Source organism: Ursus americanus, chromosome 34, assembly GCF_024610735.1.
Source record: "Ursus americanus isolate L20-20 chromosome 34, mUrsAme1.1.p, whole genome shotgun sequence".
Classification (NCBI taxonomy): domain Eukaryota; kingdom Metazoa; phylum Chordata; class Mammalia; order Carnivora; family Ursidae; genus Ursus; species Ursus americanus.
Window position 1 is genome coordinate 15,349,514 of NC_142160.1, and position 262,499 is coordinate 15,612,012.

General features: G+C 39.5%; 1 protein-coding gene across 1 annotated transcript; it reads left to right on the top strand.

The window, feature by feature from the left end:
• The first annotated feature begins 54,576 nt into the window (after positions 1-54,576).
• RORB (RAR related orphan receptor B) lies at positions 54,577-243,544 on the top strand. The gene is made up of 10 exons (XM_087858946.1): positions 54,577-55,183; positions 184,539-184,624; positions 189,763-189,904; positions 198,399-198,800; positions 214,593-214,714; positions 216,217-216,349; positions 219,874-219,981; positions 221,483-221,593; positions 224,845-224,957; positions 236,044-243,544. The coding sequence occupies exons 1-10, from the start codon at positions 55,177-55,179 to the stop codon at positions 236,197-236,199; spliced, it is 1,380 nt and encodes a 459-aa protein (XP_087715072.1). The 5' UTR covers positions 54,577-55,176; the 3' UTR covers positions 236,200-243,544.
• Positions 243,545-262,499: the final 18,955 nt, after the last annotated feature.

The window sequence follows — 262,499 nt, forward strand, 5'->3', positions numbered from 1 at the left end:
CCTCCAGTGAAGTTAAACTGAAGGCCCATCTGCTGATGAAAAGCATAACCAGATTTTAGGTTAATTAGCTCCCAAGTGCCCTGTATGTATTTATACCATCAGAAGATCAAAAGGTACACATTTGAGTATGTCTGGAACCAGAGCTCCCTTCTACTGAAATCAAGTGTATGTATTTTCTCGAGCCCCTTCCCTGCCAAGGAGAGTCCATAGTCAAATGGCAAAGGTGTGCTTTTACAAATGCATCCTATGGAAATTTATGTACTGAAAGTTATTGCTAAAGAAGGTATTAAATATGTTTTCTTATCTTCAGATTTCTAGTGATGATATAAATATGTTTATTTCTTCTAAAAATCATTATACTGAAATACCCTGGAACGTAAGTTCATTGAACGAAGGCAATGCACCTTATATAGGGAAAGCAAATTTCAGACCAAAGGAGTATAATACGCAATTAAAAAAAATTCTTTTTGATTTATAATTAAACCCAATTTCTATTGTGTATCAAGGTCCCTTCCAAAAAAGCTGGCAGCAAATCTTCATCCCATTCTTTTCCCCAGGCTTGTATCAGGGTTCTTTCTGGGAGATTTGTTCAGTGCCAGGACATTGGAAGGATGGGACAGATTGTGTCCCTGAGTCATCTGACCACACATTTCCACTAACATAATCACCATCCCAGTCCAGGAGCTCTTAACTTTGCCACACTGAGGGGCGCAGGAATTTTTCTGCAAGGATGTGACATCTCCTAAGTCCCCTTACTACTTCCCCCAAAGATCTCTTCCATCTGCTGCTGACTGATGCTTGGAAATGCCTCTGTGGAAGGTTCACCGACATGGCTTCAAAGAGTGAACTCTGTTACAATGCAAGTACACCTAACAGAAGAAAAGCTGTAAAGAGGCAGCTATTTTCTTGGGGTGTGAATTAGTGCCAGAGGCTTTGTGGGTTTTTTTTGAGTATGTTCAGACAAGGAAGGAATACAATATCAAGTTCCTAACCAAAAAAGTGGAAGCTGCCTCAAAGTGCTGAGTCCCCCACTTACCATACTTGGCATCCTCCTGCTTTTTCATGCACAATTTATGATTTTCATAAGCCTAATAAACTGGTGGATAGGGATTATTTCCATTTCCTATTGTCTTTATGGATGTTTTCTAATGGAAAGGTCTTAATTTAGAAGTTCCTACATTTAATTCATATAGCTAGTTTGATATATCAATCCTTAAGAAAACCCAGGCATTCAAATAATAGTGATCTCCATTAATACTAACTCAATAGAATGTTGTTTCTAGACTTTCCCAATGTTTAGGAAAAAATTTTTTTCACACACACACACACACACACACACACACACATTCTATCCCGCTTCCTTTCTCTGTTTCTCTCTCTCTCTTTCTCAAGCCAAAAACTAGGAGACTAAGAAGTAACTATGTGGAGATAAATGTGAACATATTCACTTTCATAAAGGAACAGAAGCAAAGAAATAAATAAGTTATGTATTTCAATTTGCTCTTACTAATGGATGATTTTTGACTAAAAATGGAGAGCAAGTGTCTGGAGTACTAGGTGCAATTGGAATACAGTGGAAATCCATTTTGCATAAGTCATGAGAAAAAAAAAGGAGAACAATGTACAAAAATAATTCATAAGTTTTAATATAGTATTTGCATCTTCTTGTCTTTTACAATTCAGACCAGTTCTACGTATTTTTAATATACCCCGAAGAGACTAACTAGGTCACATGATTTCCTCTGCTATAGGTTAGCCACCTTCAAAGCAGCACTTGGCAGGAGTACATCAGCCAGAAGAGCGGGCAGCGTCAGAGTGAGCAGCAAGAGAGATCTGTGCTTCATCCAAGAACTTTAGGTACCACTTTCAGTTTCCATTTGCTTTCTCTTCTTGCCTCAGTTTTGCAGCCAAAACATTCTTTATACCTTCTAAGCTGCTTGCCCATGAGCTGTAAATTAAAGTGAAGTCAATAATTATTTATAAATTCCCACGTGAATCTTGTCTCTAATTTCTCTATTTTTCTTAGGATTGGGGGGAAAAAATGGATGACGATTTTACAGTTATGTAAGAAAGTAACCTTGAAAGTAGCCACTCTCTAATTTAGGCTGTATTGTGGTGTCGGGCAAAGCCTACTCTTGGTTGACCTAAAACCATGGGCAACATTCCCTAGTTGGGGAAAGGTTGGTTGAGAACCAGGTTCAGATTCTTCTGGGGGGCACCCAGAATTATAGCATTCCAGTTACATGAGGGTGTGCTTTCTTCATTGGGTTAGAGCTATAGCTTGAAAGGGTCGTTACCTCGCTGGTCAATTAAAATTCAAATATTTTAGGAGCACAAAGGTAATAGCAAAGGTCATCATTTTTTCAACTTGATGGTATTGGTCAAAGCAGAGCTTTCTCTACATCACTGTTGATGAAATGAGGGGGCACTATCGCTTAAGAATCTGTTGAAGAAAGCCGTGTTCGGATGGAATGCTGGAATGGAGAGCCATAAAATAGCAGTACACAGGCACCAATGTCAGGAATTGGGAGGCAGAGGAGAAAATGTTAGATAATAAGCACGACTGAGGGGACTGTGGTCTGTGGTATCACACATGAAAGTCTGCATCCGTCCCACATCTTCATTAGAGCATTTGTTCTTTCTGAGTACGCCCTGTGCCATCGATGGTCTTCACTGGGACTTCTTCTGTGAGCTGGATCCCCAATCCAGTGCTAGTCTGCCCCAGGGCACCATCTAGCCACACCAAGCATAGGGAATTAACCTCTCCTAGTTTCCTTCCCAGGGTATGCAGCTAAGTACTTGCCCCTTCAAACTGAGCATACCACTGTAGTAAAATCAGTCTGTATAAATTCAGACTGACACAGAGAGGTGGGATTTGAAGACTGGAAGGGAGTTTAGGGAAGATCTTTCCCCTCAATCTAAGTGCTACTCAAAGCTTTGCTAGTAATGACGTTCTTCCTAGGAAAGAAACTTTGTAGTTTTCACTCCTTTTTTCTAGGTCGCCTTCCACATCACTTGTTAAGTCTCAAGCCTCTTTGAATCTGACTTCCCAATATCTCTCACTTTTGTCATCGCTTCGCCATTCCCCCTGAATCGACTCTGGCTTAATTAACTAACTCATTTCTAGATACATGCCAGATGCATGAAAGAGCAAGGTCTTTGGAATTAGGTAATTGGGGTCAAATCCCAACTGTTCCACTTGTTAGGTGTGTGATGTTGGGCAAGTCTGTTCATCAACCAAAGTTAAATTTCTTCATTTATAAAATGGAACTAATATTTCCGTATAGTGATGTTAAATTAGATAGCATATAAAAACTGTTTGGGATATAGTCATGCTAAATATATGTTAAATATCTTCTTGAGTTTATCTTAAAATACAGCATTAATTTTACTGCTTCCTTCCTTAAATATATACCATTATCCCCAAATACCTCAAAATAGCCTTCAAACTTCCTACCCTGCCATCCTAGGTCCTCCGCAAAATGTTCCCCACTTCCCTTTCCAGTTAGGGTAAATTCCCTGTATTGTCCTACACCATCTTTTAGCTAGAGCTAAGGTAGGGTTCTTACTATCTCCTGTGTTCAACAGCCTCAACTGAGAAAGCCCAATTTTTTTTTAATCCCCAGAAGAAAACTTTATTTCCCCCACCACTGCTTCTAGACTAAAACTCCTCCAATCATTTTAGACTGAAGAATAGACTTTCTTTAGTAATTAAATTTCTAGTCCAGTGTCATAATCTTATAATGATATTTACTTTACTAATCTATTTGAAAATTTCTCCCCACTTACCTCCAGTTCAAGCCTGACTAAAAATAAAATATAAAAATTAAACAGTACAGAAGGGGGAAGCCCAGTCATTCCGTCTGAACTTTAAGAAGGACTGAGCGGCTAATCCCCAGTCACTCCTCAGCATCAGAGAGCAGTAGTGCATTCAGGTGTAGTTCTAGAAAAAGATGTAAGATATACTTCCTATACTGTCAAATATGATACAATTGTACGAGTTCCAGAAGAGAAAACCCACACTGAAACCTAATGGATCCCATCAAGGATTTCCAGTTCAAGGGGTGCCCACTGTTTCCCAGAGGTTGCAGCCTTTATTCTCCATTGGAAGTTGAGGGTGAGATCTCCGGGGCTACCAAATGATGTGAAGATGTGGCCTGAGCCCTCCAGTACTCCAACAGCCCAAGTAAGAATTAGGGGACATGTAGCATTAAAAATTAGAAAGTGGCAGATACCTCGGGACACGTGGGTGATTCAGCAGGTTAAGTGTCAGCCTTCCAGCCCCACTTTGGGCTCCCTGCTCAGCAAAGAGTCTGTTTCTCCCCTTCCTCTTGCCCCTCCCCCCACTCATGGGCTCTCTCTCTCTCTCTCTTAAATAAATAAACAAATAAATAAAATCTTCAAAAAAAAAGTGGAAGATACCTCATGGAACATAGTTTAAAATTCTAGATCACTCGACAGTAGAAGCAGAAAGTCAAGCACCTCCAAATCTTATTTGTAATATGTCTGTAATATTTCAGCAGCACTAGTTCAAAAGTTTTCAATTCTTGCCCAAATACTAATGGTACCTCTACATTCACAAACTCTGAATATCTTCCCTGAAGAAGATCTATGAACTTTCTACTTTAAGAGACCTTCAAGAGAATAATAAAAAGCAATCTTGTGACAGGCCTAAGCAGCTCTCCAGACATTGCCCCCAAATACTGTTCCTCAAATGCTGTAAAAAAATACCATTCTTCTACCTAGAGCTTCCGTGATACCAAACTCTGAATGATAAGAAATGATTTGCCTTGTTCCCGGCAGCTGGGTCAATTCTAGATAATCGACTATTATATTTCATGCCTCATGTTCTTGTGTTCTACAGCTAGTCTCTAATATCCCCCAAAGAAGCTCTGAGGAATACAACTTTTTTAATGAAAAAAAAAGGCAATTATTATTTACTCCATTCATTGACATAAACAATCTAAATCAAAAAGGAGAAACTATTATATAGCATAGCACAGTCTCATTTATTTCTCCCTCACAAGGGATACGTTAGCTTAGACTTCATTTCTTTCAAGGAGTAAACACTCAGGCTTCTGTGTTTGGTTTATTGTCTCTGATTTAGAAAACATAACTTTGGATTATAAGTATCTGTTTATCTAACACCTATCTAACTATCATCTGAATCTCTGAGATTTTCTACCTTTATTGACTCCCATCCTAAATTGTAATGTTTGGGGACTGTTCCAGTTATCTATTGTTATATAATAAACCACTCCAACATTTAGCAATTTAAAATAACAACCATGTTATTGTCTCACAATGTCATGTGTCAAGAATTTGAACAGGGCTCATCTGGGCCATTTTCTTGCTCTATGTGCCATCAGCTGAAGTCTTGTTGGTAGGAGGTGGTGGATAAGCTAGTCTGGATAATTCACACTGGCTTCTGATTTGTCTGATGTCTTGGGGGGATGGCTTGAAGGCTTGGCTTAGCGGATACCGTCCTCTGTTATGCCTACAAATGGCCTCTCAGAGTAGCAGGAATTCTTCGAGGGTATCTCAAGGCTCCCAAAGTAATTGTTCAAATAGGCACAAGGAAAAATTGTATGGCTTCTCGTGACCTGACCTCAGAAGTCCCAGAGCTAAGTGCCATTTCGTTGTATGTTCAAGCAAGTCACTATGGCCAGCCCAGGCTCAAGGGGAAGGAAATCAGACCCTATCTCTCAAAGGATAGAAAAGCAAAGAACTTATGGTCATTTTTAGTCTACTTTAGGGACTTTCCTTTATTTATTGAACCCCCCTTATATTGATTTTTTGAACACATATTTATTGAACCCCCTAAATGTGTTCCAGACACTGCTAAGCAACGGGGATAGAGCAGTGAACAACTAAAAAGAAAAGACCTGCTCCCCTGTTGCTCCAGTTTACATTCTTTGTACCCCAGCACCAAGCACAATGCATGGAATATTATAGACACCCGGTATATTTTTGAGGAACTTAACAGGGGGTTTGGAGAGTTGGAGGGATGGATAGTTCTTCCGTTCAGAAGTGCTGAGAGCGAGGTGACTGAGAGGAAAGAAGGAGCACTACTTCTCCAGTTTGACTCTTTCCAGGTAGCTGGCGTAACTTCTAGTATCTTTAATGAGCATGACTGACATTGCCAACTCGACCAGGTCCAAGCTGAGAGTTTGCCAGTCCCAATCTATCATCCATTTTGGTATAATGTATACCCTAGGAAACATTTTTGTGATTTAAATTGAAGAAACAATATTTAGCTTCCAATTCTACTTCCTTATTTTTCCAAGATTTCAGTGCCTTTGTTTCATTGATTAAATCTGGAATGTTTATGGAACTTCCTGTCTTCGGTACAAAAACCCACCAGAGTATTAAATCATAATGATAGCATTGTAGCATACCTCTGAGAATAATTCGTGCTCGTATAGCCTGTTTAGAGTATTCTTGATCCTTTATTTGTTTTGTTTCTGTGAGGCTTGTCTTCGAAGGAGTTGGGGAAATTACTACATTATGGGGAATAACCTATCAGTTTAGGTTCCTTCCATATTTTCTGATGGCATTATATATTTCAGTGTTTATGTATTCCCAAAAAGAAAATCAATCGCTATGACAACATGGACTCAAGACACATTTCACAAAGCATGATGGAATGTTTACTATAATGTAAAGATAGTAAACTTAAGAAGTTTTTTCATAAAAGTCACATCTTCTTTATAAAAAATTATTTTAAGCAAAACTCTTTCAAAGAAATTTACAAAGAGCAATCTTATTATTATTACAGTACAGTTTCTTCATATAGGCATTTTTTGGTGTACAGTGAGCTGTCACCACAAAAGGGAATACACAGTGTGGGGGAAATCCAGTTCTCCCATCTATACAATATAAGATAACCTTACAAACAATAATGCATGTTGACAAGGTCCAGTATACATTCTGTTTCTTCTAAAGTTGCTAGTAGGTGTTGTCTGGTATGGTAGACATTAACATGTCTTTTTTATTTTCTTTTTCTTCACAAAACATATGAATCCAACAAAATGAATCCTTCTAAGAACAAATTTTGGACATTTAAATAATATGCCAAGTAGTGATGCACCTTTCTGAGAAGAAATAATATTTCATTTTCTAAAAATTCTTCTTGGAGAATACAAAGAGAAAAATCTAGTGCTGAAAGCAAGCTCTGCAAAAATTCATGTTCAAAGAGTTTTGATTTGTAAAAGGGTAAGAACAAGATTACTTCAGAGCCATTCATACTTGTAGTAAATGAAACTGCATATATATATATATATATATATTCTATTTAACGGTTCTATTTCACTTCTTTTTATCATCTTTATGGAAATATTTTTACAGATAATAGAGAACTTCAAAGAAGAAAAAGTGATCATTTTCAGAAGTTATGATTAACTAGAACTAAGTGTAATGAAACAAAATAATATTAAAATAATATTATCATTTATAACCTCTGTTTCTTTGTGGCTAAAAGAAAATGGAAGTAATATGAAGTTTTGTTGACTTCATTTCCATTTTGTTTTTATAGGTATGCAGACCTAGAAGCCTCATGTAAATATTGTGAAAGTTAATAGGTTAATTCTCCCTAGACATTTGGCATGAGTATCATAAACTATAATAGATAAAATGGAAATGAATTTGGACATTTGTTTACGAAGAATTAAAATAAATGCTCATCTTTACATACACACGGAGATTAAGACCTTGTCATCCATAGATTTTTGAAAGAATCAGTAAAGGATGTTCATCAGCAGAATGAAAAATGAACACAAGGGAGTTAAATAAAACACAATGTATAACCACAGAACCTATAAAAAATGTACTGGTAAATTTAATCAGACATTTGCTGTGAGGAACAAATATGTTTATACCTAAAATATTGTTCTTAGGAAAGATGTGGAGAAAGGTCTAAAGAATAAAAAGTGAGGTGTTGTTCAGTGGGTAGTTGAAACATGAAACATTTCTTATATTAGTCAGAAGGATGCAGATACTGAATAATTTTGGACCTTGTTAGAAAATTTAAAAGCTAATTGTGTATATTAAAAAATCAGAGTAAACATTAAAAATCTAAATTAAATATCATATTTCCAAAGTAGAAGAATGAAAAGAAAAAAATTTTCAAGCCAATTTAACTGTGATAAAAGAAAATAATTATTATAAACATAACATATATCATTATATGTTATTTTATTATATTATTTTAATAGTAATATTTCATTTATTATTGTTATATAATTAATATACTTTATAAGAATGTTATAAAAATTAATTAAATGGTAGAAATCAATTCAAATATGCATCAGTTTTCTCAACATATTTAAATAGAATAAACTCACTAATTAAAAATGGGATAAAAACTATGAAATTCATTTTTTTAATCTGGTTAAGTTTTCTTGTAGAATCTTGTGTAAAATAACAATGCTAAAGTTAATAAAGAGATAGGATAAGTTATAGAAGATATAAAGATCAACCAAAAAGAGATTTATGTAACGGTAAGAATTTCAGACAAAATAGAATTTAAGAAAAAAAGCAATAAGGATAAAGAGTGGTAGTACCTAATTTAAATAGAATAACCTACAAAAGACAAAAGACAATGAATTTGTGTATACCTAACAAACTGGTTTGAAATATAATTTCATAATGTTAAGGAAAAATAGATAAAATGCAATAATATCATACTCTACCAAAAATTGATAAAGCAAAAAATAAATAAATAAGGTTATACTTATAACCTTATATAGGTTATAACAACCCAATTAATAGATTTCATCTAATATATGTATATGAGACACTGTAGCCTACAAATTAAAAAGATATTTATTATTTTCAAAGACATGTAAATGATTACTAAACAGAAGGATAAAGAAGGTCTTAGCAATGTCCAAGGAATCACTATCATATAGATTACATTCTCTTAATTTCAATTTCAAAACAATTGAAATGGTGGTGTTGCCAGGTAGAATACAGGACACTCAGTGCAATCTGAATTTCAGATAAGCAACAAATAATTTTTAGTATAGGCATATTCCATACAGTATTTGAAATACACTCATTAAATAATTTTTTGTTGTTTATCTGAAATGCAGATTTTACTGGGCATCCCATATTTTTATTTTCCAAATCTGGTAATCCTTGAAATATTTATTAAAAAATACAGAAAATCAAAGCAAAGCAAAAAGGAGAGTAATTTTGTAAACTAAGAAATTACTCCAAATTAGTACATAAGGTCAAGAGAAAACTACAAAGAAAAGCATTAAGTATCTGGAGGAAAAGGAAATAGGAAAGAAGAGAAGGGAAGATTCACCCTACTAGACATCCAAACCATTGTAAGGCTATGTGGTTTGTTTTGTTTTGTTTTTTTGTTTTCAACATGGAGATACTGTTTTAGAAACAGACACATAGGAAAGTAGAGCAGAATTGACAAAGAGTTGTACTCTTTTGTGAAGTTTGACATTTGATAGAGGTGGTATCATTCCAAGTCAGAAGGCAACTGGTGAGTTAGCAAAACTTACTGTAACAGTTTACTTTCCTAATGGAAAGAAAGTCAGATTATTTCCCAATGCTACATGAATTTTCTTTTCAGAAATATCAAAGATGAGGGCGCCTTTGGCTCAGGTCATGATCCAGGGTCCTGGGATCAAGCCCCACATAGGGCTCCCTGCTCAGCAGGGAGTCTGCCTCTCTCTCTCCCTCTACCCCTCCCCATAGTTGTGCTCTCTATCTCTCTCTCTTTCTCAAATAAATAAATAAAATCTTAAAAAAAAAAAAAAAGAAATATCAAAAAAAATAAAATAAAAACTTTGGAAGAATGTATAGAACATCTATTTGAACTCAGGTTAGAAAAGAATTGTCTTATACAAAGCACAAAAAGTATTAAACATAGAAAAATTTGATAATGCTTCCTACATCTGTAGGAAAAAAAGTCTACAAAAAAAAGAAAGACCAACCACAGAGAAAATATACTTTTACTACATATGAGCAACAAGGGGTGATTAGTAGCTGGAGCTATAAAGAACTCCTACAAATAAGAGAAAATCAAATAATTCAATGAAAAAGTGGGCATATCAAAAAACAATTTATAGGGAAGGAACCAGTAACTATAAAAATCTGTGCTCAACCTCACTAATGATTAAGAAAATGCAAGATAACACCTTATCAGATAGGAAAAAAAATAGCAAAAATTTGTAAATAGCATGTCTTGTCTGGTTTCAGATCCTAACTCTACCACTTATTAGTGATATGTAGCAAATCATTTAACCTCTCTATGTTAATTTTCTTATCAGTAAAATGGAAATATTACCTGTGTCAAAAAATTGTTATGATAATTTCTTCTAAGACTTTTTTTTTTTAATTTTTAAGTGCACCCAATGTGAGGCTTGAATTCACAACCATATGAGATCAAGAGCCACATGCTCCACTGACCAAGTCAGCCAGGAGCCCTGAGAATTGTTATGATAATTAAATGAGTTAATACTCTCAAGATTCTTAGAACAGAGCCTGCCTGTTTTAAGCATTATATAACTTTTTGTCAAATAAAAGAAATATTGGCAAGGATGTGAGGAAACGAGAATTCTTTTTGTTTTGTTTTGTGTATTTTTTAAGTTTTTATTTTAATTCCAGTTTGTTAACATACAGTGCTTTATTCCTTTCAGGTGTACAATATAGTAGTAATTCAATACTTCCACACATCACCTATTTAATCCATCCCCCCACCCCTCTCACCTCTGGTAACCTTCAGATTGTTCTCTATAATTAAGAATCTGTTTCTTGCTTTGTCTCTCTCTCTTATTTTTTTCCCTTTGCTTATTCATTTTGTCTCTTAAATTCCACATATGAGTGAAATCATATGGCATTTGTCTTTGACTGACTTATTTCACTTAACATGATATTCTCTAGCTCCATCCATGTCATTGCAAATGGCAAGATTTCAAATTTTTATGGTTAAGTAATATTCCATTATATATCTATACACCACATCTTCTTTATCCATTCGACAATCGTTGGACAGTTGGGCTGCTTCCATATCTTGGCTATTGTAAATAATGCTGCAGTAAACACAGGGGTGCATATACCCCTTTGAATTAGTGTTCTGGTATTCTTTATGTAAATATCCAGCAGTATGATTACTGGACCATAAGGTAGTTCTATTTTTAACTTTTTAAAAATATATATATTTTTATTTGAGAGAGGGAGTGAGAGACCACACAAGTTGAGGGAGGGGCAAAGGAGAGGGAGAAGCAGACTTCTTGCTGAGCAGGGAGCCTGACATGGGGCTCGGTCCCAGGACCCTGGGATCATAACCTGAGCCAAAGGCAGATGCTTAACCAACTGAGCCACCCAGGTGCCCCTCTATTTTTAACTTTTTGAAAAAACTTCATACTGTGTTCCAGAATGGCTGCATCAGTTTGCATTTCCACCAACAGTGCACAAGTGTTCCTTTTTCTCTACATCCTCACCACCACCTGTTGTTTCTTGTGTTGTTGATCTCAGCCATCTGACAGGTGTCAGGTGATATCTTACCTTCGTTTTGATTTGTATTTCCCTGATGATAGGTGATGATGACCATCATCTCGTGTGCCTCTTGGCCATCTTGATGTCTTCTTTGGAGAAATGTTTGTTCATGTCTTCTGCCCATTTTTAACTGGATTATTTGTTTTTGGAGTGTTGGGTTGTACAAGTTCTTTATATATTTTGGACACTAGCCCTTTATCAGATATGTCATTTGAAAATATTTTCTCCCATTCCATAGGTTGCCTTTTAGTTTTGTTGATTGGGAAAGCAGGAATTCTTGATTCCTGCAAGCAGAAGTATATATTGGAACCCCTACTCTGGAGAGCAACTTGGCAATGTCTAGTGAAGGTTGAAATGTGTATAATTCAAACTTTTAACAAGCAGAATGCAATCATAAAATAACTATGTTTTTTCCTATGACAAGTTCCATAACTCAGCCACACATTCCTGGAGCATCTAAAGTCCTCTGGTTACTTTAAGACACAGTTGCATTTCGGTATTTAATACTTGAAGACCACATACTTTCTACAAAGTTAAAAGTTGTTTCTGTCTGTCCCCCAGCTCCAGCCTATTGAAGGGGAGGGACCTGCAGTAGAAAAGGAAGAACATGAGCCTTAGCTTTTTTTTTTTTTCCTCTTCATTATGTTGTTTCTGTGCTTCCTCCCCCAACATTCAAATGACAGGTTTTGTTGTTGTTGTTTTTGTTGTTTCTGGGAAATAGTTTTGTGGTGTTGGGGTTGGGAGGAAGAGAGTGCATCAGTTTGGGTCCTATGGGAAACAGACCCCCAAGTGTAAAAGATTTATTGGTGATAACACCTGTGAAAGATAAAGAAAAGAAGAAGGGGTAGGCAGAGAAAGAGTTCGGACTTTGATCAGAATTACAAAAGGAGACAGGGCAGAAAAGAAGATTGCAAAGGAAGAGACTCAGACTGTGGTGTAAATCTGAAAACATCTTGGCACGCCCAGTGGAATGTTCTGGCAAAAACACTGGCCATTGATGAGTTCCTCATTGAGCAGAAACGGTCAGACCAAAGCAACACTGTGGCTTAGATGCTGTGGGGAAATCCTGACGATGGAGCAGCTCAAGGCTGTCATCTAACTGCACTTCTCACAGCAAGTTCTCTCTGGAAAAGAGATTTGAACAGAGCTCCATGGGGCTCCACAGAAGGAGTCAGGATTGGTCTTGCTTGGCTAGTACTATCATGAGTTGCCATCAGCGCTGTCTATTCTGGACAGGCAAGGAGAGCTAATTCTTTCTTTCCTGGGTGCTTTTGTGAGTTCGTCAGAGTCTTTCACGGTGGTATCACTCATCAGCAAATCTGTTGTCTTGGGACTTCAGCCTACACAGAGACAGCAAAAGCTCCATTTTCTCATCCTCCTACATCTGTTTCTTACACCTGGCAATTCAGCTTCTAGAGAAAATGTATGCCTAAGAGTGTTCATTCAAGCATTGCTTGTAATACTGAAAAAAAAAAAGGAAATAATCTATATATCTGTGAATGTAAGAGTGAATAAATAAATGTATATGATAGAACGGTATGTAGCAGTGGTTCTCAAACTTTACCATCAGAACCACCCAGAGGGCTTATCAGAACCCAAATGGCTGGGCCCTGCCCCCTGGAGTTTCTGATTCAGTGGGACTGCAATGGGACCTGAGAATCTGCATTGCAACAAGTTCCCAGGGAGGCTGCTGGTTTCGAGTCCACATTCTGAGAACCACTGTTACATCACAATTGAAGTGACAAAGTTAGATCTGCCTGTAGCATCATGAATAAATGTTAAAATGACTTAGCAATTGCAGAATGATGCACATGGTCTAATACCAACTATATAAAGTTTAAAAACAAAATAGTACAAAATAGTACTATGCGCATACAAACATGCAGTAAAATATAAAACATGGTCAAGAAGGACACATGCCAACTTCATGGTAGTGGTTATCTGAAGGAGAAAAAGGTATTGGATTGGAGACAAGTTGAAAAATTCTAAAGCTGAAAGGGGAAAGGTTAACATTTTGCTATTAGTGGGTAAAAAGGGTTTGTTATATCACTTCTCCGTGGTTTTTTTCCACATTTGAAATGCATCACTAAAAATAATCAAAAATACATAAGTTGCTTTTTGAAAGAAAACAAATTTTATCACAACTTATTATTTACTCATTCATGTTCAAAAGGATTTTAACTTATACATAACAAAACTTTATATTTGATCTATGAACAGCAAAGATTATTATATTTTGTACAATAAATAATTATAGATGATATGATATCCTGTCCATATCGAAGATGAATAAAACAGCACTAATTGACAGTTTCTTTAATATTGAAATATTTATAACCATATATAAGTAATTGAAAGTAATGATGATATGGCCATTATCATTAATATTAATAATTATGACTAGTTATTCTTTTGAAGCTGTTTCATGGAGATCGTGGAGGGAGGTAGCAAGTGTCATAAGTAGAACACCTAATTTCAGATTACGTTATTAATACAGAGATAAGCTTAAAGAGTCTTTTAAAATAAAATTGCGGGTGCCTTAAATTATTCATCTTAATGGCCAAGTGACTGAATGAAAACTCTGACAGCAGATAAGTCAAACTTGAAATCATACGTTTTGTTCAGTGATTAGAGGAAGACCTTTATGCTGTACGTACCAGGTGTGCAGATAGCAAATAGGATTTCTTTTTTTACAACTTTGTTAGAGGGGCGCCTGAGTGGCTCAGTCAGTTAAGCGGCTGCCTTTAGCTCAGGTCATGATTCCAGGGGCTCTCTCTGCTCAGCGGGGAGCCTGCTTCTCCCTCTCCCTCTGCCGCTCCCCCTGCTTGTGCATGTGCTCTCTCTCTCTCTCCCTCCCTCTCCATCAATAAATAAATAAAATCTTTAAAATAAACAAATAAATAAATAAATCTGTGTTAAATTTTCACCATAATGTTTTGGATGGTGAGAGGGAAGGGAATCAAACCTCAGAAGAAATGGGTAAATTTGCCAGTTTTACTAATGATACTGAAGATTTTAATATTTCTTTGAAAGAAATTAGACATGCAAACTCTTTCTGACCATGTAGGCTGTTTCTTAGGAAACGAATCTAGATCAATACAATAATGGCTGACACTCGCTGTAACACGAAATGCATATTCCACTATTCGTAGTCCTTTTAAAATATGAATAAGAACTTATTAATTTCCTCAGTTATAGCTATATCTCTTGCATTATGCAAGTCTAGTTTGAGAATATGATTTAGTGAACTATTCTAAGCTGGTGGAATCAATGGTTTACCACAATGGGCTTAGTCATTTCTATTAAACAATTTTTGTTTACTGGCATCCTTGAGTCCTGGTCAATTAGAGAGTTTTCAGTGTTAGGGATCTACTTTTCCCACGCAAATGGAAAAAAAAAATCTTACTACACATGGCATTTTAATTAAAAGCTATTAAGTACCAATTCATCTAGCTGAAGCAATAATTTTCAGGGAAAAAAAATCTTTATTAAGGGATGAGTTCTTAGCTTGAAATGAAGCCAAGTTCAGCTACTCATAATAAAAATCACTGTTAACCTCATTAAAGACCATTTACCTCTGTATTATATTCTAAATCAATGCTGCAAGTTTATTTTATTTTGTTTTAAACGTCTGTCATACTGCTGGCAACATTCAGCAACCAAATTTTTTCAGTGTTTTTCCCTATTAATCATCATCCCCTCTTTTTATTTTTTTTTTTCCATCCAGAGACTAGTGGGATGTTTCTATTGCTTTTCCTGTCATCCCAACATTCTAACTCAGCAGAAAGCAGAGCAGGTCCACAATGGAGTATTTAACTCAAACTGGGAGCGGAGGGGGGAGGGGAGTTTGGGTTGAAAGTAAAAAAAACATGAGGATTCTTCAACTGCTTGCATATTTAACATCTCCATTAATTAAAATCATCCTATTTCTATGAATTCATTTCCTCAGTGCAAGTGGCGCAGATATTACCAGACAGAGACTGGTGTAAATCCCATGCAAATGATTTTTATTGAACATGTACTGTGCACATTTTAGGGACTGTATTCTACCTAAATAATGCAGGAGCATGTGATGCCTGCCAAATCCCACACAATGTTGAAACCCCAGTTAGTGTTTTATCTTTAAAGAGAGAGTTCTGCGTCCTTTTGGCAGCTGATGAGTTCAGATAGAAAACATGCCAGCAGTGTGGACGGATGCATTATCACACGCACACCCCTGCCTCATCATATGCCATAACATTGGCAAGCAGAGCCCAGAGCTCTTTAAGAACAAGAAGAAGCTCATAAATAATGGTTGAATCACACAAGGGATAATTAAATGAGACAACTGAATGCCAATAGACTCCCCAGCGGAAAATACTCTTCAGTGAGGATCATTCCTGCTTCTCCTTTCATTCGTTCTTTTTTATTATTATTATTATTTTTAAATCTTTCTCAGTTTTAGTTCTGACTAACAGTTCATTACCATAGAGACTTTTCAAATGGGAGGGTTTTAAAAATTTGTCAAACTCTGCAGAACATTTTGAGACATTTTCATATTTGAGAACGTTTCTTCAAGGTATATAAACATTGAGATATATTCTTATTTTAAAATATCTTAGCTTTGATCTCACCATTCTAATGACATATACCTGTTTGACAAACCAGCCACAGGCAACACTCCTGAAACGCAAAAGGAGAAAATTTCATAATGTGCAAAATCTCACCAAGTGGCTCACGCATCCCACAATGTGAGTGGAATTCATTCATTCTTTTCATTTAGGATAAATACACATCAATGTTACAGCTGCCTCCTCATTCTTAAAAAATGAGATTCACAATGAATTTCAATGTTTCTCCACCAACCTCCTCCAAATTCTTTTTCAGAAAAGCTTAATGTTTCTGGCTTGACAGCTTTGTGCTCAAGGTTGACAGGATATTTTTAGTATCCCAAGTATTTTAAAGGCTCAAAAAAAAAATCTAGCTCTGGTTTGCTTGTTTATGAAATACATTTAGCAGACAATTACAGTTGGTTTAATATGCATTCATTGCTGTCTGAGGGGAAAAAATGCCTTCAGCTTTTTTGGCAAAATGAAGAGAAATATGTATTCTCTCACACTAAGGCCACTCAGAATGGGACATGCTCGCTGATCACTGAGGATTGTGCATTTTGCAACAATAAAGGGAAGGGCTATAAAGGAGGTGAAACTAGCTTAGCTTTACTTCTTGATCAATACAAGGATCCTGGGGTTTCCATCCTGACCCATTTTAATTCAGTAGCAACGAGGCATTTCTGCACAACAGTGCAAAGTTGGACCTCGCTTTCAGGCAGGGCTCTGAAAAGTTATGTGAAAATCTACTTTATGACTCCAGTCAAACTTATTTCGTACCTGTAATGTGTGCGGCCCTGTAGTTAGTTCTGGAGCTAAAAGAGTAAATAAAATGATGTTGGTCACTACCCTCTTGGTGATTACTCTCCAGCAAGGAGAACAAACATAAGGAAATAATTAAAAGATCAATGATATCCCTGACATGACACAATGTCACTTAGGCATTATTCTAGCCTGGAATACAGAACGTATATCTAATTATGGTGAAACATCAGACAAACCTGAAATGGCATCAGTTCTGTTTAAAAGAAAAAAACAGGACTCTATTCTTTAAAAAAATATATGTACCGATTTATTGATAGACGAAAGAAAAGCTAAGGAAGTTTTCTGAACTAAGGAAGACTAAAGAGTTAAGTAGATGCGCCTAAACTACATCCTGTCCTAGTGGGTGAATTAACAAAAATGGTATATAGGTGGTAATTAGGTAAAAGTGATATATCAATGTTAAGTTTACTGAGGCTCATAATTCTATCTACTGTGGTTATGAAAGAGAATATCCTCATTCTTAGAAAATATATTCTGAAGTGTCTAAGGATAAAAAGCTATGACATATGCAACTTACACTCAAATGGTTCAGAAAAATATTATGTGTGAGTGCGTTTGGGGGGGAATGCAAATGATAAAGCTAGTGGACAATTGGTGAAATAGGGGTAAAGAATGTTCCACTTACTATTCTTCCAACTTCTTTAAATTTAAAATTCCATACTTATACTACAAGAGTTTGTTTTTAAAGGTGTTGCAAAGGAGTTGTATAGGATGCTACAGGACCCAGCAGGGGAATATAGTCTTGTCTCTAAGCGGGTTTGCCTCAGAAAGTAGCATTTAAGGTTCCTGAAAAGCACTTAAGATGATTCCTGAAAGAGAAAGAAGAGCTCGGAGTGAAATATAGTGTGAGGTGTCAAGCAGTCATTCTAGACACAGACATTTATGAATGCCTTGAGGTAAAGTATTTGAAACCAGTGAAATCCAACCCAGTACAGTTAGAGCACAGAGGTGGCTGGAAAATATCTGAGAGGAAAATGGAAGGGGTGAAGTGAAAGGGACCTGGTTAAATAGGGTTCCATAAACCAAGTCATAATAACTGGTAAGTTTAGAAATGGCATGATTAGTAGTGTCATGTAATTCAGGGCTAAGGAGAGAAACTAAACGATTCTTCTAGCATAAGGAAGAATAGGAAAAGTAAAGATCTTCAAAGAGTAAAGGTTTGTTTTCGTGATCCAACATGAGAACCCAGATGGTGAGGGCCCACGAACAATCCCTTTCTTTCTTGGAATCCAAAGGACTCAACTCTATTCCCACCCCATCTTTCAAGGAAATCTAAAGTAAGAAGAGTCCCCATGCCCAGAGATGGTTGGAAGGGTCATGGGAGGAGGGGATGCTAACCAGTAGTTGGTTGAAGCCAACTAACAAAGGAGAGAGGGAAAGAAGCAGGAAGAAGCTATAGGAAAGATGTTCACGGCAAACCTCCACAGGTTGTCCTCAGAGAATAAAGGTTTAAGGTCACAAGCCTAGGCATCTGTCTTAAGGAAAAGTCAGAGAGAATAATGAATCCCTCTCTTAAATTTCTGTGACTCTGTTTAAGCTCGACTGCATCACTTGAAGTTCAGTTGAAGGGCTGGCTAAAACCTTCCCTAGTGTTTCTGTTTCTTTCACCACCAAGCAGTGAGAACTTTATGTGTCACCTTTTTTCTTCCTTGATAGCAGACTACATGTATTTATTTCACAATGATATTTTGACCATAGTGAGGAACATGATTGTGGTGGGGACTTGGGGGATAAAGAGAAAGAACGGGTTTAGAGGGCTGCTGAATTATCCAGATGACAGTTATCCATGGATACCAAAGTTACACCCATGGAGGTAGTGGCATTCCATTGTGAGTATTTGGTTAAGTCTTACACATTTAAAACCTTTGGAGAAAAGTTTGTTGTCACCTTTTCAATTTGCTTAAAATAAGATATGCTTATTGATTAACGATCTAACCTTTTGGAAATTATCCTGCTACAAGTTTACCTAGGTACAATGTTATATAGGTAATCTAGATCCCAAGAGCATTCTGCTAACTAGGATTTCACTTCTAACTAAAGCAAAAATGAATAATCTGAACCATCCAAGCAATGATGCTATCAACCACAGAGCCTCCTAGAACCTATGTAGTACACATGTTGCTTTTCCTTAGAGATACAGAAAGGACCTCAAGATAAAGAAGTTGACATGAAACATCTAGGAACTGAGATGACCCTGACATCTTTTATATTTGCTATGTATTCCACCAAGTACTGGCCCTAGATGAAGCTCATTAAACTCAAAACGTAGTAAGATTGACAGTGAAGGTGTCATGTTTATTTATTTGTTGGCAATAAAAATAAATTCTTTTTAAAATGGTAAGTTTTGCTTTATAAAAACCAAAGAAACTATACCTCTTTTAGAAGTCAAAATAATGCTTAAGTCATAAGTAAATGGAAGTTCTCTATGTTCTTAGAAGTTGACTCTAGGAATTTTATTAGCTTTTATACAGTTCTTCTCATTAAAAGTATGCAATATTAGCATAATTTGGAGAAAATTAGTTTCGTGTATGATTCCTTAGGATTCATACACTTGTTTTTATTTTATTTTAAGGTTTTTATTTATTTTTCTGAGAGAGAGAGAGAGAGAGTGTGAGCAAGCATGAGCAGGGGGAGGGGCAGAGAGGGCATTCTTGAGCAGACTGTCTCCTGAGTGGGGTGCCCCAGGCTGGGCTGGATCCCAGGACCCTGAGACCATGACCTGAGCCAAAGCCAAGAGTCCAGTGCCTAACCGACTGAGCCACTCAGGCACCCTACATACACTTACTTTTAATTAGCATGGGGAGCTAAAACAAACACACAAATAATCAGTGAATCTTTACATTATGTCTGAAATTCATCGAGTTGCTTTTCTTTAAAGTACTACCACAGATGCATTAAGTAAGAAAAATTCAGGTCAGAACCTGTATCTAGAGGTCAAGGATTTTCTCTAAAATAATCGAAATGGCCTACAAATTGTTCACTTCATACTCACACCTTGCCACTGAGATAGAGGTAAGTATAACTTTGATTTTAAGGACAGGAGACACAATGTGATAGAGAAATTGGGAACAGGAGAGCAGAGACCTCACTGAACAAAGGGCAAAACCCAATTCTACAAATAGAAATCTTCTGCAATTTCTATTTACTACGCTTTGATAACACTCATCACTCTTCTGGCTAGAACTTCTGCCCTGTCTCCAAGGAAGACCACACCCATTACATGAAGGCTCACCAGCTCCCCATCCCCCACCCCCAACAGTCACCAGAGTAGTTTGTCCTTTCCTTGGGAAACTTGAGCTATTCCATCTGACTTCTCCTGAGAGTTTGCCTCCACCTTGCATGACCTAGACAATCTGAAGCTGGTCAGCAATTCTAGGCTAGGCAGGAAGGGGCTAGACTGTCGGGCCTATACTCCCTGTACCTGTGGCAATCTGCATTTTCCGGGGGGGAATATTTATATATATATATATATATATATATATATATATATATATATATATATATATATATATATATATATATGTATATATATATATACACACACACACACATTTTAAATTGGTTTGAGCAATTAAGAAGATGTACTGGTTCACTTAACTCAATATTTTTTGCGGAAGTTTGGCTTCTGTTAGTGTAGATTTGAGAGCCGCTTCTCCGTATCTCTCTTGTATCTCTCTGCTCTTCTCCATTCTGTGACATTGGTTCCACCCTCAGATTCCATAGGCTATTTCCACAGCTCAGGAGTCTCACCATCACTGCACATCAAGACGGCTGTATTAGTCTGCTAGGGCTGCCCTCACAAAGTACCACAGACTCAGTGGCTTAAACAGCAGAAACAGGAGAAATCCTCACAGTTCTGGAAGGTGGAAGTCTGAGATCAAAGTGTCAGCTGGGGGTTGCTTTCTTCTGAGGGCTCTCTCCTTTGCTTGTGGATGGCCATCTTTTTCCTTTATCTTCACATGGCCTTTTCTCTTGTATGTCTGTGTCGTAATCTTCTCCTTTTTAAGGATACCAGCCCCATTGGATTAGGGGCTGCCCACATGACCTCATTTTACCTTAATCACCTCTTTAAAGGCCCTATCTCCAAATACAGTCGCAGTCTGAGTTACCACTAGGGGTTAAGATTTCAATGTATGAATTGAAGGGGGGAAGGGAGGGACATAATTCTGTCCATAACAAGGGTACTTGCTGGGTAGTCAGCTGGATAATTTAGGCACACAGTATGAAGTTCCTGGGAGGGAGTCATGGCTACCTCTGGTACTTCCTGCCAAAGAGGTAGCTTCACATTTGCAGAAGTCTCAGCACAAATGTAGTCACTGATCTCCTTGTGCCTTGGGATGACAGGCATTCTTGAAGCACTCATCAGGGTCAGAGAGGTGAGATTAGACTGTCATCTAGGCACACCCCGAGAGCTGAGGAGGAGCTCCAAATCTCATGGAGGGGAAGTGGAGAGTGGAAATTTGAATTTGAATTTGAATTTGAGAAGGGAGATTTGGGATATGGGTAGGAAGGAGCAAGGATATTAGATAACTCTAAACAAAACACATGCACATTAACTCAGTAGAAAAAGTGGCAAAATACATCAGGCAATAGAAACAGAAAGTCACTGTATTGTATCCACCAAGAAAACAATTGCCTCAGTCACGAAAACTAATGGGTGGGGGACCTGAGTGGCTCAGTCGATTAAATATCTGCCTTCGGCTCAGGTCGTGATCCCCGGGGTCCTGGGATCAAGCCCTGTGTTGGGCTCCCTGCTCAGCGGGGAGTCTGCTTCTCCTTCTCCCGTTGCCCCGTCTCCCCACTCGTGCTCTCTCTTTCTCTTACTCTGAAATAAATAAATAAAATCTTAAAAAAAAGAAAAGAAAAGTAATTGGTGTAGAAATGTTAGGAACAAGCTATTCACTGGGTCAAAGTATCCCTTTATAGATTACGTATCAATTACAGTGGAAAAGTCTGGCAGATACCACCTTAACCAATATAATCAAAGATAGCAATCTGAACTACAGAAATCATAGTATCATCTACATAATATTTCAGTCAAAAAATGTTTAACTTGGATTTAATCATGAGGAAAGAATCCAAACAAGGGTATTTTTCAACACAAATAGCTGGATGTTTTCGAAAATGCCAATATCATGAAAGACGCAAAAAGGCTGGGAAACCACACTAGATTAAGGAGACTAAAGAGACACGACAAATGAAATATTAACACATGATTCTTGGTTAGGTCTTGAATCAAATAAAACAACAAGAAGTTATAAAAGATACCATTGAGACAATTTGGGGAAATTTGCATATGAACTCTGTGGAAGATAATAGAATTGTCAGCACTAAATTTACACAGTGTAATAACTATATTTTGTTTATGGAGGAGAATGTCCTTGTTCCTAGACAATACATGCTGAAATATATCAGTGTGTTTTTAAATGCTAAAAATCCCATGTGTCCTCGTAGTGGCTTACTCTTAGGAAGTGAGATAGATGCTATTCCATCAGAAATAATAAAGGCTTTGATGTTTATTTTCTTGAAAGTTTCAGTCTTTTATGATGTCAAATAACTATTGATATTCCTTTGGTTCCTTGAATTTTTCTTCTTCTTTAGAATGAAAACTGTATAAAGTATGAAAGGTCTGTCACTGTTAAAAAGTGCACTCCTTTCACACCATAGAGAAAATGAAAATTGGAAGAATCTGTTTGTAGCCTCCTCAACAAAAAATCTTATTTCTGTATGCAAAAGGCAGTTTTGGCAATGAAGACACATGGGCATACCATCGAAATGTATTTTTTAAATGCTGAATACCTAGCTTTTTCCCCTCCCCCTTCATCTCCTTTTTTAAACTTTTCATTCTTTCCCTTTCCCCCCAAAATTAAAAATTCTGGGTTTTTTTTTAATCACTTGCTTCTTTAAGCAATAATTGCTGAGCATCATCCTTGTGATTTATAAGAAATGTTTTCTATTTCCATGAGAAAATAAGCAAGAGGAAAAGGGCTTAAATAGATGGAGAGGTTTCGACCATGTTTAAAGAACTAGTTGTCAGGGCACCTGGGTGGCTTAGTCAGGTAAGCATCTGCCTTTGGCTCAGGTCATGATCCCAGGGTCCAGGGATCGAGCCCCGCATCAGGCTCTCTGCTCAATGGGCAGCCCGATGCTCCCTCTCCACCACCTGTGCTCTTTCTTGCATTCTTTCTCTCTCTCTCTCATAAATAAATAAATAAATAAATAAATAAATAAATAAATAAATAAAATCTTAAAAAAAAAAGAAATAGCTGTCAGATTCACTGCAAAATCAGATTCACTGCAAAATTTGAGAAGTCTCTCTTTCTTCTTGAAGATAAATGTTATGACCACCTTGTATAGATAGTCTGGGCATGTATTATGAAGTATGGATCATAGAATTATAACCAAGTAGTTTTGTGCTTTGCTTTGAAAACCTATAACTATATGACAGTTAATAAGTATTTAGATATGACATGTTTCTTAAAGATATAGGGGCGTTTCATTTTTAAGAAATTTAATAAAAATAGGAACTCAAAACTAGAGCTGAACTTCATAAAACACAATGTCCACCCATGCTCACTTCTGATTTTATATTATGTGCCAAATACATAGCCTAATTTACTAATAATACTTACCTTCTAATAGGAAATAACAGAGATGTTTGTTACAAGTCCATATTTATATGATGACCCCATATCCAGAGAAGTACATAATTGCATTAAAGAGCTCAAAATTTTTCCAAGCATTTCCAGTTCTTTTGCCACGATCCAGCTAATTTTCATCCACTGTTTCTTTTACTGATCTACATTTGACTTTTTTCTTCTTCATATAATGAAGAATTCACAGAAATTTATCCAGATAATCACCATTACATCTCATCACTATTAAAAAATTTAAAAAGGGCAGGTCATGTATTTATTAATTCACTCAGTTACTTTTTTTATTGAAGCATGGTCGACATAAAATGTTACATTAGTTACAGGTATATAACATAGTGATTCAATAAATCTATTATGCTATGCTCACCGTAAGTGTGGCTACAACTGTCTCCCTACAAAACTATTATAATACCATTGACTCTATTCCCTATGCTGTACCTTTCATCCCATGACTCATTCATTTCATCACTGGAAGACTTTACGCCCAAACCCCTTCAACTTACTTTGCCCATCCTCCCACCCCCTTTTCCTTTGACAACCATCAGTTCGTTCTCTATATTTATGGGTCTGTTTCTAATTTATGTTTGTTTGTCCATTTGTTTTCTTTTTTAGGTTCCACATATAAGTGAAATCATACGGTATTTGTTTTCCTCTGCCTGACTTATTTCACTTAGCTTAATACCTTCTAGGTCCATCCATGTTGTAACAAATGGTAAGATCCCATTATTTTATGGCTGAGTAATATATATATAACATATATATATTATATATATACACACACATCCTCTTTATTCATTCAATATATATATCTACCACATCCTCTTTATTCATCCATCTATCGATGGACACTTCAGTTGTTTCCATATGTTAGCTATTGTAAATAATGCTGCAATAAACTTCGGGTTCCACATATCTTTTCAAATGAGTCTCTTTGTTTTCTTTGAGTAAATACTCAGTAGTGGAATTACTGGATCATATGGTATTTCTATTTTTAATTTTTTGAGGAAACTCCATACTGTTTTCCACAGTAGCCATACCAATTTACATTCCCACCAACAGTGCACAAATTCACTCAATTCTTTTTTTTGTTGTGGTTTTTTTTAAGTTTTTATTTAAATTCCAGTTAGTTAACATATAGTGTAACAGGAGCAATGTCAACCTCCTCACTGACCTATGTTGCTCCTTTAGGACAACATTTAATATTCACACTTTCAAGGATGGGATTTGGTAGCCAATCCACAAGAAATAGTGTCACTTCCTCCCGTTGGTGTGATAGGGCTCAGATGTCTTGTCATCTGAGCAAGGAATTCTTGATGCCAGCTGCTGGTTGGTAAACCTTTGTGGCTTAAATCAAAAGCAACCTTTTGTTATCTCTCACACTTCTGCAACGTGAGCTGCGCTAAGTTAGACGTTTCTTCTGTCCTACATGGTATCAGCTAGGGGTATAGTCATTATGCTCAGTAGGGCCATGCTGAAGATGGCCCATGTACATGAGTGGCAAGAAGTGCTGGTGACAGACTGGAAGATCATATGCAGCTTTTGACTGAAGTGCCTCTGTTCTCCTCCACTTAGCCTCTCCATGCAGCTTGGCTCACAGCAGAAATTAACAAATCTCTTAAATCCATCCTGGGATGTTACACAACATCATGATGTTCCGTTCTGTCAGTCAAAGCAAGTTACAGGGATAGACCAGATTAAAGGAAATTACAGGAACAAAAAGCATAGTATTTACTGTGTGTATTATAAATATATATATAAAATATATTTATGTTTATACTAAATATATATGTACTGTGTATTATACTACACATACATATATGCATATGCATATATATACACACACAATACACAACAATAGCATATAGAAGTCAGGAGGGAGACAAATTTAGAGAGCTACAAATATAGATATGTAATAGAAAATACTAGGCTTTTTGTTTCTGTAATTACTCTATGAATATATATCTATCTGTATCTATCTATCTATATATATCTGTATCTATCTATATATATATATATATCTCACACGTATGGGATATATATACATGCACAACATAATATATACATATTATACACAATGATGGCATATATAAAGTGACGAGGGAGATAAATGTAGTTGAAATGCCTTATGGTCCTTTCATTGTGCCCTAGCTCAAGAAGAAAGACTGAAATCAATGACTTTCCATCTCAAGAAGTTTTTAAAGATCAGTAACTATATCCAAAGTAAATAGAAGGAAAGGAAAAATAAAGAGCAGACAGTAAAGAAGAAGAAAGAAAACATAAGATAGAGATGATCAACAAAATAAAAGTTGGGTCATTGAAAAGAATATAAAATAAATTTCTAAAGAGACATATTGAGAAAAAAGAGAGGAGGCACAAATAACCACAATGTAAAATGAATAAGGTCAAAGTTATAGCTCGTAAAGACATTACAGAGATGATAGGATGACTGTAATAGCTCTACACCAATATATTTGAAATGTTAAATGGTAAAGTCAGGGGCGCCCGGGTGGCTCAGTTGGTTAAGAGTGAAGACTCTTGGTTATGATCTGAGGGTTGTGAGATAGAGCCCTGCGTTGGGCTCTGCGCTCAGTGAGGAGTCTGCTTCCCCTCCTCCCCTCTCACTCTTCCTTTGTCCCCAAACCCCTTCAAGGCAAGTGCTGGCTCTTTCAGAAAAGAAAATTTAAATACTAAAGTCAAATTTCTAGAAAAACACAACATATCAAAACCGATCCCCCCAAAGTAGAAAATCTGAATACTCCTATGTCTATTAAAGTTCTATTTATTTTATTTAATCCCCATCCCACATTGATGAAGTGGTTACAATACTCACCATTTTGTGGGTGAAGAAACTGAAGTTTAAAGAGCTTAAGCCACTTATCCAAAATCACACAGTGAGTTACAAAGCTGGGCCTCGTCCCCTAGCTTCTGTGACTGCAGATATCCTGTATTCTTACCACATTTCCGTACTATTCTAGAAAATCTGACTTCACAGCATTTTGAAGTGTGTTGAGCAGGGCATCCACCAGTATTGAAACAGGAAACCTGAAATTAAATAGGTTATCTTCATGGCTTTGAAAATTAGATCAACGATTTGAGTTTTAATTTTCTTATGTACAGAAATTTTTATGATATATACGTCGTAAGGCTGTAGGATTGAATGAAAAAATGGATAAATGTCTAGCATATAATTTTCCATAATATGTGATTTCTTTTCATAACCTAATTAAAAGAAATACTAACAAAAACATTAGCATACTGAATTAACATCTACATCTCACATGATTTAATGTGTTAATACTAAATATGGTTGTAGAGTTTGTATGTGTGTGTGTATATGTCATAATTCAGAGAAAACAAGTAAAATTTATTCCAGGAATGCAAAAATATAAGACTGGTTTAATATTAGAAAACTAATCAGTATATTTCACTACATTAACAGCAAAAAGGGGAAAAACATATTTTCACCATATTAACAAAATAAACAGAAAAGTATGCTCAAAGATTTTATAAATATTAATATCACTTCATAGAAAAAACCCTTAGAAAACTAGTAAAGGAAGGAGACTTGCTTAATCTGATAGAGTATTAAAAAATAAAAAGAAAGAAAGAAGCACAGCAAACATTTGATGGTGAAATGGTGAAAGCTTCCTCTCTCAGACTAGGCATAACATAAAGATGACCACTATCATCACTCTATTTAACATTGTACTGAAGGTCCTAGACAACAAAACAAGGCAAATACATACATATATATATATATATATATATATATATATATATATATATATACACATACACATATATATACATAAATGGTAAAGAGATTGGAAATGAAGATTTGTAGTATTTGCAAATGGTTTCAGGGTTTATGTAGAATATTGTAAGGAATGTACAGAAAGAATTATTAGAATTACTGCAAGAGGGGTATCTGGGTGGCTCAGTGTCTGCCTTTGGCTCAGGTCATGTTCCCAGGGTCCTGGGATAGAGCCCCGGTCACGGTCACATTGGGCTCCCTGTTCAGCGAGGAGTCTACTTCTCCCTCTCTCTCTGCCCCTCCCCCTGCTCACGCTGTCTCTCCCTCTCTCATGTGCTCTCTCTCTCTCTCAAATAAATAAATAAAATCTTAAAAAAAAAAAAAAAGAATTACTGCAAGAGTTTTGCAAGGCTCCAGCATGCAAGGCCAATATTAAAAATCAGTTGTATTCCTACCTATCAACCAAAACATTAGAAAATTAAATTTTATGATTATACTGTTTACGAAAGCATAAGAAATATTCATTATCTGAGAATAAATCTAGCAAACATGTTAATACCTCTAACAAAACTATAAAACGTTATTTAAAAAGGTTAAAGAAGAACAGAACAAATGGAAAAATATGTCATGTTCATGGATTGCAAAACAGTATTATAAAGATATCAGTTCTCACCGAATTGATCTATAAGTTCAATTCAATCACAATCAAAATCCCAGCAGGGATTGTGTGTGTGTGTGTGTGTGTGTGTGTGTGTGTGTGTGTGTAGAAATTGACAAATGAATCCTAAAATTTGTATGTGAATGCAAAAAGCCAAGAATAGATAAGTCAAATTAAAAAAGAAAAAGGAGGTAAGCATTGCTTCACCAGACATGAAGACGTATTTTTAAAGCAACATTAATTAAGACTGTGGGATTTGTGCAAGGATAGCTAAATCAACATCATAATAGAAAACAGAATTCAGAAACAGGCCCACACCTACAGGGACACTTGAATTATGATAAAGTTGGCACTGGAGAACAGTAGAGAAGGATAATATTTTTGACAATGGTCCTGGGTCAGTAAGATCTACATATGAGGGTGGAAAAAAGAAACTTGATCCCTACTTCACACCATACATAAAAATAAATGCCAGATGAATTATAGAATTAAAAGTAAAAAGTAGGCAATAAAGCACATAAAATATATTAAGATAGCTTAATGATCTTGGGGTAAGCAATGATTCTTCTAAAATGACACAAAAATTACTATATCTAAAATAATGTTGAAAAATTGGAACATATTAAGATTATGAACTGCTTAGCACACGTCACAAAATAGTGAATAGGCAGGCCAGATGGTGGGAAAAGATATATACAGCACATATAATCAAGAAAATGCTTGTATCCAAAAAATATAAAGAACTACAAGTCCTTCAGTAAAAGACAAACAACCAGATAGAAAAAATAAGCAAAAGACTTGAAGAGGCACTCCATGAAAGAAGATATAAACATGTCCTATAAACATTTGCAAGAGTGCTTAACTTTTGTAGTCATTACAGAAATACAATATAAAGTCACAAAAAGATGATAGTACCTACCCAGCGGAATATCTAAAGATAAGAAGACTGACAATGCCAAGTGTTGTTGAAAAAGAGAAGCACTGGGGACTATTATAAAAGGCTGGTAGAGGGTAAATTGGCAAAACCACTTGGAAAATTGTTTGGTGTTATATGCTAAGGTTAGATGTAAGCATATCTCATGACCCAGCAATTCCACTCCTAAATATATGCCCATAAAAACGCATGTATATTCCAACAACATACATGTACAGGAGTTTCATAGCTGCATAATTTGTAATAGTTCCAGATGGGAAGCAAACCTAATGCCCATCAACAAGAGAAATGCCATATAAATTTCAGAATAGTCATTTTAATGGAATGCTATACAGGAAAGGAAATGAACAAGTTAACACACCAAAACATGGCAAGTATTGTGCGAAACAAACGATAGGGGTAGTGTGAAGATTAAATGAGATTATTCTGATGAAGTACCTGTTATTTACACTCTTAAGTGTCTCAACTTTCCAACTGCACTTCACTGTACAAGTGTATCTTGGTTACATTTCTTTACATCTTTAGTAAATTGTCCCTCTTTGGTGCTGTCTTGTGTCATTACTTTGCACCTATCTGATGCCCCTTCTGATCTGCAGGCCTTAAGAAAGGTGATCTCAGAAAGGGACCAGGAACCCTATGAACCCTGACTATGCAGCAGTTCTGAGGTCGGATCTATGGGCCAGGATCAATCAAAGGGCAGTTTCTTGGGAACTACAGACTTATCAGTAAAATAATGATTCATCCCGTTGAACAGCCAAAAGGTATAGAGTATAGAGCAGGGGTGCCAGAGGGAAGCTTGAGTGTGGCACATTCCGTGCCCACATGACATGCTTCCTATCCCAGGGTCCCAAAAAAGGAAGCACAGGAAAACTCGTGGAAACATACAGACAGCTGGAAAAGGAGAGACGCACACACAAAAGGTTCATATGTGAGTTTCAACGGCTTCCTTTAAATGTGATTCAGACAGCACATGAGACTCTAAGCGTTCTTTAATCCACATCTGGGGAAGTAAGATTTGTGCACAAGTGACTCAACACTGCTCAGCTTAAAAAAATTAAATAATAATCGAGAGTTTCGAAGTTCAGGCTAATATGCCTTAGAGTCAGTTGCATGTTCCAAACTCGGCATTTTGTCAGTTGAGCGTTTTGCAAGCTGGTGATGTGGCTAGGTTAACTACTCTTTCTAAGGTCAAGTTTTGTCATCTCTAGAATTAGTATAATAATATCTACCAAACAGGTATTATAAAAATTAAAAGAGATAATACATGTAAAGGACATATCACAGTGTTTGATAAAAATAATAATTACTGAATAATGGCAGTTATTATCCAAAAGGCAAATGTACTCATACACACCTACACACACATACGTAGCCCAAAGTCACAGGAGGGAAGTTAGTACTTGGTCATAAGAGAAATATAAGCAGAGGTTTAGATTTATCATCTAACCAGGGCTGGGGGCTGCTCATCAAAAACGAGATTGTTGTATGGAAGAGCATGGATGTCCTGTGTGCCACATGCTCCATGGCAGTGCATGATGTCCGAGATCACAGTGCTTTCCAGATGGGCTGTGTCAATCCACAATGCCACCAGCAAAGCCTAAGTGGACAAGTTTCACAAAAACCACACTTATATAAGGTATTATCTTTTGGGGGGGTGGGGTTGGGCTAATTTTTGGTCTTTTAGGAGATGTTTGATTAATTTTCATGATTTTTAGGAGATTTTAACAATAAGCATTACAGAGCTGTTTGTCTGAACCAGTTTCATCACTGGCATAAATTGATGAGACTCATTAAACAGAGGGAGTGAGACAACATAAGAAAGATATTTTTGTTCTCCAAAGTAGTATATAGTTAATCCAAAAGCTCATGCAGTTCCCGAGCTCTTTCACAAAGCACTTGCAATTATCCACAAAATGTGCTTCCCAAGAGATTTTGAAAACTCAAAATTGGGGGTTATTGTCACACTTCCCAGGGTTTTCAGGCTTTCACTGGTTTTTAAATTAATGGAAAAAGTGTGACAAAACAAACAGAATTTTTCCTTATGAGAACCTGTTTGAAAGCCTATTGTGCTTTCTGACAGTAAACACCAGGTAGGAAATTCAAGAGTTTTTTGAAGTCAGCACACACCATATCTTCTTTACTCTTAAGGAGTAATTTGTTAAGAAGTTTCTTTATTTGTAGTAATGAAATATGTCTAATCATCTCAAAAGCAGAGTAATCATTGCAAGTGACAATTATCTGACAAAAAGGATGAGGCCTTGAGAGAGAAAAAAGCTGAGTTTAAATAGCTGGTCATAGACTATTTTGTGAAGTAACAATATATATTGAAATATACGTGTGTGTGCATACATGTGCCCATATGTGAACACACATATGTATGTGTGCTGTTGCTACTGTCTGCCATCATCACTGACCACAATATCTGTGATTATGGTTTCGATATCACAGACATGTATAATCATACTGTGGCAGTATTTGTCATTCCTTCCATTGTGTGGAAGGGCTATAACAAGGACCCCCTATGTAGCTAATAACTTCCGAGTATCTTAAGAAACCTGTCACAACACTGAATTGTTCTTTTCTGTTTAAAATGAGAGGAGAAAGAAGAGTCCACGAAGCATATCATCATGCCCTCTACAATTTACTGAAACAGTTCAATCCAGTTGTCACCTGAATAATGTATGACCCTGTCTACCACTCTTGAAATAAGTCCATTTTGTGTATGGTTATTTCTATTCTGTGGTAACTTACCTATCATTCTTGAGAAAGTAACACTGAGGAGAAGTTTGGTTTTTAAGTAGGTCCCATCCCTTGTACTTCAAGTATGGTGTTGAAGATGTAGTTTACTACATCAAACAGAATCCTCCTTAAGAATTGAGCTTCTTATCAGTAACTTACTTATTTTCATCTCATGAAATTGGTTATACTGTAAATAAGTGATCTTTTTGCCTTGGCTAACGACCAAATGTGTGGTCCACCTCTGACAAACTATACTGAACCATACTTCATAGTTACTGTGAACCAACCTTACATATGACTTCACCTTATTTTCCTTTCTTTACTCTATTTCCTTTAAAAAAAATCATATTGAAAAAAATTTAAGCTTTCTTAAATCCTTGACAATGCAGAGTAGGAATAAATGTAGTAGAACCAGTGAAGACATTATTAATATATTTCATTTGTGCATCCATATTGATCGAACATCCACCCTTCCCAAAGAACTTTAAGAAATGCCAAGATGAATTAAATGCAACTTATGCCGCCGTTTTGTAAGAGACACATTTATAGCAATGTAGAATAAAAATATTAATGTGTAATAATAATAGTTATGTTCCGAGAATAAACGAGATAATGTACTTAGCATAGAATCTAGCATAAATGTTTGGTATATTTTAGCTAAATTCAATAGAAATTATATTAGAACTAGAATTTTATGGTAAGAATAATATGGGTATTTTGACATGGAAAGAAAAAATATCCAGTACTCCAAGAAATACAGAAAAAAAGGAACAAGGGCAGGAAATCATTGTACATGTACAGGGAAGGTATGTGTAGAAGAGTTTGACTAGGTCTTTTGACACCCAAAGAAATTCAATTGGAAATAGGTTTGGAATGGTCTGTCTTGATGAAGAGGCTTACATGACTGATAATATGTTTGGGTTTCATTCAAGAACAGGGGAAACATTTTGAGGTTTTAAATGAGGACATACATATTATAATCAAAGTAACTGGAGGACAAATTAACTAAAAAAAATGGAAGTAAGTAAAAGCAGTGACAAATGAGATGGCTAGTACCATGGTCCAGGTGAGATGTAGTGATTTCTAAAATAGGGCAATTGCAGAAGGAATATAAGGGAAGGAAGAGCTGCAAGTAGTCATAGACTCTAGATGTCTCAGAACTTGGCAACCTTTGGTTGGGGTATACAAAAAAAAGGAAGAGGTCAGGTCTGTGGCTTTGAAGGTGGTTGATAATCAGCATTCAATGTCATTTAAAGACAGCAAGTTGGGACACTTGGGCGGCACAGTCGGTTGAGTGTTAGACTCTTGATTTCAGCTCAGGTCATGATCTCAGGGTCATGAGATTGAACTCCACATTGGACTCCAAGCTGAGTGTGGAGCCTCCTTGAGATTCTCTCTCTCTGTCTCCATCTGCCCCTCCCCCTGTGTGCTCTCTCTCTCACACTCAAAAAAAAAAAAAAAGAGAGAGAGAGAGAGAGTGAGAGAGCAAGTTAAGGAAAAAGGAAAGAGATGGTGACTTAATTCAGATTGGATGAATGGAGTTTGAGATACTAGTGGATATGAGAACTGAGGTGCCAACCACATCAGAAATGGAAGCACTCAGAGAAGGGATAAAAGTGGAGATAAAGAATAGGATTTCACTTCTGTGTGGAATCTGAAAAACAAAACAAATGAACAAACAAAAAACAGACTATTAAATACAGAGAACAAACTGGTGGTTGCTAGAGCAGAGATGGGTGGGAGGAGGAGTGAAATAGATACAGAGTATTAAGAGATACAAACTTCCGGTTACAAAACAAGTAAGTCACAGAGATGTCAATAATATTGTGATAATGTATGGTGACAAATGGTGACTACATTTATCATGGTGAACAACGAGTAATGTCTAGAATTGTTGAATCAGTATGTTGTATACCTGCAACTAACATAAAAACAGAGGGAGGAAGGGAAGGATGAAGGAAGGAAGGAAGGGAAGGAACGAACGAACGAACGAAGAATGCATGAACTAGAAGTCATTTGCATTGTCACATCATTAGATTAGATGAGATTTATCATGGAGAAAATAATGAGAGAACAGAAGAGAGGTAAGGATTGACCCTTGAAGAACATTTATATTTGTGGCTGAGGGGCAGTAAAGCACCAAAAAGGAATAGTTAATGAAGTGGGAAGAAAACCAAAAGAATTTGGTACCATCTAAAAGATGAGAGAGCCCCATTCAAATGATGAGGTTTTCCTTTCTCTTTGACTATTTTTATTTTAATTAGAACTTGTTGTAATTGGGGTAAACTTTTTTTTTAATGAAATAATGCCTTTGGACTGTTTCTCGAATATATTATAATTATTATGTTCTGAGATAGTTTTGTCTTTTCAGCATAGGAAGTTCAACAGAAAATGTCTGACTCTATACGGTATGCTGAGTTTCAGTAGTCATAAATAGTACTGCAATGATGAACTAAAAGTTTTCAAGAGAAACTGAATTAAATCCTGACCTATGTAGTGTAGATTTCAAAAAAACAATACAACACTTCCAGATAATACATTACTCTCCCTTCACTAATCCATTCTCTATATCATTTATGACAAATAAGTATCTTTTACTTGCTATCTGACTATTTTTACTTCTGTCTGTACATTTTGGCTTCAGACTTTCTTCACCTTTGAAAATCTATATCAGTTGGCATTAGGGGAATCATTTTTTATTAACATCTTCCTTCTAACAGCTTATTTTTTTTTACATTTAATTTCCAGCATGCAGTTAAAAGAAAATTGAAAGGAGCATTGGTAGTAAATGATTGGTTATTACAGTGACCTAAAAGCTTCAGAATACACGAGCCAATGGAAAGCAATAAATTCATATAAATATTAAAACTCTGATTTCACTATCTATCTACCTCCCCCAGCCAAGTCCCCCACAGTCATTTTTGTTACTCTTTGTGGTACACTTGGCTCACGGAGTTCTCTCAAGCCCCCTCTCCCCACACACTCTCTTGCATTATCTCTAACTCCACTTTAAGATCACACCTTTCTCTTGCCACTCTGTTGATGCCCTCCGTTAAGTCGGAGCCTCTTGTCCAATGAACCTCAAGTTGTCAAGACAAGGGTATATTCCTTTCAATCATCGATGCATCAAAACAAAATTATGTTCCACAGAAATGAGGAGAATGCCTATAGGGCTCATACATGGTCCATAATGCTGGGTTTGAGAATAGACACCTCTCTCTCTTGAGGTGCTTATTCCAAAATGTTTCTCTTCCTTCTAATGCAAATTAAGTCATCCAAATGTATGTTTGTGATAACACCCTGTTCAGCTATTTATTGGACTTATTAGTCTCTGAATTCTAATTTAGACTGAGCTTGCCCTCTTTATATAGATGGAGATACAAATATATTTAGATACAGATGATACATACATATATTATAGATATAGATACTATAGGGGTGCCTGGGTGGCTCAGTCGTTAAGCATCTGCCTTCGGCTCAGGGCATGATCCCAGCATTCTGGGATCAAGCCCCACGTCAGGCTCCTCCACTGGGAACCTGCTTCCTCCTCTCCCATTCCCCCTGCTTGTGTTCCCTCTCTCTCTGGCTGTCTCTCTCTCTGTCAAATAAATAAATAAAATCTTTAAAAAAAAAAGATACTATAGATACAGATTCAATGAAACTAGAAGTAAGTGAAACAAAATGCCCATAGTTACTTTGAAACCAATTTCCTTTACCTTAACAGAGGTCCTATTAGGAGTGAATAGAATGAAATTATCGATTTCACTTCCGTATCGTATCAGTAATCTTTTTCTGCTTAAAAAACATCCCAGAACATAATGGCTTGAAACAATAATTTATTTAGCTCACAATTCTGCAAGTTGGCAAGTTGGGCTGAGCTTAGCTGGGTGGTTCTGCTGGTCTCAGCCAAAATGGCTCATCTCTACTCCAGCAGGCCAGCCAGCCCAGACTGGCTCCCATAGTGATCACAGGGGTCTAAGGAAGAAAGCTGAAGCTTGCCAGACCTCAAATGGCCTGAGCTCAAAACCGGTACATTGTCACTTTGCCAAATGTTTTAGCCAAAGCGAGTGACAAGGCCAGTCCAGATTCAAAGGATGGGGAAATAGACTCCACATTCTGATGGGAGGAAATGAAAAGTTGCATTGTAAAGGTTTGGGGTGTGGAATTAGTGAGGATTCTGGCCATGTTTTCAATCTACTACAAAGATTATAAGAGATTCTGAAAGTTGACAAATGAAAACTCTATTAAGTCAAGCGACAGAACAGATAAACTCACATGACAGTGCTCTCCCCAGGATGTCTTTGCTACCTAATGAGAGGCGAGGATTCCTGGAAGACATTTAAGGATTGAATGCAGTGACTGACAAAAAGAAGGCATTAAAAACTGTTTGTCGAATGAATAAATGATTTGGAAGAATGAACTTTCATTGCACCTAAGCAATGATAAATGAACAGCATATTCTAAAAAAAAAAAAAAATTGTTATACCCTCCAGATGCCTAGCGTTTTTTTGAACAAAGAGAAATAAATTATTTGAGGTTACAAGAGCTTGGGAATATATATAATTTTTCAAAAGGCAAATAATAGAATAGGTAATGCATCTTGTATTTGCTAGAGAGGAATGGACTTAGAGTAGCCTCAGAGCCTCGAGTATATTCCTATCAAAAGATAAATGGTAGGTAATTCTCAGAAAATGGTGGTCAGAATGCAATCACATTGCTTCCTTTCTCAGCAAACTTATAGCTAAAATGACTCAAGCAGTAATAGGCATGTAGGGAAATAGTAAGGAGGTGGGAGAAACGTGGCCTACTTCTAAAGCCTGAAGGAGACTCTACAAACTTCTGAGGATGCAGTTTCAGCATTACCCAGAAAAGACATGTAGGCGGTTCTTGCATTCCACCAGACAATACGAGCCAGACTGAGAGGAGGTCAGCCTCTCTAGCAAAGCATGGGGCAGAAAGCTTCAATCCTGAAACTCTTTCAAGGTCACAACAGATTGGTAAGAGGATCCACTCAGTTCATGAAAAAAGTATCCCTGTCATCTTGTTCCTTGGTCCTAGAAAAAGGCTACTGAAAAAATGCCCACCAGCTGATGCGAAAATGAACTACTTCATTTGTCTCCACTGCCTGCCGGTATAGCACTTCCCAAGATGCTCAGCCCCGACGGGCACAGGTTGACAAAGAGAAACAAAACACAGATTATTTAATGAGCTTTGGTTATTTCAAGAAGGGAAGGCAAGCTAGCAACCAGAACAGAAGCTCCTATTAAGGAAGATTGAGTGGAATCTAAAGAAACTACCTTAATGGAAGGAAAGGAAAGGAAAGGAAAGGAAAGGAAAGGAAAGGAAAGGAAAGGAAAGGGAAGGGAAGGGAAGGGAAGGGAAGGGAAGGGAAGGGAAGGGAAGGGAAGGGAAGGGAAGGGAAGGGAAGGGAAGGAAAGGAAAGGAAGAGGAAAGTCAATAAAACAAACAAAATTTTGGAAATAAAATAGACATGATTTCCATTTTTAAACCCTCTGTGAAGGAATCAAATAATAGAACAAACCACCAATTAAATGACACCAAACGCCAGATGAAGGAGCTGTTGTACATGTAAACACACATATGCCCACACATGCATTCCATTATATATTTGATTATGTATATTTAATTATGTATTTGATTATTTATATATATACAGTGAAAATCATGAATGAAACTGAAAGTTAATGGAAGATAAATCTAGATATAATACACATAATAGAAGTTCCAGAAAGAGGAGGGAAAAAAAAGCAAGAATCACAGAGCTATTGGAAGAAGCTAAGCTAAATACTTAAGACTCATATATCAAAAATCATATTAAACCTAGCCCTCTTGATGAAAGCTTTAACTCCAAGGATAAAGGAAAATATTACATGATTCTTTTAGAGAGAGAGTTGGTTATTTAGAAAGTAAAGAAAATCAGGCAGGCTTCACATTTCTCATTTACTACAGAAAAATAAGATAAGACAATGGAATGACATTTTAAACATTTTATAAATCATATAAACAAGAAAAAAGAGACAGTTTCAGATACCCAGGGACTCTGAAAGCATATAATCTAGAAGTACCTCCTGAGGAAAATACTGACAAATCTAGTAAAAAAAAAAAAAAAAAAAAGAAATCAGATCAAATATCAATATGCATCCAAATTGGAATAATTGATGTTGCATACATTCTACTCTCTTGGGTAATTTTCGTGTCACCCAGGAGCTCCCAGTGGGGTACCTGAACTAAACTTAAGCCAGTTGTGTCTCACATTCTTCTTATTACAGTGATTGGTTCAAAGATGGGAACTTGTCCAAGTCAAAATTATTGAAATACAATGAGACTCTCACATTGTCCCTCTGGACTTGACTCTTAACAGTAACAGCATCTGGAGTAATGCAGCCAGTTTATAGTCAGAAAGGCAAGATATGAATAAAATGATAACATTTTACTGAAGGACAGAAAAGAAGACTTAAATTTTGGAGCAACATACCATGTTCCCATGTTCACAGGAAAACTCAATATCATAAAGATATCAATTCCCCCTAAAGTAATTTATAAATGTAGCACAAATGTTAAACCAAATTTGTATGGAACTTAAGATTTCTTATTGAACTCAGCAAGATGTCTCTTATGAAACTTAACAAGATAATTCTGAAACTCATCTGTACAAAAAACACATGCAAGAATGCCAATTAAAAAAAAAAAAAAGAACAACGAGAGGCTTATGCCCTTCCAGAGAGCAAATATATCTTAAAGTTACAGTAATTAAAATAGAGGGAATTGACAGAAAAATTTCAATGAAACAGAAGAAAATAAAAAAACAGGCCCATTTATGTAATATGAATTATAGTAAATATTGTCTATCAATTCACTAGAGAAAGGACTGGATTTGTTTTGTTGATTTTTGTTTCAGGTTTTGGGTTGGGGGGTACAGGGCTAGTATATATGAAGAAGGATTTATACTATTTGGGAACTGTTTGAAGTATTTTTCATGTAATAACTGAAGTCATCCATCCCACAATCTTACAAGGTAGGTAAAAATGTTATCCACATTTTGTGAGGCCCAGAGAGTCGAGTAATACAGAACTACAACCAAACAGCAAAGCTGGAAAATGGTCCCAAGCCTTCTGATTGCATTACACCAAGAAGTTAAAGATAAGTTAGATTCCTACCTATAGCATAGCAAAAAAGAGAGTTCAGATCCTTCAATAAACCTAAGGCCAAACTATAAAATATTTAAGTAAAATAGGGCAGAATATTCTTATAATCATGGGGGTGGTGTTGAGGAAAAACTTCATTAAAAAAACATGAAACCCAAAGGGCACCTCAGTCAGTTAAGTGTCTGACCTTTGATTTCAGCTCAGGTCATGATCTCGGGGTCATGAGATTGAGCCCTGTGTTGGGCTCTGCACTCAGTAGGAGTCTGCTTGGGATTCTCTCTCTCCTCTACCTCTGCCCCTTCTCTCTCTCTCTCTCCCTCTCTCTCTCTCTCTCTCTCTCAATCTCTCTAAAATAAATAAAATCTTTAAAAGAAAACAAACACAAAACCCAGAAGCTGAAAGGAAAATATTTTTTAAGTCATTACATAAAAATAAAATCTCTTAGAAGAAAAAAAAGACACCATAAATAGTTTGGAAGATAAGCTGCAGACAGAAATATTTGCAACGTACACGTTTACAACAAAGGATTACTATCCATACCATATAAAATAGTCCCTACAAATCAGCAAGAGAATAATAAAGATAATACATAGAACAATTCCTAAGGGCCCATCAACATAAGGAAAAATCGTCAACCTCAGTGGTGATCAGGGAAATGCAAATTAAAACAACATGGATACAAAGTGCTGAAGGGGAGAATGACTCTGGGTTGGTGAGGGTAAGGGAAAATGAATGCTTTGTATACCATTGTGATGATCGAAATTGAAAAAGGACATTTTGGGGGTTGGCCATAACCCCCAAAATGTTAAATGTTAAACCTTAAACCCGGCAGTTATATTTGCTATGGGGAAGAAAAGGCAATTTGTAGAATATTTTACGTGTGTGTGTGTGTGTATAGTATGTATATATTTATATAAGTGTATGTGCCTGTGTACATATGTATATGTATATATACACAGAGAGACACATTTATGTATACATAAATGCAAAAGAAAACTAAACTTATGAGTATGAACATAAAATGAAATATTTTCTAATAAATGCAGTAATATTTTAGCAGTGGCCCTTGCTAGGGAAGAATGAGGACTGTAGAAGAAGGGAAAAGGGATTGTCATATTTACACCACACACTTTGTATTATTTGAATTTTTCATAATGCATATGTGTTTATGTATCACTTGTGTTATTTAATGTTTTAAAGAATAAATCTTGGTTATTTAAGAAAATGTCAAAATGAGGTTCTCCTATTTGCAAATATAACTGTATTTCACAGTTTTGCCATTTGCTCTGTCAGTTTTTTTTTTTCCCCTGAAACTATTTAAATAATGCAGGCAGAGAGTGCGTTTAACTTTTTGGCCATATTTACAGTGGTCCACTTGGGTAGTATACTGTGGAGTAAGGTCAGATGTAGCCCAAGTTGTGAATAGTCAAAGGTTTTCTTCACATCTTTTCAAGCCCTCTATATAATTCTGGTATCTCTAGTGCTGTCCCTTCAGTTGCCAAGGCCTAGCTGTGGGTGCCAAGCCAGCTCCTAGCAACACCAAGGCCCGTGGATAGTGCCAGAGACCACTTTTTTCTCTCTCTCGGGGAAGACCATTAGCTGGCATGCACCTTCTGCCCTCTGCCTTCCCCCTTGTTCTTGATGTAATGCAGGAGGTGGAGAAAATATCTTGAGATCTTCAGGGAAAAGTAAAAGGACAAAAGCCATGTCCTACAAATGTCGAGGAACATCTAGATAGATAGAAGCCACCAGCGACCCTGATGGAATCGCGAACCCATCACACCGACCCACGTACCCATGGCTTCTTATAACGTAAAACAAAAACAAAAACAGAAACAAAACTCCCTGTTTAATCCACCCAAATGACACTGGTCTTTTTTTGTGATTCACAAACTCCACCCTTACCAATATAGAGCTCCAGGTGGAAATTCAGGGAAACGTCCTTCAGTAAGTGACGGGGTAAGTAAAGTGTGGTACATCCAGATAGTGAAATAGTATTCACTGCTTAAAAAAAAAAAGTAATGAAGCCATGAAAAGACATGGAGGAAACTTAAATGCTCAGTGAAAGAAACCAATCTGAAAAGGCTACACACTGTATGATTTCAACTCTAGACATTCTGGAGAAGACAGAACTATGGAGACAGTAAAAAGATCACTGATTGCCAGGGATTTACAGTGGGGAGAGGTAGGTGACCCACAGGGGATTTTTAGGGCAGTGAAAACGACTCTTTCAGAACCCACAGAGTATACAAAAAGTGAACCCTAATGCAAAGGATGGACTTCAGTTAATAATAATGTATTAATATTGGTTCATTAATTGTAAAAAAAAAAAAAAAACCTACCATACTAATGCAAGATGTTATTAAAAGGAGAAGCTGTTCTGGAAGTGGAGTGTGGGGGCATATGGGAGTTCTTCTTTCTGCTCAATTTTTCTGTAAATCTAAAACTGCTATAAAAATTAAGGTATTAAATATAATATTTTAAATGTGGTTTACAAAATCATCTTATCAGTAAATTCTAGTTTTGTACTGAGTTTGCTTAACTTTCTGGTTCTGGAGTATTTCCTTTCATTTGTAAAATTCTTCCTAATTTTCCACATAAATTTTAAAGCAAAACGTTCAGGCTTATGTATGTTTTAGAATATTTTATAGAAGCATTGCTAGTTAAGTAAATACTGGACTTTTAACCATTTCTATTGTCTTCATAACAGAATTTATTCAAGGTTTGTTCTCTCTTGAAATGTATTGGTGACTGAAATGTCAGATTTTACTCAAATCTCTATTCTTTGAATTTTTAAGTGAATGAAAAAACTACCTGTAAACATAGTAATGACTTCACAATATCTGCCTTTAAAAAATAGTTCCTTTTTTCCTTCCTTGAGTTTTATCTCAGTCGTTTGTATCTATATCATCCACATTTTCCTAATAAATCCAGTGTTTGCCCACCCGTCACAGTCCACAGGATCAAAACCTGCTTGCCTTTTCCTTAGACTTTCTAACGTTCCCATAGAGCTAATGTAGGGAGCTCTTACTGCCCTGAATAAGTAGCCTCACGAGGTAAAAAGACTGACGTGTAACCAAGTTGTTAAGGACCTAGTCTTTCAATATTTAAACGGAATAAACATAGAATAAGGCAGAAAACAAACAAACAAAATAATTGACTCTACAGACAGGTAACCTATGAGAAATATAAGACATACTGTAATAAATTACTCTTGATTGAAGGCAACCGTGAGAAATTAATAGCTTATCGGTATTTTCCTGACAGATCCTCACTGATAAAGGCTCTACTTCAATTAAAAAATTAAATTAAATAATAACTATTAAGACAGGCAAATATGGTTGGTTTTGTATACTTAATTTTGAGCTCAGTGGGCTTGAAGGTAAAATATTGATTTGGCTCCCTAAGCTTGCTGGCCCCTTTTATTACCATCACTTCTGTGTGGTCAGGTTTTCGGGCTCCTTTCAGCCAGTAGATTTAAGGTGGTTGTGAAACCACGCGTGACTCCAGCGCTGTGCCCTCTGCTGGACACCATTTTTCCTTCTCCAAATCTGTTAGGACAGGAAATGAACGCAAGGCAGCCCTCAGAGTGGGGCAGAAAACAGACATGCCTGTTTGTTGCCTTAACCCCCTCCGCTTACCTATTTCGTTTATATTCAGCCCCTATCTCCAGAAGCAAAGAGAGCAAATACAAGACCTAAGCAAGACGCCACAATTGTTTATCAACTTAACTTGAGTTGAAATACGTGACGTATACTAACTAGCCTTCTCTGGGGACACATTCGCACATGTGTTAAAACATGACATGACCAAATTATTTTCAAAGCCATATTTTTCTGCTTTGAGTACATAACTCTTTGAGACCTGTAACCAGCAAAAGTTAATTTTTTTAGAAACACTGTTTGTTCCCATTTCTCCTATACTTTGTAACAAATCTGTCCAATGGGGGAAAAATGATCAACTTGAATGTATTGTACCTCTTGCCAATTCACTGGCATTTGGAAGGAATTTTTTTCTCCCCCCTTTTTTTTAAGAGAATAGTTGTCTTATAGCACTAATTTTATTAAGCTTAAGTAATTTCCAAATGAACAGTATTAACTTTACCAATTTTTTTTAAACTCATAAAACAACTTAGTTCATGGCTATGTGTTTACTTTGCAGTAAAGAAAAAGTCCTTTCTGAAACTTTTATCTGGAGACTGAATTTTGCCCCCTATTATTGTTTACATATATATTTGCGTGTTGTAGATAAGCAGGAAAACCTATCCCTTTTTTTCCCATGTAGATTGTAGTGCTTAAAGATGGGGACTGATAGCTTAGGGGTTCCATGGTAAGAATAACCTTGGGACTGAATTGCCAAAAATACAAACAAATAAACAAACCCTCAGGCACTACTCAGGAAACCAGTCAACTCTTCAAACTAATCGACTGCCCTTAGCACAAACCAGTAAATGGATGGAAACACTGCTTTCGCCCTCTTTTTTTTTTTCATTATTCCTTCTTCCTTTTCTGCTCTCCATTTTATGCCCCAGCCCAGTGTTTCCTCATTCATCACAGAATGACTAATCTGAAACATGTCCCACTAAATATACAATAAACATTAGTTATCACTCTATTATAAAGACATCATATGCCTTTCCCATTCCTCTCAAGGCTTTTGAAATCCCTGAATGCTCATCCTTCTCTCATATTGTACTGCCGCCTCCAAGCTCATGGTCATGTTTTTCTCTCTCCCTTTTCTAAGTCCTGGCTGTTGAGTTGAACAGAATTTATGTTCAAAGAAAACATAAAATTCTTTCTCCAGATTTTCATACCAGCTGACTGAGATTGTAAGTGTCCCACTAGAGAGGTCTGATATACTTACTTGCTTAGAGTTTTTAAAAAGCATGCTGATTTCATCCCTTTCCTCCCAGTGTCCTCCAGAGAGGAGGATGGAGTCTTCGAAATTGGTTTGGATTGATAAAGTACTTTGCCCTTATTTAAAGAGCTCATCTTGCATCAACCTCTCTTTTCATTCACTAAACAGATTCCGCAGCCCTCCTCATCTGAGAGAATTGGGCTTCCCTTGTCTGCTTTGATCCAGAAAATCATGCTTTCATTAACACAAACATCTCCTGATCTCTGCCAATGCATTTTTGATTTTCAAATTACGTATGTGCATCATTTATCAAAATGCCGTCAGGCCCCAGGTCTGCCAAGCATTCAGACTGGGCAATCCCATGGCATGTATGTGAATTCATTCTAAGGGAGGTTGCATGGTGATTATAATCTTGGTCCCTAAAGTAGCTGCAGTTGGCTGTATTCTTTACTTTAAGGAAAGAAATGTGGTAGAAAGTACCGAGGATGAAATCTCAGAACATCTTAAGCAAAATGCAGATTCCCATCTATTTTCCATTTTCCCAGTAGAAAAGATGAAAACATTCTGTATTGAGAAATGATCTGACTTTGGTGAATGAGTTGAGAAGAGAGTAGTGTTTTTAGTGATTTGTGAACGTGCAGCAATATGCTAGTAACAATTTTGATATTTGACAACTGAAAACACACAGGAAGTTCTTTAATCTTAATGGAAAATCCCTGGGTCATTTGGTCCATAATGCATACCTTTCAACATTTTTTTTTCCAAATTCAAATTCTCGAAATTGTCTTTACCTCTGTTTTCTTGTCCATTTCAATCTTCACCGAAAGAAAGAAAGATAAATACCACCATAAAAAGTAGCATTTTGACCACCATTTAGACCATTAGGCTCTATAATTACAAACTGTGTCCAGAATTTCAATAAAAAATTCTGGTAAATAAATAAAAACTAAGAGATGGCCATGATATTGAAATTGTCAGCATGGATTTTAAAATAATAATGTATTCATACGTTCAACAAAATAAATGAAGTAGGTGAAGGGATTAAGAGCACACTTAACCACAATGAGCACTGAGTAATGCATAGAACTCTTGAATCACTGTGTTGTACACCTGAAACTAATATAACACTGTATGTTAACTATGCAGAAATTAAAATTTAAAAAAATAGATGACAAGATAGAACATTTTGCCAGATAACAGGAACCTATAAAAAAAAAGAACCAAATAGAAATTCTAGGACTGCAAAATATAGTAATTGAAACAAAGAGCAAATAGATAGGTTTAACAACAAACTAGAAAATACAGCTGAGGAAAGCATTAGTGCACCAGAAGTTAGATAAATATAAAATACTTTGATGGAAGCCTGGAGAGCAAAAAGGATAGAAACTACATAGTAAGAGGGACATATGGGGCAAAGTGAAAACATTCATGTACATACAGACATATAAACTGTACATAAAACATACATGTAATACCATCTTCCTCCAGAAAGAGAAGACAGAGGGAATGGGGCAAGGGCAATATTTAAGAGTAAATGTCAAGAACTTTCCAATTGATGAGAGATACCAAGCCATCGATTCAAATGGTATTTCAAACTGCAGAGAGGGCAACTGAAAAGAAAACCACATCTATACACATCACAGTAAAACAACTGAAGAGAAAAATCCCAAAAGGACCAAAAAGGAAGATACATTATTTTCAAAGGAACAGCCACAACATTTGAGAACTGACTCTTGAACAGAAAAGATGTAACACAGAAGACAATGGAACGACATGAGGAGGGTGTGAAAAAAAGAAGAAAAAAATCTGGCAACCAGTAAAAACATTTTTCAGACATGAAGCAACATAGACATTTCTGGATAACCAAAGACTAAGCGTATTCAGCCGCAGCCGCCGACATGAAAGGGAATGCTAAAAGTAGTTCTTCAAGCAGAAGGAAAATGATCCCAAAGAGAAACACAAAAATGCAGGAAAAAATTATATGACTAAATTTGGGGCAAATCTGAAGGGATGCCAATGATATGAAATCATAATAACAATATTAGTAATATTTTACAGGGTTTAAAATGTAGGTAGTACCTAAATACATGACAGTAATAATACTAATGGCATTCAGAGGGTTGGGGAAGGCTCACAGAGTTCAGTGTTCTAAGGTCTTAGCACTGACTGGAATGTGATAAGAGTACTAATTTATATTTGCTCTAATAATCCAAGGACACACGTTGAATCTCTAGGAGAATTACCAAAAGAATAATAAAGGATGTGTAACCAGCATGCCAATAGAAGAAAAAAAAAATTGGAATAATGCAAAATCGATTAATTCAAAGTAAGAAAGGAGGCAAAAAAGCAGAGTCATAGAGCAATTGGGAAAAATCAAATTGAAAACAACTAATAATGTGGGAAATTATAAATTAGTTTATGTTCTGTGCATGTGCTCATTATATAGAAGTAGCTGGGAAGCGTGATGGGCAGCAATGTCGGATTGACCTGAATTGAAAAATGTGCTGTTGCTAACTCATTAAACAGATTTTCCACAAGCAAGGAATAAAATTATAAATAGTTGATGATTCTTGCATGATTATGATGTGCTAAGCATTATGTTAGTATATCTCATTTTATCCTTTTGAGTTTATTAGTCCCATTTTACATATTTTTAAAGTGCATTTTAGGCAGGTTAACTACCAGCTCACATTGAAAATAGAGGATCTGGAACAGAAAACATTTTTTGTTTGTTTCTTGTTCTTGTTTTGTTTCATTTTACTCCAGATCTGATATACTTAGTCATCCTGAAACATATCAATTGTCTTAAAAAGAAAAATTAATATCCCATGCATTTTTTTAATGTGCCCATAAGGAAACATGGAGACATCTTAGCAAAGTGTGGATCAAGTTTTCAAAAAGAAAACAAAAATTATTACTTACTAATTTCAACAATTAGTCCAAATTGTTGATTACTGAACAAACTTATAGTAAGTATGTGCTAAGTATCAGGCATCATTCTAGGCCTTGATGATATAATATAAAACAACAGAGATGTGGTCCTTGCCTCATGGGGCAAATAATAATATTAATTATAAGTTAATTTACTTCCTCCATTAGATAATAGCAAAAGTAGACCAAAAAATAAATAAGCATAAATTATGATCTGTGCTATAAAGACCACAAAGAGATTCTCTGAAAAAGAATTATAAATGAGTGCTCTTTCAGGCGGTATGATGAGGGACGATTTTCTCTGAAAACATAACCTTTAAGCCAGCAGAGCTTTATAATTAGGGTAACTATATCATGTATTGCTCAGACTGGAACACTTTTGAGAATGAAAGGGGGCACTTCTAACAATTATTCTGGGTGTCAGTGCAAACCAGAATAGGTTTTTGCCCTCCTTCTAAGCCACGGTAACAGTATGGCTTATTCCTAAATGTAATGGAAAGACACTAAAATGTTTTAGCAAGGGGTTATTTATTGTATGACTTACGTTTTTTAAAGTTCTCTCTAGCTGCCAATTGGAAAATATACAGGTTAAGGGGCAAAAGTAGAGGCAGAGAGAGAAATTCTGAGAACATGGTACCCATATGGGTAGGCGAGGGACAGTAGCTTGAATTGAGAGGCAGGAATATAGAGAAAAGTAGCCAATTCAAGATAAATTTTCCAGTGTATCAGCAGCTAAGATGAAGTTATATGAAATCTTCCACTTGCATTCTAATTCATATTGTAATAAACGCAAGAAATTATCTTAAAGTGTGTCCGGTGATCTGGAAAGGTGCTTTTCAGGAGCACTAACAGAGATACAACAGAGAAATTGCTCACCTGGAGCAAAAACCATCAGGAAAAAAAAAATCTCCATTAAGCAGCTCCCCTTTCTTCTCTCTCAACCCCAGTTTTGAGTTTTTTGTCTAATTCTTACAATTTGTAGGTTTGTATGCATTTTTATAAAGGTTAGTAGTTTTTTGTGCAGCAATATTTTCTCCAGTCTATTGTGTGTGTCACTTTGTTTGGGGGCCTTTTACCATTCAAATATTCATTTTTTAGTTTTTATATAGGAAAATACATCTAACTTCTTTATAGGAGCTGAGTTTACTAATTTGGAAAAGTTTGCCCCTATCCAAAACTTTATATAAATATACACAAAAATGTAATTTTATGATTTAAGGCTTTTACTTCTATATTTTATTTAAATCTCTAATCCATCTGAAGTGTACTCTTGTATGTGATATGAAATAGAAATCTGGCATTACCCATAATATTAAAATACATCATATTTTCTAATCTGAACCTAAATTCTATTTTGATTTTTATATAAAGTTCTCATAGTCTTAAATCAATTTCTGTATGTTCTGATACTTATCTACTTTTGTGACAGTATATCTTATTTTTTATTGGAATGACTTTAGAGTACATTTTGGTAAGGGAAGTCCCCTGCACTAATCTCCTTTATTTTCTACTTTGGTCTCCTTGAAGAAAAACTTTTTTTTTATCATACACACACATGCAGGAATATCTACTTCTTGTAAATAAATCAAACAGAATACATGGCATGAAACATTATAATCCTCATTCTCCTTCTAGTTCCTCCAGTTACTCCCTATTAAAATGTTAGTGTATTTTCTAGTTTTTTGGCTAAGCATTTTTATACATTTAAATTCATTCTGGACTAACCTTATTTTTAAAAGTAATTTCATTAGCTATTCGCAGGCATTTATTCTTCTAAAGAACCCTTAAAATATTTCAGTCTGGTTCCGTAAAGTACAGCAGAGCTCATTTCTTCCTATTTAGTGTCTGAAACACACTGGCAGCCCAATACTTAGCTCCTTTGATGTTCTTTGAATCCGCCTGTTTTGGGAGAGCTTGTATGATTGCAACAAAAAGAGATCCACCCAATCTAGATTGCTTATATAAACGGAGATTTGTTATATTTAAGTCTTCAAGGATTGTGATAAAGAAAAAATGGAGGGGAATTTACCAAAATATAATAACAGGACAAGTACTAAACTGAGACAAAAGTTTCACTAATGATACAACTCTCAGATTGAACTAACTCATTAAACAAGCAGTTTAGAGCGCCAGGTACTGGATAGCAAACTGAAAATGACAGAGGCACTGTCCGTCCTTAAGATGCTCACTGCACTTATGATGAGCACCGGCTGATGTATGGAAGTGTTACACTGTATGTTAACAACTGGAATTTAAATAACAACTTTAAAAAAACAAGATACTCTCTGTATAATGGGGGAAATGGGGCGCAGAAATAATGTGACTTGCATGGGGTCGCATAGGTAAATTAATTGCCAACTGAGACCTAGACTTCAATATTTTCCCTTTACATGTGCTTCCAAACCCCGATAACTCGACAAAGTTGCCGTCTTTATCTATTCTTTTTCTTGATTTTAGTCTCAGAAGAAAAGGTGCCCTTACCAAAGCTCACCCATGACCACTGATCTCATTTCTTCAGACTCTCTTTTTATATCTATAATTACCCATTTTGTTCAATCCCAAATTTATATAGAAGGGAAGAAATGTGGTGTGTGTGTGTGTGTGTGTGTGTGTAAAAAGAGAGGGAGGGAGAGAGAGAGAGAGAGAAAACTTGATCTACCACCTTTTCAAAATAATGGTCCACCCCTCCCACCCACCAAATGACTTGAAAGGATAATCCAGACACTACCCTGCATCCATCCATGTCTTAATAGCTCTTCACTCCTCAGTCCTGAAGGTTTCCTGAGAATCACTAATAACTTCCTAATCGACCAACCTGATGGCCCTTGAGTTCTCTGCCTATCTGACGTTGTTGGTCATTCCTTCTTTCTTGAAACTCTTCTCTACTTTGACTTCTCTGATCCAATATCTACGTAGTCCACCATTGCCCATCCACCCTCTTCTTCACTGGTTTATCCCTCCATCCTACCCATTAAAAAGGGATATCTGGTTTCTTCTCATATTATCTTGCTTCTCCTTAATATTTCTGAGTGTCTTGAACATCTTTATTTTCACCTCCTAACAGTTTCCAAATCTCCAGTTCTACATACCCAACCGTCTGTTAGACATTGTCACCAGTACACACCAAAACTGAAAATTAATCTCAACATTTTCCCCTATTTATTCAAGAACCTGCTCTTCCTTCCTTACTTATTTCTATTAATGGTATATTTATTCTATCCTCTTCCTACTCATGAAGATTTGTTTGACTTCTCCCTCACTTTAACCAACACACTGCCCACCAGCACCACCATGTAATCATGAACTAGACTTTGTAGCTTTTGGCTGTCAAAATATATCCAACCTTTCCTCTTTGTTTTGTTGTTTTGTTTTGTTTTTTTTTTCATTTTCTCTGGTGCCATTTTAATTCAGGCCCACATTATCTATGACCTGAAATATTTATTACAAAACCATTTCTTAGACTCCATGATGGACCTGAATCAGGCATTAGATAATTATTAAATAAATTTTTCACAGTATCCTTTTATCCTCGAAGTCAAAATTCAGTGTTGTTTTTTTTAGTGGCATTTAGCAAATAACTAGCTTCAGTCCTAGAGTGTGTGGACATGCCATACTGTGCCGTGGACAAGAGTTCAAATGCCCATTTATTCATCTGCAAGAGTATTTTGAGCATCTACTGTTTGCCAGGTGGGATGCCTGATTCTGGGGATTCAGCACTGAAAAAAATAAAATCAGGAAAGTTCTTGTACTTATGGAACTTACGTTTTAGAGGCTGTATCTGGGTTTGAATCATGGATCCAGCATTTTTAGATTTGTGATCTTAGGCAAGTTCCTTGACCTTTCTAAGCCTGTGTTTCTTTATCTTTAAAAAAAATAAAAAAAGAAAGAGAGAAAAAGGCAGGGGTTAGGGGAGTGAGCTATAATACACACCATGTAGGCTTTTTTAGGAAATAGAAATCAGATAAGCTGATAGGTCACATGGTTCATCCAATAAATGTTAGCTTTTCTTTTTTTTTTTCCTAATCTATTTATTTTGTCATTTTCCTAAGGCTTACCTTACCTCTTATCCCACATATTGGGGTTCATTTTGTTTCGGCCCACACACACTCTTTCCAATTTATTACATAAAGCACCAGCTATGCATTTTTAGCATATTTTCTCATTTTTCATTCTGAAAAGTTGTTGAAATTGCACCCATACTTAAAAATGAAGCAGAACTTAAAAGTACTAAAAGATTATGAAGACTCTCCATCTGACAATATAACTGAGAATAGTAATAAATATGAAAATAATTAGGTTTTGGTTTCTTTTATAATTATGTAACCAAACCCAAACATCATTTTTTTCTTCCTCAAATTAGGAGAGTTTTTTTTAAAAAAAGAAAAGAAAATCTCTTCTCTGTCCCTCTTTCCTACCCCCCGCCCCCAGCCCTGACCCCACCCCCCATGCATTAAAAACTAAGAAAGAAGAGATCTTATTCGGGTCTTTGCTATATTTCTGGCTCACATCCAGTGGACAAAAAAGTGGAAAGCATCCATTCAACCAATAATTATCAAGTACCTATAAAGTACCAAGAGCTCTTCCAAACTCTAGGGAAGTCCTGGCCCGTGCTCTCCTGGAGCTTCCATTCTCAGTTAGGAAGCCGTGCTCCTCTGCAGCTGCTGGGGCTGTAGTAATTGCCTCCATGTGAATACACTTACACTTGCAGAAGATATTGGAGCTAATCTAGACAATTCTCAGCCTACTGGAGAAATCCGTATAGTAGAGCATCTTTACCAAAGCTTTTCATTCAATCTCTCTTGGATGCCTCCAGCAACAGGAAGCTCAGTACTTCACCATTTCCATTTTTAATAGTTTTAAATATTTAAAGTTCTTTTTTTTTCTCATTTTCTCAATATTTAAGGTAGGTTATATATCTCTCTCAACTTTCACAGCCACATAGCCCCCCTAAACACCCAGTCATCTAGTCATTCCAAATGTAATATTATTATCAATATTGCCAATGTGCCTGCAAGATTCATAGTTCTTTAAAACAGTCTCTATAGACTGGCCAGCTCAGCATACAGTGAACCATTACTTCCTATTTGGGTTCAAGCACTTTAGGATTGAAATAATCCTAAATGCTGTGTTAACCCTACCTGGTTGGCTCATAATAAACCCTTGCCTTTGTCAGGATATTTCTTGTCATTATTACTCTGTGGCCTTCTAGCTAAATCTGAGGGGTGGTGATATGTCCAAAAATCAGGTTAGCAGGAACATATGTGACATTATATCAGTTCTTGAGGTTAAGTACAGTGCTATGTGACCCACTGATTTTCATCTAAAATTATCAATAGAACATTGTTCAGACCTAGGGACAAAAGCAGAGTTTCAAGATTACAGGAAACCAAATCGTTCTGTAATCATTCGAGTAAAGTGACCAACCCTGCACTTCATGTGAACAAGGACATTTTATCAATATATTATTATTATGCCAATCAAAATATGGATAGTTGATGGCAGAGAGGTTACGAAAACATCAGATCATTCATTAAGTATTTTATGACTTCTTGGAAAATGCTGATTTCTTTAACTTAAGTCCTGAATATTTATTTTACACAAATGGGTTCCATTCAGTTGACATAATTTGCAACTTATTAGGAAAGCTCAAGAACTCAGTTTTTTATTTTTAGGAAGATCCAGAATGTCCCAGATTGCCACAATATAACCAATGATCAACATTTATTCCACTCTAAAAAAGAAATACTTGTATACCACTATATATAATATAATGTTTTTTTAAGCGATATAATTTAAGTGTTTATTTCTAATAATTTTTTTCAGAAGTTTTCGGAAGGGATTAAAAACTATGTGATACAGTTCTAGGCAAAAGTATGTATTGTTGAACCGACAAAGCAAAGAACATATGAAAATGTGTAGGAGGGGGGAAAGGCATTTATTATATATGTGTTGACTATCTTTTTTAAGAATTATAGATATTGCAGCAGTAAAAGAAATGAATTCAATAAATGTTCAGAAATTTAAGACTAGAAGAAGGAGTTAAAATTCTTGAATTTTGAAATTTCTCTTTAATCAGAAATAGAAATCTAAAATAATCACAACAATAATAATTATAGTGTTTACAAAGGTTTTAAAGAACTTTCAACATTCCTGTGTCTCTGCTTGAAGCACATAAAATTAAAATGATGTAGTCAAAATTTGTTTCTTGACTATTTTATATTCAGTAATTTTTAATGAAGCAACTAAATTAGGCATAACTTAGTGCAGCTTTAATGTAGTTATGATGAATATATTTTACTTGATTAAAAATGATAAAACCAGGGAGCCTTAAATATTATCTTAAAAGATTAACTACTGTGTCAATTACAAATCTAGGGGAAAGGTATTTATAAAGGAATAACTATTCTGAACTGTAACTTCCTTTTGTTCATTTCATTTAATTAAAGACTCAATCAACTTTCACTCTTAATACTAAAATTTTCCTAAATTACTCATTGGCTTGCAAATGGAAGGGCATATAGCAGGGCTAAGTCAATTTAGCAGTAGAGAAAATTCAGCAAGTAATCCATTTTTTATTCAAACAGGGGGGAACAAACTACTTGGCAGTGTAGAGTGCAGTAATTAAATAATCGCCAATTCTGCATTGCACTTTGTGTTACATGACATAATATGAATAAATACTAGTAAAAAATCAAATTATTTGCGCAGGTGAATGATGATGAGGCCTGCTCTGCCAACAGGTACACTAATGACTAGGAGCCTCAATGTCTTAAGACTTGAGTAGAAGAAACAAATTTTCCCCCTTTTAGAGGGCCAATTAACCTACAGTGGTGGGGGTCCAGGGAGTAGATGTGATCACTATATGTTTACTGTGTCCACTGAGAGGGGAAAACTTGCAAAGGAACAGTTTTGATATATGCTTTGAATTTTTATCAAAATACAAAGAAATGGTCATAGATGACAGTTTTCGCCTAAGGAATACGATGTAGTTACGTTTAATTGCCAGTCTCCAATAAATAGATAAATGTCTTCTCATAGCAAGTGGGCTTAAAATTCCTCCCTCCTAGAGCCCCGCACCTTTATCAAATAAACAGCACCACACAATCATACCTCTGGCTTCATCCATTTCCCTGGCATCACTGAAGTAGCCACAGTCAGCTGGGGCTGTTATCCTTGAATAGGGTAGCCCAATGCCAGGAGATTTCCAAATGCTAATAAAAATTGCCTTGACAAAAGAAAGTAGTAAAAAAAATTTTAATAATTTTTAAAAACTGAAGAGATCTTAGTGTGTCGTGTTTTCTGTTTTTAAGATTCAGGGCGGGAAGCATCTGAAAGACGATTTTAAAGCAAGCGGATGGCACTTGCATGGGACTGCATTTTGGTTGTGCTCAAAGTGATGGAAGTTGATTTGCATCCTTCTGCCACTAAAACTGAAGCGTCCTGTTCATGGAAACCCTCACAGGAGATTCGAAGTTTACCGAAAGAGGACTCAGCGGAGCGCTGCCAGAAATTCAAAACTAACTATGGGGCAGGCAGTCGCTGCGAGAGAGGGACGGAACGTGGGACCCGGGGAGCCCCACGTCTCTCGCCTCTAAAAGGACTGGTCAGTGCCTTCTCCCTCCTCCTAGAGTCGGAAGTGAATGTCACCTGCCGATCTGCCCCACTCTCTGGGTCGTTCCGTCTTCTTTGCCCTGTGCGGACAGTCTCTGGTGACCAGCTTCAGCTCCAGCTGGCTTCGGGCTCCAGTGTCCCTAACCCCCGCCTCTCTCCGGGAATCGCGTCCCCTCCCCCGTGGTCCCGGCCCCTCCAAGCGCTGCCGGGCGCTGATAGGCCGCGGCGCTGACAGGAGGCGGGGCCTGGAAGTCCCGGCCAAACCCGCCCTCGCGTATAAGCCCCTTCTCGGCTCTCTCTCTCCATCTCTCTCCTCTCTTTCTCTCTCGCTCCCTTCCTCCCTGTAACTGAACAGTGAAAATTCACTGGATCCGCTAACAGGCACAGATGTCATGTGAAAACGCACATGCTCTGCCATCCACACCGCCTTTCTTCCTTTTCTGTTTCCTTTTTTTTCCCCCCTTGCTCCTTCTCCTTCTTCTTTGTAACTAACAAAACCACCACCAACTCCTCCTCCTGCTGCTGCTGCCCTTCCTCCTCCTCCTCAGTCCAAGTGATCACAAAAGAAATCTTCTGAGCCGGAGGCGGTGGCATTTTTAAAAAGCAAGCACATTAGAGAGAAAGAAAAAAGAAAAACAAAAGCAAAACAAAAACCCAGGCACCAGCCAGACAGCACATTTTTTTCACCCTTCCTGAAAACAAACAACCAAACAACCATCAAAACAGTCATCACCACCATCATCAAAACTGTTAACATAGCGGCGGCGGCGGCAAACGTCACCCTCCGGCCACGGCGTCCGCCTAAAGGGATGGTTTTCTCGGCGGAGCAGCTCTTTGCCGACCACCTTCTTCACTCGTGCTGAGCAGGATTTTTGGGCTCTCCGGGGTTCGGGCTGGGAGCAGCTTCATGACTACGCGGAGCGGGAGAGCGGCCACACCATGCGAGGTAAGCGAGCCCGCGGACACCGAGGCTCCCCGGGTCCGGCCAACTCCAGCCAGATGGGGAGATGGGGGAGGGGAGCGCACCCCGCAGAAGGGGAAGAAGGTTCTCGGGGCGCGGGTCTGGAGTTCGCGTTCGCAGGTGGGCTACAAATGGCCTGGGCGTAGAAAGTTGTGGGAAGGTGTTGCTGCCTCTCGGGAGTTCTGGAGGGACGCAGGAGGGCGCTTTTTGGAGAGAGGAGCGACGCTAGTTCCTTCCTCCCAGTCCATGAGTTGCACTGAACCATTTTTGCTTGTCACTGTCGGGTGCGGAAGCGGACGCCGGATGGAGGGAGAGCCTGGGAGGGCTGCCTCCCGACAGAAGCGGCTGGAGGCACCCCGCGCGCAGTGGTGGCCTGCCGGGGTTGAGTGCGCTGGGCGCACGGGCAGGCGGCGGGGCGCGAGCGCGCGGGCACACACACTCCAGGTTACTAGGCCCACCAGCGTCCCGGCCCGCTAATACGTCCCTTCGTGGGAGTAGTAGGCAGAGGGGCGGTGTCGAGGGACTGGACTCGGATTCTGGGATCGTGGGTCCCCTGCGCCGGCGCTACGCCCTGGCCAGGTCCGCGTGCTGGAGCCCGCGCGGTCCAGGGACGAGCGCCGCCCGCCCCGAAAAAGTTGCGCGGAGAAAGTTCCAGAGGCTAGGAGAGCCCGCACTACCCATGACAGAGAAGGCTCTTTTGTCAAAGGGCCGCTGCGGGAGGCGTGCTGGGTGAGCCCTTGAGCCAAGACCCCCAGCGGCGACAGCGGTGGCAGGTCCCTGGGGCAAGCTGGCAGCTGTGGGGCGGCGCGCCGGGGACTGGGGAGAGATACCTCCCCTGGTTACCCTATGGGCTGCCCCAGTGGATGGCCTGACCGGCTTTAGGGAGTCACTGTCCGTCTCTACCCCTGCAGTGCTGGGACCTTCAGGTTTCCTGCGCGGGGTGTTCGGACCCGCTCGCTCTCTCCCCCACTTTCTGCTTGGTCACAACTTCACTCTTTTCTTGGAGAGCGGGCCGGGTGCCAGCGTGCCATGGGGATATCTGCAAGTCTCTGGGCACCTGCCTCACCCCCTTTTTCTTCCTGGCCACTCTACGGTTCTTTGTGGGGCTCTTCTCTACCCTTCGCACGCCCTCCTGGTCCTGGAAACAGAAAGTTGTAGATGGCCAACCCCGGGCCTCCCTACATCCTGGACCCGGGCGACAGGTGGACTAGGAAGGTAGAACTTGGGAAGGTGGGGCTGCAAACTCTCACCGCCTTCCACGGGCCGTGTACACCTCCCACTCACTCCCCTAACACTTACCTCTCCAGAAGGGCCCCGAGGGGGCAGCGGGCATGCTCTCCTGCTCCGCACACAGTGAACCTCCGGAGCGTGGACGCTAGGGCAGTGACTGGGTTAGCTGGGGCTCTGGGATGTGGCAGGAAAGGGAGGGAGGAGGAGGAACAGAGAGGTTGTCCAGGGAAGTGGGTGGGAGGGAGATAGCTGAAGATCAAGGACAGGGACATCCTGGTGGGATGATTGATTGACCCGTGCCCTGGGAGTGGGAGCTCCCGTGCATGCGAACTCGTTGCAGTTGAATGTCCCAGTTGGGGGTTTGGTCACATGCTCCAGTGTCCACATTCTTTCAGAAAACTGTACTTGGGTAATTGGCGAGCATAGAACCTGTAAGTGATGCAAAGATGCCCCCGTCTTTGTTTTTCTTTTTCTGCCCCATCTCACGACCACCCGCTCTCCTTTCAGTTTCCCCTGCTCTGGTTTGGGGCTGCCAGTTCGCCCTTCCCTTACTTCTCCCCTTCCAACATTCCTTGGTTGGCTGGGTTATGTTCTGAAGGTTCCAAACCACGGGTCACCTCCGCTGCGAGCCGGCACTAGGACGGGCGGCGTAAAAGCTGCTCACTCTCCCCTTAAATTGAAGAAAACCGAGCAGTGTGGGGCAGGAGCGGGTTGAAGCTTGATCGCGCTGCTCCTGAAGGAGCCTTATGCCGAGGCAGTCCGGGTTCGCCACCGCGCTCGCTTCGGGGACTCTAGAAGCCTGAGGGGTTGAAAGCCAGGCGCTCGCCTAGTGCTCACCTTTAGAAACCAGTCGAAAACCCACACCCGCTTTCCAGAAGGCGTCACTCTAGCTAGGCTGCACAGAAGAGTTTATAAGTCCTAACTAAAAGCACCTCTCCGGGGACCTGGGGGCTCTCACTGCAGAAAAAGCAAGCTTACAAGGTGGCAGAGTCCTTTTCTCTACCTCCCAGGCTTTCCTTTCCTGACCCCTTACTGTCTCTCCTCTAGGGTCCCTACGCATTTCCTACAGGCTATGCCCACCGGCGTCATCAGGGGTTGTTCCTTAACGATAGGTGGACAAAAGGTCCGGGCTACTCAGAGTCTTGTGGGAGTCAGGGGTTGAACTTGAGTGTGAACTTGAGAAGTGAGAGCGGAAACGAATCAGCTTTCTCTTGTGCCTGGGCTACTAATCCGCCTACATCGGGGGGAGGGGACGGTTTTTGAACTCTGCTTTACAGTGTATCCACTCCATTTCCCCCACACACACCCACCAACACACACACTCGCACGCACACACTCCCCATCCCCAGGTGGTCCCTGTCAGTGCCTTGGCCTCGGCTTCACGGTTTGCAGTTGGCGACTATCCTGAGTCAGGGCGCTTTGTGCGACATAACTTGGTCCGGGATTAAGTGGACGCCCTCAGGACCGATCCAGCTAACCCACCCTCCACCTCCTCCAGCCCTCGGCAGGTCTACAATAGTTAAGAGACTTTATCCCGAGGGAAGCTCTGGGGTGAGAAAGGGGTTAAGAGGCTCTGATCTTTGAGGTCATTGTCGTGCCCACTGCTGAACGGATTGGTCCGGAGCTCGGTGGCTTACTCTGGGTTGGTCTGGGGCGAAGGAGGTTGTCTTTGGTGGTGCACAAAGCGTTTCACCCTTTGTCTGCTAGAGGGTACCACACGAGTTCTAGTGATGCTACTTCGCAGATTGCATTTTTGAAAAGAATAACTTCTGAATACGGAAGGGAAGACTTTTAATTGGGTCCGTCCATAGGTGAGAAATGAGTGAGCCCAGGTGCGGGTTTCAAGACTCTTTCCTGAGAGGCCTGTCAGCTGTTTATTACACAGGCGCACGGAAATGGTCGGATTTTTCAGCCCTGCCTCCGCAGAAAACCCTGCTTCCCAAAACAGGGGCACAGATGTCGTCGCAATCAATAGGTGATTGTGGCTCCTACGGATTAGAAATCTGGTTTTATGCTTGCTGTAAACAAGGATGGGGCTTGGCTTTTCTGAAGCCCAGTTTTCATCTATTATTTTCAGGTAGTTAATTTTTATTAACTGCTAACTTTAGAAAAGCAGCAGCTTGCTCTCAAGGGTATGGTAGCCCTTTGGAAGTCTGGAGGTCTGAATGTCCTGCTGGCCAGGCCTTTACATTTCCTAAACGAATTCTCTATCTTAATTTCTTCCACAAATCCCAATTAAATATTTCTAACCAGAATTCCTATCTTAATTTCTTCCACAAACCCCAATTAAATATTTCTAACCAAGATCCCACCTTCCACAATTAAAAAAAAAAAACAAAAAACATTGCTTGAAGGACATCTCTGTCAATAGTCCATTAATAATTGTTCATTAAGTAATACAGTAAGCTGTCTTACTGGATTCCAAGAAAAGTGAACATTTAAACAGTTTAAAGAAAAATTCGAAAGCTCTGTTTCAAGTATTGTTGGAAAAAAATATTAAGCCAGAAAAATAAAATATTTTCTTGGGTGGTTACATCCTGGGACTCTCTCCTCCCCCACATCACCATCATCCTGAGTGAATTTACAGCAAGTATTATGACACAGAAGTGTTTGACATCTTCAGCCTTTGGGATATGCATTAGTAGCACCAAGGCCTTTTACTTTTCTAGATGTTCAGATAATCAGGAACTGGGAAACCAGGATGGAAATATAAAGGGAGAAATTCTGAACAGCAGGCCTCATAAACGTGAGAGATACAAGATTAAAACTCCTTTGTTAGAATTCATTTAAAACTTAGAAGTCCTGAATTTTGCTTTTGCTATACTGTTTAGGAAACCCTTGAAAGATCGTTTCTTGTATCATTATTAAAGTGGTTTATGTGAATCTTTGCTTTAATGTAAATAACATGTTTATTTGATACTCTTCATCAAATATGAATGCTAACATTTACTTATTTTGGTAATGATTTGTTAAATACTAAACTATTAGCAGCCTTAAAAGTGATTATTCTGGTGTGAATGTAATTCAAATACACTTTATTTCAAATTTTAATGTTACAGAATCATGAAACCTAATTTTACCTCAACAAGGACTTTACAGCACCAAGAAAATATGAAGTTTTAGGGTTGGTCTTCATGAAAATGACATTGGAACTGTGTCATAATACCTATTTTTTCCCTAAAAGTAGCATATATAGAATTGGCACCAGGATTTTAACGTGATTCAAGTTTTTCTAGGTAAAAAAGACAAATAAAACTTTTTTTTTTCAGCTGTTAGATCACATTTTACAAACTTATATCCACCTTTTAGAAATGTAATGTGGCCATTGTAGTTTTTATACTTTTTAGTACAGTAGTCCTAAAAAATAGAAGTGTGAATCACAACACATTAACTAGGTTTTTTTCACTGCAATGAATAATATACCTCTAATTTGAAGGACATATTATAGCATTCAATTAATACAGACTTTAAAATTATTCTAGTAAATTATGAAGTTAAAAAAATTCTGCATAGGTCTGCAGGTGTTCTGCAAATTTGTAAATAAAGTGAGGTTCTAAATTGTGAACAATAACGTCATTGTTACTGTACATTGGTGAAATCTAAGCCTCACAGATAATTATATGAGGAAATAGAATTAATTCCAAAGTTAAAACAATCAAATTCTGGCCAGATTGTAACAAATCAAAGGTGATGAGCATGTATGTTATTAATGTAGCAGTTATTACTGATTGAGGTGACTTAGAAGACACATATTTTTTTCTTATCATTCTATTATTGAGAAAAGAATTTCTTAAGACTAAATCATTTCTGTATTTATTATATAAAGGCATTGAAAGTTTTAAATTACATTGCTGTTAATTTAATGTAATTGACATTAGTGAAACATTTTATTGCAGTGTTAAAATATACAGAAAAGTAAATATAAGGAGTGGACATTGTGCTCAATAATTAATATTTACTCTCAGTGTAGTTTTACTCTTCCATCCATTCTTATCTAAGGGATAGAAATTAAGTAGACAAATGAAATAAGTCTTTTGTAATGTAATGAATAATGACCTTTGATAAAATGAACGCTCTACACATAAAGTATTATTCCTGTAATTTTGTAATCATCTTCCAATTACAGCTTCTTGCAAATATTTATCTTACTTTGAATAGACTCTCTGACTTCACAGAATCCCTAGCAGATAATAGCAGTCTTTGGAGGCGTCTGTTGATACACACTGATACACAATATGTATATGTATGTGCCTATAACCACCCACTCAGACAAGAAGAATGAATATTTGAGAGAGAAAATCATTCTTATCTTTGCTTTCACAATCCAGACTTCCAAATTCAAACATATTTAGAGAAACAGACGCAACTTTCCAGAGCATTCAAAAGGAAGAAATGAATACATGTGGTACTTGAGTCGCATAAAAAGAAACTGTTAATAGCATCTATTTATAAATAATCTACACAAAACTCCATTATACTACCTAATGATAATTAGAGAGAAAAGGAATCAAAGAATTCAGGACTGCCAAATAAATAAAATATTCCCTCTCAAATTAAGCTACAAATTCATAGATTAACAAGGCTTATGCCATGAATTGAAGGATGCCTCCTTTGTAGCACAAGACAAAGGGAGCATAGAGGAATAAATATTGATTGAACTAATCATCTGATGAATAGAAATGAGATTTACCAGTGCACCAATATAATAGGCTATGTTAACTAGTTCTTTCATAGCGCATATGCTGCCCTTTCAACCCCTGACCCCATCCATTCAATTCTTAATGAGGGAAACCACAGGTGTTATAACGGCATTTATAGTGAATCAAGCTAAATATAATAACCATGTGGTTAACTAATGGCATTGAGGGGGTGGATTCTTATGAAAAGAAATAGTGTGATCATAGTGTCACAGAATTATTATGCATTGCAAGCCACTTAGAATTCTGGCTTGCTCTGTTCACCTTTAAAATATATCTCTGAGGCCATCAGTATCTCAAGTCCTAGGTTTGTTTTCCCCTTAATAAGTGCAATTCTAGTCATGCTTATCTGAGGAGTCAAAATGATATTCAATAAATACATTTTACCTGCATTGCTTAATACTTTTCATAGTAAGCATTGAAAACATTTAAAAATAACACTTAGAAGGTATACTATTTTATACTTAACATGACATTCATTTTTCTTGGTTAGTGTTTATTTCTTAAATATTGGAAACAGACTAAAACTTTGTAATAATTATTATATGAAAAGTTTTGTTTTAAAATTAAATTGGGATGTCCTTGGCTTAGGTAGGTTCTTACAAAGGCCAAAATGAACATGTCACCTTTTTCCAAAACATGAGGCTAAAAACTTGTCCAGAAACATGCCCTTATTAAAGAGCAAAGGTAATTGTTTTGACTTAAGCATGTTCACCTCTGCATCATGAATATTTTATTAACCGGCTGGATATGCTGACCTTTGCTAAAAAGAGTATTTGTTGATGTCACTTTTGTGTATGATTAGTTATCATATCATGTGGTCCTGGGTTATATTTCCCTAATTCAGAGGAATTATAGATGTCAGCAAAGAAAGGGAAAATTAGTCTGATTATTTACTGAATTATGTTTTTTGTTACTAGTTATCACTTTGTACTCATGTGAGCCTGATATCCTGGTACCATAGGGTATTTAAGAGATTTGGGTTGCTTAAAGAAAACCGTTACGTAGATTTTATCTCACAGTAAAGCTTTTTTCCCAGTGAATACTACAAGTCAGTTTAAATTATATTTTTAACAATTTTCTTATGACTATTCAGTAAAGCACCCTTCTTTAAAGACTGTTACATTCATTACCTGAATTTCATTAGAATTATGTTGTGATCATGTGCCAACAGCAGATATACAATATTTTAATATTTAGTCAGAAGTACAAAAGGTATTCTCTGAATTTGGACTCAAAATTATCCATAAAAAGGAAAGAGCAAAAGCTTTTTTAAAAGGCCTTGGCATTTATAGTCCTTACTTGGCATGGAATAAGTAAGTATTACTGGCCACAAAAAAAATTATCAAAGATTTTATTTTAATCTTCTAACTTTTTTAACTATCACTTTCAAATACAAATTTCTTTCCTTATTTGGAACCAACTAAGTTTGATTCTCCCCCATTCTAAAAACTTTGTCAAACTCATGGATCAACTCATTTCTCGGTGTGCAAAGTAAGATGTACTCTTAAGTATGAGAATAAGATTTTTAGTTTCAGTTTTCAATTTTAATTTTAAAAAGGATAGGCTCTAAGATTTCATGTTTTACAGACATATATGTTTATGTACACACAAATAGAAATGTCTGTGACTGGCATTTATTTATTCAGGATTTATTGAGCATCTACTCAAAGCAGTGCACAGAACTGAGCCTTAAGAATGCCCAAGTTGGTAAACAAGTGGTGAGTCAAAGCTGTGGTCAAAGCAAGAGCAGAACAGAATGCAGTGGGGACATAATCAGAATAGCCTTCCCAGGGGAAGGGATATTTGTGATGGGTCCCTAAAGATGAGCAGAAGTCCAAATTTGGCTAATTTGCTCATCATAAATGAAATTTATTAAATCACCATTTGGTGTATTCCCCAGTTGTCTTTGGTACTATGTGAAATTTAGTTTATCAAAGTAGAACTCCTGAAAAGAGCATAGCCCATGTAGAACAAGTAGTAGTGTTGTTTTCGTATAAAATAGTAAAATGATTTTCAAGTGATAATTTGAAGAAACCTCTAAGGTAATTCTAAACTACAAAAAGAAAATTTTAAATTACAAAAAGAAAAGAAATTACAGAAAGAAAATTTTAAATTACAAAAAGAAACCTCTAGGGCACCTGGGTGGCCCAGGACATGATCTGGGGTCTGGGATCAAGCCCGGAGCCCCGCATTGGGCTCCCTGCTCAGCGGGGAGTCTGCCTCTCCTTCTGCTCCTTTCCTCCCACCCCTGCTTGTGCTCTCTTTCAAAAAAATAAAATCTTCAAAAAAAAAGAAAAGAAAAGAAACCTCTAAGGTAATTTTAAATTACAAAAAGAAAATGTCTCCTTACACTGAAGGAGACAAATATTTTTGCAAGAGTATAGCTTGTAAAAAAAAAAAAAAAAAAAGCACCAGAGGAAAGAAAAAAATTAAAAAACAGGGGAAAACACCTTACAGGATCCTGATACATTTGTTTTTATAAGAGAAATTCTTATTTTTGTAAAATAAGAAAATGGCTGATACACACTGTCATTTTTTTTTTAACATTTAAGGTTATACCAGAAAGTAGCTATATCTGCTCCAGAAAGTACCTTAGTTTGCTGGATATCACAGAGAATAAAATCTACTGAAGTAATAGGGTACGTCAGGAGTATCTGAGGGCCATAGTGATATTCCTCAAATTCTTCCATTCCAAGAACTTGGATATAAGATTGAACTCTGAAAATTAAATGACAAAATCAACACATAATGGTCTTGCTGACTTTTGAGCTTTTCTTTCTCAAGATGGAAAATTCCTGACCTCCTAGATGGTAAGAAAAACGTGAGCATATGAAACAACAATTGGCCGTGCCCCGCCCAGCACTATCTGTAGGTAAATCCCTGATGGGACTGAGACACGTACCCACAGCAGTTCATCATCAGGCTCTTCATTTTGAAGTGATAATTTGGCATTCTGGTCTTACACATTAGCTCTTGTGAGCTTACTTCACTTGAATTCTCGTACAAAGATCTAATCTACTCTGAAACACTGGTGAGATCACGTTTCTCAGCTTACAAAGCTGAAAACCAGACCCTGGGTTGGGGAGAATTCACAAAGTGAATTTCACTCTTTGAAACTTCCAAGCAGCCAAATTGCCACTTTGGGTCACAGCCCTCCGCATTCCCGTGAACCTCACCTTCAAATGCCTCCATGGTTAGCAAGGCAGAGTCATAAGTTCTCTGTCTTGAATATTTCTTAAAATACTGATTATTAATTGGAATTTATTAGACTAAGGAATGGCGCTCTTCTGTTGTCACACATCCTGGTAATAAAATGGCTGTTGTACTTGATCTGTTTATTTCTTGGGCCTCGAAGAATTCAAGAAGTGGCTTAATGACCCCATTTCTTGGAGCCTTTCTACAAAGGTGAGAGAGAAGTTGGAAGAGAGGGCACACAAAGACCCCTCTGATGTTTAGAAGCTTTGATTGAAGAGTTATTTAATAAGGCAGGTTTTTCTGGACACCCCCTCCCTCACCTCTTTACCGCACTGTCAAGGCACTGATATCCTGTAGGACAATGGACACAGATCCACTCATGTTACGCGTGGGCCAGTGTGCTTTTCTGGCTGGTGAATATAGACTGAATCTTTGCGGAGAACAGTGGTTTTGCTTGAAGTGACATATGTAACATGAGTCTCGATTTTCACTCTGGCTGTTATGGAAATATGCCTAGTACTTCGTAAACATTAAACCACTATTTTGATCTTTCCATTAAAAAGACTATTTAAAGACCGTCTTGTTAAATAGGATCAGAATGTGTTGTTGCCTGTAATTAATTCTGAGACTAGGAAACTCAGACAGTAGTACTATTTTTATTTGCCTAAATAGTGTAATGAAAATAATTGTAACTAGTTATTTATTGAGCTACATTTAAAATATGTTTAATTTCACCTGCCTAAGGCATGGGTCATAAAAGTACTTCATAGGCGTTTCATAACACTGCATTAGCATAAATTAGACCCCTATTCTAAATTTACCAAGTAAAAATTTCAGTTTATCCCTTGAGCTGCAATGAACATGCAAGTCATATTTTACCATCCAGCAGCTGTTGGCTTCCAGATCCCAGAATCAAACAATAACATATAAGTTGAAACAACTTAGACATGTTGAGTTGCTAATGAATAATTGGCTATCATTATTATTGTCAGGTCAAATAATAGAATTATTACACAGAACATTTCCTATTAACTTGTACATAAGTTGTGCCTGGCACATAGCAAAGGAATTAAACACTTTTTCTTAAAAAAAAAAAAAAAAAAGAAGAAGAAGAAGGAGAAGAAACCTTGTTCCAAATTTCCACAGTTATTGAATATGAGCAAATGCCACACAGTCTGCTTAAATAGAGGAACATTTGTTCAGGAAAAACACATCGTATCATTAAGGTGCAGTGCTTCTTGGCAGTAATCTGTCTTTTTACAAAATACTTTAGATAAATTCATTTTGAAATTTTTAGGATCCTAACCTATTTGTCAGTTTGCTCTAAAATTAAGTTTAGAACAGACAGTCTATTTTTTTTTTTCTTTTAAATGCTCACTACCTTTCAAAAGGCTTAATTCTAAGCACTTCCACCCTTGCACATATATTTTCATTCTTGAGATTAGGGGGAAAAAAAAAGTTTACCAACAGAACAAAGGAAAGGAGTCTTTCCAAAGACAGCTCAGAAATATCAATGATAAGCATGCTAATAAGGTAGCATTAACACCTTTCCAGTTGTGTTTTTGTTTTGTTTTGTTTACTAATATTACTGAAGGTCAGTGCTGGCTGCCATCCATGTCAGAGTTAGTTAGAACTTATCTGATTTGTTGTAGAAAGTGGTCTTTTGTCATGAAATAAATTGATTCTGAATTTCTTTCCACTGCGTTTTCATTAATGACTTTTGAAAGGTTACCTAACGTGGTTGACGTGAGTGTTGATTCAAGTCAAACAAAGACTTTCTTTTATCATAGTACAGTGACCAAAAAGTAAAAGAAAACACATGACAAAGTTGTAGCTGACCCCTAACAGTGGATTGTTGCTTAAATGTGAATCAACAAATCTTGATTACGGAGTACCTAACAATATAAAATAGGGGATGCCCTCTAAGAGAACAGCCTCAAGAAAAGTGGTTTTTCTAATAAAATGCCTTAAGAGTTTCTTAGATAATTTTTGTTTCATTTCAATTTCTCAGATCTCCAGTGTTGATTACATCCTTTTTTCCTAAAGGAGAAAAATAGATGACTTGTCCATAATTATTTGTTAAAGAAGTTGAGACTAGAATTTGACTTCAGTTGAGGGCTTCTGACTGTGAGTCCAGTTCTATTTTCGTTACTCTGTGTTTTCTTTCTTAGGCTGTACTATTATTATTATTATTATTATTTTTTTTTTTGCCACGGCTGCACCCATAGCAGACATCAGTTACACAGCCGACTAATCAATTACGGAATTATACTCGCTAGGTGCAGCCGTACCTCCCCTGCTGTTTGACCAGCATTGGTCTCCAAGACAAAGCTTTTTACCAAAACTCTCATGAGTGTTTTGGCCATATAAAGAATAGCTAATAGTAAAGCAAAATTGTTTTTTTACTCAATCACAAGATCCCCTTGGGCAAACAGTCCATCTCCACTGTTTTTACTCCTAAAATAAGGATGATGACATTTACCAATCTCAGGAAAAATTAAAATAAGTATTATGGACATTATCTACAGATTCTGAATAGAAACTATCCAGTAAAAATCATAACAAATTCAAAATATATAGAGTAAAATTTCCTCAAAGATTTTAAAACTTAATTTCATAAGCCCAAATATCTTCTTCTACGGAGATCTCAAATTTTGAGTAAAATTGTGTATTTATAGACTTTGCCTCCACTAAGATCCTAATCTTATCTGCATCTACTTCAAAGAAGGAAACATTTTACGGGAGGTAGTGATAAAGACTGTTGATTGTCAAGGATGAAATTCCTCTTCATTCAGTAACCAACATGCACTTACGCTACAGTTTATAATGTCAGTCTACTCATTTGTCCCTCAGCTTGTCAGTTTTCTGTCATGATGTTAATGTTTGTCAAGAGTAGGGTTACCTATCTTTGCCCATAAGTATTTCAAGCAAAGGAATGGGTTGAATAGCCAAGCATACCACCATTGACCCACCTGAGTTTAATTACTTTTGTGATTGACAGGGATTGAAAGTCTAGTCAACACATCATTTGTCTCAGAGACCTACCATCATCCTGTCCAATAATATGTCTTGTACAGGCATAAAATATCTTCTTAAGGAAAGAATCTTGACAACCTAAGAAGGAGCCATGTCAAAGTGTGCCCAGACCTATAAAGAAAAAAAAATTAACTTTGGCATTAATTCCAAATAAATACAGAGTTCTGCTCCACCTTAACAATACTGCCATATAGGGGTGCCTGGGTGGCACAGCGGTTAAGCGTCTGCCTTCGGCTCAGGGTGTGATCCCGGCGTTATGGGATCGAGCCCCACATCAGGCTCCTCCACTATGGGCCTGCTTCTTCCTCTCCCACTCCCCCTGCTTGTGTTCCCTCTCTCGCTGGCTGTCTGTCTCTCTCTGTCAAATAAATAAATAAAATATTAAAAAAAAAAAAAAACAATACTGCCATATAATGTGTTTTGCATTTTGGCTGAAACATATTTCTTCCATCAAGCTCCCCTTTATATGATTAATTTTTATGCTCTCAAGTGAAGTCCATTCATATGTTTTTAAAAGCACAATTATTGGTGCACTATCATTGATTTTTCAGGCCTCTTCAGTAAGCTGTGCCATAACACATAGCTCGAAACACCATTCCTACCCTGTTGCTTATTCTCCAGGACTCGAATTGATCTTATTATGTAATGGTCCTGACTCCCACACTAGACTAAATCTGACTACAGATACTATTAGCAAGAAAATGGACTACACCAGAATCCTTACTGCGTTGTGTTCATCTCATATTTAGTACCTAGTGTGTTTAATAATATCATGTTGGGAGAAAGCGTAAGCTTATCTCAGGTGATTCTCTGTTTTCCCTCATGTAAAATACCTGCTTTGCTTCCTCTGTCTTTGAGAAATAGGGATCTCTTTCCTCATGCTCATTAATTCTGTCAGTCTTTGTACTGTAGCTGCTCGTAAGGAACATTCTGAAAACATTGAATGAAGGAACTGTGTAAACCTGAGAGGAGCCGGTAGATGCTGTGTCTTCTCTTTACAAATGTAATAGCAGGTAAAATTCATAATGATTTCTGGCCCGTGCCAGATTTAGTGCCCTGTAGTTTTCAGTGAGCTTCTGCGGCCCCACCTAGATGACCCACACAGCATTCGCTCGAGACATGCAGGACGGGTACAGATTAGAACGTGCCTTGCGTAGCTGGGCCAGAGGAAACCCCCAGACATAAACAGGACGTGATGACCTGGACACCCTCCTATTCTACCGCAGGCATTTATATTGGTCTAGTCATTGAGCCTAAAGCCTTCAAAATGATCATACTCTTTGGCCTAGTAATTCACCTTCTTGGAATCTTTCCAAAGGAAGTAAAGTATCAACAAGACTATATACCTAAAGACTTGTGCCTAAAGACTTATTGTACTCTCATTATGATATTTTCAAGAATATAAAGAAAAATTGTAATGCTTTTTACGGTACACTTTCATAGTATATATTCTCTGTTATACTAGTATGTGTTTACCGTGTGTTCAACATACTAACTAGTATTAAGTGTTTATATATTCCTGGCAATATGTTTTAGGCTCTAGGAGTAAAATGGTGAGCAAGAATGACATTATTCGTGACCTCACTAAACCTAAAGATTCATAATTTTGAAAAAAAGTTGAAATGAAAAATGGTATATATGATGTGATCTAAGTTATATAAAATGTATAAAAAAGAAACTCAAAAACAGACAAAAATCTTAAAAGTCACCTCTAGATATTAAGATATCAGATAATTATTTTGTCATTGCCTTTTTCATGCATTCAAAATTTCCCACATATTCTTTGTAGATTAGTCCTAAGTGTCAAAGTGAATGCTCAATTTCTTTGGCACTGTAAATAAGGCTGTACTTTATCTATGACTCATTATGTTTTAGTTTCTCCATTTGCCTGAGTTCAGCTAGCAAGATAATAGGGATAAGGTGAAATCTTAATGACTCATTACAACTTATTTGATATTTGCGCAACTATTCACTCGTCCGTAACCAAATATTTATCAAGGACCTATTATGCATCAGGCACGATCCTAAGTGCTGAAGGTACAGGGGTGATAGGATTCACTGCCATGTTCTGAAGAGCTTTAGTCTTGAAAGTCATATGCTATAATTCATGAAAAGTACTGGAAATAGCAATAATGTAAATAATAATAATATGCAGTTAAAAAAAGCTTTCACCACCATTGGGAAATGAAGGGTTCTATCTAAGTTCTTATTAAGAGTGGGCTGGGGGGAATGCCTGGGTGGCTTAGTTGGTTAAGCAGCTGCCTTTGGCTCAGGTCATGATCTGAAGGTCCTGGGATAAAGCCCCACGTTGGGCTCTTTGCTCAGCAGAGAGTCTGCTTCTCCCTCTCCCTCTGCCTGCTGCTCCCCCTGCTTGTGCTCTCTCTCTCTCTCTCTGTCAAATAAATAAATAAATAAATCATTAAGAAATTAAAAAAAAAAAAAAGAGTTTGGTTGGGGCGCCTGAGTGGCTCAGTCAGTTAAGCCTCCCGCTCTTGACTTTGGCTCAGGTCATGAGCTCAGGGTTGTGAGACTGAGCCCCACGTTGGGCTCCATGCTGGGATGAGGAGCGTACTTAAGATTCTCTCTCTCCATCTCCCCTGTCCCTCCTCTCTCCCTCTAAAGAGTGGGTGAATATTGCCCTTTTTGTCTCTGGAGGCTCATACTAATTGAGACATGTATTATTTCAAATACTGGAGGAAAGATTAGAATACTCACAGAAACATTAATCAACTTGTCTTCATTTTACCTCCACTAAACTATTTCCTGATAATACAGTGGGGTTTTACAATTCCGGAAGATGTCAGAGAAGACCAACCCAGACATACTCAAGTTTCAAAATACAAGCAGCTAGACGATTAATTGATTCCTATTGGTGAGGTTGTGGGAAATGTGTAAATATTCATATTCTCTGAGGTAGATAAGAAAGCCCAATTTGCCCTTGAGCCTATTGGAAACTCATTGGTATCCAGTAGAGCGGGATTCCAGTATGATGTTCACTGCTAAGGTATCTTCATTCACGGGTACTTAAACTTCTAGGGCCCTGATTGAAAACGGACGGTGGTTTTGCCTCCCAGGAGATATTTGGCAATGTCTGGAGACGGCCACAACTGGGGAGATACTACTGGCATCCAGTCAATAAAGGTCAGGAATGTCAATAAACATTCTACAATTACAGGATAGCTCCCAAAACAAAGAATTACTCTGTCACAAACGTCCATAGTGCCGAGACTGAGAAACCCTGCCCTGGAAGTACATGAAGGCTTTCTAAAAAGCATGACTTTCCAGGTCCTCAGTTTTCATATGCATTCTCTGAGAAAGCTGGCTCCTCCTTCCCATTTCCCCTTACACAATAACTCCACTTCTACTCCACAAGAGACCAGGCTCTCGTTCATTTCAGATTGTATTATGTATTATCTGTGGTTCCCAAGATGGAAAAATTGCCATTGCCCTAAAACAGAGAGACAACTTGAAGTACTGATTTGGATGCTGAGAAAGTGAATGATTCTAATGAAGGGGAAAAACATCCTTTTACAAGTCAGGTAGTTTCCATTTCTTTACTTGCAACAAAATTGGAGGAAGATCTAACCAAATTATCAGTTATTTTAGATCATTAAAAATAGTTTTTGATGATAGAATGCTGTGTGATTTAAGGTATATGTTTCAGAAGGAGTTTAAAGAAGTGAGCTAAATTGCTATGGCAAAATTAGTTTCACTTCTATCTACATATTTATGCGAATGCATTTTTCAACACTCACATTTCTAAAAGCAAGAATGGGAAGAGAAGTGACGCTAAACCCTATTATATTCTGGTAGTAAGTCATAGACAAGCATAGGTACCAGAATTAAGTGGAAGAAAAAAAAAAGCCCCATCTGGCTTATTAGGAGATGAATTTCCTTTAAATATTTATTTGCATGTTTAATAAATATAAAATTTGTTATATCTTTGTGTAATTTGTATCTGTTGTGTCGTAGTGATAACAAGAGCAATGAATCAATCCAGAGGAAATGTTACCACTCAGAACCCATGTCCAAGACAGGGGCGTTTTGTGGGGGTAGGGGTGCTAAATTTAAATATATAAACATATTTTTCTTTCTGAGAAGTATAACCCGGTGATTTAAAAAGCCTTTCAAACATGAAAATGTTGGCATTAGAATAAAATTCTGGAGTGGGGAGGTGGAATGGAAGTACGAATTTAAGGAGAAAAATATATGTAATAAAATTCCTGTTAGAGAAGAGCTTACTTATGCATTTTCTTTTCAAATGTATGATATGGATACCAAAACATTTTGAGATTTCAATTTCATTAATATATTTAAGGAGAAAGTCATAATTTTTATTTAAAAATATAAAATCTAAAATGCCTCAGAAATTGCATCTTTTGCAGTCGTATGGCATGTACTATACAGTGTGTTTTTACAAAAGTTCTAGTGGAAGGGAATGCGCCAGGACCCATGATTCCTTTTCCATGATGGTCCACCATGTTTTTTCAGGTCCATGTTAACTTGATACCCTAATTGCTTAAGAACTACATTAGATTAAGTACCTAGGCAATAACTGTCTCAAACTCTAAGAAGAACCAAGAATGATACGCTGTTCTCTATTAACTTTTCATAGATAACAAGGCACAGTCATTTCTGAGAGGCTTGGGCAATAACCAGCTATTCATTTCACTCAGGCTTCTAAAGTACCAGTTCGGTGTAGAAGTTCTAGATGACCGGGACGCCTGGGTGGCTCAGTTGGTCGAGCGTCTGCCTTCTTGCTCAGTGAGGAGCCTGCTTCTCCCTCTGCCTGCCGCTCACCCTGCTTGTGCTTGCTCTCTCCCTCTTTCTCTCTCGCATTCTCTCTGAGAAAGAAAGAAAGAAAGAAAGAAAGAAAGAAAGAAAGAAAGAAAGAAAGAGAAGTGCTAGATGACCACGAACTTCAGAATCAGCATCCCTGAAATAGAAACAATATCCTTCTCAAAAAAAGGTACTTCAGTACATTCCACCAGACCAGGGGTCAGGAAACTTTTTCTATAAAGCCCCATTAGTTAATATTTTAGACTTTATGGCCCATGTGTTCTCTGCTGCAACTGCTCAACTCTGACATTTTAGCATGAAAGCAGCCGTAGTCCATATATAAATGAATGATAATGGCTGTGTTCCAATAAAACTTTATTTACAAAAACAGGTGTCAGGCTAAATTTGGGTGGGCAATAGTTTGCTGACCCCAATGCTGGACTGTCAAGTCCCCGAGAAAAGGACCCACGTCTTCTTGAACTGTGTATTCCCATCACCCAACACAAAACCTGGCATTCAACAAATGTTGAACAAATGAAAATATTCAAGCATTGGGAGAATTGTACTATATTAAAAATATGCTGAAATACAATGCACTATAGAAGAGAGTAAGAAGGGGCACCTGGGTGGCTTAGTCAGTTAAGCATCTGCCTTCAGTTCAAGTCATGATCTCGGGGTCCTAGGGTGGAGTCCCGCATTGGGGTCCCTGCTCAGTGGGGAGCCTGCTTTGCCCTCTCCTGCTCCCCCTGCTCATGCTCTCTCTGTCAAATAAATAAATAAAATCTTAAAAAAAAAAGAGAGAGAATACGAAAAGAATTGTAAACCTCATAGAGTTCAGATATTAGCCAAGGAGACCTATTTCTAAGAGGTTCCAGGCAGCTTGGCCACAATTAATAGAATGAGTCTGCAGTACGTTACTTATACAAATTCCCATATTGAGAGATTAATTAATATTCAAATATAACTTCTTACGTGTTTATCTTTTCTATATTTTGAGCCACTTGAGGTCACACAACTTGGAATCTCCAACTCCAAATTCTTTCCCTTCTTCATGCATAATAGGTAATTGAAACTTCAAGTTAATTATGCATGAGGAGAAGTAACTCAAAAATTGACCAATTAGCTAACTGATGAACAAATATTTGGCATATCTAGTATGTTCTAAGCATTATGTAGTTGTTGGAAAATATCCAATGAATAAAATTTATTTATTAAAAAAATAAGTATTTTATAGTATAGTATAGTATTTTATAGTATAGTAAAAAAATAAGTATTTTAAAATGTATCGTGTTCAGGTCTAATTCCTAACAAATGGTAACTCAGTTAATTCTCACAGCAAACTTATGATAAAACAGTGCCTATTATTAGGTCCATTTGATAGGTAAAAGAACGGAGATACAGAAAGGTTAAGTAACTCGTCCAAAGTCACACATCTAGTAAATGGCAAAACTGGGACTCAGGCCCAGGCAGGCTACTGCCTGAATTTGTGTTCTTAACCAATGCAAAATGCTGTCACCTTTTGTGAGAAGTGAACCCCCTGGGTCTCAAAAGGACAGATGTGAATTGTAACTAGAGCACAACACATTGCCAAAGGATTCTTTCACAGGTAAGGCTAGATGAGTTCTTTAACAGGTAAAGGTTAGTGAGAAAGTCAATGTTACAGTGATAAGGATGAATTTTATGGGTGGTCACTTGAACTAAAACCTTCAAAGTATGTAGAATTTTATTAGCAAGGAATCACAGAGAAACTTCTCAGGCAGAAGGACAGAACAGACAAAAGTTTGGGGGCAGAATTATAAGGCAGAAAGTGTATGTGTACACCACTTCACATAAATCAAAATGTAAGAGAAGAAACTAACATTTACTCAACCCTGACTATGTGTCAGCTACTACAGTAGGTCCTTGACCTCTTAGGGAGCTGGTTACAATCTCAGGCATTAAAGTGAGATAGTCAGGTTCCAGTCCAGCCTTCTGTATGTACTGTGTGGCCTTGGGCAAATTACTTAACTTCTCTGGGCCTCAATTTCTTGTGTAAAATGAAGATAAACAATACTTGCATCGCGAGTCATTGCAAGGGTTAAATTACATGCGCTAACATTCTAAAGTGCTCAGAATAGTGCCTTCCTATTCAGTCCCCATTAAGTGTCCTTAAATTTTTGTCGCTAAAAATGTGAAGTACTGTTATCTCTATATTGCAGATGAGAAAGTTGAGGCTCAAAGAGTTATATGTCTGTAACATATACATAATCTTCCCAGGGAGTTCTCACTGGGAAGTAGAAATTTGGTTAGACCGAGGTGAGAGCTGAGAGCCGCTGGAGTTCCAAATTAAGAGCTTTGTTGTCCCAAGATGAATTGAGGTTGGGGGCCTACTGTTTGAACTTTTAAAAAACGGAACTATATGACTGCTAACTACTTCGGCATTTAAAATTTGCCTCTTGACAATTTAGGGGTCACTAGATAAAAGGGAGGAGGTCTGGAGGTGTGGTGTGACTTATGCCAGTGTCACTAGGCTTAGCTAACATGTCAGTTACCCACCCCCCCAACACACAAAACTGCTCCTAGTAAGTGTCCTCACTGTCACCTAATGGGTCCTAACATACCTGGTGAACTTGATGTCAAAACACTGAGTATAACATTGCATCCAATTACAGAGAAGAAATTTAAGATTGTTATGATGGTTTGGTGCCTTTTCCCCCTTGTATTTATGTACATTTGTTTAGCACTATCAGTTGAAAAAGCTTATAGACACAACATTTACCAGACATAAATTGCAATGTTTCCCCATATACCATCTCGCTAAATATGATTATATCCATCATCATTTTTTTATCCCCCCATAGCTATGAAGGGTTTATCTGTTCTTTTGGAGGGCTGAGGGAACTTGCCCCTTTAAAGTAGGAGCTACTCAGTATTTTATTTTATCACACCTTCCACACAACCTATATAGATCCCACAAAGGATCTAAAATAGTTGAATTGTTCCTCTTCTTCCCGCTAAAAATTATGCTTTCCCTCAGGTAGAGCTCCTCAAAAATTTCATGGGAGTCTACTTCCAAATACACACTTGCAAAATGCATGTGCAATTTTAAAAAAATTCAAATTCTCCATCATTTCATCTTAAAACAAATGAATGCTTATATTCGTCATTTCATTTTTAAGATTCCCCATCAGGAGGGTGATCATTTCAGTGGTGTTTTCTGCTGCAATGGAAGGTACTGACATCGGGAGATCTAAATTGCGAGACTTATGTAACTTGCACTATACTCAGCCCAGCATCTTACGGTCTAATTAAATACAAACCGAGTCCGTTGGCAGAAAAGTACAGTGTTGTGGTGCAGATATTAGCACCTGCTTTCTCAGGCAGAGCCTATTTCTGAATGCAAGGTTTTATATAGATAAAAGCTGTAATGTTTGAAAGGCGTTTGATGACCTTTTTTGAATCCAGAAAATATATATATATATATATATTTTCTTACTGGACATTTCTAATTTAAAAAAAATACTGTTTATATTCCTAAAACCAGTGGACATTTTCAAAAGCCATTATTTAACTATTTAAGGTTCAATTTCCAAAAAAAGTAAAGAAATTAATTTTTTAAATGCCACTACATTTCACTCCTGATCGTGTGAAATAATGTTATATAAACATAAATGTGTTATAAGGTCCATGTTCCCCTGGCATGAATCTGTATTTCTTCATCACTGCAGTTGATTCCTACTGATCACTCACTATATTCTAGGCACTGTTGTGAGCACTTTGTATTAATTACTTCGGTTAATCTTCAGAATCGGTCCTTGAAATTAGTAGTATTTTTTTTTTAATCCTAGTTACACAGTTGAAAAGGAAGCACAGAGAGGTTAAGTAACTTGTCCAGGGTCACCCAGATCACACCTGGAGGAGCTGGGATTCGAATCTAGAGTTTTAATAGCTGTGCTCTCCCCTCTCACCATCACTCACGTCATGCCAGAGGATGCTGCAAGCTGATATCCTGTTAGTCTGTCTTGTCTGTCTCAGAGGCCCTAGCTAGCCAGGCCGAAGCTAGGTTCACGGTCTGAGGAAAAAACGCTCTGGTTCATCTTTCTCTTTGTGTCGCAACCAATGTTAAAATGTCCTTTCTCATCACCACTAATTGAACATCTGGGATGAGAAGATGATCATTCGAAATCTCTTGAAAGCATGTCTTTCTATTACAGACATTCATTAAAAAAAAAAAAATTGCCACCAATGACCATACACTGGGCCTGGCTCTGAGGCAGTCCCCACTGTCTTCTGGGGATTTCGTGGAAAGAGTTCTAGAATTTAAATCAAGAGGCATTTTGCTACCCTTAATTGACTGTGTATCCTAAGCAAGTCACCTCTTAGACTGACCTCCTCATCTCTAAATAAGATTGTCTCCAGGGTACCTCCAGCTTTCGGGTCCATGGATTCATGCCTTTAAGGATAATACTTTGTTACCAGTATTGGTTTTCTGTTGTTTTGGTTATGGAGGGATCAGAGGTTTTTTATAGATTAGGTAACCTGTCCAAACCAAACAGGTATAAGTGCACACATCGGGATTCTACCTTAGGACCATGTGATTCCAGAATCCTGACGTGGAATGTCCTTGGTGATTCTGAAATTGAATAGACCTGTCCCCGACACTATGCCTGGTCTCCAACTTTGCTAGAATTGCAGTGTATTTCTACATAGTCCCATGTCTTACAATACACCAGTAACACTATATTCATTAGAACTATATAGTAAGGGTCACCGATATCACAGGAAGAATCTGATTGCTCCTGAATTCTGTTATAAGGTATATACCACCGAGAAATGTAGCCTCAGGATCACTTACACCCCGGTAAATGAGTTTACCAAATCCTTTCCCAAGCATGCGTTTTCATAGGGTATACAAAGAGACCTCGAGGGCCTATAAACTTGAAAGCTCCTTCCATCCTCTCCAGACAGAGTTGAGATGGGGCAAGCACAGAAAGGTTGTGCTGATTTAAGATAAATAGCCTACCTACTGCACAATTTTGCTGAGGGCTAGTCGGAGTGCGTGTGCGCGTGCGCACTCGCAGCAAGAATTTAGAGAAGTCAGGGTGGGTAGCTTGTGTGGGAGATAAGGGAATTCAATGAAGGGAGATACTTTAGCCTTTCCTTCAAGTACATCTCCCTCCTGAGTACATTTACTTCCATCACAATGGACTAGAAGAGATCCTTGCTTAGTGGTGCAGAACCCTTGAGACCTAATTTAGCTTTTATAGGAAATTCAAAAAGAGAGAGACGGCACAAGAGCAAGAGAACAGAACAAGGATATGGGTTTGTACAGGGAATATTGATACTTCTGGACTGCCTCTGTAACTCTTTTAAAAGAAATTTTCTAAGTAAATGCTGACTGAGACTTTTTTGTTAGTGGAAGGCCTGGGCTCCTCCCGTCGGAACAATGCACTGCCCGAGTCATCTTGACAATTCCCGACGGTCTGTCGTCTCGGAAGTTCGGGTTCTTTGGTTTTTGTGCTGTGAAGGTCAGCAAACATTTTGGAAAAATAAATTTCCCCTTTTAATTTCTTAAATGTGTCCTCACACGGTTGCCCAGAAATAGGAAAGTTACATAAATGCAAATTAAAAACATGCCTGACAAGCTGTGCCTGTTGGTCCCGTTGATCATTTTTTATTCACATTTCACAGCAATTTCCAGGAACATCACCACATTCTTTGTTAACTACATATCAATTAAAATACCTCTGAGAGGCAGGTACAATAGCAGACTATTTATTATCCTTCTTCAACAGTGAAAGGCCCACTTTTACTAACTGCCACAGGTAGGTAACACATAAAGACTTAGAAAGAGGGAGGGGGAAAACTAGCCTTCCCTTAAGGATTTCACAGAAGATGAAGAAAGACATTTTTTCCAATGCTGTAGGAAAAAAAAAAAAAAAAAAGTCAGCGGCTTCACCAGGCAATCAGTGGGATGATAAGACCAGAACCCAGACATTCTTATTCCTTCTCATCTATTGTGGCCACAAAGTCTAATAAATTGTCGCTCACAAGCAATTTTGCCACACAAATATGAAGTTGTTAGTGCAAAGAGCCCAAATTACTTTTGTGGACGGCTGGAGGAGTGTAGTGGTGGAAGGGCAGACTGATTTAGAAAAGGGAAAAGAAACAAAACAAACAAACAAAAAACCAAAAAGGTTGAGTTTTGAAATTAAGAGTCGTTCTGCCCCGCTTCCTGCTGAGCCCTGCCCCCTATTTCCTCACCTAATAGGAACCGGAGACCAACTTCATTGGAGAGGTCCAAGAATTAAATGAGGCAATAAATATCAAATATAGCGGGAACTTAACTAGCAATATTAGGATTATCTGATAGATAGCAATCAAATATAATGTCCGCACTTTAAAGCGTTGGCCTTATGTCGCTGCGTTGCATTTAATATGCCGCTCATATTTCTGGAGCTGGCTTGCTTTTCTTAGTGCTGTGAACCTGCCTGTGGTTATGTTGATCTTGCATCTTGTCTGGGAACATTTAAAGCATTAGCTCTAACCTTAGAGTCTTTCACATCCTTTCGTTTATTTACTTTCTACAGCTCCACACCATTAGGCCTGATGGGTATGAATACAAAATAAATGGCCAAATTCTGTGATTTAGCAGATTAATTAATCAGGTCAAGATGTATTGGGGCAATGCTCTTCTTGTGACTGACTTATATTCACTTTATTGGTTAGCTGGATGCTAACTGGCATTCTCTACCAGCTAGAAAAATACATCAGCATAACAACTCCCCAGCTTCTGAATCCTGCCCTTAACTAAAACTTGATTGTACCATGGCATTAATCACCGAGCTTGAGCCGAAACTCTTGTTTTTATTCTGGGAAGATGATTTATTCAAAATAATGTTTCACTCAGGGGTCTAATCATAAGCCCAAGATGATTCAGATGGTGAAGTCCAGCTGTAACAACAAGAGTATCATCCAGAAAAATAACCACATGTATATTGAATCCCTTGAAAGTTTTCCATAACAGATCTAGGGATGATAAATCATGCAAACTCATTCTATAATTAACTAAAGTGTTCCTTTTCTTTCACCATAATCCGAAAGGATTAGCCCGTGTGCTTTCATTGGATAAATCAGGGGGCCATAATTTACTCTGCTGTGCAAAATTAAATTCACATTTTAAAATCTGATCAAACTAAATTCCAAACAAAACTCATGCAAACAAGTGAGCCTTTTCAGAAACTCTAAAAGGAATCTTCACAGCAAATAAAAGTTTCAACCGTGGATGATGTCTCTATACTAAATAGCAGAGCTTCCAGTAATCTGTTTTAGAACTTTTCCATAGGAATCTCCTGAAACTTCCTGATGTCAACTGGTTATTGAGTTAGTAACATGGGTACGCCAAAAGAATCAGGTTTCTACAGTTTATCCCTAATCTTGGATTGTCATAAGACTGATTTTTCACCCTGTTATCCCTATTGAAAAATACGGTAGCTGACACAAATGTTGAATGAATGCACCCAGGAAATGGAACCACACCTCATTTTCTATCTGTAATGGTATGAAAGTGCAGTGACCCACCTTTCGATGGTTTACTGTGATATTACAAGGATGGTAAAGCAACATCGCTGTAATATTCCAATCTTTCATAAATATGCTGTTGTCTATTACCGCCTCTGTCTCCTGCCGCTGCTGCCAAAAGCCTTGGTTCTGTTCCTGTCTGGCTTTTGTTTTCTGTTGTCACACTACTGATACATTCATAAAAATTTATTGAGCAATCAGTTAAGACCTTTTTTGCAACCAAGCAGAGATGGATGGGTGGATGGATAGATGGATGGATGAAAGGACGGACAAATAGCTTTCTTTTCAAAGACATTTATAGTTGCTGAATTTTAGCAGCACACTTTCAATTTCAATTTTGTATTTCCAGCTCTCTGAAAAATTGTTCATCTTTGGAGAATTGCACTGTGCTGAACTTATTGATTTCCACCGAGCATGTTGAAAATGGCCATTACTTGATACATCATTAATATAATAATTGAGATCAAGCATTTTTAGATCCAGAGTACCTGACATCAAAATTTCACAAGCATTAGAAAAACAGATGATAGAGATCTCCTTCTCTCCAGGAAATACTGACCAGAATTATTCTATACAGTGTCCTCTTTTGCATTATTTTCTAAGTTATCTGTATATAGGTCAAATAAAGGCCGAGAAATTGAGTTCACATTATTAACCCAAGCACCGATCACAAATTGGTAATACAGCGGTGAATGGTTGTTTACCTCAATAAGGAGAAAGCCTAATTCTTTGATTTTGCTGAGATAAATCATTTAATGTCGTGCATTGTATGTGACTTGTTTCCCTAGAGGACGGTGGTGGTATTCAGTTCTTTAAACTGGTTACCAAAAAAAGAAACAGCATAAATCAGAATCTGTGTAGGTTATTCTTCATAAGGAACAACCTATAAGCTGAAGTCATTGTTTGGCTTTCTACTGTACCCAGATAATAAACTGAAGAATGGAAGGAAATGTTTTGATGAATAGGGGCGTCACTGCAAATCACTATTAACCTAAAAAAAAGGGAAGGAAAATGTAGGATGCATGTGAGTACCTTTTTCTGGCTTCCAGCTCTGTCTCTAATCCTTATTAACCTAGCACAGCACACTGAATTTATAGGATAGGGATGGTGCCATTTGAGTTTAGATACGTAACAAGCAGTAAGCATTTGGTAGATATCTCTTGATGTTTGACTCAGGTTGTTTGCTTCGATTTTCTCAAATTTTCTTGTCTATAATAGGCTATATATATATATATATAGTCTGTAAAGTCTGTATAAGCTATGGTCTTATGTTTTCCACTTATATTCTCTTCCATGAGAATATATCCTTTTTTCCCCTGTCATTTCTGGTTTTTTGTTTTTTGTTTTTTTTTTTTTTGTCTTTTGTTTTTCTTTTGAATCATGTCTCACCCTTGGGAGTGGTTCCTTTTCCCTCTGCTTTTGTTATAGTTCTTTCCGTCTTTTCTTCTTTTTTGTTTTCCATTCACTTTATCTTTGTTCTTTTAATTTACCCCCCATTTCTTTTGAAAGAGTTTGTTTGACCCAAATCCTCCCTCCATTTCCTTAATCTACCCATTCCCATTCTTTCTTTTAAACACCTCTACCTTTGTGGGTGGGGGATGAGCTGGATAGGTGATGGGCATTAAGGAGGGCACCTGTTATGATGGGCACTGAGTGTTTATGCAAGTGATGAATCCCTGAATTCTACTCCAGAAACCAATATTACATGTATGTTGACTAACAAAATTTAAATCAATAAAAAAATAAATAAATAAAAAATGAACACCTCTACCTTTGACAAAAGTTTATTAGAAGTGCCATGGTATTAAAGAAGAAAAGATCTCCAAATCTCCTTCTTGTTCCTTTGAAAACTGGGTTAGATGCAAGGCACAAATCCATATTTACAGGCCATGGGTCTGATTTAAAAGTATGTTTGTCCCGCATCTGCGCTGTTTTACATATATGAATATTTCACAAGTCAAAAACTCTAGCCAGCTCTTTCGAAATAAAACCTTTGGCCTTATTGTTAGTGCCCCATAATCAAATGTTAAAAGAAAAAAAATAAAAAAAAAAAAACGCTTGTTATGTTTACAAGCGTTCCAGCTGGACTCTTTTTCTAGGAGACTATTAAACCAAACACTTCTTAAATTTAATTCTTTTAATAACCATAAACAATCTTTTGTTTCCTGTTGAATCCTTTTTCTAAAATTAGTAATAAGTGTGGCCAGACAATGTTGGTGAATTAATTATGCAGCTGAAGCTGTTCAGGTTTATACTTAGTCTTTAATTCCCGAACTATGGAAAACTCTGGAGAAGAACTCGATGGTACTACACACCAGAGTTTTAAATTTGCAGCGTAGAAATTATTGCCATGGCTTCATTCACTGGGTTAACCACAATTTTTTTTTTTTTTTTTTTTTTAGCAAATATCATGTACCAAGGCCTGTGCTAGATTCTGAGGGAGGAAAGAGAAGTAAAGATCATATCAGAGAGAAAGAGCCAGAGATGTGACCTACCAGTAATTCCAGGGCAGTGTGATTTGCCAGGGTGGGGTTTTACCCAAGGGGCTATAAAGTCATAGGAGAAGGGACTTAATCTGTGTTGGATCTGGAAAAACCTGAAGAAAGGTGGGATTCCTTCAGAGAAAGGAACAATTAAGATCTGCTCAAACAAGAGCAATGTCCAGAAAGGGATTCAATTTTACTAGATGTAATGGATAATGAAATTGGGGGGAAACTTGCTCTAAATAATTGATACCACAACTATATCATCATCATCTCTTAGACACTAAGTCTTAAGAGATCTTGAAAGAAATCCAAAGGTCTTGACTTCTGCTGAGAAGCTAATTAACTTTATTTTCTGCTGACCTTTTCATTTCCTTCCCATAAGATGAGCTGGTGATTTAAATACATGCATGAAAAGGTTTAACTAATTTATAGAAGATGATGTTTAAATATTTATTCTATTGTTCACTCAAACCACTCCTGTGGTCTCTTCTCTATTTGCATAATGTAAATACTTTTTTTTTTTAAACCACTATTGATTCTTCCCTTGTCTGGTAATCAAAACTTAGATCAACCATCATAGCTCAAATATGAAAAGCCAAATTCAAAAAATTATATTATTTGTCTTCATTTTATATTCAAACAATGGAAAGGGAAAAATAGTATTATATACCTGTAAAGATAATATCTGGAAACCTACTGATTTTTTTTTACTTTTTGTTTTTTGAGGCTACGTCTTAGATTCTAATTATACATAATAAGAAAGACTTTCAGAAAGGGAAATTATTACTTTTCACCTTGGATTGGCTTTGGCACAAAGCTCAGGGCATACACAGTACTCAAAAATTACTCACTAAGTTATACTTAATTTTATTTAATGCTGCGTCCACTCAGTGATCTACATCCTAATGCTGGTAAATAAACATAAAAGATTAACCTGAACTATATCATCTTTAGATCAAGAATGATGATGTTAAAGTCTGATTTTTAGAAAACAAGCAATATCTCATTTTGTCAACTGAATGGAGAAAGAAGAGAGTACTTATGTGCCATAATTCCTACTGTGACTTATTAAATCCTTTGTAAGTAAAACGTAGAAGTTATAAAGAGTTGGAAGTTATATTGATTTTTCATTACTGGCTAAAGGCTTGCATGCCATATAAAATGGATTTTTGATGTCAAGGCAAGGAGAAGTCGTTTCTGAGATCCTTTTTTAGAAATCAGCAGGAAACCAAACCATTGTATAGATTAGTTAATAAAGTCAAGCAGTAGAGTGATGGAACTTTATTTTTATTCTTTCTCAGAGAAAGCTAGAGATTTATCTTTATAATTGGTCAAATAATCTTCAGTTTCCCATCTTGCATTTCACGTGTTATTAAACCAGCTGGGAGTTTATTCCTGGGTCCCTCTTGAAAAGAAAAGAAGTTACCACACCACGTATTAGAATTTTCGTGAGAATTCATATTAGAATTATCAACATAGCAAGGGAGCAGGTATGTGGGAAACCTGCTTTTAGTTCAGATGTTCTTGCTGGAAGATGAGTAAATTAAAGAATACCTGTGTTCAATTTTTGTAATAAATATAGAATTCTACTCTTTTTGCTTTCTGTCGCCATTCTAGCAGCAGCCTGATGAATGTTTACCTTTGCTTACTGAAATCTGCAGCTAAATTGGAATCTCTTGCCAGAAGTATCTCAGGTGATTCCAATGCAGAGCCAAGACTGAGAGACACTGAGAAGACAAATGCAAACAAGCTATAGTTGACCACTACATTTTCAAAAGGAAGGGAAAACAAAATTGTAAAAGGACTGGTTAGAAAATTACAAGATGAGGGGCGCCTGGGTGGCACAGCGGTTAAACGCCTGCCTTTGGCTCAGGGCGTGATCCTGGCGTTATGGGATCGAGCCCCACATCAGGCTCCTCCGCTATGAGCCTGCTTCTTCCTCTCCCACTCCCCCTGCTTGTGTTCCCTCTCTCGCTGGCTGTCTCTCTCTCTCTGTCAAATAAATAAATAAAATCTTTAAAAAAAAAAAAGAAAATTACAAGATGTGATACAGTAACTTTAAGAAAAAGTAAAGTTTGCTCCTATCTAATTTACAGCCTTTTCACACATACTTATTTTCACAGTAAGAAAACCAAAATGGGCTATCGGACTTGCCTAATTTGGAACCACTCAAGAGGTGGTCAGCTCCTGGCTTGCCTCAGAACTACCAGGGAATTTATTTAAAGGGCACATTACTGAATCAGAATCTCTAACTGAGGGGCCCAATAATTTAACGAACATCCACTTTAGCAAAGACACCCAAATGATTCTACTGGCAGCTTGAGATTCATTGCTCTAGTTTACAAACACACTTTTCAGTCAGAAAACGCCGAAAGATTTACTGGGACTCAGCTAGATAATCGCTCACGGTGATCCAGTCTCTTCTGTGTAGCACTTCCTTGTCCTTTCTCACTTCTACAGACCAAGACTGCCACAGTTCGTGGGTCCGTTTTCTTCTAGTACTTGTTTCTCCCAATTTCTCATTACCCCTTCATACTACTGGGGATGCATATGTGAGACATCCAATATAAGCTTCCTGTCAACTACCAAAAATTAAAAAGTTTATGCCAGAAATTTGGGAAAGGTATATTTTCTTAGATGTGCAATGTAGTGTCAGCCATGACTTGTGATCTTGCTGCCATGATTTTTTTTTCATTATGTAATTATAACCAATTTCAAAATATACTTCTGTGGGGCGCTTGGGTGGCTCAGTCGGTCGAGTGTCTGACTCTTGACTTCAGCTCAGGTCATGATCTCAGGGTCCTGGGATTGAGCTTTACGTTGGGCTCCCCACTCAGCTGGGAGTCTGCTTGAGATTCTCTCTCCCTCTGCTCCTTCCCTGACTCACTCTCTCTCTCAAATAAATCAATAAGTCTTTAAAAAATATACATCTGTAACAGTATAAAAGAGATATCTAAGGCAGAGATGGGAGGCTCATGACTGATCAAAAGAAAAACGAAGTGATTATACTTTTCATAAATATATGCTTTAAAACCCTAAAAGCAAACAAGACAATAAACAACAAGTATCAACCAACCTCTACCCCCAAATAAAAAAACAAAGACACTGAAGATTTCATGGGAGAGAGAGAGACATATGACACTGGTAGAACGAGTGAAAAGAAAAAAATCTGCTAGAAAGCAGATTTCCATTCATAAAAAGGAACAATTGTCTTAAGAGTCGTGTTGGGCTCAATCATTGACATGCTCAAGCAGAGCTTGGAATGGTTGATTTTCAGGGCTGTTTTCAAACATAAACCTCACTAAGTGGAAGATTGGGTTTAAAGATCTAAGTTCTTTTCCAATGCTAATATTCTATGTTGATATATTTATAGCTATTCACAAAAGACAGTTTGGGAAAAGACATCCTAATTAATTAAAGCCAGCCAGAAAACCCATGAGAATTTGGACCTAGAAACCATTAGCCTGAGCAGTCGACCATTATCTGTTATTAGTAATACATCTTTCAGCATGAAAGGACTTTGATTATTATTCTAATTTTAAATTACAAATTTATTCTCAAGCATTTTTTAGATAGGATGCAAGGAGAAGCTTTAATTACAGTACTCTACAACAGAAAACAGGAAGCGAAATTATGAACAGTTACAAGACTCATTCATTCTATTAGTATTTACTAAGCACCTATGATGTGCCTGTCACTGTTCCAGGATCAGGGAAGAATACTGCAGTCAAAAGACAAGACCAAAAATCCCTGCTGTAGTGGAACCTACATTCCACAGGGAGGGATGGACAACAATAATAATAATAATGTTAAAATAAAATCTATAGTGTTGTGATGGTAATAATTCCTACAAAGAAAAATAAAGCAAGGAAAAGGGTTAGAGGTGATAGCATGATAAGAAGTTTCAGGGAATTATTGGTTTTTTCTGTCTATACCATAAAAGGATAGCCATGCTTATAACGGCCAAGAATTATTTTAGAATTCATAGACTCGGTGTTATTTAGTTGAACCCTTGGCTTTAGAGAAGAGAGAACAGAGCCCACAGCAGTTCCTGTTTTCTCTGAGATTCCCAAGGCCTGAGTTCAAGCTTTCCTATTGCTCTCCATGTGCATTTCTTATGAGTTTAGAAATTTTCCTTCAAATCCATTTTGTCACTGCAAATGAGGCCAGACTTTGACTAAGAATATTTTCATTCTTCCAAAATATTTCTCTGTGTGTACATCTCTCCAGCAGCATGTTTATAGGTTAGCCCGACGACTTCATGTACTTGAAGATAGATGGCTGTTAACACCATGTTGTGAGTGATGACGTAATTGCACATGATTTCCAAATGGAGTTTCAAAGCAACTCTTCCAAGACTGAGATCTATGTAGACTATCAACAGATGACCATAAATGTAGTTTGCCATCATTTATTTTTAAACGATCTGCTTTTAAAAGACACTCCAAATCTGTCACTTCCTTTTCCCTAAAACTTAAGTGACACAAAACGAGAGATCATTTTCCTGTTGGGGCAAGGACCAGGGAGACCTTAAAGGGAAAGGTGGGCAGGAAATGACCCTACTTCAGGAAAACTGTAATCTACATAAAGGGAGTGGGGGATTCTTCTAGTCCAAGTGTTGAAAACACGTTTAAAGTGCAGTGATTACTAGAAGTAACTGTGAAAATACTATTCTAGTACAGCTGCTCCCTTCGTATTTGCTTTACTGAAAAAAGAAAACTGTTTATTATGGTTAGTAATGCAAGCCTCAGGCATCAATGTCTCAAGTGTCTCCTAATCTCTCCTCGCACAGACGTGTGTGCGTCTGGCGGCAGGAAAGGCAACAGCCCTAGATGTTTCAATCCAGGATTTAGTGTGCCAGCCAATGTCTTCTTACCCTTTCCACCTGTAAAGTACAAACAAATGAGAGAAAGATAAAGACAGACTATGGATACACCTCAAGCAGCCTTTACACTCTAACTGTGGGTATAATTGGATTTTCAGTAGCTTTTAGGGCCAAACTGAAGATTATTTCTTCTGAATGCAGTGTATCACTGAAATTATTTTCCTCTTTGTTAGCAATGTTGCACTAACATTTATTGAATAGGTAGTAGATAGTTCTATGTGCTTGGTTTTAGGTTTTGTTGCACTGGTGAGCGGAGTAACTAACATTTCTTGTGTGCCTGCGGTGTCCCAGACACTATGCTAAGAGATTTACATTCATGACCTTATTCCATCTTCGCAACAAACCCATGAAGCGGATACTGTTGTTACTGTCATGTGTTAGATAAGGCTATGAGATTAAGAGAGATTAAATAACATCCCTGAACTTACCTTCTTGGTGAGTGTTGGAGCTAGGATCACAGACCAGAAAGATTCAAATTCGCGAGGCTTCTTTCACCAAAATGTTGACTGGATTCTCTTTATTTGACCAATTTTTTAAAGGGGGGAGGCATATATTCTCCCCATGAAGATGGTTAAGGAATGAAGAAAGTATTTTTCCAAGTATCAAATATTTCATAATTTTAAAAATAATTCCTCATGCTGTCAGAGAATTTGGAAGCACAGACTTTCAGACAAGAATATTTATTTTCTTCCTAAATGAAAGGGATATTGAAACCCAAAGACTTTTGAAAGTTGACTTGTTATTGGAAAAATGAGGGAGAAAGGAAAGAAGGGGAGTTTGTAATGGCAAAAAGCTTGAACGGAAGAACAAAGAGGATAAAAAAGGGATACAATAAGCTAAGAATACTAGGAAGAATACAACACTAAGATCAGATTTACTGATTTAGTTGTTAAAACCATAAAATAAAACCTCTCCATAGTCTCTGCTCCTTGTAGAATCACTGCATATTTCTTCTATATTTAGGTCTTTGAAAGTTGAGGCTTTCTTTGCCTCAACTTGTCTTCAAAATGGGCATACTAATAGTACCTGGCTGAGTGCCCTGTTGTGAGAATTAAAAGAGTAACTGCATTTAAAGAGCTAATACAAAGTATTTTAAAAGTGTTTTGAACAGTGCCTAATACACAGTAAACAATAAATGTCGGAGACTATAAGTTTTATTATTATATGTCTATATGTAAAACAGCATGATATCTAAGGGAATACAAATTAGTGTCTGTCCTAAATATGAGGTTTTGTCATTAAACTGGTATATTAACTAATTTAGCAACACTCCGGAGCAGTATCACATGGAAGTATATCAGACTGATGTCATGCCTAGGAAAAGGTGTAGTGTAAATACTCTGTTTCTCACCCCAAACACACAAGCATTCATGTTTTCTTCTGAAAGCTCATCTTCCCTTTCTGTTTCTACAGATCTCTGAGATAAATCCAAAGTCTAGCCCAAGTATGATGAAAGATCATACACATAACCCAAATATTTTCCAAATAGAAATAAAATTTTACTCCCTATTAGATTTCAGTGGTTAAGGAAGAAAACATAGTTCTATCCATTCCTTTTGAGAGTTGGCTGTAAATTCTCTATCTTTTCTTTGGGCTTAGCAAAATCAAAGTATCATACTTGCTATACCCTGAATTTGAAACCAAATAAAGTCCCAACAATGACAGTGAAGCTCATATCTTTCAAGATGACACCAGCCAAGTTGTGGACGCTGCTGTGAAATCTTTGCAGAGCTTTCTGCAAGTGAACTTGGTCATATGGCCATCTGAAGAGGAAATTTGGTCTTTCCCATCAGGTAGATCTAGGGACATTGCACAAAGCAGAGGAGAAATTATCAGACCTTGCCATTTATGCTGGTAATCCAAAGGCATTCATCTACCAGTTAGACAGAAAAACTGGTGGCTTATGGCCTGAAACTACTCATTTTCCTTTATTTCATTATTTCCTTTAGCTGCAAATTAAAGACAGCAGTTTTTCTACCCTGGCCTCAAGGTGATTTCATTTCTAATTGTGTTCATTTCCCAATGAGTACTTGAGACATTTTTAAAAATGACATAGTCCTTCTTATTCTCATTTATTAAATGTAATTTTCATCCCAGAAATCAATTTATTTACAACCCTTCTTTTTTCTTTGTTGTTTTATGAGACACTAGACTATTTTACCCTTAAACTCAACATTTCTTCTGCAACATGAGGATAATCTCCCCCAAAGTCTCATGAAGAGTCTCTGGGTGTATGGGAACACTTTGCTGGGGAGGCAGTTTACTCTGAAACAGAGTCGTCAGTCAGCATGAGTGGGCTCATACCTGGTTGAAGATGTAAACTGACAACCTAAACACTGGGATTTCACTGATTATTGTATCAAAGTGAAAATGACTGATCAAGGTAAAATGCTAGTCTCAGGCTTTCTGCTCTTTAGATGCAGCCATAACTTCAAAGCTGTCCAGTTCCCATGGGCTCTGCCAAATCAAGTGATTCCAAAGCTCCCAGTTGTCTATGTATTATGTCCAAGCATAGAGTGAAGACCTGGAAGTACTGAAGAAGCTGAATTTCCCTCCATGAGTGAATGACAGTCCCATTTCACAAATATCAAGCTCACGGTTTCATGCGATTTTATCCCCCTATAAAATGCAATTCTACTATGAGATCAGTTTATAGGGTTCAGACATATTAGGTTCAGACTTCTGAGCTTCAGATATGTATAACCACTGTGTAATTGCCTTCTTTAAATAGGATGACAATAGGATTTTGTTATCATTTGGCTTCTTTAATATACAAAAGAAAATAAATAAGCTCTACATTTTTATATCTTCTTTTGAAAGAAAAATAAATATTAGTCAATTCAGATTAGCTTCTCTCTCCCCATCCTTCCCCAGTAACATTTGAGCCTAAACATGCTAAATCTTGGATGATAATCTTTTATAAAGACTGTTAAGTCTCCTTGCAGATGGGGTGCCATTTATATGGAGGGGGTGATGAATTCCTAGTCTTGAAATTCAGTGTCAAATTTATTGCCATTTAATGTCATGTCTTGAAATTTTTTCATCGGAATTAATGCTATGTGATGTTTGAAGCCCATGAAAAACCTTCAGTGTTTCTTTTCATCTAAGCTGACACACTGTCACTGTGAATAAAAATAAAAGAACATATAATGCTGTGGAATTGTTTGCGATCAGAAATTTCCTTTCAAGCTTACCTATCCTTGATCAGCTATCCATGACCTCTGCAGTCAATATGAGTTTCTAAGAATCAAAACCTGAGTATTTCTATAATTCTTTCCTGAGCTCTTCTAGACATCATGGAAATGACCAAGTGTAAACGCAATCCTGTTTCAACAGCAGTCACATTGCCTAAAAATGTATGTCTGTGAAGATCATTCAAAATGTAACAGATCCTCTGCCCTACCGAACTTCTTCCCTCATTTCTCAGTGACCAGGTCTGATACTTACCCCAAAGTGCTACTCCAAGATTAGTTTTTATTTTCTCTTTCCAGTTTCATTCACTCCCTCCAGTCTTTATTTCTCAAAAAATCTGATCTATTCATATTATTACTAATTAGAAGGAAGAGTGCAATGCTATACCATCCTTTTGCGGTACTGCTGGAGAGTTGCTTTCTTTACTTGATTGGGTTCTCCAGGTATGCATCATACCCTTTGAGATTAAATTCCTTGTCTTCAACAGAGACAGGCATCAGTAGTGAACTTCATAGTCAGGAGACTCTCAATAAATATGCATAATGTGATAACATGCTCTGTAAATTGCAAATGGCAGCTGGTGGGATGAATCCCAACAGCATTTTTTGTTTTCTTTTGTCTGTTTTTTGGTTGGTTAGTTTATGGTTTGGGCTCATTCTAAATAAGTTGCCCTCATCTCAAAAAGCAGGAAACTTCACAGAAATCCTATTTCCAGTTTCCCTTTGAAAAAAGTCAGGAGCTTTGGGCCTCCATTCGTACAGAGCAACAACTGCAACCAAGAAGTGACTTCCCTCTTGAGCTGGGCATGCGCTCCCTGTTCCCCATGCCCACTGGACTTGTTTCGCTCATTACACTCCCTGCCTGGCCCTTTGAGTTTGCTCCCTCTGCTCGGCACAAACATTGTTCAAAGGCTTTCTAATCCATTTTATGGAACTGCCTCACAAATGCAATTTCCCCTTAAAGGAAAATGATAGATGCTTTCCTCTGATAGGATCCAGTCAGTGTCAAAATGTTGTTCCTGTGGCTTTCCTCATATTTATGCAGAATTTTGCAGGACTCTTCTTTATAGTTCTACAGGAGTCCTCGTTTGGCTGCTCCCACCCTGGGAATATGATGAGATCTGCATTTGTGAACCGTTCTGTAAAATGTCCTGAAAAATTACTAACAGTGGCAGTGACAGCAACATTCTCACCTAGAATAATGCTAATGGCAATCAGATGGAAGCCAAGCGTCTTCCACATCTTTGTTCTAATCACAGTGTCGTTCTGTAAGGGTTAACAAGCTCGGATGCTTATTATTTTGTTGTTGTTTTGGTTTTCTCCAATCTACCTCCTAACTTTTAAAAAATTCATTTAATGTGGACGGGCCTGTCAAGCTTATTTAAATTGATTGCAAGACCGAATGTCAGTCCAAGGAGATAGCGGCACCAGTTCTTACAAGTTTGGTTTTGTTATTATATCCATGAGCTACAGGAGTTAGGATTCCTTAATTAGAAGGAACCTAGAGAAGCATTTTTAATTCTCTTTTAATGTGTGCGTTTCTGCTGAAATTTCAGATAATTAAAATTGAATATCGATTTTATTCTCTGAAACAAAAAATACTGAAAAATTAGAAGTTGGTGATTCTTGAAAAAAAGAACTTGCAGAATGGGTTTGGTAGAGGCCCCTTTAAGGATGGACATTTTACCATTGAGTCATTAATGTAGTCCTGTAGTGATGGCAAAAATAATCCGTCTGAATAGTGGATGGTCTACCGCGGGAGCGGATAACTGATCTGTTGACAAAAGTACTCATTTCTGCGCTGAGTATTCTCCAACAGACTTGAGTCCAAATGTGACTTTTCTGATGACGTTTCTCCTGCTAGTTCATAAGTGTCTCTTCCCTGTGTTCCCTGTTTGCTCGCTATTATTAAAATGGCCAGGTTCATTAAGGAATCAAGAATAAACAAAATGCCTTTTAGCCCCCTCTTCCGGAGCAAAGAGCATTGTGAGAAAGAAGTTCCTCTCAGATATGGAATGCTGAATGGAGGTTGATTGTCAAAGGGCACCAGTTAAATATGATTGATAATGGCTTGATACTATTTCTTTGATCTTATTTCTTTTCTTCCTTCTTTAATCCACATGAATAGTAATGAACACAGCTGAGTGAATGAACACAAAAGCAGATAAGCTACTGTGCACATTTCATAGCCCCCGATCTCATGAGCACATTGTCTTTAGCATCATTAATGAGTTTTGCAGAATCTGTAATATTTTCATAGAACACTATCGCAGCTTGTCAAAGGGTCATTTGACCCTATTTTGCCCCTGGCACGAGAGTGATGGCTTCATTTTTAATTATAAACGCTGATTCTAATTAGCCGGCCTGGAAAAGTCAGATTGAGTTCTGTGTGACCCTATCCACCCAGTTACACCCCAGGTGCTAACTTGAACCCCCAATTTCTGCAATGCCCGAGACAAGATGACGCACCTGCTGCTGCACCCCCCTATGGTAGATATGGAGTCAGGGACTATTTTGATGTCATTATGACAATAATATTTTCACTCTGCAGCTCCTGTACCCCAAAGTGGCTATGTCAGGACATCATTTCTTCTTTTCCTGTTTTCTCAACCACAAAACCAGGCTCACAATTGGATTTGGCAGCTGCCGAGCTACCCTAATATAGCAGCAGACGAATCCAGGCAAAGAACAGATCTATCACTGTATCTGACTGATCTTTCTGCTTATGCGCAGTGACAAATTCTCACCTCTCCATATAGATCAGCGGGCACCGTAACCAGTCAGTCACGCATAAGTTGTGACAGCGCATCACAAGATTGGCATTTCGGAGCCCTGGAGAACAAGGTGAAATGTGCAGTTATTTTACATGAAAACTGCAGTCTTTCCCAAAGCAACATAGCGGTGCGTGTGTGTGTGTGTGTGTGTGTGTGTGTCTACCTTTTACAAAAAGAGACATACTGTTCTCTTCACTTTAGTAAAATACATAGAGAGAGGAGATAAAAAACAAATGGTTGTATCGCAGCAGAGGGATTTACATTGTTCATTGGATAAAGACTACCCGGTTTTCTTTCCCTACTGCTCCTAAGTTACTCAGAGTGGCTAAATCAAGGGAGCCTCTGCCTAATGAGAATATGCAGCCATGTCTCTGGGATTCCAGTGCTAGGCTTAGGATGACAGATGAAAAAAATCTTGGGATACATTTTCCAATGTTTCTCCTCCCGTTTCCATTGAAATATACCGTCAGGAGGCTCCTCTTTCCCCTCATGAAATTAAAACCTCCTACTTTTATCTCTTGATTTAACAACGGTGAGAAATGGTTTTGGTATTTGCACGGATTTTAGAGAAACTGCCTTTGTCGTTCCATGGTAAGCATATTCATACACACACACACACACACACAAAAGCCTGATGCTTCAGAAGTGTTTCAGGGTATAAGGTGAAAATCATTCCCAAGGGCTATCCAAATTTGGAAGAAGGCAGTAACTTGCTGATAAAAGAAACCTATTAATAATGTGTATTGGAATTTATAGATTAGAGGTATACAAATTAAGTCTTTTAGTATTTTTCGTGTGTAAGGAAGTAAATCTAAAAACCAATGACTCAATAATAACATAATGTAGAGTTTTAGGATTGTTGCTGTTGATTATCTGTAAGTTATAGATGTAAGAAATAATGAATCATGGTCTTTGGACAATCTTAGCTCATTGACTCGACACATAACCCCCAATGGAAGCAACATAATCATATATAAAAAACGAAGTCTCATCACATATAACAAATTGCTTTGCTCACAAAAAGTATTAAATTCTTCCATTAAATTTACTTCCAACTAAGAAAAGACAAGACCTTATTTAGTCTGTAGTTTAGATAGTTGAACAGTTAAATCCAGTTTTAGTTAGTTAAAATCCAGGTTTAAATAGTTAAAATAACATCTATTTTCAGGTTTTAAAAAAGGGAGGAATCAGCTGTTATACTTACTGTGCTTAAAAGGAGCTAAGGCACTGCATTAAAACTGAGCAGGAATTCAATATTTGATGATGGTGATGATGATAAGGAGGAGGAGTAGAAAGGTAAAAGGAGGTTGAAAAGGAAGAGGAGACTAGGGAAATGATATTAACTCCGACATAATCTTGTAAGATGATATAGAGAGGACACCATGTCAGCCAGCTAGCTTTTTAAGTTCCTATAAGTCCCTGGTAATACACATTCACAGAAATTCCTCACCTCTTTGGGGAACATCAAAGTATCATTAATTAATTAAAGATTATAAACAAGTCAAAATCTCCCTTTCTCTTACTTTCTGGAGCAAACCCATTGGCTATATTATTTTAAATCAGTTTCTGTTCACTCTGACTGTCCTGCAGTAATAAGACCAAGTCAGTAACTTCAAGGTTCCAAAAATGGATGTGTAGCTGAAGTCATTTATTAAATTGTTCCCATTGCATGAAAAAGGCGGGGGCGGGGGGACCTGAAATCCTGAAGATGTAAAAACTACAAAGAGGAAATATCAGCTGACTCCCCCAAGGTCACCTGGTGAGACAGGGATAAAGACAGAAGTTTAATATCTGCTATTCAAAAAGCTTTTAACTTGCATAGAAAAAGAAGAATTTTTAAGCTCTCCTCCGATGTGTGAACGTGCTCATGACCCACATAAGGAAGACTTCTCCCTTATATTGATACGGAACTTGTATTCTTTGCACGTGCACGCAGTTCACTTACTTGACTGGATTCCCCCAGTATTTGGTAATATATATATTAGGCAGATGTAAAACCCATTTTGTAAATAAGGAAACTGAGTCACAAGAGCTTAAATGACTCACCTCAGATTATAGAACCAGCTAGGAACAGAGCTGGAAGGAGAATGGAAACCTTTATTCTCCTAATCTTTTTTAGGGCATCACAATGCTTCCTTCATCATTCCCTCTCCTGCATGCTTCCTGGCACAAAAATCCGTTTTCGCTTGGGGGATTGGAAGAATAAAGACTGTACATTCTCTTACTTATGTAGTAAACAGAGGTGAGTGAGACATTAATAATTTAAGAACCTGAAAGCAAAGACATTTTTCTTCACGTGGCTTTCTAGTTCTTAAGGGGTTTATTTTTTTCTCTTACTTTCGTCTGCTCAACAGAAAGTCCCCCATAGCACCTCCTGAAACTTGAAAAGGCTAATTTGTTTCCTCCACATGAATCCCTCAACTCTGGTTAAATATAAGAAATCTTCAAGCAGGTGTTTGTTTTCTTAAAAACAAGAATGACATTTTAACTTTATTCATTCTGCTTCAAAAGTAAGCATTTTATTCATTAGTTTAAAATGAAACATTTTCAAAGAGCTTCCTTGCTGACTAGTTTCATGCCATTTGAAGTTTTAAATGTCATTTGATGAGTTTTAGCAGTACAGACATAGAAATAATAAAAAGATTTTAGTTAACTGGAAAAACACACAATATTCTTGTTCTCAGGAAGAACACTTGGGTAATTTTAAAATAGTGAAGAGAATTGTTATCACTGGAGAAATTTATCTGTATTTGCCCACTATTCACCCCCTCAATGAAAAAAAAAAATTGAAGATGAGTAAAAGGAAGCAAAATTCTAGGATTCAAAAAGCAGAAAAACATTTCCGAGAGACCATCTATTTAGCATGATTTACTGCTAAAGTACTTTCTCTGTTAGTGTTTTCCGTCAGCGGTAGCAATATAAATACTGTGTACTTCAATTATTATTCCCATTATGCATTAATACTTATTAATTTCAATTAGCAGACAAATAAAATCAGAACTTGGGGAGACATTTATATATATATATATATATATATATATATGTATTTATTATGCGTGATCTACTTCATAAAATAATTTTAAGTAGCTTACAATAAAAGACAAAGATGCAAATAATAAATAAATAAACAGGGTTAAAAGGAAGAGCTAAATGGTAAAAGGGAAGTAGTCCAGTTGTGATTAAAAGCATGGACTTTGGAGTCAGATAAAACTGGGTTTGAATCCAAGCTGGACTGATAAATAACTGTGTGACCTTGGACAACTTACCGAGTTGTCTCTCCCAGATCCCTACTTTCTTAACCTATAAAACAGAGATAATAAGGGCCACCTCAATGAAGAACATGGTGGCTGTTTCTGTCTTTATTCCTGAAATGTCTTTACTGACGGACTCTTGGCAATTAAACACAAAAACAAAATTCAGGGCAACATCCTTTGCCCCTGCTCATGATGATATAGAAATATAAAAACAAACGCTGAAAAGTTTGTTTTTCTATGAGGTTAGAAAGATCAAGTTAAATTATAAAACAAATTCTGTAGAATGGGTTTCATGAATATGTTTCATATGTTGAAAATAAGCAATCAACTCAGAACCACTTCAGAAAATTTGAAGCAGACATCAGAAAGAACCACATTCCTTTGTTCTTAAAATTCTAGGAATGTTTTTTTGTGAGATTTCATTGAGAAGTTGCTGGTTTCTCTTTGTAACACCCCTTGAAATGCAATGTCTTTAAACCAATTCCATAAGACCATGAAAATGAATGCATAGGATTTCAAGATTGGTTGCTGTTTGCTTGAGAACAAATAAAAGAAGCAGAAAAGTATGTAAAAAACTGCTCACTTTGAATGTATATATTTATAGAGAGAGATTAAGCTGGGACTTTCTATTAATAACTTCAGTAAGTATTGGAAGTGTTCTGGGCTACCACATCAATAAACCAGACAAGGTTCTTGCCCTCATAAAACATGTTATTCATTATTTCAGTAAGAGAGACAAATCATGAACAAATAAACATGGCAGCCAAAATAACACACATGGTAGTTATTGGTAAATACCATGAACTAAAATAAAGCAGGTAATAAAGGGTGGTAGGAAACCAGAGCCAGTAAGATGGGGCCACTTGCCATTATGATTTTCATGTGTGAGTAAAAATAAAACATGATTTTCAGCACAATTCCAGAAACACCCTAAGTTTTATCATTAAATGACCAGATCACCTACCCACCCACCCCTCAAAAGAAAAAGTTTCTAGAGAAAAAGTAACTCTGCTTCTTCCTTCAGTTCTTAAATCATCTCCCAGACACAAAAGCAATCAGCATTTTCCAATTGAAAACAATAAAGAAAAGAGTATTGTATTTGAAAGCAAAGATGTTTTTCACCAGTGTGACAGAAAAGGAGGGCTAGAATAAACAGGACGTACAGAACACCCTTTCAACCTCCTCTTCTAGCAATCTGGCAGAGTAAATGACTTGTGCCAAAAACAGCTAAAAATACTGGATTTTAGATTGGTAGATGGATGGATAGAGAGATAGATAGACAGACAGATAGATATAAACTATACATGGAGAGCTCTTGTTCCTGCCCCGTCTCCTGCACTGTACTCTAACCTACTTCCTTTTGTTTATCATTTTTATTAGTTTCTTGTGTATCCTTCTACTTCCTAGCTGTGTGATCTTGGACATGTTACTTAACCTGTGTTTCAGTTTCCTCATCTGCAAAAATGAGGACAACATTATCTACCTAATGTGTCTTAAATGGGGATGAATTGAGTTGATGGTCGTAAAAAATACATAGAAGAGCTCCTGACAAAAGAAAAGCGTTTGGTACATACTCATTAAGTAAATGAATCAATAAGTACAGCAAATATACTAATAATTTCCTCCTTTATTGTTCAAGGCTAGAATATAATGTACTCTATTTTATAATTTGACTTTTTTCACTTAATATATCTTAAAACACGTCATTATTAGTTCAGAGAACTTCATCCTTTTTCTGAGCTGCATAGTATTCCATTGACTCAATCTACTCTGCTTGGTTTCACGATTTCTTCACTGATGATCATTTGGGATGTTCTCAGTCTTTTGCTCTTACAAATGATGCTTCAGTGAACAACTTCATAAATATATCATTTTGTAGGCATGCAGGTAAATCTGTAGGACAAATTTCCAGTGATATTCCTGGATCAAGAAGTCACATTGATTGTTATTGCTATTGTTATTTTATTAAATATTCCCAAACATCCCTCTTTAGTGGTTGCACCATGTTATACCTCGACCAGCAATCTATGAGAATGCAAAACAAGAGTGCATTGTTGGAGTCAAAAAAGTAGGGTCTTCTGAGAAGTACACACACACACACACAAACACACACACACATGAAAGCAAAACTGAAAAGAAGCAGAGTCTATTATTATACTATTATATTTAAATGACAATTTAAAATGATAAAATAATTCCTATAGTAAGAATGTCAATTGGTCTCCACAGTAAAAGGATAATACCCTCTGTAAACTGCCACCCTTACCCTCCAACTCACCTTCCATTTTCCTAAACTGAATCTATTCAACTTGTGATTTATTGTTTTCCTAAACTACATTTTGGTGTTTTAGCAATGACATTGTTCAAAGAAAGGGGTGTTTATAATTTTGACCTGTGTTTAAACTGTAAAAGATTTTCAAAGTTTACATATAAAGTTTTACGTAGAAAAATATGCTTTGCCTTCAATAAACATAAACTTACCTAACCCACAACAAGAGCGAGGAGGGAAGCATTTAAACTGTCTTTCATCCCAGGCATCTGCCAGCCCCTAGGAGCTTCCGTTCTGATGACCCATGGGAGTGGAGGAGGGAGTTGAAGAGACAGAATAGTGATCTTAGAAACTTCCCAAAATGGGGATTCTAATGAAAGACCCCCACATAAAACTGGGGAAGGCCATTAATCCCTTGACAGAGGAAAAAAGCATCTCTCTTGAAATTAATAACCATAAAGTAGCTCTTTTGTGGATTTGCAGCCCACCTTTATAGTGTGTGTGTGTGTGTGTGTGTGTGGTGTTGGAGGGGAGCAGCCTAATCCAATTCAAATGTCTGGTACCCTCTTAATACCTAAGAGAAGCAAATGCAATCCTCTCTGGAAAAATGAAACTTCAATCCAGATCTCAAAGAATTCACAAAAAGCTCTGAGGAACATCAGTTAGCCATCAAAAATGACCGCAATGCTCAGGAAACAAGGCATTCTGACAGAAACACTAGACAGAAACACCAGATTCACAAAGACTTCAGATATTGGGGTTATAAAATTCAAAACATGGATAGGTTAACTATGTTTCAGAAAATAAAAAGTGAGACATAATAATATGTGAGTAATAAATAAGAGATAATAAGACTGAGCATTTTAGAAAAAAGAAGCAAAACACTTGTAGAAAGAGAAACATATTGATTCAGAAGCCCAAGCAATCTGGAGTGAAAAATAAAAACCTTAGCTTGATGTAAGAGGAAGCAACAGAGTTTCAAGTGTCAAAATGATGCAGATGTGTTCAAATACAACCAAACTGAGTCAGTAAATAATATGTCCCTAATCGCATATCAAAAGCTAATATAATCCTTTATCAATGATCTTTAGAAGGGAGTTGGGAAATGTTTTCCTTTCTGGTAATGCAAAGGAAATTAATATCGCTTCATCTGAGCATGAAAAGAAATTACGGAGAAACACAGTCTCAGCCAAAGGCACACGATACACAGCCCGGTGTGCTCTCTCTGTGTGTACGCTGGGATGTGCCGTGGGCTTGCAATTAAGTAGAACACCTTGAAGTCAGACTCAGACTGCTGGAGGATTTTGTTTCCAATCCCTTGACCTAGGGCTTAAATTGGATGGAATCTTTCAGAATATTGTGCCAGTGACTCTCTTTGGTGGAGAAGAGCCCGTGAAATGTACTGTCAGCCGACACAATACCTTTTCACTTTCTTATTTTGTCTTCATTACTCGCCCTCCCTGCTCCTCCAAACACTCTGGGGCTTGCCGTTTGCCTTGGTGCCCCTGTTTGCTCCATTCTCTATCATTATCCTTCTGATTTGAGGACACAGCTATTGATGTTGATTGCTATCTGGTCACGTGAGGGAGGCTGAAAAGGCCCACACTGGTCCAGCCAGCCCTCTTTTCTTCACTCTCACACACGTAAAGACTGTTCTTTCGTTTCCAGCATCCACAGGATGTCCGTGCGCAATTGCACAATTCTGTCCTGGAAATTGTTAAAACCAAAGACGGGGGGAAGCAATGTGCTTCACTGATTGCTTTAGACTCTTCTAATTTGCACACAGTGGGTCAGAATAAAGGAATACACACAAAGGGATGTGCTCCTGATGTAGACGGCGAGTTCTGTGCTACCATTCGCCATCAGAGCCCCAATCTCTTCTCCCTCCGCCCTCTATGTGGACTTTGCCCCCTCCTACCCCTGCCTCACCTGGCTCTCTTGCAGTACTGTAGCTTATGGGGGGACCTCGATTCTGGGGCCCCATCACCACCAGCTGTCATCTGGAGGGGTTTTTGTTGTTGTTGTTGTTGTTTTTACACCATGCATATCCTGGCAGAAATTGTACGGAAGAGCTCTCTCTCCTCAATGTGCACAGGGACCCTGAGGGAGGAAGCCTTCCCCCACCCAGCCAGCTCTATCCATTGAATTAACCCCAGCCTGCAGAAGGATGACAAAGGTCCCAGCCAGATCCCCATCCTCTAGAGGAATAAACAGAAACTTTGGAAGCAGATCTTTAGAATTTGCATTTGGCATGGCTACTAACTAGTTGTGTGCAATGGGGGAGACGGGGCATTTAGGTCCTCCGAAGTTTATTTACTTCATCTTTAAGTTGAGTTTAACTACCCAGGATATTGTCGCACTTAAATGTGGAAATGCATTGAAAGTTCTTTGGAAGTTCGAATGTACTGACTCCAGACATGTGAATTGCTCTTCTCTTTACTTCCATTGCCACGAGGATTTCTTGCAGCACTCATTGTGGGGGTCCTTCCTTTTGCTTTTCAAAGCAATAACTAGCTAGTGTTAGGTTGGGTGGAGCTCATGGTTTAATTTGCTTAAAGCTAATCCCTACTAATGTTGTGCTTCAAAGGGCACCTTTTGGATGCTTTTGGTTATAACCCAAAAGTTTGTTTCAATCATAGGGATTTCTGGCACACTGGTCGTTCTTGCAGAAGTAAGAATGTACTGACTTTTTGTATCCATCAAATCTCTCCATTATTTTATGCCAAAAAAAAAAAAAAGAAAGAAAACTAACCCACTGGACTCTTTGAAGTGACCCAAGTCTCTGTTTACAAGTAAATCTGTCTAACATTATCATGGTCAAGTCATTCTCTGTTCCGGTAGATAGACGAATCCAATTCTCCAATTTGGGAGATTAGGAGAAGTTGTGTGAAATAGGTAATGTCTGAGAAAGGCCTTTGAAAATCACAGAAAGTGGTCAACTACCCTCAAGAAGAAGAACAGGCCAGGATAAAGGCAAGGAGATGAGGAGGTTGGAGAGGAGTTGGAGAAAAATTGTCTGGGTAAGCTGGGACAGTTCCTCTGAAGGGAAAAAAATCCCGGGGTCAATTAAGTTTGCCAACAGTTCATATATCCTTCTTATAGATTTCTAATGAGCATGAGAATGATAACCTGTAATACGGAAATTGGTTTAGTGATGCTTATTTTACCTGAAAATCATTCTTTTCAGGGAAGACGTGCCTATTATCATCAGCATGCACCAATGATAAATAGATTACGGGTAGAGCTTTTAAATCAGGTTGGTGTCAAAGTCAACATTTTGTTTCAGGCATATTCGTCTAAACAAAATGCAAATACATAAAAATAAAAGGAGGAAAACTATCCATAGAAAGATATTTATAGGTTGTTGTGGTAGTAGTGAGCATTTTCCTAGTTGTGTGAGAAAAGGACAGACATAGACATGGCAGAAGGGGGAAATGTGGGCTTTGACTTCTGTTTGATTATCGAGGATGATCCATATAAAATAGTCTAGAGAGGACGTGGAGGTTTCAAACTGGGGTTACCGGGAACGATAATGGGTTTGAGTTTAGGTATGGTAGATTTGAGATTACGGTGGGAAAATGGTAGAAATTTGGGTCTACACCAAGAAAGGAGAAATACGCCAGAGTTTGAGGAATCATCTTCAGAAAGGTCATGGTTGAAATTGCTAAAGCAGCTGCTATCTCAAGAACGCAGTGAGATAAGAGGTGAGGGCTCAGGTAAGAACCTTGGGGGATTGTCTGTGTTCAGGAAGCAGGAGGAAGAGGTGCTAATAAGGATGCGGCAAGAAAGGGAAGAACCAGTGTAGGTCACGGTCACAGAAGCAAGTGGGGGAAAGAGATGGGCTTGAGAAGGAGGACGTAATCAGGGGCGTCTTAAACCCATGCGACTTTCCGGAGGCGGAGAGCTAAGAAAAAGCCACGGACTTTAATGAGTAGAAGATCAACCACTGCCAAGCCTAGATAGAAACACTTTGAGAGGTAGCGAACAGCCCGGCAGGAGCCAAGGCAGTTCTTGGTGGTTCTCAGCCCTGCCACGCATTTGAATCACCTGTGGATTTGGCACTGATGTCGCTCTCTTGTTTCTGCCCGATGTGTGTAATCAGAACCCACACCTGCAGCTTCAGGTTCAGTTGCCTTAAATCACTTGTGAATGAATTAGTGGTGATAAAAATAGAGGAAAGAGCTATGTCCTGAGAATTTTGACGATGAGAATGAGGAGCCAAGAGTGTCAGGATCAAAATCCGTGGAGTTGTATTTGGTTCATTTTGTTTGAAGAGGAGAGATCCGGGGGCACCTGGGTGGCTCAGTCGGTTAAGCATCTGCCTTCAGCTCAGGTCATTGATCCCGGGGTCCTGGAATCGAGTCCTGCATTGGGCTCCCTGCTCAGTGGGGAGCTTGCTTCTCCCTCTCTGTCTGCTGCTCCCCATGTTTGTACTCTCTCTCTCTATCTCTGTCAAATAAATAAAATCTTAAAAAAAAAATAAAAGAGGAAAGATCCAAGTACTTGTGTAGGTTGGTAGAGAGGATGGAAACCACAAGAAAAATGTATGGGAGGAAATTCCTGATGAAGCACGACCCAGAGGAAGGGAGGAAGGAATGGGATCTGAGTGTGAGTAGGGGGCATGGCTTTAAATAAGTTTTGGTCTTCCTTGGGGGGAAGAAGTCTAGAAGGAGGAAGGGTAGGTGAGGCACATTAGGTTTTAGAGGTAGAGAGGTGGGAATATATGGGAGGGCAGCTGTAATGAATATAAATGTTGAAGTAGATTTCTAGGCCCAAGATGGAGCTGCTCCTGTCTGGGGTACCACACCAGCAAACTGAAACTTGGATAACTTTCTGTCCCCATAAATGCTCCCTTTGACCAGAAACATAGTATATATTCAGTCAGCCAGTCCCCAAACACCAAGCCAACTCTGGGCACTATACTTACATCCTTATTCCTCCTCACCCTAAGCAAGGTTCAGTCTGTGGCCCCAGTTGGTCAGATTTTTTTTTTTAATTTTCTGTTCCTTGTTCTTTATTCTCTATTCTTTATCCCATAAAAGCATCCTGCCTTCTGCCCCATTTTGCTGTTCTCCAAATGGAGACTGTCCACTTCATAATGTGTTAAATGAAGTTTGTTTGTATTACCTAAATTGTCTTCTTTAATCATTTTATAACACAAACCTCTGTTAACAAAGGACAGGTCAGCCGAAAGTGTGAGGGACTGCATTAAGATAAGGGAACCAAAATTGGAGAAGGTTTGTTACAGCGGATCTGGGAAATTCTAATAGTAGACTCAAGGGGCATGATTCTAAATAGGAGGGTCAGGGACACCTCACTGAAATAGTCACATCTGTGCCTAGATCTCAAGTTGGTGAGGGAGTAAAGGATGTGGATATTTGCTGAGGAGCAGCATTCCGAGCAGAGAGTATAGCAAATGCAAAGGGCCTGAGGTATGAGAGCTCCTGATGCATTAAATGAACAGCAACATGCAAGGAGATAAGGTCAGAGAATTAAAAGGGGGAGGAGTGGTAGTGATTACTATGATCCATGATTGCATAGGATCTTGTAAACCGTTGTAACGGATTTAGTTTTATCTTGTATAAATGGGAATCCACTCAAAGGTGGGGCAGAGAGGTGACATGGTCTGACTTACATTCCAGAGAGATCCCCTTGGTTGCTGAGAATAGTCTGAAAGGGCGAAAGAATGAAATCAGGGGATCTGCTGGCAGGCTACTGCAATAATCCAGGCTACAAAGTAGAGTAACTTGGACCAAAAAATGTGGCTCTGAAAATGTTTTGTGTGTGTGTGTGTGTGTGTGTGTGTGTGTGTGTGTGTGTTTCCGATATTGAGTTTTAAAGAAAGAACCAAGAGAATTGCTGATGGGTTGAATATAGGGGATGAGAGATCAGACAAGGATGAGTCCCAGTTTTTTCAGCGTGAGCACTGCTGGCAATAACATTACAATAATGGGATGACCATGGTGGACAGGGCAGAAGAAGGAGGCAGATCAGCTAATGTGTGTGAGTTCGTTGTTATTGTGCCTTTGCTTATTCTAGACTCACAGACATTACTTTTTGCACTGAAATGACATTACCTTCATTGAGATAACAGGTTCGTTTTGTTTTTTTATATTTAGAACGTATTTTCCCAACTTCAGCCTCTCTGAAACAGCTATTGGCTGACAAGTGTACGAAATATATAATTCCAAGATAGCACAAGGACAAACCATTTACTAGAAAGGAGCTTTCTGGTTAGAAAAGATTTCCCTTACCCCATGGAAACACAGGGACAAACCATATACTGGAAATGAGCTGTCTGGTTAAAAAAGATTTTCATTATCCCATGGAATTCAGAAATTTTTTTTTGTCCAGATTAATTCTTTACAGTGTTTCTTATTTTGCAATTTATTTTTTTAGAATAATGGGATTTACAACATAATCTCAGCCGCTGCCCACAGCTACACAAACAGTGCATAACTTCAGAAACCCCCATGGACGTGGTCGCCTCCTGCTCCCTTCACAAGGCAGCTACCCCTGAAAGCAGTGTCTGTTTCAAAAGTAGTTAACTAGTCAATGCAGAGAATGCAGACAATGTGGAAACATACAAAAACTTAACGAAAGTTAGTGGGCACTTTGAAATATATTGGTAAATTTTCTTCCAGCCCTCTTTTCTAGGCATACATATAAATATATACTTTTGTGTTTCAAATTTGAGGTTATGCCGTAAACAAATTTAATATCCTACTGACTATCCAACTTTTTCATTTAAAATATTCTAAGAGGGGCGCCTGGGTGGCACAGCAGTTAAGCGTCTGCCTTCAGCTCAGGGCGTGATCCCGGCGTTCTGGGATTGAGCCCCACATCAGGCTTCTCCACTATGAGCCTGCTTCTTTCTCTCCCACTCCCCCTGCTTGTGTTCCCTCTCTCGCTGGCTGTCTCTATCTCTGTCAAATAGATAAATAAAATCTTTAAAAAAATATATTCTAAGAATTTTTCCATCATCTTAGTTATTTTTCATTTTTCATATCCATAATGTGGATAATGAAAACATCATCTATGTTTAATAACTGTACCATTATTGGATATTTATGATATTTCAAATACGACGTACTACAAATAATGCTATTCCCATCCTTCATTTAAATTTCAAATCCTTTAAGTCTTTGACCCCATCAAAATGGGAATACTGGGCCAAAGATGTCAGTATTTAGTGACTTTTAATCTACTGTTAAATTATTTTCTGTGAAAGTTGTGCGTGTTCACATTCTCCTTCACCTTCTTTGATACTGCTTGTCTTGTTCTGCCGCTTTAAGACTAGGGTCCTATTTCTCTGGCCACACGAAGTAATTTCATCAATTTATCATATAAATACCAATTCAAAAAATACAGTCATCAATATTTTCTCGTGTATTTTGAGATGTTTTCTATCTTTCTCCTGTTAGTTCATTTGATGTTTTAAAAGTAGAATTTGTTTTAACCTCAGGTATTTTTTCAATTAAAGTAGAAAAGAACCAATCTATGCTTTTAAAATATGATGAAAGAGAAGTCACTTCCAAATACCACCTAGATGACAGTGAAGAACAGAACTCACTCTTTTGAGAAATATATCCTTTCCAGCCCTCGCTGACCCAGAAACCACTGATTAACTGAGCCACTGGTAAGTGGTTCTTAACTTTGACTGCAGATTAGACCTGAACGCCATCTCCAGAAATTTTCATTTAGCAGAGCACGGGTGGGGCTTGGGGAACGATAAGTTTTGAAAGCTCTACAAGTGGTCTTTTAGCCTACCCGGTTGAGAACTACTTTTCTATTAGTTTCTAGTGAAAGAAAGTAGCTTTTATTTCTAGCTCTCTGCAACTTCGTCTTAATTGGACAATGCTAACTTAGGTCCCTTCCACCTTTCAATTACCACTTGACAGTCCATTTGGCAGAAAAGGATGTCACTTGGAACAGTTTCCTCTTTCCCTTTTATACAACTACCCTGGAAGAAAGCAACTGTCGGGTCAGTCCTATATGCTGGTCATAAACAGCACCATCTAAAGGGCAGCCCAAAGAGCAAATATATGATCATTTAGAGCTCTGTTGTTCACGGTGGCAGCCACTAGCCACATGTGGCTGTTGAGCAGTGAATATGGCTAGTTGAAACTAACAAGTTCTACAAGCATAAAATGCACAACGGACTTTGAAGATTACAAAAAAAAAGTAAAATATCTCATTGTTGACTTTCATATTGCTTCCATGTGAAAATGATGATATTTTGGATGTACTGGGTTAACTAAAAAGTATTATTAAAATTTTACCTGTTTCTTTCTACATTTTTTAAAACGTGGCTTCTAGAAAATTTTTAAATTGCTCATGAGGCTTGCACTACACTCTGTTGGACGACGCAGATCTAGAGATAAGGCATACCCACTGAAGCGAATTAAATTTATTCTCACACTATTGAAATTTAGGCATCTAAAATTATACAATATAATTACAGACTTAAATTAGGTAATTTAGTTTTGTTTAATCTCAGGCGCCTTCATAATATATATAAACATCTCTCAGGGTAATTGCAACTCAAGAAGTTTGTCCTGGCAAAATGATAATGGTTCTCATTGTTGGATTTTCAAAACTTTGTAGTGGAGTGCTTTTCACAACATGAATATCTCTAATTGATTTGATGGAACTGCTGAAGATTTTTGGAGCACAGAACTAGTTGTTATTCAAATACATTTAAAAGAAGACTGTCTCTTTTTTGGTTTTTGTTGTTGTTGTTGTTGTTGTTGTTGTTATGCAGAGTGGGCCAAGGGCTGGCCCAGGTGTAGCCCAGGAGGATAGAGTACTGTTAAGGGCTTAATAAAGCACTGTTTCCAAAATGAAATCTCTGGGAATCCAGAGCAAGCAAATCAGCCCGCCTGGATGCGGCAAACCGGACAGGGTCGTTAGCAAAACGAAGTCTGGACAAAGCGGGACTATCAGGGCTACCAGCAGACTCTGCGAACAGCGTCAGCGTGGCCGTATGGCAGGCTCTCCGGTTGGATGCTGCGGGCACACGACAGCCATCACGGTCGGAGGGATGTCTCCAAACTCTGATCACGGTCTCAAGCCACAGGAGAGTCAATCCAGGGTGCAACTCTGGAAGGAAGCCATTGTCTCTCTGAGGTATAAATCTCACCACCAACTTCAGGGCCCTGCTTTTGATTCTCTTCACAGATATCTTTCTCTAATAAAACAAAACAATGCCTTTCCAATACAAGAACATTAACTCTCCAGGATCATATAATGTTAGCCCACAGAATTACAGGATATAGAACATTAGAACTGGAAGGGGCTTTACTGAGATCATCCAGGGATGTTGATTAATGTTATGAAAGAAAAGTCCTGGGAGGGGGGGAAGGTTTAAATAGTGAAAGGAATTCAGTTCTTTCTGAGTCTTCTTAAATGCTATTAATATATATCATGAACCTTCAGGTTGGGGATACGGTATATGGCATTTTCCAAACCTTTATTCTCCACCCAGTGAATCCACTGCTCTGAGCATCTCAATTTGGAAAACGTGAGTTAGTTCCTCCCACTTACTTTCCAAATGAAGGCCCAGGGATGTGTAACGATTTGTCCATAATGACAAAGTGAGCGAATGGATGAGTCTAGAGCTCATTTTGTCAACTCCGCCAGAAGAAAAGAAAGTATGTGTCAGAACTATATATTGGTAAATAATGTTGGTATACATCTAGAACTGTTTTTAAAAAAAATTTTTTTAAAGATTTTATTTATTTGACAGAGACAGCCAGCAAGAGAGGGAACACAAGCAGGGGGAGTGGGAGAGGAAGAAGCAGGCTCATAGCAGAGGAGCCTGATGTGGGGCTCGATCCCAGAACCCTGGGATCACACCCTGAGCCAAAAGCAGACGCTTAAAGACTGCGCCACCCAGGTGCCCCTGGTTTTTTAAAGTTTTTGGACTAGGACCCACCGTTGAAAAATTTTTCTCATGACCCAGTGCACGTACACACGCGAACACACTGTGCACATGAATTTAAGTGAAGTATCATAAAATCGTGCCTACCCTTACCACATGCACTGTACTCTATTTTCAGTTTTTAAATGTTGGTCGTACAATTTATTTGTAAGAACATGGGAAATTTGAATGATGACTGAATAACATAGTGGCATTAAGGAATTTATTTTTAGACCTAATAATAATTTGGTAGTTACCTAAATGAAAAGTGCTTATATTTAGATGAAATGATATGATGCATGGAATTCAGTTCACAATAATTCAGGAGGAGAGAGAGTAGGGGAGGTATAGTTGAGACGAGATTGGTTATAAGATGATAAATGTTGAAGCTGGGTCAACATACACCTGTTGGTTCATTATATTATTTTGTCCACTTTTCTATGTGCTTGACATTCTCCACAGTATTTTTTTTTCTTTAATTTAAAGAGAAGAAACCACTTTTTTAGATCCACTAAAAAGGTTTACAAGCCACTGATAGACAGTGGCCCACAGTTTGAGGTAACATTATTTTATCTGAGAGTAAATCTGAGAAAGATTTCTTTTTCAAGTACAGGTGCTATTTTTCAACTGATTGACTTGTTTACAATATTGATTTTATTTAAAAACTAAAGTATAATTTTAACACAAAGCTGTGCAATTTAAGAGAATTTTGCTGCACTGCAAAATAGAAATGGCAAATAAATTAAAATTTTCAAACAAAAGTTGGAATCAGTAGGTGCTTAGGCTACCAATGAAGCCTTATTTTTTTCTGCTAATACCCATTTATAAATTCTATTAATAATATTCATTAACAGGATTGTATTACCAATAATGACGGAGAAAATTTGCGCATTCTTTTGTGTTGATCAGACCATAAGAGGAATATTGTGTTCAATGCTGGCACCAGATTCTTAGAGGATATAGACAAAAAGAGCAACAGGTATGGTAAGAGGGCTAAAGTATTACTAAACAAGAGGCCCCTGAAAGAATAAGGGATGGTCAGATTAGAGAAAAGATTTGGGTAGGCAATGCAAGTAGCCTCCAAAATTTGAAGAGTCTGCATGTAGAAGAGAGATAAAATTTGTTCTGTCGGCCTCAAGGAGTAGAAAAGTAGGACCAGAGGGTAGAGGAGACATCAGGGTCACAGTACAAGGGAAAACTATCAGAGCATTCAGTATATGAAATGGGCAGAGTCTGAAGTGGTGAGGATCTCATCAGTAAACTGATTAAGCATAAATGGGTGGTCATCTGGTATGGATTTTTTTTTTTTTTGGAGGGTGTACTTATCTTAAGAGCCTCATCTTAGCGTCCATTACATAATGGTTAGGAGCACATATTCCAAAAACAGACAACCTGGGTTTGAATCTTGACCATGTACTTACAGGCTTTCTGACTTTTAGTAAATCCCATAACTTCTTTGGTCTTCAATTTCCTCATTTTTAAAATGTGAAATATGATGATGGTACTACATCTTAAGTTTGATATGCAAAGAAAATGTTAATATACTAATAAATAAAGCACTTGGAAAAGTGCCCAGTATACAACGTACGGTAGACGTGTTTAGCTAGCTTAATGTGGGCTCATGTTGCTCTACAGAGCAAAAGGATCTCTCCCATATCATGTTTATAATATCATTCATTCATCCATTCATTAATTCAACAAATGAATGCATTGACTATATATAATGGACTATGTGCTCTGCTAGGCTCTAAGGACAGGGTGGCCAATATAGAGAGGATTCCTGCCACCACAGAACTTATATTTTCAAGAGGAAATGGGTGCAGACACAGATGATGAAGATACAATTATCTAACACGGAAAACAGCCAGTAATAGGTGCTATACAGCTGACATAGGATTAAGTGACAGAAACTGATTGGGCAGTCATGGAAGATCTCTTTGAAGATCGGAACCAAAGGAAAGACTCAGCCCAGAGAGTGTTGCAGACACAAGGTGTTATTGGTGCAAAGGCCTGAGAAGGAAACCAACTGGCCATGTTCAAGGATCAGAAAGAAGGTCACTGTAGGATTTAGGAAGCTATGAGAACACGATCTAGAGCAGATGGGGTTGAGGAAGGGTAAGAACCTTAGTACAGAATCTGGATTTTATTCTGAGACCTATGAGAAGCCATTGGAGGATTTTACGCAGAAGGGTAGGGAGCAGAAGCAAAAGCAAGAAGACCAATTTTGGGTAGTCATAGTAAGAGAAGATTGTTTAAACAATGCTCTAACCCTGAATCTAGAGCTACCAGATGGGACTTATAGAGTCTGTCTCTTTTATCTATCTATCTATCTATCTATCTATGTATCTATCTATCTATTTATAGATTCTAAAACAGATCTACATTTCATATACTCACATTTTGGAAATCCAGAACCATAAACAAATATTTTAATTCAAGGCAAGAATGCTGTCATTTTGCAGATAAGGTGTTTGAGACCCAGAGTAGTGAAATGACTTCTCTATGGTCACATTTTGTTAACAACAGAACTAGAATCAGAATTAACGTCATATGATTCACCAGTGCCTGCACAGACCAGCACTTATTTACCAAGAACTAGAGTCACATTCAACAATGAGGTGTATTTATGTAACAAGCATGATTTTATTTTTTTTATTATTTTTTATTTTTTAAATTTTTTCCAGCTTTATTGAGATATAGTTGACATAAAACACGTGCAAGTTTAAGGAGTACAATGTGTTGATTTGATACACTTATATATTGCAAAATTAGCTAACACCTGCATCACATCACCTAATTACTATGTCTTTTTTTTATAGTGAGAACATTTAAGATCTACTCTCTTAGTGACTTTCAAGTATATAATACAGTATTATTAACTATAATCAGTATGCTGAAATGTATGTAACAAACATTTTAAATGCATGAACTACAGATACAAAGAGAGCACAGTTGATTAACATGAATTTATCAACAAATGAATTTCCATCTATATCTTTGCAGGTCAGTTTTTATAGCTATTGACTGATTGCCAATTTAAAAGAAATCGTCTTGCACTTTCGAGTAGACACTGGTCATCACTTTCTGTTTTAATTATCAAGTGAATGACTTTGAAGAAAACTTGAAATCCCGTGATTTTCTACTCAAACCACAGGAGGCTGAGTTATGGCCACTCCTCCGTTCTCCTGACCCAGGCGTAAACAACATACAAAAGTCTAGCTCACATGAAACGACGTGCAGCGCTTCAGAACTTTTAGATCCTTTGGAAATCATCTAGTCCAGTAGTTCCCAGGCCTTGGTTCCCTGACCCACATCCATCAGCATCACCTGGGAAAATGTTAGAAATGCAAATTCCAGGGCCCCACCCCAGAACTGCTGAAACAAAAACCTTAGTGCAGAGGCCCAGCAATTTAGGCTTTAACAAGATCTGTAGGTGATTGACCTTGACCTCAGCTGGAGTTGGAGAACTGCTGATCTGGATCAAACTTTATTACACAAGTGAGACAACAGAACCAGGAGAATCAAGTGGTTCGCTGGAGATGACCCTGGTTAGCATCACAGCCAGGACTAGAACCTGGGCCTCCCGCGCCTGCTGTGGTATATTTGCATCTTGAGCTGGACTTCCTTCCTCTCTCTGCAACTGCAACCTGAGAAGCCCGGCTGGGGCCCAACCCTCATTGCTCTTTGTCTGCGCACTCCTATCCTACATCAGGGAAAGGTATGCTTCACCCAAGCACTGGGCTCTTGCGTTACTTTTTGGACAGTTGCAGGAGTTTGTTGTTTGGAAGCTGCATAAATAATGAGCAGGCCCAGCCAGCCCTGTTTAGCTACAGCTAAACCTTAGAAGGGAGTGTAGAACTACCCCAAGTCCAGCCTCTTCCAGATGCAATTTGAATAACTTAAAAAAAAAAAAAAAGAATAGAGGTCCACTATCTATTTTCACAAGCATTTATCTGATCATAGCTTCAATACAAGCTTTCTGTTTGTTTGTTTGTTGAGGAATGAATTAATACAAAGGTCCCAGTAGAAGTGGAAAGATAGTTGAAACACTAGCCTGAAAATTCAGATGACTGGTGACTATTTGGTTAGCACCAGGCCATAGCAGTGTGTACCCCCTCCTTTCTTTGCCGGTAAGATGCTATTACAAATTCAGTGACAACTAAAAAGAGATCTTGTCATCCTAGAACTTTACCTGGCATCTCCTTTCTATAGCTGTCAATATAGCCAAATACGATACAGTTACCCCAGCGGTTGGGTGTTGTCTCTGACGGGTGATTGCGAGGGTGTTTTTGTGCCTAAGAGGTGAGCAAAGGAGGAGTCAGAAAAAAATGGGCAAAGAAGCAAATCAACACAGAGAACCAGCTAGCTGAGGAAATCGATCACTAAAACGAGGCACATGCTAATTGCACAGCCTGGCCCCCACTCATCTTCCCTCTTGCCTCCTTCTCTCTCCAGTTTATTCTCCACAGCACGGAGGCTGCAGCCCCACTGCCTCTTATGTAAGACTGAAATCAGGTCTGGCGTGTGGTTTGCTTTAGCCTGTCACAGACGCAGGGCACTGTGTTGGCCTGACAAGGCTGTTGAGCATAGCATATGACTGTAAATCTTCTTTTTCATGCACCACACTGGGGACCTTTGTCCTAGCAGTGATTTAGCAGCTTTTATTAGCCTGAGAAGCAGCCAGTAATCAGGCAACATTTAAAGCGGGAGCTTGCTCGTTGCAATGGAGAAGAATCCAGAAACCAAGAGCCTTTTAAAAAATTACTTTTAATCAAAGAAAAATAGAACCTTAATAAATATAAGTGTAGGGTATGTTCCCAATTTAAATCTATCATTGCTTTAAAAGGATCCACACATAGCAAAGATTTGAACTCATATCTGTTAAAGTATCTTTTAAACTCCGCATTTGTCAAGTCATGAGGCATGGGGGTTTATTTAACTTGGAGTTTTCAGAAGTGTGCGTTTTGGAAGACTGTGGGTCTTGGATGGCAGTGCCATCTATGTTATTCACATCCTGGAGTGTCCATTGCTTTTAAATTCACTGTAATTCCAATTAGAGCTTGGGCTCGGGGATTGGCAGCAGCTGCAAATACGAACTAATAATGTTTCATTCCACTACTTATGTATTCTGCAAATGCATTCTTGACATGGTAGTTTGCATATGATGTCAGCGTGGGAAAATAAGAAGGTATTAGCATCTGTAAGCCCAGCAGAAATTTCTCAGAGAAGTCACCTCTCAAGCTCTTACAGTTGATTCCACAATTTAGGCAGTTGTGTGCCTTTTAAAAAATGTATTTGGTGATTTCTTTTTATTCGTTGAGTCATAAAATATCAGTGGCTCTTTATTTGCATGTATTTGCAAGTTTTAAATTCACTTGCCTTGAGATCAAGTTGTCCATTACACATTGGTGTGGCCTTATTATTTTCTGCTTTGTAATTTTTATACAGATAAAAATAATCATTCTCAGAAGTTTCACCTTATATGGGTAGCTATCAGTGTGAAGGCTTTTGTTGAAATGATTTCTGTAAGTTCCTGAAGCTATTTGTGGGAAGACAGAAGCTTTATATGAATTCAGTTCGTTTGTATCTTATACTTATTATTGATATATGCTATTATAGAAACACAACCGCCTCTGCTGTAGGTCTTAGGACCCTCTGGGATAGAGAGTGTTACATGATACTAAAAGAGGAAAATGAGCCTTTCAAAAGGAACCCTTGCTTTTAAAATGTGGCATAAATGATCTTATCTCTACAGCAAGGAGTTTGATCCTGATTCACAAAGAGCGGGAGTTATGCAGCCAAAGAAAAGTGGAGGGCTGTCCATTTATCTGAGGATTTGGGGACCATCCACAGTGACCAGGCAGGTTGTTCAGGAAACAAAGCCCACCCTTCCCTGCATTATCTGATGGCATAGATGGTCTTATATTTCCCAGATAATTGCACCACACACTGTTTTCCTTTGCTGGGTCATAGCAATTGGCTGATCGGCCATGAGATAAATGGGGTGGGGGGGGGAGCAAGAAAGCAAGCAAGAAAGAAAGAAAAAGAAAAAGAAGAAAAAGAAAAAAAAATTCACCAGGAAAGTCATTACTTTAAAAGTATTTACCTATATACTGTAGTGGGTGCTTTGTGTTCTGGGGAGCAGACAACCAGGATGGGGGAGGGAGGGAATGAGTAACAATCTGATAATGGAGCTGAATGGGGCCATAGAATTATTTTTACACCAGCTTGCTATTGTTGCAGTAGCTGAAACCCAGAAATTTTGTGACTTTGCTCACAGTCAAATGATTTGTTAATGCCAAACCCCCGGAATAGATTCTGGGTGTCCTGATTCATATCTTGATGATTCCCCCCCCCCCGCTATAACTATACTACCATGTAGTAGATAACTATTCCTTATCTACTCAATATTTATTGACTGCTTTACTTTTACTTACTAGAACCGCAAGCCACCCAACTCCCTGCCTTTTTTATGTAACCCCAGGGAGAAATTCTTTTCCAGGTAGCTCCTAAGACTCAGGCACTGTGGATCCTATTCCTATCTGCAGTCTCAGTCAATCAAGATAGCCACCCTCCCTTGCCTGGGATTGGTCCTGGAAAAGACGGTTAAGCCGGTCATCACAGGGCATTCTCTAACATCATTATCGGTCCAAATAAACTGATGGAAAGGACTTTCCTCCCATACTTGGGGTGGCGCAAGAGGTTCTGTTGCCCTTCCAGAGACATTAATAAGGAATCAGGTGGCCGTAGTTGCGGCTGGCAGCCATCTTGAAACCATGGGAAAAGCCACCTTGAAGAGCAAGCCTTACAGAGGACAGTGCCAGAATGCTCCTGGTATTGGGCCTTGAACTTGTCCTGCCTCTGGATGCTTTACGTGGCTTACTAAATTTCTCAGTCATTTTAGCCGATTTAAGTCACGGTTTCTGTGACTTGCAGTTGAAAACATCCCATCCATGGGATGCTTGGGTGGCTCAGTTAGTTAAGCCCCTGCCTTTCCTCAGGTCATGACCCCAACGTCCAGGGACTTGTGCTCCTCGCTCAGCGGGGAGTCTGCTTCTCCCCCTGTCTCCCACTCCCCCTGCTTGTGCTTTCTCTCTCTGACAAATAAATAAATAAAATCTTTAAAAAAAAGAAAAAGAAAACATCCCGTCCAACACACAGTAATGTACTCAGATATGTGGATATACCCAAATATGTGATCTGGACTAAGGGAAGGATTGTGCTTTGACAGACAATCCCACTGTCATTGTTAAGACAGCCTTCCAGAACTTGGTCTTTAATTATAGTAATGGCAAAGCACTCTTTGTGACATCCCTCACAACTCAAGTGACCTCATAGACCGATTACAGCAATCAGAAGCATAGAGAGGGAACTCTGTCTTGTCCCTTTATTTTAGTTTTGGTTTTGATTTTTTAACGAGGAGAAAACACCGTGTTTGATTTCCTTCACGTTGCTCGTATTAGGAACATTGTTGGTTCATGTTGTGTTTTCATACTTAAGTTTCTAGAACTTAAGGTGTGATAACCAATTATTATGTAAATTTTTTTAAATAGTCTAACAAGGGTCGCCTGGGTGGCTCAGTCGGTTGGGTGCCTGCCTTCAGCTCAGGTTGTGATCCCGGGGTCCTGGGATCAAGTCCCCCATCAGGCTCCCTGCTCATCGGGGAGCCTGCTTCTACCTCTGCCTGCTGCTTCCCTTGCTTGTGCTTGCTCTGTCTCTGATAAAGAAATAAAAAAATCTTTAAAAAACTAAATAAAGTAAAATATTCAAACAAGAAGAAATGGAAATGCCCTCTTCTAGTCCTGTCCTCGACAGCAACTCATTGCCAGCAGATCAAGGACTATGTATTTTCCTTAATATTTATAAAAATGCTATTTTTTATGTATTTCATTTTTCATAGGATGTGGACATCTTGATTGTTATATTCCATTTGAATTCTAACACCCCACAAAGCTACCTTTCTTTTGTGACTACTCCTCAGGTGGCTCCATCCAGTTTGTGCGCCTATGGATTGAAAGGATATTCAATTGAGCGGAAGCAGGAGGGGGCCCCTGTCAGAGCTGGGGAGTGCTATTATGCAGCATCGAAAATCTACTGTCCTGGGATTGGCACCTCTTGGAGATATGCCCATCACCTCTGTCAGTTTTCCCTCTTTCTCTACCTTCTTATCTTAGCTCTCATTCCCACTCTAAGATTATATTTAAACAGATACATATGTTGATGTTAGAACTCTAATGAGCAGAAGATTTGCTTTTTATGATAAACTGCATTCATTCACTCATTCAGCACACGCTAGATTGGAACAAATGGATCAGAGTCCCCGACCTTCAGGGTTCCTACTCGTCTAGGGGAGTTAGACGGTAAAAATATCATGGCAACACAATGTGAGAATGGTGGAGCGTAGCGCTGAGAAGAAATAGGAGAGACAACTAGAACTTGCAAGCCCCACTTCTCTTCAGGAGCTGTTTGAATTTGTGTTGTAATGTAGTTTTACATAAGCCTTAAGACTGGTTACTTGCCAGTTATCCTGGGACTTCAGCTCTAGAAAAGATCTGAGTGCTTGTCTGCTCAAAGTCCTCCTTGGGGAGGGTTCGTTATAAAGTAGACACGTGTTAAGTGGTCATTGTTAGCAACAATTATGAAAAGAAAATTCTAGGGAGAGTGTGACTGACCCATTTAATTAAAACTTCAATCTCTTGAATTGAAACATTGTTATCAATTTTAAAATGCCATATTTGGCACCCGTATTTTCCAAACTGAGGACACAGGATTTCATAACCACGATGGGCTGGTGGGGTAGAATATATGAAATTTACTATTAGGTTGAAAAATCCAAGGCATAGGATCTCTGTAAACCTTATTTCCTTGCATATCTACATCTTTTGAACAAGTTGTTTTATTTACCTTCTTGACCAGAATGCCAAGTAGTAGATTCTAAAACCCTGAAAGAGAGTGAGTCTTCAGACACTGCCTCCCTAGATCCAAGGTGCAATAATTAATGGAGAACAGACATTTCAGAGATGCCTCTGCCAGAATGTGCAAATGAGGCTGGTATCGTGTGGAGTTCCTGGGGACCGTCCCCCCGTCTATGGCCCCTGAAACCCATTTCCCAATATCCTCGGCCGCCATCTTTCCTTGCCTGTTTTTCTCTCCGTGAGATATTTTTTTTCTTTTTAATATAGCCAGAGTTTCACCTTTGACTTTGCACATTATTGATAGAGCTAGAAAGTTGATGAAATTTAAAAACAAATTTAGATCTTTCAGACTGGAGTTTTATACACGAAGACAGGACCTTTGGGCTTTAATGTTCATTTGGGCTAGATGTGATAATAATAGTAATATTCTGGTTTTCTGTGACATCTTCCCACCAAGGAGATGAATATACCTTGATAGCAATATTGAAATACTTATCACATTTCCATAAAGTAGATGTAATACTGTTACCCTTCCCTGTTTATAAGGAAAACAAGGCCTGCTTCTTTTAAAGGCATTGTTCACGGTCATACAGAAAGTGGTTGAGTTGGTACTCTCAGGGTCTTTAGAGCAGGGACACCAGGGAAAAATTTAAGAATTCCATGTAAATGTCATATAGCCACACTGCAGACCATTTATAAAATCATTTGAATGTATTAATATTGAATAATCATATGGAGTGACTCCTGCTTGAAATTCACATAGCTCAAAAAACTATAATGATGGGGGCGCCTGGGTGGCACAGCGGTTAAGCGTCTGCCTTCGGCTCAGGGCGTGATCCCGGTGTGATGGGATCGAGCCCCACATCAGGCTCCTCCACTATGAGCCTGCTTCTTCCTCTCCCACTCCCCCTGCTTGTGTTCCCTCTCTCGCTGGCTGTCTCTATCTCTGTCAAATAAATAAATAAAATCTTTAAAAAAAAAAAAAACTATAATGATGGTGTTCAGAAAATCTGAAGAAAATTGAAACATTTGTTTCCTCTATGGTTCACCCATTTCTATTCACTCTTCTCCAGTGAGATGTAAAAGCCTCATGCTTCTCCTACAGCATGTCATTTAAGAGTAAGAATCTATCTCTGGAAGCATCCTTTGGCTATTTCTGTTACAGGCTAGTCTACAAAGTTCAAATTGCAGGTCACAACTTCAAGTGCAAGATATTTTTAATCTATTGTATGCTTGTGAGTGTGGTGTAATGAAAGTACTCAGAATCCAGGGTAGGACGTAAGGCACATTGTAGCACAATCTCTTAAATTCTCCCGCAACACAAGAATGTTATCTTACACAAAGCGAGTCAGAGAGCACTGTGTCTCCATGTATTAACGATTGCTGTGCTCTGATTACCTCAAACTCTAAAGCAGCTTATTGAATTGAAAATATCAGGGGGAGAAGTATGATTAGGGTTGGTTATTCATAGATTTAAGAAAATACATAATCTTGCCATTTGCAACAACATGGATGGACCTAGAGGATATTATGCTAACTGAAATAAGTCAGACAGAGAGACAAATACCAAACAAACAAATAAAACAAGATAGAAATAGACTTACAGATACAGGTTGGTTACCAGAAGGGGGCAGAATTAAAGGGCAGGCCAAATAGGTAGGGTTACTTATTATTCTTCAACCTAACAGAAGGGGATTAAGAGGTACAAACTTCCATTCAGAAGATAGACAAGTCATGGGGATGCAATGTACAGCAGAGGGGATGTATTCAATACTGTTACAATAACTTCGTATGGGGACAGATGGTAACTAGACTTACCATGGGGATCATTTTGTAATCTATAAAAATACCTAGTCACTATGATCTACACTTGAAACTAATAGAATATTGTATATTAATTATACTTTAATCAAAAAAATATGTACATTTTCCTAAGTTTTTAGCTTTGGTAAAAACAGTCGAGATTTTACCAGAGAGAGACTGAAGGTTGTTGCATAAATCTTAAAACAGATTCAAAAGGCCGTGATCATCCTTTTGAAATCTAATAATATGTGAATTTAACTTAAACATCTTCAGGATTGATACAGTGGGTATAAATGATTACTACCTACCTATAATTTCAAAATCAATTGCCCCACTAAAAATAGAAAGTAAGGCAAATAAATAGTTCTTTACTATAACCAGGAGGGCTTAAATTTCTCTTACGTGATCCCTTAAGAACTATTGAAATGTGTGCCATTTGCCATGATGCTATCTGAAAGTACATCTATCGTGAAGATTAGGCCTGAAATCTAGCATACGACAATGGTTTTGGCTTTCATTTTATGGAATAGATAAGAAGCTGTTACCCCTCTCTGCCCTTGAATCAAATTAAGGTCCTGTTGCCTCCAGTAGATGCAACTTTTCTTTCATTTTTGTGTAAGAGAATAATCCTGCTTTTCCACGTAATCCCAATAGATAGAACCAGAAGAAGAAATATTAGCACCAAATTGCAGCAGTAGAAATCTCCTCCCTGGGATGCCTTGTTGAGTCTTTTCCAGAGATGAGAGGAACTTGAGCTGATCAAGTTACCCCTCCCAGCATTGTATGTTTCTCTAGTTCTTGTCCTAAGTGTCAATCAAAAATAGAATTGAATGTCAGGGGAAACAGTGAATAAAGTACCACATTCTCTTGAAAGATACTCAAAGTAAATATCCTATTTTTGCATAAATACTCTGAGCCTATAGAATTGTGCTTTGACATCTCCCTATAAGTACCAACTAAATATGAGTTTAAAATTTCAAACCTTTTGTGTCTCATATAAAATAACATTTTAGGACTTAATGTGCCATGTTTATGCACAAAACTGAAAACATTCAAGATAGAATTGTAATAGTTTTATTAAGAAGAATGAATCCCTGTCAAACTTTTATTTTCTACTTTGAAATAATTTTAGAGACCTTAAGAAAGGTGCAAAAATAGTCCAGAGAGTTCACATATGCCTTGTAGTCAACTTCCCCTAATGTTAACAATTTCTCGTTTTTCCTCCAGTGTTCTTCTCTTCCAGGCTCCAATCCAGAATTCTACATTTTGTTTATTGATGTGCCCCTCTAACCTGTGAGAATCTCTTAAGTCTCTTTTGCTTTTTGTGGCCTTAACACTTTTGATGACTACTTGGTCAGATATTATGTAGACTCTCAACTCAGTTTGGGCTTATCTGATGTTTCCTCTTGAATAGATTGAATATCCATGTTTGGCTAAAATATCATAGAAGTGATGTTGCGTCCTCTTCGGTACATTATATCAAGGAGTGGCACACGATGCCAGCATGTTATATTGCTGATGGTGTTTACCTGCATCATTGGGCTAAGATGGTATCTTCCAAATCACCAGCAGTTTTGATGCTGCTACCCTTGAGCCAGTGAATCTTTTACACACAAATGTGCTGCATATTTGAATCTGCTATCCTACTAATCCAAGTATATGTTAGGTGTGACTCCATATCTCACCTGTAAGAGTATGCTAAAATATTATGCTTGGTAACTCAGAGTTAGATCCAAAGAAGCAAGAATTCAAGTGGAAGACTTTATCATGGACTTTGACCTCTGCAATCTTCAGTGTGTGTGTGTGTGTGTGTGTGTGTGTGTGAGAGAGAGAGAGAGAGAGAGCGATGTGAATAAATTTTTGTATATGTAGTATGTCACATTAAGTGATACATTTTATGTCAAGACCGTCAAGAAATTTATAAATATGCATTTATTTGTGAATCCCAAATCAGAACAAAGCTAGGGCTCCAAATGCTTTGGGAGACACCTTAATTAGTCTCCTGCTGGTTTACCTCGTCTTAGACCTGATGAGCTAGGTGGCCATCTTTTCTTCTCCCCAGGCCTTCGCCGTGGTGGCTCATGTGGCTGTGAAGCAATGAAAGGTTGAATAGTGGGATTATCACTTTTTCATAGACAGCTGTTAACATGGAGATTAGAATCCTTATCAGTGAGGGTCCTGGTATGAGACAGCACTCTCAGCTAGAGTTCTTGAAAACCCTTTTTAAAATTGTTAAAAATATTTTATTTTGAAAAATTTCTGATTTACAGAAAAGTTAAAAGAATAGTACAAAATACTCCTATGTACATTTCACCCAGATTTCCAAATTGTTAATACCTTATCAACATTGCCTTCTCATTCTCTCTTTCTCTCTCCCTCTCTCTATATAATTTTATATAATTTATATATATATATATATTATATTACCTATAATGTATCATTTTTGTATATAATATAGAAAGAGACATGTATAGAGAGAAGGACTGTACAGAGAGATTACATATATCTCTCTCCATATGTATTATGTATAAACATTATTAATTTTTTTCTATTCCATTTGGAAGTTAGGTGAAGACATGATGTTTCTTTACTTCCTTAAATATTTTAATGTGCATTTCCTAACAATAAGGACATTATCTCATATAACCACACTACAATCATCAAAATCAAGAAATTAACAATGATACATTACCGTTACCTAATTGCACAGACCTTATTCACATTTCACCTGTTTTCCCAATAATGTTCTTTATAGCCAAAATTTAAAATCTTGTCTGGACTCCAGTCCAGGATCACACATTGCATTTAGGTGTCATGTCTTTTTAGTGTTCTTTAATCTGTAATATGTCTTCGGTGGGCTTTTTTTTTTTTCCATGGCAACGACATTTTGAAGTGTAAAGACCAGTTATTTCATAGAAGGTCCCTCAGTTGGGTTTCATCTGATGTTTCCTCATGATTAGATTGAAGTTGCGCATTTTGGAGAGTGATGTGTCTTGAAGAGACTCATAACAAAGGGACAATGTTCACAGGTATGGGCAGGATTAAGGAAACCAGCAAGGGATGCAGAGGCATTTAAAACCAGCAAAAGAGGAAGTCATGTCCCTGGGATAGTCTCCTCTGAGCTAGAGCTAGAACCTTGTGGGGATGAGGAAGGTAATCACTGTCAGAGTTGTGCCAAAGCAAGTGGGAGTGACAGTGGGTGCATCCCAATGGCTGAATACAATGCGAAACCAGAAGGCAAAGAAGACCAGTGTTGTCACTCATGAATGTCAGCCCCCTGGCACCCAAAGCAAAACAAAGGAGCAGAAAATGGATCTAGTAGGCAAAAAGAGAACAGCCACTGAAGAATTTAAGATTCCCACTTCACATTCCTCCTCTCCTAAACAACACGTACCATACATATAGGGTATGTAATATCCTATACCGTAAAATACCAAGGATTCTAAACTATGCATCAGAAAACCAAGGCTCAATTGCTAGCATCACCTCTTTCTAGCCATGTCATCTTAGGCCAGATGCTAAGGCTTCTGAGTCTCTGTAAAGTCCGCGTCCTGATATCTGTCCTTCTCCTTCATGGTGCACTTACAGAGATTATTATTGTGCTATATAATACATGTAGGGCTATGAAGTTAGCCACAATTCGTTAACTTAGAGCAAGAGTAAATGAAGCATGATAATTTGTGTTTATGCCTCACATTCGAGGTGAGAAAAGCTATGCCTCTTCATTAGAATTGTTTTCCAAGAAAACTATTTTCTTGTTTAGTGTGCCTTTCTTGCATCTACTATATTACTACTTCCCTTGTGAGTTGCGTAAATCATAAACAGCTCTAACTTGCAAACCCACCATTTTCTTCCATTTGGGGATATCACTGAAAAGAACTGAGCTTATTTCGACTGCTCTATCCCTTGTTTTCTGTTTTTCTTGCCCTTTCAAATTTCTGGAGTCATTACTTTGTATAGGTGACCACGATTCTTCCAACAGTCAGTAAATAACTAGTTAGTGTAAGGTAAATGGAATGAATGTAAACATGGTTTTTATGGTTTTTTTTTTTTTTAAATAGCATCCACCAGGATTCAAAAGGACTTAGAAATGAAAAGAAGATTTTAAAATATAGGATGAGACAAAGCACTGATAGGTGGAGATTTAGAGGATCTGAATCTCAGTTCTGGTGCCTTTTTTTTTAAGGATGTAAAGATGCCAGAAGCTTAGGCTTAGATTGGTGACATAGAGAAACTGTTTCTTTTTGATTGGCAGCAAACATCCAAACATCTTTCTACTTACATCTTCTCAGCATGGGTTGAGTAAATATTGATTCACTGGCATCTTCAAGCAGTGGTGACTCTTTACAAAGAATATATTTTTAATGCAATGGGCACTTGTCAGATACATGAAAAGAAAATAAGGCATCTCTTAAAAATTTCCTATTTCATTGTTAAATCTCTTTCAGTGGTGGTTCCAATTTGTGTTACTTGAATTTGGTACTCAGGACCTCATGACATAAATACTAGATACCAGGATAATTCTTAGCACTCACCCTTTGCAAACACACACCACGATATATGCGCTCAGAAGAGAGCTTCCCCAGCAAAATCCATTTATTCACAAATTTGCACAAATAAATTTACTGTTTGAGGATTGCTAGAGAGAACCATTGGGTTACTCTTAACAATCCCTTCTTTGGCTTAACACTTAGCGACCTTGGGTAGGAGAAGAGTGAATCGTTGAGACCTAACCACATCAAAATCAGAACATTGATTAAAGTCACACAAATGATGAATTTGGTTACTGTTTATTGCCCAGCTTTTGCTTTAGCTGACTAATTCAGCCTCAGACTTTATCATAAGCACTCTGTATCTTACGGATCAATGCAATTTTGTTTATTTTTAAAGACACCACTTGTGGGCACTCACATGACTTGTAAGCAGTTCAATTTAGAGACTGTGAAGTCAAGTTAAGATAAAGATTATTTATCTTTACATTTCTTCAAAAAGTATAATATAAAAACTTGTCTTAATATCTTAAAATATGCCCTTCCTTAAAAAACATCTTCTTTTTCGGACATTTTTGTTTAAGCTTTTCTGTTTGTGTGTTGGCAAACTATGTCTCTTTCCGGTTATATGTGGTTGACCCATGGCCATCCTGTCAGTGAGATCTCCCAGTTTTATTTTTTTATACTTAGGCATAAGTCGTATCCCCTCAGGACATGTTCTTATGTGCATATCAGAATTGTCTAATTCAAACGAAACAGCCCTGATTAGTGGCAAGTGCTCTTTGAATAAGATGATCTGATGATCTCCAACCCTAAAATTCCCTGTTAAAAAGTTCTATAGAAATACTTCATGCATCATAATCTTGCTATCAAGCAATGACAAAGTCTTAGTGAAAAAGACTGTAATCATCACATATTTGTTATCTCTTGAGGGTGGTGGAATAGTACCCTACCCAGGGGTAAATCTGCTCCCTTTCTCTTCTGTTCTTTACCAACACCTATCATTTTAAAACGTTGAAAGGAAGAGTGAGGAAATGATAAAAATTCAAGACCAGAAATGCATAAGCCAAAATACTCTCTCCATTAATGCCTTTACACCTCTCCAACTTTTCCCAGCTTTGTGAAATCTGAATTTTTTAAGTTAGAATCCCAAAATTAATCCTGCTCATTACAGCTGTTGGAAAGTCATGATATACTGCCTATGCGTTTATTGTCATGCTTTAAGAACATGTTATTTCTGCTGTTTTCCACTATTTTATTTTACTTTTAAAGATTTTATTTATTTATTTGACAGAGAGAGACTGCGAGAGGGAACACAAGCAAGGAGAGTGGGAGTAGGAGAAGCAGGCTTCCCACCGAGCAGTGAGCCTGATGTGGGGCTCGATCCCAGGACCCTGGGATCATGACCTGAGCCGAAGGCAGACGCTTAACAGCTGAGCCACCCACCCACACCTGTTTTCCACTATTTTATTAGTGGTGTTCATTTTATTATCTTTCCTATGCTATTAACAACAGTTTCATATTTCTAAAGTGTTTCCTTATACCCCTTAAATCTTCACCTTTTATAAGTCTCTAAGGCTTCTGATGACCCCTTCCTAAGTTAGCTGTGGTAGGTGGGGTAAGATGTAAGGCTAATAGCCCCAATTACATCAGAGAAATCCTTAGTATTTCAGCAATGGAACCACATTGATGTCGTCACTTGATTGAATTATCTGCCTATGCAAGAACCTAAAATAACTCAGAGATTTCTGCTAAAAAGAAGTTTGATCTGTGGCTTTCGGTTTTCCAAAAGCTGCTGCTTACCTGCCTCACCTGGGGCAGAAATGCCTCCTATTTGACAAGACCCTCTAGTCCTAGGAAAGCTGGGTGCATTCCAAAGCAGATGAAGCAAGATATGTGTGAGACACAATTGAATTTGGCATTCATGCATTCTTTTTGGTAATTAAGCTCTCATAACCAAAATAGGAAAAAGGGGAAGAAGAGGAGTCAATGGCAAGGAATGAAAAATAGACTTCCTCAATGTCATGGCTCTCAGGAACAGGAACATGATAACCGTGGGGGGGCGCGTGACAATCAGGATACACACAGAAACCATAGTTTTGATGGGTACCATCTTTTCCAAAGCAATGACACATATCAAATTTAATTCAGCATCATAACCTCCCCTCTTTCTGAAACTTTGCTGCCAATCTTAAGGAAAACGATCCCTCTCATGAATATAAAGACTCAGCAGTCTTATTTTCAATACTCTGAAACAGCATCTCTCTTTCCTTGAGTGAGCTGGTGCTTTTATTCAAATATATTGCAAATATCTGTGCTTCCTTTGCAATGGAGTGCCATGAAAGAAAACACATTTTTACCAATTACAGAGCAAACATCAAGAACTGTCAGATGACTTGTCACAGAGCTTTTAAGCCTAGTGTCATTTTATTTTTACAACTCAGGTTTTTAAAAACTCAGAGGCTTTCTATATGTTCACTAATCCTAAATCTGTAATTTAAACACACAAATTCTTCTGTTTAATAATCGAACATATCCTTTCCATTCATATTTTCCATTTCTTCCTGCTCTCAATACTCCAAATAGATCCAAATATTTCAAACTTTTATAACATCTTTCACATGTTAAAAGTGCAGTTTTGCTGAACAAAACAAAATAAATTCAGCACTGGACAGCACTCCTTAAAGCTGCTTGGTTCAGGTGAAAAGTATTCTATTTCCATATTGGCCTGCAGCAAATATTGATGTAAACTTTCTGAAAATAGAAATCCAACAAAATTATTGTGATTTTTTTTTAGGTCATTACATTGGGGATAAAGAAAGGTCACCTAATAATGATTAAAATTAGCAAAAAAATACAACTGCGAGAGTAGTAATCATTTCTTCACCCCCGCCAAAGTCTAGATATTTGTCTTAAAAATGTTAGATTGATTTGAATTATCACTTTCATCTAGATTAGATAAACAATTAAAATCTAAATCTAAGATGTTATTTCTAAATATAAATATATATTAAAATATTTATAGTTTCTGCAGGATATTTACAGTGTCACAATTCTGCAGCTATGAAAATCCCTCACCATAATTTTACCAAATATTAAAAATCATAAATGTCCAAAAAAATTCCCATTACAGGAAATACTCTTCTAAGAATATGTAAGAAATATACCCCTGCAATTATAGTGAATGTACCACTATTAATGTTTTTGTTAATTGAAGAGTTTTTTCTAGAATGAATATAAACTATTGAGACGTTAACATATAAATAAAGCATATATCAATCTACTTCAATCACAACACACAAGTGGGAAAAAATTTTAATGGACCACAGTAAAAGGAAATTGTTGTTATAACCCAACTTTTCTTGCTTTTATTAATGAATATAATGACTTATTTGCCATTACTTCAAGCTTTAGCTTATAAAGTTCATATTTATTTTTCTTAGTTTTTATAACTGTGAGACTCATCTTTTAATTTTTTGTTGTTAAAAGGACTGTATTCAAAGGAACTAAGAATGTACACATATACATATAGAAATGTATAATATTAAATGTATACATATTAAATTATATAGTATGGCCATAGTCAAGGTTTATTAGAAATGCCAGTGCTGGGGGCACCTGGGTGGCTCAGTCGTTAAGCGTCTGCCTTCAGCTCAGGGCGTGATCCCAGAGTCCTGGGATCGAGCCTTGCATCGGGCTCCCTGCTCTGCTGGGAGCCTGCTTCTTCCTCTCCCACTCCCCCTGCTTGTGTTCCCTCTCTCACTGGCTGTCTCTCTCTCTCCGTCAAATAAATAAATAAAATCTTGAAAGAAGAAAGAAAGAAAGAAAGAAAGAAAGAAAGAAAGAAAGAAAGGAAGAAAGAAAGAAAGGGAAAGAAATGTCAGTGCTAGAGTTCGTGGGTGGCTCAATTGGTTAAGCATCTGACTCTTGATCTCAGCTCAGGTCTTGATCACGAGGTTGTGAGTTCAAGCCCTGTGTTGGACTCCATGCTGGGTATGGAGCCTAATTAAAAAAAAAGTCAATGCTATCTTTTGCCAAAGTTCATTATGATGACAGTTTAAACTCTGAGGCCAATTCAAGAGAGTTTGTTACATACAAAATAAGATAATAACAATTTACATTGTACTTTATGGTGTCTCTGGGGGTAAGATTGTTTCATAAATTTGATGTATTGCATTGAAATAATCCTGTAAAGACCAGTCACAGGTATTTTGCCTCAAAGGTAAAATGTGTGCTGCTTTTTGAGCCCCAATTCATTCTTGAAACAACCTGGAGACCTCAAAAGTGATCTTACAAAATTTTAAAATTTTGACATTTTTGTTTATAAATAAGTTAAAAATACCTCAGGGAACTTATAGAGAAAACTGTGTACTACATTTTTCATAGATATGACTCTTTGACAACTATAATACAAATGCAAATTTCTCTTTCTTTGGCTGAATATAAATAAAGCCAAACGTCCGGCACAGTCAATAAAAAATTCAGTTATATGTTTTGTCTGCCAAATATTTGGAAACATTTAAAATTTATATTCCATCTTTTTCAGATCTTATTAAAGTGTTTGATTAAGGTCATGTTTTTTATTCTCCCTCTGTCTCCTGTATACCTTAAAAAGGAACGGCATATGCATTCCAATAATCGAAAACTTCAGTTGATATTTTTTAGGGCTAATGAAACTGTATCAATCTTATAACACCAAAGTTCTTTCTTCCTCTGAAATCTTTTTGGGAATGACATAGAGAATAATTGACACCCAAAAAATGTGATTCCTTAGAACTGAAAATTATTTTTAGTAAAAGGGATTTCTACATAAGTTAGTGAAATAGCTTTGTTCTACACTTTCTCTCTTTTTAGTCATGCCATTATTTGTTAAATTAATGGAAACTTGCATACAGGCGTATATGTGCTGAATGTGTGAATGAATATGTATTTGTCATCTTTAATGTATTTGAATTTGGCTGATGTACCCATAAAAAATCCTCCAGCATATTTGCATAATTAAGCATAATATTATGATAAACCATTTCAAAGAAAAAAAGTGGGTTTTACCATCACAATATGTTTACTTCTTTTAACCTTGTATATTCAGAATGCATCTGTGAAAACAATTGGAGGTAGGAAAGATTGGCTTTGCTTCATGAAGAGAAGTAAAATATTATTTTAATTAATCTTGCATTATGCCAAAAAGTGTAATTATGTAATAAATATTAAATATGATTGGTACAATTTAAGGGATAAGATTATCCTATCGTTTCCAACTTTCACATAAAAAGAGAATTCCAGAAGACAGCATTGTTTGAGATTACATTATAATACAGACAGCATTGTTTGAGATTACATTATAATACAGACGTGTGTGTGTGTGTGTGTGTGTGTGTGTGTTATAAATGGTCTATTTCTGAAAGTCACCAAGGACCTGATAAATAGTCAATGTTCAGTATGTAGTCTTTGATTAATTCTTACTCAACCCTGAATTATATCATCATAACATACGTGTAGGTTAATAAGCAAATAAGTCTTGAGAAGATATTTTTAAATTTTCATTTTTAATATTTAAAAAATAAATTTAGAAATATATAAATTCTGAGAATTACACTGTAGTTGTAAATTAATAATAATAACATTGTAATAGATGGCTATTAAGTGTTTGTAGTTTGATGAATAGAAGGAAAATTCATGAACAAAATAGAAAATAATTTAACCTATGAGGAAATGCATGCATTAGAGTTCTTCCCCAGAGCTCTAAGTTGGTCCTGTAGTTATTGGTGACATCGTGTGGTTGATGTTGGTATCTACAGCAGTCAGCGAGTTTCCTAACTACAGTTAAATTACTCTTATTAGCAAATTTGGACTCTACAATACAGTGTTACCAACTGCAGTCACCATGTTATACACTAAATAATCAGATCTTATTTATCTGATAAGTGAAGGTTTGTACTTTTTCCAAAGTTCTCCATATTTTCCCCACCCCTCAGCCCCTGGTAACCACTTTTCTACTTTCTGTTTCTGTGACTTAACTCAAATGCTCTCACCACACACACACACAACACAAAAGGTAAATACGTGAGGTGACAAATGTGTTCATTAACTCAGTGAGTGGAATCCCTTCACAATGTATATGTCTATCAAATCATCGCCATGGACACTATAAATATCTTATAATTTTAGTCATCATTTATACCTCAGTAAAGCTGGACAGAATTGCTGTTTGGAAAAAATAGAGTTTAAATATATATATTGTCCAAATTACATTTGAAACAAAGTACTTCACCTGTATCATGACTAATAATTTGTCCCTTAAATTCTGCACTTGTTTTGGAGTGGTGTAGTGTGCAGCCGCTTGTGAGAGCTGGTGAGTTATATTACTACACGCGGAGTATGCAAGGGCAGGATTTTTTACTACAGCATTTGATCCTGTCCATTTAGAAGAGCTAACATTTTAAATTACTAGAGTTGGACAGTAGTTGTTTTTCTCAAAAGAAGGTAGAATTCTCTATTTACTATCTCACCTTTTTACTTGAAAAATGTTACCAGTATTAAAAACACTTTAAAAAATAAATTTTATCCTGTTTTTTCACTTACATAATCAATGATGTTTTCATCAAACATTACCATTTTTTGAGAGCAACGAACATCACCAAAAGTGTAACTGTGTTTTGTCATAATTCCCTTTGCAGTTCATAATAGAAAGAAAAGTGATTTTCTTTTAAATTTGAACTTAGAAGGTCCTTAAATGAGAGTGCTGGTATCTCATAGAACTTTCATCTCTACTATGCCCTGTAGTTTAATGAGACAGGAGGTCGCAGATGTTCATGGAGCCCTCTGTTCTCCTGGCGGACAGGCGATCTGAAGTGTAGAGTGGCCAGCTGAGGTGCAGTAAATGTCTCGTGCCCTCTTCCCCCAGGAGAGTGAAGAGGGGACCGTTCCTTCGGTCAGCATTCCAGGTTGTCCCCATCTCTGCTCCCTCCCACCTGCAGCCCTTGCCTCTTCCCACCCTACATTGTGTTGCACAATATAGAGCCCTCTGGGAACCTTCTGTCCCAACCCGGGGAAGGACTTCTAAATTCTACCATATCTCCCCCCCGAGCTATCAATTTGCGACTTTTGCCAGGGTTTAGTGAAAGCAGGTTCCCTAGAGGAACTCTTATGGTGCCATGTGATACGAAATGAAAACCTCTCTTTTTTTCTCTCTCTCTTTTAAAATTCAAGCCACGAAATGGAACAGGAAGGGGGAGCACAGATAACATCTATTCATATAGGCGATTGTCACTGGTGTTAAAGAAAGATGGGAGTCGTGGGTAGTGGCGTTAGAGAAAATATTATTGTCAGTTGTGTCTCAAGACCAAAGTCACAGAAAACACAATCCTTGGTTGACTACAAAAGCATCTCAAAGAAAGCGCGGGGACGAACAGTCTCTCCTGAGCTTGGACGCCTGAGAAATCTGGGATGCGCCTGGCACGGCGGTGCGGGCTATTTTTGGAGAAAGCCAAGACCTGTAGCTGCTTCTCATCCGGAGAGATGTCCCACAGTGATATCCGGTATTGAACTCGTGGCATTGGCAATTGATGAGGCGATGGTATCATCCGTTAAGTGCAGGTCACAGGAGGAAAGCAGTGTGATCTTGAGGGCAATGAGACACAAACCCAGCAGAACCACACTGCCATTGCCCGGAGCTAAATTAAAACCCATAAGGAAAACCCCTTGGAATATTTTTCCTTCTTCACTTGGGGCCAGTCTTGGGACTAATTAGCTAGAATCAGATGAAATCTTTTTCCTCGGCAGGATTCACTGCATTACTTCATATATTCCCTCATCCGGGTATAACAGGACAATGTTAGGTCCAAACAGGTCCCAGTGCCACATTGTACAATATAGTCCCAATTTTCTTCTCCTGTATGTGGCACAAAGGACGAGAATTTCTAGAATGTGAGGAAATAGCTTATGGAATGATTGTTTAAAAATCAGCAAATTGTAGCCGAAGTTCAATGAGTAATTTTCAGCCTTCAGAATCCTTTGGCTGTCGATTACTAAGATCTCACCCTTTTTTTGTATTAAGTTATTTTGGTAATTCATCAGGAGGCCCACTTTCCCAACCTATAAAATATATAACTTGAGTTAGAAGTAACAAAGGCTTCACATGTATTTGGATTACTGAAAAGACTGGCAAGTTCTCAAATGGGCTTTTTCCACATCTTAACTCTATCAGTCCTGCTTTCTGAACAGAGTACGGGTGCCATTTTGGACATTTAATTAATTGGTACATCTTGTAAAAAATTCAAGTGTGATCCGTAACTGTTTTGAAGGGGCTCCACATCAGATACTGATGAGGGGCCAATCAGCCACTTGTGTCATTTGTACAAGTGGATTTTCCCATTCAATTTTGGTTCCACTCTAAATGATGACTTCAGCGCTTGAATTTATTCCATGGAAGGCCAGGAAAGCACTGTGTTCTCTAAGCTCGATGGGACAACCTTCAACCAAAGGCTGAACTTTTGTTGTCAGAAAAACTGGGCCTAATGATTGCGGCAAACAGGGCTGGGATTTTATTGGTGTCCTCTCTGTGACTGTGACAGTGTTGACATTAAATCAAATTCAATTAGCATGGGCTTGCTAATGACTTACCCTGCTTCAAAAAGTGGCGAGGACAAAGCACTTGGCAAAAATTCTCCCGGTTACAGTCTGGTTTCCAGCTCCTTTTGGTCGCTTTTCAATGCGATAGCGAACTGCCAGCTTGTCTCCATAGATGAATGTTAAAGAACTTCACTAATGAAACTCTTGACAATATCTGTGTGCCGTGAGAGGGAGGGGGGAGAGAGGGCAGGGGTACCTCTGTCCTCAGGTGCTCTTGAAGCAATTTCGAAAACCACCGCGGTCAAAAGAAACAGCTACTGCGTCCCTAGAGGGTAACTTGGCTGGACAGGGTATCAAAGTTGCGAGGGGAAATAAGGTCTGGGGTGGGGATTGGGTTTCCGTAAAGCTAGAGGCACCCTCTCCAAATGCGTGGGAGGCCGGGCCATTATCTGAGCAGCATTTTAAAGGAACAGAGGAGCCATTATGATACCCGCACCACCCCAGCAAGAGGAAGGCGATGCCCATTCCAGATAGCCGCAGCTTTGATTGACTGCCTCCCCATTGTTGCTTCCCTGTGGCACTGTCCTTATCATACCTGCCCCTCCCCCAAGAAGGGGCAAGGACGGCTTTGCATTCACACCCAAGCCTCCCACTATGCTGTCAGCAAACAGCCCCAGCGCTGAGTGACTTTCAGGAGTCCTCTGCAAACACCATGTTGAGTAAATAAAGTCTGATCTTAATTCAGAGAGTTTATGAGAGAAAAAGCCAATGTCCTGCCATGTTGTTAGGTCATTTTAATATCTCAAGCTGGCTTCCTTGAATGTTTATCTTCAAATTATCTTCTCCTTTCACCTCCTGGACATTTTCTCTTCGTATCTTTTTCTCTATTCATGTAAATAGACTGTTCCTAACAACTGCGTGAAAAAGGAGCATTCAAGGGCTCCAAAACAAAGCATGGTATCGGGTGAGAGCACGCAGGTTTGTTTAGTCTTCAGGCATAGAACGCCGTCCCCATTGCAGCGCAACCAGATGATTGTGAAGGAACAAAGTCTTACAGCGTCGGAACTGTGCAAGAATTGCAGCCTCCCTGGATCCCTGTAACCGATAGATCAATTTATCACATGAAACTAACTTGGAAAGACCACGAGAAAGCCCCAAACTAGCGATACACTTGAGAATCCAAGCCTCCTGTGAGGGAGAAATCTTTTCATTCTAGTGACTTCTGAGATCATAAACGAGAAGAAGATAGGGTGCTCCCTTCTGTTAGGGAGAGCCCATGCCAGTAGCTGCGTGCTCCTAAGCTAGTCTGGGACTGAAGTCTGGCACCGGTCTGGGGCAAAGTAGTATTTGTTCAGGAAGAATACGGAAGTAAAGAATTACAAGAAATTCAGACTACTCTAAATATGTCCTGATGCCTTTAAAAGTCGTTGAGCCATCTGTAAAATGAAGTCTGCACACCTCAGATATCCGGACTGCTACAGGAAGGGCGGAAAGTACGCCTGGATCTTAACAGCAACTGCAGAATGTTCTTTTTTATGCTTCCACTCTAAAAGAATCACCTTGTTTACTCTTTATAATCACCCCCAAAAAAATAGGTATTCTTCCTCTTGCTTTACGAATAAGGAAACTGAGGCTCAGCCTCAGGGGCAGCTCTAGAATTTCTCAGTGGCAATGTCCACTTATAGGAGGTCGTTCACGGAGAAGGGGAGGGGGCTGCCTTTGCTTGGCCGTCACTCTCTTCTCGCTTAAATTGATTGTTCATGCACGTGGCTTAGCACTGCTCCTCTCTTAACCAGAAAAGGTGAGAAGCTTTTTCAAAGTCTACCTGATAGTGGCAGAGCCAGGATGATTATAGACTGCCTGCAAAATGTTCCACCAATGGTAACTTTCTTGATTATTATAGCCTTCCAAAATCATGGTGCATGCCTGGACATTCACCCAGGAATAGGCTAACTATTCCAAAACGCCCGATTTTTAAAGGTCTGACCGGCACCAGAAAAAGTCTCCCACTGTCCTGTCCGCAAGTGAGGGATTTGCCTCCTGAAATTTTGCACACGTTAAAAGTCAGAAGGGGAAGGGAAAAAGAGCAGTCTCCTTACCGAATGATACAGGGAATATTACATTCCACAGAGTAGGAAGGACAAATCGGACACAGAATTTTGTGAAGATCAAATGAGATAAGGCACGCAGAAGCACTTTGCAAATGGAAAGTCACCGTGAAATGTAAGCTGGTGTTATTAATGATATTATCACACAGGATTTCTCTGCCTCCGTTCTTAATGAAATAATGGTCTTCTTCAAGGTCTCTAGAAGCCAGACCAAAGGAGTGTGTTTCCAGAGAAACAAAATGTAGAGGTAATTGTGGATGTTCAATAAATATTAAACAGCCTTGCTATTTGTGGGAAGCTTCAAGTACATGATTAAGTTGCAGGTGATGGTAAAGGAAACCAGCATGATCTTTAATTATAAAATACTTGTTAGGTTTGATTCCAGCAAAATGCAATTACCCTTGAGACTTCTGGTTATATCTCACAAGAGGTTATGTTCTCGAGATGAAAGCTTTTGTGGATGAATGTTAGACTCCATTGTTTGGGACCATCTACCCCGATCCTGGCTCCTGTCTGTAGCAGCTAATCACCGTTCACTTGGCGAGCCTTGCAGGAATTCCCAGTTGTATGCCAGCCATTCTGTGGCCCGCCTTGAAGTATGGAAACATCACAGAAGTGAGGATAAGGGCAACAGTGGCAGACCAGAGCATTAGCTAGGCTCAGGGAGAAAGGAACTTAAAGGGAATTCAAGATCTCATAGTGGACAAAAGAAGGCTCAGTAGGAGGGAGAGAATGGAATTGTGCTTGTACATGGCACCATGATTATAATGCAAACAAATATCTTTTTTTTCAAAGACTAGCAGGGAAACCTCTGGATTTCATTTTGGAAAACTATCCCATCAGTTTGTAATAGCTTCCTGTTAAACTGAAAATTTTAATCAGTGTCTGTTTTTTTGTTGCTGCCCATGGAAGCAATTGATAGACTAAGAAAATGCTATTTTGAAAGGCTTTTTTATTTTTTTTAGTTTCATACCAGTAGGGTTCCAAAAGCCTTTTATTAAGAACATTCTATATAATAATAATAGCTAGCATTTAACTAGTGCTTACAACAGGCCATGTACTGGCAAGTGCTTTATATATCGTTAACTCGATACTCATCATGAACCCACGGGGAAACTGAGGCACACTAATGCTATCGAATTCGTCTCCGGTCACACAGCCTAAAGTGGGAGGAGTCAGTTCCTGTGTCCAAATGGACTGGATGCAGAATCCGTGCTGTCACCCACTGCTCCGTACCACCTCCCAGGCTAGTGCCACAGGGGTTCCAGGCATACACAGGTTAGGAGAAAGGCTGTGTGTGTGTGTGTGTGTGTGTGTGTGTGTGTGTGTCTACGTGGTCTGTGTATCTTATGCATGGAAGCAATTGTATTTTGCTGTTTTCTTTCTCTTTATGTTCTTCAGTTTCTTTCTGAAACTGATTCTATGAGTTGGATTTCATTTCTTCCCTAGGTCAAAATGGTACTATGGAAAAGTCCCATCTACCTTTTGAGAGTGGACTTGGAGTTTTTCCCTTTGCCTTCTGAGTTTTCATTGCCCTAACTTAGAGTCAGGAGCTTTAATGCAGGGCGACCCAAGTCTGCTTTAGGAATCTGCCTAGTTTCATGAGCCTCATCCTCCTCCTCTAGAGGGCAATCGCAGGCCTCCCTGGACATGAGTCTTCACGTGGGAACATGCTAGGTAATAGGCCAAGTAGCTAGTATATTTCCATTTGAGAGAAACTGGGTTCTGCAGACTACGAGGTGAGTGGTAGGTCACCTTCAAAATCAGGAGTGAACACTTCCTCAGAGGAAGTTCGTAGAGGGGGTGACACCCGTTCTAGAGGCAAAGTGAAATTGAACAGACTTAGAAACAAGACAAACCTGAGTTTAACTCACAGCTCTCCTACTTTCCAGTTATTTATTCGCTCTGATCCTCAGTTTCCAACCACGTAAAATGGGGGCAATAACACTGAACGAAAATTGAAAATAAACACTCTACCTTCTGGGCATTTTTCCTTTCTCTTGGTGCTTTTTTTCCTGTATTGAAAGTCTTAGGCCAGTAGGGGTCAGCCAAGAGCAATTCTAGTTCTAAAGTTTCAGCCTTGTTTCCAGCGACCACCAAGATCCTAAGATAAAAATAGGGGTTCTAGGAAGGTCAGGGAAAGTATAGGTTATAGGGGGCCTTCGAATGCTCATGTGGGAAAGAGCAGTGACAGTCTACAGGGCGTGACTAAGATGCAAACTGAACGCACTCTCTGGGGATGGACCTTTTACCCTTTATTTGGTGCCGCGGAGTGTGTTGGGGTTCAGGGCACCACGAACTCTAAGGAGTTGGTTACGACGACCAGGTGATACAGGTGTCTGGCAAATGGATTCTTAACATTGTGCCATATAAATGTAGTGAAAAAAGATTTTATTTTGAATGTTAGAAGTTTACCTAAAGATTCCTTTGAAAAGGGGCACCTGGCTGGCTCTTTCAGTTGAGCGTCTGCCTTCAGCTCAGCAGTCAGCAATCGTCCACATGTGAAAAAAAGAGCATATATATATATATTTATATACACGTATATGTGTATATATATATATATGCAGATGAGTACCTCTTCCTGGCAAGGAAGAGGTATGTATTCGTTTTATATATAAATATATGCATATTAATGTATATAATATATATATAAATGAATATTTTATCTGATCATTTAAGTTCTTATCTTTTCGTGATTTGTCTAATGCTTATGCCATTATTTCCTCATCTAAAATAATAATTTTCATTTAGTACGTAATATTTTAGTTCTTTAAGACATTTTCTGTTTTGACCTTCAGCAAGTCCAGCATATGGACATGGAACTTAAATTTAGTTAGATATTAAGTGTTGGATAACAACAACACTATTTATTATTTTTACATTAACGGTAATTTACATGTTGCAGATGTGTACTTTTACTTTTTTCTGTTTAAGTTTCTTTCTTTATTTTAAGTTCCGGGGCTTTTTTTTTAAGAGAAAGGGAGAGATAGATAGAGAGGGAGTGGGGTGGGGTGGGGGAGGGGTAGAGAGAGAGAGAGAGAGAGAATCTCAAGCAGGCTTCTTGCCCAGCATGGAGACCGTGCAGGGTTCAATCTCCCAACCCTGAGATTGGGACCTGAGCCGAAAATCAAGAATCATCCACTTAACCGACTGAGCCACCCAGGCCCCTGGCAGCAACTTTTAGCATTATTGAAGGGCTGAATTCCCAAAGGCTTTCCTCCCTGAGTCACACCAGGGCTAACTGAACTCTGAAGAGGGGAGCCATGCTTCTTCTTCTTAAAAGCGGCAGTGTTGTCATGCATAAGAATTGGATAGACACACAAGATTTAAGCGTTGATGGTAAATAAATGAGATGGAAAAGAAGTTTTATCTGCCTAAAAATGTAAATTGCTATCCTGAGCTCGAGAAACTCTTTCCCTATCATGTCCCGCCACCGCAATGGGTGTACCTTATACAAACATCAACTAAGAATTTGAAAGTACTAGATTTTGATTTCAGTTCGTGCCAGTCAGCCTTGGCTCCCTTCTGTCAGCGGCCAGTTTGTGTTCCCTTTGAATAGACATATTTGTCTGGAGAACACTGGAAGGCATTTCAGAATAGCTTTAAAAAAAAGACTTTTTATTGAGGAAGAGGTAACATTTGGAACTGACACAGGTGTAGTAAGCCTCAACAAGAGTGTAACTGGCGGGCTGGGGAAATCATTAGACAGTTTAACATAAACTTCCCCCTCACACAGTCCCCAAAATGTGCATGAAATACACTTGAGTGTCCTATGTTAACTTGCTAAGCCAATGTCATATCTTGCCAAGATTCACATGAATGTTCAAAAAAGTGAAATGATTCTTCTGGTTTTTCCCCCTTCCTACCCCCGGTTTTATTGAGATATGAGTGACATACAACATTGGGCAGGTTTAAGGTATAAAATGTGATGATTTCATACACATATACATTGCAAAATGATTACAATAAGGTTAGTTAACGCATCCTTCACCTCAGATAATGACCATTTTGTTGTTTTTGTTATAAAGAGAACAGTTAAGGTCTTTCTTAGCAACGTTCACATATGTGATATGGTATTGTTAACTTTAGTCACCATGGTGTACCTTAGGTCCCCACAATTTACTCGTTTTTTGACTGGAAGTTTGTACCGTTTCACCAGTATCCCCATTTCCCACTCCCATCAGCCCATGGCAACCACCATTTTAGTCTCTGCTTCTGTGAGTTCAGCTTTTTTAGATTCCACGTACAAGTGAGACTCCACAGTATTTGTCTTTCTCTGACTTATTTCTCTGATCTTGCCCCTTGACTGGGATCCAGAATCATCCTTCCAAGAATTACTGCCAGCAAGACAGCATAAGACACTGAAGTCTTTTTGGTATACTAATTAATGGTGGTTGTGGAAAGATTAGAGAGAAAAATGTCACTTCTCTTACCTGTTACTGAGGCTCCTCAAAAAGAATTTTATAATGATTTTTAAGGAATATACTGTTTTTCCAAGGAAGGAATTGAGGCTACTGAAATTTATTCATAAGGGATGGTAATCAAGTAACTAGTTGTAGCGCCCTCTGGGGACCCAAGGAAGCTGCTGGTCCCAAAAAATTCACAGAAATCTGTCCAATTTAGTGGTAAGAACACCCTAGGTACCGATGGTTTATAATGATATCACCTTACCTTGGGATGGTCACTGAAATAAACCATGCCTCAGTTACTCTGACTATATAATGGGAATTTCTATAATGGCAAAAGTAGTAGCGAGGAAAATTTCTCTAGTAAGTCCAAAAGTCAGTAGTGGAAGGTCATGGGCTCTTTTAGAATCGAATACTCCGTTGAATCTCCAGACGCAAGTGAAGTTTTTTCCCATGAGGCTGTGGAGAAGAGCCAGAAGTTCAGATGGGAAAACAGCCTGACTCCTTCGCTCTACCTTAAAGGCTCAAGTCCCTGACGTTGGTGGCAGAGAACCCTAGAGACCCTACATAACTCCTTTGGGTCCCAAAGTGTAAGTAAGAATGTATTTCCTAGTTTCTCTCTTCCCTTATAAAAATTCACCAGCATCTTGAGAAACCCAGCCCATACCTTCTTAAAGATCCAGAGCCCTAGAGAATGGGCTTATGCATCTCGGGGACCAAAAATGTTACCATTCCTTAGAAAACTGATCATGGTCAAAGGTGGGGGCATGAAATAGGACCCAGAAGGTCTCCTTTTTCTTGAGCTATAAACAAACATTTTTTATGTGCTCCACTCCTACATCAGTGGATGAGTAAAACTCACACTAGTTTCAGGATAGAGATGGGAAGAGATGATTTACTAAGGAGACCAGATCTGTTTGTTTTTTTTCTCTCTTACCCCAGGAACTTAAGACCAAAGGCAGACTTAGCAAGCAAGGTTTCCCAGCAATGAATTGATAGGAACTACCTCCCTCTGTTTGAGAGGGAAAAGAGTGTAGACCTCAAACCAGAATGCAAAGGAGCAAGAGGCATTAATGATAAAACGTGAGCCTACATCCCCCTCTTCGAATATCCCACTCTCCCTACCGATGTACCTGCATCAGTCTATTCAAAGGCCCCAGTTGGTCTAACCTGCAGTGAAATTCTCTCTTAATGAAGTGATTCTCCCAAGAGCCAGCATCATTTGATATTGAATTCATGACTACCAGTAGGCATTAGAGCATGGGACATTCCTCTGGCAGATTATTTGATAATATATTTTATGCTATTTCTCTAGAGCTTTAGAAACTCAGACACCTGCTACACGCTTTATACATGTATAGATTGTTATTTTACATAAAAAAATAGGATTATTACTTTAGTTCTCAAAGTCTATACTCATGAAGTGAAATAAAGAATTCTCACCTGTATCAATCAGTTCGAAGAAAAATTAGATTCCTTGGATTTATGGTGACAGTGTAAATATTCTATTATCTATCCAGTGTTTATGTATATCTCTTCTCAAAATTCCCAGCATGGATAAAATATCACATTCTGTCAGAACAAATAGCACCCAAAATAGCATTATATTTTATGTGAAATGGAAAAAGTTTATGACTAGGTTTACTTAGTTTATTAGGCCATGACATTAATAAGACCAAGGTTTAGGGTTGACATTATGAGCTTGTTATCCATTCTGTGGTAATCTACTTCTGACTTTCTGATATCCATTTCCAGTTGGCTTTTACTATGTGTACAAAAAAGAACTTAGCCAAGAGGGTAAGTGGACCCATGGAAGTTGTCATCAATGTTAGGAAAATGGCTCAGAGCCCATGGCCTGGGAATGGCAGGTAAGGAATGCCAGTGTCACTTAAAAATGTGCACGAATTATTAAGTTGAAAAGAACCCAACAACGGTTACAAATTGAAAGGCTGTTTGCAAAATACATGCAACAATGTTATTTTGTTCGACCCTTACAGTATTTAAAAATACCCAAATCGGTTACCAATGTTAAAGAATTGGAAGATGTCACACAAAATTTAGGGGGCTCCTTGTATCTAGATTCTTAATTAGCAACAGTCAGCTAGATCTGAGCTGAAGCTGCTCCTTTGAGCAGAGTGTTTGCTTGCAAGTTCACCACAGTCCCCACCATGCTCTGTTGTCTTATGCTCCACTCCCTTTAGCCACATATATTACCTACCCAAGCCCGAGAAGGTACTTGAGCTTGCAACCTGCTAACGATCGCATACGCACAGGATAAATAGTTGTAGGATCACAGTAGTTGATCTTTTGGGGAAAAAAAGATCCACTCTTTGGTCTATGTCAAAATTTGCTTCAAAAGGTTAGTAAAGTGAAAGTTGCTTTATCTTCAAGAGAAAAGAACTTATACCACTTGTTCCGATCTCTGCATGGGATTGTATGTCCTAAGGGCTCTGTTGCTGTGTGAGGCAGCCATGTGGCATGTGGGCTGGGCCGTGGTGTGTAAAAATGGAAGGATAGGGAATGCGTACCTGGCTTCCCCCACCCATTCTCTTTCCCCCAAAGTCTGCAAGGCTTACCACTTCGAGAACTGACACCAACCCACTTTATAATTCCAAGGCTCATGTAAATGTTTCTCTTTACACATTTACTCTTGCCTAAGTAGATGGTTTATAAAACAGTTTATGGGCTAAAGAAGAACTGGCCCAGACACATACAGGGAATCCCCAAAGTGTCACCTGCCTCAGGCATCATCTTCCCTGAATATCCGGACAGTCCTTATTGATCCATTTCCTGTACAGAGTCCTGGCAATTCTGCAAAACAGATGCCCCTTTTCCTCCCTTTTCAGGGCTGTTTATATTTCCAGATACTTATTATCTGTGTTTTATTCGGTACAGGCAATTATTTGCCAAATAATTGTTTTGTCTTCTCAAGTAGACTTCCAGCAGTTGTCCCCAAGCTGATGATCTGGAAGTTACAGAAGACAAACAATTCAGACCCTACGCCAGCGTCATCCTTCCCAAATGTGAGGGCTTACGGTCGAGCTACAGCATCTAAGGAGTAAATACTGCTTAGCTCTAAACCTCTCAAACTTTTGAGACTCTTGATGGCTGAATCCAAGTCTGCTCCGTGTGAGTTCTGACGGGCTGTCTACCAGTGAAAGATGTCTCTTCCCTCTACAAGGCAAGATTCAGCATTTGCTCAGCCAGAGAATAAATTCACTAGGAAACAGGCTCAGAATTTTGTTGGCTTTGCTCAAGTTTATGCAAATGTTATCTTTGTGTAGAGTGGGACAAACTGAAACTTTTCCGTGAGGACTTCTATGATGGTGAGAAACCAGTTCAGAGGATTTAGCTTGTGCCGTCCCTCTGCTCGCTAGTCCTGATGACGAGCATTCTTTCCAACTTTGAGACCCTGGCTGAAAATTAAAGACCACTGATATCATTAAAAGGGCTATTTCTGGGAGGCTCTGTGTAGCAAATCATACAGAATTTTATTCCCATCCCTATGCAGTCTTACCAATTATATGAGTTGTGTCTTTTGCTTCTTTCTTTCTTTTTCTTTTTTTTCTTTTTTCTTTCTTTTTTTTTTTTTTTAACACAGCTCTGTCATTTCTGCAGCACTGTAGACAGTATAATGAAGTGATGGAGAGGTCCTTTGGAGCCAGTCTGTCTGGGCTGTCCTGGCTGCATGGCCTGGGGCAAAATATTTATCTTTTCTCTGCCTCAGTTTCCTTGTGCAAAATGAGTATTATGATAATAGAACCGTCTATGCGGTTGTCGTGAGGATTGAATGAGCTAGTCTATAAAACAAGACTTACTATAATTGGCATGGAGCAAGCACTTAATGAAATGTTGATTTCTTATTAATCCCCCAGGCAGTGTAGTGTGCTAGGCTTTCAGAGCAGTCTGGAACTTTCACAGTGCCATTCATTGCATTGGAAAGGTTATTTGTTTATGCAAGAGTCTACTGTTCGTATGGCAGAGGACAGAAGCCATTAAGAGCATCTATAGCTAGACATTAGTTTATTCTATTTAAACTCATCATTCGTTGGTCATGGAGACACGTGCTCTGCCAAGAGTTGCGATTGTCTCTTCGGTGACTATTGTTGCAGACCCTTGGACTAATGGAGCTGTAAGCAAAAGGAAAGCAGAAATGGAATGAATCTGGAGGCTGCCTTCAAAGTGAGATCACCAGTTAAATGCCGCAAGGCTTCTGGCACTGGGACCAGCTGTCAATGAATGTGAAGTTGTGTTGTCGTGTACGAGACAACCGTACATAATGTAATGCTATGGGATGATATACCCAGGGCTCTGGTGGACAAGGTCTCCATTCTCCCTTTCAATCTCGGCACCAATGCAATGGTCCAGAGACCCTCGAGGTTATGGCAGAGTCACCCAATCTATATGTGCACAAAGTGTTGCCCGAGGCTAAAAAATGTTATCTTGTACAGATAGATGTGACCATTTTTCAAATGTAGACGCTTTACTGAGGGCATTGGTACCTTTTTATAACTGTGATTCTTGCCATCAACAGATTCTTACAAGTTAGGGTGGATCTGAAAATCTGCCTACCCTAAGTAAGTCTTTTTATTCCAAATTTTAGAAGCCACTCTCCCTAGCCTAATTTCAAAAAATATCAGGGACCAAAAGAGCAATGTATGAAAATACAGAAATTAAGGGAGTTCTCCAAAGGTTAAATAACCATATTCTATATGGAGTTTTTGTAAAGGCTATAAGCAAGTGTCTGCTATCAGATTTTTCAACCAGATCATATCATATTCAAGGTTTGTCAAACTGAAGATCCGTTGCTTTTCAGCAACCTTGGTAAGTCCTCTTCGTCTCTGAATTTTTAATGTTAGAGGGAATGCAGATGGCGACCGTAGTCTACCCTTTGTTTGTCCTTACCTTTGGGTTATGAAGAAGAATAACTTCATTGGTACTACAATAGCCCACCTTCTCCACAGTTTTGATTTGCATGGTTTCAGTTACCTGTGGTCAACCACCATCTGGAAGCAGACCATCCTTCTGAAGTATTGTCAGAAGGTCCACGGTAGTCGAACATTACATCACAATACCTACACCATTGACTTCACTTCATCTCGTCACGTAGGCATTTTATTATCTCACATCATCACAAGAAGAAGGGTGTATACGGCCCAATAAGATATTTAGAGAGGCCACATTCACATAACTTTTATTACAGCATGTTGTTATAATTTTACGTTATTCTTAGTTGTTGTTGTTAATCCTTACTGTGCCTAGTTTATAAATCAAACTTTATTATAGGTACGTATGTATACGAAAAAACATCGTATATATAAGGTTCAGACTGTCTGAAGTTTCCAGTATCCACTGGGGTCTTGGAATATATTCCCCTTAGATAACAATGACTACTGTGTACTGTCAGTTGGTCCCTTTTTTCTCCCCCATAAGAAGCTCTTCAGATTTAGCTTTCAACTCATACTTTTAGGCTTGTGCATATTATCACTTAGTTCTCACCCACTCTCAGTTTATGAACACTTAGATATACTTTTAAAGATCTACACAGCAGTTCTTTAAGACATTATTTTTAGACTTTATTTAGAGCAGTTTTAGGTTCACAGTAAAACTGAGAGGAAGGTACAGAGACTTCCCATGTACTCCCTGCCCCCACACACATCGCCTCCCCCACCATCAACATCACTTACAGAATGGTTCATTATTTAACAAGGACGAGCCTACACCGACACATCGTAAGCCCCCAAAGTCCACAGTTCAGCTCAGGGTCCACTTCTGGTGCTATACGTTCTACAGGTTTGGATAAATGTATAATGACGTGTACCCATTATTATAATAGCTTGTGAAGTATTTTCACTGCCCTAAAAATCCCCTGTGCTCTGCCTATTCACCCCTCCTCACCACCCTCGCCCACAGCACTCTTTTTCACAGAAGGTATTAGCGCAGAATACGCTCACAATTTACCAAAGTCCTAATGATCCGTAGATGCCAATGGCATATGCAATTCTAGAACCAACAGGTAGCTTATATTGTAAAGAAATATACTTCACTTCTTTTTATTTGTATTTATTGACTCAGGAAAAGTAAAATTGTGTATGTACGAGTGTGTGTGTGCGTGCATGTGTGTGTGTGTGTGTGTTTTCAGAGTATTTTATTTTTGGAATTCTTATTTTTGCTTCTGTGTGATATGACTCCACATGGACAAAGTTGGATCTTTTCTCGGAATCTGGCAAATGTTTTTATTTGCGTTTTGCCATGTTCTTGAATTTCGAGTAGAGAAGAGATTGCGGGAGAGATGCTAGGAAGGCCTGCTAGCATCGCTCAGGAGATTGGTCAGACTGAGGACAATTTTTAACTTTGGTTTAATCATAAAATTAACAGCATAGCTCTCTCCTGCTTATATCAAAGTAAATGCATTTTTCGGTTTTTGTATCTAATGCTCCATCTTTAAAAGTCCTGTCTGATAGGCTCCTAACCAATGTATGCGTTTTCTTTGTACCAATATTAGGTGGAAATTCCTTGCAGAACAGATCGTTTAACTTTTGGCTTCACTTTCTCCATAAATAAAATGAACAAGTTCATCTAAGTGGACAGTGGTGTGATCAATTATAGGAATACTTAGGAATTAATAAAGATAAAATAATTGGAGGGGTTCAGCCTACGGTGACGCACAGTGCTCTGTATGTATGGTTTGGTGGTTTGGGGATTTGGATTTGAATCCCTTAGAGCTCCCTTTCAGTGAGAATCAATGTCTTCACCTAAACAACGAGGGATTTGGGCTAAGCCTCCTTCTGACTCTGACAGTCTACAACACAGGATGTCCAGAATACGCATAACAGTAGAAAACTTGATTCTGTGCTTCAGTAAACATATGGATATATCGCTCTACAAGGAAAATACTGACTTTGGCAACCTCGAGTCAATAAATTTTGATGTTTGCCTTTAAAAAAAAATAAATAACCACTTTTTTATCTCCATGTAAAATAATGCTTTCAAGAGCCAAAGCTAGTGGTGGAAATGAGTTTACTTCTTATCCTAATAAGTGCATTATATACAATGTAATATTATTATAGATCATTGTTTATTATGGTTGGGTATTCTTTGATTTAGAACAAGGATATTATACTCTTGATTCATCATTCAGTTAACTTTTCTTCTGAAGGAAAGATAAAAAACATTTCTCCTTCTTTTGGGGCCATTAGTACATGAAATAGTATATTCATTACATAAGAACGCTCGGAGCTTTTAGGCTATCAACGGAATCTTGTTTAGTCAGCTAAAGTACATGTATTACCTTGTTGTATGGGTACAAAGTGATTCAAAGCAAGATATCTTTTAATCCTCTGAGGAAAACAGTTGTATATTTCTCTGGCCTGCTTTCACTGTTAACGTTTCTTATTTCTTCTTGTTTTCCTTTGGATTTGGCTCTGACCATTAGATGAGATTTTTTTTTTTTTTAAACCAGAAACCCAGAAAAAAAGCAAAGGCTTTACATGCGTGCTTGGCAAAAGAATGATTCTGTCCATAATTTTTCTTTAAAATGAAACACTGGGGGCGCCTGGGTGGCTCAGTCTGTTAAGCGTCTGCCTTTGGCTCAGGTCATGATCCCAGGGTGCCGGGATCGAGCCCCACACGGAACTGCCTGCTCAGCGGGGAGCCTGCTTCTCCCTCTGCCTCTGCCTGCTGCTTCCCCTTCTCGTTCTCTCTCTTTCTCTCTCTCTGTCAAATAAATAAATGAAATCTGTTCAAAAAATGAAACACTATGTTGACGTTTAGAGAACTGTAGGTTGGACACCCTATTATAGAGCATTTTAAAACCATTCCTTTCAAAAACTTATCCATGTTTGAGGTCATGATATTTTTTGAAGTCACTTTCCCACAGTTAGATTCAACCTAACAATTCAGTAATTTTGCAAATAGGACGGGCAGGAAATGGAATGAAGGAAGAAGAGGGCTTCAGTGATCAAATGAAAGAAACGACAACACAGGCCCTCCCCCAGTCCATGACTTAGAGTTTTCTCTTCAAACAAGGTCCACATGGTTCAGTGATAAGAGCCCAGGACTGGTCTGGGTTCAAAAGCTGACTTTGTCACCTACTTGCTGTGGGACTCTGGGCAAGTCACTTTGGAAGCCTCTGTTTTCCCATTCTTTAAATGGTGTCAAGACTTCTCTCACAGGACATGTGTGAGAATTAAACACCAGAAATATTAGTTTTCTTTTTCACACTTTCCTTCCTCATCTCCACATCCGTGAAACTAAATTGAAAAGGAAAAGGATGAGAGCATCACAGAGGTTCTCACATGCCCTCCTGCCTAGCCCATTCTCTCCCCTCCTCTCTCCAGGATCGGTCAAGCTGGCCCTCCCTGCCCTCTGCCCCAACCTGCAAGCCCTGGTCCTCCTCAGAGAAGTATTCTCAAACCCAGAGGTGAGGTTGGATGTCCAGTTACGCACACCTTATTCTTCTTTGCTGCAATTTGCACACTTGCTATTCAGTCCTTAAACGGCATGAAATAAATGCTATTACTAAATTAAATTATGACAACGATTGGCTTTCTGTGGTGGCTACAAACATGATTTTGGAGTCAGGCTGCCTGGATTCTAACTCTAACTCCTCTACTTACTACCTCTGTGACCTTGGGCAAGTTACTTAATACTTCTGTGCCTCAGTTTCCTCATCTGTAACATGAAGATAACACGATCACGTGTCATCTCAAGGAGATACTAGAGAGCATTTAAAATCGTGCCTGGCAACGAGCAAGCTCTAAGTCACAGTGGCCGCGGTAGGAGTAGGAGGTACTGATCTACCACTAGGCACACGCAGAGCACTAGGAGTGGCAGCACCCCCTGCTGGACTGAAAGGCTCATCTCTCGTGTTTAGCACCGTCTTCAGAGCCTAGGTTTGTGTCTGGCACATAGGAGACACTCTGATGTGTTTGTTGACAGACTGATGACTTTTGATCAATTATGAGGCCTTCTAAAATATCATATACGTTATCAGTCATCTAATAACAGTATTTGCTAATAGTCTGGGTCATAGTCTAAGAGTTGTAGTGCTGGAGTCTATACTCTGACCTCAGCCAGACCTTAGTTCAAGTCCAGATCCTACACTTGACTTTGGAAAACTTATGGGCCCCCCCACCATCATCTTCTGTTTCCTCACCTGTAAATGGGAATTGCCATGAGGATTCGATAAGATAATACACATAAAGTGTTATGCACGCCGACTTACACATTGGAAGGCTCTTTCCATGATTTGCTGTCTTGCTGAGTGACATCTTCAACCTATCCAGCTTGTCCCTCCCAAGGCACCAAAGGATGCTTCGTGAGAGTTGCTCGTTAGGAGTTATTTGTATTTTCTCTTTGGAAAGCTTCCTAATCTGAGCAAATTGGTTATTTTAAAGGAGATTTTCAGAGCCAACTGTATGGCAGCAAAAAGGGGGTGATGAAGACATCTTCAGCACACACTACAAAGCCCTGAAACTTCTAGCCAAATCGAGTTCTTGTAAAATGGACTTTAATATAAACCGAACTTCTACAATTTAAGTAACCTTATATTGCCTTTAAAATGTGACCCCGATCTGAATCGAGGCCATGATAATCTATGCATGTGAATGAATGGCTTTCCATGGTGGGAGTCAGTGTCTATCCAGCAGGAAAAACATCATGGTTTTCTCATTAATTCTCTTTTAAGATGAAGTCCCTTAGCTTTAAAAATGTTTTAGGGGAACACAGAAGTTACACACACTATAGTTACCAAGAAAAGAAAACTTCAGATTTATAGCAAATAAACATAGAGAAGACATAGTCGTAAACATTCTAATTTAAGGGGGTAGCTGATACTAAATGAACATAGATCATAAAGGGCTGGTGACTGGTCTGATTATTCCTTTAACTGCTCTAGAGAGATATGGTTCAGATAATAAATTGGTGCTTTCATGGAATTTGAAATTGTTTTTCACATAAAGCATGTTTTTCTCAAGGCTGGATTTACCTAAATTCACTGACAGCTGGAAGCCAAATGTATTCACATTAAATTGTTTACATCACAGGGATTCCAGTAGATAAACTACATTTCATTTATTAGTGTACAACAAATAGAAGAGGCCCTGACTCTTATGTTTAACCAAATATGTTTCTCATCATTTCTAATGCCTAGAATGTTACTGAGAGATTGTGGTGTGTGTGTGTGTGTGTGTGTGTGTGTGTGTGTGTGTGTGTCTGTGTTTGTGATGTGAGATGATGGTCAATTTTTTGTTTTGACAGTGTACCATTATTTGTGTTTGTTTTCTGTTTGGTTTAGCAAAATGGGAAGTGGGTGACTATGTAGAGTGGCTCAGATTTGGATAGTTCAGTGACTGACCATAGCCATCCATATCCACCTTCCCCGGAACCCTCAATCTCCTGCTTCCTGCTTTATTGCCTGAAAATAAATGGTGGGAATGCAGAACTTCAGGAATGACAAGACAAAAAGTTCGCTTTCTTGTTAGAGAAAATATAATTCCCAGACTATAAGGATTTATCAGAAATGCAGACTTTCAAGCCCATACCAGACCCACTGAACCAGGATCTGCATTTTTAAAATATTTGTGTGTGCATTAAGGCTTAGAAAGCACTGCCCTGGGAGGTCCCCATACTGCTGGCTACCTCCAAACCCCAGGTTTTTTGGAATGTCCTCATGCCATTGCTGTACAATTTGTAGAATTGGAGAATAAGAAAAATCCAAGAGTGTCGAGAAAATGTGATTCTTTCACCACTCACCGTCAGGGAAATTTTCTAGGAATAGGTGATTTAAGGGCTGGTTAAAGCGTAGAAAGTGAGGGACCTCAAGGGGGAAAACAGATGCTGCCTGTGTGGAATCCGAGAAGCCAGACCCAGAATGGCTAGTCGTGGTCAATAACATGTCTCAAAACCTACAGGAGGTACTGTGAGACTGTCAAGGATGTTCCAAAAGCCACCATTCAGGGGTGAAGGGAGAGAGGGAACTGGGGAATGCCATCAGTGACAGGCCTGTGAAGAGCTTGCTGAATCTTAGGAAGGTCTTCCTTGTGTCTCTGGACTGTTTCTTGAACTGATGGCAGTCACAGCAGCTTTCTACCCGTGGTGGTTTGAGGGCCTGCCCAGATTCTTAGTGCCCAAGTACAGCCCTTCATCCATCTGTAACTCAACTACCTGGAAATGTCATTTCCGCAGATACACATCAGAAATTTAGTTGCATTCAATTTAACAAATATTTATTGGTCACATGTGTCAGGTGCCATACTCATGACTCAATTTTTTTAATTAAAAAAAAAAAAAGCAAACCCAAAACCCCAAGTAACCAAAATAGGCACCAAAGTTCATTACTTAAGCTCGTGTAGCTCATTCTTCCATGCAGAATCAAGGTGGGCCTAATTCTGGATCTATTTTCATTTATCTATTTTAGTCTACACACAATTCCAGCAAGCTCGGTTATCTGGTTTTCAAGTCCTCCATAGACGGAGTGAATGGCGCAGATGGAGAGAAAAAGGGTTAATGCTGTTGCTCCAAGAAGATGTACTGATTCAGCCAGAAGAGCAATAGATTGTCCATAAATAAAGAGACAGAGATCTGCAAGTAGAAGACAAGAGCTCAGACAGTATAGTCCTCTGAAGCCATTTTTGTGTAGAGACCAACATTTCCACATACCTCACAAGATCTGGGCCACGGTGTGCTACATCAGTGCATTGGATCCTTAAAAGGGAGCTGAACCTTCACAAAAAAAGTTGAATCATGTTCAGAATACTAGTTTAAAGAAAAATAAAACTTATGTAACATATTTTAGAAAGCTCTTCGCAAAAAGAGGCTCCGGTAGAAAAATCATAATGCTTGAAAGAGCAGTCACACATTTTAAGGGAATTTGCAAAGGCTCAAGCCATAAAAATCTGGATATGTGAGCCTTTAGTATGTTTTTAAAGGGATAAAACTTACTTGGCATGACATCAACAAATTGAAATTAGGAACACTTTCTTAGATGGATCCTAATTTATTCTATATGCCTTTTGCATGAATGAAGCTTTCGTACGAGCTGTTATACATTTATGAACGTGGCATAGCATTTGCCCGTGACACACCTGAGCGCTCAGAGCTGTCAGCACACCCTTCTCATATTTCATCCCCCATTCCCAGGTTCTTGAAGAGCATTTCAATTCAACCTCAAACAAAAGAACCATGACTCTTACTTGCCTGCTCCTTAGGAAATGTGCAGAAATAGAGATATCTGAGTATAAAGAATCGTGGAAATTGTATGTACAATTTGTACATAACTTGTATGTAGATGTAGTTTATTTAACACAAATATATATTTTATATTTTATTATCACACACATATATGAGAGAAAGAGAGAGAGAGAGAGCTGGGAATATGCCAGGAAAAAGTTCGTAAAAAATACACTCAAAACTCATTAGCAGTGGTTTTTCTCTGGGAAATAAGATCAGTTGCATCTACTTTCTTCTTTGCCTTTTGTGAGGTTTTGCAAAGAACACACACACATACAGACACACGCACTCACACTTTTCTATATATAAGTTACCAGTATTTCCATTTGGAAGGAAAGGAAGAAAGAAAGGGAGGGAAAGAAGAAGAAAGGAAGGAAGGAAAGAAAGGAGGGAAGGAGGCCTGGGAGAATGAGCAAGTTGGTTCATTGATCTCCCGAATGCCCCTGAGCCTGTCAGCTTCCCTTCATCCTTCTTCATTCTGGAATGCCCTGCCCTTCTTATTGTATGGGGCTTCCCTGTCATCACCACAGATCATCCTGCGCCCCCAATCCCTGAGAATGGCCCTTTGGGATCAATGATAAAAAGCAGCCTGAAGTCACAAGGCCAGACTTGGGTAAAGCCAAAGATTGGGGACCCTCCCTCCATCGAGTCTCTCTCCAAGCCACACAACGCCCTCTGTGATGCTCTCTTTCTGTCCCATATGTAGTCTGGTTATCTTCCTATTCAGAAACACATTCATGAACCAAAAAACAATCCTTGGCTCAAAACGACAGTCACCCTGTCATAGGTTGATGCATATGAGGACAGGCTGGAGAAAGAGAAGACTTTGGGGACAGGCAGCCTCTCATTGGGTCGTCCTTGCTCAGCCAAGTAAGCGGGACATAACCCATCTAAGGAGATAGTTTTATTTCTTGTCTCCTAAACATGCCCTTTCTTTGTATGCTGTTTAAGACTAAACAGTATAAAATGGGATTGACATTATGTAATTACTTGCCTTTTACACTGTGCTAACTTAATTTGCTTTTCATTCTCAGGTATTTAAGAGATCATTATTTTCCCATCAGACTTTACTGTCTGCCAATTAAAGCGTTAGATGGATGAGGTAGACCATTGTTCGGGAAGGTTTCAGGTAGACATATTGAAAACAACAGCTTTGTATCACTTTCCTTTGGTCAAAACCAGAATTATTTTGGCAGTTTATCAGTTTACGTGATACCCTCTGTGCATTATATGGTGTTTTTTGATTCTACTTACAAATAAAAATGGCCATCATATAAGTTCTAGCATTTATGACTAGGTACAAATTAAGTCTCCCGTCTCTGGGAAGAAAAAGCAGATGGGGATCAGGTTCAGGAGCTGGGGTTGGTTTGAGGTCACCCTTACCCCCTTGGGTGCACCTGCATTACAAAGCACGTTGCAATGGGGCCCAGTGGTGCTGCGAGCTGTGCTGTCCCTCTGTTTTGCCAGGTCCACTTAATCAGAAACCACATCCCAGTTCCACAGGACCCACTTCAGTCACATGATCAAATAGGACTCATCTCCTATTTAAGTTGGTTTAAGGAAGTCGTGATGATCTGAACAACAACAACAACAACAAATCCAAACCACTTTTCTTCTTATCCACTCTCATTTAGGTGATAAGAGCCATAGCACCAAGTTTTTTTCATCTTAGGACCTGAAATTAGGACACAGTCATTTTCTTTCTCTCTCTGTCATTATGGAAAACACTCGTACTTTGGAAGTGCAAGGAAACCATAGTAATTGCTCAAGAACTGTGGAAGGAGAAAGGGTCTGGGATAAAGGTGGGGATGTTTGTCAACTCCAGAAAGCATTTTTTAGAAAAGAGAATTAAGAAATAAGAAAGGTCACCATAAGCACAGCCAGATTGCCTGGACCATTAAAAAATTAATAGACTGTCAGTTATGATAACTCAAGGGCCAAAGGAAGAGAACAGCTTGTGCAATCATTAATTACAAAATAAGATTACGGTGTCATGGCCTCCTTGTCAGAATTTGTGGTTCTATGTCAGATCTGGAAGAGTAAGTCCCTCAGTCTTGATCAAGCAGAGGGCTAGGGGTTGTTTTTATTACCATAATCCTGGGTTTAGAACACACACCGGTTCAGTGAATCCACTTCATCTCTCTTCTAAGAGAGTAGCCCTGGAGAAGGCAGGGCTGTTGCCTATCAGATTGCACCTCTGAGTTAACCCTGAACTCACTCCAGGTTTGGGTCCATGATCCTGCACAGTTACTGAACCCCATGCCCGTCTAAGAGAGGCTCATTAGATAACCAGTAGCCACATCTGGCTAACTAAATTTAAATTTAAGGTAATTAAAATTAAGTAGAATTTAAAACCTAATTCCTTATTTGCACTCACCACGTTTCAAGTGGTCAATAGCCACGTGGCTCGTGGTCACCCAACTGGACAGTGCAGAAAGTTCTGTTGGACAGCATCGTAAATTAGAAGCTCCTGTTGTCTTGGCATCCCTCAGCCCCAGGAAAACCTTTAGTGGTAGTTCTCAAGCTTGAACATGAATCTGAATCAGCTGGAGGGCATGCTAAAACACAGTTTGCTGGACTCTACTCTATATTTCTATATTTCTATTGGACTGTGCTGATCTAGAACTTATTCACTCTCTTGGACTATCAATTGCCCATCAGTTATTTGTAGTCATAGGTTGGAGGGGAGGAGTGGTAGATTAGTGATCTCCAAAGGCCCTATAATGCTCTAAAAGTCTACGATTCCTACAAGATGAACTGCCAGGAGATAATCTTTTTCCCCTGCTTTTCCTCCAAACATTGTGCAAACCTGCCAAATATTTCCCTTTCAAGGCCATGACAGCCTGCTGTCCATGTACATTTCAAAGAAAGAGATGATTGAATCCCCTTAAGCCACAGAGAACTACATGGCAGGCCCACATTACCAGAAATGCATGCTTTTCTGCCTGGGCCGCACTTCCTAAACATACACCTTCACAGCTAAGTAAGAATGGGCTTGCTTTTGCTATGTATAGCGAAACACTGGGCTCCCAGCTCCAAAATTTCTTTCCATCAGGCACAAAAGTCCCATGAATTGAAATGCCAGCTATTATTCAATGGCCTCCAAGGTCAAAAATATGAAATTTACTTCTACCACATATACACAACATTTTTAAAAATGAAATAACTATACCATGTTCATAGCAGCACTATTCACAATAGCCAAAATGTGAAAGTAACCCAAATGTCCACCTGTAGACGAAAGGATAAACAAAATGTGGTATATACACACAATGGAATATTATTCAATCTTTAAAAGGAAGGAAATTCTGAGTATGGGTGGATCTCGAAGTCATTGTGTTAAGTGAAATAAGACAGTCATAAAGAGACAAATGCTATTTGATTCCACTGAGATAAGGGACCTAGAGTAATCAAATTTATAGAGACAGAAAGAGGGGTGGTTTCCAGAGACCACAAATGTGTTGTAAGTACTATAGCTACATCGAGAATTAAGATTCAGTGACACGCCCAGGGTCGTAAGGGTGAGTTGTGGCAGAGCCAGGACTCTGTCTTTTATCTACACCATATCTGACTTTCATCCAGGGTCCCAATGGATGCCCTGAGATCATCTCTGAACAAGACCATGCCAAGCAAACTTCAAACAGCCCAGAAACCCAAGCTACTTTAGAAACTACTAGTATGGAACTTCCCAAACCAATTAAAGACAAGGACCAGCCCTAGACAAATGGTGGAGGGGTTGAATTTTTTCTATAACAATTTCTAATTTCCCTTCTTACCCTCATGTCTCATGTCATCTCACAAGATAGCCGAACTTTGCCACTGCTTCATAAACACTACTTTTCAATGATGGTACTCAGGGAAGCTCTAGACACATCCCTCACCCCTTCTCAATTAAAACTTACCCATCCTGGGCCTCCTTCACTTAGAGCTTTGCTGAGCTCCTGACTCCTAAACCGTTATTTCACATTCAGAATAGCAGTGGCCCAGAGAGGTGGTTTTATTCTTAAAAGTAATTCCTTAGAGATAGCAATGTCTTCAAAGGAATAAATGATCAAATGGGAAATTTCAGACACAGGGAAGACCAGAAATGAGATATTTTCAGACTTTTGGTGGTGTCCTTAGTCAAATTATGGCAATTGTCTATCTATAGGAGAAGGTTGTTTTCCAAGTTAAAGTAAATCTCCCTGTTCACCATTGAGATGCTTTGGCCATCTTCTCTAAAGCTAGGATGCAGAAACCTTCACAAAGTCCCTCCTGAGTGCAGTTGAGGCTCCTGAGTCACTAATGGGCTACATAGACTGTCATTCATGTCATCATTTCAGGTCATCCTCTGAACCACGGTTGGTCCCAAACCTGTCATTTGGTGGAACATGAACTGAACCAACTCAAAGATCTCCTGGTGGCTTTGGTATAGTTTTCTTACTGAGACAGACTCAGATGTTAAGATAGTAAAAGATTTCAAAGATGAATTTCAGAGCTAGAAGCATCAATAAATTAAAATCCTATGTATAGTACAGTATCTTCTGCATTGTTTATCCAGCGAGGAACTAAAATAGTGCAGACTTTACCAAATCATGGGAAAACTAAAGACTGTTTCTACCTAGGGTTGACCATATTTCCCTTAAAAATTATAATTTTCTTAAAAAAATTAAAATAAAATTATAATTTTCTTAGATTAATGCTTTTGGTAATTTGCATTCCTCGTATACAAAACATACAAGAACCAAAATTTCATGTTAAATGATAGCTAGAAGTCAATCTGGGGTAAATATGTTATCGTATTATAACCTTGAGATATCAAGAGGCCGTTTTTCACCTATTCCATTAGCAATTACTGTTTTGAAATATTAATAATAGTATCAGAGAGAGTATAATGAGATAGACATGCTCATAACATGCTCAGTGTTTCAAAGAACCTTTAAAATAATTATGCCCTGGGTGCCTGGCTGGTTCAGTCAGTTAAGTGGCTGCCTTCAGCTTAGGTCATGATCTCAGAGTCCAGGGATCGAGTCCTGCATCGGGCTCCCTGCTCAGCAGAGTCTGCTTCTCCCTCTACCCTTCCCCCCTGTTCATGATCTCTCTCTCAAATAAATAAATTAATTAAAAAAAATAATTATGCCCTTTTTCTTAGCTATTCCTTTAATGGGAATCTAAGCGAAGAAAACAAAAATGCATTTTATTATAGGGAAAAAAGTCTTAGAAACAACTTAAATACCCTCTTATGATAAAATTGAATGAATTAAGGCAAACCGTGTGAAGAAGTACTACATATCTACTAAAAGTAATATATATTTGAGAATATTTTAACAACTGTTCAGTTTTTATTTTAAATTTTAATTGAATTTAATTTTGTGTAGGGAATATATGAGTAATATATACACAATATTTCAATGGTTCATAGGTATTCCATTAGATGCCCCCCCTCACCTCTGACCATCTCCCCAGAAACAAACAGTATTACTAGTTTCTCATTTATCATATCAGAGATGTTTTATGCATATACAAGTTCTAACAAGTGTAAATAAAATGTTTATTTTCCCTGAGGACACTCATATTAAATTTGTAGCTTTAAAAGAGATTACTACTCAACTCTAAGTATCTCAATTCTTACTATAAAGCTTCCTATGAGATTTCCAAAAGTTCATTGTAGAAGAAGGACTTGATACCATGTGACATTGCTAGAAATCCAATTTACCCACATCTCTATAAAGACCTGTGATCAAGAGCAAAAGAAATAAGGAGTTGTATTCATGCAGGCACTTTCCCTCCAGACTCCCAATAACCTATTATAGTTTGGTGAGAGAATGAGAGTGGATGAATTTTCTTTCTCTAACCCTAGATTATGGCCACCAGAAGACTATACTTTTAGTATAAATGTGCAGACTATGCAAAGTCACTCCCCAATCTTAGCACAAGCTATGGTGATAAGGAAGAACCACACCCCCCCTTAGAAGCAAGACTAGACCTTGAACTTTGCTTAGCTCATGGTCAGCAGCATGCTTCCCACCCAACACCAACTATTCCCGCTCTACATCATGCTGACCGGGGGTCCCGCTCCATCATCACAGCACATCTGCCTCCCGCCCGGCCTTCCATCAATGCCACCGCCCTCCTCGTGCCTACAGGAAACCACAAACCCTAGAGAACAATCCTGCCCACTGTTTTTCCAGGCAGAATAAAATATCTTCCATGGTGGCTTTTGGGGGGAGACTTTGTGCTTTTTCCTCGGATTAAAATCATAAGATATAAAACTTGTTCTATAAGCTGTTGGTTGAATTCTTGAGCCTAGCACAAATAAGCATTTGATAATTTTTCAAAAAGATGCCTAAATGAATGAATCTTGTATTGTTTCAAAGAATATTTTTTAAAGAGGCCTGCATGACGCCTTTTGGCACTATATATTATGTTAAATAAGGAAAGTGCGGGGGGACATTCTGGTGGCAAGAAAAGAACCTGTTAAGTTGTGCTTGAGAAAGATTTGTTGCGGCATTTGGTTTGAAAGCCCTAATGATGGCAGGACACACAACATGGCGACAACAGTGTCGGTCCACCCTTTGCAGCTGACCTTATGAACAGGCTGGTGGGGCCCCAAGCTGTTTCATCTGAACTGAGCCAGCCATGCAGAGGGATAAAAATGGACGATCCCGGAATTACATAGCACCTTTTTTGTGTGTGTCTGAACAACTCCACTGTTCAGGCAGCAATTCCTTTCCCCATATCTGGTTATTTAATACCTTTCCTTCTGTTTTGCCAAGAAATTCTTCACAATGTAAATTGGTTTCATTTTTAAATGGCGAACATTTTCAAATTTTAAAATGCACATAGAAATGTACATAAAAATGTGCCATATAAAGTATTGTTATTTATGGTAACTATTATTGCTGTTATAATTAGTGTAAGAATGATAGCATTTATAATGTTCTCCCAAAATAACAGGCAACTTGTTCACTGCATAACTAGAGAGTGTAAATGAGCACTGGCCTAGGCGGTTAGTATGCTTTGATAAGAATTTATTGCTGAATTAATCAGTAGGTGTAATTTTTCCTGTCGTGGGATTATAGAGAGTAAGAACTAGCTTGGGAGGTGAGGTCCCCGGAGGAATGCGTGGTCTGTGGGACAGCTTTTCTTGAAATACGATGTGCCAAGTCATAAGAGTTTCAGGTATTCAACCCCTAAACATATGTGTCCCCAGTGGTGCCTCTCCAGGAGAACTCTCAACCTCCAGTAGTAAGGAAACTGCAGGTACCCAGCATGCCTTGGGCTGGAGCTCCCTTCCGGTATCTGGGCAGCAAGCTCAGCTGTGAGGTGGGCAGTTTTTGTGCTTAGTAATGGCCACCATAGGCTGACCACTTTCTGTGTGCCAAGCATGGACCAATGACCTTACTGCAGGATAGCAACCCTATGAGCTAAGAGTCATCACACCAGCTTGAGAGAGGGAGACCTAGATACAGAGAGGTCGGTCATCCTGACGAAGTATGAATCTCTTGAGTGGACTAGGATGTGAGCACAGGTCAAGGCCCATGCTGCCAACCAGTGTTTCTCAAAGTGTGATCCTCGATTCAGCAGGAGGGCCATGAATTCCTCAAGGCCAACCTCTAATTAAATATTACAAGCTCTTCTTATTTTCAGTTCTTGTAATAGGCAAATGACAAGTCCATAGAGCTTCATTTTTACATAAGACTAGTTGCTCACTTAGTGGATTACGAGGAGTGTTTTAAATGCTGATATTCAAATTAATTGAATTTAAATTTTAAAAACTTCAATAAAAAAGACTATACTATCTATAATATATAATATATATGATATAAAAAATAATAAAATAAAATGATATTCAGAAACTAAAATTAACATGTGATTAAGTCCTTATAGATGGCTCTAATTTATTATTCTGTGAGAAATTCAGACTAACAGATCACATTGTAAAGTTGCCGCTTTACATATGTAAACACACAGACGATTGGAAATCCACTGGAAAGTGAGAGAGGGTGGCATGGCATAGGAGCCCTGTGGTGTTGGCCTTGCCTAAGTGTGCCCCAGCTTAAAAAGTCTCAGTACCGCTGTCCTAACCATTATGCTGACATGGAAAGGGAAAGAGGAGTGTCAGTCCACGTGGGCTACTGTAACGAAGTACCATGGAGTTTGCTGGCTTAGAAACAACAGAAATTTGTTTCTCCCAGTTCTAGAGGCTGGAAGTCTGGGACCAAGGTGCCAGCATGGTCAGATTCTGGTGAGGGCCCTTTTGGGTTATAGACTTCTTGAATCCTCACACGGCAGAAAGAGAATGCTACCTAGCTCTCTGGCCTCTTCTTTGAAGGACATTAATCCCATTCATGAGGGTTCCACCCTCACGACCTCACTGCCTCCTAAAGGCCCCACCTCACAATACTATCACGTTGGAGGTTAAGATTTCAACATATGAATTTTGGGGAGACACACATGTTCAGTCTATTGCAAAGAGTTCATTCCATTACATGTGAACAGAACAGAGCGTGCTGGTATTATTTTGCCAGACATAGAATGTGAGCAGAAGCATCAAATGTTATTTTGTTGTTCACACATCCCTATCATTTATGTAGGAGAGGATCCTAAAAAGTCCCATTGTTATTTTCAGAACGAATGATCTAGAATCTCAAATAGGGCAGGACGCATCCAGTACTGTTTAGCTCTGTCTTAAGTCTCACATTGATTCATTTTTTGAGTCGATGTTTGAATCGTTTCCTGTTTTAAGGTATCCTAACGATTCTGTCTTTTTCATACCCTAAGCAACATCAACTCTTCAGCGAGGCCATTTAGTCTTTTTTCAGAAGATCAGAATAAGCACTTCTCTGAAATGTACCTACGGCAGCTGCTTCTCCAACACATCACCCATCAACTGCCTTTAGCAAACAAAAGATAATTTTTAGATTCCAAGCATTAACTATTCTTGGACCCATTAGCTGCAAGGGCATTGGTAAATTGGGTTTTTCACTCTATGAGCGTTTCTGTCACAAATTCGAAGATATGTATTGTCCTTTATTTACTGAAATGTCCCTGCACCATTCATCCCCTGCTCATCTGAAAAATTCCTTAGCCGGTGGGGTAGTTTTTAATTTTCAGCCATAAGACAATAATTCACTGTTTATTCCTGCAGATCAACCAGTTATTTTTTGTTAGTAAATGTGGTGGTGTTAAATAGCAATTATTTCTACTTGGATCTCAGCCCAGGAAAAAAAAAATTGCTTAACTAGGGTAAGAAAGGAAGTCTTTTAAGTCTTTGATATGACGTTTATCACTAAAAATTCCCCAGGCTTTGTTGACCTCCGAAACAGCAATATTTTGATAATGCTTTTCAAGCAGTTTAAAAATAACTTTAATTTACCACTTAATAGTGCTTAAGACAGCTACTTGCACACCTAATAAGTATTAAGGACAAAAACCAAAATATAAATAAAACGGAAGGGCAGATGCTATCGCATTCACTAAATTGTATCCCCATGCATTATTTCACCCTTTGTTCTGGCAAAACAGAGTAAGCCTCCAAATTGTATACAGTAACCCTTTAATCCCAGGAAGCACAGGGAGAGCTCATCGTAAACATGTACTGCTTTGTTTCCCTTTCTTTCTTCAGGGAGACTGGAGTTTAAATCTTCCTTTCAGTCCTGAAGTAACATTCGCAGGAAGGTAAAGGTACTAATGATACTAAGTAAAAATAGTTGTGACAAAAATGCCACCCCAGCCTAATACCGTGATTAAAATCTAGAAAGAGAAAATAAGTCACAATTCTTTTCTCATTCAGACACACAGATTGATGAGAGGTACTCAGATTTCCTGAGGGCTAGGAGGATCCCAGATCGACTTCAGGACCGAAAACTCACGCTGCTGTTGGTTAGTAAAGCCTCCCACGGGCCATCGGTGCCCCTGAGAGAAACATCTTGTGGGATTTTAACCCCAGCCATGGTGACATGCTCCATTTTTCACAGTATCCACCATGGCGATCACTGATTGGCCCCCAGCAAGGAGAGAACCCCGTGTCAGTCTGCTCCTTAAAAATAGAGAGGGGAGGGCTTGCATAATATGCAGCTTGTCCTTTTGCTGGAATCATCTAGGCTTGCTGAAACTGCCAAGGCTGGAAACAGGCCTTCAGGACTTCCTCAAATAGAAGCAACAAGCGGTGCTTAATACTGAACAGTAAAAAGTATGTCTTAATTGTAGTGTGCCTGAATACGGCTCCCCTTTGGGAACAAGTCTATAACTTATGCATGTGACTTAGCGCGTGGGTTAAATGTCAAAACGGAATGGATCCGCCATTATCAAGTGTGTAATAGAAGCCATGGTCCTCAGATTTTAGCAGTCATTAAAATCAGCTGAGGGCCTCCTAAAACACAGATGGGTATCATTTCACTCCCGGAGTTTTTGGACCATGCCTCAGTAGATCCAGGGTGGGCCAAAGAATGTGCGTTTCTAACAGGTATGGAGGAATGGGAGGTAACACTGAGACTACTCGTCTGTGGACCGCACTTTGAGGCCACCACTGTAAGGTTCTCTTCCCTAGCCCCACTGTGCCTCAGTGTCTTCACCAGCTACTTGAGAGTACCCACACCCACCTTCCAGAGTTGTTGGGACAATAAATAAGATAATGCAGTTAAAGCTCTTAACACATGCCTCACTCGAACTAAGGTCTCTGTCTAGGCTAGCTGTTATTACTCTTCTGTGCACCCTGGGGGGCATTCTACAAATGCAAACAGTGAATGGCTTCATATATTTGCCTTTTTTAAAATAAAGATTTTATTTTTAAATTGTCATTACACCCAATATGGGGCTCGAACTCACAATCCTGAAATCAAGAGTGGCATGCTCTATCTACCACCTGAGCCAGCCAGGCGCCCCCATATATTTGCCTTTGATCACTCCTCTGGATTTTCTGCTTTTAAATTTAGATCAGACTAAATTCCTGTTTTCACTTTTGAGTTAGAAAGGAAAGATTTTGTTCTTTGAGGATGCTAAATCTACATTTAGTTTACCAACATGTGATTTGTTTATGTGGTTTTACACTCTCCATTTGTTTCTTATTCTGTTCAGTAAAATATTCATGATTTGGGTTGCTGTAAGATGTGTAAGGTGTCCCAGGATGAGTGAAGGGAAAGAACCATACACTGTTCTATCTTGTAGGATCCTTTAGGGACAGATTTCTTTCTACTAATGCAAACTTGGACTGCACACAGAGATAATGCTACCATTCTTGGACTTTCTACATTTTTAAGTAAATTCGCTGTATCTGGTTGTTAAGCTGTCTCTTGGTGAACGTGTTCCTTAGAAGATACAAGATGAGAAACTCAACTCCTTTGCTGATTTTGGAGCAAAACTGAGTTGGCTTAGCACTAGTGACTGTACCTGAATTCATGTAAATTAAGATATGTGGTTGGTGCCTTTGTACAGAAAGAAAAAAATAATGGAATCTAAGCAACAGCAATATATGACAGAGCCTAGAGATCTAGGGTTAAAAATCCTTGATATTTATACAATTATTTTTCTTGGTAACTACAACGAAGGAAGACCAGGCTCTTAAGAAGTAAGAATGGTTTTGCTAGAAAATTCTGAGCTGCTCTAGATGAAGGCCATGCAAGAGTATACAGTAATACAGGTCCCAGGTGCAGCAGCCTGTAGCCATGTGTCCTGGATTAGAACAATCAAAGCCCATTCTCTGATGTTGCACGTTCAGCAACCCAAGATGACTGCTGTCTCCCATGGCACCAGATAACAGTAGTCTCCATCACATACAGGCTTACGAAGGAGCTTGTCTGAAGTCAGTCTTCCATGTTAAGGTATCCTGGCAACATTCTCATGGTACCAATCTTTTTTGCATATTTTTAAGAATGGCGTCTCCTCCGCTTGTTAGAGTGACTTTCGGACTGGAAGGAGGTACAAGAGTCATTAAGGCAGAGTTGAAGTTCACCAGTGATAGGTTACGAGTGTGAAGTTTGCCACTTGAAGTAAGGACAAGTCTCCAGATGAATGCTATATTGGAGATTACAGATTGTTTCTTCTTTCGTGGTAATCTTTGAGATTCCTGGCAAACTAAAAAGCTTCCCAAAGATTAGAAATAACTCAAATGCCCCACATTCAGAAACAGGCAGAGAAAGATGAATTACATATAGGCAAGTATTTATACCATATAAGTATATGTATATAGATATGGATATGGAGACGTGTATACTTATATATGCATATATTCGCATATGGTCTGAAGACCCTCAATAGCAGGACCTTCGAGCAAATTACAGACTAGAGCCGTAGACCCAGGGAGGTAACTATATCATGGGCACTCATCTTGAGACACCAGAAATTAAGTAATGACAAACTAAGCCCAAGCACTTTTTGATAGTGTTTATAATACTTGTAAGACCAACAACAACAGAGGCATCCTATTTATATTTATGCGAGGCTTGCGGGCACACAACAATATGTGGGCTTTAGGAAATCACGATTGATCAGCAGGAGAAGGCAATAGTGAAAGTGGTTGTCTTGCAAAGGGCTGAACCTCCCATCATTGAACATAACCAAACAGAAGCAAACAGATGCCACATGAGAACCAGGGCAATCTCTTGGCTGTCCTGCACCATAGGCTTACATCCTGAAATTCATAGGGGAAGGTGTTTTACTCAATTACCAGAATATTGGATCCACTCAACACACACGTGTTTGCTGAATGAACCAATGTCAAAATGCAAGAAGTTGGATTTCAGCCATATCCTAACGTTCGGATCTCAACTCCTAAGGCTTGGATTTATACTGAATTAGGTAGTGTTTGCTTAATATCACAAATATTAAAAGCAAAACAATGGAAATAATGAAAAGATCAGTGGTTGCTTGAGGAGGGGCGGGGAGAAGATGAATAGGCGGAGCACAGGGGATTTTTAGGACAGTGAAAATATTCTGTATATTATAGATACGCATCATGATGCATTTGTCCAAACCTCTAGAATGTGCAACACCAGGAGTGAACCCTAACGTAAATTATGGACTTTGAGTGATTATGATGTGCCAATGTAGGTTCATCCTTGTTTGAAAAAAGGTACCATTCCAATGAGAGATGTTGGTAATGGGGGAGGTTTTGCATGTGTGCGAGCAGTAGGTATGTGGAAAATCTCTATCTTTCTTTCAATTTTATTGTAAACCTAAAGCTGCCCTAAAAAACAAAGTCTTTTAAAAAAATATTCAGCACTTTTTTTTATGCAAATAAGAAACTACTTGTTCTCCAGAATCTACCTTCTATATATTATCAAGCTAGTAAGTCACGTAACGAAAGAAATCTATTTTTCCAGAACACCAGGAAGTTATTCCTGTTCATTTTCTTAAAGTTTAAAACATGATATTTTGGAAGGAAGCTTAGGAATGTGTTAGTATATGAGCAATCAAGGCTCAAGATTTCTGCCATTTTAATTTTGGGTTCTGGTACAAATGTCATCATCCAGTAAACATAGTGCTAGTCTCTTTGTTTTTGATTCTACTGTCTATATAACTTACCCTTGAGTGGAACATAAATAGGAGCACTGTAGGGAAAATGCTTGGAAATGTAAATGGTTTTTATAATACAGGTTTGAACCAAAGTTAAATATTTACAAGCTCTGTCCCCAGAATAATTTAGCCACTGATTAAAGCAATAATCACTTGTACAGTGTCTCAAAAAGTGAAGTGTTGAACTTTCTTAAATAGGCTGTCCAAGATAGGTGTCTCCCAGGGGATATTTGGCAAGATTTGGAAACCGTTTTGATTGTCACAGCTAGGGGGTGATATTGGCATCTAGGGCATAGAGACCAAGGATGTTTACATGCTGGCTGTTGAGCAATAGCATAAATACTGCATTTACAAAACCTTCAGTAGATTAACCCATTCTTTTCGCCTTCTGGAGAATATATAGTTTTGACCACACTAAAGTGTATGTATTTTTAAGTGTATATTTAATTTTACTAAGTACCCCTCAGAAACCTCATTTTGCAAATGCAACTTTGACAGAACAAAATGTTTTCATGACTGGAGAAACCCTTTTCACTGCTTCCTTGTCAAGTTAGATGAAATGATGCCATTTGAAGTCCACGTCCACGAAGGCAGAGATGATGCCCACTTTGTTTCCTACTAATGTGATTCCTACATTACGGAATTAAATGTTTATTGCACGCCTTCTGTATACCAGGATATTGACATGTATGCTTTCACATTTCTTAAACAAATACATGAAACAGTAACTATTTTCCCTACATTACAGAGGACAAAACAGTGGTTCCGAGAGGCTAAGTCACTTCTTAAAAATGCAGAGCTACAAAAGGGTGGAAGCAATCCTACTCCAGTCCTGACATGCTGCTGCTCTTCTCTCTGTCTTCTCTGCCAGCCGTAGATCTTAAAATGTACACGAGTACCTAGTCACTCTGATTCATTACTCAAGGGATAAATTGATGAATGAATATACGAATTGTATGTGAAGACTTCAGGAAAAGACTTTTCCCAGTTTTTTTTGGCATCAAAATAAGACTATTGAGATATATATATCAATATAACATCACACATACACATGCTATATATATGCATATATAATAACATCTCCACACACACATACGCATAAATGATAGCTGACATTTACTGAATATGTACTATCTTTGCCACTCCAGCAAAGTACCATAGACTGGGTGGCTTATTGACAACAAACTTTGCACAGTTCTGGGGGCTGGAAGTCTGCGATCAGGGTGCCGGCACAGCTGGGTCTGGTGAGAGCTCTCGTTCAGGCTGCAGTCTGCTGACTTCTCGTTGTAGCCTCACAATATGAAGAGAGAACCGGAGAGCTCTCTGGGGTCCTTTGAGAAGGGCACTAGTCCCGTTCATGGGGCTCTACCTCATGACCGAACCACTCCCCAAAGGCCCCACCTCCTAATACCATCACACTGGGAGTTAGGATCTCAGCATCTGAATTTGGGAGGACACAAACATTCCGTCCCTAACACCTGCCGTGCTCTAGATACCGTTCTCGGTGCTTTAGATGCATTTTCTCTTCTATCTTTTAAACAGCATCACAGAACTCTATGAGGTGACTATTATTATTACCTCTGCTTCCTAAGAGTAGACACTGAGGCACAGCGGGGTTGTAGCTTGCTCTAATCAGATAGCTATTAAATAATACAGCCAGGATTTGTGTCCAGACACTAAAACTCGAGAACAACTTGAGTTATCAACTGAGGGCTATTTTGTTCCCCCAAGGGATATTTGGCAATATTTGGAAACCTTTTTGGTTGTCACAGCTGTGGAATGATACTGGCATCTGGCGGGTAGACAGAGGCCAAGAACGTTTACAATTCACCAAAAAGCTCCCCAGAAAGAATTATCCAGCTTAAAATGTCAGTAACGGCAAGGTGGGAAACTCTGCTCTAGAACGAACCTACGTTTAAGCATTTCTCTATACTTTTCTTCCATTGAATTGGGGCCAAATCATGGAAGTGATGAATATGACATCTGACTTTATGGATGATAATTTTTACCTGCATTTAATCTTACACCTCTTTTTCATGGCAATACTGAGTTTAGTATATAATAGTATATTACAGTGTATATCAGAATCATCTGGGACTCCTGGGTGGCTCAGTTGGTAAGGTGTCTGCCTTCGGCTCAGGTCATGATCCCAGGGGATCAAGTCCCGCATCAGGCTCCCTGCTCAGCGGGGACCCTGCTTCTCCCTCTGCCTGCTGCTCCGCCTGCTTGTGCTCTCTCTCTCTCTGACAAATAAATAAGAAAAATCTTTAAATAAAACAGAATCATCTGGGTATCTTCTGTGAAATAGAAGTAAAAAGCCCCAATCTCACTTCCAAAACTTCTTCCTGAATTAGTCTCCAGTGAGTCTCTTAGGAATCAGATATTTTTCTAGAAGTTTCCCCAAGTGATTTTAATGTGCAGCTAAGTTTTGAGACATTTGTAAAAACAAAGAGTGGAGCTTTTTAAAGTACAGAACACTTTCTGTTCTCCACGAAGGTAATAACAGAGTAGTGGCGCAGAGTTACCGAGTGCTTATTTTGTGCTTGGGACCATGCTGAATACTTTACAGGAATCTCACGATCTCACTCTCAATTCTTCAGCACTTTCATTAGGTGGGTGTTCTCATGGCCATCTTACAGGTGATGCAGCTGAGGTGTCAGAAGACTTTATCACTGGTCCAACCGCACACCCAGTATGAGACAGCCCTGCGAGTGACCTCTCTCGCCCCCTGATCAGAAAACCCATGCTGTGCAGCAGGGGCTCTGCACAGGAGTGTGCCCCAGAAGCACCTGGAAGGTTGTGAAGGCATGGAATCTGGACACCCCTCCCCCATGCACGCCAGAGTTTCTGATTCGCTACATCTAGGCAGGGCCCAAGAGTTTGAGGTTCTAACACGTTCCCAGGTGCTGCTGCTGAGCCCGCTGGGCTGGGGAACCATACTTTGAGAACCACAAGGCTATAAAGAGGGACCGTTTCCTATGAAATCAAGCCGTTTCTCTTTTATGACATTTCTTTTGTTGAAGGAGCTTCATCTCTCATTTCCTCCCTGAATTTTGGGAGTTGTTTGTATTTGGTTTTTGGTAGCTTTTTTTTTAAGATTTTATTTATTTGAGAGAGAGGGAGCGCTCATGCGCTCATGAGAGAGATCACGAGCAGGGGGGAGGGGTAGAGGGAGAAGCAGACTCCCCGCTGAGCAGGGAGCTTGAGGCAGAACTTGATTCCAGGACCCTGGGATCATGACCTGAGCTGAAGGCAGACTCTTAACCGACTGAGCCACCCAGGTGCCCTGTTTGTTTTTTAAGAACTTTTCTGTGCCACTAGCCTAATGTCTTGTGATACCAGGGACAGTCTAAGTACCACATTAGTGTGACAAGTGTATAATAGCCTTTGCTTACAGTGGAGTGGGGTCGAGGGATAATACTTCTAAGCAGAGAAAAAGAGATCCACCTACAGGACAGAAGAAAGACCCAAACCAATGGGACAACAGTCCAGAGAGGCAATTAAATGTCAGACAAAGGGGATGAAGGGAAGAGTAGTAGATTAAGGGGAAAGAGGAAATCAAGAGAATTTATTTGTTCTAACCTCCTTCTTCCTATGCTAAGAACCAAGTACGATTAAATAAGCAACAAAAAGAGGCAAATGCCTTTTCTTCTGAACCTTCTCTCATTTCCACTAAGGAGCAATAAGCAAATAAGCCCACATACCCCAAAGATGAGTTAGAAAAGTGAAACATGAGGTAAAGGAAACAGTGGGCGTAGACAGTGAGATTTCTGTATGGTCCCCCCGCACTGCAGTCAATCAGGGGGTGTATACTCCCCCACTCATGGGCTCCATACATTTTATTGAATCTCTATGCGAGACACCGGGAAACACACAGAGAGTGCTTATCCCTAAGGAGCTTATAGTCAAGGTGAAATGTAAGTATCTAAAAAGGATTAATGAAGAACACCAGGACCAATGAATGGTGGAGAAAGAGGATCCCGGGGTAATCATGGTGGATGAAGTGGTCAGTGATCTAGGGGGTACGTGTTGGGATCTGATTTTAGACATATGCAAGCTGAGGCACAGAAAAAGTCAAGTAACTTACCCAAGAGTTCAAAACCAGATGCTCTAATTCCAAGTCCAGGGTTTTCCCCAGACTTATCTAATCATTGCAAATACATGAGCGTTTACTAGCCTAGCTTCCCAGGCTCCTCCTCAGAAGATTCTGACTCCATAGTTGGTGGGCGTCAGGAATCTATACATGTAACATGTGTCTCTGGTGATTCTGAGGAGCATTCCAGGGATTTCAGTCCTGACTGCCCATTAGAATCACTCTGGAAATGTTTAAACATTCCAGATGCCTTGGCCCCACACAGAACAAATCAGTGGGAGGGTAGAGAAATCTCTGGGCATTGGTATTTTTAAATTCTCCAGATTATTCCAATGGGCATCCAAAGCTGGAAACCACTGGGCTCAGCTCCACCAAGCTGACAATAATATCGAGTGGGTTGGCAACAGCCTCCTGTATCCACCAGACCGCTCCTTGCCTTTCTTCCCATTGAAAAGCAGTTTCTATTACAGTGTGGGCCAGGAAAAACATAGGTGCTTAAGAGGAATAGAAGACGAGAAGGGAAGGAGATCAAGGAACCATTTGTGACAGGTGATTAATGAAAAGAAAATGAGAGCTGTCCCAGGTGTAGGGGGAGATGACGGTGAAAAGGACTGAGATTCATCATTGAATCCATTTGGTAACCCTGAGCAAAGGTTAAATAAAGCTGCCCCTTCAGGAGGGCATTTTGCTCTCACATAAAGATGGTGCTCGCTTCTATGGAAGTTAAAGCAATTTTTACCTAGCCATAATAGTCATATAGCCAGAAATTTCTGTCTGTGCATCTTTGTGGTTCTTATTTTACAGGTGAGAGCCCTGAGGCATGCAGGGAGAATGAAGGCACTTAGAGCCCAGGGTTGAGATCAGGTAACACACTGTTGCCACAGGCATGGTGTAAGGCACGTGCGTCTTCTGCTGTCAAATGCTCCTGTGCTGTATTAGTTACTCCGTAGACAGCTCCGATCCAGCATTTGGAAGAACAGGCCCACGCTTCACCCCTGGACCTCCGCAGAGGGTCTAAAATCACTGGAGCAAAGTAATTCCGAAGGAAATTTACGTTATTAAGAACTTTCTTAAAATCACACAGATGACCCTTGTTACATGTCATTGGCCTCTTGGATCTGCTTTCCAGAGGGTTGAGAACGAAGGAGAATTTCAGTGCAGAAATAATAGTTCTGGGGAGGGGGGCAGGATACGCAGTTTTTAAAGTGCTGATTGTCATTTAGCAAACGCTGCCGCCTTTGGTGAATAAATAGTATCAAAAGGAAAAACCAATATTCTCCGTCCTGCCCTCCTTGCCTGGGCGGGCCCTTCACCCTTTACTTAATGAAATGGAACAGTTGATGCCTTTAACTCCCTCCTTCATTTAATCTCATTAATGCAGTCTGTTGGGATTCTAGTTGTGGAGTGACACTGGGGCGCTCGTCAGACCTCCAGCGAAAAGCGCCGTATTTTTCAGTTAGACTTGTAGCTGCTACGTCAAAATGTGTGAGAACGAGCTCAAAACGAAAGCTGACGCCACTGGTGAGTTTTGCGTGTTCTTCTCTCTTCGGACGCTTAGCTGTACGAACTAACCTTCAGGCAGAACAGGAGGCGCGTATGAGCTCTCAGCAAAATGAATTGATGGCGAGGCGTGGGAACAATAAAATATTTTCTGGCTTGAGAATGTCTGTAATAAATAAGTCACTCAGGCTTTATTTTCCACCGGAGAATATATTTATGTATAAGTATTACCATATCCTGCAGTGAATTACCAAATGCAGAAGTTTTGAGAATAAATTCAGGTAGTCACCTGCCACCTTACACTAGCATGAGGTTAACTCTGGGGACATCCTTGTCACGGTTTTGGAGCTCTGATGTTTGTCCTTGGCATTACTATCATTATGACCATTTTACTCTTCTGATTTTTGAAAAATTCACATTATAGATCTATGACGCCAGGCAGTTTCTCATATGTAAGAAACCTAGTTTCCAAAAAAGGAAATCTATTTGGTTGAGTGATTATTAACAATAAGGCGAATCATATTTCAGTATTTCTCCTCAGTTTTTTACAAGTTAGTACCTAGTTCCCTAAACGCACATTATCTCATAATGTTTTGAGACCGGTTTTGAGCATTTGTCTTAAAAATATATCAGGGACAATACTTTGGACGATTTGCTGCCACTTCTTTCGCTAGTACTATAGAGAAATGAACAACAGTTGGAAATATGAAAATGCAAGTGAACATAAGTAGTTGTTTCAAATAATACAAAGCTTACCATTGTTCAAAAAAAGTTCCTAGTCAAACCAGAAGTCTTTCAGATATTATATAAACTCAGAATTACATCTTTGCATCTTTCCAGCTTCCTGGTGCTTGTAATTTTAGAGAAGAATGGATATTATTTCAAAGCAATTATTCACTGATTTCAAAATGTATGTATTTAAAAACCGTCTTGGTGAAATAAGCCATTATAAGCAGATTGCAGTTCTGACATCAACAGAGTCTTTAAACAACTATTTATCCTTACTACTGACAGATTTACTCAGGATATTGTTGCTATTGTTGTTTAGAAATTAATAACAGTGGACATATTAACGTCTATGCACTTAATCCTCTTTGGGTCTGAATTACAATTAGCAGAGGCTGACAGGTGCACAGAAATGTTCCTTTCTCTCCTGATTTGGTGGGAAGAAAACAGGAGTTTTCCCTCTGTTGTAAAATTCCATAAAACACAGTGTTTGATTTTAAGAGCTTATGCGTGTGTGTGTGTGCGTGTGCGCACACAACACATTTTTTAAATAAATTATATGAGCAAATGTGTATTTAAGTTCTGCAAAGAGAAACAAATATTTTACTTTCCTTTTAAATTTTAGTGGAATTAAAAGGAATATCCTAAATTAAACCCGCAGCTTTTTTTTTTAAGTTACTACAGCAGAATACTTTGTACTGTGCTCAGCAGTTTCTAGATTTCACCAGTCTTTTTCCTCTATTATTTTCCCCTCAAATAAATATCTCTGCGGCTTTGAAGTCATTCAAACCGCTAAAGAAACGACAGGAAAAAAAAGGAACTTCCCTTTTTCCTACCAGTTCAGTCCACAGGTAGCCTCAAAAGGCCTTGGGTAGAAATTAATGTATAAGAAACACAGCTAACAAACAGACCGACCAGAAACATCTCCATGCAAATGCTCTCGAAAGCTATCAAACAATGATTGTGAATCTTCTGCTTGTAGAGAAAAAACCAAAACAAAGGAAACTTGTTAAAGTTTCGAAAATCACGATATTTGTTCTTAGTGCTTGGTCACCATGGTTCCTCCAGCTCTTTCGCCAGCTTCCATAAACACTGAATAAAGCTGTGACGGATTACGTGCAGCATGCTGGATCTGATGAGCTCAAAAATAAGATAGCTTGGGTCCTATCATATTTAGGATTACCTGGTAATCTCTTTAGGGAAAGTGTGCAGTATCAGCAGAACGGGCACTTGGTCTTGGATGGAGCTGGGCACTCATAATTCTCCATTTCTTGAGTGGCTAAGCCTTTGCCTACATTGACAGAGGGCCTCTGTGAGGTTTAGCATCGGGGGAAGTTCTAAGACAGAGCTTCAAACATGCATCCCAAATTATCATTGGACCCCTAAAATAATTTCTGGGCGTGAAGGTGAGAACACCTTCCTTTCAAATCTACATTGTCCCCTTTTTTGAAAAGGCTGTTTACATAAGGATGAAACTGAGCCCATACCTGCCTTTGCTAGAACGTAAATGATATGATGATGTAATTCTCAGTGCAGAAACTTGCAGGATAGTCTGCAATGGTAGCGTTCACTGTTAACAAGATCAGAGCTCTTGGAGATCATCTAAAATATGAGTGCCTAAAATCTGAGTTTTTATAGAATACTCACTGATGCTATTACATGTCTGAAGTGTTTTCCCATAAGTGAAAACTCCCTCATGTCATGCTGGAGTGTCTCTTCATACAAATTTTTCCCCAAATCAACCCTCTGATGGCAAAGGAAGTCTTTGTAGAACTGTTCCTTTTCCATTTCATTGTCTCTCTCTCCCTCTCTCTCTGACATGTAAAACAGATGGAAGTATCTCATGTGTGTTCTAAAGTTTGTTTATGTAATAATTTGCTGCACCAATGACTAGGAGCATATTAAAAAAACAGATATGTTTGTAAATATGAAAGAATGACAGATAATACAACTGTTCAGTTTTTGGTCATCCAAGCACATTGTAGGACTTTATGAGCCAGTTAAATAACATTATGACATCAGGGGGAAAAATGTTAATATGGTACTAACATTCCAAACTTATGTGGACATCGCCTTCATGTAGGAAAGTAATCCACCCAAATATCTTACAAGAGGATGACATGCCATTTTTATTTTATAAGGTTTCTCTTTTCCAGAGCAAAGGCATTGAAATTGGATTCTGATCACTGCCTTTTGGAATATAACCTAGTTCTTCTCCCTGTGGTCCTGCCTTGTCTCTTTTTTAACATACTTCAAGAGATTTAGCCTTTCTTTGCCACCAAGCAGAGAAAGACATATTTTTCTTATTTTTGAACTCTCTGAACAAGTGCTGAGAACTTCCAGAATGGTCTCTCCTGCTTCTATCAGTGAAGAAAACGAGAAATAGTACTGCGTGCTTTCCATCCCAAAAGTCAGTTACTTGGGGTGTGGGTGTGTGTCTGTGTGTGTTTAGTGTTCCTGTTCCAACCTTTGAATTGTCTGTCTTCAAATGCATAATAGAATGTCTTGATTTTCATATTTATCATGTATGTCCCTGTTAACTGGTCTTTCCAAGTATTGCTGAAAAGACACTAGCGTACGAACCACCCCTTAGAGCACACTGAGCGGTAATACTGCATTGATTGGCAATATGAAATTGCCAATCCTGAGTGCTTCCTTGCACAAAGAAGTGGCAATTTCGTGTAGTTCAACCAGATAACACGTGGCTACAGATGGAAAGCATGGTCGTATGGTAGTTCGAAAAGCATTCTGCCACTGTTCACTTACCCCAATAACTAGGCCCCCAAGATAAGTTGAAGTAGCTCGTTTAGAATTTTACTCTCATAATTGGATTTTCCTCTTTGAATCTTTAGTCACCAGTTTTAACTTTACCATTTTCCTACCTATTTACCACTTGAAGTTCTGCTCACTGTCTAAGATCTGGCTCCAAACCACCTCATCCATCAAATCTTCCCAGCTTCCCCTACTTGAAATCAACATCTTCTACTCCACGTTCACCTAGCACCCTCTCAGTCTGCCCTACGTTCAAATTATTTAGACCTCTGTGGGGCTGTACAGTTACTGGATTCATTTGGAAGACAGAAACTTGGATTTGCTTGTATTTGTGGCCTAAAACAAACAAATACTTGCTGAATTAATTATTTTTAAAGTCGTCCTTACTTGTCTTGTTGGGCGACCTCAGAGGATCCTTACCACCTCCATCAAAAGAAGTGCGTTTGTGTAATTCAATTATTTTTAATAATTAATAGAATTTTGGTGTACTTTTAGATTTACAGAATAGTTGAATAGACTTCATATACCTACTGCCCCCACACAATTTCCTCTATTATTAATATCTTGCATGAGTGTGATATATTTCTTGCAATTGATGAATCGATACTGATACTTTTTTGTTTTTTTTACTATTTTTAGATTTTATTTATATTCAAATTAGTTAAGATACGGTGTACTATTAGTTTCAGGGTAGAATTTAGTGATTCAGCAGTTGCATACAACACCGAGTGCTCATGATTTCAAGGGCCCTCCTTGATGCCCATCACCCAGTTACCCCATGCCCCCACCCACCTCCCCTCCAGCAACTCTCAGATTATTCCCCATAGTTAAGTGTCTCTTTTGGTTTGCCTCCCTCTCTGTTTTTATCTTATTCTATTTTTTCCTTCCCTTACCCTATGTTCATCAGTTTTGTTTCTTAAATTCCACATATGAGTGAAATCATATGGTATCTGTCTTTCTTTGACTGACTTATTTTGCTTAGAATAATACACTCTAGTTCCTTCCATGTCATTGCAAATGTCAAGATTTCATTCTTTTTGATGGCTGAATAATATCCCATCGTAATATCCTCATCTTTATCCATTCATCTGTCGATGGACACCTGGGTTTCTTCCATAGTTTGGCTATTGTGGACATTGCTGCTATAAACGTTGGGGTGCAGGTGTCCCTTTGAATCACTATGTTTAAGATAAATACCTAGTAGTGCGATTGCTGGGTCATAGGGTAGCTCTATTTTTAACCTTTTGAGGAACCTCTATACTGTTTTCCGGAGTGGCTGCTCTAGCTTGCATTCCCACCGACAGTGTAAGAGGGCTCCCCTTTCTCCGCATCCTCTCCAACATCTGTTGTTTCCTGAGTTATTAATTTTAGCCATTCTGACTGGTGTGAGGTGGTCTCTCACTGTGGTTTTGTTTTGTATTTCCCTGATGTGAGTGATGTTTAGCATTTTTTCATGTGTCTACTAGCCCTTTGTATGCCTTTTTTTTTTTTTTCTTCATTTGTATGTCTCCTTTGAAGAAATGTCTGTTCATATCTTCTGCCCGTTTCTTGACTGGGTATTTTATTTTTTGGGTGTTGAGTTTGAGAAGTTCTTTATAGATTTTAGATACTGGCCCTTTATCTGATATGTCTTTTGCAAATACCTTCTCCCATTCTGTAGGTCACCTTTTAGTTTAGTTGATTGTTTCCTTCACTGTGCAGAAGCTTTTTATCTTGAAGCCCCAATAGTTCGATTTTGCTTTTGTGTCCCTTGCCTCTGGGGACGTGGCTAGTAAGAAGTTGCTGTAGCCAATACTGATACGTTGTTAACTGTAGTCCATACTTTGCATTAGGTTCACTCTTCGTGTTGTATCATTCTATGGGTTTTGACCAATGGGTAGACATATATCCATCATCATTATCATGCAGAATAATTTCACTACCCTAACAATTCTGTGTGTTTCACCTATTTATGTTCCCCTCCATCCTCTGAATCTGTGGCAACCACTGATTTTTTTTTTTTTTTACTGTCTCTATTTTGCCTTTTTCAAAATGTCATGTGGTTGGAATTACACTGCCTTCTTTTATAAACCTTATGCATATGTGATTCTTCCATGTGTCTTCATGGCTTCATAGCTCACTTCTTTTTATCACTGAATGATATTCCTTGTCTGGGTGTACTAGTGTTGTTTTATCCACTCACCTATTAAAGGATATCTAATTTGTGAGGCAGGTATGAATAAAGTGGCCATAAACATAAGTGCGAAGGTTTTGTGTGGATGTAAGTTGCCAATTCAGTTGCTGGGTCATATGGTCAGAACTTGTAGTTTTATAAGAAACTGCCAAACTGCCTTCCAAAGCTGCTGTCCCATTTCACATTCCCACCAGCAACAAATAAACATTCCTTTTGCTCTGCATCCTTACCAGCATTTGGTATTATCGTTTTGTTTTTGTTTTTTTTGGATTTTAGTCATTCCGATAGGTGTGTAGTGGCACATGTTGTTTTAACTTGAAATTCCCTAATGACATATGGCATTGCACGTCTTTTCATATGCTGAATTGCCATCCATACGTCATTGCTGAGGTGTCTGTTCTGGTCTTTGCCCATTTTTTTTTTAATTTTGAAAACTGAATTTTGGATAAAAGTCCTCTATGAGATACACGTTTGCCAATATTTTCTTTCTGTCTGTAATTTGTCTGTTCGTGCTCTTAATGCAATTTGAATTGAGCGTAGAAAAGCTGTATTTTTTCATCTCCCAGAAAGAGGGGTTTTTGCTCTTTTTGAATTTTTATCAAGGGAATGAAGTCTGCCTGTTCACTCTGAGTCATCTGTGTGACTTTGTGTGCGGAGTTCTCCGTTCCTGTTCTCCTTCAGTGGGGCGGGGGCGGGGGGCTGCTTAAACATGAGCTTTCTGTTGCAGATTTCAGCTAAAGGAAGACTAGAGAAAGCGGCTCAGGAACACAAGAAGGAATTGCAGGGAGGCAGCAAAATAACCAGTTTTCTTCTTTTCATAACTGAAAAAAATTAGCTATCAAGGATACACATCTTTTTTTTTTTTTTTTTTTTTTTTTTTTTTTTTTTTTTTTAGTTTTTAAAATTTATTTAAGTAATCTCTACACTCCATGTGGGAGCCAAAGTCCTGACCCCGATATCAAGAGTCACATGCTCTACCGACTGAGCCAGCCAGGCGCCCCATGTCTTCTTTTTTTAAGATGAAGTTCTCCTCACACGGAGCTGTGGTTTAGGGGTAGAGACTCTGAGAGTTAAACTGTAGAATGTCTTCTCTTTCTTTCTTCCAGAAGGTCTCAAATTTCACTGTGCATATGAATCAGAGATACTGTTACAATGCAGATTCTGATCATCTTGGTCTAAGATAGAAGCTAAGGCCTGAATTTCTAGCAAGCACCCAGGAAATGCAGCGCTGCTGGTCAGGGACCACACTTTGAGTAGTGTGGCTAGGGACGGCGTGATGGTAGAGGGAGGAACGTGATGAGTAGCCATCATGACTACCGCGCCCCGTGTTAACTAACACGGCTCCACCAGATGGGGTAGCTTTCCAAATGTATCCTCTCCAGAATCACCATGGAGAGCTGAAATGAGTTCATCTCTGTTGCAAATATTGTTTGACCTCCTTATCTCCACCAAAAGGAGTAAACTTTGTGCAATTAAAAAGTTAAAATAGAAAAACTACTTTTCAGAATCTTCTCGAAAGGCTTTTTTTTTTTTTTTTTTTTTTTTTTTGCAGAGCATCCGGAGAGTGAGCTAGTGGTCAGACCCTAAGAGCAGGTCCACAGAATGGGGGAGGACATACCCCCGCGCAGTGTTACAAGGTGAAGAGATGTAGACACAGCTGACAATCGTTAAAATCTGTAAAGGAAACCCGGTCCACTGGGTGTTAATTACAGTAATGCAAGATGTTTCTGGGACGACAGTGGCTTCTCTTTCTTCTGCCTCGTCAATTAATGACCAGGGTTTTTTGTAACCCTTCAAGTGTCTTTCCCACTGCCTTTTGAGCAAAAGAGAAACACCTAACAGACAACAGCAGAAACTGCTTTTCCTAAATCTTGTGAATTTTTTAATTTCCCTTAATGCCAGAGAAATTAAAAATTCCATTAGTTCTCAGAGTAGCTACAACTGTAATTACCTGGACATCATGAAGCAATTCTTCTCAAATGTGAATGCTGTTCTAGGGAGCTTGTTAAAAAGCAAATTCTGATTCAGTTGGTCCTGGGTAAGTCTTGATTCTTGGCATTTCTGATGTGCCCCCAGGACATGCCAATGCCACTGGTGTGCGGACCACAGCGCGGGTGGTCACCGAAGACATTATTGCTTTCATCCTCAGTGATGTCAGGTCCTACACACACTTTATCTCGTTATAATTAAAACTTCGATAGGACAAGATGTAGTCAATGGGAATTAATTCATAAATTATGAGTTTAAAACCACTACGACTTCCAAGGGGGATATTTAACTTATTATCAGTAATTGCTATTGATGATAATAGTAATCGCTGCTACCGTCCTTTGTTGGTCTCATTCTCTGTTGTTTCAGTCTTTTGAGGAGTTAGAGTAGATGAGCAACTCTTCGGGGCTGAATGTTCCTCTGGAAGATAAATCAGCTCCCTTCATGATAATCCTATAAATCATGCCTTTGAAAAAAATCATTTTTTGTCATTCTCATATGATAGTAATTTTTTTGTTACTCTCATTTACAATGACATGTAGTTAAGGGATATAATAATATAAAAATAAATGTCACCTGTAGGTCATTCAGAAGCTGTCTGTCTAAACTGAATGAAACCAACGGCTCACACAGACTACCACCCAGAATATTACGGGAGAGAGTTTAAGAAGAAAGGAGAGAGGTGGAGCTCCCAAATGCTGATAGAGGAATTAGGGTGTAGTGAATTGCATGCACTATATTTGGTATTTAAGCAGGAGGCTGGGATTGAAGATGCTGTGTGCCCCGATGAGACGTACATGAACACACATGTGATCCAATGTCAGGAATCTTTTAGAGTCACCCCATAGCATGGTATCAAAACTCAAAGACTTCTGCTTTCTTCCTGAGGGTCTCGTTTTTCCACACTTCTGCTCTTTGCTGATAAATCAAAGTTACAGTGAAACCGGATCTTAGAAATACTTGCTTTTTCCTGTAGGTCTGCTCTAATGTGACATCAGAAGATAGTATGCCTCATAGAGGTAGAAACTTATCAGTCTGCCGGTGAGAGAGGGAAAGACTACAAACAGGGATTTTAATTTAGACTTGCCACAAATGATAGGTGAGCTACAACTTACAGGGCTCCCGAGACCACGTGCAAGAGGAATTTTAACCAAAATAGTCATCCTTATCGGAAGTTCTGTATGTGCCAATTGTGCTTCACTCAGATATTAAGAGTTTTTCATGCCCTGCCCACTTTTAGCATAACTGTAAAATTCTGGGAAACAGAAACTGAGGGGCAAAGCCAGTATCCAGGAATGGAAGTTATTGTAGATGGGGCAAATGCTTCTTATTTCCTTTCAGAAAAAGAAAAAAGGGGGCACCTGGGTGGCATCCAACTCTTGGTTTTAGCTCAGATCAGGATCTCGGGGTCCTGGAATCAAACTCCGCATCTGGCTCTGCGCTCAGTGGGAGTCTGCTGGAGATTCTCCCTCTCTCTCTGCCCCTCCCCCCTCACATAAATAAATAAATCTTTTTAAAAAGAGAAAGAAAAAAGGCAGAAAACAAAAGATGCTAGAAGTATAGCCCAGGGGCGCCTGGGTGGCACAGCGGTTAAAGCGTCTGCCTTCGGCTCAGGGCGTGATCCCGGGGTTCTGGGATCGAGCCCCACATCAGGCTCCTCCGCTATGAGCCTGCTTCTTCCTCTCCCATTCCCCCTGCTTGTGTTCCCTCTCTCGCTGGCTGTCTCTATCTCTGTCAAATAAATAAACAAAATCTTTAAAAAAATAAAAAAAATTAAAAAAAAAGAAGTATAGCCCAAACCAAAGGTCAACAAACAGAAAGAGAATTCTTTGTCACTCCTTGGTATTTTTTGGATTGTAGGCTTGTCTTTGGGCTTCATTTCCTTTGCGGGCAGTTCACATGCTACGGAGAATTCCTAGTTCACAACTTGATTCATTTAATCCTCAATGGGAGCCTCATTGTAGCAGAGTCACTTGGGGACCTACTCCAAAATATATATCCACCCCAGTCAAGATTCTGATTACTTCTCCTCACCCAAAATGTGGGAAATCAGTATTGCTTAAAGCCTTTTTTATAAAAGGGAGTATGTCAAATCTCTTGGTTGTACTGAAAGAAAGAAAATTAGGACTGCTGCTTTTCAGAGTTATACAAATTCTCATTTGGTCTCAATAGAAATTTTTTTTAAAAAAGTATTGGGCACCTGGGTGACTCAGTCAGTTAAGCATCTGCCTTCAGCTCAGGTCATGATCTCAGGGTCCTGGGATCAAGCCCCGTGTTGGACTTTCTGCCCAGCGGGGAGCCTGCTTCTCCCTCTCCCTCTGCTTGTCACTCCCCCTACTTGTGCTCTCTCTCTCTCTCAAATAAATATATAAAATCTTTTAAAAGCATGAAAATTAAATAATAAAAAAAAGTATTACCTGGACCCTTTCCTCCAGGGACTTAAAATGCCCAGACTATAAAAATGGCCAGGTTGAGTCGTAGGAGATGGAATGGGGAATTGAGAGCCACAAGAACATATGCAGTAAAATGTTTCCTTCAGTGAGAATGTGCCTGAACAGTCCACTATTACTACCATTTCTGATGGATTCTTTTAAGAATTAAGGTATTTTGATGCATCAAAGTGGGATGCATTTTCTAGTGAATGCGTTCGCCTGGATTAGTTCATCGAACTTAATACCTGCCTTCAGCAGCAGGGGGTCGGAGGGAGCAGAACAAAAGACATGACATTTTGATCATCAGGAAGCATTGAACACAGGATGGCTTTGTGCGATGTTGTAGTAAGGGGCTCTGAGCAAGGGAGAACCTTCAGGAGGTCCTGGGCGGGGGGGCAGGGGGAGAGCTGCCACCTTCAAAGAAGAGACAAACCATGACTAGTTAATAATTATTGAATAGGACCTGCCTGCCAAATCATGGGGTATTAAATTAATTGTACTTCATAGCATGATCTTATATAAAGTAAAACATCAAATTATTTTAAATCTTTCATGATTTTCTTTGATATTGCATGAATATCATTTCCAAAATACTATATAGGATCGGTTTTTTAAACAAAAAGATCTAATTGGTAAATAAAATTTTAACTGTAGTCTCCACAGAGGATTACCAATAGAAAAATGGAAGTGAGCAGAAAATATAAGAAATGGAGAAACTGCGAAATGAGCACATCTCAAGCTGTCTCTCAGGGCATTTCGGCTCCTCTGCGTTTGTCTCTCAGAGAACACTGTCATTGAATGAATCCAGGAGTCACACTAAAGTAGGAAAGTTGAATTCCCCCCTCGGTGTCCTTAGAGCGCCTTCACTGTCACAGCTGGTGTGGTCCAAGCCACCAAATACTCCCTAGATGTTCAGCTTGAAACCATGATAAATAGCATGTCACCAAATCTGCATTCACTGCAGGATAACGGCCTGTGAGACGATGGCTGGAGTAATGGCAAGACGTTTAGAAGCGTCCATTGGAGCAATGATGTCGTGCGTTGTCCTAATCGGTGTCTGAAATACTCTGCCTTGAAGACGTGCTTTATGAAAGACCTAGCCTGAGTTATGATGTTTTAGCTCAGAAAGAGTTTATTTTAAACGAGCGCAAAGGAAAAGGATTCGTCCTTGAAATTATTTAAATTTATCTTCACCTATAATAAACCACAGATGACCTGTTCTGCCGTAATAGGTAAAAACAGTCATAGGTTTCCCAAATTGATAATCCCTTCCCATGCATAGCAACACACATATACCCTTTGAAGTGACATCTTTCTCTTTAAAAATACTGTTAAAATGTTTATGGTTCTTCAAGATTACATGTTGAGCTGGGATAATAAATATGTATAAATATGCAGATGCTCTATCAAATCATTCCTTATCCCATGTATATTTTCCAAGTTGTATAAGATAACCTTTGTGGCTTTCAAAAACATCTTCTCACACCCCAGGGGGCAAATTACCTCTATTTTCATTTCCTTTAGAGTTAGATCATTTTATAATTAAGAACTTATTGAAGCAGATTCTCCCCACGTGTAAGTTACTCCCTGGGGAGTAATTTATGCAAAGAGTGCCTCTGACTTAATATCATATAAGCCTAACAACTGTACAGTGGATACCTGGTATTTTTAGTCAATTTTGTAATCATTATAAAGAATCCACTGTTTGAAAGGTTATCACTAGAAAAAAAAAAGTACAAATAATGTATACTGTCATTCATTTGAGTTTTTTAAATAAGATTTTTAATAAAGGAATAGTAACATGGTCTGTCATAATTCTTGTCCAAAAGCATTAGAAATACCAGCTAACAGTAATTCTGATGCTGACAAGGACTGACATTTTGTAGCTATTTACTATTTGTAAGGCTCTTCTACATAAAATATCTCATTTAATCCTCACAAATCCATGACATTTGTCAGCTAAACTTATAAACCAAAGAACAAAATAAGAATTTGATCTTGGCCATGGACCCAATCATTAACAGATTAGGAACAGGAAAACAGAATAGAATTACATCAAATCTCACATTTTTTCCCATATCACGAAACCTTGAAAACAAATACCAGCTCTTCTCATCTGAAAGCTGAAGAAACAGAACCAGTATAAATAGTTAGGCTACTAACCATTATAGTTGACTTTGTCTCATCTCCTGATGTTTTTATCATTATCTCTTTAGCTGGTACTATTGGAATAATATAGGTGTTCAAAATTGTATTCATATCGTATCCCTGCGGTAGGCAGAGAAAGGGTTACTGGACAAAGTATAGGGAAAATTGGCTAATTTCTATTTGCCGTCTCCCAAATCAACTCAAGGGCGTCATTAACCACTTGGATCCTCGGTTTTCTCATACAAAAAATAGGGCCATAACGCTGAATTTTTTGCTTATAAAGATGACTTGAACTTACTGTGAAATACTTGATTTCAAAAAAATTGAATATGCTCTCCTAAAGCTAAGTATTATCTTTTTTTAAAAATGTAAAACAATAAGAAAAAGAGGGTTATGTCTTACATTTATCTGTTTTGTATATTCCAGGGTGAGAAACTGTAGAAAAGCATCCAAATGGCAGATTGATGTACAAAGCATTTTGAGGCATATTTTGCATAATTATTTTAAATTGGGAACGGGAATAGCAGCTCTTCCTGGTGTGTACAATTTTAACAACACTTAGAATACTACCAGAGACATAGGAATTACTACATTCTAAATAAAGTTTATCTCATGGATTCATCCATAACCTCGATGCCGATGACTTAAAATCATCTTTCTAAGAGGTTCTATCTACAGGTGCCTACCTGTGCACACAGGCGAGTTGAAAATCCCATGCCCCACCATATTCCACAAAGTAGTTGCCTTACCAACAACCCCATTTGTGCCCAACTGCTATTGAACCTGACCCTCAAGGGTGAAGCTAGAAGTCACCTTTGATTCTCCATCAATTTCCACCTCTGTGTCCATTCTTTCCTTGATCCCGATTGAACTATCTTTCTGTTTGCTTCTTCTTCTCCATTTCTCCTGCCACTGATGGAATCCATGCTTTCGTCTCCTAACACCAGGTTTGGAATAGCCTTTTAATTGGTCTTCTGGTTATTTTTGGTTAGCTGGCTGAACCACCTTTCTAAGGGGCCCAAACCACCTCTTCCATCGTGTCTTCACCCTCTTCCCTTCCTTGAATCCTTAATGCCAGCGGTATCAGGTGAAAATTCCTCTGCCTAACTCCCAGGAGCTCCATAATCTCCTACCAGTCCCTCTACCCAACTGTGTGGCCCACGTCTCCAGTAGAGCCGAGTTGTCTGTCCCAACGATCATGAGCCACTGTCATTCCAGACCTCTTCTAGTGCCGTCTCCTGGCAGAAATGCCCTTTGCCCTTCGTGTCAGCCTAACCTCATCATGCACAATCTTCAAAATCAGCCCACATGTCTTCATCTCCACAAAATTACTTTGTTTGTATTGAAGTCATAGTAGCTACCTGTTTTATCATTTTCCCCTGATTTCCCCATGTATTAATTTCATTGTATTAGTGAAATTTCTTGTGTCATTAATATATCATATCTTGTGTCAACAACTTTTATCATTTTTATGGTCATGCTCAATAAATATGGGCACCGTTGACATTTGGACAAGTACACATCCAGCCACGTCGTGTATAAAGCTGCCGCCACCCCTTCCAGTTTTGCTTTATTTACTTATTTAAAATACTGTTGAAATAAGGCAATGGGATAGCTCTCAGTGACCTAATGTTTGAAGTGCAAAATAAGAAAACCAAAGCCACAGGTTCAAGGGATTTTTGAGTCAACTTAATAACCAGATCAAGTTTAAAAAGGAGAAAGCAGTGAACTAAGAGTTTAGAAAACTACTGGGTCCCTGGTTATATTTTTTAGTTTAGAAAAACAAAGCAAGTGGGACGCCTGGATGGCTCAGTCGGTGAAGCGCCTGCCTTTGGCTCAGGTCATGATCTCAGGGTCTTGGGATCGAGTCCCATGTCTGGCTCCTCGCTCAGCAGGGAGACTGCTTCTCCCTCTGCCCCTCCCCCTGCTCGCTCATGCTTTCTCTCTCTCACTCTGATGAATACATGAATAAAGTCTTAAAAACAAAAAACAGCAAATACTTTAAAAGGAGAAAAAAAAGAAAAACAAAGCAAACAGTGGCAGATGGCTGCCCTTTCACTCAGAAGAAACGTCAAGAAGCCATTCAAATAGTGGCCGGCGACCCCCCCTCCCCAGGGTCTCAAACACTAAGGTCATCCTGGGGAGAGGTGGGGAGGGGGACGGGAGAGCAAAAGGAAGAAGCTCAAAATCTCTCTTTTCCTCTTTCAGCACAAATTGAAGTGATACCATGCAAAATTTGTGGCGATAAGTCCTCCGGGATCCACTACGGGGTGATCACGTGTGAAGGCTGCAAGGTAGGGGACTCTAACACAGCACTGCCGACAGCGTCGTGCTTGCCTCGGGCATCCGTGTACCTCGCCGTGCACGTGCTGACATCTTTGTAACGAGCGCCCGCTGAAGGATGCTTGTGCCTGCTGCTGACACGCAGGAATTTCTGCTTGGTGTGTGGGTGGGTTGGTTTTCTGTTCTTTGGCCTTTCAGCTTTTTCATGATCGCCTACCTGGTCAGCAGCTACTTAAAAATGGATTGTTATTTAAAAGCTTGAATTAGTCACATTTACAGAGATAGAAATACAGCTTCCTGTTGTTTTAACAGTATTGTCTTCAGTAAACTCAAGGGCATTGGTTACTAGGTGAAACAACTAAAGGTTAAAGATGGCAAGCCCATGGCCTAGATTTATTTATCTGCTTGAGAAAGAAGTCAGAGGTAACCGTTGCAATATGCATATGGCCGTCCTTTATTCTCACATTCCAGAAAAATAAAAGTAGAAGCATGGAATGTCAGAAGTATACCGGATAATCTCTAAATTAATTAAAAATTATCTGCCCCCACCTCCTCATTTTTCAGTAAGATACTGAGGTATAAACAAGATCATGTCATTTGGCCAATGTCACCGATCTAGTTAGTGAAAAAGTATGGCCAAAAACATAGGATATTTCATTCTCAATCCAGTGTTCCTCTCCAAGGGGAGATTCAACCAACCCTTCCAAAGACAAACGAATTCCTATGAGCAAGTTGCTCTTAACATACGAAGTTGAAAATAGCAGTTAACATAGACCTAATCTGAAACAAGAAAAATTTGAAAGTTCACAGTAAGTTTTTAAAATTCTTCCTTAGAAGGAAAAAAAAAAATGAGTGCGAGACTAAATACCACGAAGGAAATAAAAAACAATTCCACACCTAATTTCAAAGAGCAGAGCGTCACCAGAACAAACAAAATGCAGCTACGCTCTGCGAGAGAAAAGTGATATGTTGGCAAAGTTATTGGCAAAAGCAATCATATTTTTGATCAACGATGGAAGCAGAGCGAATCATTAATTTAAGATCAGTAGACTGGGGGCCCCTGGCTGGCTCAGTCGATAGAGCACATGACTCTTGAATCTCAGGGTTTTGAGTTCAAGCCCCATGTTGGGTAGAGAGATTACTTAAAAATTTTTTAAAAAAAAATTTTTTTTAAAAATCAGTAGTCTGAAGGAGATGTAGCACAATCACAGATTCTAAGAACTAACCTTAGTCCTAACAGACTCAAATACACGTGAAATAAAACATACCATAACCGTCAAATAGTAGTGCTATGGGAAAGACTGGCAATGTCTTCGTAGTAGGCTCCAAAAAGTATGATTCCTGGAATTGAAATGGGAGTGAAGAAAAGAAAGAGAAATAAATGAAAATAAAGTGGGAAAAGGCTGCAGAGAGGGGAGAAGAGCATGAATGTAACTAACCCATCGACATCCTGACCTGCTTTGAAGGTGATTAGTGATAATCCATATTTAAACATCATGAGACATGCTTTGCATTCTGTTCCTCTGCTGACCTACAATTGAGAATTGCATGTTATCCACCTTAATGCAGTTGTTTCCAACTCATTAGAAGAAACAATAAAGCAAAATTACAAACCAGCAATTTTTTATTCTCCTTAGAGTAGGTTATTACTACCTCTGGGAGGTAGACAAGCAGTTTTCTTCATAAATGCTAATAATTTTAGAATCTGTACCCTCCAGGGAAAGCATTTCCGCCACTGTGTTGGTTTATCATGCAATTTTAAGGCCCCTGGTCTAGTTTACAAAGTATCCACCCAATACATATTTTTAGACCAGTGTCAAAGTGTAGATGTTTTGTGTTTCGTTGTATGAGCTCTCTTAGGAAAATGCCTGATTTCAAAATGTGAGCGTAGGTCCATGTTAAAAAGCAAAACATTTTAAACAGTCATTTCCAGAAGATTTAACTATGGAACAAATATATTCCAACAGGTCAATAGCCAGAAACAAGTGTGTAGGTTCCTGTCTTCTCTTCCATTTAAGGGAAGAAGACACAATCCTAGAAATTACACTGCTATTCGGAACCATACTCTGAAGTTGTAGCCAAAATGACATTGTGCGCGAGACTACTATTTTTTTTTATTTGCTGGGAAAAGCCACATGTGTAAATATGCTGCATTTTTCTCCAAATAGAAAACTCAAGAAACTCTGTTCAGAATAAGATCTCAGAATCGGCGCGTTCGTATCAACCTCTGAATTTTCATAATACTGTTCTTGAGTCAACATAAACAACCCATTTCAAATAACATCAATTCAGCGTGTGTACTTATTCAAATTCCTCCTCATTCAATAAAATTTGAAACAGAATCTCTTTTTCATGCCAAAGACCTCATTTGCAATAATGAGCAACAGATAAGCAAGAAATGCCTCCTAATTAATGTCAAATTGGCCTTAAATTAGGACTGTAGCTGTGACTTCAAAAGTCTTCTCTGTCAGCTCTTTTGCTAAGTGGCACCAGAGTATCCAAAGATAAAAACCACCAATTCTTCCTCAAAATGTAAATTCCAAGTCCTCTTTTATCAAGACTGATGGGCCGAAGTAATGGCTTCTGACGGCTTTGATGGTACAGATCTCCCTTGACCTGCATGGGGTTACGTCCCTACAAACTCAGGGTGAGTTGAAAATCTCTTAAGTCAAAAACGCATTTAATACACTTAACCTACCAAACATCGTGGCTGAGCCTCGCCCACCTTAAATGTGCTCGGAACACTTACATTAGCTTTTGGTTGGGCAAAATCATCTAACACAAAGCCCATTTTATAATAAACGTGTTGAACATCTCATGTAATTTATTGACTACTGCACTGAAAGTGAAAACCAGAATGGCTGTGAGCGTACGGGGTTGTTGACCCCCGGGATCGCCAGGCTGACTGGGAGCTGGGGCCGCAGCCCTGCCCAGCATCACAGGAGAGCACCATACGGCCTCTCACTAGCCTGGGAAAAGATCCAAATTCAAAATTCAAAGTATGGTTTCTACTGAACGCGTACTGCTTTCGCACCATCTGTAAAGTCAAAAAATCATAAATTGCACCACTATACGTCGGGAACCATTTGTGTAGGGAGTACATCATTTCAATCCCTGGGGGCTGGGGTGTGAGCTCTGTTTTTAAGGGCTCCGGGAATTCATTCGAACTGGACGGTTGGCTGTCTCATTCTGCCACCACTGGTCCATCATGTAAGTCATACACGTGGATCTGTGGGCACCAAACTAGTCCTTGTTTTGAATGGCTTGGGGCTTACAACACAAAACCGGTTGGCAATTTTCCTCTCTAAAAAGATACCAGGCTGCACATCCATTTCTGAAGTTCTTCCCGAGAGTGGCCAAGCTCTCTCACGTGCCAGACCATGCCCCACGAGAGCCCAAAACGAAAGGAAAACTGATAATCTTGATCCCCTCTAAATTTTTCAGGGTGTTTTACATTAATGTTGATTCTTAATAGATTGTGTTAAAATATTACTCATGCTGATTAACAAGGTTTTTTTTGGCTATTCTTAAATTTTGTGGCCAAAATGGGTCCCTCCCTAGCTGCCAGCCCCACTCTAGCCTCCTGTTGATAATTGAGGAAATCCAGATTCTCCCCTGTAGGATTTTCTATAAGATAACTAAAGTAGGTGGTATCCTGGGAAATTTTTAAATGATTAACTCAGCTATAGACTTATTTAGGAGGGTAGTGTATGGTCCACAGCAGTTAAGTTTGTACCAGAATGATCCAAACTTCCTTGTATGGAAACCTCCTACATCTCCACAGCCTGAGGCCAGGCTGAGTTCACCTTTTGTTTATTGTTTATTTTTATTGAATAGTTTATATACCATATTTCCTTTGTTACAGATGAGATTCATTATAAAGCACATCGTTGGTTTAAAAAACAACCTTCCAGATGCATTCTGGCCAAATTTAAAATTTTTCAAATGAGTAAAAATGCATCTTAGAAACTATAGGAAGATCATGGTACATACTGTGCCCGCCCTTCTCAGTACAGCTATTATGACCAACACCACAAGTTCCTCACCCCCACAGTACTTGCCATAAGGTTATTTTTTTAAATTATTATGATATGTTAGTCACCATACAGTACATCATTAGCTTTTTGATGTAGTGTTCCATGATTCATTGTTTGGGTATAACACCCAATGCTCCATGCAATACGTGCCCTCCTTAATATCCATCACCGGGCTAGCCCATCCCCCACCCCCCTCCCCTCTGAAGCCCTCGGTTTGTTTCCCAGAGTCCATAGTCTCTCGTGGTTCATCTCCCCTTCTGCCTCCCCCCCCTTCATTTGGCCCTTCCTTCTCCTTACGTTCCACAAATGAGTGAAACCATATGATAATTGTCTTTCTCTGCTTGCCTTATTTCACTTAGCATAATCTCCTCTAGTCCTGTCCATGTTGCTGCAAATGTTGGGTAATCATCCTTTCTGATGGCTGAGTAATATTCCATTGTATATATGGACCACATCTTCTTTATCCATTCATCTGTTGAAGGGCATCTCGGCTCCTTCCACAGTTTGGCTATTGTGGACAATGCTGCTATGAACATTGGGGTGCATATGGCCCTTCTCTTCACTATGTCTGTATCTTTGGGGTAAATACCCAATAGTGCAATTGCTGGATCATAGGGTAGCTCAATTTTTAACTTTTTAAGGGACCTCCACACTGTTTTCCAAAGTGGCTGTACCAACTTGCATTCCCACCAACAGTGTAAGAGGGATCCCCTTTCTCCACATCCTCTCCAGCAATTGTTGTTTCATTGTCCCTATCACTTTTTGTCATATTTGGCTTGGCAGTGACACTGTCCTTTGCCACTCCTTCCCCACTGCTCTTTGAGGGCAGGAACTCTGTTCCATTTTTTTTGCATAGAACAACACAGGTCACAAATGTCTTTAGTAAACATTTACTGAATGAATGAAAGACACCTTCATCTCTCTGTAGATACAACATATTTTCCCCAGTAGAAACATCTATAAGCTATCTAAGGAAAAGTGTCCCCCCCAAAAAATTTTTTTAATTAAACTCAGTTCCATTCACTGTAGAAAATGTAGCAACGGTGTATGTTCGTTGTCTCCATTTTCCTTCTTATAAATCGATCTCCCTCCCATTCTCTTTTTGCTTCTAGGGATTCTTCAGGAGGAGCCAGCAAAACAATGCCTCTTATTCCTGCCCAAGGCAGAGAAACTGTTTAATCGACAGAACCAACAGAAACCGTTGCCAACACTGCCGACTGCAGAAGTGTCTTGCCCTAGGAATGTCGAGAGATGGTAAGACACTGCTTTCCTATTTCTTGCTTAAGGGCTTTCACATGGATGCTTTGCTGGAGTCTATTTAAGCCACTGGAAGGATTCTAGACAAAGGGAATTGGGGATACAAAGAAAAGAAAACCATGTGCTGGTAGTGCATGAAAAGGAAAAGTAAGAACATATGAAAACATTGTATTGCCTCTGAAATCGGAAGAAAGGACAGACTTTACTGTAGCTCACGGAGCAACCTGTGCTAACAAGGTTTGGTGGGAGCCGCGCAGACCTAGTTGATACTTATCTAGGTTTGCGTGTGCATGAGCAGTTTCCTAGGATGTGAGATTTCCAGAGCCAAAACCAGGGAAAGTTTCAGGCAAACCGGGACCGTTTAGTCACTGGTTAAGTCTGACAGGTGCACAAGTTGCTTGGTGTGTGGAGATGTTAAGGAACAGAATACACTTCTGCAGGAAGCCCAGAAGTCCTGCTGTTGGGCATGGACTTCTGTGAAGCATCATGAAAATTGCAAAGGCTGTAACAGAAGTCCAAATCTTACAAAGGCTGTGTGGATGGTGTCCTTCTCATAATATGCCCACATGGGTGAGGTGGGTCCCCAACTGAATTTCTTAGATCAATGAAAGAGGACAAATAACTCACACAAAGAATTTCATCGAGTGTTGCTTCCATTTTTAAGCACTCATCTCAACTCATTACTTCCCCACCAACAGTGGCTACAGCACTCCTGTATCAGGTTGTGAGCAACCCTGAGTCCTGGTGGGCATTTCTGTCTTGTTCCCACTGTATCCTCAGGGTCTGGTTAAAAGCAGGCACCTAAATGTTTGTTGAATGAACCATGGAATTTTCTTTTACCTAGAGCCTGAGACACAGGTCCCCTGCTTCTTCTCTCTTTATGTGAATCATTGTGGATTGTCTACCTCTGGTCACACTCCTTCTAATGAAGTTCAAGCTAGGATGGATGGATGGATGGATGGATGGATGGATGGATGGAAGGAAGGAAGGAAGGAAGGAAGGAAGGAAGGAAGGAAAGAAAGCTTTGAGATTTTAAAGAAATATGGATAACTGGCATGTACCATCTCTTAGTATAAAGGGATTTTATGAGTGATTAAACTACTGTGAGCCTTTTACTCATTTGGATGAAAGCAGTTCTCCGTAAGTCTTGATATCTAAACATATAAACTGCTTTCTTCTTAGCTTGCATTCTCAAAATGCTTACATCATAAATTTTTGTTTACCTTTTTTCTACTTCCCAACCCACCTAATTTTGCCTTGCATATAAGTATACCTAGGAGACAAACTTAACCAAAAAAAAAAAAAAATAGAATCTGACCTTGAGCCCTTCAGTTCATAGGTAGCTTCTAAAGTTGCAGAGATATAAGTTTCCAGAACTTTTCTATTAACTAACTGACATTTTGTTTATTTGTTTTTCTAGACTTGCTAACTGTGTAGATTACTCCTCGGGTAGATTTATTGGACTGTGTACTTTCACATAACTAAAGTGAAGAAGATGGAGGGTGGGAAGTTAGTGGTGTTAAGGATTTATTTAGTGAAATTGTATGGGAACTTGAGCTGATGATCTTACACTTCATTTTCACCATATTGAGGCTACATATGAATTGACAGTATATGAATTGACAGTATATATTAATAATTATGCGAAAAGAATAATCCATTGGTTGTCTTTGTTACTTCTTCCTACAATAAAAGGAAGTGTCTCTTTTGGAAGAGCAGGTCTTGGGAGTCCGTGCAGGTGAACAAAGTCATGGGCAAGAAATAGGCATATGGTCCAATGTTCTCAAGATCTAGGAGATTGTCTGAATCGCATGGCGTAAAAGAAATGTGTTGGGGGGGAAGGGTTATTTATTGGACAAAGCCCCAATCTACTCTCAAGGGTGAAGGAATTTACTGCAGGGCATAAACTTGCAAGTCAAAGCGATGTCTTAGGATCCCGGGGATTCAGGATAATGATCCATCTTAATTTTAGGTCCAGAGACAATCCCAAGGCCACCAGAGACATCTTCAAAAATATGTCCTAAACATATCTTGTGTCAAACTAATGATGAGGAGAAATGCTCAGGGATGGGAGTAGTGGTTGGGAATGAGGCTACGAGGCTCCAGCAGAAGCAAAAGATGATTCTTTCTAAGGGGAAACAGTTCTTCTTGACTATGTTATGTAGAGGACCTTTCATCTGAACCTTGATTATCAAGGGTACTTTATAGCAAATAAGTTATATTAATACCCAGGTAGCTGACTAGGTTTAATCTCCTGTGGACACGTAATGCCTTGTTTGTGGATCGATGATTTCAAAAGCCCTGAAGTTATCGTTGATTATCTATGTCTAGTAAGGACTCAAGAATGAGAGGTGGTACTTCCCCTGCCACTAATTGATTATATTTCCCTTCTAGTGATTAGGCAAGTATTTTCAGAGTGCTTTAGTGGTAGTACCAGTAGCCAAGGTAAGATGCCCTCACACCTAACTTCTTTCCATATACGCCTTGCCCATCTTCCTTCAGACATAAAGGCATCTTCATTTTGATATTTGCATCTGCATTCTGTCAGTTATATGTGGCGCCAAGAATGCTTATTTCACCATACCTGGTCACCGAAGCAATGTGGCTACTTGTAGATAGCTTGATATAACTGTTAAAATCACTGAACGTTCATTATTTCCTGAATTTCCACTTCTATAGTGGTTTATTAGCCATGGCCCATATATGAGTAGACAAAAAACGCAGCAATAACAAATTTGTTCAAATTTACTTGGGGCAAAGAGTCAAAGATCAGATCCACCTGGAATGCATACATGTGTGTTTCTGTGTATAAAAAGGTGAGGGCGTGCATGTTTATATGTGTGAAAGTTGATAGCATGTATATGCCCACTAAATCTTCTCCACCATCTTACTTATTTTTCTCTTTAATGGATCCTTTAGAAATGTTAGTTGCAGGAATCTTCAGGGTAAACTGTTTCCAGCTAGACTACTACAAACAAACAAAATCCAGAAAAAAATGCTTGGTGTCAGTAGGAAGATTTGGGCCCCCAAAGAGAAAGCATGATACTCACCTTGCAATGACTGAGTGTGTGCCCCTCTAAATGGCAAACATCTACGAAAAAGCAGTAGCTGCCCTACAAGGACAGGCTTCTCAGATTAGGCTTCTACTTCTCCAGAACAGCATTGCCCAATATCCAGAATGCGATTCACATGTCACTATTTAAATTTAAGTTTAGGGGCACCTGGGTGGCTCAGTCGGTTAAGTGTCTGCCTTTGGCTTGGGTCATGATCACAGGGTCCGGGGATCGAGCCCCGCCTCGGGCTCTCTACTCAGCGGGGGTTTGGGGGCGCTGCTTCTCTCTCCTCCTCTGCGATCTCTCTCATTCTTGCTCTCTCTCAAATAAATAAAATCTTAGAATAAATAAATAAATTTAAGTTTAAATTTAAATTAGTTAAAATTAAATTTTTAATTTAATTTAAAATTCACTTCTTCACTCACACTAGCTGTATTTTAAGAGCTCAATAGCCATATGTGGCTTGTGGCTACCATCTTGGAAAGCAGAGAACATTGGATCGTCACAGGAAGTTCTGCTGGGAAAGGAGAGGGTTGAGAGAGAATATTTTTAAATTACAAATAGGGTTGGGTAGGTTGAATCTGATCTTTTCTACAAAGCTTAGAGCACTATAAAAAAAGGCACATCCTTGAAATTGAAAAGAGTTAAATTAAGACCGGTTTCCTTGGTAAGCAGCAAGATGTAAGCATAGAGAACTTTACAACCAAAAGATTGTAAGATAAAATAATTTCCAAAACGACTATGATAATTCTACAATTGGGTTCTCTTGAAGCCAAAAGCGCATATCTAGTTGTCATGTGTTGGTTAAGTAGAAATCTTCAAAGAATCAATGACTTTGTTTTATAGTTACTCTAAAAACTTCTGTTCCATTTAGAATCCCACAATCCAAATAAATATGAAAAGATCCTGATATTTTGCATAAAATTGTTCTTTGCTAGTGTGAGATCAAAATGAGTGAGAAGAGCATATCATGAGCAAATACTGTCATCACTGAATATTTATAAAGCACTTGCAATGTATACAGAATCGTGTGAGTCTGAGAGCTAGCAGTTTAACAAGTGGCTGCCTCTGTACTCAGATGAAAATCATTAACAGAATAATTCAAGTTTGAGAGGGGCAAACACTTAAAATATGTGCCATTCTGATTAATGAGTAGTGGTAAGAAGAATGCTAATACTTGAAAATATAATAGTAATATGGCCTTTGCTGGAAATAGGCCTATGAATACAATAAATGTTTTCACAAATAGTGACAAGAAATGACATATATATATATATATATATATATATATATATATATATATATATATATATATAAATCAGGAAAGTTTTCAGATTTATTTGTTCCATGTACTGAAATCATTTTCCCCAAATATGTCACTACTTTTGTTACAGGAAGGGGCACAAAACTGAAACACTGGCTCACCAGTGTTTCTGAAATGAATGGAAAATTTATTCTAAAACAGTATTATAGTAATTGTCAGCAAAGTTCTTGAGTTAGGGTGAAGCCGGATAATTCCAAAATGTAGGGGAGCTTTAAGTTGTCTCTGCAAATACTTGTTTGTTCAGTGACCTGATAAGTCAGTACCTTGGAAAGGGCATAACTATTCAGCATTGGGTTTTCAGATGTTTACCAGGGCAGAGGTCTTGACAACGTACTTATTTGACATCGTTTGCTTAGATTATGAGATCTATGGTTAACAGATTTCTGGACCTAAAATTATTAAATGTAGGTTCTTAACTGGGTTCATTCCTTCATGTGCTGCCAGCTCTAGGGCAGTCTGTGCCTCTGCTGAAGGTAGGTGGCCTTGTCTGGGAAGATCGAGGTGGCTCAGGCTCAGCCTCACAAACCTTATCCTCTAGCAAGCTAGTTTAGGCACGTCCTTTTGTTCTTTTCGTGGTGAGATATTCAATCACACAAGCACTTTTGAAGCCTCTGTGTCACAGGTGTCAGTCCCTCATTGGCCCAAAGCAGGTCACATGATCCTGAGGCAAGGGGTGGGGCATGGTGCCTGCCCAGAATGGAAAGGGCAGTGCGTCTTTACTGGGGAAATAGGTAAGAGGAATCAGGGTCATTAATGCATTCAATCCACCAAAATGTGTATTTCACCAAAATATGGAGTGTATGGAAATCTGAAGCAAGGTTTACATGGAAAGGGTTTTATTTTATTTATTTATTTTTAAGATTTTATTTATTCATTTGACAGAGAGAGACAGTCAGTGAGAGAGGGAACACAAGCAGGGGGAGTGGGAGAGGAAGAAGCAGGCTCCCAGCGGAGCAGGGAGCCCGATGCGGGGCTCGATCCCAGGACCCCGGGATCACGCCCTGAGCCGAAGGCAGACACTTAACGACTGAGCCACCCAGACACCCCTAAATGGAAAGGGTTTTAAAAAGAGGCACTGCATTGATGTCTCTGTGATAGAGTAGTTTCCAGTTTTGTTTTTTTCCTCTATAGATTTTAAACAAACAAACACAAAACTATCCTATTAAAGTAACTCAGAAGGTAGATCTACCCCATAGGGCGCCTGGGTGGCTCAGTGGGTTAAGTGTCTACCTTCGGCTCGGGTCATGGTCTTGGGGTCCTGGGATCGAGCCCTGCATGGGGCTCCCTGCTCAACGGGAAGCCTGCTTCTCCCTCTCCCCCTGCCCCTCTGCCCTGCGCATGCTCTCTCTCTCAAGTTAAACAAACAGAAAAAGTAGATCTATTACAGCCAAAATAAAATTTCAATCTACAACAATAGATAGAAATTTTGTATCTACCTGCATAACTCTGTAGTAAAATGCTGTTCTGAACCTACATGAATGCTAAGGACAGGTTAGCAAATAAAGAAAGGGTGTCAGTTAACTTCTTGGGGGAAAGAAAGTTCTTCCTGGGGGCGCCTGGGTGACACAGTGGTTAAGCGTCTGCCTTCAGCTCAGGGCGTGATCCCGGCGTTCTGGGATCAAGCCCCACATCAGGCTCCTCCGCTATGAGCCTGCTTCTTCCTCTCCCACTCCCCCTGCTGTGTTCCCTCTCTCTCTGGCTGTCTCTATCTCTGTCGAATAAATAAATTTTAAAAAAAAAATCTTTAAAAAAAAAAGTTCTTCCTGAATCAAAAGTTATCATGACTTATTTTTTCTTATACAAAAAGTTTTTTCCCCAAAGGAATATATATATATAATTTATAAATTTATTTATGAAATTTTAGTTATAATGTTATGTATACATATTATTTCAAAAGATGTAATATAAAGGTACAAAGAATGCTTTCCCTAAAATTTTCTTTAGAATTTGGTCCATGGACAAACTGGAAATATCTTAGCAAATAAGTGCGTGTCTGAGAGACCGAATCTACTAAAGACCGCGTCCGTACCAACAAAGTTAAACGCCATGACCTAAATGACCCCAGACTCTCTAAAAATGACAGTTGAGGTGGAAAGGGGAGTTTGGTATGAATTAAACATATGAATTGTCTTTGGTCAGAAAACTTACTGGATAATCATCCCCTTTGTTTTTTCTGTTTAGGCAGTGCCAGAACTTAGTCTTGTAAGGAGGATTAAGGAGAAACAGGAAGTTTGGGCTGCTCCAAATCCAGCCTTCATGTCCACAGCCTTCCAGCAGGCAGGAAGATGGAAGGTGGCGTGCTTGCACTCTCAGAAGTATATGTAGCACTTCCGTTTACTTCCTGCTACCCAGAACTTAGTCACATAGCTGCACCTGCCAGTGAGGGAGGCTGGAAAATGTGGTCTCTATTCTGAACAGCCGATGCTTAGATAGGATTTGGTAGCTCTGTAACCAAAAGGAGAAAATGAACATTGATGGAACATGGCAGGGGACGGGGGCGTTGTGAAATGACAGCTCTTTCACAGTAGGTATCTCTTCTGGGACTCTCTGTGCTAGAGAGTTCTTAAGCACTTCCTCATTTAGTTTTTCTCAGAAATTCAGTCACCGACACGAGTGACTGAATCCAGGAATTGGACCTGCTTCCTCCTCACTCCACTTTCTTCTTTCTACATTCCCTGGGCTCCCAATACCAAAAGGTGATGGGTGGGGAGGCACCTGGGTGGCTCAGTCCATTAAGCGTTCAACTCTTGGTTTCTGCTCAGGTCATGATCTCAGGGTGATGAGATCAAGCCCCAAGTCGGCTCCTCTGCGCTCAGCAGGGAGTCTGCTTGTGCCTCTCCCTCTGCTTCTCTCCCTGCTCATTTGGGCTCTCTCTCTTTCTAAAATAAATTAATAAGTAAAATCTTTTCTTAAAAAAAGGTGATGGGAACATTGTCAGGAAAGAAAAGAAAATGGAAACTCAGGAATCTCCACGTTTGTCATAGTCTCCACCATTAACGTGAGCTGAACGACATAGTGTTTGATGATTCAGACAAGGCGGCCCCTTGGCTTAAAATATTCACAGACTAAACCGGGAGTTTAGGGAAACTAAAAAAGCTTGTGAGGAAAATAGTCAATATCCATAGCAGTTCAGGAGGTTAAGTTCGCCTAGTTAAGGAACAATGAATTCAAATCAAAGCACCCTCAGATTACTCTGTGACCGCTTACAGAGTCTCTTCCTCCTTTTTCCTTACAATGGCTAAGGATTTTTCCAGAAGAGATGGGCAATATAAAACTTGGGGTGGTAGAACAAGAAAGGAGGGGTAACAGTGGGCTCACTTGTTGAGTACTGGATATACAAAATTGCTATTTTCCCAAGACTCTTTGAATTTGGTCCCAAAAGCAAACCGAAGAAAAATGCTTACTTAAACTTGTGTTTATCACCCTGCCCCATATCCTTGGTCTTACCCAATGTGCTATTTAGAAAATGTGAAATATGGGACGCCTGGGTGGCTCAGTCGGTGAAGCGTCTGCCTTTGGCTTGGGTCATGATCCCCAGGTCCAGGGATCAAGTCCCGCATTGGGCTCCTTGCTCAGTGGGGAGCCTGCTTCTCCCTCTGCCTGCCACTTCCCCTGCTTATGCTCTCTCTCTCTCTGACAAATAAAGACAGTCTTAAAAAAAAAAAAAGAAAAGAAAAGAAAATGTGAAATAATAGGGTCCGATCCAACAATCTAGTAACCCTAGTGCTTAACCAGGGAAGCTAAGAATGAATGTTGGCTGACATTTCAATAGCAGGCACTATGTGGTAGTTTTGGGTTTGTGGATCTTTTCCCCACACGTCAGAAAGAACTAGGAAGTATGCCCTCTAACTTCATGGCATTAAGACAGACATAAGTTTTGACATTTCTTCCTAGCTTAGATTTATTTCTCACTTTGCACATAAACCAGTACAGACGCTCCCGAGTATAACCTCTCACCAGATGCGGGGTGCACATGAACGCCCTCTTGGGCTTACGGGTGCTAGGATTCTTTGCATCTGAGGTCGAGGGGACAACTCTCCATGACCCCTTGGACTTGCCGAAAATGATAACCCCAGGCGTTCTCCTCTGCTTTTCTCTCCACCCTCCCACCCAGCTGTGAAGTTCGGGAGGATGTCCAAGAAGCAGAGGGACAGCCTGTACGCCGAGGTGCAGAAGCACCAGCAGCGGCTGCAGGAGCAGCGGCAGCAGCAGAGCGGGGAGGCGGAAGCGCTGGCCAGGGTGTACGGCGGCAGCGTCAGCAACGGCCTCGGCAGCCTCAACAGCGAGGCCGGGGGCACGTACGCCAACGGACACGTCATCGACCTGCCCAAGTCCGAGGGCTATTACAGCGTGGATTCCGGCCAGCCGTCCCCTGATCAGTCAGGACTTGACATGACTGGAATCAAACAGATAAAGCAAGAACCTATCTATGACCTCACGTCCGTACCCAACTTGTTTACCTATAGCTCTTTCAACAACGGGCAGCTAGCGCCAGGGATAACGATGACAGAAATCGGTAAGTGGGAGTCGCCTCCCAGCTCCTTTCTGGCATTTCTTCTTTGAAGTCGCCTTGGTCCTGTGTAGTATGGTCGTTGCCGTAGGTCTAGGTTCGATGGCTGGCGTGCATGGCTTCTCGTGAAAAACACTATTTGATTTAAAAGTATTTTGTGATAAATGTCAGTGGTCCCCTGCCCCATAAAAGTTGATGTCAAGCAAAGGAAGAAAGAAGAAATGATCAACAGGAAGATGCTATCTGTAAAAAAACAGATGCTCTCTGTTGAATTTGGGTTCATCGCCGAAGAAAAAACGTTATTGGTATGAACAAGAGAATTTCAGCAAGTATTCAGAATGATACTATTTAAAATAAAATAGCTAAGGGATGTAGAAGCAGTATGGAATAACTGAATGAACAGGGCTCCAACTCTTCCTCTAAGATAACTTGGGACAAACCAGAAGCAAATGGTACCTCAGTTTCCTTCTTTTCAAAGGCAGAGGGGGTAGACCAGAAGACCGCTATGTCTCTTGTAAAATCTGAATTCAAGAATTCTACATGGGAATAGAGTCTAAATTCCTGGCAGTGAAAAGAGGGTGGTCTGGAATGTTACAGAAACATGAGCGACCAGCAAGGTACAGTGAATAGGGCTAGTCACTGGCCTGATTGCACCAGCAATGGGATTCCCCTTTGGCTGCAGTGAACTTTGATCACTTAAGGAGTGGTCCTCAAGAGTGTGCTTTCCTAGGCATGCTCTCTTCCGACCTATTACAACTTTATTTTACCCTGTTAAGCTCAGGAGCCTATTAAACGTTTAACTAGTTGATCTCATTAACAACTGCCATAAAAATATTGATGTAGGTTTAACACATGACCCTCCTGGGTCACGAAGTTGCATGTTAACAGTAGCCTGGAAGGGCTACATGAAGGCTCTATCAGGCTTCATTGTGGTATTTGGAATGGGGGGGGGGGGGAAGGGAAGCGAACTAGGCCTCAGGAACCTTAGAGGAACCTCCTCTCACATCCTGCCCTGAGGGCGTCACTAAGAACCAGGCCACCTGAGTTCAAATGCCGACTCTGGCTGATATTTAAGCTGGAGCAAGTTTCTGGATCCCAGTTTGCTCATCTTTAGAAAGGGAAAAGTATTAGTTCCTAGATCACACAGTTGTAGTAAGAATTAAATGAGTTCGTACTTGCAAAATAGCGATGTTTGATGCTCAGCAAGTGTTCACTGGTTATTATTTGCATGCCAGTCACCTTCTCTGTCTAAACTAGGAGTAGGAGCCCAAAGCCTACGAGCGTCTTAAATAAAGTTGACGTGAACACATAATGAAGTACATGCCATATGTATCTTGGCTACTTCCACCAGCTGGTTGAGGAAGAAGTGATGTTACAGTTATAAAACCTGAAACGTTATCTCCTTTTTTTTTTTTTTTTTAGCAATTTAGCATGTGACGGTGAGTAAAAAAGTTGTTGCCAAAGCACCTGCAATAACATTCACAGCTGAGAGACACAGAAATCTAAACATCAGCTATCATGACAAAAAATCATTATTATCGCTACCCTTAACCTTGGTTCTTGAACTCTGTTATAGGCACTTCACATGCATTTAACTTTCACAAACATAAGTAAAAATATGATTCCCATTTTACAGATGTGGGAAAAGAGGCTTAGGGGTGTCTCGTGGCCTTTCCTGGGTCCTTCGGTTCCATCCAGGCAGTCTGATTCCAGTCCTTTTGCTTATCCATTACCCTGCTACCTGCTCTGGGTTTAATATCCACATACTGCACGGTCAACCAATGGGGTCAGTCTTTTAAAGTGGAGTCACTCCAGGTGCCTGGGGGGCTCAGTCAGTTAAGTGTGAAACTCTTGATTTTGGCTCAGGTCATGATCTCGGGGTTGTGAGATTGAGCCCCGCATCAAGCTCCATGCTGGGCCTGATGCATGGAGCCTGCTTGAGTTTCTCTCCCTTTCCCTCTGCCCCTCCCCTCTTTGTCCCTCTCTAAAAAAAAAAATTTTTTTAAATAAATAAAGTGGGGTCACTCAATCTTTCCAAGAAGACATATTAAAAAGAAAAAGAAATGGGCACCATTTTTTGCTTTTATCCTCGTTCGTATCTAAGTATCTGAGTCTGGTCTTGATTCTGAACATATGTATAAAACATAATGAAGCACAAACTCACAATTGTGGGGCAGTCTTCTGCCCCACTCCCCAAAGGAAAGGCTTCTAAGAATCAGAAACCACAGTTTCTTTGTGATGTAGAATCAGTTGGAAGTATTAGGGAAAGAGAAATACAGCCAAAGCCATCAAGTCTGGGTACCCATTTCCCAGTAACTTTTCCTTTCTGGCCCTCAGTCTGTTTATTTTTGAAGTGATATTTGGACTAGAGGATTTCAAACCTCGTCCAGATTTTCTACAGACATCAACACCCAGAAAAAACTAGCATGTATTTTTCCTAACATTTTTTCGATACCATTAGTCTTTAGAGATCTCTAGCTACTCTGTAAAGCTTGGGGGTTTCTTCCATCAGACTTTCAGGGATGCAGCTGGCTTATCCTGCTGGTGTTTTCAAATTTAGCAGGCTCCTAGACCTAAGTAGGGACTTTGTTCATGTTTCGTTAAAACAGCAATGCCATCTAGTGGACACAGACTCCGGCGATGGGTGTCAAATGCAGATAACCTGTGACAAGCCACAGCAACGCGATACACTGTTCTTTCTTGCACCATCCAAAAAACTGTCACTCATTTCCCTACAACACCGTGTCCACAGCAGTATCATTGAGCAGAAAAGCATCAGTGGTATGGGATGATGCCTGAGTTCAAAACCTGAGGTGCCCTTTCCCATGCGCAATGTCCCTAATCTCTTTGGGTCTCAGTTGTAAGTCCGGAACAATAATAGTCCCACCAGAGGGTGTTTCTGAAATGAGTTAATATTCATAAGTTCTTAGGTTGGCACCTATCAATAGTAAGCCTTTATTATTATTATTATTATTATTATTATTATTATTAATGTAATTGGTATTGCAATGTGATTCATACCATTATAATCAATAACAGTGCTGGTTATTACAAGTAATAGAATTACCTTTTATTGAGCACCTACCTTGTGCTGAGCAATGTCCTCCATTGAATTCTCATAACAACTGTATTATGCCTATTAGGGAGGTAGGCATATGTCCATTTTACAGATGAGAAATAAAAGCTCGGAAGTTACAAAACTTGTAAAAAAGCAAAATAAGCACGTGAGTTCAGGTCTGAGTAACATCAAAAGCCGTTCTTTGAACCATTATACTGTATGTCCTCCCACCAAACACAGGGAGCCCCTGACGAGTTAATCGGCATTGCCACAGCAAACGTGCAAAGTGTCCTTCCAGGTGCTACAGAGGAGCGCCCGGAGTGAGAGAGCCGACGCTGTGACCTGCCTGGATTAGCGAGCAGCTATACTAATCTGGCTGGTGGCAAGCTGGCGCGGAAAGAACTCCGTGAAGACGAAATAGAAAATCTGATTTTAGCCACATTCTCACTGGGTGAACTGAAGGCGATAGGACACTAAAGAATTTTTGAACCTCATTCTTGGCTATTAGAAGCCCTGATCTGCTTCCCCTGGTTTCTGAAGGAATAATGAACTGTGTACAACCAGGACATTATTCTGATATTGAATTTATCATAAAAGCAGCTGTTCTTTAAAACCAGTTTTGGGAATAGTTCATATAGAATGTGGTCTTACAGCTTGGAAATAACTTAATAAAACCACATGTGTAAGAACCATAAAACAGCTGTATAAGCAACAGCAGGCTCATCCCAACAAGCGAGTTAAAGGAATGTCATGAGAGTCAGGAATATTCCCCAGAAAATCCAAGCTTGTCTTTCTAAAAATGTCGCAAAGGAACTGCAACCTTCTTAGGCTAAGGACCTAATATACTTACTGTCTGGAGAGAAGTGTAGAAAATGCGTGTTAGCCATTTTGAGGTTCACACCAATGCCTTCAGGTGGATAGTGAAGAAATCATCCCATTTTGCAGATGAAGAAATTAAGGGGTTTTCCTAGAACACAGAGTTAGTTAGGTGCCAGAGCTTAAATTCTGACGTGGATCATTCTGCTACCCTGGACTATCAGGCATGCTTTTGAAAACATGGTTTTGAGCTGTGCCAGGCCTGCAAGACCAGCAGACCAGGGCTCCTGCCCTCAGCAGCTAAGAGCAAAAACAAACGACTGCAATTCCGTGTGTCATCTATTATAAGTCTGGGGCATGATGGTACCACAGACCCTCCTGGAGGTGAGGGAGATGGGCGGCTATTGCTTACTCTGAGCCGTATCTCTTGACAGGAATGGTTTATTCTCACGGTCTTGGAAACAGAAAACAAAATGTGGGCAAACAAACAGAAAAATATGAAACATTTCAAGAATTATATCCTTGGCTTTCTCAAAATCCCGTGGGAGAAAAAACCATGAAATAAGACAAGGACGACAGTAAGCTGCAAATTAATATTTAGGCAGGAGTATTCACTGGGTTTAGCCGGAATTTTACTTCAAGCTGGCATGAGGATGTGTTATATCTTCGGGGATAAAATTTTGCAGTGGTTGGTGGCAGGGAGAAGACACGGGCTAAGGGATACCCAGCAAGCGAGCAAAGAAGGAAGGGGGAGGCTCTTGTATGTGCTCCCCACTGTAGCTCTCAGGTGGCTCGGGGGGCTGTAGGAGCAGTACTCTTAACGAAAGCTCATTTAAGCTCGAAGGCGATTGACAACATATCTGCGAGCTAGTAGACAACAAGACAGTTCAAACAGCCAAACAATATGCTTTTAAAAACGGGGGAAAATCCATCAAATCAGCTGTGAGGCTAAGGGGATAAATTAACCTCTTATACACATCGCCTGAATTTGCTGTCGCTTTTCGTAATTTCCTCTCCAGATAAAGACAAAGAAATGGGAATTCCTTGGTCTCCTCTGTATAATCTTAAATATAGATTTAGTTTCCTATTTCTTGTGTTTTCTATTTATGGAGCCTGGAATTTTAAGCATAAAAACTAGATATAAACCTTTTAAAAACAAAACAAAACTTTTTTTTAAATTCCGGAAGCTGAGTATTAATAAAGGAGATTACAAAGAGATTGATATGAAAGTGATCGAGTCCCTTTCATTACTACTGAACTCTATCAAGTCTACATAGAAACACAGAAGATCTCACTAGCGTGCTTTATTTGAGGGAATTCTATCAACATTGGTGTTTCGACTGTTACTTATTAAGAACCCCAAGCAGGTGCTCCGGTCTTAACAGTGGCACCTTTAATGACGTACGCTTCTACAGATAGATCTTTTATAACTGCTTCAATTTATCTGCGCATATTCACATGTATATTTAATAAATATACGTTTCTCTCTGCATCATTAACGACTCATTCAGAAATGGTACAGAGAATAGAATTTAATTCTAGCCACATATTTCCTCTGTCCCCTGATGGCACCGGAAGCAAACACAGGCAGGCATGCAATTCAGGAGCAACTGTCTAGGCAGTCATTGAAATAAATAAAAATAGACCAAATTAGTGAGAAAAGGCAGCATGGGGAGAGGAAGGTCCAGTGTCTTTTGTTCTCCCTTTCTTGCTTTGAGGGAAGACATCTTGGGCACTTCCACTGTCCTCCAGTACCTCTTGCTCCTCCCCCCCCCCAACAGGCCCTTTGCATGCAGGTTAGGAACCACATGTTGAAATTGAGAATCCTTACTCCACATACTAGCCATGTGAACTTGTTCAAAATTAGTTCAGCTTTCTGAGGCTCAGTCTCTTCATCAGAAAAATAAGGTGGGCTGGATTCAATGACTTTGAAGGATTATGGTTCTCGCACCTCCTGGTGGGAGCTTTAGCCCTCTGTACAGATATCCCTCTGTTACGGTCACTTCCCAAAGAGAAGGGTAGGCAGGTAGACAGGAGGGACTTGCAGGCAACTAGGCTGTCCCGCAAGATGATCGAGACCTTACCTGTGGCTGTAGCCAACCACACCTCCCTCACAGGGAGGAGGACCCATGGGGTGAGGGTGACCCTATCAGCGATACAGTTAACAACCGCGGTCAAACCAGAACTACGCACCAGCCTCTTCTCTCCATCCGCCCTCGTGAAACAAAACAAAACAAAATAAAAAAGAAACCAGATTAAGATGAGCATCAAGGATAACCAGAGGAAGCTCAAGAAGAGGGTGGCAAGCAATCTCCAAATACCCCAAGTTCACGTTCACTCAATGTAAAGGAGGAGACGCCGTATAGGTAGAGCTTCGGGGTAAATCCTCCTGTCCTCACTGGCCCACTCCGGCCTGACTACCTCCCTGAGCCTCTCTTGTGGGAAAAGAGGAGACTATAAAATGAGGATATGTTCTTGACTGCTGAGGGGCCTTAGGCTTAGTTCCAGGCCTACCAGGTTACCTTGGGCGCTGGAGAGCGTCTTGACTCCTCTGAAATTTTCACACCCCCTTGTTCTTTGCCACCTGCAGAAGAGGCTGCTATTTCTAGAATCCTGCTTTCTAGCTCAAGAGAAATTTCCCGAATAGGAGGACTGGGCTAACCAACTCCATTTGTCACATTTCTGGGATCTCTACCATGGCCACATTCTTATATTAACCAATCCGTGGCTGTGCATTATTCTAGAGTGTCCTAGGACAAAGCACTACAGTTCATTGCTAGGGTCATTCCAATCCGCATCTTTCTAGATATCCTTTAATAACCTCACAAAGATGACCTAAAATCGCCTAGTGGTATGTTGTAGTCACGCTAGTATCAAGCTCTGTGCATTTACTGGAGTCAATGGCATAATGTATACAAAAGCACTTTGTGACCAGCAAGGCCCCAAGCAAATGTCAAGATGGTTTACATTATAAGCAACACAAAGATATATGCTCAGTTCCAGTACTTGCACATGTAGGCATGTTAGTGACGACACGCTTTGCCTCTATTACTACAGCTTTCCTAATGTGCTAGCGTTCACTCCATCAGGTAAATACTCTAACTCGCCTTTTCTGTTTTGAGTTGAGATGGCGCAAAACTGATCTTCCTCAGTGGACTTTTCCTAGAGATACCTGTTCGGGATTAATTTTTGACTCAGAATTCAGAACTTCGTAAGAAAACTCTAAAATTCACCAACACCCCCCCCCAAAAAAGGAAAAGAAAAATGCTATTGAGAAGCTGTCAGAAAACCAATTCCACTTTATACACTCAATTTCAAAAGCCGTAATAGATATGAAATATTCTGCAGTAAGGAAGAAGAAAGGAGATTTCAAGAGGCTCTGCCTACGACTTGTCGAGGGGGGAAATGTTCATGCTTATGAGATAACCTCGGAAACAGCCCCCACGGTTGAACAGCATTTCGAGTCTTTGACCCTGGCTCTTGGCAAGAGCCTTGAATTGCTTTTCCGTGGATTGCAGGTGGCCGTGTACTGTTTTAGCCACACTTCCAGGCCCCCATCTTGGGAAGGGCGGGCTAGGGTTAAAGTACCACGTGGGCTGTCGTGGAACACAGCAATGTCATTTGATGGCCAGGTCACTGGAGGTCACTGCACTTTGGTGTTACTGGCATAGGATACAACCAACTTGAGAGGCTCTCCCTGTCAACAGGTACAGGAATTACTTCCGTGACATGTACGAATGTGGGGAGAGCAGTGGGAAATGTTCCGAGCTGGAAAGACTTTTTTCTTTGTTTTATTTTCATTTTATGTTGTTTTGATTTTATTTTAGGATCTAAACTTTCCTGTGGCAACATACGTTCAACCCTAAGGAGAAAAAATGTACTATTTAAATTTGAGCCGTGTTTCTAAGGCCCATAGTAGAACTGCTGTCTTGTTTTCAGACAGGTTTGTTGTAGGACTTCTAAAAATTCGGATTAAATGTTTGAAAATGTAAAAGTTAGCTCTCAAGATTTCCTCGGAAATAGTTCCTCGTAAAGGTCAGAAGTACATTGACTAAATCTCCAAAAGGGGGACGGGGATTGCTTCAGTTTAAATTCACGGTCAATCCATAGGTCAACAAAATCCAAATAGTAAAAGTCAATCCTGATGATGGCCCTGAGCAATTTTCATAATTAGGTTTTCATCATTTGTGACCCGCTAACTGTCCTTCGGGTAGCATGTGGAGGTGCAGTCTTTTAAAGAGAGTAGGGAAAGATTTTAATGGGCTCTGGGTTGCATTGCTCTTGTTTGCTCCATTTGAGACTCTTCCGTACTCTCACCCTCTGTAACTCTGCAAGACTTCTCCCTCATGAGTCCAGACAAAGAGAAATTCCCATGTAGCCCCTCAGACTCAAGTCGCCATGCTTCACACAGCCCTTCGAAGATGTCTCTCCTGCCACATCCTGCTATAGATAGAAAATCAAACCCAAAGACACTAGGACTTTAAGATGTTAAGCGACTTCCCAAAGGGCACAAAGTAAAAATCTGAAGGGGTCCATATTGGCTTCCTCTGTCTTACAAGATAACTCCCTTAGAACTTATCAATTCTAGGACATTGAAGTAAGTTGATGTTTCCTGATTGTTCTGTGAAGGAGGTCTTTCACTATGAAAATTAACTTTGAAATGTAACGTTTTCATAAAAGACTCTTTCTCAATTTTATTAACTAGTTTGAAGAAAGTGAACTGTAATTTCACAAAAGTTAGACATATACTATCACAATAAAACAGAAAACTTGTGATCCCAAACAGCTTTCCATTATTAAAATAGGAAGAAAGCACCCTCTTAGATGGCTAATCTGTTTGGCTGCTTGTCATGCTTTTTTCTTTGGCTTATACTCTGCTTAGACACTAATGCTGCATAGATTCTTTTAGTTTTTCTTTCTGCTTTACATTCTGCTTTCTTACCTTCTATTAAAGTGCTCTTGGGGCACCTGGGTGGCTCAGTCGTTAAGAGTCTGCCTTCAGCTCAGGTCATGATCTCAGGGTCCTAGGATTGAGCCCCATGACGGGTTCCTTGCTCAGCAGGGAGTCTGCTTCTCCCTCTCCCTCTGTGATCTCTCTCACTGTCTTGCAAATAAATTAATAAATTCTTTTAAAAAATTGCTTTTACCTGAGCTTCTCAAAATTTGAGAAAATATTAACCATTATTATTAACCGTCCATTCATTCAGTCTTTGCCCAGATATTATTATTACTTGTAATAATAGTAATCTAAATTTTTCATTGTTCTTCTCTATGTTCAGATTTCATTGAACTGTGTTGATCACATTTTCATCCTTTTTTTATACTTAATTACATAATCTCATCTTTTGTTAATATAGTTTTTCTGAAGAATTCTAAGAACATTTTGGTTCAGCTCTACATGAAGTAAAAATCTGTTATACCATTTTTTGATATAATAATCAGCAATAGAATTTGTATGAAAAGGACACCAGAAGCTACCTTAATTCACTGGTGAGGGAGTAATGAGTGGTTAGACCAGGACACTGAGCCAACAAAGGAGTTAGGTCGTTTATGCACCCAGCTCTTTCTTAAAAGAATTTGAGAGGGGCGCCTGGGTGGCACAGCGGTTAAGCGTCTGCCTTCGGCTCAGGGCGTGATCCCAGTGTTATGGGATCGAGCCCCACATCAGGCTCCTCCGCTATGAGCCTGCTTCTTCCTCTCCCACTCCCCCTGCTTGTGTTCCCTCTCTCGCTGGCTGTCTCTATCTCTGTCAAATAAATAAATAAAATCTTAAAAAAAAAAAAAAAAGAATTTGAGAAACAAATGCTAAAAATACACAACTTTCCTATTGAGACTATGCATCAGTAATAGATGACTGTTTTAAGCGTAAATGTGATTGATGTTTTTATGCTAACAGGACAGTTCCACTTATGCTTAAAAAATAACAATCTCTAAATAGATATTGGAAAAAATCAGAAAGGTCTTGAAATTGACATTGTCCTGTGTGACAGTCACCTATTACACCCTCGCCAGTGCACTTGTTCTATTTAATGACAGGAAACTTACAAAACTAGTAGTCTACGGTCAAAAAGACAAAACGCATGGTTGGTTAAACGTTTCCCCTTTCAGCCAGTTGTTCTAATATATTATAGTTACTGCCTCAGAGCGTGGATTCTGAGGAGTCTTGATATTCTGAAAACCTAATGCAGGCACTTAAAACTTGCCTTGAGCAAGTCCGTAGAGATATCCTGGCATTAATTCAAAGTGAATCCCCTAAGAATTCCACTTTCACACTAGTAGTACAAACGAAACAAAGAATGGAGTGGTTCTCCAGATCCTTAAGGCAAGCGATAAATTAAAAATTCATTAATCATTTTGATTGAGGCTGAGATAGAGTATTTTAGGGAGAATACTTCCAAGTTTAAAAGAAATCCCTTGTGGAGGAAAATGAATAGAGGGTATAGTTCACCAAGAAGAAACCATCCTTTCTCATGAAAAAAAAAAAAGGAGGGGGAGGAGAAAGAATTAGGAAGTTCAGATGCAACCCCCTCTAGTGCTATATATAGCGTGGAGTCTCAGTTTTCTCGCCTTGGTACAGTTGGGCCACCGGTGCTCTTGGTAATAACACTGAAAGCAGCAGTTTTTAAAGATATACTCAACTTTCCCCACTCCCAGGATGTGGGATTCTAATGAAACCACCTGTGTAATCCGTGTCAGAGATGCTGCAGCCTTTGGAGAGCACCATTTGCTGAAATGTCTAGTGAGAGCTAAAATAAGCCCCTTTGGTGGAAAAAAAAACCCGCTGAGTGGTTGAAATCAGAGCTGCAGAAGGTCACTTGCTATTTTAGAAGCTGCAAGCTGGTCCTCATTTTATAGCATTACAGTTATAAACAAGAAATTGTCACCTTACTTGTCAGTTTACTTATTTCTCAACGAAATATACACATGTAGCCCTTTTTTTCTGCATAGAATTAGATAATTTGGATGACTTGTTTCCAAACTTCACTTTACTCTCTGTATCAGCACGTATGCAAAATTATTTTTGATGTATTTCTTCAAGCGTTACTTCAAAATATTATTTTTACATTGTGTGATATGATTGATCTTTAAAACTCCGTTTACCTTTGTGAACTTTATCATATATATCTCAACTATTTCTAAATGCCTTAAGGAAGGACTTCCTTCCTACGTCTTAGATTTATTCAAGGATCATAATGAAGATTGATGAGGATGGGGAAGGGTGTGGAAGTCCTTTAAGGCTCAGAGACTAGGGAGCCGATTCACTTCTGGAATTATTTAGATACAGGCCATTTGGAAATGGAAGAAGGAGGTTAGTTCCAGCCCCAGGCTTCTATAATTTTTGCACACACTGTTGAGAATTACCATCAATTTTATTCTAGCTTTCCCTTCGAAAATTAAATTTTTCTCTTCTTATTGCCCACATCATAAGTGGATTTAAGATTACCCGTAAGAGTTCCAGGGAAGTGTGACAATTTTAACAATATTTTTTTAGTATTTTTCATCAAAAATGATCAAGTGTATTTGCTTTATATCAGTTATTTTCTAAGCCTCTTTATTGGGGTATGATTGGCATACAAAAAGCTATGCGTATCATTAAATATACAACTTAGTTTGTAGATAAGTATGCCACCATCTGTGCCATAAATGTATCCCGGTATCAATTATTTTAAAGATTTCTAGGGTTATTCTTATACTTGAATCAGACGTTGTTGTTTCCGTCTCATGAAGAAAGTTACTTAATACAAGGAGTGACAAGTTTTGCTGGGCGGTTATAAGTCTTGTGTTCCAACAAGCCTTCCTTCAAGTAAAGTATCAGGGTCAAAGTCCAACAACAAAATAGCAATTTTACTGGGGGAGAGGGGTGTGGAGAGAAAGCGAGAGCAAGACACTGTTCATGAAATTAACAAATAGAAAATAAGGCTCGTGGACTTGACATTAACCTGTAATCACACAATTACAGTTTTTCCTCGCAACATCAATGTTTGCACTCTACCTCATCGTGATTGAAAAGAAAGGACTAGACGGAGCATCTGAGATTGTTTTTCTAATACCCTGTCGCCATTTTATAAGCTATCAGCACAGCTCGCGTGGTCTCAGTGAATTGGACAAACCTCTATTTCTCTGAACGTATACAGAATCCTAACGCCTGAGAAAATGTAGCTACATCTTCATATCCAGTTAAGAAACCTCTAGCCTCATCCCTGATCTCAGGAAGAAGAGGGTAGAGTTCACAGACATTGCCCCTGAAAGCGGGAGACCTTCCCCTTTGTCAGCCATCTGGGCCATACTCCCCTCGAAGCCCTTATCCCAGCACCGTGCGGTGGGCTCCCGCCTCGACGTGTGCCGTCTGCAGCCCACGCTGGTTAAAGAATCCGACAAAAACTAGGCTCCGACCAGCAAGTGCAATCCAAGTCCGGGAAACGGATGAAGGGTGTGCGATTGCCCAGAAAGATCCCATATCAGTACCTCAGTCTCTTTGTCTGGACTTCTCATGTGGTCGGTCCCTGGAGAGGACTGTGTTTACTATTACCTTTTCTATTTTTCCAGCCAAGGACTCTTGAAAGTTCCTTTGGCTCCTAGCAGGAACTCTGCATACTGTATTCTTTGTCACTCCCTTTGTTCCTTCTTCTTAAATCCTTCTCCCCTTTTCACAACCGCAGACTCTCAGTCCAGGCGAACCATCTCCTCTGATGGCTGTGCATCTTTCTAGCAGACAGAATGAGCCCTCAGGCCCTACTCCCAGGGGACCGAGTCTAGCTTTACCCTGTGGTTTACTGACCTGCACCTGGAGGGGCCCACGGCAGGTTTTGCACTCGGCCCGCCTTTGCATGGCAGACTCACGGGGAGGACGCGGAGCAGGGCGGCTCTGCGGCCGCGCTACTGTGCCTTCACCTTCGTGGATATTTAGAACTCTTATGTCAAACACAGGTTTATCTTTTATTTCTCGCCACAAGGGTGTGGGAAATAATAGTGCGCGTTCCATACTTGACCTCAAAGCCACTGTGAGTGCTTGTCATCTAACGCAGGACAGTATAAGCTTTCTAAAATCCTTTGTGAAATAAAGCAGACAATGGAAGGATAGGTGGATGGATGGGTGGGTGGATGCGTGGATGGATGGATGAAAAGAATGGGTGGATGGATGGATGGATGGATGGATGGATGGATGGATGGAAGGAAGGAAGGAAGGAAGGAAGGAAGGAAGGAAGGAAGGAAGGAAGGAGGGAAGGAAAGATGGATGGATAGATGGATGGAAGGATGGATAGATGGAAGGATGGACATTTTCAATATTACCTTTCCTAACTCAACATTGGTTGAGCACCATCCATATTTAATGCTCTCTCTCTCTCTCTCTCTCTCTCTATCTCACTGCCACACCTGCTGGTTCTGTGCATCTCACTTCAGAACTGTCTTAAGTTCAGAGCCTCCTCCTACCTCACTTGACTTCTCACCACAGCCTGATTGGTCTTGTGTACTCCCTCATGCCCCTTCAACTTCTTTGCTATGGCCAAGGTCACCTTTGTAGAACAAAAACCCAACCAGGTCACTCTCCTGCTGCACAGCTTCCACTAGCTCCCAATTGCCTAAAGATAAAAAAAAAAAAAAAAAATCCATATTCCTCGGCCCTGGCTCACTCAGCTGCTGGGTCCCTGGTGCCAGTTTCCATCCCCGGTCTCGTTTCTGCCATCTCTCCACACACTCTATGCTGCAAGCCCTGCTGAGTTCTTGCCAGGAAAGACAGACCTGATTTCAAATCACCATTTGCTGCCTTTATAAAAATGGCTGTAGAGTCACTCACTCTTTCCCTCAGTGAAAGGGAAATTGGTTGTAAAAGGTAAGGATTATAAAGAGAAGAAATTATCCAGCTCCTAATAGCTATCTGTGCCTTTGTAAGGTCATTCCCTCTACCTGAGGCATGTCTTTCTCTTCTCCACGTGGCAAACCCCAGCTCAGAGCCAGACCAGCACGCCTCTTCTCTGTGGTTATCTGTCTGCCTCCCCCAGACTGAGTTAGAGACATTCTTCTTTGGACTCCCACAGTAACTCAAGGGCATTTATTACATCATGATAGGATAGGATAGGATAGGATAGGATAGGATAGGATAGGATATATGATACGTGATATGATATGATACATGATATTGTAAGACCCTTAAAAAAAAAGACAATGTCCTTTTTTAAAAAATCTGTACCTTGGGACGCTTGGGTGGCTGACCCGAAGCCTCTGCCTTCGGCTCAGGTCATGATCCCAGGGTCCTGGGATTGAGTCCTGCATCGGGCTCCCTGCTCAGAGGAGAGCCTGCTTCTCCCTCTGCCTGCTGCTCCCCGTGCTCTCCCGCTCTGCTAAATAAATAAAATCTTTTTTTAAAATCTGTACCTTTGGGGCGCCTGGGTGGCTCAGTTGTTAAGCGTCTGCCTTTGGCTCAGGGCGTGATCCTGGAGTTCTGGGATGGAGCCCCACGTCAGGCTCTTCCGCTGGGATCCTGCTTCTTCCTCTCCCACTCCTCCTGCTTGTGTTCCCTCTCTTGCTGGCTGTCTCTGTCAAATGAATAAATAAAATCTTTAAAGAAAAAAATCTGTACCTTAACCTGGTATATAATAGCTTTTCAAAAAATATTTGTCGAAGGACTATATGAAGGCACTATGCTGGGCTCTGCAGTCCAGTTCTTGAAAAGCACACACACAACCTTGAAGGGTATGGAACAAATGGACCCACACAAATAACCACAATGCAAGTTTGAGTGGAATAAGGGCTCAGCTGGACGTAGAATCAGTGTAACTGCAGCCGAGCCCTCCAGCTGGGAGCACAGGGAAGCAGGCACACCTTCGCAGAGAGAGGACATCTGAGCTGAGTCCTAAAGCACACGTGTGGATTTTACTTCCAATTTTGCTTAACCTGTCCGTATATTTATTATGCCCACCTCTTCTTATTCCCCATAGGACCCCAAGCTTTGGTGGCAGAAGGCTAGAGATTTTTTTAAACCTTGGCCAGTAGTTCCCAGGAGGTATTGTAAAGGAACAGATACAGAGTTTTCCATAATGCAATTTTGAGTGGCAGTTGTAGTTTTGATTATACACCCTGAAGCCTGTAAATTCCTGACAAATCAGCATATCTTTGAAGATGAAAACAGACTACACCAAGAAGATAAAGGTTTGAAAACTAGAAAGCCATAGAAATCTTATGTTTTCATTATATACTTATTGAGGAACAGATATGGTTTTTTTTAGATTCTAAGTAATTAGACTGCCCAAGTGAAATTGAAAAATGATGAACCATGACATACCAATCTATTTTAATATGATGTATAAAGGAATTCCTGCCCGTTTTTTTTTACAACATAGGAGGATATTCAATAAAATTTTGAATATAGGATTTTTTAAAGAAAGGATTTTAGAATATGATAAGCAATGAGAGTCTAGAAATTCATTCAGCCCAATGCTGAATCCAGTAGCGCGTAACTATAATCATAATTCAGCGTTTTGTAACATCTTCTATATCTAGCACCTAGTGGTTCTGATCGAAAAACTCTAATAAATATTGAAATATCTTCCTTCAGTAGCACTGATTCCAAAATTAAATATCCTTGTTTTTGTGTCCATTGGAGTCATCACATTGCTTCCCTGATGACAAATTCTATAGGGTGTCCTAATAATGATCATGACCATTTATTCAGTGTTTATAACGTACCAGGCAATGGACTATACAAGACTTTTTTTATTTGTCAAATAAATAAAATCTTTTTTAAAAAAAGACTGAAAATTGAAAAAAAAAAGACAATAGGCAATACATCGGTAGATAGTAGTGTTAAAGACACTAATACAATTGGAGTGTCTCCAAAGGGATTCCTGTACTAAACATGAACAGCTAGTTTCTTTGCAGAGCGGGAATTTATTCACACACCCTCAAACTGATATTCCTTCTCACAGATCGAATTGCACAGAACATCATTAAGTCCCACCTGGAGACCTGTCAGTACACCATGGAGGAACTACACCAGCTGGCGTGGCAGACCCACACCTATGAAGAAATTAAAGCGTATCAAAGCAAGGTACTCGGGGAAACTACGAGACCGTTTTTCCTGGGATTTCACTATTTCTGGCTTTCTCAGACCTCAGCATTCCTGACATTTGGGGCTGGATAACACTTCGTGGAGGGACTGTCCCGCACACTGTAGGATCCTTAGCATCGTCCCTGGTCTCTACCCCGCCAGATGCCACTGGCAACCCTTTCACACAGCTGTGACAATCAGGTGTCTCCAGATATTGCCAGATGTTTCCTGGGAGGCAAAACTGCCCCAATTAAAAAACTGCCGTATTTGAGGGACCAGGGGAACTGTGCCCACAACAGATGACTTGAGGACCTCTCATGGTGGCTTCCTGGGGCTAGGCAAGGAAGAGAAACAATTGAGAAATTGTAGCGGTAATAATAGTTGCGATTTACAGTACAAAGATATGCAGTGAAGCATCCTAAATGTTTTTTCTTGCCCTACATGTTAAAAAGGACCAAAGGAGAAAAGGACAACTCACCTCATTATTATTATATTATTATTATTATTAATTATTATTATTACTTTGTGTCCACTAGAGAAGTTTTTAAGAGAAGGAATTTGCCATGGTTATATAGGCACATTACTTTCCTTGGGGATGGAGATCCACAATTACAAGATCTACGAGTAAATGAAATTTTAAATAAAATACATAAATGTGTCTATATCTAAACATTTGCTGGCTTGGTCAATCGGTAGACCATGCAACTCTTGATCTCAGGATCATGAGTTCGAGTCCCACATCGGGTGTAGAAATTACTTAAAAATAAAATCTTAAAAAATATATATAAACGAATAAATATATGATTATAACATACTGATTTTTTTCCACTGGAACAATTAAATCTTAGCCCTTTTATATAAATAAGAAGACAAAAGCATAGGTATTATCATGACCAATAAAAAGCAGAATCACACACTTGGACTTATGTTTCCCGTTCCAAGGAAAATAATGCAAGGATCAAAATACATTTCGGAGATTCTAAATTACTTAAGAGAGTGATTTGATTTGAGGTCTTTCCCTGTGAAATTTTTTTTATACCAAACAGCCCTCTCCGTAAGTTCTGGAAAAAGAACACAATGTAAAAATCTTACAAGTTCAGTGTTCATTAGGTGCCCATGAACATGGCCGGATGAAAGCCTGGGAACGAAATCACTGTTTCTCAGGGCAAGAGTTTGTTTTCCCAAAATGGACTAAGAGCTTGAGTTTGTTTAGGGGAATGGAAGGAGGGGAAAGAGCAAAGAAACTGTAAACGTCTGTCTCTACATATTATTGCAATGCTTCCATTATTTTAGTCTCAGTACACTGACGATTGTGGTGTATCAAGCTTCAAGCAGGTCAGAACAATATGTTAGAAAATATTGTCCGCCTCTTTTAACGGAATTGGGTACAGCGGGCCTTGGGCCCCTAGTGGCAGGTAAGCACCGGTAGGGAAACCCTGACTCTCACTGGCTTTCCAAGTTGACCTCTGCTCCGTGCACAGTCCGTGTCCTCTGTCTTGAAGTCCAGGGAAGCGCTGTGGCAGCAATGTGCCATCCAGGTCACGCACGCCATCCAGTACGTGGTGGAGTTCGCAAAGCGGATCACCGGCTTCATGGAGCTCTGTCAAAATGATCAGATTCTACTTCTCAAGTCAGGTAAGCAAGGAGATTCACGGGGGGGGGGGGGGGGCCTGTCCGAGACCAGGACGTGGTCAACCCTTCGCTCAGTGTTGCTTCTGGAAAATCTTCCTCCCATATGTAGTTCATTTTTACCACCCACACTGTCAGCCAACTCCCGGAGGAAACTCTCGGTAATAAAAATGCCCCGATACTCATTCAGTTCCCCTTTGAAGTCAAATACAATTTTGCTTATTGAAAGTAGAGCTATTAATTGCAGAGGTTGAGATACCCAGCCTGACAGGCAATGCGAGTAATTAGCATGTCAAGGTGGCTGAATTGCTGAGCTGGCTCGAAAACGCACGACTTGCCTTCTGTTGGGGGAAAGAAGTCCAGGCTAGCAGCGCTCTGCCTCTGTGGTCATTTCCAATCATTTTAATGAGGATAGCCTGCAGCCAGTATACACCCAGAGAAACTTCCTGAGCTCTCATCTTCCCTCCCCTTCTCTCACACACGCTCTCTGACTCACGCACAGTCACTTAGGAGACTCTGCACGTGACTGACTTCACAGATGCTGTTACCCAAACAGGAAATGAATTTTCTTTCTTGACCTGCCCCCCCCCTTTGAAAATGGAAAATAAGAACCATCACGGTGTTGGTTAACCATGGACCTGGGCCACAGTAATAATTAAAATGTATACAAGTGTGTGTGCAATAACACACTTTACATATGTTCATGTTTACTCATGACATCTCATGTAGTCTGGTGACACTGGTATTATTTCCATCTTAGAGGAGGAGAGGAAGATTTAGAGAAGTGAAGGGCTGCGTTCAATATCGCAAAGCCAGTATATGGCAAAGCTGGCATTTGAACTTGGGCCAGGTAGAATTATAAGTTGCTGCTGCTTCTTTACCACATGATTAAAGATGATACAAACCCTGACTCGAACCTGAAGTTGATCTGCACGTTATCTGTTGCTGGGTACGAATGAGCCCGACACCTAGTTCAAATGACACTAATCATCAATTTTCTCCCAAAGCTACCACGTGAGCAGCGTTCAGCAAGGGATGGTTTGTCTCTGCTCCATGTGGGGTTCACTGAGGCAACTTGACTGAGGGCAGTAGGATCCACTCACATGGCTGCCAGTATGAGTCCAGAGTTCAGTCAAGACTCTGGGCTGCAGGCCCCAGTTCCTATCCATGCACGTCAACCTCTCCACAGCCTCTCCTAGCATGCTTGCTAGGTTTCAAAAGCTAGCACTCCCAAAGAACAAGGCCAAATTGCACAGCATTTTTCTGGCTTAGCAGTGTTATCTCCACCCCACCCTATTAGTCAAGGCAGCCATGACAGCCCACCTGTAGGAGACACGGATCCTTCTTCTTGGTGGGGGAGTGGTAAGGCTCTTGAAAAGCTTGTGGGATGGAAGATATTTTTATGACTCTCTTTGGGGAAAAAAAAAGTCTGCCATATTTGATATGTGACCTTGAGCTAACCTTTCTAGATGGCTGTTTCCTCATTTGCAAAATAAAGAGATGGCTTAGAAATAATGAATTCCAAACTTACAATTGCATCGGCAGCATCAGAGTTGCTGATGGGACTGTTCTGTACCTCGTAGGCATCGTCCGAGGCCCATGGATCTGAATCTTCTAGAAGGGAACACAGTTTACTGTATTTCTAAATCTCAGATATAGCCAGTCCAAAGGTTGACACTGGAGAACCACGGCACCATATTATCTTTTAACACCTCTGCCTGCTGTAAAAACGTTCACTCTAGTATAAAAGGCAGAGTACTTAACCTCCTTAAGCCTCCCGCAACTCACTCATAAAAAAGGGCTAATAAAACTCCCCTGAAATGGTATTGGAAGGGGTAAATAAAATAACGAATGTAAGGGGCCAAGGGAAGTGCCTTCTGCCTTATACTCGATAAGTAGTACCTATTATTGTTTTTGTCAGAAAAGCACTGTTTTAATCAAGATGTACAAATCCCCTTCCATGTGTAGGCCCCTGTGCTAGGGGACATATAAGGGAAAGCAAAGAGAAACCAGCAGATCAAGGACAATGAGACACAGACCTTAATAGTGGCAACATAAGAAAGGCCCCACGCATACCCTTAGGAACACCATGAGCGTAGCCAAATCACCCGTATGGTAGTTCCTCAGAACATCAATAAACGGTCAGAGTGCAAAACAACGGCAGCGAACTCATTCATTCAATAAATATTTAGGGGCGCCTGGGGGGCTCAGTCAGTTAAGTGTCTGACTCTTGGTTTCGGCTCAGGTCATGATCTCATGGGTGGTGAGATGGACCAGTGCATAGGCTTCCGCAGTCAGCAGGGAGTCTGCTTGAAGAATCTCTCCCTCTGCCCCTCCCCCTGCCCAGGCACTCTCTTACTCTCTCTCAAATAAATAAAGAAACCTTTAAAAAAAATAATAAAAATAAAACAAATACTTAGTAAGCACCTACTAGGTGCCAGGAACTTCTCTAGATCCTGGAGATATAATAGTGAATAAAATAACCACGCCTACCTGTGTCTGCAGACAAAGGTCCTGCCCTTCACTGTGGGCTAACAGTGAACTCAGAGAAATGCTAGCATCAAGGTTGAACAAGTTCCTTCACGTTGAGACTTCCCCAAGCCTTTGATCTGTGAATGTTGATTATAACTCTCTGAAGTGAGGTCATATTCCACATTTTGCCAAAACTCATTTGACCAAGAGAACTTCATTTCAAAGATATCAGATGTAAATGGTGCCCTCCAGAAACACCCTGAAGGAGTCCCTGTGTAAGTCATCCTGTGCTGAAATACACATGGGCTATGGTAGAAACCGCGGCAGGGAGCAGGTGTGGCCAATAGCAAAACTTCTACAGAAGTGAACAGACTGGACTTGCCTGCTGCAAAGCTCCTTGTGAATTCAGGAGTTGAAAGTTCCTCTAATATTAGAGAGAGAGAGAGAGAGAGAGAGAGAGAGAGAAAGGAAAGAAAGAAAGAAAGAAAGAAAGAAAGAAAGAAAGAAAGAAAGAAAAAGAAAGAAAGAAAGAGGGAGGGAGGGAGGGAGGGAGGGAGGGAGGGAGGGAGGGAGGAAGGAAGGAAGGAAGGAAGGAAGGAAGGAAGAGAGAGAGAGAGAAAGAAAGAAAGAAAGAAAGAAAGAAAGAAAGAAAGAAAGAAAGAAAGAGAAAGAAGAGAGAGGGAGAGAGAGAAGGAAAGAGAAAGAAAGAAAAGAAAGAAAGAAAGAAAGAAAGAAAGAAAGAAAGAAAGAAAGAAAGAAAAAAAGAAAAATACGTAGCTTCCCAAAAACATATTGTTGCCGCCCTTCATTTTAGCCACGTTTAAAGTCTATTTTATCTTTAATTCCTCACATAAGCATGAAAAGAGCTTTATTTTTTACTCAGGAAGGAATCTTGAGGTATTTCGGAAAGGGTTCGTCTGTGTGTGTGTGTGTGTGTGTGTGTGTGTGTGTGTGTGTGTGTGTTTTCAAGGTTTTTTTTTGAAGTCTCATGGCCTTTATACAATAACTTCTTTATTATCGCACGTATATACATATTTTCTTTATTTTTTTATTCATAGGTTGCTTGGAAGTGGTTTTAGTGAGAATGTGCCGTGCCTTCAACCCATTAAACAACACTGTTCTGTTTGAAGGAAAATATGGAGGAATGCAGATGTTCAAGGCCTTAGGTGAGTTTACCTTTGGTGGTGACACATTTTCTTAGCTGCCCTCAGTTTCTCCACTCAGATGGAAGTTGGTAAATGAAATGCCTTGATTCTTGAACGTGAACTAGCATCTCATTTGATGAGGGCTGGAGTAGGTGAGCTGCCAGTGTTTTATCTAACCCTTCCGCTCTGACAGTTGTGCATCCTAATATGAAAGGCTGGAGAGAACCACAGACCCCATTGAGATCAACCGCACCTCATTCAGAAATCAATGAAGACCGGTTCTGAAAGAGCTGAGATGCGTTCTAGATTATTTTTTGTAGGGTCAACTTTTATTTTCCCTTCTAGCTTACCACCTCACAGAGTATATTAGGTAGACCACTGGTGGCGCATGGGTGATATCCTAAGTGTCTTCTGTAAATTCATAATCAGTAGTTAAGACATTTAATCAAAAGAAGAGCTCCTTCACTTGCTTCTCACCCACAGCGGTGACTTTCTTCCTGTTAATTCATGAAGCTCTGGGAGCACAGGGAGAGTGGGTGCCAACCTGTCCCCAAATGACCCCAGACCATTCCTGTGGGTGGGCACCCACAGAGTCAGTCTTTGGAAGTGTTGGGTATCATTCACATCCAGGCATCAGTACGTGGTGCAGATAAGAACGTTAGCAAAGATGGGCCGATGCCAGGAACGGTTTTAACGATGGGCAGGGCCATTGGTTCCATGCGTGGCCCCGGGCATCACGGCGGGCCTGTGCCCGTTCGCCTTTTGTGCCGTCAGTTGATATGGCGGCCAACAGCGAGTCCGCCCGCCTGGCACTGTTCCCTTCTGCAGCTGATACACACCCATGTCATCTACAAGGCTAGATTTTCAAGAAAGGAGGAAAAGCCTTGGCAAGCAACTTGGGTATATTTCCAGCCTCATAAAATAAACATGTACCAAGGATCAGTGTAGGGATGAAGCATTCTTTTGCCAAAATTCACCACTGCTAAGCAACTGGCCTACAAGGCATCCCTCGGAAGGTGCCTGCCCCTCAGTAAGATTTTCAGGGAAGTTACCGACTTGAAAGCTACCTCCTCTTTGTTCTATAAGAAGTTTTGAACACCTCACTTTGAGGCCTCTGGACATTCTATGTGGCCAGGGTCCAGGGCCACTAAGACTGATAGCCCTTAGCCCCTGTTTTCGGTTTTCTCTGAATGCTCTCTCTCTACTGAAGGATCCCCAAATCACTTATTTAATTTTTTTTAGTGGGAACTAAATTCAAATTTACAAGATTAGGTTTAGTTTATATATTCCCAGTTGAATAAATCCAGTGGGCACACATCATCCCCATTGGCCCCTCACTGGTAATGTTAACTTTCAGTAATTGATCGAGATGTTGCCCAATTTCCTCATTCTGTACTTATTAGGAACTTGGAAATATTTTTACATAATGTGAAAATCCTTGAATGCACTTTGGATTATGGGACTTCTCTTACTAATGCCCCATTCCGCTCAGATATTCTCATTTAATTTTTCTTCTTTTAAGGTTCCGATGACCTAGTGAATGAAGCATTTGACTTTGCAAAGAATTTGTGTTCCTTGCAGCTGACTGAGGAGGAAATTGCTTTGTTCTCATCTGCTGTTCTGATATCTCCAGGTAAGGAGGTCTGAGGTCCTGTCTTTAAAAAAAAAAAAAAAAAAAGTTTTTCTGTCTTTACCATGGATTACACCTACTGAAGCCTACGTACTCAGGAGAAATTTAAATTTTCTTTAGCAAGCTTGTGATATTTTTGGACGATTCAAAGGAAAGTAGCCTTAAATTCATTGAAATGAGCCATTTTGCCCCACAGGCAAGAGAAGGGTGTGTGGTAAGGGTCACTCCAGATTCAGATAAGCAGAAGTATTCCTTAACAGATTAATGAGGATGGATGGTGGCCTGAGTTTTGGCTAAGTTCTGTTTCAATTTTAAGAATAAAGGACATCGAAAACAAATGTCTAGTAAGGTGAGACTTTGTAGAAATATATTTAAATGAAAGATCCAGCATGAGGACAAAAGAAATAAAATGTACACCCTCTCCTCTTTAAATACCTCTTGTGATGGCTTTTCCACCAAAATTAGCACTATTAGGGGCTTTGAAAGGAGGTGAGGACAGCAGAGGGAAAAACGACTCCAACTAAAGACTGGAAAAGGAGGAATCTCTGATGTGGCGGCAGAAGTCCCATACGGGGATCTGTCATCATTTATCTCTGTGACTTTAAACACTTGACCCCCCACCCAGAGCTTCAGTCTCCTCATCTATAAAGTAATAGGTTTGGACTTCATTATACTAAAGATCATGGGGCACCGGGGTGGCTCAGTCGGCTCTTGATTTCGGTTCAGGTCGTGATCTCCAGGTACTGAGATTGAGCCCCATGTCGGGCTCCACGCTCATCTCGGAGTCTCCTTAAGATTCTCTCCCTTTCCCTCTGCCCCTCCCCACCCCTCATGTGTGCTCTCTCTCTCTCTCTCTCAAATAAATAAATAAATCTTAGGAAAAAAATAAAAGATCACATCTAGCTCTAAAATGTAATAAAATACCAAAATTTTCAAAGAAGGTAAGGGGTGATGTTTATAGATCAAAAAGAACAGTAGCAATTGAAATGCTATTTAAAATATATGGCAGCTCAAAAATGTCTAGAATCCTAATAAGTACATGGCTCCTTCTTCAACCAGAATGAGAATTCAGAGTCACTCAGCTCTCTGCTTGGTTAGATTTTGAGTGAAGGGATACCAGTGTCATTTACAGTTCTCTATTGGAACACGTTCTTAATAATTTTTATGGCCAAGAGACTCATTCTTTCTATAAAATTCATCTTAGAGACTAGAGCTCTTCTTATAGCCTAACATAGTTTTCAGTGGGGCTGGAAGAATTTAATCTTACCTCCGATTACACACATTGACATGTCATTCCAGCTATACCTACCAATGATACCAGTCTCTACACTTTTTTATTTTATTTTATTTTATTTTATTTTATTTTATTTTATTTTATTTTATTTTATTTTATTTGAGAGAGTGAGCAGGGGGTACGGGGAGGGGGCAGAGGGAGAGCGAAACTCTCAAGCAAGCTCTGAGCCCAGCATGGAACCCAACATGGGGCTTGATCTCAAGACCGTGAGATCATGACCTGAGCTGAAATCAAGAGTCAGATGCTTCACTGACCGAGGTGCCCCTCAGCCTCTGCGCTTTTTATCAGTGAGGCTTTATCTATTTATTTTTAAATTTTATGAAGATTTTTAAATTTGCCTCTGTTTTTTATTTAACCACGTTTTCAAAAATGGAAATTATCACTTGGCATATTATTACTGAGAGTTTCTTCTGAGGCTCTGTCTACAATCAAGTTGTTCCTCTCGGGCTTTTTTGTTTGGGGGGTGTTTTGTTTTGTTTTGAACTCTACAAAGTTTCCCAGGCTTGGAAGCACAAAGATAAATGGGAGAAGTGACAAGAAATAGTTATTTCTGATAGCAACCACATGCCAGATAATTTTCCTTTTACCATTTTCTCATTGCATTTGACTGTTTCCAGGGACTATAGTTAAAGAGAAGACTCGTTCTAAGCCCGTGGGTCTGTGATGAGGGAGGCAGTCTCACTCTGCTTCCTGCTTGCTCAAAGAAAGTATTGCAAAATGCACTGTCCTTGTTAGGTATGTCTGTGGTAAGTCAGTAAATTCCTAGCAGCAAATACTGAAGACATGGCCTATCTAACCCAAACAATCCATGAAGATAACTGCCCCAGACTTAAGGGAAGCCTGCTGTTTATAGATCAGAAATCAGCTGAACTATGAGCCTTCTTCTGAAAAGAACATACTATAGCCATCAAATTTTGCTGAGTTTGGAAGTGTGACATTTGGCTTAGTCTACCAGAGAATCTTCCAGCCCTGGTAGCAGAGCCACGCTCAGAGACTTGTGCAGCTCCAAATACCTCGTTTGCCACCCTGACCTCGTGCCATCTTCAAAAAAGAGAGGAAAGACAGATGTCCAGCTTCTGCAGGCTCTATTCAGGCCAGACCCCACCCTTCCCCCAGTTCTTGTCATAAAAGCCACTGTCTGCTCAGCTCCAGATAGTTTAGGGAAGGGAGAGGGAGGGAAACCTAATTTATTCTGATTGACGACTGTCACTGAAGGCTTTTGTGCTCACTTACGTAAGGGTTTTGCTTAACTGGTGCCTAGACTTGTCCTTACCCCATCTAGGGTTACAGGATTGAGTTTCTCACCTGACCTGAACCGTGTTCAGATGGACCATCTCCAAGTTCTTTTCCATGAGTATTTGTTCAGCATTTGGAGGCTTTAGACGTCTCTTCATGGAAGCGCCAACTTGAGGCATTGATGCTGGGCTGCGTTTTGTCACCATGGTGTATAAAGCTTCTAGGAAGAAGGGAAGGGAGGTGGCGGTGAAGAAAGGGATATAGGAAGGAAAAAAGAAAACAGTGTAGGGTAGGAGAAAGGAAAGGAGGTATTATCCTCTCCACCACTTAAAAATGCCGTGTAGAAAAAGAGCACATAGATTGAATTTGTGAAATTGATTCATGCTTATGCTTTGCATTACAGGGTAGCTTATAAAAGGGAAGGGCGATCATGAATACTGAAAATATTCCTGTGGAATAGATTTTCTTCTATAATTCATTTTCTTCACAAGTCATTAACTTCTACTTTGAAAGAATCTAAGTATATGTCCAAAAAAAAGAGAGAGATGTAAATTGTCACAGATAATACACAACACGCTGGTTTTTATTAGAACATTGGGTCTTTCCCTCCATCCTCCTTTCCTGGGTCAGTATATCTGGCATTACTGCCATCCAGGTATTTCTTATAAGATATTTATGTTTGTTCCCCGCCCTTCTTACCTCATTCTTTCTTTTCCTTTGTCAGACCGAGCCTGGCTGATAGAACCAAGGAAGGTCCAGAAGCTTCAGGAAAAAATTTATTTTGCACTTCAACATGTGATTCAGAAGAATCACCTGGATGATGAGACCTTGGCAAAGGTAGGTCCTCAGAGCACCGACCTACTGTCACCGAAAGAAAGCAGCGACTAGTTATAAAGCAAGGGCATTTCTCATCAGCAACAATTTTTGGAAGTTACCAGAGATGCATAAATGTTGAGGTGCCCCTTTAAAAAAACAGATAAATAAATTATAATAGATTGAGAGGAGAATGACTTTCTTCGGGAAGGATGATATTGATGGATCTCAACCCCAGGCCTGCGAAGACCAAGGAAAGCTAAGGGTGTTTTATATGAAGAACAAAAGCTCGAAGCAAGGGATCAAGTCTCCAGAGCTGACATGTGATGAAGGAAGAGAGTTTGTGTCACTTCAGAAGTCAGATGTGCGCCAACCTTAAGAGTAGGGAGATGTTTATTCAAAATCAGAAAGAAGTATAAAATGATAAGAATTGCTGAACAAAGGCATAAACCATTGTGAGGTAGTGAGCTCCCTGGCATTGGTTGAATTCTAGTAGATACTGCTTGGTTTTTCGTCAGATGTGTTGTAAATCGGAGTCCTTCCCAGAGTAGAAGATTAAACAGATTACTTGTAAATTATCCTTCAGTTCTACTTTTTTCATACAAGATTTGCCCTGGGGTTCCTTCAAAATGGTGAAGTATCCCAAGGGCAAAATGCAGGCAACCTGCCATCAATTTCTTTGTTCAGCTTCATTAAGAATAGTGATCTTAAAGAAGAGTTCTGAGAAGAAGTGTTTACCAGAGTAAAACTCTCATAAGGGGAAGAAGTGATTTCCTAAGGATTGAAACTCAGCATTATTTTAGATCTTAAAGTATCTTGGATTTCTTAAGAACTGGAATTTTTTAGAGGGCAAGCAACTAGGAAACGGAGCATATTCTGCATTGAAGATGATAGGAATCCTAGGCTGTATTTATCATCATTAAAACCCTCCCACTGCTCTTAAAGTTCTTTATTTTTAATAAAGGGGGAAGATTCTGAGATATTATCAGATATTACTTTGCACATACAGGAACTCCTATAAAAAAATTCTATGAACTAAATATGCTGTTTCATGATGATAACATTTTGTTAAGATGAACGCCTCACTAGGAGGGACACTTTTACACTGTACAGTGATAGCTCTCTGGTAGAAATGGTTACTTTTTATGTGGCCAAGGACAAACCACCTGCTGTCTGTACCTGAGTTTTCTCCCCGTTGAGAGCAAAGCTTCTGCATGCTTCCGGATACACTGGGCAGAAGAGATGGCTGTGGGAAGACACATCTGTCTCTATAATTGCTCTGCAGAATATGCCATAACTACATCTGGTCAATTAATGGGGGGGGGGGGTTCCCACCTTTTAGATTTCCTGAAGACCTTGGTCCCCATACCTACCATCCTAAAATTAAGGTCTTGATATGAGGGTAATGAGGATTATCATCTTTTTGCTTCTGTACAGATGTTTTGAGGTTCAAGGGAGATACACAGTGTATAAATTCTTCTGCTTACACCATTTTCTACCTCCTGGTATTTGGGGTAGAAAGGAAACAAGAGAAAGTGTTAGAAGAGGATTGTTTCTTGTATAAAATTCACTGGAGTTACTACCACCGGTTATGTGCGGATATAAGGCTTTTGTGTAGACCCTTGCTTGTAAGCCATTTCAATAGGATGCCCTGTGAAGTAAGGGGCAGGGGCCATGGAGGAGAATGAGCACTGGATTCTAGCTGATCCCAGCCCTGAACTGCGTGGTTTTAGTCTCTTTGTCTTAGTCTTAGATTCCTAAACTGTCAAGTGCTGGGACTAGGGGGATGGGAACAGGCAAGTGTCTCGAGTTCTCAAGAGCTTTAACACCGTAAGGACAATGGTGCCATCGACGCACAGGCTCACCCTCTCATCAAGCCCATACTCCCTAAAAGGAATTACTTGATTTGCATCCAGCAAATCTATTCTATCCCACCACAGAGTCTCATCTTTTCAGAAACGCTCCTTCTGTCCCCATAGTCACGGAGCTCCTGTGCCTCCACAATGCCTCTTAAACAGCAGCAGCCATTCTTAATATTTGTAATTTATAGACACGGGGAACCTGGGCGACATCATGAAACCTACCTCTTGGAGAACGTGCACATACCCAGCTGTGGTATTCACGTCCAGGGGCTCAGGTAAACCCGCAGTAAGTGGGGTAGATCTGCCTTCTGTGTAATGTGCAAAGACTATTTATAGTGCCAGCCAGTTTGACCCTGAATGAGTGGAACGGACATCCGATGAGAGGGGCAGTGGTCAGACATCGTCATTGAACTTCATCCTGAAAGAACAGTCTCCAACACACTTCCACCACTTCCATTTCCTGAAATTAAAGTTCAAGTGGCAGTGTCTTATACTTTTGATCAAAGTTGGACGTAGGGAAGGTGTGAAAATTAGGAATTCTGTATCCATTAACTAGAAGATTCCAATCCCAATATATTAGTTTATTTTTAAGCCTTATTAAAGAATCTAGTTTCCTTTCCTCATAGCATAATGATAATATGTAGCATATTTATAATAAATCATCAGAACCACTTCCTAGCTGAGTGACCCTGGAAAGGTGACTTAAACTCTGTGCTTCGATTTCCTCATTTGTAAAGTGTGACTGAAGATAATGGCAAGGTTATGTGGTTGTTTTGAGGATGAAATGACATTCAGTATCAGCAAGCTGCACACCCCAAGAATAGGTCTAGTGTTTGAGTGCTGCTGTTGTCGCAGATGGAAGAAATGCTATTATGGCAGGGAAATTTTTATCCAAAACTTAGTTAATCACTAATGGATGAAAACTATTTTGAAAAATGGAAATTGGAGGGTTGAGGAGATGGAGTATGGCCTTCCAAGTAATGGAGGAAATGATAAGAAGTAAGAAAGTATAAGGTATATTTGAGCTACGAATAGTAGTTAGGTTTGGCTGAATCCTGGATTTGGAAAGTCAGGAAAAAGATGACACTGGTCACTTTCATTAAGTTCAGAACCACTGCCAGGGTGAGTGAATATTTGAACTGCAGAGACGGGTGACAATCTAGTTCTCTGGCCTATGGGCTTATTTTCCTTACAAGTCACAAGAATCTGCCATTCCTATTGCTCTGACCAGAGGACGGAGGACAAAGGAGAAAAAGGAGTCAATCTAGTTCGGGCCAGGGTGTGGTGGCGCACACCCGGCCAAGGGCAAAGCTTGGGTCTGGACGTCTTGCTCATATCCCAGCCCTTCCCTCAGCGCAGCCTCTGGGTCAGGGCCATAGCTGGAGGCTTGTTGGATAAAGTCTTCTCCAGCCCATCCCCTCCCGTTGAGTCTCCTGGATAATTAGAGTCATGAAATCTTGTTAGGTAGTCTGTTTATTTATTCCTAGCACTCCTGCAAATACATGCAACACTCCTGGGTTCTTGCCCAAAGCTTTACTGGGAAGTTTAAAAGTAGCAAACTCCATAATGACACATATCCTATGGGAAGGCATGGAGAACTCAGGGTGGGAGTCAGACTGCCAAGCCTGCTCGCTCCGCCATATGCAGAGACTAGAGCAAGTGCTGGTTTTTATTTTGCCACAACTAGAACTCTTCAGTGAGTACCATGCCTTCAGTCCATTTCTCCAAACAGTGTTCAATTGCTTGTGCCTGGCCATGTGCTACAGATGGGCCACACCACCCTTTTGGGTGTTTTTAAGCACACGGTTCTGTGCTGGTGGAACTTCTAATTCTTCTAGATATGGAGGAGTCTAGTGGTTATTCTGAAGCTCAGTATCTCCCTCACACCTCTCTTTCCTCCTATTCCTGGATGGCCAGAAAGTTATTACTTGACCCCTGTGGCTCTCTCTCTTCCAGTCACTCTTTTTTAAAAATTTTTTAATTTAAATTCAATTTAATTAACATATACTGTATTATTCGTTTCAGAGGTAGAGTTTTATGATTCAGCAGTTACATACAACACCCAGTGCTCATTACATCAAGTGCCCTCCTTAATGCCCATCACCCAGTTACCCCATCCCCCCACCCACTTCCTCTCCAGAAACCCTCAGTTTGTTCCCTATAGTTAAGAGTCTCTCATGGTTTGCCTCCCTCTCTGTTTTTGGCTTATTTTATTTCTCCCTCCCTTCCCCTATGATCCTCTGTTTTGTTTCTTAAATTCCACATATGAGTGAGATCATGTGGCACTTGTCTTTCTCTGACTGACTTATTTTGCTTAGAATAATGCCCTGTAGTTCCATCCACATCATTGCAAATGGCAAGAGTTCATTCTTTTTGATGGCTTAGTAATATTCCATTGTATATATATACCACATCTTATCCATTCATCTGTCAGTGGACATCTGGGCTCTTTCCATAGTTTGGCTGTTGTGGACATTGCTGCTACAAACATGAGGCTGCGTGTGCCCCTTCAAATCACTATGTTTGTACCTTTTGGGTAAATACCCAGTAGTGCAATTGCTGGATTATAGGGCAGCTCTACTTTTAACTTTTTTGAGAAACCTCCATACTGTTTTCTAGAGTGGCCACACCAGCTTCATTCCCACCAACAGCGTGAGAGAGTTCCCCTTTCTTCACATCCTCACCAACATCTGTTGTTTCCTGACTTGTTAATTTTAGCCATTCTGAGCAGTCACTCTTTCTAAGCCTTTGTTGCCTGTGAAGATGTCCCACCACATCCCCTCATCCATAAGGTATTAGTCTAAGGTTGTACCATGTTAATGAAAACACAGTGGAGAGCTCAAGTCAACTGTGGAAAGAGACTGTCCTGGACAAAAAGAACGGCCGCACCATGTGGTGACAAATCTGTTTCTCTGAGGTTCATCTCCTTTTCGGCTCTGGAAGGTTCCAGCCTTCCTAGGGAGAACTGTGATGGGTTGAGCTGGGAGAAGTACAAGCCAACTGATACACTAACTTCTTCATTCCTACGCCCGATTCTAGCATTACAATAGCAAAACTTCATTACCGACATAGAGAGGGACTTTTCTCCTTCTGTTATAACAGAACTAAGTTACTAAATCAAAGCTTACAAGATGGAAGGCTTAGACAGCCCTATTTCACATGTTAATAAATTGAAATTTTACCGGAAAGAAATCGTCCCTGGTCACTGTGACACTAATGGTGCTCTTTTGATACAGATTTAGAAAAAAAACAAAAACAAAAAACAAAACAACCATGTCGATTTGCAAAGAGCCTGTGGAGCAGATACCGACTGAGAGATCCATGCGAACTGCACAAGGTCATTTCCATTGATCTTCATCACTTTCTCAACGAGATCAAAATAGGCCCTGTCCTGATTGGTAATGGAAGGTTTTGTCTAAAGCCTGCTTTCTTCTTGCAAGCCACTAGGTGCAATTCTAGTGTACTAGAATTTTTAGCAGGTGGCTCCGGGGATTTGGGGTCCATTTGATCTTGAAGAGCAGTCTATCCAGTGAGCACTTGAGGAGCCCCTACCTGAGTGACGAGCCTCCCCATTCCTCTTCTTGGCTAGGAACTTGTTTCGTACTTCAAAATTGCTATGCTTTTTAAAAGTAGAACACGTGCTGAAGAGTTCTTAAATCGTGAGCAGATAGCTCAGTGAATGATCACGAAGGTAACCATATAGCCAGTGCCCAGGTGAAACCGGGCACCCCAGGAGCCCCGCTCAGGCTTCTCGGGCTTCCTCACAATGGCTTTTATGCTTTAAAATAACCCAAGGATAGGCAAACCTATAGAAAACAATTCAGCATGCCACCCAAGAGTATAAATTCCCAATCCATACTCAAGAAGCGTAGCTTTGTCCTGGGGCTGTTTTCTACCTCAGCACACGAGCGTGTGCTCGTGCCAGATGCCAGACGGAAGACATTGATCACATATGGTCTTGGCGTCGGGCAGTTTCCCTGCAGAGTTCCTGTGAAAGACCAGATTATTTTGGTACATTTTAGTTGTTCCGAGTTTGCTGGCATAACGTTGCATGTCTACCACCCAGAAATTCCAGGGGTTCTGCATCAGACTAATGGTCTGTAAGTAAGAAGAGAGGTCTTGAGGTGTCTGGGTGGCTCAGTTGGTTAAGCGTCTGCCTTCGGCTCAGGTCATGATCCCAGGGTCCTGGGATCGAGTTCTGCATCAGGGTCCCTGCTCAGCAGGAAGCCTGCTTCTTTCTCTCTTCCTCAGCCTCTCTCCCTGGCTTGTGTTCTCTCTCTCCCTCTCTATCTCAAATAAAAAAAAGAGAGAGAGAGAGAGAGAGAGAGAGAGAAAGGTCTTGATGTGACTCCTCACGCATCAAGTCAGAAGTTGATGTACTCATTAGAACTCTTTGGTAACAAGTAATAGGAACCAGCTCACACTAGCGTAAGCAAAAAGAAAAGAAAAGAATGGAGAGAGATCTCCTGGGACCTAAGGATGAAACTGCAGCCACCATTCAGGAAGGCGCTAGAACTAGGAATCGGGAAGCCTTCATAATTCTCCATCTCACGTTTATCTCTCTTGAGGCATCTCCTTTGTTCTTCTCCCTCCTTGAATACCAGCTGACTCGGCTTCCCTGGTCCACATGGTGAAATGTGGCTAGCTCTTAGCTTCTTAGACTACTTGTAGTTTCTTCTACATTTAGAAAGTAACTTGCTGGCTCTCAGCCCGATTCCAGATCCCAGTCCCAGCTGAATCAGTGTTCACTCTCACTTTATCCAGCCAGTTCAGCATCGATGCCAAGGATGGGGTCAGCAAGGGCAGGGGGTCTTACAACCAGACAGATATTTCAAGTTCAATATTACAATTCTAATCCCAGTGTCCAGGTTTAGCTAGACAAATACCCAAAAAAGAAAAGTGAATGGGCATGAGAAATGGATGTATTTAGCCTCACTTGATGTGCCCAGTTTTTATCAGTGCTTCTGAAGTTTCCTCCAGTTTGGTCAAACCATTGTTGGCTTCCTGCTTCAGGCTGGAGGGTATCTTGATGGCCTGGAAGCCCCTATGAACAAGATCACTAGTCTTAGCCTCTGCATGTTCCATTTTTCCACATCAAATGTACTTGTTATAAAATTGTGGGTTTTCTCATAAAACCATCCTCTGGAAAGAAGCATAGGATTATTATCTCTTCTCCAACAGCTGCTTTTTCTTCTTGTAGACCCCCGTAGGTATAAGCTGACGCTTCCTTCTTACAAGAAGTGCTTGTCATAAGAGAGAGATGAATGTGAAAATGTCTTTTGCTAGACCCTCTGTCTACTCCTGCGATGGGGATTATTTAAACAGGAAGAAATTTCATGATGGTTTGAAATCGACTACCCCCTCCATCTCCAAGTGCTTCTGGATCACTTCCCCAGCTGTTTAAAAAGTTGTTGAGCCATTAACTGCTGCTGAGGCTGTTCTGAGCTCCCTTTGAAATGGGGGTCCCCCAGCTGCAGTACATAATATTAATGAGCAGTAAGTGACTGCCTGCTGCTTCCTCCGCCAGGCCCTTCTGGGCTCTGACTCGTGCTGCCACTGCCTCCACATGCCCTCCTGGCCCTTCATGCCTCCGGAGTGATGGATACCCTTGTCAGCATTTCCCTTGCCGCAGCTGATTGGACGCCTTTAAATCAGCCTCCTCCAAGAGCACACAGGGTAAGGAGGCTCTTTGCCTTCCTTGGTGCTCTCTGCTCATGCGGCCCCCAGTGCTCTTCACAAAAAGCAACTCTCATCATCCGGCCCATTATACAGGTGAGCAGCAGAGACAGGATCCAAATCCCATGAAAGAGGGAAGAAGTAGGTCCTGAACCAGATGTTCCTTGAACCCCAGTTTGGGGAAGGAAAGAAGCAAGAGTCCTTATTCACTTTCCAAAACTGAATACGTAGTTAATATTTCCAAATGCAAATGAGCAACCATGGAAGGGTTGTCCTCTTATGCATTTAATGAGAAATTAACGCATAGGAGGACAATTCCTCCCCTTCACTAAAGGAGCAAAAAAATGCTTTAAGAATTGTAGTAAATAGGATTCTACTTTATAAATCACGGTTAATTAAATGAGCGGGTTACTTTAATTGCTACAAGAAAATGAAAATCAATATGATTTTTTGCTTTTTCATTTCAACAAAAGTAAATGGCTGATTTCCCCACGCATTAACACATGACTCAATTTCCGGTGCTTGGTTAAGGGTTCAGTTGGGTTCTTGCCCCCTGTGTCATTGGGCCAAGCAAGCATGGCCTTGACTGTCCCTCTCCTTGAAGGAAGCAGTATGTGGGAATGGAAGCATAACGCCTAAGGCATATATCGCCCCCATGTGCCAGGCACAGCTCTGGACAGTTTGTGTTGACCCAGTTGACAGTTTTGTTGGCTCACAGCAACCCTCTGAGGTAGGGACTGTCTGATGGATAACGAAGCTGAGAAGTTAAGTGACTTGCCCAAGATCACACAGCTGTAAATAGGCACAGAATTCAAACCCAAGCAATCAGGATTTAAAACCCATAGGTTTTGTTTTGTTTTATCACTAGGTGAATCCTCTCTATGGTGTATTTGTGCACCCTAGGGCACTTCCGAATTCTATTGCTTGTCCCCCACCAAACTAATAGAGCTAAGCAAATGGAATCTCCCCTGAGGATGATAAGTTCTTTCTCTGCCTCCTGAAAAGGAGCTAACTTTCCACTCAGCTCACAGGACTGTTTCAGATATGATACAGAATTTACTTTTCAATTTTGAAAATCAGTTATCAATTTATAAGATTTGAACTCCTGTAGTTTTGGTTTGTTTGGGGTTTTTTGTTTGTTTTAATGTCCATCCCATAGACGCAGTCCATCCGTATCCTAGGGGATGTTTGTTTCCAACATGGAGGCTGAGCGCCACCTAGACTTACTGACACAGAGTCCCTAAGAGTAGATTCCAGGAATCTGCATTTTTAGGAAGCACCCCAGTGATTCTTAGGCAGAGTAAAGGTTGACAGTCATTATAGAATCGCATCTGGAAGTTTTCGGAGCTCTGCGTATCATCAGTTCAACCGCAGATGATTAGAGAAAGCTTTCAAAGCCTCTGTGCATTCAATAGCTATTTCAGGGAGATTGTAATGTGTAGGAAGTATTCCAAATTGTTGTAGTCTTCGTCTGTGTGAACCAGCTGGTTGAGAGAGCTTGGATGATTTCCCAAGGGACTTCAGTGAAGTGGACCCTGGAATACTCTTTACCTATGAAAATATAGAAAAGACAGTTTTCCATCCTGGACCAAAGTGGCTCTTTCAGAATGCGATTCTGATCATCTCTCTTTTTGCTGAAAGCCTTTCCAAAGAGACTTAACGTCGACTGACATACACTGGCCATGCCCATCTCTTCTGCTTTTCCATCAAACGTGCTCACTCACTGCTTTGTTCTTCCAACGCGCCAAGCACCACAGTGCCGTTACACATGGCCCCAGGGCCTCTCACGTACCCCAGCACCTAGTCAGCTCCCACTCTCCCGTCAGAGCTCAGCTTACGTGGTGCTTTCTCAGGAAAGCCTTGACAACAGAACGTTCTGTTCTCTACCCCTTCTAGCCCATTCCTGCATGGCGCCCACCGCAGTTTTCCAGTCTGCTTTTGACTGCGTGATGCCATTATTCACATCTGTCTTCACAAGCAGGTGATAAGCCAGAACCATGCTGTCTTGTGCACTTTGGTGTCTAGCAGAGTCCCTGCTGCAAGTTCAAGTAACATCCTGTTGGAAAGAAAGCCTTGACTCTCGGTCTAAACTTTAACATCCATTCTATAAACAAAGATTTCACATTTTTCATTTCTACCCTTATCATTAAACAGTCGTGGAAATGGAAAGTCTGAACCCCAAATTTCTTTATGTGTTCTAGATCCCTTTAATGAATATGTCAACAGCTCTAATCCTGATGCTGTTTTTGAATTGCTCATAGTGTGGTTATACAGTCATTAGTTGTTAAAAGGAAACTTAATGAAAGTGGAAATTTCTGATTTTGAAGAGCCACAAAGTAACTAATTATCTATTTCCTCTTTTACTTCAAAGGCTGAGATGGTTTCTTATTATTGAATAGGGTAGGGAGCACATGAGCCTAATTGGTGATTAGATGGGGTTTATTTAATTTTATTTTATCATCACTTTCAAGTGTACCTTTGGTCAGATATATGAACTATCAGGCTTATCTTTTGTGAAAGTGTTCTCTACAGGAGGACACATCTTATTCCAACAGTAATTTGATCACAATGACATTTGGTTTTAAGCTAATTTTGACATGAAATCATGAATTCTAAGTGTTCCCAAATTATAAATATGTTAAAAGCTAGAATCATTCATCTCTTAAGACCTATGTAGCATTTCGCAAACTGTGGACATTTTAGATTATTATAAAACGCTGTCTTCTGGGTATTTGAACTCAAAAAAATCACATCCCACATGATATATATATAAATCTAGCAATTATAAGTGGCTATTCCCCCACGAGTTTTTTTAAATGCCTCCCTGAGGAAGCAAGGGCCAGTGATCTCCCAAATTCTTTCTTGATTAAATATAGGTCTCATTTTATGCATTACAGTGGAAAAGAACGAGAAAGATTCAGGCAGGCTAGTGAGCAAAGCAGAGCCGAGGACTGTGGATCACACCTCACACAGTTGAGATTACACCTTCCTCACATAGTCGCCTTCCAAGACCGAAAATCTCACATTCGCATCAGAAAAATCTGTAGGAAATGATAGATAATATTAGCTAACAATCGTGTTTCGTGCCTACGCTATTCCTAACACTTTGATATGAATTACTTCTGTCCACATAACGCAAGGAAGTAGGAGCTGTGAGTAGGCCCATTTTACAAACGAGAAAACCGAGGCACAGCACACCACAGCCACGCAGCCATTTAGCTGTTTTGGAACCAGGGTTCTGACTCAGTCGGCCTGGCTGCAGAGCACGCACTCCTACCGATCCAACTTGACTACCTCCCATACACACTTTATTTAAGAGCCGTGAATCAGGAAGCTTGGCCCTGCGTGCTTGCTCTCTCTATTTTCCCTTTCGAGGATGGGGGTGGGAGGCGCGTTTTGTTTTGTTTTGTCTGAAAGGAGAAGCCGAAAGTGAGCCTTCTTTCTTTCCGAGCATCTTTTTCCAAAGCCATTTGCCTTCCTCTGAGGCCAGGAAGGACACTGATTCAGAAGGCAGAGCACTAATGAGCTTCCTTCCCCCTTTGTCCCCTCCCCCGTCTCTCCCCACTCTGCAGTTAATAGCCAAGATCCCCACCATCACGGCGGTCTGCAACTTGCACGGGGAGAAGCTGCAGGTATTCAAACAGTCACATCCAGACATAGTGAATACCCTCTTTCCTCCATTGTACAAGGAGCTCTTTAATCCTGACTGTGCCACTGTCTGCAAATGAAGGCGACCAAGGACTGTCTCCTAGTCACGGAATGCGTCACCATTAAGACAAAAGCAGTGTGTTCATGAAGACTTCAGAAAAACGTCTACTGCAACATTAGGAATGTCCTGCACTTAATAGAATTATTTTTCACCGCTACAGTTTGAAGAATGTAAATATGCACCTGAGTGGGGCTCTTTTATTTGTTTGTTTGTTTTTGAAATGACCATAAATATACAAATAGAGGACACTGGGTGTTATCTTTTTTTTTAATTTTATTTTATTCGGGTATGTTTTGGGAGACAACTGTTTATAGAATTTTATTGTAGATATATACGAGAACAGAGCGGTACTTTACATGATTACTTTTCCTGTTAATTGTTCAAATATAATTTAAGAAAATTCCACTTAATAGGCTTACCTATTTCTATGTTTTTAGATAGTTGATGCATGTGTAAATTTGTAGCTGTCTTGGAAAGCACTGTGCATGTATGTAATAAGTATATAATATCTGAGAATATTATATATGACTATTACTTACACCTGCACGTGCACTGTGGCTTCAAATACCATACCCACTAACGAAGGAGGTTCAGTCAGGCTCTCTTATATTATTTTCCTTCTGTGTTATATGTTACCTTTGTGTTAGACAATCAGGATTTTGTTTTCCCAGCCAGACTTTGCCACTATCGTCTACGGCAGGATGGTACTGATGCAGAGATAAGTCTATACAGGAATAAATATAATGCACGGCCTCTGTACGAGAACTCTATTAGTGACATCAAAGCCTTGTCAGGATGGCAAATATTGGGGTCGGGGGGAGAAGTATTTGGAGCCATTTTCCTGTTTTAAGAATTAGGCCGCAGATAATATTGTGGAGTCCAGGACTTTTTAACCAAACAATCACTGTTTCCTATTTTTCACCAGGACACTCAAAACACTTTTTTTTTTTCCTTTGGATTTCAGGCTGGGAAAAAACTGATTTTGGTGCTCGTTGTATCTTCAGCAGAGAAATGCAGTCTGTAGGTTTGACCACCAGCAATTTTTCTAATAGAATTAGAGTCACAGTGGAAATCAGAACCTAGAGTCTGGATGCCATTTCATGTAAACATGGTCTCTCTAACCTGTTTTGGTTTGGTTTGGGTTTTTTGCGGCGGCTTTCTGGGTTTGTGTGTGTGTGTTGTTGTTGTTGTTGTTTGTTTTTGGCAAAGAAGAGGTAGAAAGAGCACCTACAAAGTAAAGAAGTAATTCTTTATATGCATTCTCTTTGCTAAGTTTCTTAGAAAAAGCAGCAATAAAGGGGGAGGCAGGATTTTATATGTCCTTCTAGTGTGGGGCCTCTAATTTCTCTCAACTCCAAAATGCTGTCGTAGAAGCACAGAGCAAGAACTCAACAGATCACGAAAACACAGCTGAGTTATTCTGTAGAACTAATACACCCCAAAGCCAAAACTATTTCCTATGCAGTTTGAAATTGCATCATCCATCCTGCCTGGGCTTTTTTTTTTTTTTTTTTTAGCAACTTGTGCAAAGTACAGAATGCAAGAGGTGAGATGAGGCTTTGTGAATTCAGACTCCCTAGGACAAGTCTCCCCTCTCCACCTGCTGTCCAAGCCAGCTGAGTACCAAGAAAGCGTAAACCCCTAAGCAGCTTGTTCGGCCTGGGCTCTGGAGGCCCCATGCAGGGTCTCAGCTGATCCAAAACAAGAGTTCTTAGAAAGGAGGCTAGAGCCGAGCTTTGTGTAAAGGACAATGATGTGCACGATCTCCTGTAAGCGTAGCCCCGCCGCCACCTCACGAGGCCCCGCCCCTTCCTCGTCAAGCACGCACGCACACACGCACACCTGCTTTGTAAAGTTTCCATCAGTGGAAACTTTGATTTCCTTTTCATCTCTGACGCTCTCCTGAAGTTACATGGTCTTGAGAGCCATCTCCGCGATGCCACAGAAGCCCTCCTTGATGATCAGACGGTAGTGCTAGTCTTTTATTCTAGCAAACAGAGCCTTTTCCCACCTCATGATTGATGAATTCCAAACCAATGGGGAAAAACAAAAAGGCTTTAAAATAATGACTCTCTTTCTCAACTACTGTTATATTCAATTAATTTAACTACATTGAACCAAATTACCTTCGGTGTCTAAGAAAACAGCTGCAGACTGCGTATTATGCTGCTGCAGGGACTTGGTTCTTTCTGGTGTAAATGTCACTCCTGCTAGCTCTTTGTATAAAGAATTAATTCCAAGAGTCATATTTCCTTCTAATGGAAAGATTACTTTACTGATTGCTAGGAAAACAGGGTAATGGAAGGCGCTCAATTAAACCAAGCCGTTTCCAAATGCAATGTATGTTTTATGATTGGCTTGTGATAGGCAATGCTTAATGTGTCTACTTGGTGTCTCCCTTTGAGCTTTGAACTTATGTCAAACTTTGTTTTCATTGTTCTGTTGGCCTAGTGTTTTCCGTTGTCGGCCTGTAATTCCTGCTCCGTTGCAAAGGGAATCCTTTGTTTCCTCCGATCTACCTTAGAGGACTTGAATTGGCTCAATTGATGAAGTGGCTGAGAATTTTCCCTCCCTTGTCCCATGGGTGATGTAGGAAAAGGACTGTTCCCCACATTTGCCTCAGGAGCTACTGGATTTGAATTTGTTTGTCGTTTCCACTCATGCAAGCATTTCACTGGGACGGCAGGAACCTTTTGAAGCGAGGGGACAGGAAACAGCTAGCGATTGAACCAGAACAAAACAGTGGAAACCAGTAGGTGCTCAGCCCGCCTCAGTTGAGAAGAGAGATTTCCATTTTGTGCCCCACTTGCCAGATCTGTCCCTGAAAAGAGAACCAGGTCATATTTTCAGTGGTAACAAACACCTTTAAAAGCTGCCTTTTGAACATCTCCTATGAGTCCATCTCGAGGTATTTTGAAATTTGGTTGAGAACAACTTTCTTTGCCACACGCAATCTTTGTCCCTTCCCTGCAGAGTCTCACAAGGGTTCCCAACACCCTCACGGTACAATGCGCGCCGGATGAGCGAACCCACGATCTGTACCCTTCACTTCATGCTTCGTAAATGACAATCACTGCTTGACGCAGACGTTGCACTGTAGCCACTCAGGGATGTTTCATTTAAAAAAAAAAAAAAGTACATCAAGGAGGAGGGAGGCTAAAACAGGAAAATGACAACAAAATGTAAACGGCATAAATTAAATATGCCAATGAGAGAACCTCTCTGACAAGGCTTTCAGAATAAGCAGTAACTTCACGTTGGTAACTGCGTGGACTTGCTGGAAAGTTGCACACGAATACGGACAACTTGGTCTCATTTTCTAAAATCTGCTAAGAGCCAAATAATCCAGCTGTCCTATTAATAGGAACATGTGTCTCCCGAGCAAACCCAAGCTTCCTATACAAGTCCTGAGCAGGGAAAGTACAGAAATCTAAGTGGCGTTAGCTGACTCTGACGAGGGAGGTAGAGCTGTGTGAGTTCAAACTTCAGTGCGTCTGTGATCTGTAAAAGGCAAGGTAAACGTTGGAGGGAATACAGGAGAAGAACGGATTCCAAATCTGGCTTAATATGCCACACATGTTCCTACTGTCCACGACTTGGGTCATCTTTGTATCCCTTATTCTGTGGCTCTTTTTTGTTTGTTTGTTTTGTTTTCCCCCAGAGAATGAAAGCTGAGGGTAGAGATGTACTCTCCAAACATACCCTTTCTGGATTTTCCTCGTTTGACTACTGTCTACAGGGCTCTGGAATAAAGGACCACTGTGTAGGTATAAACAGAGAACAGAGAGGTCTCTTGGGTAATGTGACTTCTTGGGCAGAATCTGTGACACCTTAAATCACAGTGAACTCGACATTATTAGTGAGAGATGCCAAGGAGACATCAGTACATTTCCTATCGTAGCTGCCTTGTCCAACACCTAACTTCACAGCAGTCAAGCTAAATTGTTTGTAGAAAACCACGCACATGGCCAGTCAACTCACGCTCACTCTCTACCATCCCCTGTGTACCAGGCTTGAATGCAAAAGCGATTCTTCTGTCCCAAGGACAACCTAAAACTTAACCAGCTTTTCTCGAAAACATCAGTCAGATGCAAATGATGTCAGTTTTGTTGCATGTGCTTTGTTTCCATGTATTATAGAAGCAAGGGAAAATTCTGCTATTGGAAATTAGAAGAAATAACTTTTTCCTCTCTTTTTCTCTGTAAACATTGGCTTCCAATGAAAGTTACTACAGTTGGCAGTAAATTCAGGCGAGGATGCCTGTGCCCGGACAGAGCCACCATTCAATGGAACAACAATAACTTGAAAGTATGCATCTGAGTGAACCTTTGCACAGGGTCCCCTGTATCAAGAAGACGAAAGTCCACCATCTGCTTTAGATGAAGTGGTATTTAATTTTTTGTTTCCAACTGCCGATAAAAGCAACAGCCTGGTAGGGGAAACCATGTGGGTCATTAGACGGGAGCTGACAACCTTATTTTTTTGGAGGGGCGCAGGGACAGGTGTCAGGACCCAGAGGTACATGTTCATTTAAAACCAGGGTTAAAAATTCAAAAGCCTAAAAGGGCCAGGGAGTTGATGCAAATGAGCGAGTGCAGCCCAGCAGCCAGCTGGCAAGGAGATGCCCCATCAGAAAAGGGACAGCTGATGGTCAGCTAAAGCGCGAGTGTTGCTAACACTTCTGAATCTTATAAAATCCCTCTAGTTGTAGGTGATGTCAGTTGATTCAGAGCTGAGGGCAGACCAAACAAATACATCCCCGAGCAGAAGAGGGTCCAAAGTTTGCAGCCTCTGGTTTAAAGCAAAATTGAATCTAGGGGCCTATTTCCTGGAGGAAGTCTGGCCAGACAGGACTCCGAGTGAATTCGAGGGGGGTGGGGGTGGGCTCAGAGCTCTTGCCCACTGATACTCAGTTTGGTTTCCACATCTGACTGTCATTCCCGGAGGATATAGTAAGAGTTCATTTGGAAAAACGAAAGCAGTCAAAAAATGCAAGCGATTCAATTTAATGATGGCTTATAAGAGACGTTTCTGTTTGTCTTGCCCAAACTCCTAGCTTCCTAGAGCCAGGTGGCTAGATTTCTTGCCACTCCTTTTCTGAACATCAAACGCATGATTTTTACGCTTTTGAGTCTCGTGTGTCTCTTTCGATGTGTGGCTTCGATATCGGTGCCACGTTTTTACTTTCCCTTAGTTGTATCTGCAGAATGTATTCTGTAGTCGTGGTCACGTAGTCCTCTGTGTTCTGAAGTGCGGGACCTGGGATTCCTCCAGTGGATGGAGGTTGTCCGTTTGTGCACTTTTTGCCTAAGCTGCTGCAAATCCTCCGAAGTGAGTTGGCCGTAGTCATCTTTGCGTCCTGCATGACTGTAAGCACGACCTCCAGTGGGTCAGACAAAGCGGCTCAGTGATTGTTCTCATGGCCAAAACTAAAGCACAAGGTGACTGGTATTGAGTAGACCCAGTTGAGGGAGGCGTCCACACCCCAGCTGGGCAGCATGATGCTTCTCTGAAACCCTCCTGTGGCAGTGGCCAGGGGAGAGCACCCACGTGCCTCCGTCGTGACCACACGTGGACGCACACTAGGTGTGTCTGGAAAGCTACAGACCACACATCCAAGCACAATACTGTCTGCTTCATCTGGGAACACACACACACACACACACACACACACACACGAGTGCAAGCTACACCCACAGAACACTGAGTATGTATTGTAGAAATGTAGAGGAAAAATAAAAATATTTTTTCAAATGTAATTACTTTTAATATATGCTTGTGGGAGGTCTAATACAATGTATGCTGTCTCTGTAATTTTTGCTGTAAATAACTGGAGACAGTGAATACACTGATTTTTCTATGTCTCTGTTTAAGCTTAAGACTTTGTAACAATTTTTTTAGAGGGGGAAAACCAACAAAGAGCAAATATGTACTTGCTTCCTTTCTGCGTGTTATGCGTGTTATGTACTTCTCCGAAACTGGTTGTTAACAGTTTAAGCATCTGGACGGGTCATTGGTGTTAAGTGTACGCTTCTTTTTGTAATACAGCTGAGAAAGGGACAGGGCTGTCCATTAAATCTGCTCCAAAGAATTTGTATTGAAGATTGGCCCAAGACCTGCAAACGCTATCTGAACTAGACAATGTGAGGAAAGAAAGTTTAAAAAAAAAAAAAAAGTTGCCTGAGTAAGTCATCTTTCCTTGTAGCAAGTGGCTTTGTCCAAATCCTTTCCGCATGGACTAGCTTAAGGAACACAAACTCTGCTTTCTGATGAACAAAGTATTTTTGTACACGTTGATTTCTTATGAATAACCTGAGGTCAGATCACTCATTTGCTGAAGCCATAACTGACCTTTACCAAATAAATGTTGCAAAAGAACCTGGGGAGGGTTGGGGAGACACCGAGAGGGAGGAAGATCGAAGGTGTCATGAGCTGTGACCACACAGGCAGGAGCAAGTCTGATGAACCGGATGCTTTTCCTGCATCCCAAATATGACTTTAAAAGGCTAGTATTTTACGAGGATCGATTTATAATAAAAAAAAAAAGATATTTAGATTTAAACGAGACTTTCCAATATTTTTTAAATCCCCAACAATGCTTCCCTGCTTTTAGGATTGAGAGAAATGATTTTCATCTACTTCCAACATTCAGAGATTTAACTTTTTTGTTAGCTCCAGCCTACATGTGTAAAGTGAAGGACGACTCCAGGTCCTCCAGCAGTTGGAACCACGGGTTGCCAGGGGGCTCGGCTGTGCCTACCAACCAGGATTGTGCCTGGACGGGCAGCCGTGCAGTTCTGCGTCTTACCGGCATGCGCAATGCACAAACGTTGCACTGCCAAACGCATGTAAAATAAAAGTATTCACGCTAAGACGCATAATAATTATACCTTTTTAAAAGAATAATGCCTCCTATAGTCACCATTGATTTTTCTGGAGCTTAATCACATTATTACCGTGTTATTATTGGCCTGTAGAGGCAAAAGGCAAAGTACCAATAAACCCCGTGACATCTAGTTTTAAAATCTACAATTTTCTGATCTCTCTCTCCTTGTTTAATATATAAGCCCTAATTTCTGTGTACGTGAGTAAAACTGCAGCCTGAGTCATTTAGGAAGTAAGCATTGAGTTGTTTTTTTTATTATTATTATAAATATACTAGAATAAAACAGCACTTCCCTAACAATTAAAAAAAAAGAGTTTTATATTACTTTAGAATGTAATAGGTTTTTGTCCTTATTTTATGTCCTGTAAATTATTAGTTGAATACTGTTAGCATTCCCAGATAATGCACACATGATTTCTGAATGTTTTCTGTAAATGACAATCAATGTTTATGAAGTTCCCTCCTTTAATGCTGAACAAAATTAAAAGAAGAAAAAGAAAAAAGTCTTGTCTAATTGTTTTCTTTCCCCCGAAAGGCAACAAGGAGGGGATGAAGGAGATAGACAGATCTGGCTTTGAAAACGTTATCCCATGGGCTCTTAAGTTGTCCTTTTTCCAGAATATAATGGATAATTTTTTTCTGGAAATTCTTGTGTCCTCATGGACCTGGCCTGGGTTAGAAGTGCTCATCGAGAAAAGACCCACACTTCCCTGTAGCCAAATAGCTCACTGAGTTGCAATTAAAATAGGAGCAGCAGCTCTCAAAGATGGTAGCTCTCCCTTTCCAGAACTTTCATATAAGGAGGCCCCAGCCAGCGGAGCCATAGCAACTCCTCTGCAAACACTTTGTTGGAACAAGTTGCAGTGGGTTTGCAATAGATGTGACAATCCCTACATCTGATGAAAGCTTTCAGATAATAAATAGGTGATGATTAAGTCTCTAGGTCTGATTTTTTTTTTAAACAAAGCAGCAGCAAGCTGCTCTACCGCCAAAATCAATGCCCACTAATATGTGAACACTCTGAGTTTTACATGAAGATGTAGCAGAAAGTCATTGAGGATCATCACAGACACAGAGATGCTGAAAAAAGGCAATTCTAAGAGAGGCTCATGATTTTTGGGGTGCTTGGAGGCCCTTGCAGCTGGAGTCCCTACAGCTGAAATGCTCCACGAATAGTTCAAAGCAAGAGTGAACAGATTGTAAAACTAAAAGCACTGGTCCGCACAAGATGAGCCTCACAGAGCCTTATGCAAAGTTCCTCCTGGCTTCAGTCTTTGGAAACAGTGGTGACCGGTGCAGTGTGTTCCGAGCAATGTCCCTGTTCCAGACATCCAGATCCCATGTGGCCCTGATCACAGAGCACAGAAACAGAACTGCCACCATCTTTCTCTTAGAGCACCATTTGTGTCCCATGCTTTCTAATCAGGTCTTCAAATGACTGGTCAGAGACAGCAAATATGTGATCTCAGCCTATCCTGGGCTCTTGTCAATTGCCACCAACAACTGATCACAAAACTCTGGGCTGTACAATTATCTAATTTTTTTTCCCAGAAACCTAGATCTAGGCAGCATTGAAACACAGAATGAAACCACTTTTAAACTCTGGTTGGACCACAGAAGATGACAGTTACTAATTAATCTTCAATAGCATTATCAAAAACTACGAACGAAGCCATATTTTTGCCCAAACCATTGTTCTGTTCCTAGATCCTCTGCTCTGAGAGTGAGAACTGGCAACATGTTTCCATAATCACACCAAGCTAGTGTGCCTGAGACATTTCAGATATCGAAGGGGTAACCAGCATTTGGCCTCACATTCCACATAGCAAACAGCTCCTTGACTGAATTAGAGAAGAGGTAGAAGTGAGGCAGACTCTCTCATGCCGTCTTGGTGGGGGAGGAGGGTGTCTCAGATGACCAAGCCATCGTGCTATCCAAGTTTTTGCTCACTGTTGTCTGAACTTGAACTTGCTAAGTTTAACTGGTTGAATAAATATTACTATAAAATAAGATACTATAAAATTCTTTACAGCTGTGTCTCCCAAGTTCAGGAAGCAGGGCATGGCATTGTGTAAGCACTCAATAAATGTGTCAACTACATGTACGGAGATCCAGTCTCCTTTTGTACTTTTAGCTTCCCAACTATTTGCTGTCATTTCACTGGTCTTACCTTGGAGCAAATGACCCTCTTGAAGAAGCATCAGATTTAGACATGCTTTTTTACCATAAGCAGTGAGAGGGGAAACGGCAGCCCCTTGGCAAAAGGCACTGGAAGAACGCTCTTTCCCTTGTCTTCTCCAAAGATTTAGCCAAAAGCAATGAGAGAAGGAGCTGGAGTGGCTATTAGTGGTTAAACATAACTTCCTAGATGCTTGCAGAAGACTCAGCCAGGCAGGAAACAAAAAAAAAGAGAAATCAGGGAACCCAATTTGTAAGACAAATTGGACATAAAAGCCTGGGTTTGGCATATCCCTCTCAAATTCCCCCAGTCTGGTCTGATCAAGTCACAAAGTCTCAGTCAAAAGGAAGAGAATCTGGAGAACTGATTACTCCTTGTGCTATTTCACTGCTCAAGTAAGAAATTTTAGAGAAGTTACTGCTTTTTAAGAGATGGAAATTAGTATAGTTGTACTCAGGCATTCCTGATACAGCAGTCAAAATGGGGAGCCCAATGTCATCGTACATGTCACCTTAGTCACTGGATACTTGGCATGTGGCCAGAAGATGAGGCAAGTAAGAAGCCAACATGCAACATTCCAGAGTAGGCTTGGATGGGGTAGGCTTATCCACCTTCCACCCATCAGAATTAATCCCATGGTGCCGCACCACAGTAAAGGTTTTGGGAAATGTAGTCCACTTGTGTGCCCACAGGGAAAACACACCAGGTTTTGGAAACACTTAGCAGTCCTGACACAAATGTGAAAAGAACCCAAGAAAGTCTCTACTTTCCAATCAGGTACTATAACAAACATTTATTCAACAAATATGGACTTCCACTACTATATGCCGGGCACTGTTCACTAGAAATCCAGATCATGAAATAGGATAGATACAGACTCTGCTCTTACGGTCCAAGAAAGGTGGGTATACAAGAGGACAGAGACCTAATATAAATAGCTATAAAAGAGAAATTGTATTACAACCACTACACTAACTACAAAAAAAACATTTATAAGATATTCCTACAGATGGTTGTTTATTCTCTATTTAACTCTACTCTTTGGACTCATTATCACTCACCATTCACCCATCATTGCTCCTTGTCTTTTTTTAAACAATGTTAATTATTTAATTAATTTCTTAATAGTGAGACAAAATCTACCTTCGCCTGTCTTTTACCCCTGGTTATAGCTGGTTCAGCTTGTTGAGACTAAGCAGAGCAAGTGTGTGTCCAAACCTCTTTTTCATATCAATGCCTTAAATAAAATACATCTTTCACTCCTGACTCCCAGTCTTCCTTTTCACAAACTAAAAATTCTCAGTGATCCCAAACAACTCTGACAATGTAATCTGCCCACAGAGACAAGTATTGTTCATTTGAGGAACCTCTTCAGAACACCCAGGAACACAGATCAGTGATACGAGGGGCAATTAGGGATTCTGTCTATATCACCAATATCGGTCATCTGTGCATTTAAAACATAGCTTTTACAGACACTTGTGTTTTAAAACGTAGGTTTTGTTACTATTCAGGTACGGTGAGGCCAACAGATCAGGAGACTATTACCACTGAGAGTTTGCTGCAAACAGTTCTCAAGAGAAGGGGGCACCCGTGCCATGTCACGCAAGGTCACATGGGGAAGCACCAGATTGGTCAGGAGGCAGCAGGAGTGAGGGAGAAACCCAGGAAAGAGCTTTTCTTGTGGTTTCCATGGCAAGGAACTGATGATAAGGCAAGGTAAGGGGGTTTAGGGTTGGCTAATTTGGATAACTGGATTTGGATAATTTCAGCAGGCTCTGGGGTTTAGGAAGTATCTCCAGCCCTCCTCTGTACCTGGCCCTGCGGCGGTTATGGTGGGGGGGGAGGGGATAGTGAACAGAGTGCGAGAGCCCAAGAAAAGAAGTGGTTGGGGCAGGGACTCTGAATTGGTCACTATGCATTTGAAAGAGGCCACTCAGGGGCACCATTTACTATTCTAAGAGCTGGTTAGCCCTGGGAAGGGGGAGTCTTTAGTCTTTGCAGGGTCAGCAAGGCCCCAGATGTCAAAGCATCACAATAAAAAGACATTCTTAATACTAATTGATTTGTGCATATTGACCCACAGGGGAAATACCTGATCCCAAATCTTGCATGTGAAGAACAGAACAATTTCTGTCTTTTGTGGGAAGACATTTTTTGAGATAATCATCTGTGTTTTCCCATTTTCCTTCCTGTGGGTTCAGACTCATACCTTGGGCTCTTTGTCATTCCTCACTTCGAGGACTTTTACAAGGTAGAATGCTGAGTCCCAGGCTCCCGAGTCCCTGTCCCAGCAAAGACTATACTGTCTCACACCAAAGAAGAGAATTTTCATCTTCAAGGTTTAGATCATGGAAATATGCAGTGATTGTGCTGACTGGAACACAGACACTTAATCCCAATTTCTAGGCATGACAGAGACCTCCCCTGTGAGGGGGGCACCGTGATGAATTCATTCAGCTCTTATTTATTAAGGACCTACGATGGCCAGACAGTGTGTCGATCATTACAATAATAGTTTGCTGGGCTGTTGCAATACAGTGGGCGGTTTAATGATAGGTATTGTCTCCCAGTTCTGGGGGCTAGAAGTCCAAGAGTAACATGTCCACAGGGTTGGTTCCCTCTGAGGGCTGTGAAAAAGAATCTATTCCATGCCTCTCACCTAACCTCTCAGGTTTTCTGGAAATCTTTGGTGTTCCTCAGCTTATAGAAACAGCATCCGGAGCTCACCTTCATCTTCACCTGGCATGCTCCCTGTGTGCCTGTCTGTGCCCAGATCTCTCCCTTTTAGAAGTCATATTAGATTAGGGCCCACCCTGATGAGCTCATTTTAACTCGATCCCCTCTACAAAGCCCCTCTCTCTAAATAAGATCATATTCTGAAGAACCGGGAGTTAAGACAACTAGTTTTTTTTTTTTTTTTTTTTTTCTTTTCTTTGTAAGGGACACAATTCAGCTAATAAAATTAGGGAAAAAGTAATGAACACACAGATAAGTTTCTTCCTCTCATATATTCTGCATTCCAATGATATTTTGTAAGTTCCCACCCATTCGATGAGAGGAAACTCTAAATTGATCTCAAGAAAATAAAGGTTTTTCTTGAATGTCTGTATGAGCCAACAATACACAGATCACACAACTTGTTCATAACGCAAAGGAAAGAGGTCAAAGCAGCATCAGAAAATAACGGGGCAGAGGGAAGAGATAAAGTTGTGTAACGAATGCTGTAGGAGGCATTGAAGAGATAAGTGAATTAAGTGGAAATTCGGAGATTCGAATATGGCCAGCCAATCCCAAACCTTCCGTCACCTTTCCATGCACTTTTCCCAGAGAACAAATGTCCCACTTCTCTATTCAAACATGAACTGAGAATTTATCCTTTCCCACGGCCAGCTAAAAATGTTTAACCAGAAGGGTGGGGAATGGAATTAACAATCCCTCTACAGCTCCAAGTGGCAAGAGAAGGGACCTGCCAAATGGCAGGGAGGCTTTACCGGAGTGGTGATCCATATGATACTACTTAGTACCTCCTTGAATGTGTCCGCCACTTCTTCCTCGGTACTCTCCACCCTCGCCACACCTAACGAACCTAAAGCCCCGCGGTTTTCTAACATGCTTGATAAAATGCCATTTTACTGACTGAGGGTTGGGGGAAGGTAAGCGGGGGAAGCAAAGTCAGGGAAGACTTTGCCAAAATGAACAATAATTCTCATGACCTTCGGTCTGCAGAAACTTTCCCTCCACAAGCCCCACATCCACATCATTGGTCAGGGAATCCGTGTTCATGAAGCCTTGAACCTCCCTGTGCACATTCTAGACAAGATAGAAACGTGACGCGTGTGGACATTGTTGCTTTGTTTTGTGCTTAAAGCCATTGAGCTCTTAGATGTTTCTAGTCTTGGAAGAAAGTAAAAAAAATATTGGTTGTTAAAATAATACCCCCCCTGCAAAAAATCTTAATTCTACATCATCCAGCTAAAAACAAAAACAATAAAAAGGAAAACAAAAAAAACCTTCATCTTTATTGATTTTTTAAATTAAAAGTAATTATTCCAGGTCCGTGAGGGGATAGGGGCTTTAAGTTTTCTTCTTTAAATTCTCTTTCTTAATCATCATCCCCCCACCCCCTGGAAATTAAGAATTAAATTCCTAAAAGTAATGTTATAGGAACGTGTGGAGACTTATCCCTTGGACGGTTAAATGGCATCATGCTATGGGAAACACTCATCTACTTCTTAGAATTTAAATCTCTCATCCAGACAGATTCAAGGTAGCAGTCAGACGGCGCTTTCTACTTCATGTTTTGGAGAGGACTCCCAGGCGCGATCTAGACCGTTCTGTCTCATGTCCAGCTCTTAACTCGCTCACGCCTTCCCCTTCACCCCGCAAGAGCAAATGCTTGTCCAATTGCCCTCAACGGACTGTGCAGTGAAATATGCTTTAAAAATAAACTCTTCACTGAAAGAGCCCAGATATTTGCTCAAAACGACCAGTAAATTGTTTTTTTCCACACTAGTTTTTCACAGAGATGGTATTAGCTATTTTTCTGCTAGTCCCCAGAGGTCAGGGATAAGAACTGCCAAAAGGCAAGGCATCGTGGTCAAATGTAAAAAACAAACAAAACAAAACGAAAAACCCCAACAACAGCGATCTGAACGATAAGCAGAAAAGAAAGCCGAGCTCCGGCCCCACGTCCCTGAGTCATGTCTGTTTCCTTCATCCATTCAACGAACAGTGAGCGCTTGCTATGTGCTAAGCATTATACCAGATCCCAAGGATAGAAAGATGGTTAACATGGTCCCCGTCCTTGAGGTGTTCACAGTGTAGCAGAGCAGGCAGACCGGCCAACAAAAGCAGTGATACATTTCAAAAGAAGTACTTACGGAGAGGATTCCGCAAACTGTAAAGAAGGAATCATTACCTCTATTTGGGAATAGCTGTAGGAGAAAATGGGGAGACCTACAGAAACAGTTTCATTTGAACTAAGCCCTGAAGGGTGACAAGATGTTTATCAGAAGAAGGAGTATGTCCGGCTGGGAAAGAAGCCCGAGCAAACAGAAAGCGAGAGGTCTAGAACACGGAGCACTGTAGCTGCATTCTGAATATCACCCCCAGATGTGTTTTGCTTGGGTTATACTTAATTAGTAAATTCTGTATAAAATTGGAATCTCCAGATGCTTTTATAAAAAAAATAGAAGATCTAACAACATCATGCCCGTATTCCCAGCTGGAAAAACTGTCGCTTTTAGACAAGACATGTTTTCTCTAGTTTTGCCCTTTACTCTTTTCCTAACCTGCCTGGCTCCTTAGACAAGTGAGTTCTCGGTGAGCAATGATGGAAGATCAGTGGAGAAAAGTCAAAAGTAGGCTGGTTACAAAGGCTCTGGAATGCCTACCTGAGAAGCTTATTTTTAGCTGTGTTTCTATGACTATGCCTCTCAGGACTGGTCACCCACAAGTTGGATCAAATAGCTGATCTGTTTGTCCTGATAAATCTTTTTTTTTTTTTTTAATACTGGGACTGGTTGCCACTCCTCTATGTTGGTGTATTAGGAAAAAATGCCTGTCATTTATAACCACAACTACCTGCTCAGGGAGACAGTTTCTGTTAAATAGAAAATCCTCAGTGCTATTGAGGGTTTTGGACTTACAAGTTTTGGAAAATGCAGAGTTCCCAAGGCTCTCCAAGACAAAGGAAGGACACGAGGGAAAGGGGGGAAAAGACACCAAGAAAGGAGTCAGTGAGACCTTGAAGCTTGGGCACCGACAGGCCAAAGGATCAGTGAGAAACTCTCAGTGGCAGAATGTCTCGAAGGAATTTTAAAGCAGGGATGGTAAATGTGTGGTTTCAGGCTATTTGCTGCCCAACGGACAATGCGGGACACACCCCCTGCCCCTGTTGATGTGGCTCCTGATTTTCAGTAATGTCAACCTCAAAATGCTTATGTGGCCTTGAGGATTTAGATATCCGGATAGTCACAGAAGTCTTCAGAAGACGTTTAGACTTCTTTAATTAGATATTAGACAGAGACATGGAATTGGCATGCTTTAAGCCAGATCTTGGAAGAGAAAAGCTCTGACCAATATTAAGTTTATAGTAGAACTTAATCACGATTAAGTAATATTTAAAATAGAATTATGTATTAAATTATTTTATGACCAGTGTTAGTATTTGATAATAATGTATTATTTTTCTGTAAGGAGCAACACGAGTCCCAGCAGCTCGGACACCCGAACACATCTGATGAGCATGAAGCAAAGAGAAGAAAGGCTCTCTGAGGCTCTCCACTTCTCTGGTTGGGAAATGGTTCATGGAACTCAACCTAGGAGAAGCCAGAGGATATTTTCTCCCCAAGTCTCCACTTGCCTCATGGGAAGGTAGTGCTCTTTTAGGCAAATACCCTCGTCCTCGTAGGCAAGGTCGCTGCCAGCTTGCTTGCTTGCCCTTTGTTAATGAGCACAACTCTACCTGCACTGGACCTGAACCATGAAGTCCCACCAGCTGGTGAAACAGCTTTGGTCCATAATTCACCTCCTGGCTCCTGGTCCTTGTGCCCGATGGATGCAAATCCCCACGCTTCCCATTCCAAATGGTGCCTATAGTAAAGCTTGGGTCTCAGAGTAAATCATCAGCTCATAATCCTGCCTTCAGCTGCAATGAAATGTGTCCCTTGGATTTCCCAGTCTGGAGACTCTTGCCGAAATAACTAAGGCCTGCCAGATGGTTGGGGCTCAAGTAAGCATCTGCTCAGCTTTGTGTTTGACCAAAATGACCACAGGGATGCATGTATTCCACAGATGTGTTGTCAAAATCAACAGAAAGATGGGGGGGGAGGGGAAGACCCTAATATCTGACTTTAAAAGGAAGCTTTATGTGGTCATTCATTTCTAAATAAAAATTCCCAAGGATCTCCTGTGTCCCTGGGCACAGGATTTCATATGCCCTTTTTTTTTTTTTTTTTTTTTTTTTTTTTTTTTAAAGATTTTATTTATTTATTCGACAGAGATAGAGACAGCCAGCGAGAGAGGGAACACAAGCAGGGGGAGTGGGAGAGGAAGAAGCAGGCTCACAGCGGAGGAGCCTGATGTGGGGCTCGATCCCAGAACGCCGGGATCACGCCCTGAGCCGAAGGCAGACGCCTAACCACTGTGCCACCCAGGCGCCCCTCATATGCCTTTTGAAAAGGGCACAGATAGTTGAAAAAGGAAATATGTGGTAAAGGTGGCCAAGTTAGGTACCAAGTTGAATCAGCACATATGGACCGAGCACCCATTCTAATACTAGCGCCCCACCATGGCAGAGTGCTTTACACCTTACAATGCCTCGCACATATATTCTTCACTTGAGCATCCCAATAGCCCATGAGGGGAAAAACAGGTGTGACAGACGATCATCCATATTTGTGATCAGTACTTGCGAAATTCAGCTATGGAATGCAAAATCATCCTTATATTCTATGCAATATCTAGAAAATCCAAAGACTACCTTTCCAAAATCTATTTAAATTAAAAAGATAATTTCACTAGCTTCATGGATGATAAATATGCAACAACTTAAATTTTAAAATGCTATATCAGAAAGAAACGAAATGGAAAAAGATCTCATTCTCTACAGTAATAAATACAAAGTTCGGTGAACAAATTAACAACAAAAGTACAGAGCCCATATGAACAAAATTATAAACTTTCTCAATAAGGCAGAAAAGGAGACTCAACACACTGCATTCCTAGAGGAAGGATGCAAAAAGCAACAACAGAAAGCATATTTGTAGAAAACATAATAAAATGACTCAAAAAAGAAGTTCATGGTAGTAATAACTTAAAAGAGATGTGTTAATTCCCCTTTTTAAAGGTAGAGGCACAAGTCAGTTTTTTTGTAAAAATTTAAATATATTGTGTTTTAAGAGAAACTTAAGACAAATTGCACAGGAATGTGGCAAATAAAGAAAACTAAAAAGATGCCCTAGACAATGCTAACAAAAAGATGATTTAAGTATGTAGAAATAGTAATCAGACAAAAAAGGATTCAAGAACATTCTAGTATGGACTATTTAGCATTTTTTCAAAATCAAAAATCCACCTAGAAGACTCAATAGTCATCTATTTTTTAATGTACCTACCAATGTAGTTTGGAAATTATACTTCAACATCTGTTAGATTCCCCAGCAAACCTGAAAAAGCTACAGTGAACAAAAATCACACAGACCTCAGACCATAGAAGATCAAGTTTTTTTCAAGAAAATTTAGAGAAGATTTTAATAACACAGTTAATAACTTTGATCTAAGAGATAAATATTTAACTCTGTACCCAATAAACAGAATGCACATTATTTTCAAAAACATGGAACATCATAAAAATGGAGTACATATTGAGTCACAAAGAAACTCTCAATAAATTCCAAAAAGAAGAAAGTACACACCACAATGGGAAAAAAATTAGAAGTTAAACAACAAAATAGAGACACCATCGCCACGAAAGAAAGAAAGAAAGAAAGAAAGAAAGAAAGAAAGAAAGAAAGAAAGAAAAAAAAAGAACGCATGAACCTAGAAATTTAAAAATAAACTTCTAAGTAATTCCTGGATAAAGAGGAACTCAAAACTTAAATTACAGATGATTTAGAAATAAAAGTAATCTAAGCTCTAAATACAGTATTTATGGGATGCAATATATATATATGTGAATATATATTCATATGTTTTAAAAAACAAAACTAAGCTTTCATCTCAAGAAATTAGAATAAAATAAACACAAAGCTGAAAGAAAGAAATAACGCAAAGCAGAAATTAATCAAAATTAAGGAGCGTTGATCAAGAAGACTAAGAGTTGACACTGAAAAAAGCTATAAAACAGACAAACTTCAAGAGAGGCCTCTCTTGCCAATTCATCTACCTCCATGTCCCTCTCTATCCCCCTAACCATGCTTTATTATTCTTCATTGCATTTATTATATACATATTGGTGTGCAGTGAAGAATTAACCTCACCCCAAAAGGAGGTCTGGATTTTGCCCTGGATTTTGTCCTACTGGGAGATGAACAACAGGGCCCTGGAATGTCCTAATAGGAACGTCTTTGTCTGGAGGTCTTGGTCTATGGAAGGTCTAACATGATGGGGGCTTTGCACTATGCCTCATCTTCCAGAGGGATAGAAGACTCAAGGTAGTAGCCCAACCTCTAGGAGGGGCTAGAGACTAAAAGACAGAAAGGCAGGCTACATATGCAATTGAGCCCAGTAAAAACTCTGGACGTCAAAGGCTCAGGTGAGTGTCCTGGGTTGGCAATACTCTGTGCAAATTGTTACACACTATGGTCGGGAGGAGGTACTGTCACGATGACTCCATGGAGAGCGGACAACCAGACATTTGTACCCCCAAGAATCTTCCCTATGCATCTCTTCCTTTGGCTGGTTCTAATTTGTACCTTTTCCCTATAATAAACCATATCCATGAATACAATAGCCTTTAGCAAGTTCTGTGAGACCTTTCAGTGAATTATCAGATCTGAAGGTGGTTTTGTGAATACCTAAATCTATAATTGGTGTAAGAAGTGAAAGCAGTCTTATGGGAACTGTTCCCTCAGACCTTGGATTTTAGCTAACTCTGGATAATTGGGTTATTGTCTTCCTCCCACCCCATACCCCAATAAGGTTGTCAGCTTTACCAGGTTTGGTTCACTGTTATATACCTAAAGCATATAACTGTATCTTATACATAGAAACAGCATAATGAATATTTATTGAACTGATTAATTGATCTAAGAAGATAAAACAATTCACCTTCAAGGAACAAAAATTGCATTGACTTTTGCAACAATAAACACTAGAAGATAATAAAATGCTATTTACTAGCTTTCAGGGAAAAGAAATATTATCCAAAATTCCCTACCCCACCAATTTCTTGTTGCTATGTGAGGATGCAAAAAACTCATACTCAAATATGCAAGACTGCAGAATAATCATAACTATATACTTTTTCTGGATAAAGAAGAAGACACTTTCAAAAGACATTTACTGAAACACTGGAGGATGAGCCAAAACACAAAGAAAAGAGAAAATAATAATAGCCAATAGTACTTGCTATATGCTAGGCACTCTCCCAGGTCCGTATAGTAATTCACTGAAGCCTTTTTGTGCAAACCAGTGAGGTAGCTACTACTATTATTCGTCATTTCCAGTGAGGAGTATGAAACATAGAGAGGTTCACTTTCCTGTTCAAAATCATACAGTCAATAAGAAATGGTACCAGGATTTGAACTGCAGCATTCTGGATTTTAATTTCAAACCTACAGACCTTACACCTTACTGCCTTTAATAAGGCTGTAAACACAATCACAAAAGTTGATTGATGAATCTAAATATTTACTTAAGTTATTATTACAAAATTGAACACTGAAAAAAGAGTTTTTGTTTCAAGTGACACGATCATTTGAATGTATAGAATACAATGTGGATCCAGAAAAAATTAACGAAGATTAAAAAGTAGAGAACACATCTTTAAAAAAAAAAGACAATAAACGCATTGCCTACAAAGAAGAATCAAAATTAACTGTTTTGATTTTGATATTGACGATTGGATATAGGCTTAAGGATTTTTTTTTAGGGACACCTGGCTGGCTCAGTCAGAAGAGCATGTGATTCTTGATCTTGTGGTGGTGAGTTCAAGCCCCATGTTGGGGGTAGAGATTACTAAAATAAACTTAAATTAAAATGGCTCTTTTTTAAAAGCTTTGCTGTAATCACTCAAAGTATTTAAAGGAATGTCTTGCTATGATTCAAATCAAACTTTCATGGAAGGCATCTAAAAATGCTAAATGGCTGACAGGTCAGGAGCGTCACGGCAGAAGGACCCCCTGGCCCAGGACTCCTGGAACATGGGGACCAGCCTGTCCTACCTGGAGTAGAAGTGACCCATAAAGATAAATCACTTAAAGTTCCATTTCAGGGTGGTGACATAGGAGGCTCCTGAACTCCCCTTCTCCCATGAACATACCAAATGTACAGCTACACACAGAGCAAGCAAATTCCTTTGAAAGAAATCCAAAAACTAGAGAAGCAATGCCTACACATCAAAATGGTGGCTGGCTGCCATCCTCCCCAGAGACTGAGGAAACCAGTGGATGCCTCTTCCACCTTCTCGCTCTAACCCAGTCTAAATCACCAGTAAATACCTGGAAGGAACTTAAACACATGTTTGTGTTCCCATTTTTGCAGCTGCTGCCCAAAGGATGGGTCCCTGGATCTCCTGGCTTTGACAGACAGTGGGCCTTGCATTCACAAGTCCCACAAGACTGTAGCAAACAAAGAAGCAATTTTTAACAGGTGCAGGATCACCCCCTCTACAGCTATCTACCCAGACCAAGCAGAGACAAAGCAGGCAAAAATACCCATCTTCCAATTTCTCCCTGGAAGGGGCTTAACTCCATACTTTCCCAGATATTGTCTAAGGGTCCAGCTTCCGATCAGCTTGCATCTAGGTGCTCACTGCAGTGCTCCCCTTTAGGACACTGGAGGTCTTGGCACACCCTCAAATACTGGCAGGCACCAAGAACAAAGGAAGTGGTTTGGACAACCACAAAGCTTTGTGAGATAGCCAAGAGATGGTGCTAGGCTGATTGACGAGGTTCATCTCCTACATGAAAACACTCTGTCAAGACTGAGAAAAGTGGTCGTTTTACCTAATGCATAGAAACCAACACAGAAAGGGAAAATGAAGAAACATAGGAATATAGTCCAAGCAAAATAATAAGATAAAACTCCAGAAAGAAATCTTAATGAAATGGAGAAAAATAATTTATCTGATAGAGGATTCAAAAGATGGTCATAAAGTTGCCCAGGAGAGCAATGCATAAACAAAGTGAGAAATTCAACAAAGAGACAAAAAGTATTAAAAAGTACCAAACAAAATCACGGAACTGAAGAACACAATAATTGAAAAATTCAGTACAGGTGTTCAACAGCAGACTAGATCAAGCTGAAAACAGAATCAGCAAACTCAAAGACAGGACAGAAGAATTCATCCAATCAGAGGAGCAAACACTTAAAAAGAATAAAAAAGAGTGAATGTGGCTTAAGGAACTTATAGGACCATAAACTGGATCAGTATGTGCATTACATGAATCCTAGAAACAGAGGAGAGAAAGGGGAAGAAAGCTTATTCAAAGAAACAATGGCTGAAAACTCCCCTATGCTGGGGAAAGAAAAAGACATCCAGATCCAGGAATCCTAGAGAATTCCCAACAAGATGAATCCAAAGAGACCTACCCTGAGACACATTATAATTATTAAAAGTTGAAGACAAGGAGAGAATCTTAAAAGCAGCAAGTGAAAAGCAACTTGCTACATACAGGGGACCCTCCATAAGACTCTCTGCATATTTTTTAGCAGAAACTTTGCAGACTATGGACTCTGGGAAACAAACTGAGGACTTCAGAGGGCAGGGGGGGATTGCAATAGGCTGGTGATAGGGTATTAAGGAGGGCACATATTGCATGGAGTACTGGGTGTTATACGCAAACAATGAATCATGGAACACTACATCAAAAACAAAGGATGTACTGTATGGTGACTAACATAACATAATAAAAAATTTAAAAAAAAAGAAAAGAAATTTTGCAGACCAGAAGGGAGTGGAATGATACGTTCAAAGTGCTGAAAGAAAAAACTGCCAACCAAGGATATTTTATCTGGTGAGACTGTCCTTCAGAATTGAAAGAAAGATAGAGTTTTCCAGACAAGTAAAAATGCTAGATAAAAGACATAAGATGAAATATAAGAATATCTGGCTAATGAATTATGACTAAAGATAAATAGGACCAAAAGACAGCTATATAAAATGAAATAGGCAAAGATAAACTATTGGGACTTCATCAAAATAAAAAGCTTCTGCACAGTGAAGGAAACAACCAACGAAACTAAAAGACAACCTTCAGAATGGGAGAAGATATTTGCAAATGACACATCTGATAAAGGGTTAGTATCCAAAATCTGTAAAGAACTCAACACCCAAAAAATGAATAGTCTAATTAAAATGGACAGAAGACATAAACAGACGTTTTTTTTTTTTCCCAATGAAGACATACAGATGCCCAACAGACACATGAAAAGATGCTCATCATCACTCATCCTTGGGGAAATGCAAATCAAAACTACAATGAGATATCACCTCACACCTGTCAAAATGGCTAAAATCAACAATTCAAGAAACAAAAGGTGTTGGTGGGGATGGGGAGAAAGAGGATCTCTCTTACACTGTTGGTGGGGAAGTAAACTTGTACAATGTGGAAGTTCCTCAAAAAGTTAAAAAATAGAACTACCCTAAGACCCAGCAATCACACTACTAGATCATACTACTTGGTATTTACCCAAAGAATACACAAACACTAATTCAAAGGGATACATGCACCCCAATGTTTATAGAGCATTATTTACAATAGCCAAGATATGGAAGCGTCCAAGTGTCCATTGACTGATGAATGGATAAAGATGTGGTGTACACACACACACACACACACAATGGAATATTACTTGGACATAAAAAAGAATAAAACCTTGCCATGCGCAACAACACGGATGGAGCTAGAGAGTATTATGTTAAGCAAAATACATCAGTCAGAAAAAGACAAATACCAAGGATTTCACTCATATGTGGAATTTAAGAAACAAAACAAATAAAGGGGAAAAAAGAGAGAGAGAGGGAGGGAGGCAAACCAAAAAACAGACTCCTAAAGCGCCTGGGTGTCTCAGTTGGTTAAGTGTCTGACTCTTGATTTCAGCTCAGGTTGTGATCTCAGGGTCGTGGGATTGAGCCCCCCCCCCCCCCAACCTCTCTCTCCCTCGCTCTCAAATAAGTAAATAAACAAATAAATCTTAAAAAAAAAAAAAAAACCCAAAAAACAAGAACAGACTCTTAACTATAGAGAACAAACTGATGGCTCCCAGAAGGGGATGGGTGAAATAGGTGATGGGCTTAAGGAAGGCATTTAATCATGATGAACACCATGTGATTAAAATCAATTAAAAAAAAAGATATAGAAGAAAAATGGAAGTAGATATTTAGGGGAAACAAAAATAAGCACAGTCATGAGTCAAAATTCAATAATGACAAAACATTAGCAAAATAAAATCAGAGATGAGGCACCTAATTCAATCTTATTTGGGGAAGCAGGTAAAGTTTCCTTAAAAAGTTGAGATGTTTGTTTCCTGTTTGTTCATCTACCACCCAATCCATTCTCCATCCTTCACTGTACCCAGTGAGTACCTCCATAATTGAAATTTAAATAATTGCTTTTAAGCCCTTTTTAAACTCTTTTCACAAATGTCATTGCTGTCAGTACACACACACACACACACACACACACACTCATAACAATAACTGAAAAAGTTTCACAAAACTATACTTAACCTTACCATGTATAAGTCTCTCTGATGCATTCTATGATAATTTGTCCTATTTCTTTTTCCTTTTTCTTTTAAATGTGGCTTACAACCAACTAAACTGATTTTATGACTCACCATTGAACTAAACCTGTAGCTTGTAAAACATTGGTTTAAAGGAGAAATAAGCCAGTATGCATAGAAAAAGATATTTAACATCATTAGATAGCAGGGAAACGCAAATTAAAACTATGAGATACCACTACATACAATAGTCTAACAAAAACAAAAAACAAAAAAAACCCACAAAACTCCTTATACACACAATCACATGGAAAAAATCCCAAAAACATATTAAGCAGAACAAGCCAGACACAAAAGGATATATACCTTGTCATTCCTTTATAAAAAGTTCAAAATCCAACAAAAAATAATCTACAGTAACAGAAATCAGTACCAAGGTAGGGGCTGCGAATTGATTGGAGCAACACATGAGAAAATTTGCTGGGGTGATGGAATTGTCCTCTATATTGACCTAGATGATGGTTATATGAGTAATTTGTCAAAAATTCATCAGTCTGTATGCTTAAGTTTCGTAAATTGGACTATATATCAATAAAGACATATTGGGATTTTTAAAGGCTAGGTAAGACTTAGCCATCAAAGAGAAGGTGGAGAAAGAAAGCTCCAAGCAGAAGGGGCAGCACAGCAAAGACAAGAGGAAGGAAGGAAGTACGAGGCAGAGAACACTGTGACCTGTATCCAGAGAGGGAAAGGGGACTCACGTGCCACATTAGGAAGTTTGGGCATGATTACAGGTGCAGTCGAAACCCTCTGGTGGCCTGAAGAATGGCATTAATAATATTGCCAGATTTTCATATTTGATAAGTCAATGTGGTAACAATGTGGGAGAGTGAAATGAGGCATCGGGGAAGCCAGGTGAGTGTCTTAAATATGTGTTTGGGGAGGAGGTGGGGAGTGTGGGTTTAGGGAGAGATGGGTTGTTTACTGCAGCTGAAGCATGGAACACAGCGACGGGGTGGAGGTGTCCAGCCAGAAGCAGCTGGGTATGAAGCCCTTTTATGCCGCGGGAAGGAGTGTGACACTATCCCAGTTAAATAAATGTGAGGGAGCATAAAAACAATTCCAGAGCTCCTACTGTGTGCCAGACTGTTGCAACTTAGTGTAAATTCTCTCAATCTTTGTGAGAGTCCCCAGAGGGTAAATACTCTCTACCTCACTTTATAGATGAAGAACCCTAGAGACTCAGAAAATAGAGAGTAAATTTCCTAAGGCCACATGGCTAGTAACTGTTACGACTAGCGTTCAAACCCAGGCCTACCTGGTGGTAAATATCCGCTCTTTCCAAAATACCTCATTGTCACCATATTTTTGAAGGACATAAAAGCATGCGACCCTCCTCAAAGGTAGAGTTTCATCATATCGCAGGCAGGCGTCAGAGGGACCGATGTGAAGTCTACAGCAGCCATCCAGGTAAGCAGTGATGCTGGAGATGGCGAACATGGTCTGAATGTATTTGCAGGCAGACCCTAGAGCGTGTGTGAATAAACTGGATATGGGGTGAAAGAAACAAAGAGGAGGAATCAATACTGACTCCAAATTTTTTTTAACTCCGCACCCTAAAGGTTGGATGGATGGCAATAACCGAGCTGGGACGGAATGCAGGAGAAATAGATTTTGGGGGAAATCTGGAGTTTAGGTATCAAATCGTTTACGATGTCTGCTAGACTCCAAGGCTAGAGCTCAGGGTCAAGCAAGCAATTGAAACATAGGGGATTGATAGTCCAGGGCGTTTTTTTGTTTAAATGTGTGTGTTGTGTGTGTGTTCATTTTAGATAAATGGGATCACATTTTCCACAGCGTTCTAACAACATTTAGATTTGCATATGGATGCAAAATGAATGAATGAAGCAATCAATCAGTGTACACTGATGGAGAAGTCTGGACAAAGTTTTAATAATTGGAATCTGTAGGCGGTAAGATAGTGGGTGACTTGGACGTTCTTTTTGGATTCTTCGTTGCAGTGATTGAATTTTTTTGCACAATGAGCTTTAGACTGTTCTTCCATATACAAAAGCACTACATTCAAAAGATAATAGAGGAAACTTACATGTAATAAATCCTGAGAGTAAATACGTTCTCTGACACAGAAGGTGTATAGTAACTAAACCTTAGCACTTGTCTTCAGTTTCACACAAAGAGCTAGAACATGTACTGACGTGAGTTTTAAACATCGCAAATTACCCATTTTCAGATTGTGACGGGACCGGATGCCCTTTTTTGGCAATACTAAGTTAAGCCTAAGCCACCCTGACAAGTAGGTAGGTGTATATGTGTTATGTACGTAAGTTTCCATGCGTGTGTGCGTGTCTGCAAATCTGCATCAGGACTTGGCAGGTGCCTTCTGCACCAGTGCTATAAGACTCCTTGCTAAAGAACCCTGCCTTTTAATGAGTTTACCATTAAAAAAAAAAAATTGGGACACTGCCTAGTTCCACAGTGTTAAATGAAAATAACATTCAGAGTTGAATTAATCTGATTGCATGAGATCTATTTTCCCCCTTGCTGCAAATCAGAAGAGTTTTTCAGCTAACAAGAATGGGTGCCCTACTTGAACGGGCAGCGGGCGCTGCTGCGAGTCAGAGCAGCCCTTAGCGTGGCATTGCCATCATAACATCCCCAGGTTCGCGGCAATGAAACTCCGGGAGTGGCAAAGTCAAATCAGTTCAATTGTCTGATTGTTCATACTCATAAAGTGGGGAAGCTGGCAGGGGTCCGGCATAAAACTTGGGAGTTCGGCAGCAGAGCTCCTTTAAGGTAATTCATTGCCCTCTGCAGTAGCTTAAATCAGAAGGGCCAGCAC

Excerpts from the sequence above, each read along its gene's own strand:
- RORB (XM_087858946.1), top strand. Across the intron at positions 189,905-198,398 it reads CCTAGGAATGTCGAGAGATG|CTGTGAAGTTCGGGAGGATG; the intron begins GTAAGACACTGC and ends CCTCCCACCCAG. Across the intron at positions 221,594-224,844 it reads TGCTGTTCTGATATCTCCAG|ACCGAGCCTGGCTGATAGAA; the intron begins GTAAGGAGGTCT and ends TTCCTTTGTCAG.